The sequence below is a fragment of the Lithobates pipiens genome, unplaced genomic scaffold (genome assembly GCF_037356315.1).
Source record: "Lithobates pipiens isolate NorthernLeopardFrog02 unplaced genomic scaffold, aLitPip1_a1.2 Scaffold_27, whole genome shotgun sequence".
In the NCBI taxonomy this organism is placed as follows: domain Eukaryota; kingdom Metazoa; phylum Chordata; class Amphibia; order Anura; family Ranidae; genus Lithobates; species Lithobates pipiens.
Window position 1 is genome coordinate 159,846,473 of NW_027507788.1, and position 288,358 is coordinate 160,134,830.

Sequence of the window (288,358 nt, forward strand, 5' to 3'; positions counted from 1 at the left end):
CAGGAGATGATCAGAGACTGCAGACGAAGTACAGGAGATGATCAGAGACTGCAGACGTAGTACAGGAGATGATCAGAGACTGCAGACGTAGTACAGGAGATGGTCAGAGACTGCAGACGTAGTACAGGAGATGATCAGAGACTGCAGACGTAGTACAGGAGATGGTCAGAGACTGCAGACGTAGTACAGGAGATGATCAGAGACTGCAGACGTAGTACAGGAGATGGTCAGAGACTGCAGACGTAGTACAGGAGATGATCAGAGACTGCAGACGTAGTACAGGAGATGGTCAGAGACTGCAGACGTAGTACAGGAGATGGTCAGAGACTGCAGACGTAGTACAGGAGATGATCAGAGACTGCAGACGTAGTACAGGAGATGATCAGAGACTGCAGACGTAGTACAGGAGATGATCAGAGACTGCAGACATACTACAGGAGATGATCAGAGACTGCAGACATACTACAGGAGATGATCAGACTGCAGACATAATGCGCCAAGTAGCCAGCGCTAGGTCCTAATGCGCTGTTGCCATGGAGACAGAGACCAGTGCTATCAAATTTCGGTGCCGGGAAAGCACCCCTGGTTGTTCGCCCCATTGGTCCGCTGTCGGAGGATTCCCCCATCCACCTGGAATGTGTAGATGGGGGAATTGGATCATATTTTTTTTCCAGTGTAATGACAAAAAAAAGCGATCAATATATGGGCTGCATAAGTGGCTTAGTGGTAAGTGGATGTTGGGAGAACAGAGCGGGGGAGGGAGACAGATAGGGGAGAGAAAGGGACAGATCAGTTATCAATGTGTAATGAAAAATGCAGAGCTCACTGATTCAGGGAGGAGGCTGGAAGTTCTCACAGCTTGGAATGTGTAGCTGCTGCTGTTCATATCTCCCGCGCACCCTCCTCTCTCCTCTCTCCTCTCTCCCCCCTCTCTCCTCTCTCCTGTCTCCCCCCTCTCTCCTCTTCACAGCTGTACATCGGGATAGGAGAGTGGGCGGGCCAGGCAGACACAGGGAGAGAGAGGAGGAGGGGCTGTAGCTGTATGCAGTACATTCATTGGTCCGTTGCTAGGAGGGGGGGAGTGAACTTGGCTGGGCTGTGTGTGAGACACACCGCTCAGCTGCAGCCACCAGCCCCTAAATGTACAGACTGATCATTCTGTCCTATGGACGGGACAAATCAGTCTGTTTTTAATCTAATTGTCACAAGGATAATGGGAGGCTGTAAACACTGCATTGTCCCTCCCACAGTGCTGGATCAGACAGACAGCTACATAAGCCCAGCAGGTCACGTGCAACGTGACGTTCTTGATGCCGGGCGTCCCCTCCCCTGACGTGCCACACACCTGGCCTGCCTCTGAGACTCCTGGGAGGTGGGAGTTGTAGTTTGCTGCGCTCACACTTCCAGGAGCTTTAGTGCAGCCGGACTACAACTCCCACAATGCAGCAGCGCGTCACAGCCTGAAAAAAAAAAAAAATGAACAGCCAGCCAGCGCAGCGGCCGTTTTAAAGATAATGTAGGCACCGGCCTGGGGGGAAATTTCCACCCTGCCCCCCGGCCCAGCCCGTCCCTGCCCGCAGGCCAAGTTCTGCGTAGTCGTCACTTGGCTCGCTACCAACATCATTTCATCCTCCACCTTGCAGTGTCTAAAACCCAGCAATCTGGCTCCAGGATAGACATCCATTTCTATAGAACAAACAGTGCCTGGTGTCGAGTAACCATACTAGACTACCTACTGTCACTCCTACCGGAACGCGTAAACTCTAGTCCCCTGTTGCCTTTTCGTGCTAACACTTGTGTACCTGCCAGTTTTCCAAACACATGGGGTTCTTCTACGCAGCCTACACCTCGACCCCGGTCCGTACCGTGGTCACTCTTTAGTATTGGAGCACTCTTGGCATGGGTCCCAGGTCACGTCATTGAGAGACTAAGCAGTTGGAACCCTGCCTACCTCGCCCGGTACATCCCCAATCCTCGGGTGGAAATGGCACAAGCATTCACCAAACTTGCTCAACTAATTAAGCTAAAACTAATAAAACCACACCCCTACCTGAATGTTTTTGCCCCCTTATTTTGGTATACCAACCATCAGACCAGGGCACACTTCAGGTCCATTTCATGTTGTAAATCTTATGGTAAGTCTATTTGTTCATATCCGTATCGGCCATAGGGCTTCGACCATAAGTAGGAAGGCCAGTATGGTGGTCTGAATTTATGGGAGGAGCCCGGGGGGTATTTAACCAGCCCGCTCGCCTGTGGTCTTTGTCGGTTTCCTGTGCGTGGCACCCACCCTCCCACCCCCTTTTCAGGGCATTTCTCAAATTCATTTCTCTTCACAAAATATTCATTTCTAATCTAGGGTATGCCCCCTTATTTTGGTATACCGACCATCAGACCAGGGCACACTTCAGGTCCATTTCATGTTGTAAATCTTATGGTAAGTCTATTTGTTCATATCCGTATCGGCCATAGGGCTTCGACCATAAATATATAGATATATTGATTTTAACTTAAGAAAGAAGTGTCAGAAAAAGATTTAGACTTGAAGTGGTTAAACTTCCTGCATTTACAGGTGGTTGAAAGCTTGGCAAACTGCCCAGATTATTTGTTTACACAGAAGTTCTATCCCTTTGATCTAAAAAGTAAGGTTAGTTACAATGTTTCAAGTTCTAAACTTGGCAGATTGCCCTGGATGCTTTCTTTGACAGCTGAGTGATCAGATATTCTCTCCACTTGTTTATATGAAAGAATCGCCCACTCTCAGCAGGAGAGATCGTGGGGGGGGGGGGGGGTGAATCGAGATCGCGTTTTTGTAACGATTAATCGTGCAGCTCTACTGACCACCAATGTAAGTGGGGTATTTTTACTCTGCCACTAATATATCAGAAGCATTTACACTTACCACCAATGAGTACTTACACTGACCACCATGCTAACAAGGGTATTTAGAATGGCCACCAATGTAATGGTGGTATTTACACCAATCACCAAAGTAACAAGAGTGTTTGGACCAGCAAGGTAACTAACGGGCATATGTACGAACTAAAAATGTAAAGAGCAGTGGCGGGTCGGGGGAATTTTTTTTTGGGGGGGGGTGGCAAACAGTATGCCACACCCGACCCGGGTTGGTCGGTAGAACTTACCCCATCGCCGGCAGCTTCCCCTGCATGGTGATGGCGGCCTCCTGTTCTCCTGCTCTCCATGGGTCATCACGACGATGGCGGCTGTTTCCTCCCTCCTCCTTGGCAGCCAATCGGGAGTCTTCTCTTTTCAGTCAATCAGAAAACGGGCGGGCCTCACACCAGCTTCTGATTGGCCGAATTGAGGATCAGTGTTTCAACAGCGAATTTTCATTCGCTGTTGTAACACACCTGGGTGGGATCCGAGCGCATTCTCTGTGACCCAAGCCAACCCTGTTTTGAAGCCTATTATTTGGCTCTAATCAGGTGCTTAAAAAAAACCCTGGCCACTGTAATTCATGCGCCCGGTGACCTGAAAGGGGCCGGACACATGAATAGGGGGTAGCCGCAGCGGTCATGGAAAAATTCATGCTATGCATGAATCTATCCATTGCATATAGGGGGTGGTGTGGAAAGAGGGGGGAGACGGGGTGCCCCTAATGGACGGGCCGCCACTGGTAACTGGGTATAATATACTGACTACCAATGTAACGAAGGAATGCACACTGACCACCAATGGGAATTTAAGTTATAAAATAGTACACTCATTCTGTGGATCAGTCCCTGTGAAAAACAGCTACAGTACTTGAATTGTAGAGTGTTGTACAGATAGGTGTGTATGTGTGTGTGCACGCATGTTTTGGGCCCTATTAATTATAGTTACACTTCTTTAAGCAGATCTAAAAAAAAAAAAAAAAAACATTTAAAAAGACTAGCAATCCCCCTTACAACAAATATTAAAACCAAATACATTTATTTCAGTCTGGGTATCTGGGCTTTTATTGCCAAGCTGATCCAAAATTCAAGCCAAGTTATTTTTCAAGTATAGTAAATGTCGCTAAAACAGAGGAGTGTCCCTTTCTATTGTTGAGAAATTGTGTGCAACATAAGATTTTGTTAATTTATACACACCTTTTACCCTTTAGGGCAATGGTAATCAACCCTGTGCTCAGGGCTCATAGAAGGTGCAGAAAAATCAAACTCACTTAGCATCATTCCAGGCAGTAAAGTGGTCTTCGAACCTTCAAAAACCCAGGTATAAATGGCTGGCGGGTTGGCCACAGATGAACATGTCAGAGTAACGTCTTGTCCTGTGATAGCATTACCATTCATTTGACAGGTTGGTGCTGATGGAGGAACTAAGAAAAAAATGGAAACAAAAAGCTCATGCATTATTTTGATAATCTGACTTGACATACAATATATATGTGGGTAAGAAAATGTGATGCTCCTCAGCTACTGCCATTTTGTACTGTGCCCAGAATATGAGACTGCCACAGCTGTGATGTACAAAAATATCCAGAGAGACCGTACTTAAGATATTCTCACTCTTTCATGTTAGCAGCCATTCCCCATGGGCTCTTCCACTGCCAGCCTAATTTGATATACCAACTGGTATGTGGGGGGTGATGGGGATTTCATGGGCAGGTGACCAAGTTTCTTAAACGCCAAGTTAGCCTTAAGAGTCTGATTGTAGTAAACAACGCCATACTTTATCATCTTGATGTTTATACATTCTACCTGCATGCTTCCTTCTACCAGCATTGTCCCTTTCACCACCACCTGTACTCAGGTGTCTTGCATTTCTGGAATATAGCACCCCCTGCCCCATGGATCCAATGATTGATCTTTGTCCAGGGTGAGTGACTGATGTCAATAAATTCTTAAAAGGTAGACTGCCTACCATCTTCAGCTCCAAGAATGAAGGCCAGCAAGGGCCATTCAATCTGCTGCACCTATAACATGTTCAGCACTAATGTCCACGAATCTCCTCAACTCTGTGGGGTACCTAAGCTATGAGTTCTTATTATTCCAACGGTCCATGGTCAAATCAAACAATTCCTCCTTTATGCCCCCAGTCTACGACCAGTCCCTATTCTGTCTCATATATCCCCCTGGTTCAGTCTTCTCTTTCTTCCATCATGGCCCATGATCAGCTCCTTTTCTGCCTTCCATAACTCCCCACCATATCCCATTATCGGTTTACACTCTTTGCCCCAATGGTAAGATATATTGAAGTGGCACACATGAAAATCATTTGTGCCAACAAAAACATTGTCTGATTGGCCGGTAATGCATGCCAGGCCAAAAAACTATTAAAACTACATGAACTCCTTTCCGAAACAGGCATCCTTGCTTTTATAATAATAATTGTTAACTCAAAATTAGACCTTTGCACAAATACACACCATGGACGTATCCTCCATGGATGGAAGATAGATGAAGGATGATGTCAAGAAATCCCAATTCCCAATTCCAGCACTGCTGTCCTGTCAAACCCAAAACTGAGTACTGTATGCATTTAAAAAAAAAAAAAGTAAAAATATTTTCATAATTAGATTTTTTTATATCATCTTCCTATATTTCCTATGAGTACTTGACTTCCTAATATTGTTTAGTATATCCCTTTTGTGAGAGTGCAAGGCTTTGCCATAGTGAAAGCATAATGCCGCGTACACACGTAGCCGACTATCTGAACGGGCTACTTGCCCACACACGGCACTTTTTCAGCGGACTAATACGGCATACTAAGTCCGCTGGACTATCCGCCGTACTTTTGAAATGAACGGACTCGCCCACACACGCGGAGGAAAGTCCGCTCATTTTGAGCACGTCTCCAGGTAGGCGGGGCCCGCGAAGGATGCGTCACTGGCCCCGCCACCTGGTATGGACTTAAAAAAATCGGCGTGGGGGTTCCCCCCAGGTCCACATCTGACCCTTGTTCGAGCACATTGGCCGGCCAGGAAAGGGGGGGACAAGCGAGCGCCCCCCCCCTCCTGAGCCGTACCAGGCCGCGTGCCCTCAACATGGGGGGTTGCCTTGGGGAAGGGGGGACCGCGTGGCCCCCCCACCCCAAAGCACCTTGTCCCCATGTTGATGAGGACAAGGGCCTTTTCCCTGAAAGCTCCAACGTGTTTTGGGAGGGATAGAACCTTCAATCCTGTGTCTGGGTTCTGCTGGATGCCGGCAGCCTGTGTGCATACACAGGTGTGCAGGGTTATTATAACCCAAATCTGAGCATAGCTCAAGGCTTCCATTTTGTACATGAGCATAATGGGAAAAGTAGTTCCAAAAAATCTGGGGTGCCAAAGTTTGCCACCACTGCCCTACACCTTCCTTCTACTTCCTGAATCTTACCCAGAACCGAGAGCTGTACAATGCCGGAGCCGGTGCCGCTGAAATCTGGTGGGTTGTTCACTTCGCAGATGTAGGAGCCATTATCTGACCAGGCGATATTATTCAACTGGATGGATGCCACTCCGGAGGTTGGCTGTTTCTGGACACTGCTTAGTCTGTCAGCCTGAGATCCCGGCTTGTATGTTGACCCTCCTGAGTAGTAATAAATCTAAGTAATAAAATAAAAAGTCAGTAACAATATTTCCCATGGACAACCTACAACACACTCTAGATTCCAAAAAGTCTGCGGGAGGGATCCAAAGGCTGCATTCACACTTGAGGGTCACATTTTTGACCATTTTGTTGCACATTTTAATGCATGTTTATGCATGTTGTTGTGTTACAGTGTTTGAGCTTCAGGTGTATTTGTATTAACCTATAGAGAACAGCTTCATCTATGTTATCACTTGTTAACCTGCGCATAAACAAGACGAGTAACAAAACATGCGTTCAAGCTTCGTGCCACCAAATGCTTAGGTGTGAACCTAAGGAGTCCTAAAAGCTTGTATCTTCAATCGGGAGCACCGATTCACGATCGGATGCCTCCGGCTGCTGGGGAGGAACTAGCTTCATTCCAGTCTCCTCATAGTAAACACGGAAGTGACGTCATGACGTCACTTCCCGTTTACTCATCTGCCAATGGCGCCGGTTTTAAAAAAAATATACAGTATTCAGAATCACCGTTTTCGGCGATCTGAATACTTTGAAGTGTAAAGGAGGGATCGGGGGTCTGTTAGACCCCCGATCCTTCCATAAAGAGTACCTGTCACCACCTATTACTGTCACAAGGGATGTTTACATTCCTTGTGACGGCAATAAAAGTGATCAAATTTTATTTATTTTTTTAAACAATTTATTAATTTTTAAAATAAATAAAAAAAAATGTTTAAAGCGCCCGCTGTCCCGGCGAGCTCACGAATCAAAGAAAACGCATACGGAAGTCGCGCCCGCATATGTAAAGGTGTTCAAATCTCACATGTGAGGTATCGCTGCGATCGTCAGAGCGAGAGTAATAATTCTAGTACTAGACCTTCTCTGTAACGCTAACCTGGTAACAGTAAAAAAAAATTAAAGCGTCGCCTATTGAGATTTTTAGATACCGTACTTTGTCGTCATTCCACGGGTGCGTGCGATTATAAAGTGTGACATGTTTGGTATCTATTTACTCGGCGTAACATTATCTTTCACATTATGCTAAAAAATTGGGCTAATTTTACTGTTTCATTTTTTTTAAATTCATGAAAGTGTCCCTTTTCCCAGAAAGTTGCATTTAAAACACCACTGCGCAAATACCGTGTGACATAAAATATTGCAACAATCGCCGTTTTATTCTCTAGAGTCTCTGCTAAAAAAAAAACAAATGCCAAAAATAGGCTTAGTCATGAAAGGGTTAAAAACCTATAGGAGAACTTCACTTTTGTAAAAAAACAAAACAAAAAAACAATGTACTGTAGCATATAAACAACACAAGCCATTTTGTAAATGATTGTTATTAAAAATTACCTTTCATTTCAATCTGAAGTAAATGTAATATTCTAAAAAAATGTATTGAAATAGGGCAACCTCGAAGAATTCAATACACCACAGATGTACAGAACGACATCAGAAATGTAATTTCCCGCTAGTGTGATTGGTTGACAATTTTTCTCAGACTTTTGCATTAAATTGGAGCTCCAGGCTCCTTCAGAAAAAAAATAAAAGTTAACAGGTACAAATACTGTAGCTGCTGACTTTTTTAATATTAGGACACTTACCTGTCGAGGAATGCAGCGGTGTCCTCACCCTGGCCGATTTTTCAATCGGCTATCGGGTGCTGCTGCTGCCATCTCCACTAAGGGAAACCATCAATAAAGCCTTGCGGCTTCAGAGCCAGTTCTTTACTGCGCATGCATGAAGCATGCTGCGCTCTGTGAACGGGCCAGCTGCGGGGGAAGGAGGGGGGGGGGAACTTCTGGCTAAGTTCGCTGTGGTGAATTCAGCCAGAAGTGTCAGGAGGTACCTGTTAAAACCAGTTACCTGCAACCCCCCCCCCCCAAAGGTGCCAAATGTGGGAGTGGAGGGGGGAGAAGGCAGACAAGCGGAGCTTCCCCTTTTGGGTGGCGCTCCGCTTTAAGAAACAGGTTCAGGTTTAGGCATCCCCTGCAATAGGAATTACGTTTTTTGGTTGGTTGATCAGTTGACGCTCTACTTTTGACTTATGAGATATGTTGATACGCTGACAGAGTTTTTGACGTCACGTCTCCTTTTCTTATTTACGATGTTATATATACCTTCTCTCTCATATAGGGGTTGATTTACTAAAATTTGATAGTGCAAAATTTGGTGCAGCTGTGCATGGTAGCCATTCAGCTTCTAACTTCAGCTTGTTCAATTAAGATTTGACAAAAAAACAAAAAAACTGGACGCTAATTGGTTTTCATGCAGAACTACACCAAATTTTGCACTCTCTAGTTTTAGTAAATCAGTCTCGTACTCTCTTTGGATCCCTTAATTTTGTCACACGTGTGGTACATATATCTACTCCTGCACTTTTGTATTTGTAATTGTATGCATATCTTCCTTTTCTTTAGTTTGAAAAAATATAATAAGATTGAAATTAAACACAATTTTTGGTTGGCTATTTCATACCTAATAATAAAGGGGCATCATGGTCCCGAGTGGGAGAAGCTTTGGGTTCCTTGAGCAGTGGCTTATTGACCCCACATTTAAGTGTTCCTATATAGTTCTGGGGCCAATGGCAATTAGCAAAACCAGTAGCATGAACGCAATGAGTTCTTTAGCCTTTAGTCTATAAGGGTGGCAGCCTGACTACCACTGCAAGTGGGACATTCTTCCTACAGACCCCCATTGTAAGGGACATTTTTGCAATTGACTCCCAATGAATTGGTTTTAGTAGGGGTTCCTGGAGATCAGAAAATCATTTTTGGGGTTCCTCTGGGGTAAAAACTTTGAGAAAGGCTAGTCCAGTGACAGGCAGACTGATGCAGGCTAACACTTCTAACTGGCTTCTAGCATCCCCTTCCACCCTCAATTTAGATTTAATACACAATACAGTACATTGTCTATGTACCTACCTCAGAATTAAGATACTGCCTCACTAAGAAATCGGCCTAATTTACTAATATATACACAGTATGTGTTTATGACTAATTATCTGGTGTATGCAGAGATCTTTGAGCACATTGGAGCACCAGTCAGCATACAATATTTAATTATGGGGGGGGCGCATTTTGACTTCTTTGCTTTGAGGGCGACCTCAACCTGGCTTTACCCCTCTGATGGTGGGCTTAAATGCTTTGATAAATGATTTATTTATTTTATGATCAGTCTCTCCTGGTAGGAGTAATCGATCTATAGTTGACTACTTAATCAATATGCTATGCTACACACGGGGAAGAGGATTTCTATTGATAGTTTGAAATTTGATTGATTAAAAATGATCATTAATATTCCACCCTGGCCGATTAACGAAATTTGATCAAATCTAGTCTAAATTGAGTCTAAGAAGATTAGAAGGGACATGACGGCTATTTGATTGCTTGCCGATTCAATCATTTTGATAGAATCACACAGCTATCGGATAATAAAATGAAAGTATCTATGTCCACCATTAGGCATTTGTTCCTGGAATAGGTTTCCCCTCAATTCTTTTCCTGGTGACAACTGACACAGTTTAGACTTCCTATCACTTTCTATCTCAGTGATAAGGGTTACCAGGACTAATAGAGAGTGCAAATTTTGACAAAAGGGTATATACATATATATATATATATATATATATATATATATATATATATATATATATATATATATATATATATATATATATATATATATATATATATATATATATATATATATATACACAGTGGTGTGAAAAAGTGTTTGCCCCCTTCCTCATTTCCTGTTCCTTTGCATGTTTGTCACACTTAAGTGTTTCGGAACATCAAACCAATTTAAACAATAGTCAAGGACAACACAAGTAAACACAAAATGCAATTTGTAAATGAAGGTGTTTATTATTAAAGGTGAAAAAAAATCCAAACCATCATGGCCCTGTGTGAAAAAGTGATTGCCCCCCTTGTTAAAACATACTATAACTGTGGTTGTCCACACCTGAGTTCAATTTCTCTAGCCACACCCAGGCCTGATTATTGCCACACCTGTTCCCAATCAAGGCATCACTTAAATAGGAGCTGCTTGACACAGTAAGGTCCACCAGAAGATCCTTAAAAGCTACACATCATGCCGAGACCCAAAGAAATTCAGGAACAATTGAGAAAGAAAGTAATTGAGATCTATCAGTCTGGAAAGGGTTATAAAGCCATTTCCAAAGCTTTGGGAATCCAGCAAACCACAGTGAGAGCCATTATCCACAAATGGCGAAGACATGGAACAGTGGTGAACCTTCCCAGGAGTGGCCGGCCGCCCAAAATTACCCCAAGAGCGCAGCGACGACTCATCCAAGAGGTCACAAAAGACCCCACAACAACGTCCAAGGAACTGCAGGCCTCACTTGCCTCAGTTAAGGTCAGCGTTCATGCCTCCACCATCAGGAAAAGACTGGGCAAAAATGGCCTGCATGGCAGAGTTCCAAGGAGAAAACCACTGCTGAGCAAAAAGAACATCAAAGCTCGTCTCAATTTCTCCACAACACATCTTGATGATCCCCAAGACTTTTGGGACAACATTCTGTGGACCGATGAGACAAAAGTGGAACTCTTTGGAAGGTGTGTGTCCAAGTATATCTGGCGTAGAAGGAACACTGCATTTCATAAAAAGAACATTATACCAACAGTAAAATATGGTGGTGGTAGTGTGATGGTCTGGGGCTGTTTTGCTGCTTCAGGACCTGGAAGACTTGCCGTGATAAAAGGAACTATGAATTCTGCTGTCTACCAAGAGATCCTGAAGGAGAATGTCCGACCATCTGTTCGTGTACTCAAGCTGAAACGAACTTGGGTTCTGCAGCAGGACAATGATCCTAAACACACCAGCAAGTCCACCACCGAATGGCTGAAGAAAAACAAAATGAAGACTTTGGAGTGGCCTAGCCAAAGTCCTGACCTGAATCCTATTGAGATGTTGTGGTGTGACCTAATGTAACTGAATTAGGACAATTCTGCAAAGATGAGTGGGCCAAAATTCCTCCAGGACGCTGTAAAAGCCTCATTGCACGTTATCGCAAACACTTGGTTGCAGTTGTTGCTGCTAAGGGTGGCCCAACCAGTTATTAGGTTTAGGGGGCAATCACTTTTTCACACAGGGCCATGATGGTTTGGATTTTTTTTCACCTTTAATAATAAACACCTTCATTTACAAATTGCATTTTGTGTTTACTTGTGTTGTCCTTGACTATTGTTTAAATTGGTTTGATGTTCCGAAACACTTAAGTGTGACAAACATGCAAAGGAACAGGAAATGAGGAAGGGGGCAAACACTTTTTCACACCACTGTATATATAATCACCCTCTTAGTGTAGAGTAGGCTACTAGGTAAATTTAGTTAGCTTCACTGTAATCAGAGGAGCAGGGTTTTGAATACTTAGGGCTGATCAGTGTTTCACAGGCTGCTACTCTGTTACTTTCTCTTGTCTTCTAGAGCATTGTAGAAGTGTAGTGGGAGTAAGAACAGAACAAGCAGTCTGAATATTTGAGACTCCAGCCAATCCCTGGAGAGGTGTGCCCAGAAGGTGGAGAGAGGAGATTCATGAAGACATGGATGAGCGAGTTTGGGGTGAAGGAACTTGACTGGCCTAAGCAGAGACCTAACCTCAACCCGATAGAACACCGGAAAGCCAGGCCTTCTCAACCACATCAGTACCTGACCTCACAAATGTGCTTCTGGAAGAATGGTGAAAGATTCCCATAAACACACTCTTAGCCCTTGTACACACGGTCGGACATTCTGCCAACCAAATCCGTTGGATTTTGTCAGACGGATTGTGTCCGAAACTGTTGCATACACACGGTCGGACCAAGTTGTCGGAAAATCCGATCGTTCAGAATGTGATGACGTTATTTCGTTACGATGGGACTACGTTCACACTAGTAGCCAATAGCTTTGGTGTAGGAATTTGATCTGAGCATGCGTGGCACTTTGTCCAATCAAAATTCACTACACATGATCGGACCAGTATGTCCGATCGGACCAGTTTGTCAGAAAATATTTCCAACAAGTTGGAAAATTGGGTCCGACGAATATTCCGACGGAATCAGTCCGATGCATACCACACACAGTCGGATTATCCGACAAAACGGTCCGATAGGACACATTCTGTCGGAATCTCCGACCGTGTGTACAAGGGCCTAGACCTTATGGATACTCTTCCCAGAAGAGTTGAAGCTGTTATAGCTGCAAAGGGTGGACCAACTCAATATTGAACCCTATGGACTAAAAATGGGATGCCATTAAAGTTCATGTGCGTGTAAAGACAGGTGTCCCAACACTTTTGACAATATAGTATATACAGTTGTGCTCATAAGTTGACATACCCTGGCAGAATTTATGATTTCTTGGCCATTTTTCAGAGAATATGAATGATAACACAAATATAGTTTTTTTCAGCTGGAACTCTGTTCCACCACCTCTGCCTCAGGCCCTCTGCTCCTTGCTCACCACTATCACTGGTAAACACAGAATAATGGCTTCTGTGTCTACAAGTGACAACTTGGCTCCCACAAATCTGATCTCCTGAGTGGCTCCCACTGAGTGCAGGATGGGGACAAGGGAGATGCAGGTGCCGTGTGTGCAGTGCAGATGCCAAAACCCCCACTGGATGACCTCCCTGCAAGTGAGAGAGGTGGAGCCACCTATAGTGTACAGGGAGGTACTAGAGCCAGCTGAGTGCTTCAGCTTAATAAAGCAACAAAAGTAAGGCATGTGCAAGATAGTGCCGCTTTTAAGGAGGGGACGGGGGAAGGAGATAGGGCAGTGGATGCGGGGTTGCATCCAGAGGTCAGAGCTGAAGAGGGGTGAACGTTAGATGTGGATAGGGGATGCAGCTGTGGAAAAAGGCTGAACTCTGCAGTCTGTATGCAGTGCACTACTGAACTCTACACTATGTACATAGCACACCCTGAACTCTACATGTAGTGCTGCACCTCTGAACTCTGCGTGTAATTCCCCCAAACTCTGCACTTAATATCTAATGCACTCCTGGTATTTAGTGCCCATTTAAGATCCTCCCACTGTTAATGAAATTTGACCACACCAACTATTTAAGGCGGTTTGGAGGGTGTGTGTGTGCTGGGGGGAGGGGTTTGGGGGTGTTGTGGTTGAGTTCCTGCACCTATTTTCTGGAAAAAAAAAGTCCTGTGTATGTGTGTGTGTGTGTATTAGGGGTGCAACGGATAAAAAAACTCATGGATCAGATCGTTCCTCGGATCAGAGTCTAGGATCGGATCATTTTTCGGATCAGCAAATAATAATTGAATTTGCAAAAACTTGCGAAAATTCCACCACCATATAGTCCCCACTGTAATATCCACAATCTCACCCACTGTAATATTGGCTGAGTATGGCTGGGTATGGCTGAGCATGGCTGAGTATTGCAGAGTATGGCTGGGTATCGCAGAGTATCGCAGAGTATGGCTGGGTATCGCAGAGTATGGCAGAGTATTGGCTGGGTATGGCAGAGTATTGGCTGGGTATGGCAGAGTATTGGCTGGGTATGGCAGGGTATGGCAGAGTATTGGCTGGGTATGGCAGAGTATTGGCTGGGTATGGCAGAGTATTGGCTGGGTATGGCAGGGTATTGCAGGGTATTGCAGAGTATTGGCAGGGTATTGCAGAATATTGGCAGGGTATGGAGGGATGGCTGCTTCCATCCGATCTCTCCCCTCCACTGTACAGATTGGTAGTCAAGTCATGACATGACGCCGGTTTGTTTACAAGTGATCGCTCCATCGGTGCGATCACATTGTAAACGCCTGTGTGTAGAAAGATGGCCGCCGCTTTGGAGCTAGGCCGAAGCCGCAGCCTTTTCTTATGCCAAGACCATGGAGCGCTTCGTGGAGCGCGGTGTGTGCCGATCCGAGCGGGGTGATAGCTTAAGCTTTGCCAGATTGGATGGAGAGCGCCTGTGAACAGCAATTTTCCAATCTTGCCACAGATTCTCAAATAAATTTAGGTATAGACTTTGACTGGGCCATTCTAACACATGAATATGCTTTGATCTAAACAATTCCATTATAGCTCTGGCTGTATGTTTAGGGTCGTTGTCCTGCTGAAAGGTAAACCTCTGCCCCAGTTGCAAGTCTTTTGCAGACTAAGGCCGCGTACACACGGGCGGATTGTCTGGCCAACTAAGTTCGTCAGACAATCCGTCAGACAGTCCGTCCTACTTTTGAATGAACGGACTTGACCACACACGATGAACAGACAGTCCGCTGAAAGCTTGCGCGATGACGTGTACAGCACGTACGACGGGACTAGAAATACGACGTCCAATACACTGCAATGCAACCTTCGGCCGTGTAAATCCTTTCTGAGCATGCGCCATACTTAGTCTGTCCAACTTGCCTACTCACGAGCGGACTGTCCGCTGAAACCAAGTTTGGACGGACTGTATTACGGAAATTCCGAAAGACTTAGTCCGCCAGACTGTCCGCTGAAAAAGTCCGCTGAAGCCCACACACGAGCGGATTGTCCGCTGAAACACGTTTCAGCGGACTAAGTTGGCCAGACAATCCGCCCGTGTGTACGCGGCCTAACAGGTTTTCTTCTAAGATTTCCCTGTATTTGGCTCAATCCATCATCCCATCAACTCTAACCAGCTTCCCTGTCCCTGCTGAAGAAAAGCATCCTCACAACATGCTGCTTCCACCTCCATGTTTCACGGTGGGGATGGTGTGTTCAGGGTGATGTGCAGTGTTAGTTTCCCGCCACACATAGCGTTTTGCTTTTGGGCCAAAAAGTTATATTTTGGTCTCCCACATGGCTTCTTGCAAACTGCATACAAGACTTCTTATGACTTTCTTTCAACAATGGTTTTCTTCTTGCATCTCTTCCATAATGGCCAGATTTGTGGAGTGCACAACTAATAGTTGTCCTGTGGACAGATTCTCCCACCTGAGCTGTGGATATCTGCAGCTCCTCCAGAGTTACCATGGGTCTCTTGGCTCCTCTCTGATTGCCCGGCCTGTCGGTTTAGGTGGACGGCCATGTCTTGGTAGATTTGCAGTTGTGCCATACTCTTTCTATTCTCGGATGATGGATTGAACAGTGCTTCATGAGATGTTCAAAGCTTGGGATATTTTTGTATAATCTAACCCTGCTTTAAACTTCTTTACAACTTTATCCCTGACCTGTCTGGAGAGTGTTCCTTGGCCTTCATGATGCTGCTTATTCACTAAGGTTCTTTAACAAACCTCTGAGGGCTTCACGGAACAGCTAAATATTTACTGAGATTAAATTACACACAGGTTGACTCTATTTACTAATTAGATGACTTCTGGAGGCAATTGGTTCCACTAGATTTTAGTTAGGGGTATCAGAGTAAAGGGGGCTGAACAAATGCACCCCACACTTTTCACATATTTGTGCCACTTAGTGTTGGTCTATAACATAAATTCTCAATAAAAATACATTTACCTTTTTGGTTGTAAATTGAAAAAATGTGGAAAATTTCAAAGGGTGTGAATACTTTTTCAAGGCACTGTATGTGTGTGTGTGTGTATATATATATATATATATATATATATATATATATATATATATATATATATATATATATATATAAAAACCTTGGTTTGAGAGTAACTTGGTTTGAGAGCATTTTGCAAGAAAAGCAACATTTTTTAATAAGTGTTGACTTCATATACAAGTAGCGTTATGTTACAACTGAGTATAAAAGAGAAGTGAGGTGCCACTAAGTGTAGCAATATGGTTACATTTAGCAACATATTGCTACACTTAGAGGCGCCTCTCTTCTCTTTTATAGTCTTTTATACTCTGTAGCTCTTGCTGGATTAGTTTCTAATCCCCTTGTGGAGGTTTCCATTTGTGGATGGACATTTTACAGTTACACAACCTGGTCACATTGCTATAATATTTTTATATGGACTATAAAACAGAAGGACCTATGAATAAATTGTTGTGGAACGAATCATTTGAGTTTCCATTATTTCTTATGGGGAAATTCGCTTTGATATAAAAGTGCTATGGATTACAAGCATGTTTCTGGAACAAATTATGCTCGCAATCCAAGGTTTTACTATATATATATATATATATATATATATATATATATATATATGTGTGTGTGTGTGTAATGCTCTTTTATGCCAGCTTGGATTTCTTTAGCTTTGTGGCAGCTGCCTGGCATGGTGTACAAATATCCTATACATGTATACAATTAAAAGGAGGGAAACAGGACCACTGACCTGTTTGCCGTTTGTTGGCTGAGTGTTTCCAGGGGCGAACTTCCACTCCACCACAAACTGACTGCCGACAGTGGTGGAGTATGTGCATGGCAGGATGACGTTGGACCCCACTTTGCCCACAACCACATTCTCTGGGATTGTAACCGTCACAGACAGGATGGTGTCTGAGAAAAAGAAAAAACACTTAAATAATACAAATCATCTGACAAATCTCTACTATGGGGGTCACAGATGTATCAGTATGGTGAGTCGGGCCCATTTACACCTGGTGCAGAGGGACTGCACTGGGTGCCAGTGCAGTCCCACCGCAAGACAAGGTAAAGTGCCTGGTCTTCTACCAGGCCAGTTTGTACTGTTGCATTACAGTGATGTGCACTACTAATGCCGCGTACACGCGGCCGGAATTTCCGAGAGAAACAGTCCAATGGGAGCTTTTCATCGGATTTTCCGACCGTGTGTATGCCATTGGTCTTTTTCTGTTGGCATTTCCGACGGTCTTTAGATTGAGAGCTTGTTCTTAATTTTTCAGACGGAAAACCTTTCTATCGTATTTTTCGATCGTGTGTATGCAATTCCGACATTAAAAATTCTGACGCATTCTCTGAAACAATTCGACGCATGCTCGGAAGCATTCAACTTCCCTTTTATAATGCCGTCAAACGTGTTGTATGTCGCGGTGTTATTGACCCTCGGAATTTGGTGTGACTGTGTGTAGGCAAAACAGTTTGAGCGGCATTACGTCAGAATTCCGACGGAAAAACCATCAGAGCTTTTTCCGATGAGAATGCCGATCGTGTGTACGCGGCATCAAAGTACAATATGCATTACTTTTCTTTCAGTCCGGCAAGTGCGATGGAATCCACTGCCTTTCATCGTGCTGCGGCCAGCAGAACTTAATGATATTTCACCTTGGGGGTTATTTACTATAACCGGAGAGTGCAAAATCTGATGAAGCTCTACAAACAACCATCAGCTTCCAGGTTTAATTGTCAGAGCTTAATTTAACAAGGTGAAGGTAGAAGTTGATTGGGTACAATGCAAAAACTGCACCAGATTGTGAAAAAATGAAAATCGTGCGATGTGCCAACGCACCAACATGAGCAGTTAAAATTGTGTGTGAAGCTCAAAAGGTACATGAGCTACTCTGCTTGTTTTTTTCATATAAGACTGCCCGTTGAATTGAATGGGATGCCCCATTCATGTATCTTTACAACAAGCAAAAATGTGCACATGAACAGTGCATTTATGAATGCGTTTATAGGGGAGATATACGAACACTGGAACCCGCCATAATATGGTGCAGCTCTGCATAGAGAAACCAATCAGCTTCCAGGTTTTATTGTCAAAGCCTAATTGAACAAGCTAACGTTAGTAGCTGATTGGTTACTATGCACAGCTGCACCAGATTCTGAGTGCACCCGTTGTAGTAAATCTCCCCCATAGCATGAATTCAGCCTAATTTAGGCAAGCAGCTCATTTAAGGTATACTGCTTTCCTGCTTAGATATTTGTAATTTGCACTCCAGTTGTGTATTTCATGCTATATAGCTAAAGAGTGACACCACAAATCATCAACCCATCACCACTGCTTCACCTTTTACTGTCCAATCACAGGCTGGGGGAGGGACAAGACCTAGAAGTGTTACTAAACCCAGGACCCTGCATTCACTATATCTGGTCTCTCAGTTCACAGAACATGGAAATGCAATTGTTTTAGTAAATATAAACTGCTAAACACCTTTTCTCATCAGCAGTATATAGCAGTCTTCCGACTTCTACCAGTGTCTGCTTAAAGCTTGTAGGAGGAGTTTTCAGTTTCCTCTGACTGTCCTATGAGGCTGCAGGACTCCTGACCATTTGTCTGGACAGTGCTGATTGGCCCTGTGCTGATCACATGCACCCTCTCAAGAAAAAAAACACTCTAGCAATACACACCAAACTGAGCATGTGCAGAGTGACTCCAAGTTTCTATACCAGTGTTATGCAATTAGCGGACCCCAAGCTGTTGCAATACTACAAGTCCCATCATGCCTCTGCCTCTGAGTGTCATGGTTGTGGCTGTCGGAGTTTTGCTATGCCTCATGGGAATTGTAGTTCTGCAACAGCTGGAGGTCCGCTAATTGCAGATCCCTGCTCTATACTATCAGGAGATAGATTGGGGGCTGTGGAAGAAGGGGAGGATCAGAGAAGACAGGATTAAACAGCCGTTTTACACAATGTGACCACAATGTGAAGAATTAACCTCTTAGGTTCCACAGTGAGTATAAAAGCAAGCTTTACTGCATATACAGACTGATTTTACTGATGTGGGATTAGTAACATTTAAACTGCAGCAAAGTTGTCCTGAGCAAGTGAGCAGTGGTGCTAGAGTGTACAGTGGGGGGGGGGGGGGGGTTTGTTTTTTTTTTTTTTTTTTTTTTTTTTTTTTTTTTTTTTTCTCTTTCTTTGGTTGTATACGCCGGTGGCGGTTATTGGGGGGGGGGGGGGTTGTTTGTTATTGTTGACTCAGGGGGTTGTAGTAGTAATCAGCCTGGGTATGCCCAATAGGCTGTAAGTTGTTCTATGTTTTAATTGCAAACTCAATAAAAAGAATTAAAAAAAAAAAAAAAAAAACTGCAGCAAAGAAAAATCAGGCCTCCTCCCATTCCAGACAGAGTGTACAGTGTGACACAGCTATATAAATCTTAGGACTGGATAGCCAAAAATACAAATCCTTTGGCAGGTAAAACAGCTCTTTAGCCCCTGGTGGCACTGGTGCGACTTGTTATGTAATTTGAAAAGCCCAAATTGCATGACAAGTCGCACCCTATTGTTGGCAATGGAACTGTTCAAATAGGCGTGATGCAGACTTTGCAGTGCCCCCACGATTTTAAAAAGAAGTTCATGCACTATTTTTGCAGATATCATATGTAACTTGCATAGACATTTGTGCATGAAATCGCACAGATGTCAGCCAAGTCGTACCTGACATGCGGCTATGAAATTGTGCCATTTCAAGTGAAGTCGCACGATTTCAAGGTCGGATTTGGTGTGACCGAAGACTTATAGGTATTACATTTTATCCTGGAGTTTGCCTTTTAATAATGCATATATATAATCCTTACATAACCCCAGTAATGACGGAACTCTCATAGAATGACTTATTTCACTTTTCACTTTTCTCTGCTCTTTCCAGTTTAAACTTCTTGCAGGGATTGAAGAATATTCACAAAGATAATGTAGAATTAAGTGTTACCGAAATAAGCTTTCCCGAAATACATTATTTAATAGCCATTTCCGGCAGATCATAAAATATTCTGTTCCAAAATCTAAAAATCGGCTCTGCTAAGAAGGAACACAAAGACGTCTCCGGAGAGAGCAGCCAGCACAAGATATAAAAAGTCTCCAATGGGAGGCGGATTCCGTCATCTCTCCAGCCACTTCATCTCTCGTACCTGTACACCCCTATGGACTATCAATCTGTATATTCACAATTAAGATAACACTGTCATTACTTAATAAAGTGGAACTTCACTCTCCCAATTAACATTGATTATTTTTAATCCTCATGCTGCTAAAATTAGTAAATCGATAGGAAAGTATATCATATTTACTTTTTTTAAACTTTTATTTTACATTTCTTTAGCTACTTCCTGGTTTCTTGTCTAGGCAAATGATGTCATACATCCCAGGAGCCTCCGGGGGGGGGGGGGGAGGAGGAGGGGTTTACTCAGCTAACTAAGCACACTTTCCTGCATGCATGCTTGAGCTGAGGGCAGATGGATTCCAGAAAGTAAATGCTACATAAATCATTTTTCCCTGGGGTGTCCTGGAGGGGCTCTGCAATGCATGAATCTATCTATTGGTGCTAGAGGGGTGAAAAGAGAGAGGAGGCAGCACCCATGCGCCCTTATGGACACACCGCCACTGCTATTGGCACTATATAAATCCTTGTTAGAGAAATTAGATTCTTATTTTATAATCATTTAATGAATGCTTGCATGAGATTGAGAAAACTGTTAAAATATATTGAATAGGAAAACACTGATGTATGTATGTGTATATATATATATATATATATATATATATTTTTTTTTTTTTTTTATTATGCCGATAATACGGTACTTTTTTGTATACATACACATAGAATTGCATAGTGCAAAACAATAAGACATATAACACATAAAGGTGGGGTTATTGAAAGTTCGTTTTCCCAAAGTCGTAAATCTGTCTTTTTGACTTGGTAAAGTCTTATCAGGACAAGGAGGGTTTGATTTAACATGAGTGGGTACCATACTGTCTCTACACAGGTGTTTTTAATTGGACAAAACCAGTTATAAATTACTTTAATAAACACACAGGAATTCTGGGAATGAATATGTTTGTCTGGTTGTAGAACAGGTGTCAGATTTATAGTTAGTTACATTGACATAGATCTTAGCAACCAATCATATCTAGGAGAGATGGCTCAGATAAGGCTTGTAAAAGGGTATATAAATGCAAGTTTTATCATTGTTAGACAGACAAGCCAGATAGGAGCTCATAAGGCTGAGCTCTATGTATGCTGCCCTATTGCACGGGTCATAGAAGTCAGAACCAGTGGGCAATTATCTGTTCAGATAGGCATCTATCAGGCTGACTGTTTGTCTATGCAGCCCTATCGCACGGTTGACAGGCAGTCAGAACCAATAGGCAAATATCTGTCCTTTTGTTGTAACTTGTCTCCTCTTACCAGTCAAATAAAGAAAACTTCTTAACTTGATCCAGAGTGTTATCTAAGGTAGATTTCAATCCTGCATAATAATAATATATTAATACTATTTGTGTTTAATCTTAACCTCCCTGGCGATTATTTCGGATTTTAGGTGCTGAAAGCGGTACAATTATTTTGCATGAAAATTTGGCGTTTTATATTGTAGTCCTGTAATTCTAAGGAACAACTCACTTAAATCTGTTCAAACCAGAGTCTAGCAGACATCCCGGGTATGATAAAGTTTGAAAAATGAAATCATAAATTATAATATAATAAATAACTATAAATAATTATACCAAATAATAATATAACAATGATAAAAATTATTCAATAATGTAATCAAATCAAAAACACTGAAATTTGCTCAGTTGCAGAATTGTCACTGTCATTACTTTTCAATATTTGATGACGGATCTCCGCACAAATCGCTATCCCTCAATTCTGCGAGTGATTGCAATTTATTATCGCTGTTTTCTAGCTGGTCTAAAACCATTTTTGATGCAAAGGGACAGTTTTTGGTTACAGTATGGTAATATAAAACTGCATGCAGGGCATTGGGAAGACCACTAGGGACAAAGGAGATGTGAAATTATTACATACAGCAATGTAATCTATAAGATTACATTATACTGTATGTATACTATGTGTTTCACTTTTTGAATTTGGCACCGATCTCCGTCGCTGCGTTCGCAGGGAATGGAGATCGGCTCCGTTATGAATCGAGCGGAGGACGAGCCGCTCAAACAGCGGGGGGACATCGCTGGATCCAAGGGAGAAGGTAAGTAACCTCCTCCTGCATACAGCGATGCGGTCCCGAGTCTGGCTTGAGGTTACCGCTTTTGGTACAAAACTTCCACCCCGAGCCAGACTCGGGAACACTGCCAGGGGGGTTAAACTACGTAGAGGGTTCTTTACTGTAAGAGTAGCAAGGATGTGGAATTCCCTTCCACAGGTGGTGGATAAACACCTGAACGACTGTAACATAAAGGGATATACAATGTAATACTGACATATAATCACACACATGGGTTGGACTTGATGGACTTGTGTGTCTTTTTTCAACCTCACCTACTATGTAATTATATTAAAGAGAAGGTAAACTTCCTCTGAAAACTTTTACCTATAGGTAAGCCTATAGCATTGAAAGGTAGAGACTCTGTCAGGACAGGAGGTGGTGGGAAATCTGTCTAACTGGGACAATAACAAACCTTTTTAATACATTGAGGAGGGATCAGAACTTCCAACAATGTTTTATTGATGTCTGCACCTCCATATCCTGAACACTCACTGCTCACTCTATTTTCTGTTCAATTGGCACAGGGACAGGAAGTGAGGAAAAATCTCCTCAATAGGAGTCACAAACCGAAATAAAAACAAGACATACATTTTAACTTCTCTCCACTCACATTCTTGCCTGGAGTTAAGCCTTTTAATGTATGCCAGCCCACACTTTTTTTCCTACTTTTGGATGGAGTGGAGAAGCCTTGTTGGGTTTTTACTGCTATCCAAGGCTCCAGGAAATGTATCCTCACTTCCTGTCCTGTGACAATGTTTTACCAGACAGGATATGAGGGAAAATCACCACAGACAAAAATAAAAATGTTATTCTTTAGTAGAGTAAGGGGAAGCTAGAACCCCTGTCAATGATTTATTTCTGATTGTGTCCCTGTTGGAGATTTTCCCTCACTTCATGTCTGATGCAACCATGGTTTGCTGGGCCAACCGATCTGTTTGTCTACCATTAAACCTAAACCAAATACAATTTTTTTTAAACTTTGGATAGAGTAGAGAAGGATTCCTGTTGGGTTTTTATTGCTGTCTGGGTGCCTGATAGGAAGAGTCACCCCCTCTATTTGTTTACCCTTATCACCAAAAGTGAAAAGAAAATCCCCATATTTTGGGTTGACACCAGAAGAAGAAGAATAGGGGGGAACTCTTCCAATAGGGATGCTAGTTCTGGAGACAACCAGGGATTTTCTCACTTTGCAGGGATTTCCTCTCACTTCCTGTTTTGGCTGTGAACCAGGAAGTGAAGGGAAATCTCCCCAATGGGACACAAAAAAAGTTTATAACCCTTTCATACCATGTTGACCTTCTTAGCAGTATTCCTGAGTGTGGCTCATGCTGAATTTTCACTACCAAAAGCAGTAACCCTGAGCCACACTCGGGATTGCATCGCAGGATCCAGGGAAAGTCAATTACCTTGTCCCCAGGATCCTGCGATGTCCTCCAGCTGTGTCCGCAGGCTCTGTCCTCCGTCCGATGCCTCTGTGTGCCGGGCTCCGTTCCCTGCGATGTTGCGATGCATGGGGGCGGAGCCCAGCGGAAAATTCAAAAAGTGCAAAAAACATAACACAATACAGTACACTGTAATCTTACAGATTACATTACCGTATCAAATCATTTGACATCTCTTTTGTCCCTAGTGGTTTGTCCAGTGTACTGCATGCACTTTTATATTATATACAGTGGTGTGAAAAAGTGTTTGCCCCCTTACTCATTTCCTGTTCCTTTGCATGTTTGTCACACTTAAGTGTTTCGGAACATCAAACCAATTTAAACAATAGTCAAGGACAACACAAGTAAACACAAAATGCAATTTGTAAATGAAGGTGTTTATTATTAAAGGTGAAAAAAAATCCAAACCATCATGGCCCTGTGTGAAAAAGTGATTGCCCCCCTTGTTAAAACATACTATAACTGTGGTTGTCCACACCTGAGTTCAATTTCTCTAGCCACACCCAGGCCTGATTATTGCCACACCTGTTCACAATCAAGGCATCACTTAAATAGGAGCTGCTTGACACAGTAAGGTCCACCAGAAGATTCTTAAAAGCTACACATCATGCCGAGACCCAAAGAAATTCAGGAACAATTGAGAAAGAAAGTAATTGAGATCTATCAGTCTGGAAAGGGTTATAAAGCCATTTCCAAAGCTTTAGGAATCCAGCGAACCACAGTGAGAGCCATTATCCACAAATGGCGAAGACATGGAACAGTGGTGAACCTTCCCAGGAGTGGCCGGCCCCCCAAAATTACCCCAAGAGCGCAGCGACGACTCATCCAAGAGGTCACAAAAGACCCCACAACAACGTCCAAGGAACTGCAGGCCTCACTTGCCTCAGTTAAGGTCAGCGTTCATGCCTCCACCATCAGGAAAAGACTGGGCAAAAATGGCCTGCATGGCAGAGTTCCAAGGAGAAAACCACTGCTGAGCAAAAAGAACATCAAAGCTCGTCTCAATTTCTCCACAACACATCTTGATGATCCCCAAGACTTTTGGGACAACATTCTGTGGACCGATGAGACAAAAGTGGAACTCTTTGGAAGGTGTGTGTCCAAGTATATCTGGCGTAGAAGGAACACTGCATTTCATAAAAAGAACATTATACCAACAGTAAAATATGGTGGTGGTAGTGTGATGGTCTGGGGCTGTTTTGCTGCTTCAGGACCTGGAAGACTTGCCGTGATAAAAGGAACTATGAATTCTGCTGTCTACCAAGAGATCCTGAAGGAGAATGTCCGACCATCTGTTCGTGTACTCAAGCTGAAACAAACTTGGGTTCTGCAGCAGGACAATGATCCTAAACACACCAGCAAGTCCACCACGAATGGCTGAAGAAAAACAAAATGAAGACTTTGGAGTGGCCTAGCCAAAGTCCTGACCTGAATCCTATTGAGATGTTGTGGTATGACCTTAAAAAGGCCATTCATGCTCGAAAACCCTCTAATGTAACTGAATTAGGACAATTCTGCAAAGATGAGTGGGCCAAAATTCCTCCAGGACGCTGTAAAAGCCTCATTGCACGTTATCGCAAACGCTTGGTTGCAGTTGTTGCTGCTAAGGGTGGCCCAACCAGTTATTAGGTTTAGGGGGCAATCACTTTTTCACACAGGGCCATGATGGTTTGGATTTTTTTTCACCTTTAATAATAAACACCTTCATTTACAAATTGCATTTTGTGTTTACTTGTGTTGTCCTTGACTATTGTTTAAATTGGTTTGATGTTCCGAAACACTTAAGTGTGACAAACATGCAAAGGAACAGGAAATGAGGAAGGGGGCAAACACTTTTTCACACCACTGTATACTGTTCTTTCTGCCTGGAAACTTGAGATTGTCCATGGCAACCAAAAAGCATCCCTTCACATCAAAAGCCATAAAGTGGCTTTAGACCAGCTAGAAAACAGAGATAATAAATTAGAATCACTTGCAGAATTGAGCGATAGTGATTTGTGGGGAAATTCATCATCTTAAAGTAATGACAGTGACAATTCTGCAATTGAGCAAATTTCAGTGTTTTTGAATTGATTAAATTATTAAATATATTTTATTATTATTTTTGATAATTATTTGTAGTTATTTATTATATTAAAATTTATGATTTCGTGTTTCAAAATTTATGATACCCAGGATGTCTACTAGACTCTTGTTTGGACAGATTTAAGTGAGTTATCCCTAAGGCCGCGTACACACGGGCGGACTGTTCGCCCAACCTTGTTCGGCAAACAGTTTCATCAAACAGTCCGCTCAAAATTTGCATGAGCGGACTTGCCCACACACGAGCGGACTGTTTGACGAACAAGGTTGGGCAAACAGTTCGCTCAACTTTTGAAATGAACGGACTCGCCCACGTAAGGAGGAGGCAAATCCGCCCATTTCGAGCGCGTGTACAGGTAGGCGGGGCCCGCGAAGGAGACGTCGCGGGCTCCGCCGCCTGGAATGGGCTTAAAGGGGAACCCCAACGCCGAAAAAAATCGGCGTGGGGGTTCCCCCCAAGTCCACACCAGACCCTTGTCCGAGCACGCTACCCGGCCGGCCAGGAAAGGGGGGCGAGCGAGCGCGCCCCCCCTCCTGAGCCGTACCAGGCCGCGTGCCCTCAACATGGGGGGTGCCTTGGGGAAGGGGGGCCGCGCGGCCCCCCCACCCCAAAGCACCTTGTCCCCATGTTGATGAGGACAAGGGCCTCTTCCCGACAACCCTGGCCGTTGGTTGTCGGGGTCTGCGGGCGGGGGGCTTATCGGAATCCGGGAGCCCCCTTTAAGAAGGGGGCCCCCGGATACCGGCCCCCCACCCTATGTGAATGAGTATGGGGTACAATGTACCCCTACCCATTCACCTGTGAAATAAAGTACAAAAAAAAACACAACACAGGGGAAAAAATATTTTATTGCACAGCTCCGGGGGTCTTCCGTCTTCGGGGGTCTTCTCGCCGGACTCCTCCGCTATGTGTGTGTAGCTCTTTTACTAGCGGAGGAGTCCGGCTTTCTTCCTCCCCGCCGCCGGCCTCTTCTCCCGACTTCGGGGGTCTTGTCCCCCTCTTCGGTTCTTCTGCCGGGCCACCGCGCCTGGTCCGGTGGCCCGGTCTTCTGTCGCCGTCTTCCGTTCTTCTGTCGCCGCCTTCGGTTCTTCTGCCGGGCCACCGCGCCTTCTTGTAGCTCTTTTACAGGCGGTGGCCCGGTCTTCTGTCGTCGCCGCCGCCGCCTTCCGTTCTTGTTCTTCTTCTTGTTCTTCTTCTTCTCCTGGAGATGTTGACTCGACGATCTCTCCGGCCGGAATGCCAGAGCCGCGCTGTGCGGTCACTTATATAGTGACAATGGGGCGGTGTCACATGGTATATGTCACATGGGTTGGTCACATGGTGACCCCGCCCCCTTACGATGTCATAGTCCCCATGTGACATCAACCCATGTGACCAACCCATGTGACATATACCATGTGACACCGCCCCATTGTCACTATATAAGTGGCAGCGGAGCGTGTCCCTGGCATTCCGGCCGGAGAGATCGTCGAGTCAACATCTCCAGGAGAAGAAGAAGAAGAACAAGAAGAAGAACAAGAACGGAAGGCGGCGGCGGCGACGGCGACGACAGCGGCGACAGAAGACCGGGCCACCGCCTGTAAAAGAGCTACAAGAAGGCGCGGTGGCCCGGCAGAAGAACCGAAGAGGGGGACAAGACCCCCGAAGTCGGGAGAAGAGGTCGGCGGCGGGGAGGAAGAAAGCCGGACTCCTCCGCTAGTAAAAGAGCTACACACACATAGCGGAGGAGTCCGGCGAGAAGACCCCCGAAGACGGAAGACCCCCGGAGCTGTGCAATAAAATACTTTTTCCATGTGTTGTGTTTTTTTTTGTACTTTATTTCACAGGTGAATGGGTAGGGGTACATTGTACCCCATACTCATTCACATAGGGTGGGGGGCCGGTATCCGGGGGCCCCCTTCTTAAAGGGGGCTCCCGGATTCCGATAAGCCCCCCGCCCGCAGACCCCGACAACCAACGGCCAGGGTTGTCGGGAAGAGGCCCTTGTCCTCATCAACATGGGGACAAGGTGCTTTGGGGTGGGGGGGCCGCGCGGCCCCCCCTTCCCCAAGGCACCCCCCATGTTGAGGGCACGCGGCCTGGTACGGCTCAGGAGGGGGGGCGCGCTCGCTCGCCCCCCTTTCCTGGCCGGCCGGGTAGCGTGCTCGGACAAGGGTCTGGTGTGGACTTGGGGGGAACCCCCACGCCGATTTTTTTCGGCGTTGGGGTTCCCCTTTAAGCCCATTCCAGGCGGCGGAGCCCGCGATGTCTCCTTCGCGGGCCCCGCCTACCTGTACACGCGCTCGAAATGGGCGGACTTTCCGAGCGGGAACAGTCCGCTCATTTCGAAAGTACAGCGGACAAGCCCACACACGGGCGGACTGTTCGCTCAAACACAGTTTCAGCGGACAGTTTTTCGGAATTTCCGAAAGACTTTGTCCGTCCAACTGTCCGCTGAAACTGTCCGCTGAATGGAAAGCCCACACACGAGCGGACTGTCCGCCCAAACACTGTTCAGCGGACAAGGGTTGGGCGAACAGTCCGCCCGTGTGTACGCGGCCTTAGAATTACATGCCTACAAAAAACTCCAAATTTCTATGCAAAATAATGTACCACTTCGAGATGCAAAAATCTAACATAATCATACCGCCAGGGAGGTTAAAAAAAAATTGAGTTTCATTTAAAAAACATTTTTTTTCCTTTAGTTAAATGGTTCCTTTATCTCTGTCCTAAATTGTCCTAAAAAGCGCCCACAAATCGTTGCTGCCAAAGGCGCTTTTCAGGCGCTTCCCATTGAATTTAATGGGAAGGAGTTCTTTAGGAGCGATGTATTCACCGCTCCAAAAGCGCTGCAAAGAAGCTGCATGCAGGACTTTTTTTTGACGCCCTGCCAGTGCAGCGCCTCACTGTGAAAAGCACTCAGGCTTTTACATTGGGGATTGCAGTTGCGGCTTCTTTCAGGCACTTTATAGGCACTTATTTTAAGGCTAAAGCGCCTGAAAAATGCCCCAGTGTGAAAGGGATCTCAGTGTGAAAGCACTCGGGCTTTCACATTGGGATTGCAGATGAGGCTTCTTCAATCGCTTTACATGCGCTTTTTTTAGCGCTAAAGCTCCTGAAAAATGCCTGAAAAAGCCTCAGTGTGAAAGGTTCTGAAGGTCTTTCCGATGGAGTTCCGATGGAGTTGCCTATACACTATCACACCAAAGTCTGTTTAGAATGTGGTGACGTACAACACATATGAAAGGAAGTTCAATAGCCAGTAGCCAATAGCTGCCCTTGCGTCATATTTGGTCTGTCAGAATAGCATACAGACGAACAGTTTTCCTGATAGGAATTGATTCCGTCTGAAAGATTTAAAACATGTTCTATTTCTAGGTCCGTCAGAATTTCGGAAAAAAACTGTCAGATGAAGCCCACACACAATCGGAATATCCAATGAAATGATTCCGTCTCACCTTTTCTGCCAGAAAGTCCGACCGTGTGTACACAGCATAACAGTGCCCTACAGTCACTACACAAAACACTTGAACAACATCAACAAAAGAGCAGGTGTACCTGCAGCAGTTCACAAATTAAAGTGTTCCCAGCTCATCCATCCTATCTCCAGAGGTATTATGAGATTTGAAAAAATATATAATAGCAGAATATTTTTAGGTTGCTGCCACCCTCTAAGCCCTCAGCCCCTGTTGGGGAGCTATGGCCGTTTAGCTATTTATAATGTTATTATAGGGCTTATGGCGCTACCTATACCAGAATGACTAATTTATCTATAATATAATACCCAGGTTATATTTATAACTTTATAAATACAAATTTATATATATAACCTGGGTATTATATTATAGATAAATTAGTCATTCTGGTATAGGTAGCGCCATAAGCCCTATAATAACAGTATTATCAGATTTACTCCGCACACCATGTTGAACAGTCGCCATGTTTACACAGAGCAGCGACCAAATCTCCTAACTTCATCCAGCTTCTCTGCAACTTCCAAATATCAGAAAATTTAGCAAAACACAGGGAGACGGCAAATTTCCACTGATAATTACTGAGCAATGACAGCGCGAAGCTAGGAGTAAAGCGATAGACCTTCTCCTATTCTACCCTAACATGCTGCCATTATATTTATTACGTCACAAACTCACATTATGGATTTTCCATGTTTAGTATATCATAGATTTAGAATGGAGTCTTACCTGAAATAAGGATGATTAGAAGGAGGAATAAGCATTTTCGGAGCATTATGGTGGCCGTGGAAATCTCCGACCGACTCTGAGAAGTGTGAAACCTGTTATCTCCGGCTATTGTGCTGCAGGGAGAGAGCTGTGAGTCACTGATATGGCCCGGCCGTTGGGAAGGTGAGCGCTGTTTACCTGCGTCCTGCGGTAATGTAGTAATAGTGAACGACAAACAAAATAGGGAGCGCTCAGTTAGCTCCTGATTGATAGCAGGAGGGACCATTACATAGGATCTCTCAGAAATGTACATATCTGCATGAGTACATTTCTGACATCTCACAATATACAGCAACATCATTATTCAGAAAAGCTCCACTTATTATCATTAACGAGCAGCTGCTGCAGTTTTACGGCGGCAGAATGGCATGGCTGGGCAAAACTACGTTATGTTACATCGCTTTACCTTTTGGCCACTAGGCACGCCTGCAGCATGTGCCCGACCCTGATGCGAGGGCCCGGCGGGTGCGATGACTGCCGGGCTCCCGCGATCGCTCGTGACAGAGCGAGAACCAGGATCAGTGTGTGTAAATTTTCAGGGGAGAGGAGACAAATCAAGTGTTCATACTATGTATGAACACCGATCTCTGTCTCCTCTTAGTCAGTCCCATCCCTCCCACAGTTAGAACACACACTAGGGAACACAATTAACCCATTGATCGCCCCCTAGTGTTTAAAACCTTCCCTACCAGGGACATTTACACAGTAACCAGTGCATTTTATAACAATGATCACTGTATAATTGTCAATGGTTTCAAAAATGTGTCAAAAGTGTCCGATGTGACCGCCATAATGTCGAAGTCTCTATAAAAATTGCAGATCGCTGCCATTACTAGTATTAAAAACAAGGATAAAAATGACATAAATCTACCCCCTATTTTGTAGACGCTATAACTTTTGCGCAAAACAAACAATATACGCTTGTTGCAATTTTTTTTACCAAAAATATGTAGATGAATACATATTTGCCTAAATTGAGAAAAAAAAATTTTTTTGATCAAAAATGTGGGATATTTATTATAGCAAAAAGTAAAAGATATTCGGGCTGAACCTGGAGAGTGCAAAATCTGGTTCAGCTGTGCATTGTAGCCAATCAGCTTCTAACTTCAGATTATTCAATTAAGTTTTGACAATAAGAGCCGGTTCACACAGGGGCAACTCAGGATCCGACTTCAAGTCGCCCCTAGTCGCCTCAAGTTGCGGTACATGTAAAAATCAATGTAAGTGAATGAGAGCCGTTTTAATGCACACTACTGAAGTCGCACCGACTTCAGAAAAGGTTCCTGTACTACTTCTATCCGACTTCTAGGCGACTGGTACCTATTGATTTCAATGGAAGTCGCCTCCAAGTCGGATCTCCGTCTATATTGAGGCGACTCTCACAGAATAATCAGCTCTCAAGAGCGAACTCCACGCCAAATTTATTTAAAAAAATTTGGCGTGGTATGGATTTTAAGGGGAACCCCCTATGCTGAAAAAACGGTGTGGGGTCCCCCCAAGATCCATACCAGACCCTTATCCGAGCATGAAGCCTGGCCGGTCAGGACGGGGATGGGGACGAGCGAGCGCCCCCCCCCCCCCTCCTGGACCGTACCAGGCCTCGTGTCCTCAACATGGGGGGTTGGTGCTTTGGGGAAAGGGGGTGCCCTGCGGCCCCCTCACCCCAAAGCACCTTGTCCCCATGTTGATGAGGACAAGGGCCTCTTCCCGACAACCCTGGCCATTGGTTGTTGGGGCCTGCGGGCGGGGGGCTTATCGGAATCTGGGAGCCCCCTTTAATAAGGGGGCCCCCAGATCCCAGCCCCCCACCCTATGTGAATGAGTAAGGGGTACATCGTACCCCTACCCATTCACCTGGGGAAAAAGTGTCAATAAAAAACACAAGTTTTAAAAGTAATTTATTAATCAGCTCCGGGGGTCTTCTTCCGACGTCGGGGGGTCTTCTGACGACTTCTCTGCTCCGTTCGCCCTTTTCTTCCGGTGTCCGACCTCTTCTCCCGCTCTCCGGCGTCTTCTCCCGGGCTCCTCCTCTCTCTCCAGCGTCTTCTTAGAGCTCTTTTACATGCGGAGGAGCCCGGTCTCCTCCGTCCGTCTTCCTTCTTCCCTCTTCTTTCTTCCCTCTTCTCTCTTCTTTCTTCTTCCGATGTTGACCCGGCGCTGTCTTCCGCTGTACTGGCTTGTTGCGACGTGCGCGGCGACTTATATAGGCGTAGGGCGGGGTCACCGTGTGACATCACCCGGTGACCACGCCCTATGCCTATATAAGTCGCCAGTACAGTGGAAGACAGCGCAGATCAACATCAGAAGAAGAGGGAAGAAGGAAGAAAGAAGAGGGAAGAAGGAAGATGGACGGAGGAGACCGGGCTCCTCCGCATGTAAAAGAGCTCCAAGAAGACAGCGGAGGAGCCCAGGAGAAGACACCGGAGAGCGGGAGAAGAGGCCGGACAGAGCGGAGAAGTCGTCAGAAGACCCCCAGACGTCAGAAGAAGACCCCCGGAGCTGATTAATAAATTACTTTTAAAACTTGTGTTGTATTTTTCATTGACACTTTTTCCCCAGGTGAATGGGTAGGGTTACGATGTATGGTGGGGGGCTGGGATCTGGGGGCCCCCTTATTAACCACTTGTCCACTGGGCACTTAAACACCCTTAATAACCAGACCAATTTTCAGCTTTTGGTGCTCTCACATTTTGAATGACAATTACTCAGTCATGCAACACTGGACCTATATGAAATTTTTGTCCTTTTTTTCACACAAATAGAGCTTTTTTTTGGTGGTATTTAATCACCGCTGTTTTTTTTTTTGTGCCATGAAAGAAAAAAGACCGGAAATTCTGTAAAAAAAAGAATTTTTCTTCGTTTCTGTTATAAAATTTAGCAGATTAGTAATTTTTCTTCATAAATTTTGGCCAAAATTTATACTACTACTGGTACATATCTTTGGTAAAAATAAGTACAAATTGGTGGATATTATTTGGTCTTTATGAAAGTTATAGAGTCCACAAACTATGCTGCCAATATCTGAAAATTGATCACACCTAAAGTACTGACGGCCTATTTCAATTCTTGAGACCCTAACATGCCAGAAAAGTACAAATACCCCCCAAATGACCCCTTTTTGGAAAGAAGACATTCCGATGTATTTAGTAAGAGGCATGATGAGTTTTTTGAAGTTGTCATTTTTTCCCACAATTCTTTGCAAAATCAAGATTTTTTTTACTTTTTTTTTTTTTCACAAAATTGTCAAAGGCCCAACATGCAGGGAGTGCCATCAGGCGTACTGGAGCACCCAGGACAATTCTGACATTTCTCTCCTACATGTAAAAATCATCATTTATTTGCTAGAGAATTACATAGAACCCCAAAACATTATATATGTTTTTTTAGCAAACACCCTGGAGAATACAATGATGGTCGTTGCGCACGGTATTTGCGCAGCAATTTTTCGAATGCTTTTTTTTTTCGAAAAAAAACAGTTTTTTGCTTTAAAAAAAGAAAAACAGTAAAGTTAGCCCAATTTTTGCATAATGTGAAAGATGAAGTTACGCCGAGTAAATAGATACCTAACATGTCACTCTTCAAAATTTCACGCGCTCGTGGAATGGCGCCAAACGTCGCTACTTAAAAATCCCCATAGGCGACGCTTTAATTTTTTTTTACTGGTTACATGTTTTGAGTTACAGAGGAGGTCTAGGGCTAGAATGATTGCTCTCGCTCTAACGTTCGCAGCGATACCTCACATGTGTGGTTTGAACACCGTTTTCATATATGGGTGGGACTTATGTAAGCGTTTGCTTCTGCATGCGAGCACATGGGGACAGGGGCGCTTTAAAAAATTTTTGTTTTTTTATTATTCATTTTACTTTATTTATTTTAGTTTGACATTTTTTTCCCCAAAAATACATTTTTTGATCACTTTTATTCCTATTACAAGGAATGTAAACCTCCCTTATAATAGGAATATGGCATGACAGGTCCTCTTTACAGTGAGATCAATAAGACCCCACATCTCACCTCTAAGCTGGGAAGCCTGAAATAAAAAAAAAGATTCTGGCTTTGATCGTATTGGCGAGTCGGTAGAAGCACCGGAGGGCGGCGGGAGGGGGGTGTGTCTATGGCTGGGTATTGCAGGGTATCACCAAGTATGGCTGGGTATTGCAGGGTATCTCCGAGTATGGCAGGGTATCTCCGAGTATGGCTGGGTATCTCCGAGTATGGCTGGGTATCTCATAGTATGGCTGGGTATCTCACGGTATGGCTGGGTATCTCCGGGTATGGCAATTTATGGCAGGGTATTACAGAGTATTGGCAGGGTATTGCAGAGTATTGGCTGGAATTGTACTGCAGAGTATTGGCGGGTACTGCAGAGTATTAGTGGGTATTGCAGAGTATTAGCTGGGTATTGCAGAGTATTGGCAGGGTATTGCAGAGTATTGGCTGGAATTGTACTGCAGAGTATTGGCGGGTACTGCAGAATATTAGCTGGTATTGCAGAGTATTAGCAGGTATTGCAGAGTATTGGCGGGTATTGCAGATTATTAGCTGGTATTGCAGAGTATTGGCGGGTATTGCAGAGTATTAGCGGGTATTGCAGAGTATTGGCGGGTATTGCAGAGTATTAGCTGACATTGCTGAGTATTGGCTGGCATTGCAGAGTATTGGCTGGTATTGCAGAGTATTGGCAGGGAATTGAGGGGTTAAATTTCGGTGAGCAGCGATGTGGGCACTGCAGATGCAGCCCACAGCGCTGCTGACACCAGTCTCTTCCCCCTCCGCTGTACCGATCGGTACAGAGAGGGGGAGGGAGGAACCGGCGTCATAACATGATGCCGGTTTGTTTACAAGTGAGCACTCTGTCATGCCATTTACCGTGATCCGTAATGCACCGGGTCCAGTCACGGATGCTCTCGAGTGTGCGCCCCAGGGGGCGTGCGAGAGCGGAATTCTGGGAGGACGTCATATGACAGCCTGTAGCCATCATTTGGCTATGGGCCGGTTGTTAAGTGGTTAAAGGGGGCTCCCGGATTCCGATAAGCCCCCCGCCCGCAGACCCTGACAACCAACGACCAAGGTTGTTGGGAAGAGGCCCTTGTCCTCATCAACATGTTTTTTTTTTAAATTTGGCGTGGAGTTCCCGCTTGAGAGCTCATTCTCTGGCCACAGCCGAAGGCGCCTGGCCTGGGGCGACTTTAATTTTGTGTTTTAAGTCGCCCCAAGTCACGTTGATAAGTCGTGTCCAAGTTGCCTACAAAAGTCAAAAGTCGCGTTGGACTACTATATACATCGCATAGTAGCCCATTATGTCTCACTTACCTGACACAGGAGCCAGCGAAGTCACCGCTGTCCCCTGTAGTCCTGAGCATCCATCTTCTCGGTGGGTCTCGCCGCTCCGCCGCTGTCATTCGGCAAAGCCGCGATGACGTCACTCCTGCGCATGCGCACGGGAGCCGCTACTCGCGGCATATCGCCGTTGACAGTCTACGGGTTCATGGGCCGTAGACAGCGGTGCCTGTAGTTTGGCAAATATCTCCTAAACCGTGTAGGAGATATTTCTTGGACCTACCTGTAGGTCAAAGTGGTTTGTAAGGGTTTACAACCACTTTAACGCTAACACTAACCTTTAATCCTAGCTCTTAACCCTAACTTTAACATTTAACCCTTAACCTTAAAATTTAAAGGGGAGGGCCACCCTGAAAAACAAAAAAATGTTAAAAATTACAAAAAATCTAAAAAAAAAAAAATGAAAAAAATTTTTTTTTTTACTTACCAGAAATGCCTGTTGCTAGGCACTTTCTCCTAATCTTCCTCTTCCTCCTCCGCGGAGATCTTCTGTCTTCTGTCTTCGTCGCGGCGTCTTCTGGGTAATGAGTCGCGCTGTGTTCTGGGAACTGTGTGTTCTAGAACACAGCGCGTCCCATTCAGAAAGCGCTGCGGGACTCGCGCATGCGCAGTAGCTGCGGGACTCGCGCATGCGCAGTAGGAAACGGGCAGTGAAGCCATAAGGCTCCGCTGCCTGTTTCCCTTACAAGGGATGGCGGCGCCGGGACCCGAGAGCCGAGGGACGGGTCGGCCTCGTGCGGCCGACATCGCGGGCGCCCTGGACAGGTGAGTGTGTTTATTAAGTCAGCAGCTGCAGTGTTTGCAGCTGCTGACTTTTTTTTTTTTTTTTTATAACCGGCCCTCCGCTTTAACTCCAACCTTAGCTCTTAACACTAATCCTAACATTTAACCCTAACCCTAAAAAACAACTTTGGACACATAAAGGTTCCTGCACTACTTTGTTGCTACTTTAATGCTCCTTGAGTGCCAGAGTGTACAGTCACATCAAAGTTGCGCTATATGAACAGAGCTGCCATACTTTCCTATTAGCGGGAAAAATAAGTAAAAAACCATCAAAAATGCAACACTTGCGTTTTTGGCACAGGTTCATTGAAGTCTATTACATGCAAAACGCAACCTGCTGCTGTAAGAAAAAAAGTTCCTGAACCTTTCCAAAAATGCAGCGGCTGAAAAATTCATAGACTTGAACGTCTCCAATAGGAGACCATGTTAAATGGACTGTAGTGCGTTTCTGTAAAATACAAAACACACTAAAAAAACACATTGGTGCGAACCGAGCCTTAACCACTTACTAAATACCTTGGAATGTCTCCAAAAAGGGGTCATTTGGGGCGTATTTGTACTTTGCTGGCTTGTTAGGGTCTCAAGAAATGAGATAGGCCACCAGTACATCAGATGTGATACATTTTCAGAGATTGACACCATAGATGTGGACTCTATAACTTTCACAAAGACCAAATAATATACACCAATTTGGGTTATTTTTACCAAAGATATGTAGTGGTATAAATTTTGGCCAAAATATATGAGAAAAAATTACTAATTTGTAAAATTTTATAACAGATACAAAGAAAAATGCATTTTTTTTACAGAATTTTCGGTCTTTTTTCTTTTATAGCATAAAAAAAAAAAACTCAGCAGTGATTAAATACCACCAAAAGAAAGCTCTATTTGTGTGGAAAAAAAGGACAAAAATTTCATATGGGTACAGTGTTGCATGACTGAGTAATTGTCATTCAAAATGTGAGATCACCGAAAGCTGAAAATTGGTCTGGTTATTAAGGGGGTTTAAGTGCCCAGCGGTCAAGTGGTTAAAGCATCCCTGTCCCCGTGTGCTCGCACGCAGAAGCAAATGCATACGTAAGTCCCGCCCACATATGAAAACGATGTTCAAACCACACATGTGAGGTATTGCTGCGAATGTTAGCACGAGAGCAATAATTCTAGCCGTAGCTCTCCTCTGTAACTCAAAACCTGTAAAAAATTTTAAAGTGTCGCCTATGGGGATTTTTAAGTACTACAATTTTACGCTATTCCACGAGCGTGTGCAATATTGAAGCATGACAAGGTATATATTTACTGGGCGTAACTTCATCTGTCACATTATGCAAAAAAAATTGCGCTAACGTTTTTTTTTTTTCAAAGGACAAAACTGTTTAAAAAAAATAAAAAAAATAAACGTGTTTGAAAAATTTCTACGCAAATACCGTGCGAGTTAAAAAGTTGAAAACGACCACCATTGTATTCTCTAGGGCAGTGATGGCGAACCTTTTTGAGCCCGAGTGCCCAAACCGCAATGCAAAACCAACTTATTTCTTTCAAAGTGCCAACACAGAATTAAACCTGCCAGCGGCTCTGTACAGAGGATGGGACTGATCATCCCTCTGAATAAATCCTAAGGGACCAAAAACCTACAATTCTAGCAGATTCGCTCAGAATGCAGGGATCAGCAATGCGTTGTGCTCATAATGCACTCACCTACTTGACCATTACCCTCACCTCCCTGACACATGCACTCACCTCCCTGACACATGCACTCACCTACCTGACCCATTGCACTCACCTGCCTGACCATTACACTCACCTCCCTAACACATGCACTCACCTCCCTGACACATGCACTCACCTACCTGACACATGCACTCACCTACCTGACCCATTGCACTCACCTGCCTGACCATTACACTCACCTCCCTGACACATGCACTCACCTCCCTGACACATGCACTCACCTACCTGACCCATTGCACTCACCTGCCTGACCCATTACACTCACCTACCCGACACATACATTCACCTACCTGACACATGCACTCACCTACCTGACACATGCACTCACCGAATTAACACCTTTATTTTGAAAAATTGAGTAAAATCTGTAACTGTACAGAGCACAATGTCAGCATTGTAGTGAGTTGGTTTGTATTAGTTTTTTGTAGATTGTTACATACCGTTAAACAAGCAATAAACTTTAACAGTGAAAGGCTTACTTTAGAAATGTTTAGATGCAGGGAAATAATGGATCCACTCCACATTGATCTTGCCTGTCTCTAGTCTCTCCGGCAGCTCATTCCCGCCCACAAGTCTCCTCTGATCCCATCCGCATGTTCTCCCAGTCACGCCCAGCGCATCAGCGCTGATTTGTTTGATGGTGGGTGAGGTGTGGATGAGACAGCCCCTATGATTGGATTAGCGTGCGCACGTCACCCCTGGGCACTTATTCTTTGTCACGCCCACTCGCCTACAGAACTCTGGGAGATGTAGTTTGCGGTGCGGACGATTATGCTTTCACTGTGTGCTTTTCTCATTTAATGGCTCTCCTTTCATGGCGTGCCCACAGAGAGGGCTCGGCGTGCCGGCAGCGGCACGCGTGCCATGGGTTCGCCATCACTGCTCTAGGGTCTTTTCAAAAAAAAAAAAAAATATATATATATATATATATATATATATATATATAATGTTTGGGGGTTCTATGTCATTTCCTAGCAAAGAAATTATGATTTTTACTTTTAGGAGCGAAATCTCAGAATTGGCCTGGTTGGCAAGTGTTACGTAGTTAATCAGGTTGAAAAAAAACACAAGTCCATCTAGTTCAACCACAAAAAAATAAAAAATATCATACAATTCCATATTGTATATATCCCACAATTGATCCAGAGAAAGGCAAAAAAAAAAAAAAAACAACAGAAAAGCAGGATCCAATTTGCTACAGCAGGGGAAAAAATTCCTTCATGTAGGTAAACCTTGTTGCACTGTAATATATTGACAATTCTATTTGTGGTAGTCAGCAGTGATAGAGGAGTGGTGCTAGCCCCCACCTGGTCTTGGTCGGAGAATTCTATATCCCTGGAGTGCCCAGTTTTTGGGCAAACAACAGATCCGAGCCAGCAACACAAATATGTTTATCCTGATAATCTGTTGTGGTGTTTTTTCCGTTTTTTTTTTTACAAAGGCACAGAAAGGATTTCTGCGCTCCATCTTCAACCCCCTACTATTAAATGTATCTTCTGCCTTGACGCATGCCAAAATTATCCACTTTTACGGCTCCTCCGGATTCCGGTTAATTGCTGGGTACTTCCTGTAAACCCGGCAGGTTGGTGACACTTCCTGCAGATAACATGTTATTGTACCCTCCCCCCCATGACACAAAGCCAGCCACTTCCACAGGATTGATGCCTCTTAATTGTGTTTTTGAAATATGTGAATTTAATTATAACATGACAATTTCCTAAAAGATAAAATTCATAAAATATATATTTTAAAAATCATGCATAGGTTATTAATATGCATTTTATTATCACGTTTTATTTATTTGTTTTCTTTATGTATTTATTTATGTTATAATTTATCTATAATACAATATAATAATAATAATAGATTAAAATAATAATAATACTCTCTCACTCTCTCTCTCTCTCTCTCTCTATATATATATATATATCTATATATATATATATATATATATATATATATATATATATATATATATATATACACATACATACATATATATATATATATATATATATATATAGTATTATCATTTTAATCTATTATTATTATTATACACACATACATACATATATACAGACATATATATATATATATATATATATATATATATATATATATATATATATATATGTATGTATGTATGTGTGTATGATAATAATAGATTTATATATATATTATATATATGCTGTATACACACACTACTGTGCAAAAGTCTTATGCCGCGTACACACAATCGGAATTCTCGTTGGAAAAAGCTCTGATGGTTTTCCTGTTGGAATTCCGCTCAAATTCCGACCGCCAAGAACGCGGTGACATACAACACATATGACGGGAATCCATCTCGTAGTTGAATCTGAGCATGCGTGGGTTTTTTGCGCGTAGGAATTGCATACATGCGATCGAAAAAATTTCAGATAGAAAGTTTTTCCATCTGGAAAATTGAGAACATGCTATCAAATTTTTGCTGGCGGGAATTCGGCCAGCTAAATACTGATGGGTCATACACACGGTCACATTTTCTGATGAAAAGCTCTCATTGGTCTTTTGCTGGTGGCAGGTGTGAAAAAATACTATATAATGAAGAATGCTTTCAGAAATAGAAGTGTTAACAACTTATTTTCTATGAATTAACAAAATGGAAAGTAAATGTACAGAAGAGAAATCCAAATCAAATCAATATTTGGTGTGACCTCCCTTTGCCTTTAAGACAGATCAGTTCTTCTATTCTTCTAGGTACACTTGCACACAGTTTTTGAAGGAACTCGGCATGTAGGTTGTTACAAACATCTTGGATCTTCTGTGGATGTAAGCCACCTCAAATCCTTTTGTCTCTTCATGTAATACTAGACAGAGTCCATGATGTTGAGATCAGGGCTTTGTTGGGGCCAAACCATGACTTCCAGGACTCCTTGTTCATCTGTACGCTGAAGATAGTTCTCATTGACATTGCCTGAATGTTTGAGGTCATTATCCTACTGCAGAATACATTTGGGGCCCATCACACACCCTGACGGTATGGCATGATGGGTAAGAATCTTCCGGTATTTCTCAGGCAAACATGCTACAAATGTGTTTGGTCCTATCTTAGATTTAGTTTGATAAGTATGTTAATGTAATATATATATATGTGTAAAAGGCACATTTGTTTACTTAAATCTTAAGAGAGAAAAGTTGCACTTTCAGAAATCCAGTTAATCTCAAGGTAGAAAAGAAACTCCTACAATTTGCTTTAAAGGGGAAAAATGTCTTCATGGCTTTCTGATATATCCCCGGATCAACACTTTACTGCCTCGTTTTATAATTGTCTTTTTTTTTTTTTTTTTTAGGAACGTTCATTAATTTTTTATTTATTTTTTGGCTGCAACTCCACTTTAAGGTGAATATCATAACAAGTATCTGCTAACTGCCAAAGTATTCCACACATGTGCTGTTATTACAGCAAAGAACCCTTTCCTTAAAAATGAAAGCTCTTCGTCTGACCTTAATACACCGTTTTTCACTCAGGTTATTAAATTCAGCTCAGAAATGAAAATGTGAAGTTAAAGTGGAGGGCCACCCTGAAAAAAGAAAATACATAAAAAATTAGAATAAAATCATTAAAAAATACTTACCAGAAATGCCTGTTGCTAGGCACATCATCCTAATCTGCCTCTTCCTCCTCCGCGGATATCTTCTTTCTTCTCTCCTCCGTGCGGCGTCTTCTGGGTAATGGGTCGCGCTGTGTTCTGGGAACTGTGTGTCCCAGAACACAGCGCGTCCCATTCACAAAGCGCTGCGCGACTCGCGCATGCGCAGTAGAAAGTGGGCAGTGAAGCCGCAAGGCTCCACTGCCTGTTTCCCTTACCCAAAATGGCAGCACCGAGACCGAGGGACGGGTCAGCCTCGGGCAGCCGACATCGTGGGCGCCCTGGACAGGTAAGTGTTGTGCTTATTAAAAGTCAGCAGCTACAGAGTTTGCAGCTGCTGACTTTGAAAAATAGTTTTTTCAAAACCGGCCCTCCTCTTTAAATGTAAAATTAAATAACAATAAATATATATATATAATAATACAGAATGTTATATACATCTATTATAATATATATATTTGTAAAGTCCAGAAAATGTACTGTACATTCATATTAGTCCTGGCTTTAACCCCTTGCCGACCAGCTGCCGTTATTTTACTGCGGTAGGTCAGCACGATCCCGCAAGCTGTCCTAGCTATATGGCGGCTCGCAGAATCGAGATAGAAGGCGCGCTCCCGCTCCACAGTGGGGGTGCCAATGCTGGTGGCCGACGGTCACGATGACCACTGGCCACGACCGATCACAGGCACGAGAGGCAGAACAGGGAAGTGTGTGTTTAACCACTTTCAGACCGGACCATTTTGCTGGTAAATGACCAGAGGTCTTTTTACACTTTGGCACTGCGCTGCTTTAACTGGTAATTGCGCGGTCATGCAATGTTGTACCCAAACAAAATTTGCGTCCTTTCTTCCCACAAATAGAGCTTTCTTTTGATGGTATTTTGATTGCCTCTGCGATTTTTATTTTTTGCGATATAAACGTAAAAAGACCGCAAATTTTGAAAAAAAATTATATTTTCTACTTTTTGTTATTAGAAAAATCCAATAAACTCAATTTTAGTCATACATTTAGGCCAAAATGTATTCAGCCACATGTCTTTGGTAAAAAAAAAGTCAATAATTGTATATTTATTGGTTTGCGCAAAAGTTGTCACATCTACAAACTAAGGTACGTTTTCTGGAATTTACGCAGCTTTAGTTTACGACTGCCTATCTCATTTCTTGAGGTGCTAAATTGGCAGGGCAGTACAAAACCCCCCCAAATGACCCCATTTTGGAAAGTAGACCCCCTAAGGAAATTGATAAGAGGCATGTTGAGCCCATTGAATATTTTATTTTTTTGCCTCAAGCGATTGAATAATGACAAAAAAAAAAAAATTTTTTTTTTTTACACAAAGTTGTCACTAAATGATATATTGCTCACACATGCTATGGGCATATGTGAAATGACACCCCAAAATAAATTCTGCTGCTTCTCCTGAGTACGGGGATACCACATATGTGGGACTTTTTGGGAGCCTAGCCGCGTACGGGGCCCCGAAAACCAAGCACCGCCTTCAGGCTTTCTAAGGGCGTAAATTTTTGAGTTCACTTCTCACTACCTATTACAGTTTGAAGGCCATAAAATGCCAAGATGGCACAAAACCCCCACAAATGACCCCATTTTAGAAAGTAGACACCCCAAGCTATTTGCTGAGAGGCATGTTGAGTCCATGGAATATTTTATATTTTGCCACAAGTTGCGGGAAAATTACAAACTTTTTTTTTTTTTTTCACAAAGTTGTCACTAAATGATATATTGCTCACGCATGCCATGGGCATATGTGAAATAACACCCCAAAATAAATTCTGCTGCTTCTCCTGAGTACGGGGATACCACATATGTGGGACTTTTTGGGAGCCTAGCCGCGTACGGGCCCCGAAAACCAAGCACCGCCTTCAGGCTTTCTAAGGGCGTTACAGTTTTGAAGGCCATAAAATGCCAAGATGGCACAAACCCCCCCCAAATGACCCCATTTTGGAAAGTAGACACCCCTAAATTTAGGGGTACACTAGTGAGACTAGGTAATAAATGGCGGGTGCCCTGAAACTATAAAAAAATAACTAACCAACCAGCGTCACCTGTAACAGTTATATGGTGATCACTGGTGAAAGGGTTAACTAGGGGGCAATCAGGGGGCTTTATGCGGTAGTATATGGGGGTCCCTGGCGCTATAAAAAGCTGCGGCGAACCTAAATACCTACCTGCCTAACTAGCGTCACCTGTGACACTAATACGGCGATCAGAAAAATGATCGCTTATTAGGCTGGGTTCACACTGGAGCGATGCGGAAACGCCACGAATCCGCGGCGGGTTCCCGCATCGCATGCCTCCCGGCGGCAGTTCACACTGCCCTATGCGAACTGCTGGGAGTGTCAGTGAAATGTTACTGACACCCCCAGATCAGTTCGCATATCGCAGTGCGATCTGCAAACTCGGATCGCATGGTGTGAACACCCATGCGATCCGATTCTGCTGCGGGCCAAAAAAAGGGTCCCGTGCGAATTTGCGGCGGGTGCGGCGGGTGTGGCGGGTGCGGCGAATGGCTGAACTCGAATCGCACAGAGATCGGATGTGATTTGCCTACAGTGCGGTGCGAATCACATTCGTTCTCATAAACCGCTGCAATGTGAACCCAGCCTTAGTGACACTGGCGACGGGGGGTGATCACGGGGTTAAACCTTTATTGGGGGGGTTAGGGGGGTACATTAGAACTAAAGGGGCTAACCCTAACTGCCCTAACAGTTATTACAGTCACAAATGACACCAATGCAAAAAAAAAAAAAAAAATGACATTGGTGTCACTGTGACTGGGGGGCAGGGGTAATTGGGGGGTGATCGGGGGGGTGTGAGTGTGCCTGGCATGTTCTACTGTGTGTGTAGAGTGTTGGTGCAACTCACCGATCCGCTCTCCTCCGTGTCGGAACGAAAAATACCGACACGGAGGAGAGAATACATCACTTCCTCTCCTGTGTTTACATTACAGGAGAGGAAGTGATGTCACGGGGGATTTCTATTCGTCGGGAGTGATCGCGAGGGGGTGGCCATGAATGAATGGCCGCCCCCTCGTCCCGGATCGCTCCCGGACGAAAACCGACCGCCGCAGGCACCGGGCGGGGGCCCGATCGGGCCCCCGACCCGCGGGAAGGCAGGGACGTACAGGTACGCCCATATGCCTGCCCGTGCCATGCTGTCGACGTACATCGTCGTGCGGCGGTCGGCAACTGGTTAAACACACAAATCCCTGTTCTGTGAGGTGTGACAGATCTTGAGTTCCTATTAGCTAGGAACCACAATCCATCACTTTCCCCAAGTTAATCCCCTCCTCCTACAGTTAAAAACACACATGGGGAACACAGTTAACCCCTTGCCTGCCAGTGACATTTTTACAGTAATGAGTGCATTTTTATAGCACTGATTGCTGTATAAATGCCAACGGTCCCAAAAATGTGTCAAAAATGTCGCAGTCCTGATAAAAATCACAGATCGCCACCATCACTAGTAAAAAAAATAATAATAAAAATGCTATAAAACTATCCCCTATTTTGTAGACGCTATAACTTTTGCACAAACCAATCAATATACTCTTATTGTGATTTTTTTTAACCAAACATATGAAGAAGAATTAGCTTTTTTTTTTTTTTAAAAAAAATGGGGATATTTATTATAGCAAAAAGTACAAAATATTGAATTTTTTTTTCAAAATTATCACTTGGGTGCAATGTCGCACGACCGCGCAATTGTCAGTTAAAGCGACGCAGGGATGAATCGCAAAAAATGGCCAGGTCATTCAGCAGCCAAATCTTCTGGGTCTGAAGTGGTTAAAGGGGTTGTAAAGATAAATGTTTTTTCACCTTAATGCATTCTATGCATTAAGGTGAAAAAACATCTGACAGTGCCGGAGCCCCCATCCCCCCGTTTTACTTACCTCACCCCTCGAAAATCCCGCGCTCGCCCCCGCTGTCCTTTCCACCGTTCAGCCTGGCCGCTGATTGGCTGGAGTGGATAGATGGAAAGCAGCGCAGCCATTGGCTCGCGCTGCTGTCAATCACATCCACTGACGCGGAGCGCCGGGGGGCGGGGCCGTGTGATACAGCGAGCGGCTATAGCCAGCGGCTGTATCACGGGAGCGCGCCCACAGATGCTTCTCACCATGCGAGGGAGCTCGCATGAATGCGAGAAGAACCTGTGGGAGGAAGCCGAGACAGCCGCCGAGGGACCCCAGAAGAGCAGGTTCGGGGCCACTCTGTGCAAAACGAGCTGCACAGTGGAGGTAAGTATAACATGTTTGTTATTTAAAAAAAAAAAAATCACTTTACAATCCCTTTAAGGTCTCTATCTCACATAGGGCCAATTTAGACTATTACCCTACCAGCATGTTTTTGGAGTGTGGGAGGAAACCCACACAAGCACAAGGAGAACATGCAAACTCATTGCAGAGAGTGTCCTGATTGGGATTTAAATCAAGGACCCCAGCGCTGCAAAGCAGAAGTACTAGCCAATAAGCTTTCAGCGCTCTCCCACATTTTCTAGGAGTATCTAGTCCCACACCCCATATTAAGATTGGGCAGGTTCCCAAAATGCATTTCGCCTGAACCCCATCTTCTCCCCAGCTGGTGCCTTGCACCTCAACAGAGGAAGTAAAAATTCCTCCTTTATTACATAATTAATAATTAACACCCTGTCACAGCTGAATCAGACTTGTTTGGTTTCTGATATCTAAGGAGAGAAGGTGCGGTCACCAAAACCTGATAAAGGGCTAATGTGAGCACAAATGTAAATTCAAGATAATGTCTTCAAATAGCATGTGATGGAGGAAGTCAAGTTACCTTACTGGAAAAGTAACAAAAAAACACATCGCTACATATTTTTTTTTAAAAAGGAGGGGGCGCAGCGGACGAAAGGAGTGGAAGCGTTGAAAGGGAAAGAAGAAATGAGGAGCAAAGCAAGACTAGGAAGGGCAGAGAGGTTCCTGCAGGCTAGGTAATGCACTATGGTGGCCAGGAGCACCCAGGGTAGTCAGGTGCAGGAGAGCATGACCACCATAGGGCCCACACTTTGAGGAATTTAGAGTGGGAGTCATGAAGGATATTGGTCTTCTCATGAATCATTAGGGTAGTCAGACTGCTCTTCATCTCTGCGAACCAAACTGAGGGTTTCTTCCAGGCTCTTATGCCCCGTCAACACGATCGGAAATTCCGCCAGCAAAAGTCCGATGAGAGCTTTTGGCCTGCTTTGCATACTAGCTCATTATGCCTTTGCCTTGCAGGGTTTATTTATTATATTTATTTTTTAAGAGGCTGTACTTGCTCTTTAACCACTTAACAACCGCCCATTGCCGATTAACGGCTTCAGGGCGGTTGTTTAACTCTGAGAGGCCGTTAATTAACGGCCTCCCAGAATTCTGCTCTCGCACGCCCCCTGGGGCGCGCACACGAGATCATCTGTGACCGTGGACCCCGGCGCATCACGGATCACGGTAAACGGCCGCTCGTCACGGAGTGATCACTTGTAAACAAACCGGCATCATGTTATGACGCCGGTTCCTCCCTCCCCCTCTCTGAACCGATCGGTACAGCGGAGGGGAAAGAGATTGGTGTCAGCAGCGATGTGGGCTGCATCTGCAGTGCCCACATCGCTGCTCACCGAATTTAACCCCTCAATTCCCTGCCAATACTCTGCAATACCCTGCAATACTCTGCAGTACCCTGCCATTACTCTGCAGTACCCCCCATTACTCTGCAGTACCCCCCATTACTCTGCAGTACCCTGCCATTACTCTGCAGTACCCCCTAATACTCTGCAGTACCCCCCAATACTCTGCAGTACCCACCATTACTCTGAAGTACCCGCCATTACTCTTCAGTACCCCCCATTACTCTTCAGTACCCCCCATTACTCTGCAGTACCCCGCCATTACTCTGCAGTACCCGACCATTACTCTGCAGTACCCCCCAATACTCTGCAGTACCCTGCCATTACTCTGCAGTACCCCCCAATACTTTGCAGTACCCTGCCATTACTCTGCAGTACCCTGCCATTACTCTGCAGTACCCCCCATTACTCTGCAGTACCCCCAATACTCTGCAGTACCCTGCCATTACTCTGCAGTACCCCCCAATACTCTGCAATACCCCCCAATACTCTGCAATACCCGCCAATACCCCGCCAATACCCTGCCATAAATTGCCATACCCAGCCATACTCGGTGATACCCTGCAATACCCAGCCATAGACGCCCCCCCACCCCTCACCGCCCTCCGGTGCTTCTATCAACTTGCCAGTACGATCAAAGCCAGAATCTTTTTTTTTTTTTTTTTTTTTATTTCAGGCTTACCAGCCTAGAGGTGAGATGTGGGGTCATATTGACCCCCAGATTTCACTGTAAAGAGGACCTGTCACCCCATATTCCTATTACAAGGGATGTTTACATTCCTTGTAATAGGAATAAAAGTGATCAAAAATTTATTTTTGGGGAAAAAAATGTCAAACTAAAATAAATAAAGTAAAATGAACAATAAAAAAAATAAAAATAAAATTAAAGCGCCCCTGTCCCCATGTGCTCGCATGTAGAAACGAACGCATACGTAAGCCCCGCCCACATATGAAAACGGTGTTCAAACCACACATGTGAGGTATCGCCGCGAACGTTAGAGCGAGAGCAATAATTCTAGCCCTAGACCTCCTCTGCAACTCAAAACATGTAACCAGTAAAAAAAATTTAAAGCGTCGCCTATGGGGATTTTTTAAGTAGTGACGTTTGGCGCCATTCCATGGGCATGTGCAATTTTGAAGAGTGACATGTTCGATATCTATTTACTCAGCATAACTTCATCTTTAACTTTATGCAAAAATTGGGCTAACTTTACTGTTTTTTTTGTTTTTTTTTAAGCACAAAACTGTTTTTCCCCCCAAAAAACGCGTTTGAAAAATTGCTGCGCAAATACTGTGTGAGATAAAAATTTGCAACGACCACCATTGTATTCTCCAGGGTCTTTGCTAAAAAAAAATATATAATGTTTTGGGGTTCTCTGTAATTTTCTAGCAAATAAATGATGATTTTTACATGTAGGAGAGAAATGTCAGAATTGTCCTGGGTGCTCCAGAACGCTTGATGGCGCTCCCTGCATGTTGGGCCACTGTATGTGGCCACACTGTGTAAAAGTCTCACACATGTGGTATCGCCGTACTCGGGAGTAATAGCAGAATGTGTTTTGGGGTGTAATTTGTGGTATGCATATGCTGTGTGTGAGAAATAACCTGATAATATGACAATTTTGTGGAAAAGGAAAAAAAATCTTGATTTTGCAAAGAATTGTGGGAAAAAATGACAACTTCAAAAAACTCATCATGCCTCTTACTAAATACATTGGAATGTCTTCTTTCCAAAAAGGGGTCATTTGGGGGGTATTTGTACTTTTCTGGCATGTTAGGGTCTCAAGAATTGAAATAGGCCGTCAGTACTTCAGGTGTGATCAATTTTCAGATATTGGCACCATAGCTTGTGGACTCTATAACTTTCACAAAGACCAAATAATATCCACCAATTTGTACTTATTTTTACCAAAGATATGTAGTAGTATAAATTTTGGCCAAAATTTATGAAGAAAAAATTACTAATCTGCTAAATTTTATAACAGAAACGAAGAAAAATTCATTTTTTCGCAGAATTTTCGGTCTTTTTTCTTTTATAGCACAAAAAATAAAAAACTGAGAGGTAATTAAATACCACCAAAAGAAATCTCTATTTGTGTGAAAAAAAGGACAAAAATTTCATATAGGTCCAGTGTTGCATGACTGAGTAATTGTCATTCAAAATGTGAGAGCACTGAAAGCTGAAAATTGGTCTGGTTATTAAGGGTGTTTAAGTGCCCAGTGGTCAAGTGGTTAAACTTGTATTTTACAGCAACTTTCCTGAAATCCATTGCTTTACTCTTCCATTGATCTATGGGCTCAGCTATATACGCTCATTACATAATTAGGCTCTGCTCTCTGGTTGTGCCTTAAAAGTGACTTTTAAAAGATTTTTTTATATATTTTTATATTAAGTCCATGTATACTAAGCAATGTGTCACTGTAACCCTTCCTGACATTTATTATTTCTTACAGATCTCAATGTACACCCACTGACAATGATTTTGTCTGCTTTTCTCTCCAAAAGGATGGCACCACCTTATGTTCAAGGATCATCCAGGGTCACCATCTACTACCAGGACTGAGATGCAGGATCAGGCATGTGAGGCCCCTTTCACACTGGGATGGGAGGTGTGTCGACAATAAAGCACCACTATTTTTAGAGGCACTTTACCGTCAGATTTGCAGTGCTATTAGGCCGCTAGCAGAGCGGTCTTACCCCCCGCTAGCGGCCGAAAAAAGGTTAAAATAGCCACGTTGCCCCATTGATTTCAATGGGCAGGAGCGGTGTATAAACCGCTCCTTCATCGCTCCAAAGATGCTGCTAGCAGGACTTTTTCTTACCGTCCTGCAATAGCGCCTGCAAAACGACAGAGTGAAAGGGGTCTAAATCCTGGTGTCTGTGCTATTATTAGCTGTATAAAGTCATAAAAGATATAATTAATATATTATTACCTAATAAAATTACATTAATACAAATGAAAGACTAAACATAGCAGCCATGCACTGCTAAAGTGTTCAGGTTTGACTTGAAGAAAAGGTGGCAACCCTAGCTGAAGACCCCGAGCACATGTGCCCTTGGCATATATACAGTCACCCAGCATGCACTGAGGCACTTTCCTCTGCCAATGGCCAAGGCTGTAACTATGCCAAGGCTGTAACTATGCCTGTGCTTTCATTTGTCAGGTTTTCTCCCACTGTCCCATATGCCTCCCCTGCTGGACCAGTGTGAAACATTCAGACATCATGAGCAGCACCTGAGCACCATGAGCAGTCCTAGTAATGGATCCTTGGTAGGCAGACAACATTTACATTTACCTGGCAGCCTTCCTGGTAAGCAGAAAGACCCAAAAACAATACTCTCTTCTAGCACCTACCTAGGAGGGTGCTACACAGACATGGTCTGTCTTATTGAAAGCAGCAGAGTCTCTAATGAGGTGGAATACCCACAATGCCCTGGAAAGTTATAGGCAATGTTATCTTGGCAGCTCAATCTTTAGGTCACAGTGCGAGAAGAGTTTTTGTGTTCATTGCAAAAATACATTTTCCCATCTTCCAATCTCTCCATCTTCTCTCCTACAAAGAGACTTTCTGGAAGAACTCAGAAATAGTTGCAAGCGGTGAAATAAAATGTGTATTTTCCACCGCACGAGCAGCGCCGCAACTAATTATACGGAGAGGCGCGCCTGTGACAGATTGCTATAGAATTGAGGTCTCTCTTGCAGGAGAATAGTCCCCGGATAATAAGGGAATTAAAGGAGGTGAGAATCCCACACAAGTTATATATATCTGCAAATCTATCTTCTACAAATTCTGTGTAATATCTGAACGTTACATAACTGTGCTGCCTGCGTTTTAAAGGTACAGTGCCAGAAAAGTAGAACACATAGTGGGAGCTATTGATTAAAACTGGAGAGTGCAGCTCTGCATAGAAACCAATCAGCTTCCAGGTTTTATTGCCAAATTTGAATTGAACAAGCTGAAGTTGGAAGCTAATTGGCTACTATGCAGAGCTGCATCAGATTCTGAGTGCTCCAACAACCCCTGTGCAGCAACACTCAGGATCATCATCCCCTCCTAGACAGTTATCACCAGGACAGGTGTCCCCACTTCAGACTCACTTACCTTCTGTCCTGGACACTACAGGATGTGAGAGCAAATCCAATGTGAGGGAAAATTATATGCAGTTCACACTGGAACAGGTATCCCCAGACAGATGTTCCCTAACTTCCTGTTCTGGGTGACACAACAGGAAATTAACCACTTCAGTACCAGCCACTTAGACACCTTTTTGCCCAAGCCAATTTCCAGCTTTCAGCGATGTCGCAATTTGAATGACAACTGCACGGTCATACAACACTGTACCCAAACTAATTTTTTTATAATTTTGTTCCCACAAATAGAGCTTTCTTTTGGTGGTATTTGATCACCTCTGCGGTTTGTATTTTTTGCGCAGCAAATAAAAAAAGACCCAAAATTACGGGGGAAAAAAGTTTTTCTTTGTTTCTGTTAATTTTTTTTGTAAATAAGTAAGTTTTCTTCTTCAAGGACGGGCACTGATATAGCTGCACTGACGGGCACTGATGAGGTGGCACCAATGAGGTGGCACTGATAGGCGGCACTGATAGGTGGCACTGGTATGCGGCACTGATGGGCACGCATGGGTGGCACTGATGATAAATAATCAGCGCAGACCCCCCCTGTCAAGAGAGCTGATCAACCGCTTTTCCTGTTTACATCGCGATCAGCCGGGATTGGACACAGCTGATCACATGGTAAAGAGCCTCCATCAGAGACTCTTTACCAAGATGACACACCGCAGCTCTGATTGCCGCGATGCGCACCCCCACGGGCGAGCGGCTGCTGTTATTCTGAAGGACGTCATATGATGTCCAGTAAGGATAACTGAACCAACGCCCGGCCGTCATTTTGCTATAGGCCAGACGGGAATTGGTTAAAGGAAATCTCTCTACAGTGAGTGGAAAGCCCCTCTTAGGCTGGATTCATATACCTGCAGTGTGGTTTGCAGTCCGGTGTCCTGTGCGTTTTCTATTCACCGGTTCAGGTGCGAATGTTTCCCTGAATTTGCACCTGAACCAGACCCAAAAACTGCACATGTTTGAACCAATTTGTCAGAAGAAAACATCCAACCTCAGCCAGCAAATACATAAAGAGGATGTCTGCACCAACATACCACAACCGCCGAAATTTTCACTATCCCCAATTACCGTAGACACCGCAAAAAACATCATTAATAAACTGCGGGACAGTACCTCACCTATTGACATCATCCCCACAAAACTACTGAAAGAATGCTCCGACATCGTGGCTCCAACCATAACCCACCTCATAAACCGATCATTCCACGAAGGGATTGTTCCCAGCATCCTCAAACAAGGCATCGTCAAACCTCTACTCAAGAAACCAAACCTGGACCCTCAGGATCCAAACAACCACAGGCCAATTACAAGCCTCAACACCATTTCTAAGATCATGGAGAAAGCTGTAGTACATCAGCTACAACTTCACCTGGATACTCACAAACTCCTGGACCCGCTTCAATCAGGCTTCCGCCCAGGTCATGGAACAGAAACAGCTCTCCTCAAGATTTGGGATGACGCCCTCGAAGCAGCAGATGACGGAGAGCCGTGTCTCTTCGTACTGCTAGACCTAAGTGCAGCGTTTGATACAGTAGATCATAATACTCTACTCGTCCGCCTCACAGAAGTAGCCGGAGTCCAAGACATAGATCTCCAATGGTTCGCGTCCTTCCTAGGAAATCGGTCACAGACAGTGAAACTAGGAAAATTCCTCTCCGAAACTCAGGCAGTCACCTGCGGAGTCCCTCAAGGCTCTCCTTTATCACCCGTTCTCTTCAACATTTACATTCGCCCACTCCTTCAAATCATCAGATGCTCAGATCTCTGCTTCCACACTTACACTGACGACACGCAACTTTATTTCCGGATCAATGGAAAAAAAGATCACCAACAACAACTTGAAAACTGCCTCAAATCAATAGAGGACTGGATGACCACCAACTCCCTCCAACTGAACGAATCAAAGACAGAGCTTCTTATCTTACACCCAAATCATAAGCCCGCAACCAAAACCTCCTGGTCTCCACCAACCGTCTTTGGGCAGACTATCTCCCCAAAGACCAAAGCGAAGAGTCTCGGGTTTATTTTAGACGCACAAATGTCAATGGATGCGCAAATAGGAGTAGTAGTCAGTGGATCTCACCACCTGCTGCGAATGCTTCGCAGACTCATCCCTTTTATCCCAAAGAATGATAAAGCAGTGGTAGTTGGAACAATCATTAATTCACGACTGGACTACGCAAACTCGCTTTACATAGGATTACCACAATATCAACTTGCGCGATTATAACTGATCCAAAACACGGCGGCAAGGCTGATAACAGGAAAGAAACCCTGGAAATCCATCTCTCCTTCACTGAGGAGCTTACATTGGCTAACGGTAAAAAATCGGATCACGTTCAAGACCCTTTGCCTCACCCACAAATGCGTGCATAGAGAAGCTCCGCAATACCTAATGGAGAAAATAAATCATTACACACCAAACCGCAGTCTTCGATCAGCCAACAAAAACCTCCTCCTCGTGCCCAAAGCCCGGTATAAATCCAAGGGGGATCGGAGATTCCAAGGGCCTCGGCTATGGAATGCTCTACCAATCAACATCCGCCTGGAAGAAAATCACCTGGCTTTTAGGATAAAACTCAAGACCTTCCTCTTTTAGCAGATGATCAAACCTCACCACAGCGCCTAGAGGCGATTCAGTTCGCATTGTGCGCTATACAAGTATTTCATTCATTCATTCATTCATTCAACCAGCTCCATTGAAAGCCGGTCACACTCACATTTTATGCGAATTGGATGCGGTTAAAAATGAATCCAATTTGTATATAATTGAACCCAGCCTTAGACAGTTGTCACCAGAACAAGTGTCCCCTTTGGAAGATTTCCCCACACCTGTTTCGGTGACAATTGTACGTTTTGGATTGCCCATTACTTACTGGTTTTAAGTTTTAGGTAGGGATTGGAACCCCTGTCACGTTTTTATTGCTGTTTGTTTCACCCACCCTATTTGTACTGACGACTGTAATCAGAGAAAGTAAAAAAAATGATTCCCAAATTTTGTGTTGTCACCAAAATCGTAATAGAGGGGAAATCTTCCAATGGGGACACTAGTTCGGGTGACAACCGGGGATTCTCTCACTCTACAGATATTTCTGCTCACTTCCTGTTTTGGCTATGGGACAGAAAGTGAAGGGAAATCTCCTGAAGGAAAAAGATGTATTTTTTTTTTGGTATTTAAATATGCATATGATTTTTAAAACTATTTTCATTCAATATTTGACATTTATAAAAATATTTAGTATTTACTTAATTTAACTTGTTTTTTTTTTTTTTGATACACCACATGTGTCCTGTGAAAGCAGCCTCCCTTTGACTGGTATTCAAGTCACCTTTTTTCTTTTGTATTAATACATAGGCTGCAAGGACTGCGCTGACTTAGCGAGTTGGCCTATTTCTACGGTTTGAACCATTTTACCTATTTTACTATTTTATTGGCACTAAAAACTGACAGGTTTTAATCCTTCACGATATCCATTCCACTGGATATAATCTCATAAAGATGAAATAAAAGATAGAGATAAAATACTGCATAGTTTCATGAGTAAAATATTTTAAATTCCGATCGCCAAGAATGTGCTGGCGTACAACATGTACGATGAGCCGAGAAATATGGAGTTCTATAGCCAGTGCGGCTCGTCTGCTTGATTCCGAGCATGCACAGAATTTTGTGCATCGGAATTGTGTACACACAATCGGAATTTACAACAACAGATTTAGTTGTCGGAAAATTTGAGAACCAGCTCTCAAATTTTTGTTGTCGGAAATTCCGACAAAAAATGTCCGATGGAGCCAATACACAGTCGGAATTTCCGACAACAAGCTCCCATTGAGCATTTGTTGTCGGAAAAATCCGATCATGTGTACGCGGCATTAGAGTGTGATATAACGTGCCACAAAATTATAAATGGACACTAAAGCTCTGCACATAGACAGTAACACCTGACTTGTTTTCTGTAAGGCTCTTAAGACAATTATGAAATGTATAGAGCAGAGTTAGAACAGTAGTTTTTAACCTAAACCTAAATATCTTCCAAAATCTTCTTTTCAGCAAAAAAAATAAAAAAAAATAAAAAGTTTATACTCGCACTATAAAAGTATGAAAAGATATTTGGACACAGGCACAATTTTAGTTTTTTCAGGTATTTACCAAAACATATTCAAGCTATAGTTATATAATGGATACGGGCTGAAAGTGCACACTCTCAGGTTTAATTTGGGAATATGTACATCCAAATCGGAGGAAGGGTTTAGGAATTATAGCTGTTAAGAATAGCCAAGGGACCAAAAGTAATTGCACAATTTAATCAAACGCTGTTTCATGGCCAGGTGTGGGCTACTCCTTTGTTATTTCTTCATCAATAAAAGCAGGTAAAAGGTCTGGAGTTGACTCTAGAGGTCTGGAGTTGAAGCCTTGTATACACGGTATGATTGTTGGCCAACCGAGCGTCAGACTTTTGTCCAAAGAGCGTGTGCAAGGAACTTGCCTTGCATACTAACAGCACACAATTTTCAGCCAACAAACACGAACGTAGTGACGTAATGTGGAATTTCAGCTCTTGAGCGCCACCCTTGTGGCACCTTCTGCTAATGTCATGTTTGGTGAGCATTGATTCCGAGCATGCATGTTTGTACTTTGGACTTTTGTGCAACAGACTTGTACACACACAATAGAAAAATCTGACAACAGATTGTTGTTGTCTGCCGAAAATTTTCTAGCCTGCCATCCAACATTTGTTGGCGGAAAGTTGGACAACAATTGTCTGATGGAGCGTACTAACGGTCATATTTTAGGCAGTATGTCATCACACAATTCCCTGCCTAAAATCTGATCCTGTGTATGAGGCTTTAGTGTGGTATTTGCATTTGGAATTTATTGCTGTGAAGCTCCATCATACGTTCAAAGGAGCTGTCAATGCAAGTAAAACTAAACAAATCCACCAGAGAGGTAGCAGCAACATTAGGAGTGGCTGAATCAACAGTTTTGTATATTCTGAGGAAAGAAGAACGCACTGGTGAGCTCAGCAACATAAAAAGGCCTGGACGTCCATGGAAGACAACAGTGGTGGATGATTGCAGGATCCTCTCTATCAGTGACGGTCCGTCCATAGGGGGTGCCTGGGTGCTGCCCCCCCCCCCTCCTCCAGGCAGCCACAAAAAAAATATATAAAATAAAAAATTATTTTTATTCTGGCCCTTTAAAAAAGAAAAAAAAATACAAAAAAAGTTCCTTAAGTGCATTGTGTTCGGACGTCGGACACAGTCTGACGCCGGACACTGTGCCCTTATGGGAAGCGCCACGTCTATGCAATCACAAAATTACAGACGTGGCGCTGCATTTAAGGGCATTTAGCTCGCCTTGTAGCCTTTTCTGAAGCGCCGATTAGCTTCTGCCCAGCCATAGTAATCTATACTACAGGCGCCGAGAGAGGACAGGCACCGAGAGAGGAACCAGGAAGTATGCCTCCATCAGCGCTGCCAGTGGAAGGAGACACCGCAGGAGAAGACAACAGCAAGGTAAGTACCGCTGGGGGGGGGGGGGGATTTTAAGTGTCAGGTGCTGCAGGCTGCACTTGGGGGGAGGCACAGGCTGCATTTAATGGGACACAGGCAGGCTGCATTGGGGGGGAAGCACAGGCTGCATTAAATGGGACACAGGCAGGCTGCAATGGGGGGAGGCACAGGCTGCATTTAATGGGACACAGGCAGGCTGCATTTGGGGGGGGAGGCACAGGCTGCATTTAATGGGACACAGGCAGGCTGCATTTGGGGGGGGCGGACACAGGTTTCATTTGGGGGGGCACAGGCTGCATTTAATGGGACACAGGCAGGCAGCATTTGGGGGAGGGGCACAGGTTGCATTTAATGGGACACAGGCAGGCTGCATTTGGGGGGGAGGGCCCAAGCTGCATTTAATGGGACACAGGCAGGCGGCATTTGTGGGGGGGGGCCAGAGACTGCATTTGGGGGGACAAAGGCTGCATTGGGGGGACAGAGGCTGCATTGGGGGGGACAGAGGCTGCATTTGGGGGGGAAGAGGCTGCATTTTGGGGGGGACAGAGGTTGCATTTGGGGGGACAGAGGCTGGGACAGAAGCTGCATTTGCGAGGACAGAGTCTGCATTTGGTGGGACAGAGGCTGCATTTAGTGGGATAGAGGCTGCATTTGGGGGGGCAGAGGTTGCATTTGGTGGGGCAGAGGCTGCATTTGGTGGGACAGAGGCTGCATTTTGTGGGACAGAGGCTGAATTTGGGGGGACAGAGGCTGGGACAGAGGCTGCATTTGGTGGGACAGAGGCTGCATTTTGTGGAACAGACGCTGGGACAGAGGCTGCATTTGGGGGGACAGAGGCTGCATTTGATGTGACAAAGGCTGCATTTGATGTGACACAGGCTGCATGTAAGGAGGGACTCTGCTGGGGGCACCTGATGTAAGGACGGACTCTGCTGGGGACGCCTGATGGCATCTGGTTGTAGGCGACATGGCTAGGGACATGCTCAGGGCTCCCATTGATTCTACATTATGGTGAGTTGAATGATTTAATTTTATATTACAAGGTAATAATAGAAATAATGCGCTTCAATCATCCTGACACCATAACAACCATGGTGCCGGGATGATTGAAGTGCTAACACCAGGTGTTTGGAGTATCTTTATCTGCTGATTGTTAAACTTTCTAGAATACACATTTCTATTGTTGTGTAGGATCTGTGCCTGCTGTCCCTTCATTCCTCTCTCATCCATCCCTTGTTCACCTCAGACGCTAACCACACCACCTTAGAGCCACGCCCACTATTTTGCTCAAACCACGCCCATTTTCACCAAGTGGGATTGGACAAAAAGGGAAGGGCGGGGTCTGGCAACCCCCCATCCTAAAACTTCACCAACCGCCACTGCTCTCTATGGTAAAGAAAAACCCATTCACAACATACAGACAAAAGAAGGACACTCTCCAGGAGGTGGCCGTATCATTGTCAAAGTCCACAATCAAGAGAAGACTTCATGAAAGACAAACAATGATCTGCAATTTTTAGCAGGACTGAGACATTGCGGCGGACAAAACTGGTCCCCAAATTACACTTTTTGGGGACCAGTGACATTATTACATTGATCGGTGCTATACAAAATGCACTGATCAATGTAAAAATGACACTGGCGGGGAAAGAGTTAACTAGGGAGCGATCAAGGGTTAAGTGTGTTCCCTAGGTGTGTTCTAACTGTAGTGGGGATGGGCTGCCTGATCACTGGGAACAGTAGATCTCTGTCATGTCTCCTGTCAGAATGGGGATCCGACTTGTTTATTCATTCTGCCTCTGTACTAGGTGATCGCGGGCTGCCAGCAGACATCGAGTCCGCCTGACCCACGGAACTCTCTCGCAGGTTGCAGCAGGCGCGAGAGCGTGCCGCCGACAGTGCGCGCCCACCCGAGCCGATGAACAAAGACGGCGTTTCGTGCAGGAGAGCCAACCTGCCATAGTATAACTGTGGCGGGCAGTCGTTAACTGGTACCAGAATGACGGGAACAAAAAAAGTGTGGAGAAGGCTTGGAACAGCTCATGATCCAAAGCACACAATGTCATCTGTAAAGAATGGTGGTGGGCATGCATGGCTTCCAGTGGCACTGGGTCATTTTTTTTATTGATGATGTGACAAAAGACAGAAGAAACCGGATGAATTCTGCAGTGTTTAGAGATATCCCGTCAGCCCAGATTCAGCCAAATGCAGCAAAATTGATTGGACGGCGCGCCACAGTACAGACAATGATCCAAAACACACTGCAAAAGCAACCGAGGAGCTTTTGAAGGAAAAGAAGTGGAATATTCTGCAATGGCCGAGTCAATCACCTGATCTCAACCCAATTGAGCATGCATTTCACTTGCTAAAGGCAAAATTCAAAGCAGAAAGACCCACAAAGAACAACTGAAGACAGCTGCAGTAAGAGCCTGGCAAAGCATCAGAAAGGAGGAAACCCAGTCTTTAGTAATGTCCATGGGTTCCAGGCTTCAGGCAGTCATTGCCAGTAAAGGATTCTCAACAAAATAATAAAAACGAACATTTTATTTATGATTATATTAATTTCTCCAATTACATTTAAGCCTCTGAAAATGGGGGGACTGTGTATAAAAATGGTTGCAGTTCCTAACATTTGTACTTGATATTTATGTTCAACCCCTTGAATTAAAGATGAAAGTCTGCACTTCAAATTAATTTGGATTGTTTTGTTTTAATTTTATTCTGGTTGCATACAGAGCCAAAAGTATGAAAATTGAGCCTGTGGCAAAATATATATCGACCTAATTGTATGTAGTAAAATGCTGGAAGGCTCTGGATGGGGCTAGGTGTCGCTGTGGGAGGATGGGGTTCCTAGAGGGAGTTAGGAGCAACTGTGGGGGCTAGGGTCACCTCAGGAGACTGGAGGCTTTAAAAGGGGACTGTGGGAGACTGGAGGGCACTGCAGGATGGTGGGGGGGGGGGGGGCACTGTGGGACACTATTAGAGGATGGGAACACTATAAAGGCCTGTACACACTGCAGCAAGCTAGAGGCCTGGGTTGCACTATGGGAGGTTGGGGGGCACTCTGTGTGCTGAGGGCTCTCAGGATGTCTGAGAACACTATGGGAGATTGGTGGGCACTCTGGGTGCCGAGGGCTCTCAGGTGGTCTGGCAGCACTATGGGAGGTTGGGGGCAATCCGGGCACTGAAGGCTCTCGGGTGATCTGGGAACACTATGGAAGGTTGGGGGACACTCTGAGTGCTGAGGGCTCTCAGGAGGTCTGGGAACACTATGGGAGGTTGGGGGGCACTGTGGGTGCTCAGGGCTGTCAGGGGATCTGGGGGCACTGTGGGAGGTTGAGGGGCACTGCAGGCCATTATGGCAGGCTGGGTGGCACTGTAGAAGGTTAGGGAATCTGCAGCTGGCTGGACCTCTGGAGGAGGGAGGCTGCAGCATTGCCAAATGCGAAGGCCCAATGGGTGAGAAACTGCAGGTCAGAGATGATTAAAGACATTGACTGGAAAAGTTCAGGATACTCTCAAATTTTTCTACCTATGAAAATTGCTGGACAGATACAAAGAGGAAAAAGCAGCCTTATCAACCAATAAGATATGAGGTGAGATAATGCTTTGTTGCTATTGGCCATTATACAGTATCTCACAAACATAAGTATACCCCTCACACTTTTGTAAATATTTTATTTATCTTTTCATGTGACAACACTAAAGAAATGACACTTTGCTACAATGTAAAGTAGTGAGTGAACAGCTTGTATAACAGTGTAAATTTGCTGTCCCCTCAAAATAACTCAACACACAGCCATTAATGCCTAAACCGCTGGCAACAAAGGTGAGTACACCCCTAAGTGAAAATGTCCAAATTGGGCCCAATTAGCCATTTTCCCTCCCCAGGGTCATGTGACTCGTTAGTGTTACAAGGTCTCAGGTGTAAATTGGTAGTGGGTGTGTTAAGTTTGGTGTTATTGCTCTCACTCTCTCATACTGGTCACTGCAAGTTCAACATGGCACCTCATGGCAAAGAACTCTCTCAGGATCTGAAAAAAAGAATTGTTGCTCTACATAAAGATGACCTAGGCTAAAGGAAGATCGCAAAGACCCTGAAACTGAGCAGCGGCACGGTGGCCAGACCATACAGAGGTTTAACAGGACAGCTTCCACTCAGAACAGGCTTTGCCATGGTCGACCAAAGATGTTGAGTGCACATGCTCAGCGTCATATCCAGAGGTTGTCTTTGAGAAACAGACGTATGAGTGCTGCCAGCATTGCTGCAGAGGTTGAAGAGGTGGGGGGTCAGCCTGTCAGTGCTTAGACCATACGCCGCACACTGCATCCAATTGGTCTACATGGCTGTCTTCCCAGAAGGAAGCCTCTTCTAAAGATGATGCACAAGAAAGCCCACAAAAACAGTTTGCTGAAGACAAGCAGAGTAAGGACATGAATTACTGGAACCATGTCCTGTGGTCTGATAAGACCAAGATAAACTTATTTGGTTCAGATGGTGTCAAGTGTGGGTGGCGGCAACCAGGTGAGGAGTACAAAGACAAGTGTTTCTTGTCTACAGTCAAGCATGGTGGTGGGAGTGTCATGGTCTGGAGTTGCATGAGTGCTGCTGGCACTGGTGAGCTACAGTTCATTGAGGGAACCATGAATGCCAACATGTACTGTGACATACTGAAGCAGAGCATGAACCCTTCGGAGACTGGGCCATAGGGCAGTATTCCAACATGATAACCCCAAACACACCTCCAAGATGACCACTGCCTTGCTAAAGAAGCTGAGGGTAAAGGTGATGGACTGGCCAAGCATGTCTCCAGACCTAAACCCTATTGAGCATCTGTGGGACATCCTCAAAGGGAAGGTGGAGGAACGCAAGGACTCCAACATCCACCAGCTCCGTGATGTCATCATGGAGGAGTGGAAGAGGACTCCAGTGGCAACCTGTGAAGCTCTGGTGAACTCCATGCCCAAGAGGGTTAAGGCAGTGCTGGAAAATAATGGTGGCCACAAAAAATATTGCCACTTGTGGCCCAATTTGGCCATTTTCACTTAGGGGTGTACACACTCTTGTTGCCAGGAGTTTAGACATTAATGGTTGTCTGTTGAGTTATTTTGAGGGGACAGCAAATTTACACTGTTATACAAGCTGTACACTCACTACTTTACATTGTAGAAAAGTGTCATCACATGAAAATATAGAATAAAATATTTACAAAAATGTGAGGGGTGTACTCACTTTTGTGAGATACTGTACATCTTGATTGCATTGGGCAGTGTTATATAAATATGTAAATCCTGCTAACAAGCTGCACTTCTAACAGAAATAATTAGGCCACCGACTGACAGCACATAGAAATCTGTTAAAAACAAAATATGGAAGCTTTCTGCTAAAAGTAAACAGCCAGAGAGCCAAGAGATGGACGATCTAGAGATATGAAATGCTCGCAGTGCCAGTTTTAGGCCTCATGCACACAGAGCCGCCATTACAGGCATTAAGTGTTTTTCTTTTCAGCCTGTAAAAGAATCTCTATGTAAGCTAATGTGCCCATGTGTATTAGAAGAGGAACATTTACAGGCATAAAAAAAACACCACGCACCGTTCAGCAGAGAAGCTGAAGAGCAGAAAAAAATATGCGAACGTGCCTAAATGCATCCAAACGCACATAAACACCTAGTGTATTAGTGTAAGTGCATTCCAATGGCTAGAATAAATGAATATTCTGGCCAATAGAATGCATCAACACTCAAACACTATACACCCCTAAAAGGTGTCTAAACGTGTGTGAAATTCACGGCATTTACCATGTTTACCTGCACGGCTGTCAGATTGGGACCAGCATCTGTGTCCCATTACACATGAAAGGGACTACTTGCATGCGGATCTGCAGAACACCTGTGCATCCTGTGTAGGCAGAGCCGGTGACTTGTCGAATACTGTCCCCCATCGGATAGTGTCCGCCCTTTGGACTTTGGAGACGCCGAAGGTCTCCGAAGATGAACGGCGCCTGTGCACTTAATAGTACTTTCTGCCCTGAGTCCAGGTTCAAGCCGCACCATCCAAGTGGACATAGAGTTAGAATAAAAATATGGCGAGTGAAGCTGGGCGAGCGAAGTGAGCCAGCGAAGGGCCATGTTACAAAGTGCTCTTTTACATTATCTATGTCCACTTGAATGGTGGGGCTTGAACCTGGCCTCAGGGTAGACGGTACTATTAAGTGCGCAGGAGTATGGATGGAGTCAGAGGAAGCAGGGGAGAAAGGAGAGATGGCCCAACTACAGACAAAATGAGAAATGCTGAAAATGTTAAGCAAGTAAGCAAAAGGATATCCTGTATAAATTGGAGGGGCAGGAAAATCAAAGCAGGCGCCGAAATGTATGCATCAGATCATTGGCAGAACAGCAAGGAGAGGACCTGACGGGAAAAATGAAAAGGATTTTTCAGCCGCTCATGGGGAGTGGGGAAGGAGAGGACTTAAAAATAGATCGAGCCCATAGAATTAGGAAACCACTTGGATTGAGAGAGGATATTCCCCGGGACGTTATAGTGAAGTTCCATGTGTTTGAAGATAAACATAATATTTGGACTAAACTTAGAGGAATTCCATCTCTACAATACGAAGGAACTGAAATACAGGTCTTTTCGGACCTGTCAGCAGAGACTTTGGCATGGAGAAGGAGACTAAAGCCCCTTTTAGGGCTATTAAGGACTGCCAACTTGAAATATAGCTGGGGGTTCCTGTCAGCTCTAGTGGTCTGTAAACAAGGGAGGTTGTTTAGGTTGAAATATATGGATGAGATGGCCGAGTTCTGTAAAAATTTGGAAATCACGGTCCCTAGTATATCTGGGGGGGGGGGGGGGGCAAAATAGACAAAGGAAAAATATGTACTATTCAAGCATTGCAAGTCGATACAGAGCGGTGGAAACTTGATACATGGAGGTACAACCAACTGAAAAAATTTGTGGAAACACTACCTGATCCAATTCGATCGGAAAAGGATTACACAAAAATGGAAATGTTAATAGCGAAGGGGAATATAAAAAATTGTATTGCTCAAATTTATAAAATTTTATTGGAGGAAGAGAGCGGGGAGGTCCCTCCATGTATCAAGAAATGGTAAAGGGAAATAGGCACGGGGTGTAATGGAGATAGACTAGGTAAAATATGGAGAATGACACATGAAACGGCACTGGACACTAGGATGGTAAAAACAAATTACAAATGCCTAGCGAGATGGTACCTTACCCCGGACACATTGAGTAGCTATCAATCTGAAACCACATCAGAGTGCTGGAGAGGGTGTAAAATGGTAGGTACAATGCTACACATATGGTGGGAATGTCCCACCATAAAAGATTACTGGATAAAGATTATAGAATTGATAAAGAAAATAACAAATGAGACCATCCCTCTTGATCCATGGGTCTGTCCGTTCCACGGGACAGATAGACCAATGAGACTATATAAAGCCTCGTTATTACCAATTCTATTAAATACAGCTAAGGGACTGATCCCCAAAAACTGGCAGAGACCAGAAAACCCAAAGATAAGTGAGTGGATAAATGGAGTAAATTACACCCAAAAAATAGAGAGGGAGCAAGATAAAGAGAGGGAGGGGGAAAAGGAAGTGGAAAGGAAAGATAAATGGAAGGAATGGGATTGTTTCAAAAACTCTTGGGGGATGGGGATTGGAGGGGACTGTTGATGTATAAGTGATGTGACCATTGTGTAAATTGTTAGATCCCTTCTTGTTTTTTACGGTTGGAAAATGGAAAATTTAAATAAAGAATAAAAAAAAAAAAAAAAAAAGTGCGCAGGCGCTGTTCATCTTCGGAGACTTTCGGCGTCTCCTTGTCCTCCGTACTGCGCAAGCGCTGCGCCTTCTCGTCAGAACACCGGCCCTTCTCACGGGCGTACCCTTAATCATGTCCATATGAATGAGGCTTTATAAACTTCCCGGAATTTTGCAAGCTGTACAGATCTGTTTATCTCCTTGTCTCTGTCTCTACCACTGCCCACCAAGGTAAGGAGAAGTTGGGCCCGGTGGTGTTGGTTGGTGGATATTATTTTGTGGGCGCCCACACACCATCTGATCTCAGCAGCCTTCCAGCACAAATAATTATTTATTTACTTGGAATTTATTCCTTAAAAAAAAAAAAAAAAAAAAGTAATGTTACCAGCTGGAGATTTTAGTGAAGCAAATAAATGCAAAATGTGATGGAAATCAGTGACTAGCAGGGTGGACGTTTTCTGAAGCTTCAGAAAGAGCTTCCCAATGGGCACCATTCAGTAGAACCTATACAGAGATTAAAGCAGATCTTCAGCCGTGACAAATGTCCTAACCTTTTTTCATCCTTTGTTACAGCTCAGTGCTGCCAATCTCCTGCATTCTCTTTGCAGTCACTTTCCATCTACATGCAATCTAGTGGTGGCTTCATGGTATTTCTCGGGGCCACACCACAAAGCCACATTAAAGTAAAAAAAATAGAAAAATTCTACTTCTGAAAAACAATCACCCCATGAATCAGGTAAAGGGGAGCACCGTTTGCTTTCTGGTGATGCGGTATGGACTAGGCTTCACTTTACATACAGATGTAACATAAAATGCGGTCTAAAAAAGGTTCACTTCACCTTTAAAATGGTTAAAAAACTAAATTTAAAAGTGGTTGAAAACATCACACATGAAATATGAACAAAGCATATCCCTCTCTATAGTGTGTACAAGGTATACACTATATTACCAAAAGTATTGGGACACCTGCCTTTCCACACATGAACTTTATTGTCATCCAAGTCTTATGCCCTGTACACACGGTCGGACTTTCCAACGGAAAACCTGCGATCAGATTGTGTTGTCGGAAATTCCGATCGTGTGTGGTCTCCATCTGACGTTTTCCGTCGGAATTTCCAACACATAAAGTTTGAGAGCTCGGCCTAAAATTTTCAGACAACAAAATCCGATTGTTTAAATTCTGATCGTGTGTAGACAATTCCGACGCATGCTCAGAATAAATTACGAGACGAAAGCTATTGGCTACTGGCCCATTTATAATCCCGTCGTACGTGTTATACGTCACCTTGTTCTGAACGATTGGATTTTCCGACAACTTTGTGTGACCGTGTGTATGCAAGACAGGTTTGGGCCAAAATCCGTTGGAAAAAATCCAACGGATTTTGCCGTTGGAATGTCCGACCGTGTGTATGGGACATAAGACCCCCATACACACTATTCAAATTTCTGTAGATTTTTGTCTTCATATTTACCAAAACCATGTAGTGCAAGGGCCGGCTTGATTGCATACAAACAGAAACACTTAAGGTTTCACCTCATATTATATGGTTTTGGTAAATTTGAAGACAAAAATCTGCAGAAAATCTAATAGTGTGTATGGCGTCTAAAGCCTCGTACACACAATCAGATTTTCTGATGGAAACTGTGTGATGACAGGCTGTTGGCGGAAAATCTGATTATTTGTATGCTCCATTGGACAATTGTTGTCGGATTTTCTGAGGACAAATGTTGGATGGCAGGCTTTAAATATTTTTGCAGACAAATGTCTGTTGTCGGATTTTCCAAGCGTGTGTACACAAGTCCATGGGATAAAAGTCTAAAGTACAAACACACATGCTTGGAAGCAAGGACAAGCTGGAAGTGGTAGATCTTGTAAACTAGCGCTCGTAATGGAGAATTGTCATTCGTGATGTGGCAAATTATGAAATCTCAAAGTGCAGTGCACAATTCTCTTCTTCTTTAATGGGATAATAATGAAGCTGCTTTTCTGGTGATACTGATGGAGTTCTGCCAAACATATTTTCAAAGGCTTTTTTTTCTAGTGATATCAAGAATAATATTATTATGCTTGGGGTTTTTTTTTTTTTTTTTTGGGCAAGTTACCACAACACCATTATCCTGTAGTTTTTAAGATCAAAGATACAACTATGTTGGTGTCCCTTGTCAATTTTACATTGTATTTTTTTAAATGTACTGGCCTACTCCCAAACTGTCATTTGAAGTAAAACACATCGCCAAGTATTATTCTACACAATTTTTTTTATTGTGCTTTAAAAAAAGAAAACAAATAAAATTAGACATGCTATCTGCCAATAGAGCTTAACCAAAAAGTGCATTCTATGCATCCAAACATTTAGAAAATATAACAAATCAAATCATTATTCAAGCAAAAATTAACATAAAAGCCATGTCAAGGGTTGGTGAAAGCAGGGGTCCGTCATCCGAATTATTCTCCTGGAGCTCCCGCAGCAAAGGCATGTGACATAATTGGTCACGATTAATAAAGCATCCAATTTTTGGTCCAAGAAATCCTCCTGTTCCTGGACTGGACTGGACTTGGGTCAAAGCAATAACTCCAAGGCCAATTATATATAACACGTTATCTCCTCCAATTCCGCAACATGGCTGGTTGACGAATGGACATTCACAAATGAACTGAAAAGCACCAAATGAAAACTGTGAAATGAAAAGCGCAAATCAACACTCACCAAACTTCTACTAACACAAAATTAGAAGAAAGAGCCCAAAGGGTAGCGCTAAAGAGCTGGAAAACCATGAAGTACGTCACTACATTCGTGTTTGTTGGCCGACAATTCCTTGTCGTTTGTATGCCAGACAATGTCCTGGCCAACGCCCTTCGGACAAAAGTCTGAGGTTCTGTTTGCAAAAAAATCGATCGTATGTATAGGCTTTAGTCCGTAGGTTAAATATTGAGTTGGTCCACCCTTTGCAGCTATAACAGCTTCAACCCTTCTGGGAAGGCTGTCCACAAGGTTTAGGAGTGTACAGTGGCGGCTGGTGAAGTTTTAGGATGGGGGGGAGCAAGACCCCGTCCCTCCCTGTTTGGCCCCTCCCACTTATCATAAGCCATACCTCTTATAGAATTCACCCACTCTGTCCCCTGTATTCCACTTGCTTCCACTCATAGTGTCAGGAGTATACACCCGCTGTGCCCATGATGAAGGGTTCCCACCATCCCTGTGATGAGTTTGTAGCTGGCTTTTATACTAGCAATAAACTTCAGAGAACAAGTGTACAGCGTACATTATGTAGGTTCAACCTGATCACCACATTTTTCAAGCTGTTCTGGATGCATGTTTATTCAGTATTGCCATGTGAAAAACACAGCCAGAAATTTTCATTTTTTCTTGGAAAAACAACAGCTATCGGTTGTTATTTTGGGGTATTTCCCTTTAGATTGCGCACTTGAAAGGAAGTATAGACTAGGGGTCTCTAAACTATGGCATGAGAACCACATCCGACCCACTACAAGATTTTACCCGGTCTGCATTATATACCAGGTGCACATTATACACCGGGCTCTGCACATCATATACCAGGCTGCACATTATGCACAGTGCTCTACTAAAGCAGATGAATCATGCCTATCTTGTGTATAACCACACCAAGCACCTTTTCTGCAACCTGTAAATCGCACATATGTGCATTCTGCAACCTGTAAATTGCACATAACTGCATTCCCCAACCTGTAAATTGCACATATCTGCATTCTGCAACCTGTATATCACACATAACTGCATTTTGCAACCTGTTCATCACACATATCTGTATTCTGTAAATCGCACATATCTGCATTCTGCAACCTGTAAATTGCACATATCTGACCACAACATTCAATTTTCGATTTAAATAGGGAGAATGTGCCTCAGCAATATGCATGAGCACAGAAGGTGATCATTTCCTTTGGGAAAGCATGTGACAAAGATTTAAAAGCAGGAGATAAATTCAACAAAATATGAGACTATTCTGGTTTTATTAAATAAGGTTTAAAGCATAGTTAAATATAAAAAAACGCCCCTGCACATTACATTTGAAGCAATGAATACCAACTAGACAGACTACAGTCCCCAACAAAGATAGAGGTAAATCATTGCAAGCTTATCACAATGAGTTGGATCTCCATTGTGGGGCTGTAATTTCTCTGTTGGGGATTATAGGTGAAAGTTGCTATTCATTGCTTGTAATTTGCATGAGCTTTTTTTTATATTTACATGATGGTACTTTCCCCAGAATTCAGTTTTCTACCATGAAGCAGATGTTAGGCATATATGAGGAGATTGTGCCACCTACTACCTCCATGTGCAACACCTACACTTGCCTGTTTTTTTTTTTTTTTTTGACAGTCACAATTTTAGGAATGGCAGACAGCCTGTGCGCAAAAGATTGTATGCTTAATTTTTGCTGCTGCTTGCCCTTCCCCTCTTGCCTATGGAGGAACACTGATAGGAAGAGATAGAGCGGGGGGGGGGGGTGTGTTTGGGTGTCTGCCGACCAACGAACATGAACAAGCCTGTTGTTAATCGGGGGGGGGGGGTGCTCCCGCCGACCACCTAACATGTAAAACCCTGTTGAAAACCATGGCTTACCTGATCCTCAGCAGAGTGCCAATGTCACTTCCTTCCTTGAGTGATGTCAGAAGCTCCACCCATATTAACTCTAAGTGCAAGTCTATGAACTTGCCTGGCCAGTCCATCGCGCTGGAAGCTGTGGCGTGAACGACCGCGCCACAGATGACTTTTTTTGGGGCAAATGAAGCGACTCATCTGCAATCTCGTGCGTGGGGCTTACCATATTGCACTGTGCCTGGCGCCATAAAAAAAATTTAAGGGACATGTTTAAAGAATTTATTTTTTACATTTTTTTTACATTATTTTTTTTTTTTTTTACTTTTTTTTTTTTGACTGCATGGGGGGGAGGGGGATGAGGGCGGCACCCGGGCGCCCCCTATGGACAGGCCGCCACTGGGAGTGCATCTATGGAAATGTTTGATCATTCTTCCAGAAGCACATTTGTGAGGTCAGGTACTGATGTTGGACAAGAAGGCCTGGCTTGCAGTCTCCGCTCGAATTCATCCCAAAGGTGTTCTGTCGGACTGAGGTCAGGACTCTGTGCAGGCCAGTCAAGTTCCTTCACCCCAAACTCGCTCATCCATGTCTTTTATGGACCTTGACCTTATGGAACTCTTAACGCATTAGCAAACCAAGACATTTTGGACAATTTAATTCTCCCAACTTTGTGGGAACAGTTTGGGGCTGGCCTCTTCCTGTTCCAACATGACTGCGCACCAGTGCACAAAGCAAGGTCCATAAAGTCATAGAGCGAGTTTGGGGTGGAGAAACATGACTGACCTCAACCCGATAGAACACCTTTGGGATGAATTAGGGGGGAGACTGTGAGCCAGGCCTTGTCCAACATCAGTGCCTGACCTCACAAATGGGCTTCTGGAAGAATGGTCAAACATTCCCATAGACGCACTCCTAAACATTGTGGACAGCCTTTCCATAATGCCCCGTACACACGGTCAGATTTTCAGACAGAAAATGTTCGATGGGAGCCTTTTGTTGGAAATTCCGGGCTCCATCGGTCCATCTGACAGTTTCCATTGGAATTTCCATCACATAAAATTTGAGATCTGGTTCTCAAATTTTCCGACAACAAAATCTCATTTGCGTAAATTCCCATCATGTGTACACAATTCCGACGAACAAAGTGCTACGCATGCTCAGATCTGGTAAAACTAGAGTTCGTAATGGAGATAGCACATTCGTCACACTGCAATTTTTTTTATCGTTTAATGCAGCGCATTCTCTTCTTCTTTAGAATGCTAGAAAAATTCATCTGTTTTGCTGCTCATATTCACACAAACGGATTTCTTTATTATTTCTCGTGATCTCATGAATAATATATATTTTTTTTTTCGTCAGATCTCCATAATAATGTTTATAATTTTTTTTTCTTTTTTTATTATCAAGATCTACATATATATATTTTTTTACTAGTGTTCTACATAATATTATTTGTCGTTTTGTGTGTCAAGTTACCACAACACCATTATTATCTTGTATTTTTTAATCTCAAGGAGATTAGTTGGTGATGGGGTCCCTTGTTAACCACTTCATCCCCGGAAGGATTTACCCCCTTCCTGATCAGAGCACTTTTTGTGATCGCCACTGCGTCGCTTTAACTGACAATTGCGTGGTCGTGCAATGTTGTAAACAAAATTGACATAATTTTTCCCACAGATAGAGCTTTCTTTTGATGGTATTTGATCACCTCTACGGTTTTTATTTTTTGCAATGTAAAGAAAAAAAAGAGCGACAATTTTGAAAAAAAAAACACATTATTTTTTACTTTTTGCGATAATAAATATCCCCAAAAAATATATAAAAAAACATATTTTTTCCTCAGTTTAGGCCGATACATATTCTTCTTTTGGTAAAAAAAATTGCAATAAGCGTTTATGGATTGGTTTGCGCAAACGTTATAGCGTCTTTAAAATAGGGGATAGATTTATGCCATTTTTATTATTTTTTTTTACTATTAATGGCGGCGATCAGCGATTTTTATCGTGACTGCGACATTATGGCAGACAAATCGGACAATTTTGACACATTGACACTATAAAATTGCATTGATTACTGTAAAAATGGGGGAGGGGAGGGGTTAAGTGTGTTCTGGGCCGTGTTTCTAACTGTCTGGGGGATGGGCTAGCAGTGGCATGACACTGATCGCTGCTCCCGATGACAGGGAGCAGACAATCGGTGTCCTGTCACTAGGCAGAACAGAGAGATGCTGTGTTTACATCGGCATCTCTCCATTCTTCAGCTCCGTGACACGATCACAGGTATCCCCACGCGCCGTCCGCGGGAAATTCAAAGTAACTTACGGGTACGTTACTTTGCCCAGCTGTGCCATTCTGCTGACGTAAATATACAGGCGGTGGTCAGCAAGCGGTTAATTTGACATTGTATTTAGGAAATGTACTTGCCTACTCCCAAACAAACTGTCCTTTTTGAAGTAAAACACATAGGCAAGTATTTGTGAAAAATAAATAGCCATTTATTCTGGGTCATAACAAAATAAAGAGGAAGGCAGCGCTGGAGAAACTGCTGAAATTGGCGAAGTCTTAGTACCCCAGGGCACACATCAACTATTTGCCAGCCAAATTTGGTGGCTTGAGGAGTCCATATAATAGTGAGCACAATCCACTCCAGGACTACAAGAGATCAGGAACAACAGCAGATGACAGAACTGTTCCCAGGCTGTGGTCATACAACAGCACTGCATCTTTTGTCAGACCAGACTGAACCCAGGACATCACTCTCTGGTATTCCTTGCACGCTTCCTTCCAGGCTGTGGCTTTGGTGTTGGAGTTGCGGCAGAAGGTGGAGGAGGAGGAGGAGGACCATGGTTCAACTCACAAACGTGGCTTTGGCTTGTGAGTTCGCCCCTCAACCCCTTATTTAGGGCTTGCAAGATCACTTGCTCACATAAGAGGCGTTGGCCCTCCTCCATTTCCAGCATTTTGCTGTCATGTATGCATAGTCCTCTTGAAGACTGGGGGAGTTTCTGAGGGCCGCAGTTGATATGTAAAACACTTTGTGAAATCAGAAATTACTTATCAAAACTAACATATATTTAACATCATTAATTTGGAAACCAGAAATATTTTTAAGAATGCTATACCTGAGTCAAGCTGGGCTCCTCCACATGTTGCTGCCTGGAAGGCCCAGGTTGTTCGTCAGAAGCCTCAGCTGGGGGGGGGGGGAGGGAGCCTTGAGGAAAGACTGGAGAGTGCTGGCCTGGGTTCCCTCTGGTCTGACAGAAAATGCAGTCCGTCATAGTACCACAGCCTGGGAACATAAATGCCATCTGCTGCTCCTGATCTCAGGGAATCCTGGACCTTCTTGTGCTCCCTATTATAAGTATTCCTCATGCCACCAATTTTGGACATTAAATACTTGACGTCTACCATGGGGATCACCGGCTTCACAAATTCAAGCAGTTTCTCCAGCACTGCCTGCCTCTTTGTTGGATTATTATAAAACGGGTGATTGACCTGCCACAGACAGGGCAGCTCCCTGAACATATCAATGAATATTCCTAGAAATTCCCTTGTCTTTCGGTGCAGTGGGAGAGCACATGACGGAGAGACAACAGCTGCATGCAGAGGAGAGCAGCAAAGACGAAAGGCCTGAGCCCCGAACCTCCCGATCCCGGAGGAGATTGAAGGCCTCAATTATGGCCTTTATAGAGATGATGCTTAAAGTTGTGAAGAGTTGGCACATACATTTTTGGGTACGATGATCCAAGGATCAACTGAGGAAACGCTGGTCAGACCTGAAATTGAGGGAGCAGGATCAGTACAGAAAGAGCAGAAAACTGCTTCTAAAAAGTAAGTATTTTTCCTGTGTTCCTATTCTTCTTACGTTTGTGCTGCTCCATGTGCTTTTCTTTAGTGTTGCATAGTTTAAAATTACAACTTTCATGTTCATGGGCACAGTAATCGGTCATAGAAAACATTGTTCGTTCGCCCACTTATGCCACGTACATACGATCGGTATTCTCGGCGGAAAAAGCTCTGATGGTTTTCCCGACGGAATTCTGATGGAATTTCGGCGAAAGCTGTCTTGCCTACACATGGTCACACCAAATTCCGATCGTTTATAATGCGGTGACGTACAACATGTACAACGGGACTAGAAAAAGGAAGTTCAATAGCCAGTAGCCAATAGCTTCTGTCTCATAGTTGAATCTGAGCATGCGTGATTTTTGGCATGCTGGAATTGCATACACACGATCTGAATTTCCGATAGAAAGTTTTTCCGTCTGGAAAATTGAGAACATGCTATCAATTTTTGGCTGGCGGAAATTCGGACAGCTAAATTCCGCTGAACCATACACACGGTCGCATTTTCCGATGAAAAGCTCTCATCAGCCTTTTTCTGGCCGGAATTCCGATCGTGTATACGCGGCATTATAAGATGTTTTTGGCAGATACAGGTTAACTACATTAGTTCAGGCCTATTTGTATTCAAATAAGTTTGTTGTCTAGATGGGTTTGTAACTAGAATGAAATGCAAACTTGATTCAGTGTAAGGAGAGGACACTCAGCAGCTGTTTACACATCTGGGCGCAGGAACACTAGTGTGGGACACCAGAACAAACTTTAGGGTGTCCCACACAGGTTCCCCAGTGGATACTAGGAGTCTCTACATGTGTGATACTTTAAAAAAAAAGGGAAGTATTCCAGCTTTAAAAAGGAAATAAAATGTTCTTCAGCTTGGAACTCTGCCAAAACAGACAATTGTACGACACTTCCAAGCAATATCTGTGTGCTAAGTATACCTATTTTTTATTCACATAGGGGAGAAAAGACTTGGGACATCTGAGGACACCAGGGACCCCCCCACCTGCTAAAGAACCACAGAAAACCACAAGCAGAGGATGAAGAGGGAGACATTGATGAATTGTCACCACAACAGGTGAGGGTCTGAGACCAAAGCTTCAGGTAAGAGATCTATTCCTGCATATTTATAATACATGGTGTTTTTTTTCTTTTAGGTGATGTGGATGTTGGGGAAGAAGAATCTCATTTCACCAGTGAAAGTGCCCACATCCTCATCGGGGAGGGAATGGGGTGCAATTGTGATTTAGAAAATATAAAGGAAAACATCAATGATGTTCAACAAAAAATGAAGAACATCATTGATGTTTTAGGCAGAATATAAAACACACAAAAATTTGACTGTTTTAGCATGTATTTTTGCTTTGAAAACAAATTTTTTAAGTATTTTAAAAGCCAAATTTTGATTATGCACACGGTGTGTCAACATGTGCTATCTGCCATAACGGGATATCAATGTATGCGTTTTGTGGGTGAAACCCCTTCCGCGCAACTCAATTAGGTGAGAGGAAGGGGTTGCAACCCCAAAACATGTCCATTGATCCCCCATGATGGGAGCTAGCTGGTTGACATTAGGCATGGGATCAGAAAGGAAATCCCCAGTTTGAATCCCAATTTGTGTGCATCTTCAAAATGTGGCATTTACAGGGGTGACATCACCCCATCTGATGAAGGCAAGATCAACACAGTTTGGACATACTGATGACTGATATTGCATTCACTTTGCCAATGTTGAACTTTGTAAGTTCCTGAGTTGTGTATGTTATGCTTTGAAACATGCCTGTTTAACCAAAAAAATGATATTTTTACAATGTGAAAAAAACAAGTTGTGACCATTTACCAATTCACTTAAAGAGCACTGTAGTCTGCTCACCTAATTTAAAATAAAAACATCTTTGCCATTCTGAAGCTTCCCTCCAACCACTTTGCATATTATTTTATATATACTGTGATTCTGTACTTGCCAAATATGCTGCAGAAAATTCCCTCCACTAAATCTGGCTGCAGCCATTTGGGGGTTTACTTAAGTTTTTGCTGCTACATGTCTATATATGTCAGTATGTTTTATGTATTACATGTCTACGGTTCTGTCTTGGGGCTGCTAATTAATGTGAATGAGATGACTATTCCTGTTGTAGATTTGATAGTAGGACCTTATGTCTATATGTAAAATAGTGTCCTGGAACACTAGGGGTCTGAACTCTAAGGTTAAAAGATCATTGGCGTTTCAATTTCTGCAGCATCACACGCCTCATATTTGTATTCTCCAGGAGACTCATTTGACTGGTGGTAAACTCTTGAGCCTTAGGGGGTCCTGGGTTGGCCATCTATACCATTCCACTTACTCCAGTCTCTCACGTGGCATTAGTGTACTGGTACACAAATCTCTGCCTTTCCGCCTTCTGGCATTAGCTGTTGACCCAGGGGAAAGGATGTTGTATTACATGCAATCATTAGTACCTTGGAAGTTGTCATAGTGGGATTGTATCTGCCCCCTCCAGCCTCGGTGCATATACTCTACCAATTGGCATCCAAATTGCTGTTTTATGCTACTGATAACATTTTGATCTTTGGGGACATTAATATGGTGCCTGTCCCTGGGATGGACAGACTATCACATACATCCTGCTATCTACCACCCTGCCTCTTTGTCAGATGCTTCAAATAAGTAGTCTATTCTGCTAAATGTATATGAAGGGTCTCCCCTGGTACAGTTCTCTTGGTGTTGTAAACATGTATACCTGTACATTTATGTATGCCATGCAATTAATCTATGTTACTGACATGTAATTACTTTAATAAAGTTCTTTCAATTGTAAAAAACAAACAAAAAAAAAACAAGAAAGTAGGTTAAAAGCACAGCACAAAATAAGCCTTCCTAAAACGTTCTACAGCCTGGGATGGCTCCATCCTGACTTATTGTAGGGATGAAGTGGCATTGTGACCAGTGCCCCCTACTAGTGTTATGGGGGGGGAACTGCCTTGTTTTTTCGGGCCGCATATGCGCAGTATGTACTCTCCCCGGTTGTTTATTATGAGTACACACTTGGCATCTGCCACCCCTAAAAAACAGAACGTTGCTCTCCCAGATGGCACTAAGGGTGGAGCAATCACAGGCAACACTGCCAAAGTGCTTGTGTGCCGAAATGACTGTACTCCTGTGCATGTGCGGCAGTGATATCATCCTGCAATGGCCAATCAAGATGGCTGGAGAGTGACTCCTGAGATTACAGAGGGGAAAGATGTTGCAGAGGTAGGTATTGCAGAGTTTAGTTCCACGTAAAGTGGAAGTAGACCCTCCCATCACCTTCAGTCAAGGAAGCTGCCATCTTGGCCTCTGTTTAATCTACAACTGCCATGATGCTGCACTTGTGATCAGTTATGACACCATGGGATGGTTTGACAGTTTGGTTGAGAGCACAAGCAATGGTGCCGGAAATGTAATAGTTTTTTGAAAAACTGTTAAATGAATGGGTTTACTTCCGATTTAAAAAGGATGCCAGGACTGTGTAAGAAGGGGTTAAACGTCTATGAGATTTTAGTAATTGGGTTCATATCTACCACCTTCCATCAATATGTGGGTTACACCCCTCATTGGCTGCTATCATCTTCTCCTGAGACTTAGCCACTTGATTGGTCAGTGGGGGAGTGATGTCATCCAATGCATGCCCAGCTCAGTGCACATTCAATAGAAGACGAGTGAGTAGGCAGCTGGGTGTTTATTATTACATTATTTATTTTATTTATTATTACATAAGAGGCTTAACATGTCTCTTCTGTAATAATGCTTTGTACTTACCAAGATGTCTCTGCTGGTTTTGGTAGATCATAAGCTCAATAACAACATGCAATGCCAAGCTGCGGTTTCCAAAGCGAGCAAAGTCCTTTTCTGTATTAAGGGAGGTATGGACTCCAGAGAGAGAGATATATCTTTATGCCCCATAAACCTCATCTGGAATATGCAGTTCAGTTTTGGGCACCAGTTCTCAAAAAGGATATTGGGGAACTGGAGAAAGTGCAGAGAAATGCAAACAAACTGATAAGAGGCATGGAGGAGCTCAGCTATGAGGAAAGATTAGAGGAACTGAATTTATTCACTCTTGAGAAGAGGAGATTAAGGGGGGATATGATCAACATGTACAAATATATAAGTGGTCCATATAGTGAACTTGGTGTTGAGTTATTCACTTTAAGGAAAAAAGATTTAATCTCCAAATATGGAAAGGTTTCTTTACAGTAAAAGCTGTGAAAATGTGAAATAAACTTCCTTTAAGAGCTGGTTCTGGCAAGCTCAGTCGATTGCTTTAAGAAAGACATGGATTCTTTCCTAATTGTACATAATATAACTGGGTATTAACATTTATAGGTAAGAGTTGATCCAGGGAAAATCCGATTGCCTCTCGGGGGATCAAGAAAGAATTTTTTCCCCTGCTGTAGCAAATTGGATCATGCTCTGCTGGGGTTTTTTGCCTTCCTCTGGATCGACTGTGGGTATAGGATTGTGTATATGGTATTGTATTTTTTTATTTTTATTTTTAGTTGAACTAGATGGACTTGTGTCTTTTTTCAACCTGACTAACTATGTAACTATGTAAGAGGTGCGACCAAGCATAAACGCTTTTTTTTCCGCGTTCCAGTACGTTCCCATGCATCATGTTTATGGCAGCCTATTCATTTCAATGGGCTGTCCTATGCGTGAGAATTGTGCAAAAAAACAAAAAACACAATTTTCTAAATTGTGCGGCACCAAACTGCATGGTACTGAAGAATTAAATGCCATCATTATGCATCAGCAAAGGCCCAGTGCGTTTTTGAGTGTTGCAGAAAAGTGCATAATTTTACGTGCGTTCCTTCCTGCTCACAGATTTTTACTACTTAAGTTTAGTGCCATTTTAGGGACGCCAACACCGTAAATGTGATGAGTGCATCTCCAATCATACGCTGCCAATTGCACTTATAGCAATGTAGCCGATTCCAGCAGGCGGCCATTGTTGCGTGGAACGGACAAGCACCTCCAGACAAAGATTAATGCATCCTGGTTTCTATATTCCAATGTAAATTGGCCACAATCACATTTTTTCCCCCTCAAATTACCCAACAATGAATGGAGACAGAACTGTGTAATTGTCACATTACCATCATTACAATGACGCTTCGCCTTTTGCTTCCGACTCATGGGTTGCTTTTTTTTTTTTTAGTAGACAATGACAATTGATTTTCGTGTTTTCTTCCCCTCTTCGGGCTGACAAATCGCTCCCCTCGCCACCCTTGTTTCCATGTTATAAAATGATGGAGTCGCGTCATTAGGGGCCTGTTTGTTCTGGCACGCTCGGTACACCATGGCGAGTGGGCGGATGTGTTGACAGATCCCTCTCCATCTTTTCATCAGAATATGAACAGAATGTGAGACTGGAGAGGCGAGGACGCTTTTCCTTCTCTGATGTATTTATATGAAATAATGTTAATCATGATTAGCACTTAAACACCGGGTATGGAGGGATGCTGGGAGCAGACATTGCAAGCTTTTAATCATTGTAACCCGTTTCCACGGCAACGCCGACCCTGCCGAGAGAGGCGGAGAGGGGCTATTCATGCCGACGAGGTGGCTGAAACCTTGCTGCTTGAAGGGGGGCTCTGCCAGATCTCTCACACATCAGCAGTGTTGTCCATTCACTCGCACAGTGCTGGGAAATTGGTGGCGATAGATTTCGACTTTTGCTTCAGTTTTATTATTGGATGGATGTGTGATTCAATCAAATCCACTAAATTTCCAATAGCCATTACTTCCCCTCTGATCAATTTAGACTTGATTTTGATCAGGTTTGATCAAACTGGATCGATCAGCCAGGGTGGAACATTTTCAATCATTTTGCATCAGTTGGCAGCATACTTGGGTCTTTAATGCAATCACATTTTCGATTGATTGGATCATGGGATTGTATGGTGTATGATGTAAGTGATAATTTACTAATTTTGAAATCCCCTTCCACTTGGGTGAAATATTGATTGGATTGTTACCTATAGATCGATTATTCCTATCAGTGGAGGTATTGATATTTTTTTCCGTTTCAATCGTTTTTATTTGGTTTTAACAAATAGTTAACACGCAGGGGCTAGCATTGAAGTGGTAACAAGAGTTAGCTCACAAGGAAGGCAAAAGTTAGGTGATAAATAGTTACATTGTTAGTAAGGTTGAATAAAGACACCAGTCCATCCAGTTCAACCTGAGTGAGTGTCTACAATTGTCCCTATCCCTGTACATTGCACACTCACATCGGTCCCTACACCCTCAAGGAGCCCACAATCCAAGGTTCCCAATCATATACTAGGGTCAATTTTGGACAGAAGCCAATAACCTACCAGCATGTCTTTTGGAGTGTGGGAGGAAACCGGAGTACCCAGAGAAAAACCCACACAGGCACAGGGAGAACATGCAAACTCCAGGCAGGTAGTGTTAGGTGAAAGTGCTAACCACTACACCACTGTGCCACCCATACATGAACAGAAGAAATGAGAGCTAACACACCAGCGATAAATAGGAATGTTCATGGTCCCATGAGGACCAAGGGGTCCCGGAGAGGCTCACCACAACTATGGGGTGTCCCATGGGCACACCATAATCCAAAAGGTGGTGCAATGTATAGCTTAAACAGATCTTAAAAGGTCCAGAAATCAGAAGAAAGTTAGTTGGAACAGTCAGGCTAGAGGAAGAAGCTCACGGGCCAACAGAGTCGGGAGCTAGAGAAGGGAAAGAGCAGTCTAGTGGAGGGAGGGAGGCTAGAAGGTTAGAGGACCAGAGACAGGGGCTCGGTAAGGGCTCGGGAGCTTTGAGGCCATCTGTCACAGGCGGCCCAAGCTGGCTGGGGGCAAGGTAGGAAAGGCATATGAGAGCCATGGTTCCCAAATTTTGAGAAACTTGTCATGTGGATGCTTGACATCTGTTCATTAAGCATCAACACGGTCATGCGATCTCTAACCCCCTGAAAAGGGGACATACGATTTTTCCCAGGTTTGGGCAATTGTTCTTTTGGCTGACAGAAATACATAGGAGGAGAGTTCCTGTTGATAAGGGAATATGCCCAGAATTGGGCAATGTAATAAGGCAAACTTGGCTTGTTTTGGTATAGGCAGGTGAAACAACATGAATGGGAGGCCAAATACATGGGACCAGAAGCCAGTTAGTCTAGGACACTTCCACTGTTTATATGGACAAGGTTACCCCCATGGCCACAACCCCGGAAGCAGTGGTCACTGTAGGATGGATTAGCATGGGCAATGCTTGTAGGAACCCAATACCAGTGTAAAAGCACCTCCAAGGTGGCTGTGTTAAAGGAGCATTTGGCCACAGAAGACCAGGCACCACTCCAGTCCACTAAGTCTATTTCAGTCACAAAGTCTCATTCCCACTGAGCTACATAGGTGAGAGAAGTAGGGGATGAACAATTATTTAGAGAAGCATAGAGAGCTGAGATGAGGCCTGGGGATACCGGAGAGTGAAAGCAGGTTTGTTCAAATGCATTTCTGCGCAGCAAGGTGAGCCAACGTTGAAGTTGGAGGTAGTGGAAGAGCTCTGCTTTCGGTATGTCATGGGTCTCCTGATGCAGAGCCCACGTGGCAGGTGATCTGGTGGTTAGAAAGTGTCTAACATGTGAGAACCAATTAGAAACCCACCAGGAGAATGCCTGTGGTGGGTCTAGGCCTGGAGGACAAAGAGGGTTATTAGTGATTGGGAGCAACATGAGGCAAGTGTAGTACTGCACAGAATCCCAGACTTGTAAGCTATGATGCATGAATGGGCTCAATGTTGATGGGCAAAGATTATAGGGTAACCAAAGTAGGGTTGGAATGGTGATGGGGGGCACAACTGGGTAGTTCCAAGAGGACCCACAGGGGAATATCTACTGAGGCATTAATTGATATTTTCAAAATGTGTATGGCCACCATTGGACTCGATTCAAATTAGATTTGATCAAACAGTGTCAATTAGTCAGAGCGAAACATTATCTATTTTTTTAATAATTTATGAATGTATCGTCCAACTGTTGATCAAAATCCACTTCCCTGTTTGTGGCATATCAACTGTTTCTTTTGGTGACTATAGAACAATTATTAAGCAAAAACAGAAAATAGAAAAAAAAAGAGGAAAAAGGGACTTTAAAGGTTGCCACTAAGATCCCGAAATAGTAAAGAAAAATGGTCTCAAATTATAAAACATATTTCTATTTTATTATAATCACATTAAAATCACATGATACAAGAAAAAACATGAACATATCTGGAAAATACATTGTCCCATATATAAGAACAGATATAATGCTGATACATTTAAATTGCTTGGATGGCCTAGAAAATGGTTACAAAGTAGTCCTTTGAAGGACCCTTCTGGTTGAAGACCACACATACGAGATCACAGTGTCAGCGCCAACAGATCGATATATACGTTTTGCCGGTAGCTTCTTCAGGAAATCCTATTGGCACATAGCAAAGAGGAGGAGCATCCAAACAGCAACAGCAACAAGGGCTCAGACCATGAAGCAATGCACCATCAAAGAAAAAGAGAGGAGGGAAAAAAGGGAATAGGAAGAACAGACAAATGGAAAATTAATAATAGATGGAGCAAGAAGATGAGCTCCAAACGTGGTATGAATAGCCAAAATTGAAGAGCCTTAAACCAGGATGTGTGTGTCAGAAACCATGAAACAGACTGAGACAGAAGTAAAATCAAATCACAATTGTTTATTAATAAAAATAAAAAGGTAAATAGAAAAAAGCGTAATCAAGCATAGCCAGAGTCCTGTAGCCAGATTGGGTAATCAGCCAGTCCAAAGTTCATTAACCAGATCGGGTAATCAGCCAGGCCGGAAGTCAGGGATCCAAGGAAAGCAACCGCAAGCAGGATAAGAAGCCAGGTGGGATGTCAGCAAGCCAGTCTTGAAACAAACAGCAGGAGATGGTTCCCTGTGATGTGACCAACGCGAAGGCAAATGAAAAAGTGAGCAGGAAGGCTTTAAATAGGCAGGTCAGACGAGCATCATCGGGAACAGCTGGTAACTGTGGAAAGAGAAGAGAGCTGGCAATAAGCCGACAGCTGAGTGGCCAGCCCAGAGGAGGAAGGGCTAAGCCAGCCCTGACGGTACCCCCCCCAATGACCCCCCCCTTTTCCCCCGGGGCTTGAGGGGAAACCGTCTATGGAACTCGTGGAGGAGAACAGGAGCATGTACGTCAGAGGATGAAACCCAGGAGCGTTCCTCTGGACCATACCCCTTCCAATGCACCAGGTACTGTATGCGCCCATGGAACCTATGGAAGTCAACAATGGATTGTACCTCATACTCCTCATGGTTCTAAACCAGAATAGGGTGAGGACGTGGCACTGAGGTGGTAAATCGGTTACAGACCAACGGTTTCAATAAGGAGACATGAAACGCATTAGAGATGCGCCTACTAGGAGGAAGGTCCTTACAGGGTAAAGGACCATGCAAAAGCCGCAGATGGACTCTGGTGGCAAGAAAGCGCCCTGAGGTGATTCAGTTTGCATAGGTAGCGCTATACAAGTCACTCATTCATTCATTCATTCAAGGTCCAACGCGTAAGCTACTGGGTTAATCCTGCGAAGGATACGGAACGGCCCAATAAACCGAGGTGCAAACTTCAGTGAGGGAACACGACGCCGGAGGTTGCAAGATGACAGCCAGACCCTGTCCCCAACCTGGTAGGAAGGCGCGGGCAGGCGTATGCGGTCAGCATGGAGTCTGTACCTATCATTAGCATGACACAAAGCCTCCTGGACTTGTACCCAACTGGAAAGAAGACCACGTAGATGCTCCTCTAATGCAGGAATACTGTGCCGAACAAACGAGTCGGGCAACATGGAAGGTTGGAAACCATAATTCACCATAAATGGAGACAATCGGGAGGCAGAATTCAAGGCACTGTTGTGAGCAAACTCTGCCCAAAGTAATAGGTCAGACCAGTTGTTATGATGGTCAGAAATATAGCAACGTAGGAATTGCTCCAAGGACTGATTGGCTCGTTCTGCTGCCCCATTAGACTGCGGGTGATACGCATAAGAGAAAACAAGCTGGATTCCCAACTGTGCACAAAGGGCTCGCCAGAACTGGGAGACAAACTGATTGCCCCTATCCGAGACAATCACCTTGGGTAGCCCATGTAAGCGAAAGATCTCCCAAGCAAAAATGGAAGCCAGTTCCTTAGAGGTGGGCAACTTCTTAAGTGGAATACAATGACACATCTTTGAGAACCAGTCAACCACCATAAGGATAACAGTGTTGCCTTGGGAGTTGGGCAATTCCACAATGAAATCCATAGACAGGTGAGTCCAGGGCCTCTATCCATTGGGTATGGGTTGTAGGAGGCCCACTGGAAGGTGTCGTGGAGTCTTACTCTGAGCACACACGGGACAGGCAGCTATGAAGACAGTAACATCAGCACGTAGACTAGGACACCAGAATTGTTGGGAGATGGCCCAAATGAGTTGATTCTTCCCAGGATGGCCAGTTGCCTTGGGAGAATGGTAAATTTGAAGCACTGCAGTACGGAGACTCTCTGGGACAAAGCAGCGGTCACAAGGTTTATCAGGAGGAGCATGGACGAGAGCAGCAAGAATTTTGTCACCCAAAGGAGAAGTAAGACTGGTGTGAACCGTAGCCAAGATACGATCAGGAGGAATCATAGGAACCGGAACCGACTCCGACTTGGAAGTGGAGGAAAATTGTCGTGACAAGGCATCAGCCCTTACATTCTTAGTACCGGGTAAGAATGAGACAATGTAATTAAAGCTTGACAAGAAAAGAGCCCATCGCGCCCTTCTGGGAGAGAGTCGTTTAGCCTCAGACAAGAATGTAAGATTCTTATAGTCAGTAAGAATAAGAATGGGCACAGTGGTACCTTCAAGGAGATGTCTCCTTTCTTTCAGGGCTAAAATGATCGCCAACAGCTCTCTGTCACCAATCTCATAATTGCACTCAGCAGGTGACAATTTCTTGGAAAAGTAGCCACACGGATGCATAGCGCTCTCAGAGTTAGGACGTTGAGAATGAAGGGTGACAAAACTCCCGTCTCAGAAGCATCAACTTCTAGGATAAAAGGCAACATAGGATCAGGATGTGCCAACACAGGAGCAGAAACAAAGGCAGCCTTGAGAGTCTCAAAGGCCTTAATGGACTCTGGAGAACAACTCTGTGGGTTACCATCCTTTCTGGTCATATCAGTCAGAGGCTTGACCAGAGACGAGAAGTTACGAATAAACTTCCAATAGTAGTTGGCAAAGCCCAGGAAACGCTACAGAGGACGTAAACCCACGGGTCGAGGCCACTGTAGGACTGCCGATAGTTTCTCTGGGTCCATCGAAAAACCAGCAGTGGAAATGACATAACCCAGGAATGTAACCTGTTCACGATGGAACTCGCACTTCTCCAGTTTACAATAGAGATTGTTTTCTCTTAGTTTCTGAAGTACACGAAAGACATCTGTGTGGTGGCTCTCCAGGGACTTGGAAAATATGAGGATATCATCGAGATAAACCACCACACACAATTGCAACAAATCTCGAAGGACATCGTTAATAAATTCCTGGAAAACTGCTGGGGCTTTACAAAGGTCAAAAGGCATTACCAGGTATTCATAATGACCTGTTCTGGTATAAAACGCAGTTTTCCACTTGTCGCCCTCCTTAATGCGCATGAGATTGTATGCCCCTCTCAGGTCAAGCTTTGTGAAAACTGTTGAATCCCTTGTGGCGGTCAAATAACTTCGTAATCAATGGAATCGGGTAGGCATTCTTAATCGTGACACGATTGAGACCCCTATAATCTATACAAGGTCTCAGTTCACCACTCTTCTTTTTCACAAAGAAACCAGCACCAGCAGGAGACAAGGACTCGCGGATGAAACCTCGAGAAAGTGCGTCAGCAACATACTCCTCCATGGCCTTATCCTCCAAGACCGACAAAGGGTAAACCTGGCCACGAGGAGGTATGGCACCAGGTTGAAGGCCAATTGCCCAATCATAATGCCGGTGTGGAGGCAAACTATCAGCTTGACCTTTATCAAAAACATCGCCAAAATCACAGTACTCCTCGGCCAGGAGGGGAGTGAAGCGGTGCACAGGACCTTGGATACCTTCAGGAAGCATGTCTCACTGCATTGTGGTGACAAGGAGAGAACCTCAGCACAGAGCCAATCAAAAGAGGGGTTGTGCCTCTGTAACCAAGGATAACCAATAACCAGCGGAAATCTGGGTGAGGAAATAACTTGGAATTGGATTATTTTATGGTGAAGAGCCCCTACGGCCATGGACAACGGAACCGTCTCATGAGTCACATGGGCAGGCTGTAAAGGTCTCCCGTCAAGAGCCTCAATGGCAAGTGGAGTGTCACGCAGCTGCAGCGGAATCGAGTGCTACGAAACAAATGCAGCATCAATGAACAGGCCTGCAGCCCCAGAGTCGATTAGAACCTGTATTTCGATGGACGACTCAGCCCAAGAAAGGGTGACCAAAACCAGGGGCTTATCCTTCTGGATAACTGGGGACGAAACAACGCCACCTAAGGTCTGCCCATGACAGGACCTCAAGGTTCGGGCGTTCCCTGGACGGGTAGGACAAGACTTCAAAAAGTGACCTGCCTGGCTACAATAAAGGCACAATCTCTCCCTCCTCCTAAAGGCTCTCTCATCCGCAGAGAGACGCGTGAAGCCCAGGTGCATGGGTTCATCTTCACTGACCAACTCGGTACCAGGAGGCATGGGAGGTGAGGGAGGCATGGGTGGGACTACAAAGCTCAGAGGCAAACGTACAGGAGGCTTCCGCAAGTGCTCCTTAAGAGAAAGTCTTTCTCTGAGTCTGGAGTCAATGAGGATGGCAAACGAGATCAAGCTCTCCAGCTCAGTGGGTATATCTTGGGCTGCTATCTCATCCTTGATGGAATCCGAGAGACCATGAGAAAAAGCAGCCACGAGGGCCTCATTGTTCCAAGCAACCTCTGCTGCCAGAGTACAGAATTCAATGGCGTAGTCGGCAACAGTTCTTGTACTCTGTTTGATGGACATGAGGCACTTGGCAGCAGAAGTGGAGCGCGCGGGAACGTCAAAAACCCTTTTAAAGGAGGCCACAAACTGAGGGTAACTCAAGACAACAGTTTTTTGCATCTCCCATAGAGGGTTAGCCCAGGCCAAGGCTCTCTCAGAAAGCAAAGATATCACAAAACCTACTTTGCTTCTGTCCGTGGGAAACGCCTGGGCCAGCATTTCGAAGTATATCTCAACCTTATTGAGAAACCCTCTGCATTGAACTGGATCGCCCCCAAATCGCTGGGGAAGCAGAGCAGAACCAGACATACCTCTTATAGAGGTAATACTCGAGGCGGGTGCCTGCACAGGGACTGGTGCAGCAGCAGGGATGGCCTGCGACTCAGGTTGTACTGGAGCAGCCACCGTGGGAGATTCAAGGTGAGCCGTGCGATTCAGGAGCGTTTGTAACGCCAAGGCAAACTGATCCATGCAGTGATCTTGCTCATCCAATCTAGAAAAAATATTACCAACAAGTGGATTGACTGTATCTTCTGAATTCATGGCCTTCGCGTACTATCAGGAACCATGAAACAGACTGAGACAGAAGTACAATCAAATCACACTTGTTTATTAATAAAAATAAAAAGGTAAATAGAAGAAAGCATAGTCAAGCATAGCCAGAGTCCTGTAGCCAGATCGGGTAGTCAGCCAGTCCAAAGTTCATTAACCAAATCGGGTAATCAGCCAGACCGGAAGTCAGGGATCCAAGGAGAGCAACCGCAAGCAGGATAAGAAGCCAGGTGGGATGTCAGCAAGCCAGTCTTGAAACAAACAGCAGGAGATGGTTCCCTGTGATGTGACCAACGCGAAGGCAAATGAAAAAGTGAGCAGGAAGGCTTTAAATAGGCAGGTCAGACGAGCATCAATCGGGAACAGCTGGTAACTGTGGAAAGAGAAGAGAGCTGGCAATTAGCCGACAGCTGAGCGGCCAGCCCAGAGGAGGAAGGGCTAAGCCAGCCCTGACAGTGTGCCAGCTTATGAAACCTATATAGAATAAATATCACCAGTGGGCAAATGTTGATGATCTGACAACGTTGCTGGACCCATAGGCCAGCATGTAAAGTGGTCTGTCACATTCTGTCCAGCTGACTTCCCCAAGATGAAAGGGGGGAGGGTAAGGGTGAATATACACCCTCAGTCCTTTATGAAGATGTTTAGGCTACAGCGCCAGTTCTGCTCAGTGTCAGACGCACCCGCAATATGTGGAGCATTATGCCATCTATGCGATTTTCATGTATCAGCATTATATTTGTTCTTATATATGGGACAGTGTATTTTCCAGATATGTTCATGTTTTTTTCTTATATCATGTGATTTTAATGTGATTATAATAATATAAAAATATTATTATAATTTGAGACCATTATTCTTTCCCATTTCGGGATCTTAGTGACAACCTTTAAAGTCCTTCTTTCTGTTTTTGCTCAATTGTTATTGGATGCCGTGCTACGCTGTGCAATATATGTCTCAGATTTATTTTGCTATAGATTAATTATTCTTATTGGGAGAGGGTCTCATGCTTCATATAGCAAGTCTTCTATAGCCGTTCTCCCTGGAGGTGGAATGAGTCTGGGATCACTTACTGAAGTCTCAGCCTACAGCCAAGGGGGTTTCTTGGCAGCCATAACTCTTGTAGGTACAGGTGGGAGCGGGGCCAGATTTTTCACCTAGCAAAATCGGGGTCCTGTTGTTTCTGAAGATGGACACTGGGGGGTGGGGTTATCTCTTCTCCCCTCTCTCCTCTACACATGGAGACTTATGGCCCGCTCTACTATGGTGATGATTTACACATGGAGAATGATAGGTCTGTTTGCTATTGTGATGATGAAGGCCACAACCAGATGTTTCCATTCCTTATTCTGCCTGCACAGTCCACACACTGCTCTGGTGACCAGTAAGTCCTGATTGACGTATCCGGATGGTGCCCAGTGACCCAGAGCTTTATTTACTGTATATGTCTAATTTTTTGGTGGGAAGATGAGCTCTTGATGATGTATTTTTTAAAGGAAGAGAAAGTAGGCTATTAAAAGGGTACCCCATCCATTTGCGAACATTACCAAAAAAGAGACCATATTGTATTGGACTTTACTGGTACCAGAGAGGGAGGTCCACACATTTAGTTATATAAAATCACAATGTTTATTACAAATAATATTCATAAAATCAGGGAAATATGCCCTAAGTGGACGATATTAGCCATATAATAATACAAAAAAACAAGTCTTTGCTAAATGTTCCAAGAGGTTGATGTGTTTCCCATCTAACCGCTTCCTCAGGACCTCATTGTCCTTTCAGCAAAGAAATTGGCCTATCCAAGAAAGAAAATACAGTATTCAATACATTTGCATGTGGCAGAGAATCATAATCTGAATAACACACTGTGCTTGTTGCATCAACTTCAATATCGCCCTATGAGCATGGCACGAGGATGGTGGTTTAGTGTGCGGTGCAAACTGAATATATTGGATGATACAGCAAAGGTAAGTATATGACAATACACGTACAACCCTATATAAGAACAAGGATAAGTAAACCGCTAATCGCCAAATACACAACCCTTGTTAAAGTTTTTAAGATATCCCTCTGATCATAACACTTAGTTGAATAGGCCAATTTATTTGCTGCCAAGACAATGAGGTCCTCGTTAAGATGTGAAAAGCATTGACCTCTTGGAACATTCAGCAAAGACAAATTTTTGTGTTCTATTATATATGACTAATATCATCCAATTAGTGCATATTTTCATGATTTTATGAATATTTTTTAACAATTTTTTTTGTAATAAACATTGTGATTTTATATAACTAAATGTGTGGCCATTCCAGCCGGTGGGACTGCACTAAAATAGCCGCCCAACGCAGTCCCCGCCGCACCTGGTGTGAATGGATCATTCAGTTCACACCGCCAAGACCTGAAAGTTGTACAACTTACAGTGCGACTTTTCCAGGTGACTTCAGTGTGACGTGAGTGCGCCTTGATGGCAATTGAAGCAACTTTGAAGCAACTTTAGGGAATGCCCTGGTAATCTTCCTGTAATGTCGGATAAAATTCTAATCATTTAGGATGAGGATGCGACCTGGAGGTCACTTCCAATAAAGTCTATGGGCACAAGTCGGATATAAGTTACCTTGAAGTAGTATAAGAACTTTTTCTAAAGTTGGAGCAACTTCAGTAGTACTAATTAAGACAGCACTTGTTGACTAACAAGGGACTTCAAATGTCACGAGACTTGGGGTCTCACAAGTTGGATCCCAAATCACGGCAGGTTGAACCGAGACTCAATCAGCCTTGTGAAGTTTTTATTTATTTCTTTTTGCAGCTGTATTTACAAATGCATTAATTTTTTTTGTTGTTTTTGTTTTTTATGAAAAACACAACTGCATTTCTATTTAACCTCTGACCGCCAGGGAAGGTGGGCTTTAGCCCTTTTGCTGCCAGAATCGGTTTTGAAGGGAGTTCACACATGTTTAAAAAAATATTAGGCCTGAAGATTAGTTAAAACCCTTTAAACATGATATCTTTTTTTAAAGCAGAGACCCTGGAGAATAAAATGGTAATAGTTCCTATTTTTGTATTTCACACGATATTATTGCAACGTTTATAAAGTACAAATGTTAACTGCAGGGTACACAAATGTGATATAGTAAGCAATTTATTGGTAAAAAATAAAAGATGGGGTTGCATTGAGTAAATAGAAGATGGGGGTTGCATCAAGTAAATAGATACCTAACATGTCAAGCTTTAAAATTGAGTGTGCCCGTGAAATGGCAACAAACTTCAGTACTGGGGCTAAGAGGATTTTGTCCATGTTCTTGTCAATGTAATTCAGTGGCGGCTGGTGGTGACTTGTGACCGGTCGGGTCACAGACATCTAGGTCACGGGCACCGCTTCCTTCGTGCTGCGCCTCCTCCTCCTGGTGCTTCACGGGAATGTTTTCCTTGCATCTCCTCCCTCCTCAGCGGCCAATAGGATCGCTTTTCCTCTCGACCAATCAGGTGACGGGTCCCAGGACCCTCGCCTGATTGGCCAGGAGGGGAATCAGGAAGACATTAGCGAATATTAAATTTGGTATTGTCACACAACTGGGTCGGCTTGGGGCGCAAAACTACTTACCAATTTATTATGAATAATTATGGGCTTTTTTCCACGAAGCAGCATTTTCCTCTTTAACATTTGTGGTAAAATAGCTCATAGCATTTTTCGGATAAAAAAAATTAAATTTGCAAACAAAAGCTACTAAAATACCGTATGCAACATTTCATTGAAATATGCAGTATTTATCTCATGAAACCATGCAGTATTTTACCTCATGCAATATCCAGTGGGATGAATACAGTCAGAAGTATTAGAACCCCTGCCAATTTGTATTGCTAATAAAGAGGTAAAATGGTTTAAATTGTAGAAATAGGCCAACTTTATACGTCAGTGTGGTCCCAGCAGCTTACAGTATCTCACAAAAGTGAGTACACCCCTCACATTTTTGTAAATATTTTATTATATCTTTTCATGTGACATCACTGAAGAAATGACACTTTGTTACAATGTAAAGTAGTGAGTGTGCAGCTTGTATAACAGTGTAAATTTGCTGTCCCCTCAAAAATAACCCAACACACAGCCATTAATGTCTAACCGCTGGCAACAAAAGCGAGTACACCCCTAAGGGAAAATGTCCAAATTGGACCCAAAGTGTAAATTTTTATTTTCCAGCACTGCCTTATCCCTCTTGGGCATGAAGTTCACCAGAGCGTCACAGGTTGCCAATGGAGTCCTCTTCCACTCATCCATTAAGACATCATGGAGCTGATGGATAATAAAGACCTTGTGCTCCTCCACCTTCCGTTTGATGCCCCACAGATGCTCAATAGGGTTAGGTCTGGAGACATGCTTGGCCAGTCCATCACCTTTACCCTCAGCTTCTTTAGCAAGGCAGTGGTCATCTTGGAGGTGTGTTTGTGGTTGTTATCATGTTGGAATACTGCCCTGCAGCCCCGTCTCTGAAGGGAGAGGATCATGCTCTGTTTCCGTAGGTCACAGTACATGTTGGAATTCATGGTTCCCTCAATGAACTGTAGTTCCCCAGTGCCGGCAGCACTCATGCAGCCCCAGACCATGACACTCCCACCACCATGCTTGACTGTAGGCAAGACACACTTGTCTTTGTACTCCTCACCTGGTTGCCCCCACACACGCCTGATACCATCTGAACCAAATAAGTTTATCTTGGTCTCATCAGACCACAGGACATGGTTCCAGTAATCCATGTCCTTAGTCTGCTTGTTTCAGCAAACTGTTTGTGGGCTTTCTTGTGCATCATCTTTAGAAGAGGCTTTCTTCTGGGATGACAGCCATGCAGACCAATTTGATGCAGTGTGTGACGTATGGTCTGAGCACTGACAGGCTGGCTCCCCATCCCCCTCAAACTTCTGCAGCAATGCTGGCAGCACTCAAAGGTCTATTTCCCAAAGACAACCTCTGGATATAACGCTGATCACATGCACTCAACTTCTTTGGTCGACCATGGCGAGGCTTATTCTGAGTGGAACCTGTCCTATTAAAGTTTCAGTGTCTTGGCAATCTTCTTTATAGCCTAGGCCATATTTACGTAGAGCAACAATTCTTCTTTTGAGATCCTCCGAGAATTGTTTGCCATGAGGTGCCATGTTGAACTTCCAGTGACCAGGATGAGAGAATGAGAGCAATAACACTAAATTTAACACACCTGCTCTCCTTTCACACCTGAGACCTTGTAACACTAACGATTCACATGACACCGGGGAGGGAAGATGGCCAATTGGTCCCAATTTGGGCATTTTCACTTAGGGGTGTACTCACTTTTGTTGCCAGCGGTTTAGACATTAATGGCTGTGTGTTGAATTATTTTGAGGGGAGCGCAAATTTACACTGCTATACAAGCTGCACACTCACTACTTTACATTGTAGCAAAGTGTCATTTCTTCAGTGTTGTCACATGAAAAGATAGAATAACAGTTACAAAAATGTGAGGGGTGTACTCACTTTTGTGAGATACTGTATGTACTAATACAAGAAAAAGGTGACTAGAATACCAGTCAAAGGGAAGTCACTCACTCACAGGACACACCTAGTGTATCAAAAATAAGTTAAATTCAGTAAATACAAAATATCTTTTTAAATGTCAAATATTGAAAGAAAATAGTATCAAACATTACACACATATATAAACAACTTCTTCTACAACGTTGTCTTTTTTATTGGTGGAAGAAGGGTATTTATTAAATGTGTGTTATTTTTTAGTACTATTTTCTCCTGGTAACCTCTGGAAGATCCCTAGGCTTCCATGGAACCCTGGATGACAAACCCTGCTTTAAAGTCATTTCTGCTATTTGGAAAGCCATTGCTACATCATTGGACAGGTCTGTGTATTTTTGTTGGAGAATAGCCATTGTCATCCTCTGATGTGCTTGAAAGTGTGCCTCTGATATCCTTATGTCAAATCTTCAAATTGATGACACCCTGCTATTAACAGCTCAAGTTCCTCACATTTGTAAGAATATTTGTCCATTCTGGCTTGCAAATATTTGAGCCAGAGATACACCATATTGTCAAAAGTATTGGGATGCCTGCCTTTACACACACACACAATGGCATCCCAGTCTTAATCCGTAGGGTTCAATATTGAGGTGGCCCACCCTTTGCAGCTATAACAGCGTCATTTATAACTAACTCTGTGGACAGCCCCCTAGAAGGGAAGGCTTTCCACAGGGTTTTGGAGTGTGTCTATGGGAATGTTTGACCATTCTTCTAGAAGCACATTTGTGAGATCAGGCACTGATGTTGGATGAGATGGTGTGGCTTGTAGTCATTAATTCATACCAGAGGTGTTCTATCAGGTTGAGGTCAGGACTCTGTGCAGGCCAGTCAAGTTCCTCCACCCCAAACTCGCTCATCCATGTCTTTATGGACCTTGCTTTGTGCAGTCATGTTGGAACAGGAAGGGGCCATCCCCAAACTGTTCCCAGGCGCATGAAATTGTCCAAAATGTCTTGGTATGCTGACACCTTAAGAGTTCCCTTCACTGGAACTAAGGGGCCAATCCCAACCCCTGAAAAACAACCCCCCCCCACACCATAATCCCCCCTCCACCATATGATTTGGAGCAGTGCAAAAAGCAAGGTCCATGGAGAAGAGAGTGTAGCAATATGGCGACATTTAACCTTTTGATTACTGGGCACTTAAATCCCCCTCCTGCCCAGACCAATTTTCAGCTTTCAGCACTGACACACTTTGAATGACAATTGCGCGGTCATGTTACACTGTGCTCAAATTAAATTTTTATCATTTTTTCCCCAAAAATAGAGCTTTCTTTTGGTTTAATCACAGCTGGGATTTTTATTTTTTGCTAAACAAAAAAAATGGAAAATTTTGAAAAAAAAAAAAATCATGTTTAATAGTTTGTTATAAAATTTTGCAAACAGATAATTTTTCTGCTATGCGCTTATGAGGCAGCACTGCTGGGCACTGATAGGCTGCACTGATAGGCACAGTTGAGGCGGCACTGATGGGGACATAAGTTGGTAGTGATGGGCCCTGATGGGTAGCATGGATGGGCACTGATAGGTGCCACTGATTAGGTGACACTGATGTGCAGCACTGTTCAGGCACTGATAGGTGGCACTGTGGGCACTGACAGATGGCATTGTGGGCACTGACAGGTGGCGCCGGTGGGCACTTGGTAGGTGGCACTTGTAGGGGGCACAGGTGGGCACTGAGGAGCTGGTGGCACATCGCAGTGATCGGGACTGATGTCCCTCTCACTGCTGCCGGTGATTGGCTTTTTTTTCTTCTCCTCGCGTTGTCAGCACGAGGAGAAAAAATAGCTGATTACTCCGATCTGTGATCCAATGAGTCTCATAGACTCACTGATCACAGAGCGTGCCGTGCGCGCCCTTCAGGTGGCGCGCAGGCCGCTCGTGCACAGGACGACGTCAATAGATGCCGTCCTGCCAATGCAGGTCCACGCTGTAGCTGTCAATCGGCTATAGCGCGGATCTCTAGAGGTTAATGAAGGTACAACTTTTAGTAACTCACATGGTTGACGATTAAAAGAGGCAAATCTAAATATGCAGGTATCTGGGGTAAAGCTGTCCACATCCCCCACACTGCCATCAAAGTCGTCCCTCCCACGCTGTGCTCCATGAGCGGTTCAAGCCTCATTTCAAATTGCTCTACTGCAGGGTAGTCTTCCTGGTCATGATTGCAGACTGACAGCGGTGAGCCGGCAGTGTGGAGGGCGGTCTATGTGGACAACTTCACCCCGGATGCCTGTATACTTAGATTTGCCTCTTTTAATCAACCATGTGAGTTGCTAAATGTTGTACCTTCATTAAATGTAACCATATTGCTACACTTAAGCCCCGTACACACGAGCGGACTTTTCAACATCCAAAGTCCGAAGGACTGAGTCCGTCAGACTATTCGATCGTGTGTGGGCTGCAACGGACTTTTGACTCGCCAAAGTCCGAAGGACTTTAGAATATGGAACATGCTTCAAATTTTTCCGAAGGAACTCCGCCGGACCCGGTACCCCTTTGAAAAATTTGCTCGTGTGTATGCTATTCCGACGGACTAAAACCGACGCTAGGGCAGCTATTGGCTACTGGCTATGAACTTCCTTATTCGAATCCAGTCGTACGTCATCACGTTCGAATCCGTCGGAGTTTAGTGTGATTGTGTGTGGCCAAGTCCGCTCAGCCGAAAAGTCTGTCAGAACTCCGTCGGAATTCCAGCAGAACTCCGACGGAACTCCTTCGGAAGTCTGTCGGACATAAGTCCTCTCGTGTGTACGGGGCTTTAGAGGCGCCTCTCTTCTCTTTTATACTCTGTAGCTCCTGCTGGATTTTGCTTCTAATCCCCTTGTGGAGGATTCCATTTGTGAATGGACATTTTATGGTTACACAACCTGGTCACATTGCTATAATATTTTTATATGGACTATAAACTGAAGGACTGAAGGAATAAATGGTTGTGGAACGAATCACCGGAGTTTCCATTATTTCTTATGGGGAAATTCGCTTTGATATAAAAGTTTCTGGGGACAACCAAAAATTTAGAATTTTCTTTTACTTTCAATGAAAATGGTAAACAGGACAAATATAGAGAAGGTGAATCTCCCTACTGGGGGTCATACACAACAATAGAAACGGGTTCCCCAATACGGATATCAGTGCCGATATTGACCATTTTCATCAGTACTTGTGAAAATGTTCTCAATACTGAAACCAATACTTTGCAGTGCGATTTGCCTCAATAGAAAATTAATAGGTGCAAAATGCACTGCAAAGAATCGCATGCAATTTCAATAGGAATGCCGTGCCATTCCTTTCTGAATCACATGCAATTTCCCCCACTGCTCCCATGTGTGTGTATATAGAAAGGGAAAATTGAGTACTTTCCGTGATACTTTTTTTATTTGCACTCATATAGCACTAACCCCAGAAGGAGCTGCTGGTTATTTTTGGGCTTACCGTTACCTTTCATTCTCCTTGTGACACGTCTAGGGGATATCCCGTGGTAGATGGCCCAGTAACTTGAGACTGACAATAGATCCAGTTAAATGGATTTTTATTTGCAAACGTCAACCATTGAACAGTCTTTTAACTTGGGATCGGAGGGTTGGAGAGGAAAGTCCAGGTACTCTCAATGTCAAAGTCTATAAAAGTTAAGGAACTTGCTCACTTTGACTGCATCCAGATAATAGCCATTCGCAGCTGGATGAACACTCAGGTTGGACAGTCCCTCTCTCACAAGGCCTAGCAGCCAACAAGGTGCTTACTCAGGAACAAAGTCTTTATCACTGACGCTGTTGCAGAACATGTAAGGAAACTAAGCTTTAGAACACTTGTAGGATACCTGGATCTTTCAGCTCACTTGGTGATATCCCCAAGATCGGATTCTCTCGGTTACTTCAGCCCTTCCAGGCTCTTGTTAAGAAAACCAACCTCACTCATGGCGTTCTTCTAAAGAGTCCTCCCCTGGAATGCTCAAAGTAAACTGGGTCTCTACCGGACCGGAGACGGTACCCATCCACCTTGGAATCCTTCCTTAGTTCCCTTGCCTTGGGCTAGCCAGCCCCGAGGCATCAAAGTCGGGTGGAACCGCACCCCAGGCCATAGCCTTCCCGGGGGTTGGTCAGGACGACCAGGACCATATACTCGGCACAGCATACTGGACCGGAACCCCGAACCATGTGACGTCCGTGTCTTAAATACCCTCTCCCAGAGGGCACAGCAGGAGGGCCACTCCCACTGACCTGCTCCGAGAAGGAATAATTTAACCACTTGCCGACCGCCGCACGACGATGTACGTCCATTTTTTGAAGAGGGATATCTCGGTAACGGCAGCAGCTGCTGCCACAACCGAGGTGTCCATCTCTTCAGGCGGGGGTCGGCTGTACGATAACGGTGGTCTCCGCGGCGGATTCGCTGCGAGATCACCGCTATCGGCGGCGGGAGAGGTGCCACCCCCCCTCCCGCCGCCCTCCCGCACCTTCCGCCGCTTACAGGAGCCGTCGGTAGCGGCGGAGGCGATCGGGTCCTTCAGTCTGCTGGGCATAGAGACAAGTGAGGCTAAGATGGCCCCCACTCGTCTCTATACCATAGGAGGGCGGAAGCGACGTCAAAACGTCACTTCCGCCCATACCTCTTAAAGGTATATTTTTATTTTTAAATGTCAGATTTTTTTTTTTTTTTTTGCATTTTAGCCCAAATATGAGATCTGAGGACCTTTTGACCCCAGATCTCATATTTAAGAGGACCTGTCATGCTTTTTTCTATTACAAGGAATGTTTACATTCCTTGTAATAGGAATAAAAGTGATCCATTTTATTTATTTTTTTTTTTAAAGTGTAAAAATAAATAAAATAAATTAAAATAAATAAGAAAAAAATTTTTTTTTTTAAAAACACCCCGTTACGACGAGCTTGCGCACAGAAGCGAGCGCATACGTGAGTAGCGCCCGCATATGAAAACGGTGGTCAAACCACATATGTGAGGTATCGCCGCGATCGGTAGAGCGAGAGCAATAATTCTAGCCCTAGACCTCCTCTGTAACACAAAAAATGCAACCTGTAGAATTTTTTAAATGTCGCTTATGGAGATTTTTGAGGCTAAAAGTTTGACGCCATTCCACGAGCGGGCGCAATTTTGAAGCGTGACATGTTGGGTATCAATTTACTCGGCATACCATTATCTTTCACAGTATAAAAAAAAATTGGGCTAATTTTACTGTTGTCTTATTTTTTTATTCAAAAAAGTGAATTTTTTCCAAAAAAAGTGCGCTTCTAAGACCGCTGCGCAAATACGGTGTGAAAAAAAGTATTTCAATGACCGCCATTTTATTCTCTAGGGTGTTAGAAAAAAAACAATATAAAATGTTTGGGGGTTCTAAGTAATTTTCTAGCAAAAAAAACTGTTTTAAACATGGAAACACCAAGTCCGAAAAAGAGGCCTGGTCCTTAAGTGGTTAAGCGACTAACCAGACCATAATTCCACGCCTGTCACCAGAGACAATGCCCCCCTGCAGCCAGGCTGAACATCCCACAGTCCAGTCATACTGACACAGAGCCAAATTTAGTCAAATAGACCCAAACCAAACTGTAGTTTGGGTAAAGCTTTTAATTTTGAAAACATAGCGCATGCTCTTCAGGAGCCCGCCACCACACTAACATACAATTTTTCAGGACAAGCTTTCGGGGTATGTCCCCTTCTTCAAGGTCCAAGCAGTACTGATTCACAAATTTTTAGGCAGAATGTACGGCTACAATCACATCATATATAGAAAGGGAAAGGCACCATCTAGTGGGCAGTTTATTAAAAATGTTAGGACTTGCATTAAAGTGGTTGTACACCCCACTTTCACATTTTTACCTATAGGTAAGCCTATAATAAGGCTTACCTGTAGGTAAAATGAATATCTCCTAAACCTCTACGGTTTAGGAGATATTCACCTTGCATGCAGCCGCTGACATGAGCAGCGCATGCGCGCTAAAGGTCTGGCGGATGCTGCCAGAAAATCAGAGCTCCTTGCCGGAAAGAGGACTCCCGTGCGCATGCGCAGGAGTGATGTCATCACGGCTCCAGCCACTCACAGCGCTGGAGCTGCGAACCAGGAAGAAACACCAAAGGAACATGCCAGCTCCCTGAGCGGTGTCCGGGAGGTGATGCCGGCGCTTTGTTATAAGGTAAGTATTTTATAATGAGCTAGTATGCAATGCATACTAGCTCATTATGCCTTTGTCTTCCAGATTTTATTTTTTTTGCGAGTATACAACCGCTTTAAGTACAGTACAAATGCCAAATCTGCATAGCGTCATGGTCCCGCCGATGATAGAAAATCACAGCCGCTGGAGGTGCTCACCGGGCTGGAGGAGATGTAGAGGTGCTCCGCCCCAAAGCTGACATCACTTCCGCCCAATACCCACAGCGGTCCTGGAACTTCTCCTCCAGTCCTGCCAGCATCTCCAGGAGCCGTGATTTTAAACTTGACAAGATATGTACTTAAAGCGGACCTTCAGTCATTTTTTCATCTTTCCATCTATTAAATCTTCTGCTCTTGTCGTTTTAACTTTGGATAGTAAAACATTTTTTTTCTGCCAGTAAATACCTCATACAGCCCACTTCCTTTTTCTTGTCTGGTCATTACCCTAGGCTTATGACATCATGCACTGCTCTCTCTCTCACTCTTGTAGGAGTCTGCCAGGAAGGGGGGGCGGGGGTGAGTCATAAGAGTGCCAATGAGAGCTGCAGAGCTGGAGGTGTGCCTCTGTGGGTCTGTAAATCCAGGAAGTGAACAGGAAGCAGCTTCAGCTGCCCACAGTTAAAATGGTTGCAACCAGACTCAGAGGAGGGAGATTTCTGCAGCATATTTGGCAAGTACAGAATCACAGTATATATAAAATAATATGCAAAGTGGTTGGAAGGAAGCTTCAGAATAGCAAAAGATGTTATTACAAATTATGTGAGCAGACTGCAGTTCCTCTTTAATGTGAGTTCTAACATTTTTAATAAACTGCCCATTAGATGGTGCTTCTCTTTCCAAACACACACACACAGGAGCGGTGGGGAATAATGCATGCAATTCGGACAGGAATCGCAGCACATTCTGTTCTTTGCAGTGCGATTTGCACCCATTTATTTTGTATTGATGTAATTCGCACCAGAGTATCAGTACTCGGTATTGGTGAGAACTTGACCGAAAGTTTGTACTTGCCAATAAAAATAAAAAAAACTATCGGTGCAATCATAACCTAATAAAAACCTGCTCTAATCCACCTCTACTGTATCTAAAACCCTAAAAAGGGCTCAGTTACACCATGCCCGTGGTGGTGCATTGATCTGACTAGATCAATGTAGGCTCAATGCAAGGGCATGTGTATATACACACACACACACAACTCTTCTGGGAAAGCTGTCCAAAGTTTAGGAGTGTGTCTATGGGAATGTTTGACCATTCTTCCAGAAGCGCCTTTGTGCAATCAGGCACTGATGTGGATGAGAAGGTGTTCTATTGGGTTGAGGTCAGGACTCTGTGCAGGTCATTCCTCCACCTCAAACTCGCTCATCCATGTCTTTATGGACCTTGCTTTATGCACTGGTCCAAATCATATGGTGGAGGGGGGGGGGGGGGGGAGGATTATGGTATAACCACTCTATTTCTGTGATGCACAAAAATTCCCAGAATCCTTCTGCGAGGGGGACCTGTCTGGGCAGTGCAAAGAGTCAAGACAGAAAGATTCTGGGTGAGGGATACATGTGCACAGTGTGGAGAGATCTTATCAAGAACCTGCTTCACAGAAGGATTCTGGGAATTTTTGTGCATCACAGAAATAGAGTGGTTTAGATGAGAGTGTTTCACACTCACTACCTGCATTCGGATCGATTCGCAACCGCATTCCAGTTCCATCCTTTTCTATGGGAGTCCCAGAGTCCAGCATTTGAGTTTCAGGTTCTGGTCTCCAATCAGCTTGATTGGCCCACTGCCCCTTGGCACGTGAGTCCACTATGGTATATAGGAGTGATAAAGCCAGGCAATTAGCATGTTCAGGAGGAGCTCAGCAATGTCTTGTAGCTCACAGAACAGGTTACAGATCTGCACAATGGACTTGGCCAAGTTGGCTCTTTGCTGCCACCCAATGGTGACATTTTATTTGTTGTTATTTTTTTGGGGGTTATTTTACAATAAAATAACCGTGAAATAGCAATTGTAATTCAGCAGTCCAGCAAATTACTTTCTCTGTAGAATGGATCTGACTTTGCAGAGGTTGCTCAACATTTAAAAAAATAAAAATCACAAGATTTCCTTTTTCTACTTTCATCTTTTGTACCATTGAAAAGTATAACTGATCAGAAATACAGACGACACAATTAATATAATGCAGGAGGACCCCACAAGGGGTGGTACAGCTGTACATACATAAGGATAGGGATCTTTATTTCAGCCATGTGACTGTGACTTTCCATTATCATTCCACCTGGCCAACTATATACAGTATGTGAATCGAGCATATGCTGTTTCTTAAAGTATGACAAAACTTTTTATTAGCTTTGGATAGAGTGGAGAGAGATAAGAACCCCTGCCAGGTTTTTATTGTTGTCTGTGCCCCTGTTAGAGAAATTCAGCCTCTTTAATTGTCCTGTTTACCATGATCACCAAGACTCAAAGTGAAAGAAACCGAGTGCCGGTGTTGTGACAGATACAGTCCGCCTAACGAAAAGTGTCCGCTCTAAACTACGCAGGCGCAGCACGGAGTTTCGGAAAACCTCTGAAGATGAACGGCGCCTGTGCCGTGAGTCCAGGTGCAAGCCACACCATCCAAGTGGACATAGGGCTGCTCGGCTCTTTTTATTCTAACCCTATGTCCACTTGGATGGTGGGGCTAGAACTTGGACTCACGGCGCAGGCGCCGTTCCTCTACGGATATTTTCGGAATCTGCTTGTCCTGTGTACTGCGCATGCGCAGTACACAGCGGACACTATCCGACAGGGGACACTATTTGACATGACACCCGAATGTCTTCAGGAAGCTATGTACAGCACCCTGCTGGTTCCTCCCACCAGCCATGATCTGCTTGTGTTTAGTCAGAATCAGGGACCCGTCAGATTAGGAAACAGAAGTGATGTTCCATCAGCTGCGCATACGCTCCACCGCTGCCAGGTTTGCTAATCTGACAGAACACCTGCAGTCAGAAGAAGGCAGTGGACATTTTACTACACCCAGCATTTCAAAGTAATTGTATCAATAAAAGGGAGCATATATAAATAAATACTAGTATATTGACATCTAAAAAGGTTTAGCGCTGAGCAGTGCAGGATGTACCAACATGGCCTCTGCCACCTTCCTACTGCTGGTGTCCACTTTCTTACAAAATGGAACATCCAAAAACCATCACAGATGTCAATATATATATATATATATATTTTTTTTTTTATTTAAATTTTTTAATTTTTTCTCCACTTTATTGCTAAAATTACTCTAAAAAATTCAAGACGTAGATGGGTGTATTAAGATGTCCACTGCTGCCTTCTTCTGACTGCAGGTGTTCTGTTAGATTAGCAAACCTGGTATTGGTGGAACGCATGCGCAGCTGGCGGAACGTCACTTCCGTTACCTAATCTGATGGGTTGTTGAATCTGACGGAACACCTGCATTGCAAAGAGAAGCTCATAGACCCAGTGATGACATCACTGGGTCTAAAATAAGAAATGTAATGACAATGAAGAAGCTTTATTTAAAATAAACTGTCATTAGAACATTAATAGGGGTGGGGGGTGAAGCAGAGAATGAAAAATATCAGCTCATGGGATCTGGCAGGTCATTTGGCTGTGATGATCCATTGCATGCATGTTAGGTCTTCTCTATCCTGCTGACCACAATAAAAGAGCTTTCTGGAGACCACAGTCAGGTCAGAATAGGCCTTCCGAGCACATCTCTTCCACCCATAAGAAACCACTGTAATCCTACTTTTCAAGTTGCCGCCAAACACTGCTATCCGGGTCCACGTTAACCCCAGCCACCACTGTTCAACGCCACACCACATTGGCTTTTTACCCAGGTCCCATGAGTCACACAATGGCCTCCGGTGCCCAGCTCAAAATTAACCAAAAGAAAAGTCTCAAGACAACTATATATCAGAGGCCAATCACTATGAAACCCAACGATTAAGAGACAGGCAAATGCTAAACCTAATTCTGAGATTGGAGGCAAATTCAAGAGCAGGTCCACTTCATGCCCAAAGACCTACTGACCAGACGAAGCACCTCCAAAACCTATTTTCCAGGTTTCCCTGCTGTCCAGGTCAAAGTCAGCCTCAACCAATGCTGTTCAAGATTTTCTATCTATGAGGCTTCATCCCCAGGTCCCATTTATGTCCCACCATCAGGAAATGACCAGTCCACTGCCAGCAGATTCCAGAAGACTAATCACATGTGGGCTGGGTGGGTTTGCTTCCTGACGGTGCACTATGCAAGTCCCCGCCTGATGGAACACCTACCAGAATCACATAACCAAAGCAGTGCAGGATCTGGCTGATGTCTGTGAGGAACAGTTTAGTGCTGACACACTGATACATCAGGTGGTATGAATGTAAGAGAGACGGGGTGTGTCTAGGAATTCCTGTCCTGCATCATCAGCAGGTGTTCCCAGATCATCAATTAAAGGCAATGGGCTGGGGAACTACAGCAATGCTTTGAAGAAACACTAAAACCCTGACCCAGCAGTGTACTCCCTGTATGTAATTCAAGGCTTCATTTTCCATTTTGATCCTAACTCCACTACGTAGGCTACGTTTACACTTGCAATTGCGCATGTTTTTACTGCTTCCCGGTAAGTTGAAAAGACAGCAGAGGGGGAGCAGTAAATATAAATTTTTCATATGGCCAAAATGATCCCCCGTGTCTTATTCAGTGCACAGTACCGCCAGCCAAATGTGACCTATTTAACTAAATGGGGGCACCCCGCAATCTTGTACAATCCATGTGGCACTCTGGTGTAGGAGTTTAAGGAGACAAAACAGACAGGGACAGACAGAGAGGAGGTGATATATTGCCTCTTCACTAGCTGTCAAATGCCCTCCGAAGACCGATCCAATGCAGATCAATCTTCAGAGGGCAATGCAAATCAGGCCTTAGTTAGTCACTGACTTGGGACAAGTGAGTGTGTATCAGGTGTCCTAATGCTTCTCTGAAACAAAAACTTGTGCAAATCAGTGATTTTCTTAGTAGTAAAGGATAAGGGTGACATACATAAAGAAGTCACCAATGACAACATGATGAATGTCAGGGGGAACCTTCTGGGTTTGGCAGCAGAATTTCTTCTTGTTAGAACTCTATGGTGTTGGTCATCTTGCATTAGCGGGAGCCCAGAGTCCCGGGTTTGCAATATTTACATTTTTAGCATCCTTGATAAACCTTTACATATAATTTGAAATCTAAATGATAGATAGAACATTGCATTCTGTTAAAATTAAGCTTTTTATTGAAAAATTTGCTTTAAATATTATGACAGAATATCTTGGCATTCTTTAAAGTATTCAGAAACTTTAGAATAGTCTTTACATAAAATACAAAATAAAAGCAGAAAACCAGTGATATCATTCGGTGTCACTGTCACCCTCACACAAATCACGTCATCCTCCTCATATCTGGCTGGAGGACTTAAATTACTTTGGTTTCATCTTTGTACAATTTCCAAACAAACATAAAAAACAACATAAATAACTCTGTAAAAAAAGAATTTTTTTTTTTGTAAAGCTGTGCTACAGAATACGGTGCAGGAAGAGGTCCTGCTACAAAACATGGTGCAGGATGAGTAGAGTTGCCACTTTTTTTCAAGCCAAACCTGAACACTTTAGAGGTGCACAGTAATTTTTTTTTTTTTTTTGGATTTATAGGATTGTTACAGACCTGGAACACTTTTGGGCACTCCAAAGAGAATAGTAATGTGGCGTGCATAGTGCCCCCGCACCCTCCAATCAAGCCGTGTTCTGAGCCGTGTTCCTATTTGAATAATGTGTCCGGGTGTCAGGAGAACTGAAACCCGGACACGATTCAAAACCCAGACGGTCCGGGTGAATCCCAGACAGGTTTCAACCCTAAGGATGACTCTCTGCTACAGAATGTGGTGCAGAATGAGGCTCTGCTATAGAACACAGTTCAGGATGAGGCTCTGCTACAGAACATGGTGCAGAGTGAGGTTCTGCTATAGAACACAGTTCAGGATGAGGCTCTGCTACAGAACATGGTGCAGAATGAGGCTCTGCTACAGAACATGGTGTAGAATGAGGCTCTGCTGCAGAATGTGGTGCAGAATGAGGCTCTGCTATAGAACACAGTTCACGAGGAGGCTCTGCTGCAGAATGTGGTGCAGAATGAGGCTCTGCTATAGAACACAGTTCAGGAGGAGGCTCTGCTACAGAACATGGTGCAGAATGAGGCTCTGCTATAGAACATGGAGCAGGAGGAGGCTCGGCTGCAGAATGTGGTGCAGAATGAGGCTCTGCTATAGAACGCAGTTCAGGATGAGGCCCTGCTACAGAACATGGTGCAGAATGAGGCTCTGCTACAGAACATGGTGCAGAATGAGGCTCTGCTATAGAAAACAGTTCAGGATGAGGCTCTGCTACAGAACATGGTGCAGAATGAGGCTGTTCTACAGAAAGCAGTTCAGGATGTCTATCTACTGCAGAATGTGGTGTAGTATGAAGCTCTGCTGCAGAACACAGTATGCAAAATGTGCTACAGAGTGCAGTGCATGATGAAGCTTGGCTGCAGAACAGGGTACAGGATGAAGCTCTGCTGTAGAGTGATATAGGAGACTCTTCTACAGATAAAGATGTGATGAACAATACTGCGCTTTCTGGCAATGATAAAAATGAATCAAGAACTAAAACATCCTTGCACTGCTCTGATTGGAGGTTACAGATAGCTCCTCCCTTGTATGCACATTCCCATGTCCTGGAGCAGTATTATGGAAACTCTGTATAACCTCTTAGATTGTAAGCTCTATCGAGCAGGGCCCTCTGATTCCTCCTGTTTTAAATTGTATTGTAACTGTACCATCTGCCCTCATTTTGTAAAGAAAACTGTTGGCACTATATACAGTATCTCACAAAAGTGAGTACACCCCTCACATTTTTGTAACTGTTTTATTATATCTTTTCATGTGACAACACTGAAGAAATGACACTTTGCTACAATGTAAAGTAGTAAGTGTACAGCTTGTATAACAGTGTAAATTTGCGGTCCCCTAAAAATAACTCAACATATTAATGTCTAAACTGCTGGCAACAAAAGTGAGTACACTCCTATGTAATAATGTCCAAATTGGGCCCAATTAGCCATTTTCCCTCCCCGGTGTCATGCGACTCGTTAGTGTTACAAGGTCTCAGGTGTGAATGGGGAGCATGTATGTTAAAATTAGTGTTATTGCTCTCACCCTCTCATACTGGTCACTGGAAGTTCAACATGACACCTCATGGCAAAGAACTTCCTCAGGATCTGGAAAAAAAGAATTGTTGCTCTACATAAAGATGGCCTAGGCTACAAAGAAGATTGCCAAGACCCTGAAACTTTAATAGGACAGGTTCCACTCAGAACAGACCTCACCATGGTTGACCAAAGAAGTTGAGTACACGTGCTCAGCGTTATATCCAGAGGTTGTCTTTGGGAAATAGATGTATGAGTGCTGCCAGTATTGCTGCAGACGTTGAAGGGGTGGGGGGTCTGCCAGTCAGTGCTCAGACCATAAGCCACACACTGCATCAAATTAGTCTGCATGGCTGTCACCCCAGAAGGAAGCTTTTTCTAAAGATGATGCACAAGAAAGCCCACAAACAGTTTTCTGAAGACAAGCAGATTAAGGACATGGATTACTGGAACTGATAAGACCAAGATAAACTTATTTGGTTCAGATGGTGTCAAGCGTGTGTGGCGGCAACCAGGTGAGGAGTACAAAGACAAGCGTGTTTTGCCTACAGTCAAGCATATTGGTGGGAGTGTCATGGTCTGGGGCTGCATGAGTGTTGCTGCCACTGGGGAGCTACAGTTCATTGAGGGAACCATGAATGCCAACATGTACTGTGACATACTGAAGAAGAACATGATCCCCTCCCTTCAGAGACTGGACCGCAGGGCAGTATTCCAAAATGATTACGACCCCAAACACACCTCCAAGATGACCACTGCTTTGCTAAAGAAGCTGAGAGTAAAGGTGATGGACTGGCCAAACATGTCTCCAGACCTAAACCCTATTGAGCCTCTGTGGGGCATCATCAAATGGAAAGTGGAGGAGCACAAGGTCTCTAACATCCACCAGCTCTGTCATGTCATCTTAGAAGAGGACTCCAGTGGCAACCTGTGAAGGTCTGGTTAACTCCATGCCCAAGAGGGTTAAGGCAGTGCTGGAAAAGAATGGTGGCCACACAAAATATTGACACTTTGGGCCCAATTTGGCCATTTTCACTTAGGGGTGTACTCACTTTTGTTGCCAGAGGTTTAGACATTAATGGCTGTGTGTTGAATAATTTTGAGGGGACAGCAAATTTACACTGTTATACAAGCTGTACACTCACTACTTTACATTGTAGCAAAGTGTAATTTCTTCGGTGTTGTCACATGAAAAGATATAATAAAATATTTACAAAAATGTGAGGGGTGAATTCAATTTTGTGAGATACTGTAAATTCTGTATAATAATATTAATAATAACGAACATGCAGATGTCCTCGACTGCAAGTGGATTGTCATAGTACCCTCAGCTGTATGCAGACCTCCAGTGTTATTTTATATGCCTCTAAACACCCCCAACCCTCCACTGTGCCACCTCTGTGTCCTCCATCATTAAAAACTGCCTAATGACGAGTAGAACCCAAAACACAGAACCAGATTCCAATCCATTAGAAATCCTGAGTCCCTGTCCAGTTCTGAAATAGATTTGTACATTCTGGCACCACAACATTACTGCTGAAACCCAAACCACAGCCTAGGGCATGCGGAAGTTCACTTCTAAACACTGCGCCAATCTGCATCATCCAATCAAAGTCTTGCATAACTAGCATTTCCTACCATTTATGATTGGTGCGTAAAGCTCCAGGCAAATTTCCCTGGGTGCAAATGTTCACATATACCTCTACAGTGGGGCCCCTTTGATATATTAATCTAGTGGCTTACTTTAATATTCTTGGCTCCAAAGAGATTTGAATGAAGATACAGAATAGGCCAGTAGGAGGTCAGGAAGAACGCAATGATTGTACTCATAAAGCAAGATATTGGGCATCCTTTGAGGAACTACAAACCTCAGCATTCTCTGCAAACCTCAGACACACATCTCACTCCTTACTTCCTTTTCACACTAAAATAAAGCTCAAAAAATGTATAAAAACGGATATAGAAAATTCCAATATACTTAGAGGTCATTTAAAGCCTAACTGAGCATTCAGTTTAAATCAGCTAAATACATTTCAGGGGCAAGAAAAGCCTGTCACCTGCCAGCATTCTGCAGAGAAGGACCCTTGCTCTCTATGTGAAAACACTGGTCTCCCTGCAGAAGTCCCACAAACCCCCTGCTGAGTCAGAGCTAGAGCTCTCCAATTAAGAAGCACACATTTTACTGATTGCAAAGCTATAGGTTGGACTCAGCAGGGGGCATGTCAGCCCTTTGCAGAGAGACCGCTGCTTCCATACAGGGAGCAAGAGTCCTTCTTTGCAGCATGCTGGCAGGGTACAGGCTTTTCTACTCAATGCCTTTTAAAGAAAAACACTAACTTTTTGTTTTGATGCCTCCGAATGTATTTAGCTCATTTAGTTAGGCTGTACATTTTTTTTAAGGATTGTCAGTAGAAAAAAAAAAACACTTGACTGTTCCCATGAGCTGGCTTCTTCTCAAATGTCAATATGCTGCAGCAAAAAGGATAAAATTACAAAATATAAAAAAGTAAGGATTCGAGTCTGCTCGGCTGTGAATATAAAACAGTGCTTTGGACAGTGATGGGTCATTTCACAAATGTGAGAACTTTGCTGGGAGGGTCTGCAGGTGATAGAACAGATATGGATGCATTGTAAGGACACGGAGGGAAAATCCCATCGGCCATTATAATCCAGCTTGTCTTGGGAAATCAGAATACATCGCCCATATCGGTGCGGAATGAAAAACTTTTAGATCAACGTTGGCTGCTTAGTCTGGTAAACATTCAGTCATAAATAATACTGAGCCGGTTCACACCAAGGACCCTGCCTGACTCTGAGCTGGAACCATAACGGGCACGGCCCCCATGCGCACCAGATTGGACGGAGTCACCCCAGACGAAATGTTTAAATCCTTCCTGGGAGCTTGCTGTTCCACACCGTTTGTCTTCTGGGTGGAGCTTCTGTTTGTTGGCACGGCAGTAGTGTAGTAGTTGCCATTTATTGGCGCCATGTAACTGGGCAGGGACTGGCTGGACATACTAGGGGTCGGTGTTGTGACTCGGCCTCTGTCGCTGATATAGGGGGGTCTGTAGCCGGCAGTGCTGCCTGTTGCAGTATTTATGGAGGTGGTGTCAGAGGGGGACTTGGGAGGGTAAGGCTTGTGGTCCCGGTTGCTGTTCATGGAGGATAGGGTGCCATTTTTGAAAGTAAGCTCTGACCCATTTGCCTTGGCCCAAGTGAGTGTTTTCGGGGCCGCTGCGTCCTCCCTGAAAATAAAGCAGAGATATTAAAACGAGCAATTCAATTCATTATACCTGAAAAGATAAGAATACATCTTACATGGAAAGTACTGTGTATTTTCACTGAGCAGAACTCAAGCAAACAAAAATATAAAATAACTAACCCATTAGCAGCTTTTTTTTGCCATTTAATCCTGTGTTGCCTTACACATTACTCTTTTTCATTAGCAGATGTCCTCAATCTTCTGGGTTGAGTATCATCCAACATCATTCAAACCACTTCCACTGAGCCCAGTTCATCATTGGTGGACCAGACAGCATAGACTCGCTGTGCTACTGCACTAAACTGAGCCCCCACGTCATTATGTGAGCACCATTCAAAGCAGCAATAAGTACCGCTGACCGCCACCTCCAGAGGAGAAGAGGAAGGACCTATGAAGCCATCAGAACAGCCAGATGATCCTTAAGCCCCATACACACTATCAGTTTTTCTGCTGAGTTTTTCCTTCGGGTTTACTAAAACCATGTAGTGCAAGGTCCTGCCTGATTGCACACAAATTGAAACTCCTAAGGTTTGACCTCATATGGTTTTGGTAAATCTGAAGGAAAAACTCAGCAGAAAAACTGATAGTGTGTATGGGGCTTTAGAATAAGAGATATTTGATTTTCTTTTTCTTTTTAAGTCTGGTGGGGAGTTCGTGGGTGGAATTTCTGATGTGACTGTCAAATATGCAGAAAAGAAACAAATTGTGACAAAACATATACAAGAGCAAATCCTTTTTAAACTTTCACCCTTAATTTGTACAGAAGCAAAATAAAGTACAGGAACAGGTCTGTGAAGTTGCTCAGTGAGCGCTCCCAGAACAGCTATTGCTGATGATCCTTACTTAATTTCATTCTCCATCTCATCCTGAGCTTCCTTCTTCTGCCGTCGGTATAAATAGATCAAAACAGTTATCAAGATGGCAAGGCAGCACAGACCGACAATCGACCCGACCACAGCTCCGACTATGATGGCCACTCTGGACGCTGGAATATAAAAGAGTGTGTGTTAGGAGAACACTGCCAGGCTACATTTCCATTCAAACCATCCTTCACAAATTGGTGTTTTTTGCCTTTTTTTGATCTCTCTCCCCTCTCCTGTGTGGTCCTCCAATTAGTCTTGGTGTGAAGCCCTCATGTCTAGCAGTCCCTTTACCTCTCCCAAGCAGCCTAGGCTTCATGTACACATAGCCTATTATGACTGGTGGACACAGGAAAACGCAAAAGGTGGCAAAATCGCTCCACGTTTTGCGGCTGGCGGTCAAAATGTTCCTATCCTGAACGTGATTCTTCTGTGTTCAGGGGAGGGAGAGCGAAGGTCCCCTAACCCCAGCAGGTTAACCACTTGACCACTGGGCACTTAAACACCCTTAATAACCAGACCAATTTTCAGCTTTCGGTGCTCTCGCATTTTGAATGACAATTACTCAGTCATGCAACACTGGACCTATATGAAATTTTTGTCCTTTTTTTCACACAAATAGAGCTTTCTTTTGGTGGTATTTAATCACCGCTGGGTTTTTTTTTTTTTGTGCTATAAAAGAAAAAATACCGAAAATTCTGTAAAAAAACGAATTTTTCTTTGTTTCTGTTAGAAAATTTAGCAGATTAGTAATTTTTTCTTCATAAATTTTGGCCAAAATTTATACTACTACATATCTTTGGTAAAAATAAGTACAAATTGGTGGATATTATTTGGTCTTTGTGAAAGTTATAGAGTCCACAAGCTATGGTGCCAATATCTGAAAATTGATCACACCTGAAGGACTGACGGCCTATTTCAATTCTTGAGACCCTAACATGCCAGAAAAGTACAAATACCCCCCAAATGACCCCTTTTTGGAAAGAAGACATTCCAAGGTATTTAGTAAGAGGCATGATGAGTTTTTTGAAGTTGTCATTTTTTCCCACAATTCTTTGCAAAATCAAGATTCTTTTTACTTTTTTTTTTTTTTCACAAAATTGTCATATTATCAGGTTATTTCTCACACACAGCATATGCATACCACAAATTACACCCCAAAACACATTCTTCTATTACTCCCGAGTATGGTGATACCACATGTGTGAGACTTTTACACAGCGTGGCCACATACAGAGGCCCAACATGCATGGAGCGCCATCAGGTGTTCTGGAGCACCCAGGACAATTCTGACATTTCTCTCCTACATGTAAAAATCATAATTTATTTGCTAGAAAATTACATAGAACTCCAAAACATTATATATGTTTTTTTAGCAAACACCCTGGAGAATACAATGGTGGTCTTTGCAACTTTTTATCTCGCACGGTATTTGCGCAGTAATTTTTCGAATGCTTTTTTTTGGAAAAAAAACTGTTTTGTGCTTAAAAAAAAAAAAAAACACAGTAAAGTTAGCCCAATTTTTGCATAATGTGAAAGATGAAGTTACGCTGAGTAAATAGATACCTAATATGTCACTCTTCAAAATTGCACACGCTCGTGGAATGGCGGCAAACGTCGCTACTTAAAAATCCCCATAGGCGACGATTTACATTTTTTTTACTGGTTATATGTTTTGAGTTACAGAGGAGGTCTAGGGCTAGAATTATTTCTCTCGCTCTAACGTTCGCAGCGATACCTCACATGTGTGGTTTGAACACCGTTTTCATATGTGGGCGGGACTTACGCATGCGTTCGCTTCTGCATGCGAGCACATGGGGACAGGGGCGCTTTAAAAAAAACATTTTTTTTTATTGTTCATTTTACTTTATTTATTTTAGTTTGACATTTTTTTCCCCAAAAATAATTTTTTTGATCACTTTTATTCCTATTACAAGGAATGTAAACATCCCTTGTAATAGGAATATGGCATGACAGGTCCTCTTTACAGTGAGATGTGGGGTCAATAAGACCCACATCTCACCTCTAAGCTGGGAAGCCTGAAAAAAAAAAAAGATTCTGGCTTTGATCGTATTAGCGATTCGGTAGAAGCACCGGAGGGCGGAGGGCGGCGGGAGATGTCTATGGCTGGGTATTGCAGGGTATCACCGACTATGGCTGGGTATCTCAGAGCATGGTGTTGCAGAGTACTGCGTTGCAGAGCATTGCAGGGTATTGACGGGTGTTGCAGAGCATTGCAGAGTGTTGCAGGGTATTGGCGGGTGTTGCAGAGCATTGCAGAGTGTTGCAGGGTATCGGCGGGGGTTGCAGAGCATTGCAGAGTGTTGCAGGGTATCGGCGGGGGTTGCAGAGCATTGCAGAGTGTTGCAGGGTATCGGCGGGGGTTGCAGAGCATTGCAGAGTGTTGCAGGGTATTGGCGGGTGTTGCAGAGTGTTGCAGGGTATTGCAGAGCGTTGCGGAGTGTTGCAGGGCATTGCGGAGTGTTGCAGGGCATTGCAGAGTGTTGCAGGGCATTGCGGAGTGTTGCAGGGCATTGCGGAGTGTTGCAGGGCATTGCGGAGTGTTGCAGGGCAATGCGGAGTGTTGCAGGGCAATGCAGAGTGTTGCAGGGCAATGCAGAGTGTTGCAGGGCAATGCAGAGTGTTGCAGGGCAATGCAGAGTGTTGCAGGGCATTGCAGAGTATTTGCAGGGCATTGCAGAGTATTTGCAGGGAATTGCAGAGTATTTGCAGGGAATTGCAGAGTAATGCAGAGTATTTGCAGGGAATTGCAGAGTAATGCAGAGTATTTGCAGGGAATTGCAGTGTAATGCAGAGTATTTGCAGGGAATTGCAGAGTAATGCAGAGTATTTGCAGGGAATTGCAGAGTAATGCAGAGTATTTGCAGGGAATTGCAGAGTAATGCAGAGTATTTGCAGGGAATTGCAGAGTAATTGCAGGGATTTGAGGGGTTAATTTTCGGTGAGCAGCGATGTGGGCACTGCAGATGCAGCCCACATCGCTGCTGACACCGATCTCTTCCCCCTCCGCTGTACCGATCGGTACAGAGAGGGGGAGGGAGGAACCGGCGTCATAACATGACGCCGGCTTGTTTACAAGTGATCACTCCGTCATTTGACGGAGCGATCACGTGGTAAACGGCCGCGATGAGCGGCCGTTTACCGTGATTCGTGATGCGCCAGGTCCACTGGACCCAGCGGTCACGGATGCTCTCGTGTGCGCGCCCCAGGGGGCGCGCGAGAGCAGAATTCTGGGAGGCCGTTAATTAACGGCCTCTTAGAGTTAAACAACCGCCCTGATGCCGTTAATCGGCAATGGGCGGTTGTTAAGTGGTTAAGTAACGCTGAAAAAAATGTAGTAAAATAAAGCATGTGGAAACAATTGTGCAAATGTTCAATTCACTAGTGCTGCGTACATATGACTGGACTTTCCGGCAGACTAGGTCCGTTGGAATCAGCCCGTCGGACAATCCGATTGTGTGAGGGCTAATCCGATAGTTTTTCCTAAAAAAAAATCAGACAGACCTAGAAATAGAACATGTTTCAAATCTGTCCGACGGACTCAATTCCTATCAGGAAAACCGTTCGTCTGTAAGCTGGTCTGACGGACCAAATACAACGCAAGGGAAGCTATTGGCTACTGGCTATTGAAGTTCCTTTTTTTAGTCCTGTCTTACGTCATCACATTCAAAACGAAAGGACATTTGAACGGACTTATGCCGCGTACACACGGGCGGACTGTATGGCGTACTTAGTTCGTCATACAATCCGACGGACAGTTCGTCGTACTTTCGACTGAACGGACTTGACCACACACGGATGCCCAAACAGTCCGTCGAAAGCTTGCACAATGACATGTACAGCACGTACGATGGGGCTAGAAATAGGAAGTCCAATACACAGCAAAGCACCCTTCCGCCGTGTAAATCCTTTCTGGGCATGCGCCATTCTTAGTCCGTCGAACTAGCATACTGATGAGCGGATTGTCCGCTGAAACCAAAGTACGACGAACAGAATTTCGAAAAATCCTAAATACTTAGTACGCCAGACTGCACGCTGAAAAAGTCAGCTGAAGCCCACACACGAGCGGACTGTCCGCTGAAATGTGTTTCGATGGACTAAGTACGCCATACAGTCCGCCCGTGTGTACGCGGCATTAGTCCGTTTGTGTGTGGCCAAATCCGTTCGTTTGGCAGTTCATCGGAACTCCGCCGAAAGTCTGTTGGGAAGACCGTCGGACCTTTTCTGCTGGAAAGTCCGGTCGTGTGTACGTAGCATAAGAATTGTGCAGCAAATAAGGACCCTGAAATTTGACGCAGGGTTCCCCTTAATATCCATACCAGACCTGAAGGGCCTGGTAATTGAATTTGGGGGGAACCCAATGCTTTTTTTTTTTATCAATGACTTTCAATGACTGTTCTCTGTATTACGGGGTGCCGACAATTCATTATAGCCGTGAGTGCTTTTAAATTACTTTTTTTCCTGCAGAAATGACACTTTGTGCAGGGACAGTTCTAAGCATGGCAAACATGCGTCCCTTTACAGGTATACTATACACAACCCCCAGGTACGAAATTTAAAGGAACATTACACTTTTATTGTTTCACTTTAAGCATTATTAAAATTACTGCTCCTGAAAAAGCAGAAGTTTTTAAAACTTTTTTTTGCATTAATACATGTCCACTGGAGCAGGACCCAGGTCCCCAGACACTTTTTATGACAATAACTTGCATATAAGCCTTTAAAATTAGCACTTTAGATTTCTTCCATAGACTTTTACAGGGTGTTCCGTGGCTTCCAGCTAATTTGCCGCGAACACCCCAAATTGTTCGCTGTTCGAACGGGCGAACAGACAATGTTCGAGTCGAACATGAGTTCGACTCGAACTCGAAGCTCATCCCTATTGCCGGCATGTTTTCTTTGCATTCAGCTGGCAGCAAGGAACAGAGTCATCTGTTGTTAAGGACACGGTGGCCGGCTTCCCAGGCCCACTCCTCAGCAACCAGCTATTGGGGGGGGCATGCTGTTTCGTACAAATACCGCATGTGATACTGTCAGCAAAACCTTGGTGATAATTATTGCATGTCTTTTTACTCTCTGTTCTGTTTGTGAATTGGATTTACTGCATGTTTTTTTTGGCAATATTTACAGGCATATTTTTAATTTTGCCGTAAATGGTGTGGCCCTCTTATTCCTCCTGAGCAGTCTTCTTATTCCTCTTTCTAAACAGCCCTCTTGCTTCATCCTGTGTGGCCCTTTTACTCCTTCTGTGCAGCCTTCTCATACCTTCCTGAGCAGCCCTCTTATTCCTTCCTGAGCAACAATCTTATTCCTTACTAAGCAGCCCTCTTATTCCTTCCTGAGCAGAAATTTTATTCTTTCCTGAGCAGCCCTCTTATTCCTCCAGAGCAGCCCTCTTATTCCTTCCTGAGAAGCCCTCATATTCCTTCCTGAGCAGCCCTCATATCCCTCCCAAGCAGCCCTCTTATTCCTTCCTGGGAATCCCTCTTATTCCTTCCTGAGAAGCCCTCATATTCCTTCCTGAGAAGCCCTCATATTCCTTCCTGAGCAGACCTCTTAGGCCGCGTACACACGGGCGGACTGTTCGCCCAACCTTGTCCGCTGAACAGTGTTTGGGCGGACAGTCCGCTCGTGTGTGGGCTTTCAGCGGACAGTTTCAGCGGACAGTTGGACGGACAAAGTCTTTCGGAAATTCCGAAAAACTGTCCGCTGAAACTGTGTTTGAGCGAACAGTCCGCCCGTGTGTAGGCTACTTTCGAAATGAGCAAACTGTTCCCGCTCGGAAAGTCCGCCCATTTCGAGCGCGTGTACAGGTAGGCGGGGCCCGCGAGGGAGACGTCGCGGGCTCCGCCGCCTGGAATGGGCTTAAAGGGGAACCCCAACGCCGAAAAAAATCGGCGTGGGGGTTCCCCCAAAGTCCACACCAGACCCTTGTCCGAGCACGCTACCCGGCCGGCCAGGAAAGGGGGGCGAGCGAGCACGCCCCCCCTCCTGAGCCATACCAGGCCGCGTGCCCTCAACATGGGGGGGTGCCTTGGGGAAGGGGGGGCCGTGCGGCCCCCCCACCCCAAAGCACCTTGTCCCCAATCTTATTCATCCTGAGCATCCCTTTTATTCCTCCTGAGTAGCCCTCTTATTCCTCCCGAGCAGCCCTCTTATACCTTCCTGAGAAGCCCTCATATTCCTTCCTGAGCAGCCCTCATATTCCTCCTTAGCAGACCTCTTATTCCTCCTTAGCAGACCTTTTATTTCTCCTGAGCAGACCTCGTATTCCTCCTGACCAGCCCTCTTATTCCTCCCGAGCAGCCCTCATATTCCTTCCTGAGCAGCAATCTTATTCCTTCCTGAGCAGCCCTCTTATTCCTTCCCGAGAAGCCCTCTTATTTCTTCCTGAGCGATATTTACAGGCATATTTTAAATTTTGAGGTAAATGGTGTGGCCCTCTTATTCCTCCTGAGCAGTCTTCTTATTCCTCTTTCTAAACAGCCCTCTTGCTTAATCCTGCGTGTCCCTTTTACTCCTTCTGTCCAGCCTTCTCATACTTCCTGAGCAGCCCTCTTATTCCATCTGAGCAGCCATTTTATTCCTCCTGAGCAGCCCTCTTATTCCTTTCTGAGCAGCAATCTTATTCCTCCTGAGCAGCCCTCTTATTCCTTCTGAGCAGCAATCGTATTCCTTCCTGAGCAGCGCTCTTATTCCTCCTGAGCAGCTCTCTTATTCTTTCATGAGATGCCCTCTTATTCCTTCCCGAGCAGCAATATTATTCCTCCTGAGCAGCCCCCTTATTCCTCCTGAGTAGCCCTCTTATTCCTCCTGAGCAACTCTCTTCTCCGTTCCTGAGCGGGCCACCGCCTGTAAAAGAGCTACAAGAAGGCGCGGTGGCCCGGCAGAAGAACCGAAGGCGGCGACAGAAGAACGGAAGGCAGCGGCGACAGAAGACCGGGCCACCGCCTGTAAAAGAGCTACAAGAAGGCGCGGTGGCCCGGCAGAAGAACCGAAGAGGGGGACAAGACCCCCGAAGTCGGGAGAAGAGGCCGGCGGCGGGGAGGAAGAAAGCCGGACTCCTCCGCTAGTAAAAGAGCTACACACAGATAGCGGAGGAGTCCGGCGAGAAGACCCCCGAAGACGGAAGACCCCCGGAGCTGTGCAATAAAATATTTTTTCCCTGTGTTGTGTTTTTTTTTGTACTTTATTTCACAGGTGAATGGGTAGGGGTACATTGTACCCCATACTCATTCACATAGGGTGGGGGGCCGGTATCCGGGGGCCCCCTTCTTAAAGGGGGCTCCCGGATTCCGATAAGCCCCCCGCCCGCAGACCCCGACAACCAACGGCCAGGGTTGTCGGGAAGAGGCCCTTGTCCTCATCAACATGGGGACAAGGTGCTTTGGGGTGGGGGGGCCGCGCGGCCCCCCCTTCCCCAAGGCACCCCCCCATGTTGAGGGCACGCGGCCTGGTACGGCTCAGGAGGGGGGCGCGCTCGCTCGCCCCCCTTTCCTGGCCGGCCGGGTAGCGTGCTCGGACAAGGGTCTGGTGTGGACTTTGGGGGAACCCCCACGCCGATTTTTTTCGGCGTTGGGGTTCCCCTTTAAGCCCATTCCAGGCGGCGGAGCCCGCGACGTCTCCTTCGCGGGCCCCGCCTACCTGTACACGCGCTCGAAATGGGCGGATTTGCCTCCTCCTTACGTGGGCGAGTCCGTTCATTTCAAAAGTTGAGCGAACTGTTTGGCAAACAGTTCGCTGAAACAGTCCGCTCGTGTGTGGGCAAGTCCGCTCATGCAAATTTTGAGCGGACTGTTTGCCGAAACTGTTTGACGAACAAGGTTGGGCAAACAGTCCGCGCGTGTGTACGCGGCCTTATTCCTCCTTAGAAGACCTCTTATTTCTCCTGAGAAACCCTCTTATTCCTTCCTGAGCAGAAATGTTATTCCTTCCTGAGCATCAATCTTATTCATCCTGAGCATCCCTTTTATTCCTCCTGAGTAGCCCTCTTATTCCTCCCGAGCAGCCCTCTTATACCTTCCTGAGAAGCCCTCATATTCCTTCCTGAGCAGCCCTCATATTCCTCCTTAGCAGACCTCTTATTCCTCCTTAGCAGACCTTTTATTTCTCCTGAGCAGACCTCGTATTCCTCCTGACCAGCCCTCTTATTCCTCCCGAGCAGCCCTCATATTCCTTCCTGAGCAGCAATCTTATTCCTTCCTGAGCAGCCCTCTTATTCCTTCCCGAGAAGCCCTCTTATTTCTTCCTGAGCGATATTTACAGGCATATTTTAAATTTTGAGGTAAATGGTGTGGCCCTCTTATTCCTCCTGAGCAGTCTTCTTATTCCTCTTTCTAAACAGCCCTCTTGCTTAATCCTGCGTGTCCCTTTTACTCCTTCTGTCCAGCCTTCTCATACTTCCTGAGCAGCCCTCTTATTCCATCTGAGCAGCCATTTTATTCCTCCTGAGCAGCCCTCTTATTCCTTTCTGAGCAGCAATCTTATTCCTCCTGAGCAGCCCTCTTATTCCTTCTGAGCAGCAATCGTATTCCTTCCTGAGCAGCGCTCTTATTCCTCCTGAGCAGCTCTCTTATTCTTTCATGAGATGCCCTCTTATTCCTTCCCGAGCAGCAATATTATTCCTCCTGAGCAGCCCCCTTATTCCTCCTGAGTAGCCCTCTTATTCCTCCTGAGCAACTCTCTTCTCCGTTCCTGAGAAGCCCTCATATTGTTTCCTGAGCAGCCCTCTTATTCCTTCCTGAGAAGCCCTCATATTCCTTCCTGAGAAGCCCTCATATTCCTTCCTAAGCAGCCCTCTTATTCCTCCTGAGCAGCAATCTTATTCCTTCCCGAGCATCCCTCTTATTCCTCCTGAACAGACCTCTTATTTCTCCTGAGCAGCCCTCTTATTCCTCCCGAGCAGCCCTCTTATTCCTCCCGAGCAGCCCTCTTATTCCTCCCAAGCAGCCCTCTTATTTCTCCTGAGCAGACCTGTTATTCCTTTCCGAGCAGCCCTCTTATTCCTTCCTGAGCAGCCTTCTTATTCCTTCCTGAGCAGCCTTCTTATTCCTCCTGAGCAGCCCTCTTATTCCTCCTGAGCAGCAATCTTATTCCTTCCTGAGCAGCCCTCTTATTCCTCCTGAACAGCAATCTTATTCCTTCCTGAGCAGCCCTCTTATTCCTCCTGAGCAGACCTCTTAAGCCCCATACACACTATCAGATTTTCTGCTGATTTTTGTCTTCAGATTTACCAAAACCATGTAGTGCAAGGACCTGCCTGATTGCATACCCATTGAAACTCCTAAGGTTCGACTTCATATTATATGGTTTTGGTAAATCTGAAGAATAAAATCAGCAGAAAATCTGATAGTGTGTATGGGGCTTTATTCCTCCTGAGCATCCCTCTTATTCCTCCTGAGCAGGTTTCTTATTCCTTCCTGAGCAGCCCTCTTATTCCTTCCTGAGCAGCCTTCATATTCCTTCCTGAGCAGACCTCTTATTCCTTCCTGAGCAGCCCTCTTATTCCTCTTGAGCAGACTTATTCCTCCTGGGCAGACCTCCAGAGCAGCCCTCTTATTCCTCCTGTCAGCCCTCTTATTCCTCCTGAGCAGGTTTCTTATTCCTTCCTGAGCAGCCCTCTTATTCCTTCCTGAGCAGCCTTCATATTCCTTCCTGAGCAGACCTCTTATTCCTTCCTGAGCAGACCTCTTATTCCTTCCTGAGCAGCCCTCTTATTCCTCCTGAGCAGACTTATTCCTCCTGGGCAGACCTCCAGAGCAGCCCTCTTATTCCTCCTGAGCATCCCTCTTATTCCTCCTGAGCATACTTATTCCTCCTGGGCAGCCCTCCTGAGCAGCCCTCTTATTCCTCCTGAGCATACTTATTCCTCCTGGGCAGCCCTCCTGAGCAGCCCTCTTATTCCTCCTGAGCAGCCCTCTTATTTCTCCCGAGCAGCCCTCTTATTCCTCCTGAGCAGCCCTTTTATTCCTTCCCAAGCAGACCTCTTATTCCTCCTGAGCAGCCCTCTTATTCCTCCTGAGCAGACCTCTTATTCCTCCTGAGCAGACTTATTCCTCCTGGGCAGCCCTCCTGAGCAGCCCTCTTATTCCTCCTGAGCAGCCCTCTTATTCCTCCTGAGTAGACTTACTCCTCCTGGGCAGCCCTCCTGAGCAGCCCTCCTGAGCAGCCCTCTTATTCCTCCTGAGCAGCCCTTTTATTCCTTCCTGAGCAGCCTTCTTTTTCCTTCCTGAGCAGCCTTCTTATTCCTCCTGTGCAGACCTCTTATTCCGCCTGCGCAGCTCTCTTATTCCTTCCTTAGCAGCCTTCTTATTCCTCCTGATCAGACCTCTTATTCATCATGAGCAGACTTCTTATTCCTCCTGAGCAGCCCTCTTATTCCTCCTGAGCAGCCCTCTTATTCCTTGCTGAGCAGCCTTCTTATTCCTTCCTGAGCAGCCTTCTTATTCCTTCCTGAGCAGACCTCTTATTCCTCCTGAGCAGACCTCTTATTCCGCCTGCGCAGCCCTCTTATTCCTCCTGAGCAGCCCTCTTATTCCTCCTGAGCAGCCCTCTTATTCCTTGCTGAGCAGCCTTCTTATTCCTTCCTGAGCAGCCTTCTTATTTCTTCCTGAGCAGCCCTCTTATTCCTCCTGAGCAGCCCTCTTATTCCTTCCTGAGCAGCCCTCTTATTCCTCCTGAGCAGCCCTCTTATTCCTTGCTGAGCAGCCTTCTTATTCCTTCCTGAGCAGCCTTCTTATTCCTTCCTGAGCAGACCTCTTATTCCTCCTGAACAGACCTCTTATTTCTCCTGAGCAGCCCTCTTATTCCTCCCGAGCAGCCCTCTTATTCCTCCCGAGCAGCCCTCTTATTCCTCCCAAGCAGCCCTCTTATTCCTCCTGAGCAGACCTGTTATTCCTTTCTGAGCAGCCCTCTTATTCCTTCCTGAGAAGCCTTCTTATTCCTTCCTGAGCAGCCTTCTTATTCCTCCTGAGCAGCCCTCTTATTCCTCCTGAGCAGCAATCTTATTCCTTCCTGAGCAGCCCTCTTATTCCTCATGAGCAGCCCTCTTATTCCTCCTGAGCAGCCCTCTTATTCCTCCTGAACAGCAATCTTATTCCTTCCTGAGCAGCCCTCTTATTCCTCCTGAGCAGCCCTCTTAAGCCCCATACACACTATCAGATTTTCTGCTGATTTTTGTCTTCAGATTTACCAAAACCATGTAGTACAAGGGCCTGCCTGATTGCATACCCATTGAAACTCCTAAGGTTCGACTTCATATTATATGGTTTTGGTAAATCTGAAGAATAAAATCAGCAGAAAATCTAATAGTGTATATGGGGCTTTATTCCTCCTGAGCAGCCCTCTTATTCCTCCTGAGCAGCCTTCTTACCCCTTTTTTTTTATCAGTTCTTGTAACAGACCTGGTGATGTTTGTGTGAAAGGACCCTTACTCCCCCCCATCAACCATCATAAACCCAACATTTTGAGATGGGAATGAAGGACACCTACTAAGAAACATTGGTAGGCATAGGACACGCCCCTGCCACACACCCTTAAAGGAGAATTAAACAACAACAAAAAATTAATTAAATCCAAAAGGTCTTTTTTTTACCACTACTATTCCTTTATATTGGCTTTTAACATGTACAAATGCAACAATTTAGAAATGGGATGAAAGGTTTAGCACTGGGAAACACTTTTTGAAAGATAAAAAGTGCATTTTACATACCACTATATAGATCAGACCATAATGAGAGGGGAAAGAGGGACAGAGGGACATTGCTCCAAATCAGGGACAGTTGGGAGCTATACATATCAAAGCTCCACCAATGATCTGCGGGCCTGTGATAACGGAACCACAGTAGCAGAAGACACATGGACCATGTACAAGCCTCCTGGAGGTCCTATGGTCTGAGTATCAGCTCTGGTGACAAGATGAGGTGCACAAATAACATTACACAGGTACACTTTAATGGGGCTCATTTATGTTATAGGCAGCATTTTACAGTGCATGCACCCACCTGAGGTCACCTCCATTGTGATGTTACACTCCGCCACACCGGCTGTGTTCTTGGATGTACACACATAAGTTCCACTGTGTTCGCTGGTAATATTTGTCAGAGTTAAAGTCCCCTTCACAGAATCTACAACGAGAAAAAAAATGTCCATGTCTAAATTAAATCATAACCCATTTGTAGGAGGAGCCCAACCAGTGTTTCTGAGAGCTGAGTAAACATATGGATACTTAGACTTTGTCCATATTGTACAAATTGAGTGTTGACAGAAATTAGACAGCAATAGACAGAAAAAGAATCCCCTTTTTTTGCAGGTTTATACACTTCTTCCAGCAGAAGAGGGCGCTGTTTATCAGCAAGTTTCTTTCCAATTGTAATATTGAGGAGCACTTGAACACTGTGGTCCCCAAATATGCTTGAAGATATCTGGCTGCCAATGGGAGTTCCAGGAAGCTGACAGAGGAAACACTGTGAAAGGGGAAACCCATACCTCCCAACATTTTCAGATGGGAATGAGGGACACCTACTTGCAAATGTATGTAGGCATAGGACATGCCCCCCTGACACACACCCTTAAAGGAGAATTAACCCAAAAAAAGGTTACATAAATTCACAAGGCCACTCTTATTCCTTTATATCGGCTTTTAACATTTACATATGCAGCAGTTTAGAATTTAGATGAAAGGTTTAGCACTGAGAAACACTTTCTGAAAGATAAAAAGTTCATTTTATATACAACTATATAGATCACACCAAAATGAGGGACAAATGAGGGGGAAAGAAGACAGAGAAACATTGCTCTAAATCAGGGACAGTCCCTTGAAATCAGGGACAGTTGGGAGCTGTGGGGAAACCTACTCTAACCCTTCTCAGCAGGTACCTCTTCCTAACGCTACTTCTGCTCTCTCCCTATCCAGCAGGGGCTCTGTCCCTATTTTACTCCCACACTGCAGGCACGCTGAATGATGCTGCTTCTCTTCCTTTTATAATTCTCTGTCAAGATGGCTGCCCAAACCTTGGAGGAATTTAGTGTCCAAAAATAATAATATGCTGCACTCCCCAAGATGGATACCTTGAGCCTATAGCAGGGGACAATTAGTCCTCAATGGGTGCCTGGCAGCCTGAAGATACAGCACAGTGCCACCTTTAGGTTGGAAGACATATTGCAGTTTCCGACTGCCCAAACCTTATCACTATGACAGTGGTCTCCAAACTGCGGCCCGGGGCCCCTTTGCTCGTCTTTATGTGGCTCTGGCCAACTGACACCAATGATGGCGCACCATTCCCCCTACTGGCACCATCAATGAGGCGGCACAGTGGTGTAGTGGGTAGCACTCTCACCTAGCAGTAAAAAGGGTCGCTGGTTCGTATCCCAACCACGACACCACCTGCCTGGAGTTTGCATGTTCTCCCTGCGCCTGCGTGGGTTTCCTCCGGGTACCCCAGTTTCCTCCCACACTCCAAAAGACATGCATGTAGGTTAATTGGCTTCTGTCCAAAATTGGCCCTAGTATATGAATGGGAACCTTGGATTGTGAGCTCCTTGAGGGTAGAGACCGATGTGAGTGTGCAATGTACAGGGATGGACTGGTGTCTTTATTCAACCTTACTAACCATGTAACTATGTAACTATTCCACCCATTGAAACCAATGATGGGCCACTTTACACTCCCACTAGCTACAGACTAACCCCCCTAAAGCCTATAGGACAGTAAACTGGCCCTTTATTTAGAAAGTTTGGAGACTTCTGCACTATGAGAAACGTATAGAACACCCTTCTGGAACAAAACTCTGTACTGTGCTTTAACATGTGTTACCGCAATACAATATTGTAGATTGGCCTTCATTGGTTGTTTTTTTTTCTTTCATTAACAAGTACTTGCAAAATGGTTACTAAATGCCAATCCCTTAAACAATGTATACTAATATATTGTGATTTTTGTTTATTTTTAGTGTTACCCCATGTCAGTGCCATTATCTACAATCTATAAGCAATAAATAAAAAAAGTTCAAAAATTCTAAAAAAAATTAAAAAATCATCCAGTTCTAGGAGCAGAAACCTGGATCAATCAATCAGAATTCAGCACACTGCAGTCAGACAAGCAGATTCTGATTGGATGGTATGGGTAACCGTTTTATCAAATACACTTGCTGTATATCTTTAGCTCTCAAAGTCCAGGCCCAGATTTTTAAGCTACAACAATCTTTATCAGAACTATTGCGTTATGGTTTAGTGAAGTTAGCTTAGTGCCTCTCTTTTTTTTTTTTACCGTGGGCTGGCGGGAAGAACACCACATTGGTCTTTGCTTTCTTTATCCAGGAGTAGTTGGGTGTCGGTTGCCCCGACGATGATCGGCAGCTGAGGGTGATGTTTGCACCGATATACGGACTTCCGCTTAGTTGGCAGGTGGGTTTAGAAGGAGGAACTAGAAAACAGACAGAAAAGGGGTTAGAGATCACAGAATCCGACCAACAAGGCTGAGCAAAGAAAACAGAGTCGGGGTGCAAAGTCCTGCCACCCAGATTTTAATTTGCAGAGGTCAGAGGGTAGGAATTGTCAGATGTCTGGCTGCCATGGGTTACTGCACTTAGCAAATAATCCTGAAATTTTTTCATGAAATAAAAAGGATCATGGAGTGCCCAGCATTGCCATCTTACAGCTACTCCAACCAAAATGGTCCAGATGTTGAAGGACTGAATATAAAAAAAAAAATTCCTTTAAAAAAACTTGCACTAAAATCTGGCCAGTTTAATACAAGAATGGTAAAAGGTGATAAATAGGCAGGAATGTTTTATATACAGTGTATTCATCTTAATACAAAGGCAGGAATGTCTTGTATGGCAGTGTATTTACTATAAAATACTATATAGGAAAATATAGACAGGTATGTCCTATAGGCAGTATATTAATGGTAATATATAGACAGGTATGTCCTATAGGCAGTATATTAATGGTAATATATAGACAGGTATGTCTTATAGGCAGCATATTAATAGTAATATATAGACGGGTATGTCCTATAGGCAGCATATTAATGGTAATATATAGACAAGTATGTCTTATAAGCATTGTACTCCTGGTAATACATAGGCAGGTATGTCTTATAACAGAGCAACTTTCAGAACAAACTGGGAATAGTTATAAAATAACTAATAACGAATAAAATACAGAACACAGAAATACACTTTTGCGGTACAGCTTTTATCAATGTTCCCTGGGGGTGTGTTAAAATAGTCCCTAAAGCAGACCTGTCACTAACATTTATACATCACCAGAAGCAATAGGGTACATAAATGCTATACAGAATAAAATTATGAACTCCCAGTTGTGATCTATGGCCTACCTGGCTGCCAGGAGCATACAGAGTGTTTTATACCATTAGAGATAGCAGAGTGTCTATTGATTTCAGTCAGTAAGACCTTGTGTTGGCATGTAAAAAGGATGATAAGTAATGCACTGTCATTGTGCACAACTACTTAACATATGGCTGCCCCCCCCCCCCCCCCATCCCAGTCAGTTACTGACCACTTTATAAATACCCCTCATACTGTACTACTGAGCATGGGAGAGTGAGTATAATAGTGCTGTAGCTAGTTTTCATTAGAGCACATGTAGTACTGAGTATTGACCACTAGGTGGCATATGTAGACCAGACAACAGTGCAAAGCAGTGCTGCCAAATAAAGTATTGTATTTGCTGTTATTATTTTTCCTAATGCTATACAAAATAATAACTAAAAATGAAGATGGGTATTGCAGATGATAAAAATATAAATGTTCTCACTGACAATTAGGCCTCATGCACACAGGACGTTTAAAAAACACCAGCGCTGCTGCCAGGAAAAAGCAACGTCAAAAACGAGCTGTTTGCTGTGTTTTTGAATAGTGTTTATGAGCGTTTTCCCGCGTTTTTTTCAGGAAAAACACTCCCTATAATGTAAAAATGCCTAATGCGGCTCAACAGCCTCTGCTCCTGGAAGCACAGGCTGTCTTTTTTTTTCTACTGCCCCTAAATGCTTATGTCTCCAAACGCTTCTGAAGTTTATGTGTGAATGGATACATAGAGGGGCGTTTAGAGGCAGTTGTCAGACAAGCCTAAGAGCAGCTGTAAAAACGTCCTGTGAGCCCTTATGTACAGAGCAAAGTGACAATTAGTTAGAGTGCAAAGGATAAAGTTCCTTGATACCAGCTGGAGAATCTGGTGAATGTTATACAATATAAGTGACTTATTTTCACCCTGCATTGACTATATATTGCTGACATGATACATGGCACTTTACAGCATATGTAACTTAATGCCCCATACACACGGTCGGACATACCGACCACAAAATCCGTCAGATTTTTTCAGACGGATTTTGGCAGAAACTAGTCTTTCATACACACGGTCACACAAAGTTGCTGGAAAATCCGATCGTTCGGAATGAGGTGACGTTCGTAACTTAGGATGGGACTACGTAGAGGCCAGTAGCCAATAGCTTTCGTCTCCAATTTTGTTCTGAGCATGCGTTGCACTTTGTGTGTCGTGCAAAAACATAAACAATGAACAGTCTCTTAAATCGGGATCAGAGGGTTAGGAAGAAAGTTCAGGTACTCTAATGCCGCGTACACACGATCAGACTATCCGGCGGTCACCTGGTATGGACTTAAAGGGGAAGCCCTACGCCGAAAAAACAGCGTGGGGTCCCCCCCCAAAGTCCATATCAGACCCTTATCCGAGCACGCAGCCCGGCCAGTCAGGAAAGGGGGTGGGGACAAGCGAGCGCCCCCCCTCCTGAGCCATACCAGGCCGCGTGCCCTCAACATGGCCCCCGCACCCCAAAGCACCTTGTCCCCATGTTGATGAGGACAAGGGCCTCTTCCCAACAACCCTGGCCGTTGGTTGTTGGGGTCTGCGGGCGGGGGTCTTGTCCCCCTCTTCAGGGGTCTTGTCTCCCTCTTCGGTTCTTCTTGCCGGGCCTCTGCTTTCTTCTTCCAACTCTTTTACCAGTGGTGGCCCGGTCTTCTGTTGCCACTGTCTCCGCCTTCTAATCTTCTCTTCTTCTTCCTTGAGATGTAGACTCGATGCTCTCTCTGGGCGGGGTCACTGGGTAATGTCACATGGTGACCCCGCCCCTTATGATGTCACAGTCCCAGAGGATGCTGGCACTGTGACATCATAAGGGGGTGGGGGTCACCATGTGACATCACCCAGTGATCCCGCCCATTGTCCCTATATAAGTCGCCGTACAACGCGTCCCTGTCATTGCGGCCAGAGACAGCATTGAGCCAACATCTCAAGGAAGAAGAAGAGAAGAAGAGAAGGCGGTGACAGAAGACTGGGCCACCACTAGTAAAAGAGCTGGAAGAAGATATCGGAGGCCCGGCAAGAAGAACCCGAAGAGGGGGACAAGACCCCCAAAGTCAGAAGAAGAGGCGGTGGCGACAGAAGACCGGGCCACCGCTGGTAAAAGAGCTGGAAGAAGATAGCGGAGGCCCGGCACGAAGAACTGAAGAGGGGGACAAGACCCTTGAAGTCTGAAGAAGACCCCCGGACGGCGGCGACGAAGAAAGCCAGGCTCCTCCGCTAGTAAAAGAGCTAGTAGAAGATAGTGGAGGAATCCGGCTAGAAGACCCCCCAAGACAGAAGACCACTGGAGCTGTGCAATAAATTATTTAAAAAACATGTTTTGTGTTTTTTTTCTTTACACTTTTTTTTCACCAGGTGAATGGGTAGGGGTACATGGTACCCCAATACTCATTCACATAGGGTGGGGAGCCGGTATCTGGGGACCCCCTTATAAGCCCCCCCACCCGCAGACCCCGACAATCAATGGCCAGGGTTGTCGGGAAGAGGCCCTTGTCCTCATTAACATGGGGACAAGGTGCTTTGGGGTGGGGGGGGGGCCGCAGCGCTCGTCCCCACCTCCTTTCCTGACAGGCCGGGCTGCGTGCTCGGATAAGGGTCTGATATGGACCTTGGGGGGGACCCCACGCTGTTTTTTCGGCGTAGGGCTTCCCCTTTAAGTCCATACCAGGCGACAGGGCTAGCGACGTGTCAATCTCGCCGATGGAGGCAGCGACATTGACCTCCTTTGCAAGTCCCGGCTACCTGGAGCCGCGTTCAAAACGAACAGACTTTTCTCTGTGTGTGGGTAAGTCCGTTCATTTCAAAAGTCCGGTCATGTGTGGGCAGGTCCGCTCGTTTGGAAAGTCCGGCGGACCTCAGCTGCAAAGTCCAGCGGTTTATCCGCTGGACTAAGTCTGCCGGATAGTCCGATCGTGTGTACGCTGCATTAGTGTCAAAGTCAATAATGAAGAATTTGCTTACTTTGACTGAATCAAGAGAATGGCCATTCACAACTGGATGTTCACGCAAGTTGGACAGTCCCTCTCTCACAAGGCCTAGCAGCCAACAAGGTGCTTAACTTCAGGAACAAGTCTCTGCCACAGACATTGTTGTAGAACATACAAGATATGTCTCTGCCACAGACATTGTTGTAGAACACGTAGGAAAACTAAACTTGTAGAACACTCGTGTGATACCTGGATCTTTCAGCCAGCTTGGCGATATCCACGAGACCGGAATCACTTTGGTACTTCAGTCCTTCCAGGCTCTTGCTAAGAAACCAACCCGTACGTGGTCTTCTTCTGAAGAGTCCTCCCCTGGAATGCTATGAAGGTAATGGGCCTCTCCCAAAACGGAGACGGCACCCAAACATCTCAGAATCCTCCTTTAGTTTCCTTGCCTCGGGCTAGCCAGCCCCGAGACATCAAGTCAAGTGGATCCGCACCCCAGGCCATAGCCTTCCTGGGGGCTGGTCAGGAGGACCAGGACCATGAAGTCAGCACATCCTTCTGGACCGGAACCCCCGAACCACATGACATTCACATCTTAAGTACCCTCTCCCAGAAAGCACAGCAAGAGCTCCACTCCCACTGGGCTGGCTCCGAGAGAGGATAATCTTAAAGCACCCAACCAGACTGTAGTTCCATGCCTGCCAGAAGAGACAGTGCCCCCGTGGCCAGGCTGAACATCCCATAGTCCAGTCAGACTGATGCTGAGGTCCAAATTTAGACAATTTTACCCAAACCAAGCTGCAGTTCAGGTGTAACCTTAAATTTCTAAAAACATAGCGCATGCTCTTCAGGAGCCGGCGCTACATTAACATTACCACTGAAACACTAAAATAAAAAGAAATATTGGGGGTTTTTTACAAAAGGCAAATCCACTTTGCACTGCAAGTGCACTTGGAAGTGCAGTCGCTCTAAATCTAAGGGGTAGATCTGAAATGAGGGGAAGCTCTGCTGATTTTATCATCCAATCATGTGCAAGTTAAAATTCTGTTTTTTATTTTCCTTGCATATCCCCCTCGGATCTACAGCAACTTTACTTCCAAGTGCACTTGCAGTGCAAACTGGATTTTCCTTTAGTAAATAACCCCCATTGCTTCTTTTTGAATCTTTCTATTTCTTCATCTGTAGATCAAAGGGATGAACAAATGTTCCTCTGTTTAACCCCTTATAAACCCTTAATTTACTTTAATCAGCCTTAATTAACTCCCTATTCTCCTCCATTTAACTATTATTTTCCTGCTTTTTATTTTTTTCTGTTCACATCTATTTTATAAACAAAAAACAATTAAAACTTTTTTTTGTTTTATTTGTTAGTGAATATTTTTACACATATCACATTTCAAATTGAAAAAGCGCAAAATTACATTTTTTAATTTTTTTTTTATTTCATTTGTAAATAACTTTTCAATGCTTTGTACCATTGCTGACAGCTGAAGTGAAAACAAAACAGTTGCGGTAGGTATCGGTAATTGGTACTCGTAAAAAAAAATGGTATCGGTGCATTCCTAGTACACACATACACAATTGGAAAATTAACTTAGCAGGGATGATATATTTAGAACCTATTTGTCTAGAGTTGCCCTTTAACCCTTGCTGTGTGTATAGCCCTGTGTGTAATATTAATGATAATCACAGATTGTGCCCCCCCCCCCCGCCGCACCTTACAAACAATTCAATTTTCCACAATGTGTCCCGCCCTGGCCCACCCGCCATTGTCCCGACCTCTGGAATATAACCAAATTCCTTCCAATGCGTGCCTCATTAACCCCTCCCTGCCCTATTCCATGTGTGTTCTCAGGCGGCAGCCCCGTACTCACCCAGGATGGACACATCCACCACCCCGATGTTGCTGCTGCCGACGCTTTCATCGTTTTTCAGATTGACGTAACACTGGTACTTTCCTGCATCCGACGCCAACGTCCTGTTGATGACAATGGAGATGTTCCTCGTCGGCATGGCATGGGCGAAGCTCAGGCGGTGTTTAAAATCTGGAACCACAGAAGTCTCTCCATCCATGTATTTTAAGATCTAAAAATGACAATGATCCATAGAAATTACTATACACTAGAGCAGGGGTCTCCAAACTTTCTAAACAAAGGGCCAATTTACTGTTGTTCAGACTTAAAGAGGAAGTAAACCCTTCCAAACAACTTGGACCTATAGGTAAGCCTAGATTAAGGCTTACCTGTAGGTCCAAGCAATATCTCCTAAACCTATATGTAGACAGCGGCACGCATGCGCACTAAATGCGGCAAATCCAAGAATGGATTTGCCAAATTTGTCGACTCCCGTGCGCATGCGCGGGAGTGACGTCATCGCGGCTTCGCCGTATGACAGCGGCGGAGCTGCGAGGCGCGACTCCCGTGCGCATGCGCGGGAGTGACGTCATCGCGGTTGCGCCGCTGTGATTCGTCGGAGCTGCGAGACGCCACAAGCAACATGGATGCGGCGGACTACAGGGGACAGCGGCGACTTCGCGGCGACTTCGCTGGCTCCTGTGTCAGGTAAGTGACACATAATGAGCTACTATGCGATGCATAGTAGTCCATTATGCTTTACCTTTGCAGGGAAAAAAAGAGGAAGTAAACCCATCAGGGTTTACTTCCTCTTTAAGGGGGGCCGAAATTGCCAAACATCAGTGGAAATAAACAAAGCTCCATCATTGGTTTTAGTGGAAGGAATAGTGCCCAATTGTTGATAGCAGTGGGAGGAATAGCATGCCATCCTAGTGCCCCATCATTAGTGTCAGTTGTGGATGGAATAATGCCCCAAAGGGCCGGATAGAGGGAAGAAAAGGGCCACATCCGGCCCCATGGCTGCAGTTTGGAGACCACTTTACTAGGGGATCTTCTATAATAGTGGATGTGAACCCATCACTAAACTCTCCTAGAACCTTTAACATGTTAATGTCATTTTAAAAGGCATTTTTTTATATTTTTAAATCTGCAGCTTTCAATAAAATAATCCATGCGATAGATGTTTAGTTAAAGTTTGGCATTAGGTTAACAATATGCCTGTTTTAAAACCACCCCCCATTTAAATAAATACCCCACCCCACCTAATATTCATTCTCCCCCTACAGTGGCTGACTGGACACACAGGTCCTTGTTCAGGCACTTAAAGGGGGACAACTTTCTGTCCCTGTATTCCAATGGTGCTTCTGTGTTGTCATCCTGTCATACGGGCTTCCAATCAAGACTACAAGTGGCTGTTTTAACCACATGACCTCCAGAAGATTTACCCCGCTTTCTGACCAGGCCATTTTTAGCGATACGACACTGCGTTAATTTAGCTGACAATTGTGCAACGCTGTACCTAAATAAAATTGATGTCTTTTTTTTCCCCAACATATAGAGCTTTCTTTTGGTGGTATTTCATCACCTCTGTGGTTTTTATGTTTTGTGCTATAAACAAAAGAAAACCAACAATTCTGAAAAAAAAGAAAAAACGGTATTTTTACTTTCTGCTATAAAACTTATTCAATAAAATAAAAAAAATTTAGTCCAATATGTATTCGGCTACATATTTTTGGTAAAAGAAAATCCCAATAAGCGTATATTGATTGGTTTGCGCCCAAGTTATAGTGTCTACAAACTATTTGTGGATATTTTGATTTATTTTTGCTTATTTTTTTACTAGTAATGGTGATCAGTGACTTATAGCAGGACTGCGATATTGCGGTAGACATTTGGACACTAACTGACACATTTTGGGGACCAGTGACACTAACACAGCGATCAGTGCTAAAAAAAATATACACTGTCACTGTACTAATGGCACTGGCTGGGAAGGGGTTAACATCAGGAGTGATCTAAGGGTTAACTGTGTGCCTAGCCTGTGATTTTCTACAGTGCAGGAGGTGCTTTTACTAGGGGAAGGCATGGATCCTTGTCACTGCTTTGTAGGAACACAGGATCCATGCCTTCCCTTCTGACAGAATAGTGATCTTCTCTCTGTTTACATAGGCAGATCACCGTTCTACCTCCCTGCTTGATCATATGTGGGAGCCGGAAAACATCCAGTCTGCTGTACCAGCCGATTGGCTCTCTACCCAGTAGAGCCGGATCATGTGTGTATATATATACACACATGATCCGGTGCAGAGGTGCTGCCCTGTAGCAGTAAAACTGCTATAGGGCAGCTCTTAAAGAGGAAGTAAAGCCTCTGAAGAAAAAAAAAAGACACCCTGCAAGGCAAAGGCATAATGAGCTAGTATACATGGCATACTAGCTCATTATGAATTACATACCTGAGATAAAAGCCCCCGCAGCGGTCCTCAGTCACCAACTCCATCGCCACCATGATACCTGGAGTGACTTCCGGATATTGCGGCTCCGGCGCTGTGACTGGCCAGAGCTGCGATTACATCACTCCTGCGCCCTAGACATCGGTGCCGCTATTCTTGCAAATATCTCCTAAACCTTTTAGGTTTGGGAGATATTTCTTGCACCTACAGGTAAGCCTTAATCTAGGCTTACCTGTAGTTTAAAGTGGTTGTAAGGGGTTTACAACCACTTTGAGTGGTTAACACACAATGCATAGGCATTGTCCACTGTTGTCACCATCAGGAAACCCCTTCTTAGAAATGCCATACAGCCATCACTGGAGTGCGTATAGATAGGAAAAGGCTGGCTGCAAATAGGTTTTAGGAAATCAGCAGCACATAAATATAACAAAGGATAAAAAAAAGGGAAAAAGAAGGGGGAAAAAAAGATGAAAAAACAAAACAAAACATCAATTGTTCATGATTTACAACCAGATAACAAGCTAAAAGCTTCAGCGAAACTGGAGCAACTCTACTTTACTGTTCATCTCCGTATCTCGTTTTGCTCAGACTGGCTGAATAGAATGGACACTCTCTGGGGGTGAAATGTATGTGGCCAGCTTTACAGATGTAGCTCTGAATGCCACATAAGGGGTTATTTACTGAAAGTAAATCCACTTTGCACCACGAGTGCACTTGGAAGTGCAGTCACTGTAGATCCGACGGGGACATGCAAGGAAAATAAAAAGCATTTTAGCTTGCACATGATTGGATGATAAAATCAGCAGAGCTTCCCCTCATTTCAGATATCCCCCTCCGATCTACAGTGACTGCACTTGTAGTGCACTGTGGATTTGTTTTTAGTAAATCAACCCCAAGGTATCTTATATGTATTTGTAGGTTGAATGGAACTTTTATTTATCTTAAAGGCAAATACAACATACCTGCACCTGCTCCATCTGATCGCGCTGTATGAACCATATTACATACGGCTTTTCTTCAGAGCTGCTGGAGTACGAGACAGGGAGAGTAATACTGTGTCCCTCCACCGCCGTCACCGATTTCTGCTCCACATGGACCTCCACCAGCGCCAAAGTGAGATCTGCGAAGACAGAAGAGACATGACCATTATCAGGATCAGAAGTAGAGGAAGTACGGTATTCTTTTATAAAATATTTTAAGCACGTTCATTCCATGTTGCAAAGACTAAAGATCAAACACTAAAGCTGGGTATACACTAGTAAAATTGAATTTGACATTTTTAAATGTAAGAACATTTGTCTGTTTTTCTAAGTATTATTATTATACAGGATTTATATAGCGCCAACAGTTTATGCAGGACGTTACAATATAAAAGGGAGACAATACAGTTTCAATACAAAAAAATACAAGAGGATTAAGGGGGCCCTGCTCAGAAGAGCTTACAATCTAATAGGGTGGGGCAGGTGATACAAAAGATCATAACTGTGGACAATGAGCTGATTGAAGTGGTAAAAGATTAGTTGGATAGGCTTCCCTGAAGACATACATTTTCAGGGATTGTCTGAAGGCAGCTAGAGTAGGGGATAGCCGGACAGGCTGATGTAGAGAGTTCCAGAGGATGGGAGAGTCTCTGGAGAAATCCTGAAGACAAGCATGGGAGGAGGAGACAAGGGAGCTTGAGAGTAGGAGTTGTTGGAAGGAGCGGAGAGGACGGTGTGGCTGATATTTGGAGACAAGTTTGGTGATGTAGCTCGGGGCAGATTTGTGAATGGCTTTGTATGTTGTGGTTAGTATTTAAAATTTTATTAGTTGGGCAATGGGAAGCCAGTGTAGGGATTGGCAGAGAGGGGTGGCAGACACTGAGCGGTTGGTAAGGTGGATAAGTCTGGCAGCAGCATTCATGATAGACTGAATAGTGAGGTCAAATCAATGTTGTTTCTATAATTATATATACAGTATATATCCTCACAAGATCTCCTGCTCTCTAGCACCCTCGTCACCTCTTCCCATGTCTGCCTCCAGGACTTCTCCAGAGCTTCTCCCATCCTCCGGAACTCCCTACTTCAATCTGGCCTAATATCTTCTACTGATCTACTCAGTCTACCTTTAGGCAATCCCTGAACACTCACCTCTTTAGAGAAGCTTATCCTGCTTCTAACTAAAAACTGTCTTTTTACTTCCTCCATCAGCCACAGTTTTTATGTTTTGTATCGATTGATCCTCCCTCTTAGATTGTAAGCTCCAATGACAAGGCCCTCTGATTTCTTCTGTATTGAATTGTATTATATAATCCATTTTTTAAAGTTGAAAATATCAATAATAAACCAAGATTGTTCCCCTTTAAATATAATTCTTTTTACATTTCTACTCTTTTTCACAAATTATGTGAATTGTGTGGAGCACAGCCCCTCGCTCCCTGGCACGGATTCCATTGTGTGTGGAGCTCGCTCAGAGATTCCCCATTTCACTGCAGACGGATCACCATCGATCGCTGACACTGAACGCAGAGTAAGAGGTCACATGATGATGAACTGGGGATCAATCATTAATGAGTCTGCTTTACCGGCTGAGTAGATAGAGCGTCCAGTTATTAACCCTTCCTGTGTAAATAAAATATGTCACCATAGGGGGGTGACACCAGCTTGGGGATTTCTGAGGCTCAGAGACAGGTTTATGTTTTCTGTTTTGGAAAATTCAAAACCTAAGAGCTCAGGGATTGCATTGTACATATGAAATGATGATCTCTTTATCTCACACCCTGTGCTTCCCCAGGGGGAGAGGCAGGTGTTGAATGTAAAGTGAGACTATGAACGCTTTGCAATTCTACATGGAAACATCCTAAGTACAGTACATTTGGTATTGTTTGGTAATTGTTAATGATATAAACAGACTTTTTTCAACTGACATATTTTCAACTCTATGCAATAAAATATGGCATTTCTCATCATAACAAGAAATCCTGCAAGTTCTTCATATCCTATCTCCTCACTAGAGTCCAATAGGTGACATCACTGAGAATGCAGCCTTTCCCTTCAATAAAGACAAGTGACATCACCGAGAATGCAGCCTATCCATCACTAGAGACCAGTGACATCACTGAGAATGCAGCCTATCCCTTCACTAGAGACCAGTGACATCACTGAGAATGCAGCCTATCCCTTCACTAGAGACCAGTGACATCACTGAGAATGCAGCCTATCCCTTCACTAGAGACCAGTGACATCACTGAGAATGCAGCCTATCCCTTCACTAGAGACCAGTGACATCACTGAGTATGCAGCCTATCCATCACTAGAGACCAGTGACATCACTGAGAATGCATCCTATCCATCACTAGAGACCAGTGACATCACTGAGAATGCAGCCTATGCCTTCACTAGAGACCAGTGACATCACTGAGAATGCAGCCTATCCATCACTAGAGACCAGTGACATCACTGAGAATGCATCCTATCCATCACTAGAGACCAGTGACATCACTGAGAATGCAGCCTATGCCTTCACTAGAGACCAGTGACATCACTGAGAATGCAGCCTATCCATCACTAGAGACCAGTGACATCACTGAGAATGCATCCTATCCATCACTAGAGACCAGTGACATCACTGAGAATGCAGCCAATCCCTTCACTAGAGACCAGTGACAACACAGATAATACAGCATGTCCATTCACTAGAGAGCGATAACTTCACTAAAATGCAGCCTATCCATTCACTGGAGATTGGTGACATCACTGATAATGCAGCTTATCCCTTGACTAGAGACCAGTGACATCATTGAGACTGCAGCCTATTCCTTGGCTAGAGACCAGTGACATCATTAGGAATGCAGCCTATCCCTTGGCTAGAGACCGGTGACATCACTGAGAATGCAGCCTATCCCTTGACTAGAGACCGGTGACATCACTGAGAATGCAGCCTATCCCTTGACTAGAGACCGGTGACATCACTGAGAATGCAGCCTATCCCTTCACTAGAGACCGGTGACATCACTGAGAATGCAGCCTATCCCTTCACTAGAGACCGGTGACATCACTGAGAATGCAGTCTATCTCTTGACCACAGACCGGTGACATCACTGAGAATGCAGCCTATCCCTTGACTAGAGACCGGTGACATCACTGAGAATGCAGTCTATCTCTTGACCACAGACTGGTGACATCACTGAGAAGGCAGCCTATCCCTTTACAACGTTAATTTTGAAGACATTTGTTAAGTGTAGACCTGGGTTTCCCTCTGTAACAATCTTCTTGGGAAGCCCCATGATTTCTTTATCTTGTAATACTGGCTGTGCACTAAGTGGCCAGGAACAACAGTAAATCACATATCCAAAACCCAAACAAACCGCAATAATCCTGGCTGAAATGTGTAGAGAAATATACAGTAAATGTGAATTATTCCCCCGATGCAGCCCATAGCCAATAGATAAAATGTTTCTTATTAAATCTTTCCTGTGTGTAATTTGGGATGATGACAGTTAGAGAAAAGACAGGACCCTGAGTCGGGGATTCAGCCCGCAGCGCTAAGTCTCTCTGCTGGAAAACTCCCATCAAGTTGATTAGGCAAGTGCAGAGCAATGAATGCTTATTCTGCCCGGCCGCACACGAGACCATGTACCGTGCATACTGCAATGCTTAACCTTCGCTGTACACATGTGAATGACATTACCAAGGCCACCCATAAACCGTCCAATACTCACAAATGACCTGACCAGTTTGTGGTTTGTTCACAATATTTGCACTGCGCATGTTCACTTTATACTTTCATTTAGAAACATATTTGCCATTTACACAATGCTTTTCAGGAAATTGTTACAGTACATGTAAAAACATAACAGTATGACCTTTTAGTTTGTTCTGTGCAATGTGTATTGTGAATAATTGACCTTTTTATTTTGCTAAAATTCCTTGTTTACCCCTTATTTCATTCTTTATAACATCACAATGCTGCTGATCTCCTGCTGGATCTTTGCAGCCACTTCCTGCCTACATGCCATTTCTCAGGGCAGACTTCCTGAGGGTGACATTAGTAGACCATAGTATAAACAGAAAAGTCAGTGCTACTCCCCATACACCACATAGATAGCAGAACTCCTAGGTACTCGATCCACAGTCCCTGGCTGAGTAGAGTAATGTAATAAAAATGATCCACAATCCGGTTGTTGCAATTAAAATTTCTTCATTTTATTGAATAGCCACAGTGAACAAATGCTGATTAAGTCAGTTGATGAATTTCAGCCTATAAGGCCTTAGTCCTAACCCATGTTATAACTAAGGCCTTATAGGCTGAAACACGTCAACTGACTTATTCAGTGTTTGTTCACTGTGGCTGTTCAATAAAATAAAGACATTTTAAGAGCAACAACTGGAGTGGGAATCATTTTTTCTACATTAGTGGACCATGCTTGTAATACGTGTTGAAACAGCTACTTGTAGTCTCCATTAGAAGCCTGCGTGACAATGCAGGAGGACAATTGATAGATGGGGACACAATGTTGCACCCTATATAAAAGGATGTGTCTAGACAAGGACCTTCATCGAAAGGATCACAGGGGGGGTTACTGTAATGAAAGCTGCAGATTTACATTGAAAATTGCTTTTTAAATGCCATTAATGTGCTAAATCCCAAATTAAATTATAGTGAAATACATCAAAGGAATTAAAGTGGAACTAAAGGTAAAAATACTTACCTTAGTTTCAACAGTCCACCACCCACAAAGTGCCTTTCTGGCACTGGCATCTTCTCCCTGGCTTCTTCCGGGTGATGGTCTAGTCATCATGATTGCCCATCTTGGGATGACATCACTCCTGCGTATGCGCAGCAGTGCAGACATCATGGCACACAGGAAGCATGCAGGAATGTAAACTGAGCTGAGCGTGGGCATTGATTCCAGATATATATTTAAGCACATACAAAAGGCATGCATTATTGCAGATCTTTAATCATGAATACATCTTTAAATACGTGTAAACACATGAATCTGACTTAAGCTGGCCATAGTCATATTGAAATTCGGCTGGCTCAGCAGGAAACGGACGAATATCAATCCATCTATGGGCAGGCTGGTTGTACTGAAATCAATCTATCGAGTACAACCAGCCTGTCATTTTTTCGTGTGATCACTGCCATTGGCTATAGCTGCCAGCAGTAATCATTGTATTCTGATGGCGGTGAAACCTGTCACAATACAATAGTGCAGCAGGAGCGATTCCCTTATCAACACTGACTGCATTGATGTGGGATTCAAGTGAATTTCTTTCCTTCAACCTGTGTTTGAAGGAAAGAAAACCGCTTACTGTACAACCTTAGTATCCACCTCTTGCAGTCTACTGTGCAGCAGAGCTAAGAGAGGACAAGGAGAACCAGCACAAGGAGCCAATAAGTTGTATTGCATTGCAAGGAGTAGGCTGATAGGATGAGAGTGCAGAGCGACAGATGACTTAATTGGTGAGCTGCTGTTTTCACTGTCCAATCACAGGGTAGGGAGGAGACCTGTAAGTGCAAGTGCACTGCCAGACAGGGTTATACTTTGAGGCAAAGCTGTATAAACTTCAGGACTGGATGGTCAGAAATACCTCCCGTATACAGTATGTATAACATTAGTGTAGTTAGCTGTTTGCCTGGAGTTCAGCTTCTTTAATAATATACTGTATATATACTGTATGAGTATACCCTTCTGTTCCCCCGCATAGCCTGCATAGTATTGGTATTTACTCACTAACTACACATGACAGGTGAGGTGGAACTCCGTCAAGGTCTTTTCTAATAAACATTAACTCCAGGAGTATATTGTACAGCATCGCCCTGTGCAAATCACTCAGGTCTGGTCTCTGGAGGCGCACAGTGAAAATATGACATAAATATATCATAAGTGTTCCTTACTGTTTAATGATCACACCGCCCTTTACGAGCCCAGGACATCAACCCCATAAAATACCTTCCTATTCCTTTCCCTACTTCTGCTTCACAGCTCCAGGCAGGTCTGTAAATGCAAACAACGGTTATAGCAGCAAGAAGCATCTGCAGGGATACATTTGTTGTGAGGTCCATATCACATAATAGATCCTGTTTTAGGCAACCCCTTGTCCGGGACCGAAACACAGAAGCTTGATTTACAACGTCCTAGAAATCGGCTTCTTAGTTTCTGAGTTGTCGTTATTGGGCTTCGTTATTGGAATTCATTATTGGGCTTCGTTATTGGGATTTATTATTGGGATTCGTTGCTGCTCCATCGCATTCATCATTCTGCTCCTCTAGGGTGGGGGCTCCTAGGGTACTTGAGGGGACATTCTAGTCTGGGGATTCCTATAGTATACGTCTAGGGTTGCCACCTGTCCAGGATTCATGTGGACAGTCCGGGTTTTAAATTATGTGTCCGGGTTTCAGACCGCCTGAACCCCAGACACATTATTCAGGCTGTGGATACCCAAGTAACTGAGATATCCACACACAAATCTGTTTCTGTCCGGGAGCTGCGGGTGGCAAGCGCTCTGTTGGGTGGCAAGTTCGGCAACACTGGGAGGCTGGGCGCTGATGTCAGCAATAGCAATTTGGCCACACCCACTGTTTGCCACATGTGTGCTGCATTACTACTTTCCTTGGGGCACCCAAAGGTATCCCAGGTCTTTTTTTTTTTTCTTTATCAATAATTTTTTATTAGTTTTTCACATATGTTACAAGTAAATGGTAAAAACATATTCCAAGTTGATTAAACTGCAAAATAAGTACAAGTGGTTCAGTTTAACATAGTAATACTTAGTACATTTCCAAGAGCAGATTTCATGTCCCAGGTCTTTTATAATCCTATAGTGTATACTACAAAAAAAAAGTGTTTGGGTTTGGCTTGAAGGAAAGGTGGCAACACAATTTATGTCAGGAGCTGCACACAGCTGGAGTCAGGACCATAACATCACTACTGTATATAGTTGGTGGACAACTGACCATCACACCTATATGAGCTTGTTGGGGATCCCATTTCGAAAACCATGGCCAGTAATATGGAGTTGGCCTCCCTTGTAGCCTCCACTTTTCTGGGAAGACTTTCCACAAAATGATGGAGTATGTCTGTGGGATTTGTGCCCATTTGTGAGGCCAGGTATTGATGTTGGATGAGAAGACCTGGCTCACAACCGATGTTCTAATTCATCCCAAAGGTGTTCAGTAGGACTAAGGTCAGGGCTCTGTGCAGGTCACTTGAGTTCCTCCACATCAAACCGGTCAACCCATATGTTTACAGAGCTGGCTTTGTACACAGGGGTTACCGTCATCCTGGAACAGATAAGAGTCTTTCCCAAACCGTTACCACAAGGGTGGTAGAGCACAATTCTCTACAATGTCTTTGTATGTTGTAGTATTAACAGGACCATTCACAAACCTTTAGCAAAATCATAAGGGACCCCCTTGCTCTGCATTCTCTATCTCAAAGGCCATTCCTTTCATCATGCAGAAAACAATCTGCTGTTATAGTAATCCTATAGAGATTACAAGACTTTATATTTACTTTATCCAAATGTATATGCCAATGTATATGCCAAATGCTACCACTGCCCTCATAAATGACTGTATAGCCAGACAGTGCTGGGCCCCATAGCAGCTGCATGAACTGTTACAGCAAAAGCATTGTAAATATTCGCTGTTGTGTGCTACTGTGTAGTTTATGTATTAAGCTGGATACAAACTATACAACTTTTGTTGTTAGATTTCCTTTGGATTTACCTTCAACTATGTAGTACAAAGGCCTATCTGATTGCATACAAATTTAATGTGTTTAGGTTTGACCTCATATTATATAAGGTACTGGTAAATCTAAAGGAAAAAATAAATAAAAATAGTATAGTGTGTATCCAGCTTTTGGATAAATTTACACCTGTGGCGGACTTTGCCGCCCCTCTGAAAAGCAATCCACAGGGATCATTTTTTGTAGGTATTTGACAGGTAGTGAGGAGGCAATATGTCACTTCCTCACTGTCACTCACTTGTGCTCAAGACCCTCAGAGCACAAGTCGCATGCCAAAGTCAGATCAGTTAAGACTGCGATCCGACTTTGATGCAACTTCAGACATAATCAATGGGCTGAAGTAGGATCAAAGTAGTGCAGGGAGCATTTTCAAAGTGGAACCGACTTGTGTCGGACCAGTTAAGACGGCTCCCATAGGGAACGTTGATTTTCATACGTCATGCGAACCCGGCCTAAGACCCCATACACACTATAAGATTTTCTGCAGATTTTTGTCTTCACATTTACCAAAACCATATGATATGAGGTCAAACCTTAATGGCGCATACACACGACCGGACTTTCCGTTGGATAATCCGATCGTGTGTGGGATAGTCCGTTGGTTTTTCTTTAAAAAATTCTGATGATTCTAGAAATGGAACATGTTTCAAATCTGTCCGGCGGACTTAATTGCTATCGGGAAAACCATTCTTCTTTATGCAAGGGCAGCTATTGGCTACTGAACTTCCTTTTCTAGTCCCATCGTACGTCATCACGTTCAAAAGGAACGGACTTTAGAACGGACTTTAGTTCGTTCATGTGTGGGCAAGTCTGTTCGTACGGAAGTCTGTCGTAACTCTGTCCAAAGTCCGTCGGGAAGACTGTGGGACCTTTTCTGATGGAAAGTCCGGTCGTGTGTACGCAACATAGGAGTTTTGGTCTTAGTTTTAGTTTTAGCCTTGTACACACGGCCCTCAAAATGTTTTTTGGGCTAGCAGATTTTATGTGCTTGGGTGTAACTTTAATTTTTTATAATTAAAAAAAAATTTTTTAACTTAACTTTTTTCTTTCTTTAAATAGTCCCCTATGTGATGATTTTTTTGATGACAGGTTCTCTTTAATGATGTAAATCTTTAATGATTTCTTTTAGACGCTGCAGATCACTCTGCATTACATTCTTTCCTGGCCACACTGGCCAGGGAAACTGTAAACAAGGACTCGGAAGTGTGGTGATACACCTATCCTGCAACGCTTGCTATGCTGGTCCCGGGCCTGTAGATGGGCAAGTGAAGCCTGCCCGGAACTGCATGTTTCAGGTGTCAGGCAATACAAATTGTGCATCCCTGTAACAGTGAATGGGCTGACAAAAGTCCAGGCACCAGGATGCAATTTTTAGTCACCATGGCGACCTGATAATGTACTGAGTTCCCAGGTCTACAAACCTGCTGTACCCATTATGAAGGGTTCACATCATCCCTGTGCTGAGTTCCTGAGTCTACAAACTATATGGGGTTCACACCATCTCTGCACTGAGTTCCCAGGTCTGCACACCTTTTGTGCCCATTATGAGGGGTTCCCACCATCCCTGCTAGATTTATATCATGGAGAATGTAACAAGAGGAGCTTGTGGGCTGGGTAAAGCATGGTTCGGGAAGGCAGTGACACTGGACACAAAGTCCAAGTTCAATATAAATTAGTTGTAGAAACTCAGCATTACACACAGACAGGCCCGGCAGGGAGACAACCCACTCAGAGTCATTACAGAATGCAACAAAGATGTGACAGTTGGCTGGAGGCTCTATGGTGCCAATACCATCTGTCCATAGGAGTGGAATGTGGCTTGGCTGGTCCATACCCAAAAGGGGAGGTTTCCTGAAAGGTTGGTGTAGCCCCTGTACTTTCCCTACTCTTCTAGAAATTTTCCCTTATGCTAAGTACTGTTCCTACCAGACAGGTGTCCTGCCTCTACACTAACCCCTTCCAAACTGCACGCCAATTTGGGGAGCCAGGGTTTTACATAGACTCAACCTGACCCAAGATGGCCCTCAAAGTCACATGGGGTGCCAGCATCCAATCAGATAGTTGCCTTCCTATGCCTGAGGAAACCATAGAGGAACTAAGTTCCTCTCGACTTCCTCCCCCCTTCTGCAATGTTGCTGCAGTTGATCATCACCTGCAGTGGAGAAAATAGACTGCACCTACCTATAACTGGAACAGACAAAGGTTGGTGGACACACCCAAATATCCAAGGTGGGCATGCACAGAATCAAGAATTATGGACAGGAGTATTCAAGACACATAAGATATCAGGAACTGACTTAGCCCACCAAGCACCATCTATAATGAAAACATCACTTTTAGATGGAGTGACCCTTTAACCTGTCCAACATCGGCCTAAAACTGATTTGTTTAGTTTGGGGGGTGAATCAGCCCTTTAAAACATTGGAAATGATAACTATATTGATCGAATCCCAGGCTAATGGGCCATCCATTATCCATCCATTAGCATACATAGATTTGCCCTGGGGTGAAGAATCCACCACCCACCCAGTGTAGTGAAGGTGGGGGTCCTGTGCAGTTAGCAGATGGTGGTGTCCAGGCCTGGCACCAAAGGAGACCTGTCACACCAGCTGTGTCCTGCAGATCTTCTGTGTCTTATTTCTTCATATATTGAAGTTTTTATGTCTGAATAAAGCTGATCAAATATAATACATATAAAATCAGTCATTTACTGACACAAAGCACGCCCCCCCACCACGGGCACTGCACAATTCCCCAGAATGCACCACATCAGCTGTGCAAAACTTAGTGCTAGAAACTGAAATTAGGGAATGGAAACAGTAGTATGGATGGCAATATGTATCAATTTGTGATCGATCTAGGTGTGAGTGATCACAAACTATTGATTCATCATTGATTAAGTTAAGGAGAAATACAGTACATACGGTACTGATTGAAAATAAAAATGATCAGAGATGATCTATTAAAATGAATTAAACAATCATTTATGCGATCTGTATTACAATTAGCTGTCTGACACACATGCAGATATTTCAGTCGATCAGAAACAATAGCCAAAATGTCACCATGGCTAAATGACTTGACAGCATCAAAATAACATGGCAGCTCACTAAAACAATCAAATGGGGATCAAAGCGTTGTCACAGGAAGTGCCTGAACAGGGACTGTCATGGCAGGATCAACAAGGATTATTTTAATGAAGGATCCAGTTTTGAAAATACTGAAACCAACGTTTGAAATGACATGATCATGGTATGAGATATAAGCCTTTAGGTTTACATCTACTTTACTGGTCATCTAAAGAGCAAATCATAGAAGAGGAATCCTTATCTGGATTGTCCCATTTCCTCTGTCATACACACATGTGGTCACAGGAATTCGGTTATAACAGACAAATCTACAGCCACATGGCGTAGAAAACAATAAATAATTCTATGCAGGGAAATCATGACGAATGGAAACAATGGGGTGTTACAAACACAAAACAAAGATGTCATCTTCCAATGTATAAAATGGATTTATCACGTAGCACTTCATAGACACAGAACTTTTCTATATGGAATAGATACTTTCCCTATAAGAGAACAACTCAGCTCCAACCGGCACTACATTTCCAGGCAGGATACATCACACACTGCCTGCTTGTGTTCCCCAAAGACTTCCATGGTGAGATCCCTCCTCCACAATTCTCAGTCCAAACCAAGAACTGTGGTCACCGCAAAGTCAAACGATGGTGTGACCTTCCGCTCATATCTGCAGATACCACATAGCTAAAGAAAGAAACGACTCGAGGAAAACTTACTACTGGAGATCAAACCCACCATCTGCCCATCTACAGCTATCGGTTTTGGGCAGAGTTGGTCTTTCACGACAGGTTAAAGTTGATTTTTTCTGGACTTTTACTGGCACAAGTCTTTTATAAGATATGTTGGCTGTAATATAATATCCTCCTCTGCCTACGTATGGAATAATAAGACGAGAAGTCTTATGCCTCATACACACTGTCGGATTTTCCGTCAGGAAACGTTCGATGTCAGCTTGTTGTCGGAAAGTCTGACCATGTGTATGCTCCATAGAACATTTGTTCTCGGAATTTCCGCCAACAAATGTTTGAGAGCAGGTTCTCAAATTTTCAGACAACAAAATTGTTGTTGGAAATTCCGATTGTGTGTACACAATTCCGACGCACAAAATTCCACGCATGCTTGGAATGAAGCAGAAGGAGACGCACTGGCCATTGAACTTAATTTTTCTCAGCTCGTCGTACGTGTTGTACATCACCATGTTCTTGCCAATCAGATTTTTCAACAAGGTTTGTTTGACTGTGTGTATGCAAGACAAGTTGGAGCCAATATCTGTCGGAAAAAAATTTACGGTTTTGTTGACGGAATGTCCGATCGTGTGTACGAGGCATAAGAATTAACCTATTTACATCGAAATGAAAAGTTTATATGACAGTATACATCAGGGGTGCTCAACCTTTTGAAAAGTGAGGAACACTTAAAGGGATTATAAAGGTAAACGTTTTTTCACCTTAATGCATTGTATGCATTAAGGTGAAAAAACATCTGACAATGCCAGCCCCCCTCGTTTTACTTTCCTGACCTCGCAAAAGTCCCGTGCTCGCCCCCGACATCGTCTTCGCCGCTCAGCCTGGTTGTTTATTGGTTACAGTGGATGGATCGAGCCATTGGCTCGTGCTGCTGTCAATAACATCCAATGACGTGGCGAGCCGGGGGCGGGGCTAAGTGATACATTGAGCGGCTATGGCCGCCGGCTGTATCACGGAGGCGCCCCCGCAAGCACTCTTCACCATGCGAGGGAGCTGGCATGAACGTGAGAAGTCCTTGTGGGGGGGAGCCGAGACAGCCACTGAGGGACCCCAGAAGACCAGGTTTGGGGCCACTCGAACGAGCTGCACAGTGGAGGTAAATATAACAGATTTGTTATTAAAAAAAAAAATTACCTTTACAACTCCTTTGAGTGATTTTTCATGGGGCGCAATGAACTATGGGGTTTTACTGCCCCCCATACTGCCTATGTAAGCAAGCCCTTACTGTCCTAAACCCTCTATAAGGCGACTTCCATACTGGTGCACTGCAGTTTACCTGCACCACGGGCACAGCACAGTGCACCTGCGTCTTTCCTGCGGGTTAGCTGCACTGAGTCATTGATTTCTTTTACATTTGGCGAGTGTGGTGTACTCTCTCTGAAAGCACACCAAACCCGCAAGATATAATAGAAGTCTATGGCCCAGTGCAGCTAATCCACAGGAAAGCAGCAGGTACACTGTTTTGCACCTGTGTATCAGTGTGAAAGCAACCTAATAACTCTTTAATAAGTGCTAATATGTCCATTGCATGCAATGTTTAATACACTGAACTTTTCCTCTTCCAGCTCCTGCTGGCATCATTCTCCTGGTTGCTAGAAAGGTCCCAGGTGAAGTGCACTTGGTATCACTCTGCCTAGGACAGGAGATGGTGCTACAAAGGAAGCATCACCTTATGTGGCTCCTGCTTCTTCAGCTGCCTGTCATAGCTCCATGCACTATGATACTCTGGGATAGGGTTGCCCTAGGTTGCGCACCCCGTGCTACACATGTTATAATATATTTTAAAATACAGCTAGTATAAGTAACAACATCTGTTTTAGCTCTTGCCTCTGGAAGGGGACTGGCGGGGAAGCACTCAGGGCTCTATTGCTTTGCATAGTGCTGGCTGAACATTTACAGGAGGAAAGAGCAGAGGGATGACCTCATCAAAGTGCAGCAGCTCTCTTATCCTACAGGCAGGGGGTGTGTCCTGGACCAAGCTATATCACTTCACTGCAGTAAGGAAAAGTGAGGTCTTTGGCTCAGCTGTGCTGTCTGGCAAGCACAAAACTCACTGAACAAAGCTACTAATCCTTTTGTCAGTGACACCGTTTACTGTTGTAGATTTCTGTCTGCCTGGATTTCAACCTGTGACAGGGCAGCTGGTGTGCATGTTGGGACTTTCAGTTCCACAACAGCTGGAGTGGCATATGTTACAAATAGCTACATGAAAGGATCTTAACTTTCCGCCTTGTTCATTGTTGTCCTATGTATGTGATAAAAATGGCCTCAGAGGTCTCTTACACAACAATGTCCTTTAAAACAGGACCATTTCCTGCCATTTCCTTATCATGCTCCACTCAGGAAGCCTTGCTCCTGCAGATAGGCACGCTCGTCATCTTCACAAAAGTTTGTCACATCTGTACGAGAAGTCAGAACAATTGACTGTCCAGCTAAACAAACAGCACATATAATTCCAGTGATATCACTAATCATAGACTATATATAAAGGATATGTATTTAGGTGGCCCCTCTATCCTTACTGCCCACCCCTCAGAGGCATAGATCAAAAAACTTTAAAGCCGAGCTCCAGGCTTCCCTTCAGTTTTGCACAGTTGTACCAGCTCCTTTCCTGTACAGAAATTGCTTATGCCCTGTACACACGGTCGGACTTTCCTACGGAAAATGTGCGATCAGATCTTGGTATCGGAAAATCCGATCGTGTGTGGGCTCCATCGGACATTTTCCATTGGAATTTCTGATACACAAAGTTTGAGAGCTGGATCTAAAATTTTCCGACAACAAAATCCGATTGTTTAAATTCTGATCGTGTGTAGACCATTCCGACGGACAAAGTGCCACGCATGCTCATTGCTCAGAATAAATTACGAGAAAAAAGCTATTGGCTACTGCCCTCTTTATAGTCCCGTCATATGTGTTCTACGTCACTGCGTTCTGAACGACCGGATTTTCTGACAATTTTGTGTAACCGTGTTTATGCAAGACAAGTTTGGGCCAATTTGACATTGGAATGTCCAACTGTGTGTACAGGGCATAACTCAGATTTCACTGCACACTGTGAGCTTCTCATAATGTGCATTAGAAGATGCAGCAAGTTGGATAGCGCCTGCCTCATTTCCTGGCTATTCTTGTCATGTGACCTATTGCAATGTAGAGTTACGGTATGAAAAATATACCTTTCACATTATTATTATTATACAGGATTTATATAACCCCAACAGATTATGTAGCCCTTTACAACATGAGGGCAGACAGCACAGTTACAATGTAATTTAATGCAGGAGAAATCAGAGGGCCCTGCTCCTTAGAGCTTACAATCTAAATTGAAATTTTGCATATTACTTGACTTTTCATTTGCAACTCTGAACTGCTCCTAGCTCACCGATCACTACAAATGCTCACATGACTAGTGCCTCCTAATGGCAATAAGGAATTGTTAAAGGCAATTAAATAGGGGGCAATCATTTGGGGAGGGGGGGGGGGGGGGTGGAATTTTGCCAAATTGCAACAAAAACATCAAATATCAGAAGGAGCTCTTCATGTCCCGGAATAGTAACAAAAATGTTCTCAGCATTGATGACGTCACCATGCCGTCTCATTCTCATCCCGTTAGAAGAATCTGTGAGAATTTCCCAGGAAGGAAAAATGACAGAATTCCTCTAAGCAGTCTTTGTATGTACACTGAGCAAAATTATAAAATGCAACACTTTTGTGTTTGCCCCTATTTATCATGAGTTGAACACAAAGATCTACAACTTTTTCTATGTACACAAAAGGCCTATTTCTCTCAAATATTGTCCACAAATCTGTCTAAATCTGTGTAAGTGAGGACTTCTCCTTTGCCGAGATAATCCATCCACATCACTGGTGTGGCATATCAAGATGCTGATTAGACAGCATGATTATTGCACAGGTGTGACGTTATGATGCCGGGATGTTGACATACGTCCGCACTCCATTGGATAAAGTTGGTGCGTTCCAGGCTGACCACTTCCGTTCGTGAGATACGCAGGGGTCACGTTTATTTTACTTCCGCTGAGGTTAAAAGATCGGCTGAACATTTCAGTGTTTATGCCTGCGTTCCATTTGGACGTTGTGGGCGTACGTTAGGACGTTCGCTTTCGTTGTTGAGATACACGGAAGCGATTCGTCCAATACATATAAGAGTATGGGATGTACCAGTTATCTGACTAGACCCTTCACATTATTAAAAAAGAGGCGTGGAACGCACGTTAGCGGCCATGTTGGATACCGGAAGTGATGTGTGGTGACACTGATGGATGAAATCCAGGCCTGATTGGGGGTCTGGCTATATAAACTGGAGGGCTGCCTTGAAGTTGTACCCCAGATGATGTCTGCTTAAGACGAAACGCATCGGGACTTCACTGCAGCCTGAGATTTTATTGAAAAAGCGCTTATGTTCTTTGTACACGTGAGTTTGATAATTTTTTATTAAATTACTTGAAACGAAAAACGGAGTTACACTATTGTGGTCCCTGCTTTCTTCTTTTATATCTATCCCATTACCTATGATGATTTATGCGGATGGAGACATACTGCAGAGGAAATAGCCACACTTGAAAGTCTTCCAGAAAAGGATAACACCAAAAAAGCCTATGTATATCTACAAGCATATATGATCCTCCAAATATAAGTTTGAGTAGGATCCATTAAATCTGGTAAGCCCCCATTTTATGCGGTGGAGGGTTCCCGCGGTGATTGTGCGATTATTCCTTGGAGAAGGTGTAGGACTATTTTCACTTCATCGTATCACACACAGAAAATTTGGAAAATTTGGAGAACTTTTCACTTGTTTTCACGTTGTTTTTTCCATTTTTGGATATATTTTTTCATACATTTGTTTGGACATTCTAGCTTTTCATATACAGCAAAGAGTGTTTAAATGCTTTTTCTTTTTATTTGTTTGCATAGTCTAATGTATGTATTGATTACATTGGTCACATTGTAATGTGGTAAAAACAAATAAGCGCTACACTGTTTTTCACAAAATTTATTATGTCACATTTGTACACCTAGATGTTGTGCTAGCTGCTGTTTGTATATCGTTTACACATTTGAATAGCGCAGTGTTTTTGGTTCTTCTTGAATTTATTCGATTATTGCACAGGTGTGCCTTAGGCTGGCCACAATGAAAAGCCACTCTAAAATGTGCAGTTTTATCACACGGCATAATGCCACAGATGTTCCAAGTTTTTAGGGAGTGTGCAATTGGTATGGTGAAAAATGTAGTGCAAGCGCTCAACCTGTATACACTTCTTATAGTGCTAGAAAGTGATATAAATTCAAATGTATATATAAAATAACCCAAATAGTGATGGCCGAACGGTTCGCCCGGCGGTCGTTTCGCGGCGAATTTCCGACTTTCGCCGTCCGCGGGTTCGAACGCCTTTTTCCGTCGTTCGCCCCGGCGGACTTACGTGTTTAATGTATACAAGAACTTTAACCTTTCGTGACACGTTTATCATGTGTTACAGGACAACCAATTGAGACATGACAGCTCATGGACACTTGGACATTCCCCCTAACCTATAAATACACCCGATCCGGTGGCCATTTTACATTCTTTCTTCTGTCACTGTAGGGAAAGGATCCTGTGTGGAGTAGGGACAGAGAAAACGCTAGCTATTTGGTACACAAAAGTTCTTTTCAGGACTGGTATAGGTGTTAGGTCAGCAGCCTGAGTTTCTTTTGTCAGTTTAGATAAAGGGACAGAGCGCTGTATGCTGCTATTTTAGGGACAGCTCAGCCAGATTAGTCTTTCTTCATCATCATCATCATCATCATCATTAGCTGTTACTATCAGGTCCACAAAAGAGCTGTTCCAGCTAATCGTTCCAGCCTACTCTTTTTTGCCAATTTGTATAGGGACAGGCAGGAAGCAGTGTGTCAGGCAGTGAGGATAATTTTAAAGACTTGCTGTTACTATTAGTTCCACAAAGGTTCTTTTCAGGACTGGTATCAGTGGTACGGTAATAGGCTTGTACACGTATAATATTCTTTCTTCCAAATATAGAAAGAATATTATACTTGACTGCTGCCCTTCTGCTGCAGTCTGCTAATCATTCACAACTCACTTGTTCCACAAAGCTCTTTATCAGGACTGGTAACTTGGTCTGTCTAGGGTGCTACGGTACATAGGCTTGGGTGCGGTACAGTCTGCTGTTCTGTAAGGACCGCTATCGGTCCACAATACATAGGGTTGCCGTGCACTACTGCTGACCGCTGCCCTATACTGCAGCAGTCCTTCAGCGGTATAGGGACTGACGCACAGTCTGCTAAACACTAATACACAACCTGCTTGGTCCACAAAAGTTCTTATAAGGACTGGTAACTTGGTATAGGGTGCTACGGTACATAGGCCTGAGTGCAGTACAGTCTGCTGTTCTGTAAGGACCGCTATCGGTCCACAATACATAGGGTTGCCGTGCACTACTGCTGACCGCTGCCCTATACTGCAGCAGTCCTTCATTGGTATAGGGACTGACGTACAGTCTGCTAATCACTAACACACAACCTGCTTGGTCCACAAAAGTTCTTATAAGGACTGGTAACTTGGTATAGGGTGCTACGGTACATAGGCCTGAGTGCAGTACAGTCTGCTGTTCTGTAAGGACCGCTATCGGTCCACAATACATAGGGTTGCCGTGCACTACTGCTGACCGCTGCCCTATACTGCAGCAGTCCTTCATTGGTATAGGGACTGACGTACAGTCTGCTAATCACTAACACACAACCTGCTTGGTCCACAAAAGTTCTTATAAGGACTGGTAACTTGGTATAGGGTGCTACGGTACATAGGCCTGAGTGCGTTACAGTCTGCTGTTCTGTAAGGACCGCTATCGGTCCACAATACATAGGGTTGCCGTGCACTACTGCTGACCGCTGCCCTATACTGCAGCAGTCCTTCAGCGGTATAGGGACTGACGCACAGTCTGCTAAACACTAACACACAACCTGCTTGGTCCACAAAAGTTTTTATAAGGACTGGTAACTTGGTATAGGGTGCTACGGTACATAGGCCTGAGTGCAGTACAGTCTGCTGTTCTGTAAGGACCGCTATCGGTCCACAATACATAGGGTTGCCGTGCACTACTGCTGACCGCTGCCCTATACTGCAGCAGTCCTTCATTGGTATAGGGACTGACGTACAGTCTGCTAATCACTAACACACAACCTGCTTGGTCCACAAAAGTTCTTATAAGGACTGGTAACTTGGTATAGGGTGCTACGGTACATAGGCCTGAGTGCGTTACAGTCTGCTGTTCTGTAAGGACCGCTATCGGTCCACAATACATAGGGTTGCCGTGCACTACTGCTGACCGCTGCCCTATACTGCAGCAGTCCTTCATTGGTATAGGGACTGACGTACAGTCTGCTAATCACTAACACACAACCTGCTTGGTCCACAAAAGTTCTTATAAGGACTGGTAACTTGGTATAGGGTGCTACGGTACATAGGCCTGAGTGCGTTACAGTCTGCTGTTCTGTAAGGACCGCTATCGGTCCACAATACATAGGGTTGCCGTGCACTACTGCTGACCGCTGCCCTATACTGCAGCAGTCCTTCATTGGTATAGGGACTGACGTACAGTCTGCTAATCACTAACACACAACCTGCTTGGTCCACAAAAGTTCTTATAAGGACTGGTAACTTGGTATAGGGTGCTACGGTACATAGGCCTGAGTGCGTTACAGTCTGCTGTTCTGTAAGGACCGCTATCGGTCCACAATACATAGGGTTGCCGTGCACTACTGCTGACCGCTGCCCTATACTGCAGCAGTCCTTCAGCGGTATAGGGACTGACGCACAGTCTGCTAAACACTAACACACAACCTGCTTGGTCCACAAAAGTTTTTATAAGGACTGGTAACTTGGTATAGGGTGCTACGGTACATAGGCCTGAGTGCAGTACAGTCTGCTGTTCTGTAAGGACCGCTATCGGTCCACAATACATAGGGTTGCCGTGCACTACTGCTGACCGCTGCCCTATACTGCAGCAGTCCTTCATTGGTATAGGGACTGACGTACAGTCTGCTAATCACTAACACACAACCTGCTTGGTCCACAAAAGTTCTTATAAGGACTGGTAACTTGGTATAGGGTGCTACGGTACATAGGCCTGAGTGCGTTACAGTCTGCTGTTCTGTAAGGACCGCTATCGGTCCACAATACATAGGGTTGCCGTGCACTACTGCTGACCGCTGCCCTATACTGCAGCAGTCCTTCAGCGGTATAGGGACTGACGTACAGTCTGCTAAACACTAATACACAACCTGCTTGGTCCACAAAAGTTCTTATAAGGACTGGTAACTTGGTATAGGGTGCTACGGTACATAGGCTTGAGTGCGGTACAGTCTGCTGTTCTGTAAGGACCGCTATCGGTCCACAATAGATAGGGTTGACGTGCACCACTGCTGACCGCTCACCTATACTGCAGCAGTCCTTCAGCGGTATAGGGACTGACGTACAGTCTGCTAATCACTAACACACAACCTGCTTGTTCCACAAAAGTTCTTATAAGGACTGGTAACTTGGTATAGGGTGCTACGGTACATAGGCCTGAGTGCGTTACAGTCTGCTGTTCTGTAAGGACCGCTATCGGTCCACAATACATAGGGTTGCCGTGCACTACTGCTGACCGCTGCCCTATACTGCAGCAGTCCTTCATTGGTATAGGGACTGACGTACAGTCTGCTAATCACTAACACACAACCTGCTTGGTCCACAAAAGTTCTTATAAGGACTGGTAACTTGGTATAGGGTGCTACGGTACATAGGCCTGAGTGCGTTACAGTCTGCTGTTCTGTAAGGACCGCTATCGGTCCACAATACATAGGGTTGCCGTGCACTACTGCTGACCGCTGCCCTATACTGCAGCAGTCCTTCAGCGGTATAGGGACTGACGCACAGTCTGCTAAACACTAACACACAACCTGCTTGGTCCACAAAAGTTTTTATAAGGACTGGTAACTTGGTATAGGGTGCTACGGTACATAGGCCTGAGTGCAGTACAGTCTGCTGTTCTGTAAGGACCGCTATCGGTCCACAATACATAGGGTTGCCGTGCACTACTGCTGACCGCTGCCCTATACTGCAGCAGTCCTTCATTGGTATAGGGACTGACGTACAGTCTGCTAATCACTAACACACAACCTGCTTGGTCCACAAAAGTTCTTATAAGGACTGGTAACTTGGTATAGGGTGCTACGGTACATAGGCCTGAGTGCGTTACAGTCTGCTGTTCTGTAAGGACCGCTATCGGTCCACAATACATAGGGTTGCCGTGCACTACTGCTGACCGCTGCCCTATACTGCAGCAGTCCTTCAGCGGTATAGGGACTGACGCACAGTCTGCTAAACACTAACACACAACCTGCTTGGTCCACAAAAGTTTTTATAAGGACTGGTAACTTGGTATAGGGTGCTACGGTACATAGGCCTGAGTGCAGTACAGTCTGCTGTTCTGTAAGGACCGCTATCGGTCCACAATACATAGGGTTGCCGTGCACTACTGCTGACCGCTGCCCTATACTGCAGCAGTCCTTCATTGGTATAGGGACTGACGTACAGTCTGCTAATCACTAACACACAACCTGCTTGGTCCACAAAAGTTCTTATAAGGACTGGTAACTTGGTATAGGGTGCTACGGTACATAGGCCTGAGTGCGTTACAGTCTGCTGTTCTGTAAGGACCGCTATCGGTCCACAATACATAGGGTTGCCGTGCACTACTGCTGACCGCTGCCCTATACTGCAGCAGTCCTTCAGCGGTATAGGGACTGACGTACAGTCTGCTAAACACTAATACACAACCTGCTTGGTCCACAAAAGTTCTTATAAGGACTGGTAACTTGGTATAGGGTGCTACGGTACATAGGCTTGAGTGCGGTACAGTCTGCTGTTCTGTAAGGACCGCTATCGGTCCACAATAGATAGGGTTGACGTGCACCACTGCTGACCGCTCACCTATACTGCAGCAGTCCTTCAGCGGTATAGGGACTGACGTACAGTCTGCTAATCACTAACACACAACCTGCTTGTTCCACAAAAGTTCTTATAAGGACTGGTAACTTGGTATAGGGTGCTACGGTACATAGGCCTGAGTGCAGTACAGTCTGCTGTTCTGTAAGGACCGCTATCGGTCCACAATACATAGGGTTGCCGTGCACTACTGCTGACCGCTGCCCTATACTGCAGCAGTCCTTCATTGGTATAGGGACTGACGTACAGTCTGCTAATCACTAACACACAACCTGCTTGGTCCACAAAAGTTCTTATAAGGACTGGTAACTTGGTATAGGGTGCTACGGTACATAGGCCTGAGTGCGTTACAGTCTGCTGTTCTGTAAGGACCGCTATCGGTCCACAATACATAGGGTTGCCGTGCACTACTGCTGACCGCTGCCCTATACTGCAGCAGTCCTTCAGCGGTATAGGGACTGACGCACAGTCTGCTAAACACTAACACACAACCTGCTTGGTCCACAAAAGTTTTTATAAGGACTGGTAACTTGGTATAGGGTGCTACGGTACATAGGCCTGAGTGCAGTACAGTCTGCTGTTCTGTAAGGACCGCTATCGGTCCACAATACATAGGGTTGCCGTGCACTACTGCTGACCGCTGCCCTATACTGCAGCAGTCCTTCATTGGTATAGGGACTGACGTACAGTCTGCTAATCACTAACACACAACCTGCTTGGTCCACAAAAGTTCTTATAAGGACTGGTAACTTGGTATAGGGTGCTACGGTACATAGGCCTGAGTGCGTTACAGTCTGCTGTTCTGTAAGGACCGCTATCGGTCCACAATACATAGGGTTGCCGTGCACTACTGCTGACCGCTGCCCTATACTGCAGCAGTCCTTCAGCGGTATAGGGACTGACGCACAGTCTGCTAAACACTAACACACAACCTGCTTGGTCCACAAAAGTTTTTATAAGGACTGGTAACTTGGTATAGGGTGCTACGGTACATAGGCCTGAGTGCAGTACAGTCTGCTGTTCTGTAAGGACCGCTATCGGTCCACAATACATAGGGTTGCCGTGCACTACTGCTGACCGCTGCCCTATACTGCAGCAGTCCTTCATTGGTATAGGGACTGACGTACAGTCTGCTAATCACTAACACACAACCTGCTTGGTCCACAAAAGTTCTTATAAGGACTGGTAACTTGGTATAGGGTGCTACGGTACATAGGCCTGAGTGCGTTACAGTCTGCTGTTCTGTAAGGACCGCTATCGGTCCACAATACATAGGGTTGCCGTGCACTACTGCTGACCGCTGCCCTATACTGCAGCAGTCCTTCAGCGGTATAGGGACTGACGTACAGTCTGCTAAACACTAATACACAACCTGCTTGGTCCACAAAAGTTCTTATAAGGACTGGTAACTTGGTATAGGGTGCTACGGTACATAGGCTTGAGTGCGGTACAGTCTGCTGTTCTGTAAGGACCGCTATCGGTCCACAATAGATAGGGTTGACGTGCACCACTGCTGACCGCTCACCTATACTGCAGCAGTCCTTCAGCGGTATAGGGACTGACGTACAGTCTGCTAATCACTAACACACAACCTGCTTGTTCCACAAAAGTTCTTATAAGGACTGGTAACTTGGTATAGGGTGCTACGGTACATAGGCCTGAGTGCAGTACAGTCTGCTGTTCTGTAAGGACCGCTATCGGTCCACAATACATAGGGTTGCCGTGCACTACTGCTGACCGCTGCCCTATACTGCAGCAGTCCTTCATTGGTATAGGGACTGACGTACAGTCTGCTAATCACTAACACACAACCTGCTTGGTCCACAAAAGTTCTTATAAGGACTGGTAACTTGGTATAGGGTGCTACGGTACATAGGCCTGAGTGCGTTACAGTCTGCTGTTCTGTAAGGACCGCTATCGGTCCACAATACATAGGGTTGCCGTGCACTACTGCTGACCGCTGCCCTATACTGCAGCAGTCCTTCAGCGGTATAGGGACTGACGTACAGTCTGCTAAACACTAATACACAACCTGCTTGGTCCACAAAAGTTCTTATAAGGACTGGTAACTTGGTATAGGGTGCTACGGTACATAGGCTTGAGTGCGGTACAGTCTGCTGTTCTGTAAGGACCGCTATCGGTCCACAATAGATAGGGTTGACGTGCACCACTGCTGACCGCTCACCTATACTGCAGCAGTCCTTCAGCGGTATAGGGACTGACGTACAGTCTGCTAATCACTAACACACAACCTGCTTGTTCCACAAAAGTTCTTATAAGGACTGGTAACTTGGTATAGGGTGCTACGGTACATAGGCCTGAGTGCAGTACAGTCTGCTGTTCTGTAAGGACCGCTATCGGTCCACAATACATAGGGTTGCCGTGCACTACTGCTGACCGCTGCCCTATACTGCAGCAGTCCTTCATTGGTATAGGGACTGACGTACAGTCTGCTAATCACTAACACACAACCTGCTTGGTCCACAAAAGTTCTTATAAGGACTGGTAACTTGGTATAGGGTGCTACGGTACATAGGCCTGAGTGCGTTACAGTCTGCTGTTCTGTAAGGACCGCTATCGGTCCACAATACATAGGGTTGCCGTGCACTACTGCTGACCGCTGCCCTATACTGCAGCAGTCCTTCAGCGGTATAGGGACTGACGTACAGTCTGCTAAACACTAATACACAACCTGCTTGGTCCACAAAAGTTCTTATAAGGACTGGTAACTTGGTATAGGGTGCTACGGTACATAGGCTTGAGTGCGGTACAGTCTGCTGTTCTGTAAGGACCGCTATAGGTCCACAATAGATAGGGTTGACGTGCACCACTGCTGACCGCTCACCTATACTGCAGCAGTCCTTCAGCGGTATAGGGACTAAGAGTTTTGTCACAGGGTCATTTAAAAAATGACATGCAGAGGAAGAGGCAGGCCCTTCCGCAGGGGTGGTAGGGGTAGGGCAGGAGCAACAGGCTTGAGCCAAAGTGGGAAGTTGCAGAAGGTGCGTTCAATTACTTTAAAGGATGCACCAGACTTGGTTGAGTGGCTCGCTCAGCCTTACTCTTCTGCACCCTCCTCATCCTCTCGATCTGCACCCTCTTCTTCACTCTCTGCTATGTGCACCCCCAAAGACACTACCACCAACAACACGACCACCACCACCACCACCACATACCTTCCGCTTGAGTCACTGGAATTATTTTCCGATCCATATCAAGAGGACATTTCTGATGCGCAGCCACTCTTGGTATTGGATCAGGAAGAGGAGGTAGCAACAAGCGCTACTCAGCAGTCTGACGCCAGTACCCAGATCAGCCCAAGGAGGAGGTTGGTCCCCGGTGTTGCTGCCTACTCTACTTATAGCGGTGGGGAAGGTGACGTTGATGATGACGTGTCTAGTGATGTCACGTGGGTGCCCACAAGAGAGGAAGAGGAGGGGAGTTCAGAGGGAGATATGGACCAGCAGATAGGGAGGAGAAGCAGCAATGACTTACATTGCACAGCAGGGACAAAGCAGACTGCAAATGTATCAGGAGCGAGTCATCGACCATGTACGGTCACATCTGGCGCTCCCAGGACACCGGCACATGGCTCCGCAGTGTGGGCTTTTTTTAACGTGTCCGCTGCTGACAATAGCGTTGCCATCTGCAATCTTTGCAGTCAACGCGTTAGTCGCGGTAAGCCCAATACTCACCTAGGGACGACCGCCTTAAGAAGGCACATGAGCAGCCATCACCGAGCCCAGTGGGAGCAACGGAACACACAAAGCCACACTGCAGGCTCTCACCGTCCAGCCTCGTCTTCTACTTCTCCTTCTCCTCTCTCCTCACAATTGTCCTCCACTCCACCTTCCATCACGCCAAGCTCACATTTTTCTGCAAAAAGGCAGGCTTCCGTGGGCCTAATGTTTGAGCGTAAAAAAATGATGACGCCGGATAACCCTCTTGCCCAACGGTTGGCGGCTGGCTTGTCAGAACTCATAGCCCGCCAACTACTGCCATATAAACTGGTGGACTCGGAGGCCTTTCGCAAATTTGTGGCCATTGGAACACCACAATGGAAGGTCCCAGGAAGGAAGTATTTCTCAGAGAAGGGCATCCCAGAGCTATATGGCCATGTTCAGCGGCAAGTGAATGTATCTCTGGCACACAGTGTCGGTGCCAAGATACATCTGACCACAGACACGTGGTCTAGCAAACACGGGCAGGGAAGGTATATCAGTTTTACTGCCCACTGGGTGAACCTTCTGACGGCCGTCAAGCATGTAACCCGTGGCACCCGTGTAGATTTGGTTTTACCGCCACGGATTGCATGCAGGCCTGACTCTTCTTCTCCTCCTCCTACTCCATCCTCCTCCCTCTCCTCCTCAGCTGCCTCCTCCTTTTCCGCTGCTAGCGTCTCTTCCACTGCACCGCCCAAGCTCCCCAGAACCTATTCCACATGCCAGGTGAGACGTTGCCATGCCGTGCTGCGTCTGTTGTGCCTGGAAGCAAAGAGCCACACTGGCCCGGCACTCCTTTCAGCTTTGCGTTCACAGGCAGATGAGTGGCTAACACCGCTCAATTTGACAGTTGGTAAAGTGGTGTGTGACAACGGTGCCAATCTGCTTAGCGCATTGAAACAGGGCAAAATCACGCACGTGCCGTGCATGGCACACGTCTTAAACTTGGTCGTGCAGCGATTCCTTGTCAAATACCCTGGGGTCCAGGACATCTTGCGGCAGGCAAGGAAAATCTCGGCCCATTTCAGAAGATCTTACACGGCCATGGCTCGCCTTGCTGACATTCAGCGGCGACACCATCTGCCGGTCAGACGTCTTATTTGCGATTGCCCGACGCGATGGAACTCAACCTTCTATATGCTTGATAGGCTGCTCCAGCAGAAACGTGCAGTTAACGTCTACCTGTATGAACTCTGCGAAAGAAACGGTTCTGGGGAGCTGGGTTTTTTTTCACCGCGCCAGTGGCTGCTCATGCGCGACACATGCAGACTTCTGCGGCCATTTGAGGAGATCACCAAACTGGTCAGTCGCAGCCATGGCGCCATCAGTGACATGGTACCTTATGCCTTCTTTCTGGAGCGTGCATTGCGTCGTGTCATTGATCAGGCTGTGGAGGAGCAGGAGCGGGAAGATGAGGAAGTCGCAATGCTGGATGAATTCCCAGGGGGGGCTACTCTATCTGAGACAAGTCAACAACAGGAGTCTGATGAGGAGTCAGAGGAGGATGGTGCCGGGGCGGATGAGCAGGAGCAAGAAGAGCATGCTTTAAACCTTTCTGGGATCCCTGTTGTGCGAGGATGGGGAGAGGAGAATGAAGAGGACGACATTATCCTGGATGATGAGCAGGAGCCAGGCCACCACACCGCTTCCACTTTAGTGCAAATGGGGGCCTTCATGCTCCAGTGTTTTAATAGGGACCCCCGTATAAAAAGCATGAGGGTCAAGGACCAGTACTGGGTGGCAACGTACTTAGACCCCCGGTACAAACACAAAATGGCGGAAATGTTACCGCCGTCGCAGAGGGCTGTCAGAATGCAGCACTTCCAGGCCTTGCTTCGAGAAATGCTGCATTCTGCTTTTGCGTGCGCTGGCAGAGGAGCAATTCCCACTCCCAGAGAAGGATTTGCGGGTACCAATCCAACAGCGCCTGCAAGAAGAGGCCGGTTTGAAGATGTGTTGGTGACTTCGGATATGAGGTCATTCTTTCAGCCGACCCATCGACAGGTGTCATCCGGATCCAGCATCAGGGAACGCCTAGACCGTCAGGTGTCCGACTACATTGGGTTAACGGCCGATGTGGACGCTCTGAGGAGTGATGAACCCCTAGACTACTGGGTGGGCAGGCTTGACCTCTGGCCAGAGCTTGCCCAATTTGCAATCGAACTGTTGGCTTGCCCCTCATCCAGTGTCCTGTCCGAAAGGACGTTCAGCGCAGCAGGGGGGATTGTGACCGATAAGCGTACTCGCCTAGCTCACCACAGTGTTAACTACCTCACATTTCTAAAAATGAATGAGGCATGGATCTCGGAGGAATTCAACACATGTGATCAGTAGACCATGTATATGTCTATAAACAATTTTTGGAATCAAGCACACAGACCTTCTTAATTCATTTGGCTCACTTCCCTGACCCAAAAAAGCACACCGTACTATATGCCCCTACCCTCCTCTTTGAAGAGGTTGAGCGGTGTCATATTTCTACTGGGGCTGCTTATTATGAGGGGTTCCCACCATCCCTGTGCTGTGCTGACTTCCTCCTGGGTGTTCTTATTATGAGGGGCTCCCACCATCCCTGTGCTGTGCTGACTTCCTCCTGGGGGTTCTTATTATGAGGGGATCACACCATCCCTGTGCTGTGCTGACTTCCTCCTGGGGCTGCTTACGGTGCTGCTGTCAGCGCTGTATGTCACGGAGCTGCTGTCAGCGCTGTATGTCACGGAGCTGCTGTCAGCGCTGTATGTCACGGAGCTGCTGTCAGCGCTGTATGTCACGGAGCTGCTGTCAGCGCTGTATGTCACGGAGCTGCTGTCAGCGCTGTATGTCACGGAGCTGCTGTCAGCGCTGTATGTCACGGAGCTGCTGTCAGCGCTGTATGTCACGGAGCTGCTGTCAGCGCTGTATGTCACGGAGCTGCTGTCAGCGCTGTATGTCACGGAGCTGCTGTCAGCGCTGTATGTCACGGAGCTGCTGTCAGCGCTGTATGTCACGGTGCTGCTGTCAGCGCTGTATGTCACGGAGCTGCTGTCAGCGCTGTATGTCACGGAGCTGCTGTCAGCGCTGTATGTCACGGAGCTGCTGTCAGCGCTGTATGTCACGGAGCTGCTGTCAGCGCTGTATGTCACGGAGCTGCTGTCAGCGCTGTATGTCACGGTGCTGCTGTCAGCGCTGTATGTCACGGAGCTGCTGTCAGCGCTGTATGTCACGGAGCTGCTGTCAGCGCTGTATGTCACGGAGCTGCTGTCAGCGCTGTATGTCACGGAGCTGCTGTCAGCGCTGTATGTCACGGAGCTGCTGTCAGCGCTGTATGTCACGGTGCTGATGTCAGTGCTCTGTATTACGGTGCTGCTGTCAGTGCTCTGTATCTCCTGCACCCTCTTGTTTGCCTACCCTGGTCCCTGACCTTCCCTCTCCTCCATTGCCTTCATTAGCTCCATAGTCCTGAATTGTCAGAACAATTTCCCAAATAAAAAAAAAATGCTTGTAGTTATCGATCCCAAATTCACCTCATACATGTATTATGCTATTGTCCAGGTGGTGGGACTACGTGCTACCCCCTAATAATTACCCCGTGGCCGCAAATTCGACCTAAAGGTTTGCGAAATTCGCCTCCCATTGAAGTCAATGGAGCCCGCGGCGAACGGTCGTTTTCGCGAACGTTTGTGTCCGTTCGCGTTTCGCGTTCGCGAAACGTCCCGTCGGAAGTTCGTCCATCACTAAACCCAAAAGCAAAAGTGAATACAATATTATACAGGTACAAAATATAAACATATATATAGTGACTTATACATGTGTATATATAACCAAAAATGGTGATTATTAGGATATTGTATCCCAAAAGGGAAACAGTGACTGTGGATATCTGTAAACACAAATCACAGTGACGAAGTCTATAAATAGATATATAGTCCAAAGCAATCGTGCAAAGTGCCAATATCAGCCAGGGTTCTGTAATGTTGTGACCGAAGAGAACAATATTTCACCATGTGACGATCCCACCACCGTATAGAGTGCAGGCTTACCGGATCTATATGACCCTAACAGGCATACGCCTCAGGGGTCAATCACAGCTTGCGATCCCAAAAAGGTCTCAAGAATTGGATGTATCAGTCATATCATATACGATCCCACCAGATCCCAGCAGATGGCTAGATGTGGTCAATATTCCTCATGTGCATGTACAAATCCAACAACGACTCATAGGTAGGCATAAAGGATGAGAAGACGGAGCCAACATAGCATAATAACGTTTTTTTAAAAAACTTTAATAAAAATTTTTTTTTCTAAAACTCACATTTCAAGAAGAACAATCAAGCGTGTCAGAGAGATGAAAATGGCAGTAGCGGAGTCCTCCCGACGCGTTTCGACCCACCGGTCATCATCTGGGGATGACCGGTGGGTCGAAACGCGTCGGGAGGACTCCGCTACTGCCATTTTCATCTCTCTGACACGCTTGATTGTTCTTCTTGAAATGTGAGTTTTAGAAAAAAAAATTTTTATTAAAGTTTTTTAAAAAAACGTTATTATGCTATGTTGGCTCCGTCTTCTCATCCTTTATGCCTACCTATGAGTCGTTGTTGGATTTGTACATGCACATGAGGAATATTGACCACATCTAGCCATCTGCTGGGATCTGGTGGGATCGTATATGATATGACTGATACATCCAATTCTTGAGACCTTTTTGGGATCGCAAGCTGTGATTGACCCCTGAGGCGTATGCCTGTTAGGGTCATATAGATCCGGTAAGCCTGCACTCTATACGGTGGTGGGATCGTCACATGGTGAAATATTGTTCTCTTCGGTCACAACATTACAGAACCCTGGCTGATATTGGCACTTTGCACGATTGCTTTGGACTATATATCTATTTATAGACTTCGTCACTGTGATTTGTGTTTACAGATATCCACAGTCACTGTTTCCCTTTTGGGATACAATATCCTAATAATCACCATTTTTGGTTATATATACACATGTATAAGTCACTATATATATGTTTATATTTTGTACCTGTATAATATTGTATTCACTTTTGCTTTTGGGTTATTTTATATATACATTTGAATTTATATCACTTTCTAGCACTATAAGAAGTGTATACAGGTTGAGCGCTTGCACTACATTTTTCACCGATTCCTCAGCTAAAAAATCCCTAGTTTTAGCGTGCTGGCTGCTAACCATACACACTTCTTGTTATTTTTCCATTTTCTTTTGCGCAATATTGTTGGTGTATACTTTTTGCAATTGGTATGGTGACTGCAGGAAAGTCCACCAGAGCTGTTGCCCTTGAATTGAATGTTCGTTTCTCCAACATAAGCCGTCTCCAAAGGTGTTTCAGAGAATTTGGCAGTACATCCAACCGGCCTCACAACCTCAGACCACGTGTAACCACACCAGCCCAGGACCTCCACATCCAGCATCTTCACCTCCAAGATCGTCAGAGACCAGCCATCTGGACAGCTGCTGCAACAATCGGTTTGCATAACCAAAGAATTTCTGCACAAACTGTCAGAAACTGTCTCAGGGAAGCGCATCTGCATGCTCTTCGCCCTCATCGGGGTCTCGACCTGACTGCAGTTTGTTGTCAAAACCAACCTGAGTGGGCAAATGCTCACATTCAGTGGTGTCTTGCACTTTTTGAGAGGTGTTCTCTTCACAGATGAATCCCAGTTTTCACTGTACAGGGCAGATGGCAGACAGTGTGAATGACGTCATGTGGGTGAGCAGTTTGCTGATGTCAATGTTGTGGATTGAGTGGCCCATGGTGGCGGTGGGGTTATGGTATGGGCAGGCGTATACTATGGATAATGAACACAGGTGCATTTCATTGATGGTATTTTGAAAGCACAGAGATACCATGACGAGGTCCATTCATCTACGACCATCACCTTATGTTGCAGCATGATAATGCATGGCCCCATGTTGCAAGGATCTGTACACAATTCCTGGAAGTTGAAAACATCCCACTTCTTGCATGGCCAGCATACTCACCGGACATGCCACCCATTGAGCATGTTTGGGATGCTCTGGATCGGCGTATATGACGGCGTGTTGCAGTTCCTGCCAATATTCAGCAACTTCGCACAACCATTGCAGAGGAATGGACCAACATTCCACAGGCCACAATCAACAACCTGATCAACTCTATGCAAAGGAGATGCACTGCACTACGTGAGGCTAATGGTGGTCACACCAGATACTGACTTGTCTTCAGACCCCCCAATACAGTAAAACTGCACATTTTAGAGTGGCTTTTTATTGTGGCCAGCCTAAGGCACACCTGTGCAATAATCATGCTGTCTAATCAGCGTCTTGATATGCCACACCTGTGAGGTGGATGGATTATCTTGGCAAAGGAGAAGTGCTCACTAACACAGATTTGTGAACAATATTTGAGAGAAATAGGCCTTTTGTGTACATAGAAAAAGTTGTAGATCTTTGCGTTCAACTCATGATAAATAGGGGCAAACACAAAAGAGTTGCGTTTATAATTTTGCTCAGTGTAAATGGACGCTGAACACAACTCTGTAAGGATTTTGACAACAATATCACTTTCTATGGAAAAAAAAGAAAACAATTTTATGGGGAATTTAAAGCAGCCATTCCATTTCACGGTGTTAACATATTTTCTTCATAATCCGCTCCATCAGATGTTTCCAAGTCTCCTTTAACTTGATCAAAATGTGAAGACAATTATGCAAATTTAGACTTTTTTTTCAGAAGTCAACAACTAAGCCCCCCTCTCCATCTCTAGCCACTCCCCAATGCTGATGACATATAATATGTGGGCTTTAATTGACAGCCTAACTCCCCTTCCTCTATGTTGTCAGAGAGCCAGTATGGCGGCACCCAATAGGGCTAAAGTTGGGTGTCTTGAGAATGAATGAAGCAAAGCTTTGTTCACTGATTATATACTGGTGAGATGTTTATAACCTGAATAATTCATACCGGGAAGCTGTTTCTATAATTATTGGCAAAGGATGTTAAGATGTATAGAAATACATTATATTGTATATAAAGTATTGCTTTAAAGCGGAGTTCCACCCAGAAATGCAACTTCCGCTGATCGCCCCCCCCCCCCCCCAGCGTCACAATTGGCACCTTTCAGGGGGGAGGGGGGAGGGGGAAGCAGATACCTGTCAAATCCAGGTATCTGCTCCCACTTCTGGGCGTATATCGCCGTAATTTGTGCGGCAAACTACGCAATGTCTGGCACCCTCCTCCTTCCCCCACTGTCTTCTGGGAGACATACAGGTCCCAGAAGACAGCAGGGACCATTCAGATCACACAGCGCGACTTGCAAATGCGCAGTAGGAAACAGGCTGTGAAGCCGCAAGGCTTCCCCTTTTTGTTTCCCTTAGTAAGGATGTTGGCATCTGCACCTGGAGCCGAGGCACGGGACGGCTTCAGGTGAGGACATCGCTGGCACCCTGGACAGGTAAGGGTCCTTATATTAAAAGTCAGCAGCTTCAGTATTTGTAGCTGCTGACTTTTATTTTTTTTTCCACAGGCAGAACACTTTAAAGCCTGTCCTCGACAATGTTAAAAAAAATAGCAATAATGCTCTGATACAATGAAGCTGACCACACTGTAACATCTATTGGAACCATTCTTCATTGACTACATAGCAGGACACAGCAGTAAGGCAAAGGGCAAATGCATGAGCATGTTACTGCTGTACCCTGCTATGTAGCGAATAATGAATTGGATGGATGTTACTGAGTATCCATCTTCATTGTATCAGAGGATTATTGCTACATTTCAAAGGCATTTGGGCCAGAGCACCAGTTCCTAGTCTCCCAGGTAATCCGTGATAGTGCATGCTTTCTTTGTGGACAATGTTACAGTAGCTCTGACTGCCTTTTTTGGCTACATTACAGTACCTCTTTTCTGCCACAAGATGTCCTCGGTCTTATGGGTTAAATAAAGCAAAAACATAACTCAACCTGAAAGACTGAGGACATACTGTGAGGGCAGGACCCCATGGCCCCGCCCCCGAGGAGACACCACTACAGTAGCCTTCGTGCAAAGTCTACTCATGCAGAGAATGGCACTGAGGCCACCACGTTTGTACTGCTCTTTGAAATATTAAGAGTCACCCAGCCTGGACTCTGCAGCGTTACATGACTGACCTAAAGAGATCTGAAAATGTAAGTATAAAGCTGTGCAATGCAGGCAGATAATGGCTGGTGAAGGGGCGGCAGGGAACGTCCTGAAATCATCCCAGCCCCCGGCCTCAGTACTCATCTCAAGAGCCCTCAGTCCCGATGCAAGCAATGGGTTGATTCTTGGGAGGAGTTATACAAATATCAATATGCCCCAATGGATGGATATCAGTCAAGTATACTGGGTTTTCCTGGGCAGGCTGCATTTGCATGCAGACTTCCCTAGGTGACAACTGCATGCAATGCTGAGTCACTACAATGGAAAGAGATAAAATCCAGTGAATGAAAGGGGTGGGCCAATGGACAGTCAGGGTGGGGAGGAAAGGGCTAGATGATGCTGGATGTCCTCCAGCAATGAAATTAGGTGAGCTCTGACTTGTTGAAACTTCCAATGTACATTGTGAAAAGCTCACAGTGTGCAATGAAATCAGAGTAAGTAAGTTCAGTACAGGAGAAATGTAATTGTATTGTACTAGCGGGAGTTCGGCCTTTTTTTTTTTTATTTTAAGTCAGCGGCTACAAATACTGCAGCTGCTGACTTTTAAAATAAGCACACTTACTCGCCCAGCGCGTCCATGTTGTCGGCACCCGAAGCCGATCTCTCGATTGTCTCTTGGGTATGGGAATCAGGAAGAGGAGCCTTGCGGCTTCACTTTCCGGTTCCCTACTGCGCATGCGCGAATCGTGCTGCGCAATAAGGATGGTCCCCGCTGTCCCTGGGATTCGTGTGTTTCTCAGCGGACAGCAGGGGACCTGCAGGAAGTGGCATAAATATCCGCAGATTCTGCGGATATTTATGCCGGAAGTGGGTGCAAATACCTGTACTGTTCAGGTATCTGCACCCCCCTCCCCCCTGAAAGGTGCCAATTGTGGCGCCGGAGGGGGGAGGGTTCCGATGAGTGGAAGTTCCACTTTAGGGTGGAGCCCCGCTTTAACTTGCCTTCCACATTTCACCAAAACGTGCAGATTTTTTATGTAATCTGGCAAAACCTTCCAGTTTCATTCATCCTATTAGGCCTCCTGGACCCACATTATAAGAGGCAAACCCAAAACTAACATTTTTCACAATCTGTTTTAATTTTTGTTTATCTTTGTATTTTTTGTAACTTTTTAACAAATATGTGAAGTCCATGGGTATTTTTTGAAGTGGGTTTATATGTGGAGATGTCTGGCCATCCTCCAGCCTGGCGGCCTCTTCTCCTGCGCTGACCCTTCCCGCTGTGGGCTCCAGGGAGGCGATTGTCCTCAGACTTGGAGTGAAGTTGGTGTTTGGAGTTATTAGGTCTCTGGGGTATGTCAAGGACTTTCTTCAGACGCTTCCTGCTCCTCCTGAGCATTGTCTTCGCCCTTTCCTGCTCCACTAACAAGATGTGAAGAGACAAGGATGGGTGAGGGACGGAGGGAGGCCCTGCCGCAAGGATGACGCTGCGGGGAGCCGGTGCACCAAGAAATCCTCCTGTGGAAATCACCGGCAAAGACACGATCTGAGTTCTAGGGATTAAAGGAAATGCACGCTGAGAGGAATCCAGAGCAAACATTTCTGATCTCCTTCTGGAGAATTGTAGCTGCCTGGCTGTCCTCTTTACAGGCCCATTTACTTTTTGCATTGCATTAACATGCATTAACATGTGTTACATTAAAGTGATTCTTAAAGGTCGTATACTGCATCCATGCATGTTATACTGCTCTGTGTAATGGTTTTGCACAGAGCAGCCCCAACCCTCTTTTTTTTTTTTTTTTGGGTCCCCCGCTGGCAGTCCTGGCTACTCTCCAATGCTGCTTACCTTGGGGACATTTGAACAGGATCGCTCCTGAGCCCCGCTCCTGTGAATGGTCATTGTGCATTTACACACAGAGTGTGGCTCGGCCCCCCACTCTCTCCTTATTGGCTCACTGGCTGTAATTGACAGCAGCAGGAGCCAATAAGGAGAGAGAGGCCTGCTGGATTGAGATGGGGCTTAGGTAAGTATGGGGGGGGGGCTGCACACAGGTTTTCTTACCTTAAAGTGTGGTTGTAAAGGTTGAAGGTTTTTTAAATTCATCCATTCTATGTACGAAGATAAAAAAACTTTCTCTATGAAGCCCCCCCCCCATCCTTACCTGAGCCGTCTCTGATCCAGCGGTGTTTACGATAGTATAGGGACTCTCCCTTCTCATTGACTGAGACAGCAGTGGGAGCCCATTGGCTCCCACTGCTGTCAATCTCAGCCAGTGAGCCAATGAGGAGAGCGAGCGAGATGGGAGTCAAGCCACAGCTCTGTGTGTCTTAAGGACGCATAGATTAGTGGCTCGGGAGCAAGCACCTAGCAGTGCCGCCAGGGCAAATGGCTTTCTCTGGGGGGCACTACTCAAGGTGGAGGAGCCAGGAGCACCAGCGGGGAACCCAAAAAGAAGAGAATCAGAGCTGCTCTATGCAAAACCACTGTACAGAGCAGGTAAGTACAACATGTTTGTTATTAAAAAAAAACAAAAAAAAACTTTAATATCACCTTAATCCATAGAATGCATTAAGGTAAAAAAAAACTTTAAGGCCCCTTTCACACTGACGTCCCGTTCAGGCCCGCCTGTCAGTTTTTCAGGCGGACCTGAACGGGTGCTCCATAGAGCTCTATGGAGCGTCGGATGTCAGCGGTGACATGTCCGCTGACATCCGACCCGCTCCGATCCGAAAAAGTGTAACGGAGGAAAAAGCTATTTTTCCATCCGTCTGCGGATCGGATCGGGTGACGACGGGCACTGCGGTCCGTCGTCATCCGATCTCCCATAGGGGAGAGCGGCGCTGTGACAGGTCCGTCCCTGCGCAGTGTGCAGAGACGGAGCTGTCATCTCCCTGCTCAGCGGGGATCGACTGAGCGATCCCCGCTGAGCAAACGGATATCCACGGGGCGGATCAGAACTGATCCGCCCCGTGTGAAAGGACCCTAAGGCAGTTAATTGAAGTGAATGGGCTAACAAAGCATCCTAATGTGGCAAACATCGGACGTGACCTAAATCTTGTAATGCAACGTGATATCATGCGTTTCTGAGCATTACCCCATACTGCAATATAGGTACATGGTCTTCATGTGTTGGGGTGCCATTTAAATACATTTTGAGTGCAGTAAATCAATTGCAGCACTCTGGGGGTACATGTACATTGCCAGTTGCAAGTGCAAGAGAGCTCTAGTGTAACACTCTCGATTTGCGTCAGTGTTTGCCCATGCATGTATGTATGTATGACTTTTGCATTACAGAAATAGGCCATACATGCATGCGCACTGTATTGGGGTGATTCGGCTCAGTAGTAGATGCATTTTATTAAGATCACACCAGTCCGAATTGTGTTTTTTAGAGCTTGCCAGCCCACCTTTATTTAATACAAAAAATAAAAGTTCAAAAAGCGGTTGTCCATGCAGAGGATTTTCATGAACACCACATATAATGAAAATACTAAGCCACCTGGCTCATTCTTCAGCAACATCGCCGCTCCTTTTCCTGGTCCCTCAGACCATCTCACCCAGCTCTCCTGGCTCACTCAGCCTGTAGTTACATTGCTGTACAGGCCCATACCCCGGCCTCTCAATATGGGATCTCCTGGCACTAGACATGTGTGGTTCGTTTAGTTCTGAATTAAAATTCAGACGAATTTTCGTTATTCAGAAAATTCTGATGTTTACGAATTAGAATATCACCAAATTTAAAGGAATCCAAAATAACGAAAAAAAAATTCAGACAAAAATCAAATTCAAACAGTTTTCAAAAACATTTTTTTTTGTTCTATTTTATTCCTTTATTTTCTATTCTATTTTATTATTTTTGGAAACTGGAAAACCATTTGAATTAGAAAACTATTCAAATTCTAAAATGTTTCACATCGATTCGAAAACGAATAAACGAAACTAATTCCGAAAATAAAATAAAGCAAATTTAACTAAACAAATTTATGTAAATAACGAATCGAAACAAAACAAATTTTTTCGTTCTGCACATATCTACCTGGAACCCCAGGCTCTCTCACTCCTCCAAGACTTACAGATTCCTTCCGTTCCCTGGATTCACCTAGTCACCTCTCCTAATGGGAATACATCTCCTGATGGAAGCCCTGCACTATGGTCAGGTCTTTGCTTATAAAGAGCGTGCACACCGACACACTCACAGATCTTGTAAGTCTCCTATAAGGCAACCCATAGATGAGTCAGGTTTTTTCATGCAACTGGCGGTTTAGCCACTTCCAGACCGCCCACCGTCGTTATACGTTGGCTGTTTGAAGAGGCATATCGCTATTATGGCAGCTGCTAGCTACCATAATCCCGGTATCCTCTTCTTCAGTGAGCAGTCTGGTTTAAGATAAAAGTGGTCTCTGCAGCAGATTCGCCACAAGATCACTTTTATCAGCGGCGGGAGAGGGCCCCCCTTCCCGCCACACTCCGGTGCCATCACAGACCCTTCTTGTGGCCTGACATGGAGATGAGTGAGGGGAAGATGGCCCCCACCTGTCTCCATATCATAGCAGGACGGAAGCCACGTCAAAACGTCACTTCGACCCATAGCTCTTAAAGGGTCATTTTTTATTTATTTTTTATTGCATTTTAGTGTAAATATGAGATCTGAGGTCTTTTTGACCCCAGTCCCTCCTGAACCAGCTGAATTTAAATCCATATATGGCCAGCTTAAAGCAGAGTTCCACCCAACTTTAAACTAAAGACCAACCCTCATTTTTGCATTTACAACTATTTATTTATTTTTCTTACCGTTTATGAAGTACAAAGGTGTACTTCCGTCCCAGCTTCGCCGTGGCAAAGGTACATCATTTCCTTTTCTGCCTCGGCCCCTCCTTGTTCCCCCCCCCGCTACCTTCTGAGACCTGTGTGTGTTCCAGAAGGAGGGCTGGGCCATTCAAAAGCGCAGCACGACTCACGCATTTGCACAGTAGGAAACTGGCTGTGAAGCCAGAAGGCCCTACTGCCAGTTTTCCTTCAATGGCGACACCTGCACCCGAACAGATGGATGAATTGGCCATGGGGGGGGGGGGGGCGACATCGCCGGCTCCCTGGACAGGTAGGTGTCCTTATTAAAAGACAACAGCCGCAGTATTTGTAGCTGCTGACTTAAAAAAAAAAGGGTGGAGGGTGAAACTCCGCTTTAAGACGTGGATACAAGATTAAAGGCTTCATCCCACCCAAGACTCCCTTTAAACCTTGGTACTCTGGACCCTGATCTGGGATTGCACAATCTGGAGAATACTGACACCTTAACCTTCTCTACACAGACACAATACTCCAGAGCCCTGCACCCTGCATTAGTGAGAATCCTGTGCTGCTTTTCCCTATACCCACACAGTGGCAGGGCCTATCACTGACACAGCGGGTAAATATTGATGTAAAAGGGCATGAGCATTGAGCATAGCTCCCAACAGTCCCTGATTTGGAACAAAGTCCCTCTGTCCCTCATGCCTCCTCATTTGTCCCTCCTTTTGGTCTGATCTATATAATTGTATATAAAATGCATTATTTATCTTTCACAGTGTTCCCCAGTGCTAAACTTTTCATATCATTTCTAAATTGCTGCATTTGTAAATTTTAAAAGCTAGTATAAAGGAATAGTAGTGGTAAAAAAATAAATAAAAATAAAGCACATGTGGGTTTAAAGGGGTTGTAAACCTTCAAGGTTTTTCACCTCAATACATTCTATGCAACCTCATGTAATGCTGCAGCCCCCCGAGCCCCCGTTTTACTTACCTGTACCCCCTCTATCTAGTCCCGACAAAAGCCGGTGTCTCGGGTCCTGATTGGATGGATTGATAGCAGTGCATTCACTGGCTTCCGCTGCTGTCAATCAAATCCAATGATGCGGGGGCAGGGCCGAGTCTGGCATTCGTGTCTGTGGACGCAAATGCTGGAGTTGGGAGTGCGTCCGCACAGTAACCCCCCGTTCGGGCCACTCTGTGCAAAACGACCTGCATAGTGAAGGTAAGTGTGATATGTTTGTTTTTTTAAACAAATATAAAACAAACCTTTAGTATCACTTTAACTAATCCTATAGTCCTTAGTCCTATGCCTACATACTTTTGCTAATAGGTGTCCCTCATTCCCATCTCAAAAAGCCATGCACCTCTATGGCCAGCTGCATGTGTTACCTGTGGATCACTGAGCATGGCAGAACATCAGGAGTTTTACCATAGCGCTCCCTTGAGCTTGTTATGGTCCATGTACCCTCATGGCTGTTGTCAATGCAATGGCTGTTGTCCCAAAGCCTCTGTCCCATTTTGGTCTGTCACAGCTGTAATGCACACAACATGCATTTGAATGTCACTCCAACACATTAAGGCCACGCACCTGTGTTGTAGTGCGCCACAATGCCCAGCAGTGGTATGATGCATTATAAGATTTAGGTCATGTTGATTTCAGGGACATTATGGTGTGTTGGGAGCTCTTTAATTTCAATAGGTTGCCTCAATATAATGCATGTAAGGCTCCCGGGTTGCAGGAAAATGCCAGGTGTTTTCTGCTAGAGCTCCCTAGCGCCTGCAATGTCCATCTATAAGTGCCCTGCATGGGCCCTAATACATTCTAACTGACCGACCTGGACAAGAATTCCACCAGTGAAGCCATCACACCAGCATACCGTTTAATGGTCAGTCATTGATGAGAATCACTGATGAAATCTTGGCTGAGTTCTCAGCATGACAGCCAGAGAACAGGCATTTCCAGAAAGATGTAAGAAGCCCACATCTTTGTCAGGGCACAGATTTTCTTTAAAGATACACACATTTCATTTTGGCATCAAAGCACTCCCAGGGGGTTTCCTCCACCATCAAGATGACTCCATATTTTCCAACAATAAGGACCCATTCACACCTGAGCGTTTTGTAGCTCGAAGTCTCAAGCTACAAAATTCTGGAGGGGAGAAAAAAAATCAATTATTCTCTATGGAGATGGTTCACATCTCCACTCCAAAACGCCTGAAGTCAAAATCTCCAAAACGCCTGAAGATCAAACAAGTTCTGGAACCTTTTTTTCTAGGCAAGTTTGGATTTTTTCTGCTTTTTACAGCAAAATCCTTGTAAAATCACGTGACTTTCTGCCTGAAAACGCTATGCTCAAGTGTGAATGGGGCCTAAATGCCGGCCCAGTCTGGCTGAATTGAGAGTGTAGACCTGGACATCAGGCAGAAGATGGAAGCATGCACACCGCGATCATTCGGAATGCATAATAATAGAAGGTTCAGGAGTTTATCACATAAAAACAGGGAATCTGCTTCATCAGCAAAAAAGGGTCACTAATCCAAAGATCAGTCAGACCGGCCCCTCCTACTGCTGGGGTCAGATCCCCAGGGGCCACTGAACTGCCAAACATGGAGTGGGCACCGACAGCGCAGACTCCGCACACATGAAAGACACAAACTAGTTTATTTAGAAACTCTTTCTCTTTCATCTGTGGATTTCTCCTTCTTACTTGCAAATTAAAAGATGCACAATGTAAGCTTTATACTTTTCACTTAGGGCTTGTTCACACTTGCTCAAATTACTGACACTTAACAAACACACCTTTAGCTTTAGCAAGTTGTTCGTTCAGTTTGACATGCATTGAATGCGCATTTAAAATGAGCGATCCCCTAACACGCTGCAAAGGTGTGCTGGCGTGTTTTTGCTGCGTTATCATAGACTTGAATGGAAAGTTGAGATGCTTCAACTAGTTCCAAACTCCACATTAAGCTTTATTTTTCAAGCACAGCTACGTGATGCAACGCAAACGCTTAACGATTTGCTAATGTGAACAACACTGCCACTCCCACTTCCTTCGGGGGCATCATGGTACCAGAAGGAAGTTCACCTCTCCCCCCTACCTCTCGGAAATCATCTGAGACACATCACAGGTCCCAGATGATTGGCTGGCAAGTCACAGCGTGCAGCGCAGTTCTGTATGCGCAGTACATGTCCGGCTGTGAAGCCACAGCTGGGTGCCCATAGTGACAATGCCAGGAGGGGAGGGGGAGAAGAATGGGGCTTCATTTCCCCACATCGCTGGACCCTGGGGCAGGTAAGTGTCCAATTATTAAAAGTCAGCAGCTGCAGTATTTGTAGCTGCTGACTTTTATTTTAATTTTTTAGTCGGAACTCCTCTTTAATGCCAGTGTGAACAGGGCCATTCAGTAATTGAGCCCCACCTGAGGCTGCTTAAATGCCTAAATGTAGCCAAAATAAAAATAAAAAAACAAAGAAATTAGCACAAGGCATAACTTACAGTCAGTAGGATGTGTCTCTTGTGCTGATGCCTCTTCTGTTAAGCCTGGTACACATTCGTTTTTTATTCATGCAATTCAGCGGGTTGCACAAAAAAAAAAATTGTGCTACTACATTGTCCACCTGGACGAGAAGTGCCGAAGTGCTGCTGCACAATAAATCTTTTTTTTTAAATGTATAAAAATCTATGTCCAATTGGCAGAGAGTGAGGGGGAGGAGGCAGGGTATAATGAGATTAGGTTTAGGGTGAGGGTCTGCTTTAAGCATTCTTGTCCTGGTGTGTTAGCTTTTCAAAATTTCATTTGGTGCCCAACCTAGATCCCAGGGGTAACATGTGGCCCCTTGGCATTTATTTTTGTCCCTTAGGGACTTTTCAGACAATCTGATTTTCATTATCAAGGTGCTTACTCACAGCAACAAAGGAACAAACTTTAGACTGGATTCCATTATTAAATGACTTGACTTATTTCTTTCCCACTACCTTACTATCTATGCTGTCCATTCCTTTTCTCTCTAGTAAAGAGAAATATCAGAGGTACGTTTAAGGGACTACAAGGAGCAGTGATCTCTAGCAGTCATATGTAATGTGTCTCCCATCTATGACTGTCTACTGAACCATGTCCCCAATCTCTAAAAACTCTTACACCATGTTTGATAATGCACAGTCTCTGACCATCTCATGTAACATGTCTGCAGTCTCTGACCATCTCCTGTATCATGTCTACAGTCTCTGACCATCTCATGTAACATGTCTGCAGTCTCTGACCATCTCCTGTATCATGTCTACAGTCTCTGACCATCTCATGTAACATGTCTACAGTCTCTGACCATCTCCTGTATCATGTCTACAGTCTCTGACCATTTCCTGTATCATGTCTACAGTCTCTGACCATCTCCTGTATCATGTCTACAGTCTCTGACCATCTCCTGTATCATGTCTACAGTCTCTGACCATCTCCTGTAGCATGTCTACAGTCTCTGACCATCTCCTGTATCATGTCTACAGTCTCTGACCATTTCCTGTATCATGTCTACAGTCTCTGACCATCTCCTGTAGCATGTCTACAGTCTCTGACCATCTCCTGTAGCATGCCTACAGTCTCTGACCATCTCCTGTATCATGTCTACAGTCTCAGACCATCTCCTGTATCATGTCTACAGTCTCTGACCATCTCCTGTATCATGTCTACAGTCTCAGACCATCTCCTGTATCATGTCTACAGTCTCTGACCATCTCCTGTATCATTTCCACAGTCTCAGACCATCTCCTGTATCATGCCTACAGTCTCTGACCATCCCCTGTAGCATGCTCGCAGTCGAATGTGTGCAGTCACTGACCATCTCCTGTATCATGTGTGCAGTCTCTGATCATCTCCTGTATCATGTGTGCAGTCACTGACCATCTCCTGTAGCATGCTCGCTGTAGCATGTCTGCAGTCACTGACCATCTCCTGTATCATGTCTGCTGTCTCTGACCATCTTCAGTAGCATGTCTGTGGTCTCTACCTATCTTTTGTAGTATGCCCATAGTCTCTAAATATCTCCTGTGTGCAGTCTCTGACCATCTTTTGTAGCATGTCCATAGCCTCTGACCATCTCATGTAGCATTTCACCAGTCTCTGAACACGTTGTGTGTGTGCAGACTCTGACCATCTCTTGTATGTCAATAATCTCTAATCATCTTTTGCAGTATGCTCACAGTCTGTGACCATCTCTTGCAGTATGTTCAGTCTCTGACCATCTCTTGCAGCATGTTCACAGTCTCTGACCATCTCTTGCAGCATGTTCACAGTCTCTGACCATCTCTTGCAGCATGTTCACAGTCTCTGACCATCTCTTGCAGCATGTTCACAGTCTCTGACCATCTCTTGCAGCATGTTCACAGTCTCTGACCATCTCTTGCAGCATGTTCACAGTCTCTGACCATCTCTTGCAGCATGTTCACAGTCTCTGACCATCTCCTGTAGCACTGCGGTCTCTTCCAACTTTCTGTAGCATTTGATACACATATGTCTGAACCTTTTGGCAATGTGAGTTGACCACCACTGGTGTAATGTGACTGTTAGTAAAAAAACAATGAAATCTTCAAAACTTAAAGTTTCTAACTTATTAAATGAGATTCTGCCAAGTGGAGTTTTATTTACGACTTCATCTGCACAAACAATTTAGCACAGACAATTTCTGTCGCTTTGGCAAAGAATATCTGTCACTGGTTCCCATTGTATCAGAACAAATCCTTACATAATGGACAACGCCACCAAACAACGCACATCCCACTGACAGGGAGCACAGTAACACATTGTAGTCAGGCTCAGCTCCTGTCGTCCTCTTGCGCCTTCTTTTCCCAGGAAAAGAAAATGACGTTGACTGTGAGATCGTTGGCCTGTGATTAATTCTGAATGACATCTCTTTATATTGTGGACCGAGTTTAATGAGTCGGTTTGTCACTGCGGCTGCCTACCAGCAAGGCCGAGGGCTCATTAAGGGCTGGAGACTAACGATTAAATGGAGGTTAATTAAAGGTTAGGTTACCAGGGGTTAATATGTGTGAGCGTGGTGTAAGGATCTTTTGGCAGGATTTTCTAAGATTCCGTATGGATTACCGCCCCTAAAGTAAGCGTAGTTCTTGGCTGGAAAGTGTCAACAATTTAACACGTGATTCCCAAGGTATTTAAAGTGTATCTTAATCCGAGAACACAAATGTAATATAAGCTTAGCGTTCCTTAGATGTGGTGACTACATTAGTTTTATTTCTTTATGATTTTTTCCATCAATTATCACCTGGTGATCCTGCCAGTAACACATGTCCTGTCCTAGGGTAACAACGCTCACTGTACTCTATCTATGGAGGGAACCCTATCTATAAGTTGGCACCCTAGAACAGGGCTACAAACATTTCATTTTCAATACCCATTTACTATACTACCACTTCAGCATACATATCAACCCCACTTATAACACATTGAAATCTTTTTCTTGTTTACATTGATAGTACCTGTAGGTACTTCGTACACTTCAAATTCCATTTCACCTATTTCTTCCCTTTTTTTTAGGTTGGTTTTTGGTACTTTTCTATTTCCCTATCACAGCCATGTTCTCTCTTGTGCCACCCCATTGGTTTTCCCATTGGATGTCTTAGTCCCCTTTCACTACTCCCGTGTCAGACACTGAGAAGCAGTCACCATTTGGAGGAGTTATGTTTTATCAAGTTCCAAGCTGGTTTGTAAGTTCTTTCTTAGAACATCAATATATAGGGTGTTGACACCCCCGCTATTCAAGGGGGTGCTTTAATACAATTTATGTATCTGTTTTTTTAGCATACAGTTCTGTTGTTTTAGGCATCCACTCCTGAAGAAGTGAAAGTATTCACAAAACGCGTTGAGTTACAAGATGCATGCCTCTCCTATATTGCAATCATCTTTGTTGTGTAAAGATGCATTTGAAAATATACCAGCTTGACGTACATTATATATCTTTACGTGTAACCTATTGGCTTGGTATGGCAAACATTTTTTATGTGTGCAATATACATTTATGTGTCAAATCCTTGTATAATAAATAGATATTTTATGACTTTTGCAATATGCCTCATTTAAAGTTCCATGGGCTAAAATGTTTGTGTGTATGTTATATATTGGGATGGAGGCATGATACGATTGGTTGGATTTCTTTTCTAAAAGAGATATGTAAACCAGTGATTGGTTCTCTTTAACCAACTCTGGACTGTCCTGCATAGAAATACTGCGGCAGGGCAGCCCTCCTGCGTGAAATCACGTACCTGTACGTGATTGCGTACATGGGTTTGGGGCGTGTGTGCGCCACCAGCAACCCGCTCCCACACCTATTGGACACAGTGGAAGCCAATCAGCGGGTCCGGCAGACACAATATCCGCCAGGCCCCACCGATCATTCTGAGGAGAGGCGGAACGGTGGTCTGTCTATGTAAACAAGGCAGATCGCCATTCTGTCAGAGGAGAAAATGGAGATCTTGTATTTCTGCTAAGCAGAAACATAGATCTCTGTTTTCCTGCAGTCAAAGCATCCCCCCACAGTTAGAAAGCACCCCCTAGAGACACACTTAACCCTTTCATCGCCCTTGATGTTAACCCCTTTCCCGTCAGTGTCATTAGTACAGCGCCAGTGCGTTCATTTTGTAGCACTGATCACTGTAATAATGTCACCGGTCCCCAAAACATTTTAAAAGTTTCAGTTAGGTGTCCAATTTGTCCCCCGCAATGTCGCAGTCCCATTAAAAATAGCAGATCGTGGCTATTACTAGTAAAAAAAAAAATTCCATAAAAAAATATTCTATAGTTTATAGGTGCTATAACTTTTGTGCAAACCAATCAATATACACTTATTGGGATTTTTTTAACCAAAAATATATAGTAGGATACATACTGGCCTAAATTGATGAAGAAATTAGATTGTTTACATTTTTTATTGGATATGTTTTATAGCAGAAAGTAAAAAATATGGTTTACTTTTCTAAATTGTCGGCCTTTTTTTGTTTATAGCGCAAAAAATAGAAACTACAGAGGTGATCAAATACCGCCAAAAGAAAGCTCTATTTGTGGGGAAAAAAAGGACATCAATTGTATTTGGGTACAGCTTCCAGGGTTGAACTGGTTAACAAGCAGAATTACCCCTAGTCTCAGAGATTCAGAGATACACATATCAAATAGATGCCGATTGTCCTGAATTTTCTGGGATAGTCCCACATCTTGTCCCGCTGATGCTGTGTCCTGGGGGCCAAGGGGGGGTGAACTTTCCAGGGCTCAAGTGGTTAACAAGCAGAACTACCCCTAGTACTCTCATGCCGCGTACACACGACCGGATTTTCCGGCAGACTAGGTCCAAAGGGATTAGTCCATCGGACAATCCGATTGTGTGTGGGCTAGTCCAATCCTTTTTCGAAAAATAAATCAGACGGACCTAGAAATAGAACATGTTTGAAATCTATCCGACGGACTCAATTCGGGAAAATTGGGAAAACCGTTCGTCTGTGTGCTAGTCCGATGGACCAAATGGACCAAATACGACGCAAGGGAAGCTATTGGCTACTGGCTATTGAACTTCCTTGTTTAGTCCCGTTTACGTCCTCACATTCAAAACAAACGGCTTACGAATGGACTTAGTCCGTTTGTGTATGGCCAAATCCGTTAGTTCAGAAAGTCTGTCGGAACTCTGCCGAAAGTCTATCGGAACTCCACGGAAAATCTGTTGGCCCTCCTCCTAAAGTACATCTGGAAGACCGTCGGACCTAGTCTACTGGAAAGTCCAGTGGTGTGTATGCGGCATCGGAGATGCACATACCAAATTGATGTCAATTGTCCCGGATTTGCTGGGATAGTCCCACATCTTGTCCTGCTGATGCTGTGTCTTAGGCCATGTGCAATAACTCAACAAGGCATTTTAGGAACCAAGGCTGAGTGGGTGGGTTCCTGCATGTTTAGAGGAGGGGTGTGGACAGGACCAACCTGTAAAGTGGGCGTAATTTAAACTTGCCCACCCAGAAAGTGAGCATGGGTGGGGTTAACAGGTCCCAGGATCCGGGAGCATAATGTCGGTAAGTATGATACCACAAGGTGAGAAAAAAGAATACCAGGCAATCAGATCTACTAATAGGTGTGACCATATTATTGTATACACTCACCCCAGCTCTCTGCCTCCTCTATATTTCAGAAGCCAGAGCTGCAGTTTACATAGACTGTCAGTCACAGTCACCTATCTACCTTCCGTCTCACCTTGATAGTCAGTGTAGACACACCCACTGTCAGCCTTGATATATGAAATGTCATACGGTGTGTAGGGAGGATAAAGGTTTAATATAAAATAGGATTACAACTGGTGAATGCCGGCAGCACAGTTAAAAATAAGACTCTGCAATGAGCGTATACATGGATCACATAAAACATGGTTTATATTTTACAGACGATCCAATTTCAGTGTTGGACGTATACATGGAACGTATGGGGTCCGGGGAATTCTGAGACTTGCACATTAGCAAGAAAGGATAAACACAAATAGAGGAGATTGCTGGGGGCAGCTGCTGTTCTCAAGAGATACACGGATCACATTAGCTGAGAATTAGCTGTAAGATTTTATCGTATCGCTGACCTGATTCCAGACAGTCGCCACCATTGAATATTTCTTAGCTGTAAAATGCAGACAGATGGGCTGAGAGGAGATTGTGAGATGTCCAGGAAAAGACTGAGATGGTATTAGCAACAGAAGGGGTAGACGACTGCCCTACAAAATGTTTGCTAGTGTTTGATGGGCCAGTAATAAGGCCAACTCCTTCCAAATATGATTTTTCTTTTGGGTTCACAAGAAGTTACAAGCTTCTTCAGTAACGAGATATCATAGTTGATTGTGTCTCTGCCCCTGCCAGAATGGGGAGATTTCCTGCAGTAGATCATGCCCCTGCCCCTCCCACAATGGGGAGATTTCCTGCAGTAGTTTGTGTCTCTGCCCCTCCCACAATGGGGAGATTTCCTGCAGTAGTTTGTATCTCTGCCCCTCCCACAATGGAGAGATTTCCTGCAGTAGTTTGTATCTCAGCCCCTCCCACAATGGTGAGAGTTTCTGCAGTAGTTTGTGTCTCTGCCCCTCCCACAATGGAGAGATTTCCTGCAGTAGTTTGTGTCTCTGCCCCTCCCACAATGGTGAGAGTTTCTGCAGTAGTTTGTGTCTCTGCCCCTCCCACAATGGTGAGAGTTTCTGCAGTAGTTTGTGTCTCTGCCCCTCCCACAATGGGGAGATTTCCTGCAGTAATTTGTGTCTCTGCTCCTCGACAATGGTAAGATCTCCCTGCAGTAGTTTTTGTCTCTGCCCCTCCCACAATAGTGAGATCTCCCCGCAATAGTTTGAGTCTCTGTCCCTCCCACAATGGTAAGATTTCCTGCAGTAGTTTGTGCCTCTGCTTCTCCAACAATGGTGATATTCCCCTGCAGTGGATTGTATCTCTATGAAATGCACAATAGTGCCTTACCATGTGTTGTGCGCTGCAATGCAAGTCTGTAGGCAATATGCATTGGGGTGCCATTAAGAATGAATGGCATTACAGCACTCCAACATGTCCATTTTTGCATGTACGTTCCTGTAGCGAAAAAATGTGAGCCCAGCCTTAAAGCATATGTGAACCTTCACCTTAAAAACAACCCATTCATTTTAAAATAGAAATGAAAGGCATATAGATATATAAAAAAAAAAATCATAAATACCTTTTTTCCCTGTATTATAAATGATCACATATTCACTGTTCTCAGCTTCATAAGGAGCTCAGAGAGCTGGGGGAGGAGAAACAGCAGCAAACTGGTCTTTCCAGTGAATGGCTGTGCAGGGGCTGTGTCATGACAAGTCTGATCGCATTTTCAGGATTCTATGCAGAGTTCTCTGCTCGAGCTGACAGCTGTTTCATGCTGAGCTAACTATAAACATTGTAACATTTGTTTTCTTTAGATCAAGGAATGAACTTCGCTCTGTAAATGAGGGAAGTTTAACCACTTAAAGACTAAACCTTTCTCTGACAAGTGTTTCAAGTTAAAATCATAATATTTTGCTAGATAATTACTTAGAACCCCTAAACATTATATATATATTTTTAGGAGAGACCCTAGAGCATAAAATGGTAGTTGTTGCAATAGTTTATGTCATATTGTATTTGTAGCGCGGTCTTTCAAATGCAATTTTTTATGGAAAAAAAAATACACTTTAATGAATGGAAAAAAACGAAAACGTAAAGTTAGCCCAATTTTTTATATAATGAAGAGAATCATGATCTTTATTCCAAGCAAAAAAAAAAAAAATCGAGATTCTAATTTTTACCCAGAATCGTGCAGCTCTACTGGGTTTACATATTCTTTAAAGAGGAAGTAAAACTCTCCCACTCTGATGCTTCTTTTCATTTAGTCCATTATAATAAGTCATTATCAGACTATAGCCACTGTAATCCAGCCCAAATCGCATATTACTAAGCCCTTGTACACACGGTCGGACATTCCGACAACCAAATCCGTCGGATTTTGTCCGACGGATTTTGTCCGAAACTGTTGCATACACAAGGTCGGACAAAGTTGTTGGAAAATCCGACGTGATGACGTTATTTCGTTACGACGGTACTACGTTCAGGCTAGTAGCCAATAGCTTTGGTGTAGGAATTTGATCTGAGCATGCGTGGCACTTTGTCCGAATTGTCGGTATTCTCTACACATGATCGGAGTATGTCCGATCGGAGCATTTTGACAGAAAATTTTACCAACAAGTTGGAAAACTTGGTCCGTCGGATACTCCAACGGAAACAGTCCAATGGAGACCACACACAGTTGGAATATCTGACAAAACGGTCCGATCGGACACATTCCGTCTGAATCTCCGACCGCGTGTACAAGGGCTTACTGTTTAAAGAAACTTTAAAAAACTTGTTTCCAGGGGTAAGGCAGCGCCATCTTAAGTATTGTTTTCTGAGTCCACAGTGGAGTGTAATTCAGCCCTTACATTGAGCACTTCCTGTACTGTTAACCAAGCCTCCTTCTCAATCCAACGTTTCTATGGCAACCCTGCTTCCCTGTTCATAGTTTACTTGTTTATTTCATAGTATTTACTTGTGCCGATGTCTAATGTTTCCCTGTATCAGACTTATCAGCTTCAGCTGATAAGAATGCAGTAATGGCCAAGTTTAGACTGTATGTGAGGTCACATGGTCACATGGTGTGTAGGAGGAATCTCTGAGTGATTAGCAGAGTTCAGTGTTGTGCCGTAGGAAGTCCTGATAACAGATCGATAAGCACATAGAGAGTGTGCCTTGAATCAGGGGAGATCTGGACATGCTCAGGGACTTCATTCTACAGAACAACAAGGATTACAACAATACTAAGCAAGTAAGGAGATATCTACAAGCAGTGTTCATTAGGGTTTTTTATGCTGATTTACATGGGACAAAGTTGTGGGTGAGGGTTTACAACCACTTTAAGGATAAGTCTGGTCCATAGAAACTGAGAAGACTGATGGTAGAAAATGACCATGTAGTGTGAGTTTGTCCCTTTTTTGTGTCTGTCCAAGGACAAACCTATGGTTGTTCCAAGCATATTTATAAGAACTTTCTGTGGATTGGCTCCTCACTTCTCCCGAAAGTCTGAAGGAAAGAGGCACAATGGACATTACATGTAGTGCAAATAATAAAACTAAAGCCCACCATGGAAACAGAGGTGAAGATTTCAAGCATAAAGAATTTGGTAAATTGTGACACCTCGCCAGTCTGAGAAGAGGACAAAGCGTAACGCAGGTACAGCTGTGGCGCAACTCGCTAAAAGTCCTCCGGGGAACGCAGAAAGTGCGAAACCCACAATCTAAGCACGGGCAGATACCCAAACTGGCTGATCATATCCGACGCTGGAGAATAAAAGCTGTAAAAAGCTTCTGAGAGCAAACTGTGAGTTTGTACATGGCGACATTTTATTGTGTAATTAATTCTTCACAGGAGAAAAATGTATCGAAATCTGGTGACATTTTCACAGATTGTCAGTGCGAGGGATAAAACCCCCCGAGAACTGACAGTGTTTTATTTTCTGTATATTTAATGGAATTCAGTAATGAGGCAAACACACTTCCATGGCCAACCTCCCTCTAAAAGTGCTAATTGTCTGGATGTCTCTGGCCTGAATATTTTGTAAGTCGCTGATGAGAAGCAAGCATGTGGCAAGCAAAACTGGACAACTGGTCTGACTATTTCTGTCCTGGCATAGAGATACAGAATAAACTGGACCAGTATGGCAGCCAGGCTATTGGCATGTTAAGAAAGCAATGGCATTCTTTAACCACTTGCGTACTGGGCACTTAAACCCCCCTCCTGTCCAGACCAATTTTCAGCTTTCAGCGCTGATGCACTTTGAATGACAATTGCGCGGCCATACAACACTGTATCCAAATTCAATTTTTATCATTTTTTTCCCACAAATAGAGATTTCCTTTGGTAGTTGATCACCTCTGCGGTTTTAATTGTTTGTTAATTTTTTTTTAAAAAGACCGAATAAAAAAAAATTTATTTTTTTATATTTTGTTATATAATTTTACCGAGCTTTTGTTCACACACGTGTTCAGCTGTCATCAGCTGACAGCTGATCACGTGGTAAGGGGCCGGGATCGGCCCCTTACTCGGATCGGTGATCAGCCGAGTCTCAGTGACTAGGTGATCACAGTGTGCGGGGAGCGCGCAAAGGGGAGGCCGTCCTATGACCGCCTCCCGGAAATTCAGGTCCGCGCTGTGGCCGTCATTCGGCTATAGCACGGACCTCAAGGGGTTAAAGTAGAACTATAGGCAAAACTTTTTTTTTCATTTTGGATAGAGTAAGGAAGGTTTATAACCCCTTTCATTTTTTAAATTGCAGGTTGGGGTGATATAGGGCAGGTTGCGGTGGCTGAGGGTAGGTTGGGGTGGTATAGAGAAGGCTGGGGTGGTAAAGGGCAGGTTGCGGTAGCATAGGGCAGGTTGGGGCGATATAGAAAAGGCTGGGGTGGTATAGGGCAGGTTGAGGTGGCATAGTGCAGGTTGGGGTGGCAAGGGGCAGGTTGCGGGGGCAGAGGGCAGGTTGGGGTGGCAAAGGGTAGGTTGCGGTGGCATAGGGCAGATTGGGGTGGCAAAGGGCAGGTTGCAGGGCCATAGAGCAGGCTGGGGTGGTAAAAGGCAGGTTGCGATAGCATAGGGCAGGTTGGGGTGGCATAGGGCAGGTTGCAGTGGTAAAGGGCTCGGGTGCTAAAGGGCAGATTACGATGGCATAGGGAAGACTGGGGTGGTATAGGGCAAGTTGCAGTGACATAGGGCAGGTTGGGGTGGTACAGGGCATGCTGGGGTGGTAAAGGGCAGGTCGCGATGGCATAGGGTAGGTTGGGGTGATATAGTGCCCAGTTAGGACTCTATGTAGTGACATGTGCAGTAACTTACAGCATGCCCAGATATGAAGACACCCAGGCTGCTGTGTCCTTGCCTTTTTCTCCTTCAGCTGTGGGATCAGCCAGAGTGAAGGAGTCTGTGGGAGGAGTGGAGGAGGCAGTCACACCCTAAGCTCCGCACACCAACTCCGGCTGCCTCCGGAGACTGGGGAGTGTTACCGGTAGCCTCCCCCACACGGCTTGGTGCCCTGCCTGAACCGCTCCGCTGCAGCTCTGCAAGCAGAAGCAGTGTGTAGCAGTGTGCGGCGGCCCCGGTGTCACCCCTCTAGCAGATGTTGCCCAGTGCGGCCCACATCCCCATAGCAATGCCACTGCCTCATTGGAAGATTTCTCCTCTATAACTTTTCTGGGAACCATTTTCTTTTACTTTCACATTCAATGATTATGGTAAACAGGACAAATAGAGATAATTCTCCATAAAGGGGGTACAGACAGCAATAAAAACTGACATGGATTCTAATCCCTCTGCACTCTATCTAAATCTAGAAGAAAAAGTTTTGACTTAAAGGGGTTGTAAACCCTCGAGGCATTCTATGCATTAAGGTAAAACAACCCCTGTTATGCAGTAGCAACCCAGAGCCCCCCCTTTTACTTAACTGAGCCCCATAATTCCAGCGTCGGGAACGAGCACACCAGCTCTGGCCGGTGTCTCATTTCCTGACTGGATAGAATGATAGCAGCGCAGCCATTGGCTCTTGCTGCTGTTAATCAAATCCAATGATGCGGGCACCAGGGGGTGGGGCTGAGTCTTGCTGTCTGTTTCAATAGACGCAGCAGCAGGACTTGGGGGTGCACAAGCACGGGTGTCCCGAAGGAGAGCGCTTCTCCAATGGGGCACTCGAGAAGAGGAGGAGCCAGGAGCGCCGCTGAGTGACCCCAGAAGAGGAGGATTGGAGCCACTCTGTGCAAAACCAACTGCACAGTGGAGGTAAGTATGATATGTTTGTTATAAAAAAAAAAAAAAAGGGTTTAGTAACCCTTTAAGCTATACTTTAAGTTCTGTTCATACCATTTGCATTCAGATGCACTAGACTGCCCTGCCAAACGGAGTCCTAACGCACAGTCAAGACAATTTTTCCTTGAGTCCAATGAGTTCAGTTCATACCACTGCGCTGCTGTAGAAAGTGCTGTACTTTTTCAGTACACCACATTGCAGCCCACTCAGCTAACAAATTTGAAATAAATGTCCCTCTGTGAAATTTTAATAAAGCTGGGGAAAAAAAACATTGTAATGCGCTATTTACAACACATTCACTCTAAAAATTCAACTTTTAGTAATGCTGGGCTGTAAATGGCCATTTATCAGGTGATTGCATGTATCATTACTGCTGGATAAAACTGTGGTCATCAATTGCAGCCTCACTGTGCCCATTATGAGGGGTTCCCACCATCCTTGTGCTGAGTTCCCGGGTCTGTACACCTACTGTGCCCATTATGAGGGGTTCCCACCATCCCTGTGCTGAGTTCCTGGGTCTGTACATCTGTGTGCCCATTATGAGGAGGTTCCCACCATCGCTGTGCTGAGTTCCCGGGTCTGTAACCTGATGTGCCCATTATGAGGGTTCCCACCAACCCTGTACCAGTTTCCCAGGTCTGTGAGCTGATGTGCCCATTATGAGGAGTTCCCATCATCTCTGTGCTGAGTTGCCGGGTCTGTACACCTACTGTGCCCATTATAAAGGGTTCCCACCATCCCTGTGCCAAGTTCCTGGGTCTGTAACTTGATGTGCCTATTATGGGGGTTCCCACTATGCCTGTACTGCGTTCTCGTGTTTGTACACCTGCTGTGCTCATTTTAAGGGGTTCCCACCATGCCCGTGCCAAATTCCTGGGTCTGAACATCTGTGTGCCAATTATGAGGGGTTCCCACCATCTTTGTGCTGAGTTCCCGGGTCTGTAACCTGATGTGCGCATTATGAGGGTTCCCACCATCCCTGTGCCAAGTTCCCAGGTCTGTAACCTGATTTGCCTATTATGAGGGTTGACTACACGGGGGGGGGGGGGGGGAGGTGGGGCTGTGCCCGGGCGCCCCCTATGGACGGGCCGCCACTGGTTATAACCCCATGTCAGATTTTTTTTTAAACATCTGTGACCCATTGGGGAGAATTTCCCTTCACTTTCTGTCCCATAGCCTCAACAGGAAGCAAAATGAAATCCCTCCAAAGTGAGGGAAATCCCTGGTTGTCACCAGAACCAGTGTCCCCGCTGGAAGATTTCCCCACTCTTCCTATTGTGGGATTCCTATGTTGGGAAATTCTTTTACTTTCACTAAAACAGTCATCAGGTCAAATAAAGAAGTGAATCTCCCTGACAGGGACACAGAGAACAATCAAGACCTATTCATAATGGGAACTGAAGTGCCATACCACTGCTAAGAGGTCCCAATAAAACTTTAATTTAATGAAAGTCTTAATAGTAGCCAACGCGTTTCAGGGATGCAAACACACCCTCTTCATAGCTAGAGAAAAACATAGTAAAAAAAAAAAAAAGATATCTCCATATCAATACAATATTCCCTCTTCAGGACCATAGTTAAAACCCAATAGCTAATAGTATTGGATGTATAAAAATGTCAGGTAACATGGAATGAATAAAAAATATACAAATACCCCAGACAAATTTGAGAATATAAATAATAAAAAGGGTTTAATTTCATCAATAGGGTAAGTAAAGATAACAATAGTAATGTTAATAATTATTAAAAAAATACCTTAAGTTTAAAAATTGACCAAATGAGAATAAATAAATAAAAACTAGTAAAATATATAAAAAATAATGTGTGTATAACTCAACTGACTACGCAAAGATAACAATACCAATAATATAACCTTACAGGTCCAGCACTATTTTTTCACTTTCCTCAATTGCAATAAAAACCTAAAAGGTGTTCTTTTCTTTTTTTCTTCTTAAAATTGTATTTAATTTCAATATACACAATTGTTCATACAAAAAAATTATTACATATCTTCATCAAAAAATGTTTTGTCATTCCCCTGTCCCTCATCCCCGCCATGCCAAGGGCTCCCCATCGCACTCCTCCTCCCCTCCTCCTGGGAATCTACACTTCCACATAGTTCTCCACATATTTACTTGTTTTTTATTTAAAAGTCTGTCCCCCTTTTCCAAATTCTTCCTCTCTACTGCTCAGGTACTCCATATTTTCTATATATATATATATATATATATATATATATATATATATATATATATATATATATATATAAAATCAATTATTTTACCATTCCCTTACTGGAGATCTTTCTGGATCGAGCCATTTATTTGGAATTACTCCTTTGGTTGTGTTTAATAAGAACGGCACCAGTGTACTCTTATGCCCTGTACACACGATAGGATTTTCCGACAATAAAATCCATGTTTTTTTTCCGATGGATGTTGGCTCAAACTTTTCTTGCATACACACGGTCACACAAATCTTGTCGGAAATTTCGAAAGTCAAGAATGCGGTGACATACAACACGTACGACGAGCCGAGAAAATTGAAGTTCAATAGCCAGTGGGGCTCTTCTGCTTGATTCTGAGCATGCGTCGAACTTTGTGCGTCAGAATTGTGTACACACGATCGGAACCTATGGTGGGAATGTCCAAAGATACAGGAATACTGGCGGGAGGTGCGGCAATATATATAGTTACAAAATCCGTTGTCGGAAGATTTGAGATCCAGATCTCAAATTTTGTGTGTCGGAAATTCCCGTGGAAAATGTCCGATGGAGCCCACACATGGTCGGAATTTCCAACAACAAGCTCCCATGGAACATTTTCCATCAGAAAATCCGACCGTGTGTACGGAGCATTATACCGTTTTAATGTTTTGTTTGTACTGCGGTATAGACAGCTCGACGGATCGTCAGGTACCTCCACTTCAGTGATCTCAACTATATATATTGCCGCACCTCCCGCCAGTATTCTCGTATCTTTGGACATTCCCACCATAGGTGGGTCATAGTGCCTTGCAAGTTGCAACCTCTCCAGCACAATGGGCATTTTCCTGGTTGGTATTTATGTGCTTTAACCGGGGTTATATACTGTCTAGCCAGACATTTATAGTTAATTTCTATGCTATTAATATCTACCGTATAACTATATACAACTCTCAATATTTTATGTAATTGTTGCTCTGTTAACAGTGTACCCAATTCCCTTTCTCATTTTCCGATGAATGGAGTTTTTTTCGGCTTTGCCATGCCCATAATTGGTTTATAAATCTGTGCTATACAGTGTTTAACGGGCACCCAGGAATTACATTGTTACCTGACAGGTGTTCTAATCCCTATGATAAGAGACCCTGATCCCCAGACTTAGGGAACCTAAGCTTATGAGGTCTGTCGGATCTTACATAAAAGGCTCCAGGAGGCCCCTTTGTCTCCAGAGAGCACTAACACATTGGGGGGGGCTTTAAATGAATCTGTTATGTCAGAAAGGATCACAATATTGTGAGAAGATTGGAATAACGTGTAGATCTCTTTAACGTTTTTAAAATCAGAAGCTGAAAATCAACAGCTTTGGCCTGTCCCTTTAAATACAATGGATAGAAAAGTCTATACACCCCTGTTAAATGTCAGATTTCTGTGATGTAAAAAAAATAGACAAAGATAAATAATTTCAGAACTTTTAATGTGACCTATAAACTGTACAACTTAATTGAAAAACAAACTATTTTTTTTTGGGGGGGGGGGGGGTGTAAAAATAAAAAAAAATAATGTGGTTGCATAAGTGTGCACACCCTTCTTATAACTGCGGATGTATCTGTGTTCAGAATTAAGCAATCACATTCAAACTCATGTTAAATATAAGTCAGTACACAGCTGCCATCATTTAAAGTCCCTCTTATTAACCCCAAATAAAGTTCAGCTCAGTCTTTTCCTCATATTTTCGAAGTCGCATCCTACAGGAAATGCAATGGTCTGCAGAGAGCTTCCAAAGCTTTAGAGGGATCTCATTGTTAAAAGGTATCAGCCAGGAGAAGGGTACAAAGGAATTTCCAAGGCATTAGATATACCATGGAACACAGTGAAGCCAGGAATCACCAAGTGGAGAAAATATGACACAACAGTGACATTACCAAGAACTGGAAATCCCTCCAAAAGACGAGAAGAAAACTAGTCAGAGAGGAAGCCGAGTGGCCTACAGTAACATTAAAGGAGCTGCAGGAATATCTGGCAAGTACTGGCTGTGTGGTCACAACAGTCTTCCATATTCTTCATATGTCTGAGCCATGGGGTAGAGTGGCAAGACGGAAGCCTTTTCTTATGAGGAAAAACATCCAGGCCTGGCTAAATTTTGGAAAAACACATCTGAAGTCTCCCAAAAGCACGTGGGAAAATGTGTTCTGGTCTGATGAAACCAAGGTTGAACTTTTTTAGCATAATTCCAAAAGAACACCATACCCATCGTGAAGCATGGTGGAGGCAACATCATGCTATGGGGCTGTTTTTCTTCAGCTGGAACAGCAGCCTTAGTCAGAGTAGAGGGAATTGTGAACAGTTCCAAATGCCAGTCAATATTGGCACAAAACTGAACATGAAGAGGAACTTCATCTTTCAGGATGTCTCCATAGAACCTAAGCTTATGAGGTCTGTCGGATCTTACAGAAAAGGCTCCAGGAGGCCCCCTTGTCTCCAGAGAGCACTAACACTTTGGGTGGCTTTAAATGAATCTGTTATATTAGAAAAGATCATATTATTGTGAGAAGATTGGAATAATGTGTAGATCTCTTTAACGATTTAAAATCAGAAGCTGAACAACAATATCTCTGGCCTGTCCTTTTAAATAGAACTAGAAATTTCTAGGTTGGCATTGCAGATCTCTGTGTGAAAATGCCCATTGCCCAGATGAAGCATCACTATCCAGAAGCTGATCTTGAAGAAATATAGCGATACAGAATTCCTGGGATTTCGTTGGCCGCATGCTGGTTTTAGGTACAGTAGAGAGTAGAGAAGCTAAAATGGCCAGAAAGGTGATGGGAGATTTCCTCTATACACGCTGCTCTGCCTATACGCTCTTATGCTATACACTACAATATTTCCCAATTTCAGATAAATATTTGATATTAGCTGACAACAAGAGGGTAGAAGAGGTATTATTACCTATTACCCTATCCTCCACTCCGGCTGTCTCTGTCCTCCCCAAAGTCCTGACCTGTGGGCGATCCCTCTGTGTCATCATGTACAATGCAGGGCTATTAGCCCTCCATCATATGTGTACGGGGCAAGCGTGCGACCATGGCTGTGATTGCCCCTATAGAGGTGGCTGTAGGGGAGGAGTCACACTGCTAGAGTCTGCTCACACTGCTCCAAAGCACAATAAGGTAAAGGTTTCATCTTATTCTGGCACAAGCATTTAACCCTTGCAGTGGGGGTAGGGGGCACTACAAGGATATTTCTTTTTGTTTTGTTGTGCCCGGAGATAGACTTTAATATGGACCTGTCATCCACAGACTCAAGTCACCTAAACCTATGAGATTTGTCAGGCGCTACAGAATAATCTCTCAATTGGTCAGACTGCTTCTGATTGATCCCATGGCGGCATTTAAAGTGTATCTGTAGGCTATTTTTGCTGTTTAGGTTTGGATTGAGTAGGGAAGGGTTAGGTTGGCTATACACTGCTAGATCTATCTCGCTAACTCGGATGGGCTGAATGAAAGAAATCTTTTGGTTTCCCTATCCACACTAAATAGTGTAAATTGAGAAATCTCCTCTGGAGGCTACTGGACTCTGAAGTGCCACACCACTGCTAAAAGGTTCAGATACAACTTTATTCCAATAAATGTCAGGGGTCAATCCAAAGAGTAGTCAATGTGTTTCGGGGGTCTAAAAACGACCCCCTTATCAGTCCTTGATTGAAAGCAATGTAAATGGCTGCCAAACAAGCTTCTGACAAAACCAGTGTTGGAAATGACACTGGAAGAAGATGCAGTTCACTTCTGGTCTATTGACATTGTTTTTACTCAAGTCCTGATGAAGGGGGGTGTTTTTAGTCCCCAAAAACATGTTGGCTATTTTTTGGCTTGTCCCCCTGACTTTTTTTTGGAATAAAGCTGTATCCAGCCTCCTAGTGTGGAGCTTCAGTTTCCATTTATATTGCATTATACTGCAAGTCAAGGGAACCATGGAGATCCTCTGGGGTGCAGAAGCTGGCTGCCCAGGAACCAGATTATTTACATCAACATCAAGATTTTGGGGTAGACACTCACTCAGGTTGAACTGGATGGACTAGTGTCTTTATTCAACCTTACTAACTATGAAACTATAAAACTTTAAGATAGCAATACCAATTTGATAAGCGTTTCAATCCAGTGCTATTTTTCCACTTTCCATGGCTACTGGACTCTGAAAAGTGGTTGCATCTGATCTGCTGTTCTGCTGACAATTTTCCGTCTGGCTCCTTCAGTTTACAGATCCAAGGATGCCAGCTAGGAGGAGTCCAACAGGGTCCACATGTCTCCAATTTTCTCAGGAATCACCAAAATTTGATTCATGTATGACCAGCTTTAGGCCTTCTCAGGTTTTTATAGCTTGAGAACGTGGGTAATAAGTGCTGTAACCCTGTGCTTTATTTATATTGATTTTTTTGTATTATTTTTTATCATCCAAAAGTCGTGGCTGTGGTATAAATATAGAGATTCTGATTATTGGGATAGCAGCTTCTACACGCCAAAGGGTTTCCATAATCATCTTGGGCTGTGATAAAGGCGAGTGAATCTAGCATTGAAGTGCCACAATGTGATATTCAAGTCTAAATACCAGATTATTCCAATAACTGTTTTTTGGGGGGCTGTAGCTCTGCCCCTTTATCAAGACTTAGGAAAATTAATCAAAGAAGCAGTATGTGTGGATTCAATATAATCAAAATGGTACATATTAATAAATTAGGTGTTTGTGGAGTTATGCGTTCCATTAGCAACGTATCGATATATTGATTACTGAGTTCATATACACTGTTTCTTTGTAATTTCCTAAGCCTTGATATAGGGGGTGGAGTTACAGCTCCCAAAACGCATTGCCTTTATAAACAGTCTGTTATTGGAATAAAATTTGAATGTCATGGTGTGGTGCATCAATCTGAGATCCATTCAAATTTTTAATGATGTACCTTTGTGTGTCACTCCTCTATTTGTGTTGGTGATCATTGACGCGGAATAGTGAAGGGAAATCCAAGATCCATGAGTTGTCCCCAAGACAAGACATTGAGGAGAAATGGAAGTGCCCAATTGATACACCTACTCTGGAGACAATTGTCTAAGACAGGGATCTCCAAACTGTGACCCACTGGTCAGATGTGGCCCTTTGCTTGCCCTTTTTTGGCCCTACATTCCACTCTTACAATCTACTATTCCACCCACTGATGCCAATGATTGATGAATAATTATTTTACTCCCACTGACCATCCAGCCTATGATATTGTTTACTCCCATGTCAGGGCATTTTCTACTCCCACTGGCCAAAATATGTTCCCTAAGTTTGAAGGGCAGTGAACTGGTAGTTTGTTTTGTTTTCAAATAGTTTTTATTGAAAAGTTTTTTACAAGAGAAAGACATAACCTACATTAGAATTGATAGCATTTGGAGTAATGCCAATCCATACATCTCCAAGAACTTGCAAAAATAAAAACAAAAGTACATCACATATGGTAGGGATATCAGAACCTGCTGAAGTCCATGGTTGTGGTAAGCCTAACCTCCTACATGAGTATAACAAAATCTTACCACCATGGTATTTGGAAACTTAAACAGGCCGAAGGTCAAGTTGGTCACTTAGAAGTAAACTGGCCCAAGGTGACCTTCACAACCAAGCTCCAACAGGAGGCATATATTCCATTGGCCAAATACACACTGCACAGTCTCCTGTGCTTGCCTAATACATGGCTCCCAACTACTGTAAAATGGAGGGGATGACTTAGCAACCAGAAAAAATAGTCGATATCCCACACAATCAGTATGGGGACCCCGACTCCCAGATAAAGAGAGAAAAGCAAAACAGGGGGACAGACAGAAGGAAAATAAAAGAAAATGAAGAACACAAAAGATGTGCCAACTCCTCCAACCCAGACCACTGTCTAAACCAATGGAACTGGTCCTTTTTTTGAAAAGTTTGGGGATCCCTAGTCTAAGAGAGGAATTTTCCCTCAATTTGAGAGATTTTCCTCTAACTTCCAGTTGCATCTCTAAGTCAGGAAGTAAAGGAAGATCTCCTCGATGATACACAGCAAAAAAATAACCTGGCAGGGTTCAACAGAGTTCAATAGCACGGTCGTGTGCCAATGTACCCAAATAACATTGTGTCCTTTTTTTCCTCATAAATAGAGCTTTCTTTTGGTGGCATTTGATCACCTCTGCAGTTTTTATTTTTTGCGCTATAAACAAAAAAAGAGCATCAGTTTTGAAAAAAATATATATATTTTTTACTTTCTGCTATTTTATTTCAGGTACTTATATAATGCTGTCAATTTATGCAGCGCTTTACATATACATTAAATATATTCACATCAGTCCCTACCCTCAAGGAGCTTACAACCTAAGGTCCTTAACACACATTCATACATATACTAGGGCCAATTTAGACAGGATGCGTTTAACCTACCAGCAAGTCTTTAGAGCAGCCTTTCTCAACCTTTTCAACACAGAGGAACCCTTGAAATAGTTCTCCGGTCTTGAGGAACCCCCGCTAAAAATTAGAAGTCTAAAACTCATGATACATTCATGGGCGTCCGCAGAACTTTTTTCAAGGGGGGGCATAATTTTAGGGTCACCCATGCGCCGCCCCTTTTCAACAATGTCATTATCAGATTATCATGGTCAGAGACTGCAGACTTAGTACAATCCCTAGGATAGGTAATGGATAATGGCCAACAGGCCCTCTTACCAGACCCAGCGAAACAACACCAGTGATCCCTCCGGCTGGAAGATCGCTCACGCGCCACGGGGGCGACTCTGGTCAGTAGTGTAGCATGTATGTACTCTGGCAGTGACTCAGTCTTTCTCTCTCTGGTGGTGCTGGGCAGCATGGCTCTCTCTGGTGGTGCTGGACAGCATGGCTCTCCCTGGTGGCATGGGGCAGTGTAGTTCTCTCTCTGGTGGCGCTGGGCAGCGTGGCTCTCTCTCTCTGGCTTCTGCCCAGCACAATCCTTGTTCTTTTTCCTGTAGCACCCTCTCCCTCAGCTTTTTTCCCAGGCTACAGTCTCTCAATCTCTCGATCAAGCTGTATCCTCCTCCCTGTGGAAAATGGGGCCACCAATCTTTGGGACTACATGTCCTATGATTCTCTCCTCTCCTAGTCTCTTTTGATTGGCCCTCGGTTATGGCCAATAGGGAAGGAACAGAGTGGGCAGGAACAGTTATGGCCAATAGGGAAGGAACAGAGCGGGCAGGAAGCTGGGCGAGGAACCTGGTGAGAGCTGTCGTCTCTTCTCCCTGACAGGAGAAAGGAGGGGGTGACCGGGGTAAACCTGATAGCACCTCTGCCGAGTTCTCTGCTGGACTGAGCACGGAAAAGAGCCCGCAGTCACGCTACACTGATAGGGGGGCTTGGCAGAACCTTGATGGTGTCACCCCACTGGCGGGTTGCACATGGGTGTGGGCTGCCCGCACCCCGATAGGGATGGAACTGTGTTGAATTTAAGATCTCATCCCTGATTCCAGGGGGGGGGGGCACTTGACCCCTCTTGCCCCTACCTGCAGACGCCCATGGATACATTAGTGTGATGGTCAGTGGGAAGAATGGTCCTTACACTTGTGGTCATTGGGAAGAATTACCTCCTTACAGATCGCTAAAAAGATCAATGGTGTCAGTGGAAACTTATCTGAGAGGCAGAAATTGCCCAATGCTGAAGAAACCCCTAGCTACCTCTGGAGGAACCCTGGTTGAGAATCACTGCTTAAGGGTCCTTTCACATGGGGCGGATCACTGCTGATCCGCCCCGTGGATATCCGCTTGCTCAGCGGGGAACGCCGGAGCGATCTCCTCTGAGCAGGAAGATGACAGGTCTGTCTCTGCACACTGCCCAGGGACTGACCTGTCACACCGCTGCTCTCCTCTATGGGAGATCAGGTGATGACGGACTGCAGTGTCCGTCGTCACCCGATCCGATGACGGATGGAAAAATAGCTTTTTCCTCCGTCACACTTTTTCGGATTGGAGCAGCTCGGCTGTCAGCAGACATGTCACCGCTGACATCCGACGCTCCATAGTGCTCTGGATCGTCCATGTGAAAGGGGCCTTAGAGTGTGGGAGGAAACCAGAACAAACCCACACAGGCACAGGGAGAACATGCAAACTCCAGGCAGATGGTGTTGTGGTCGGGATTTGAACCAGTGCCCTTTTTGCTTCTACAGTAGGTGAAAGCGCTGACCACTGTGCTGCCTAATATAATACATTCCCAATAAAAAATTTTTTAAAAATCAAACTTCTTTATCAATTTAGGCCAATATGTATTCTGCTACATGTTTTTGGTAAAAAAAAATCCCAATACGTGTATATTGATTGGTTTGCACAAAAGTTATAGTGGCTACAAACTATGGTATGTTTTTATTTTTTTAATTATTATTATTTTTACTAGCAATGGTGGTGATCAGCGACTTATAGTGGGACTGGGATATTGCGGCAGACAAATCGGACACCTTATTGACACTTGAATTTCCTTTTTTATTCCCATCGTACGTCATCACATTCAAAATGAACGGACTTTCGAATGGACTTTAGTCCATTCATGTGTGGGAAAGAAGTCAACTGCTTTTTGGTTTAGCAGGAACTACAAGTCCCATTGTTTCCTATAGTTCCTGAACAGCTGGACCCAAACTGTGTCAGCGACTGTTTCAAGATCATCTGCCGCGGTTTAATTTCCCTTCCGCCGTTACAGAGTTTAATCATTTTAATCTTACGGGGCGAAGTCATCGGATAAAATCAGCCCGGATCCCTTAATTCCTAAACAGATTATGGCGGCTGAGGCCGGCACAGCTCACAGCGGGCTCCTTAGCACTCTGGATGCCAATGGATGCCAGGCTGTTCTGAGAACTTACAGCATTAACACTCCAATATGTCCGACAAACCTCTTTTATGTGGTCACACAAGTTCCCCGGAGAGTTGTGTTCTTCCCAGGAGGGGAGCGAATGTCTGTAATAATGATATAATAATGGCTTCACACTGGTTTTATGTTTTCATTCTGATTTTAATTGCTGCGTTTTTATTTATTTTCATTTCTCTGGCTTCACACAGGTTAACAGGGAGGTAAAATCAGGTGGTTGATCCGCATTGTTATTGTCCTCCTACAAGCTCAGATCACTGTAGCCTCAATTCTTTGCATTGCAGTGCAGCAATTTTAATGCTGCATGCCAAGCTGGACAGGTGGTACCAAACACTCCTATGTAAGTGAATGGGGCTGTGCTGCAACCACATGCAAAACGATTGGCTCACTATTGTGGCGCAGTCCTACTATGCAAAATTATTTGGCATTAGAAAAAAAGAGAGAAAAAAGTGAAGGCAGTATCGCCTCCTGAACTCCAGCAAATCACTTTTTTCCATCCTCTACAAAGCGATCCACCATAAATCGCTTTTCAGGGAGCCAATAAACACTGCCGCAAGTGTGAAAGTAGCCTTAACGTTTTGTATTTCATTGTTTTTTTGTATCCTTGGATTTATAAATAACGTTTTCCTAAGGTGGCTGGAGGCAGTAAAAACATCCAGTTGAGCATTTTCAAATATATATTTGTATGCAAATTTAAAGCAGTTTATTGATTTATTTTTACTCTGTATTCCAAAGGCTGTTTTTTTTTTTGTTTGTTTTTTGAACATGTGACCAGCAGACTAGAAGCTCCTCCTGCCACTGTTTCCCTGCAGACCGACTGGGAAAGAGTTGGGTCATGTGACAGCTGTATATCGATTAGGAAAAAGGTACTTAGATGCTTTTTTTTTTAATTAAAATAATTACAATGCATGTATCCCCCCATACAGGAATAGCAGGGACAATTAAATGAAACTGTGTGTTTAGTATTACAATTATGCAGCAGCTGTAGTTAGTTATGACAACACTGGGTGCATGCTTGTTCTGGGACAATCACCCTAAGCCCTTGTACACACGGATTGGACCGTGTTGTCGGATAATCCGACCGTGTGTGGGCTCCATCTGACTTTTTCCGTCGGAATGTCCGACCAACAAAGTTTGAAAGCTGGATATAGAATTTTCCGACAACATGATCCGATCGTTTGTAGAGAATTCCGATCGGACAAAGTGCCACGCATGCTCAGATTAAATTACGAGACCAAAGCTATTGGCTACTAGCCTGAACGTAGTACCGTTGTAACTAACGAATGTCATCACATTCCGAACGATCAGATTTTCCGACAACTTTGTCCGACCGCGTGTGCGCAACACCAGTTTCGGACAAAATCCATCTGAAAAAATCTGACGGATTTTGTGGAATGTCCACCCGTGTGTACAAGGGCTTACTTTTCTGTGCGGAGACACGATCTTCAGATCAGATCATATCATTACCTCCCATCTCATGAACACTGAAATCATAATAGCTTCCCTGCGGAAATTGATTACTCCATCTATTGAAGAAAATCTCTTTTAGAGTAACTTCTGTCGGAGGGGAAGAGACAGTCTTTGCATTAGAGGATTAAAAAGACAAGCTGAGGTCGGAGACAGACAGACAACTTATGTTTTCAGGTGATCGATATGGTAGCTGACATATTGCTTGAGATTAGCACAAATTACCTAGGCCAGTGACGGCGAACCTTGGCTCCCCAGATGTTTTGGAACTACATTTCCCACGATGCTCCATTACACTGCAGAGTGCATGAGCATCATGGGAAATGTAGTTCCAAAACATCTGGGGTTCCAAGGTTCGCCATCACTGACCTAGGCTATAGTTCCATCCCTAAAACCCCCAGCGTTGGCTGGAAAGAGGGAATGGACTTCCAAAGAGGGTAGCAGAAAGATCAAGTCAGCCATAACCAGATTCCAGAGTCAGCACCTGCACATAATTCTGCCTACAGAATGGTTATGCATCTGTGCACATGCATGGGGGAGTCCATGTACGCATATTGCAGTGTACATACATGTACACTTATTGTCAATAGTAGTGCCCATAGCTATGAACCTGCCAGAACTGATCCAGGAATGTCGGAATTGTGATCCAGTTGCCAGGTCATTATGGGAATGGGTAAATCTCCACAACTCCTATTCTGGAGATTTAATGGCACGTGGGCGTGGTTCGTGTCAAACAATGGGCTGTGTTTGGGTCTAAAGAGGTGCTGCTGGTCAGAGACTCCAGACTGCTGTTCCCAGCAGGAGTCGTATGTTTAATGATGGGAGCAGAAGGAGCCATTAGGAGAGGTTTGAGAAGAGGTTGAGGGGCAGAATTGTTTTGATTCCTCTGGACTTCAGTGTTCAGGACCCTGGAGCTGCGGCTGAGGTACAGGTCACTGAAAGCTAAAGGAGTTATTGCTAGATGTACACTTTTCCTGGAAGTTCCATAGCGTTTGAGCCCCCATAGTCCTCGTCTGGGTTTACGAAGTAGCTGTGATTGGCACTTCTGGTCACACATTACCACCGGTAGCATTTATTTGCTAATTTCCTCTAGAAATGGTTACATTGTATCTTTTGTTACAACATATGTATTTCCTATGCCCTTCAGCTATGGCTAGTGGCCATAATCAGGGTCGGGACAAAGGGTGGGCAGAAGGGGCGGCTGCTCTGAGCTCAGGGTGTATTGTAGAGATGGGAGCGCCCCAAGTTCTTTTTACTATAAGGCAGGGAGGAGTAGTGACAGCATCACTCCATCTGTCAGCCCAGTGTTGGATGCGGCAAGGAGAAGAGAGAGCCGGGAGGGGTGCAGACTGTGCTCTCTCTCCTCCTTCTCCTCATGGACTCAAACATAATGATTGGGGGGGGGGGGGGGGGCACTGGACTTGTCCCGGCACTGGCCATAATGCAATAGGTTACTACTGTCCATAATAAACATTTTTTTCCGAACAGAGTAGCCTAAACAACATTCGTTTTTGGCAAGTTCACATTCGTTTTTGCCAAGTTCTGCATGTATATTCAGACCGAATGTACATGTAGATTCACTGGACAAGTGGCTATGCAATTTTTTAAATAAATATCACTGGGATGGTGGCTAGATGGTATTCAGGTGCTTGGCACCACCAAGTTGCTGAGTTGGCCTGTCCATGATTACATCCCTACCCGCCATATTGAAAGTGTCTTGCCTAGCTTTTGCTGAGCCCAGCTTGGTTCTGGCCTCCTTCCTGTCAATGAATGGCGTCTTTTGTCACCTTTGAGATGATGGCGCTCAAGAGTTTCAGTGATATCACTGGCATCACCATCCACTGGCACTCCTTCCACTCTGTTGCCCCCACTACCTGTCCCCCCCCACAAGATGGTCAGGTGGGAGCCGTCCTTCTCTCCTGTTGCTGTGTTCAAACACAAGTGATGTTTGTCCTGACAGTGAGGGAGGCAAGAGACGAAGGACTCCGCCAAGAATGAAGAAGTGCCTTGTGTGTGTCAAGAACTTTCTATTTTTAGATCTATCCGATTACAAGCCTGTATTATTAATAGGATCCAGTCTCTATTTCTAGGCAGCCGGGAACAATATACATCCTTCTCTGCCAGGTGAAAAGAAAAACTTGGATGGCATACAACCGGGACGATCAGTGTCACAGACTGAGTGACAGTATTTGTCAGTGGGGGTCATTAAAAATACACCGCACATTTAAAGTAAGACTGCGATCATCGATAGAAACACTTTACAAGCATTTCAGATTCTCACTTGCTTCTATTCTGTAGATTTTAAGATAGGTCATCCCAGAGTACTGAATGCTAAGTGGGAAGTTTTACACCTATGCCATGTGATCAGTTAGGTTTGTAATTAGCAACACCCCACCAGTTGCATCCATTCAAACATTCTGTGAAAGGTTCTCAGCAGTTGATGTTTTATCTTCTTATATTTTGCCTTCCTTCCTGGGGATGCCATACTACATGTAACATACTTTTCATATCACCTTTGTACAAATTTCTGAGTGAAACGCGTTGAGATGATTACAGGAACCATAGTTGGAAGAAGGACAAATATGATTTTTTTGGTCAGTTTTCAAAAATCATGGCTGAAATGGAGGGGTCATGTTTAATAACATTAACCGATTCTCACCCAGCCTAATGTACAATGACAGCTGGGTGGGGACCGCTCTTGTTCTGGGAGGACATCATATGACGTCCTCCCACGTATATGTGCACCAGCGCGGCAATCAGTGGTGAGCTGTGTCCCTCAGACACAGCGCATTACTGATCAGGATAAAGAGCCAATGATGTTGATTCCTTACCATGTGATCAGCTGTGTCCAATCTCAGCTGATCACATGTAAACAATTCTGGTTATCTGCATGTCTTTTCCTCAGCGGTGTCTGAGGAAAGTATAGCTGAGCTTATCAATGCCCATCAGTGCAGCATATCAGTGCAACATATCAGTACTCATCAGACCAGCTTATCAATTCCCATCAGTGCAGCTTATCAGTGCAACATATCAGTGTCCATTAGTGCAGTCTCATCAGTGTGGCCTCATTAGGGGCCATCACTGCCTATCAGTGCAGCCTCATCAGTGCCCATCAATGCAGCCTATCAGTGCAGCCACATCAGCACACATCAGTGAAAAAGAAAAATTATTACCAACATTTTATAATAGAAACAAAGAAAAAGCATTTTTCTTCCCAAAAAATGTCAGTGTTTGTTTGTTTAGCCAAATATATAACAAAAAAACTGTGGTAATTAAATATCACCAACAGAAATCTCTATCTGTCTCAAAAAATGCTTAATATTTCATATGAGTACAGTGTTGCATGACCGCGCAATTGTCAGCACTAAAAGCTGAACATTGGCATGGGTAACAAGGGTGTAAAAGTGCACTGTATTGAAGTGGTTAACGTGGTTGTAAACCCATAAAAAAACAAAACAAAAAAACTGCAAGACAAAGGCATAATAAGCTAGTATGGGACTGTCTGGTTGGTCTACAATTGAAAAGCAGGCGAGCTCAGAAGAAAAACAGCAGAACAATCAGCTCAGTACATTACCCTATAGTATAGTGGGCGGTGAGCAGTCTGTTGCATGGCAGTATTATGACTAGGGATGGTTAATAGAAGAAAATCACAAGAGAGGGACAGCAAGTTCCATTGGAAAGAACAGACCTGCAGCAGTGCAGAGTATTTCAGGAGATGATATCCTCGCCCTGTATTCATCGCTCAGCCATGTGACATTGTGATGTCATATGAGAATTCATTGTTAGTCCCAATAAAGGTGTACATATATTCCCACAGGGCCACTTCATTTCTCAGAGTCGTCCATCCGGTTTGTCCCTTTGTGGTTTTCTTGTTGTCATTCTGTCTTTTGGCTTTTATTATTTCTGTGTGCAGCCCCATCCATCCATCCATCCCAGGGCTGATGGAAGGAAATGTAAAGTGCATTGTGCCCTAATATAGACATGAAATACCACTTCTCATTTCTCTTATGTTTGTTTTTCCTTTGTGATACTGATTGTTATTTCCATCATCAGTCACAGCCAGAAAACTGGAACATTACCAGAGGCTTACTTCTTTCTGTCTTTCTTTCTTTATGTACCCCTCCCCCTCTCTTTTTGCACCTACTCCCTCTCCCCCTCTGTACCCCCTCTCGCTGTACCTTCTCTCTCTCTCTCTCTCTCTGTACCCCCTCTCTCTCTGTACTCCTCCCCCCTCTCTCTCTGTACCCCTCTCTCTCTCTCTCCTCCTCCCCCTCTCTCTCTGTATCCCCCTCTCTCTCTCTGTACTCCTCCCCCCTGTCTCTCTCTGTACCCCCTCTCTCTGTACTCCTCCCCCCCTCTCTCTGTACCCCCCTCTCTCTCTGTACCCCCCTTTCTCTCTGTACTCCTCCCTCCTCTCTCTGTACCCCCTCTCTGTCTGTACCCTCTCTCTCTCTGTACCCCCTCTCCTTCTGTACTACCCCCATCTCTCTCTCTCTGTACCCCCTCTCTCCCTCTCCACTACCCCCCCTCTCTCTCTGTACTCTCTCTCTCCTTCTGTACTACCCCCCTCTGTCTCTCTCTCTCTCTCTCTGTACTCCCCCCCTCTCTCTGTACTCTCTCTCTCTGTACTCCCCCCTCTCTCTCTGTACTCCCCCTCTCTCTCTCCTTCTGTACTACCCCCCTCTCTCTCTCTCTCTGTACTCCCCCCCTCTCTCTGTACTCTCTCTCTCTGTACTCCCCCCTCTCTCTCTGTACTCCCCCCTCTCTCTCTGTACCCCCCTCTCTCTCTCCTTCTGTACTACCCCCCTCTCTCTCTCTCTCTCTGTACTCCCCCTCTCTCTCTCTGTACTCCCCCTCTCCCCCCTCTCTCTGTACTCCCCCTCTCCCCCCTCTCTCTGTACTCCCCCTCTCCCCCCTCTCTCTCTGTACTCCCCCCACTTTCTCTCTCTGTGCTCCTCCCTCTTTCTCTGTACCCCCTCTCTCTCTGTACCCCCCTCTCTCTCCTTCTGTGCTACCCCCTCTCTCTCTCCTTCTGTACTACCCCCCTCTCTCTGTACTCCCCCTTCTTTCTCTCTGTACCCCCCTCTCTCTCTCCTTCTGTACTTCCACCTCTCTCTCTCTCTGCACCCCCCTCTCTCTCTCTCTCTCCCTCTCTGTACTCCTCCCTCCCTCTCTGTACCTTCTCAATCTCTCTCTCTCTCTCTCTCAATACCTGATATCTCCGTCTATCTGATCTCTCTCACTATATACCTGATCTATCTCTCCATACCTGATCTATCTCTCTTTACCTGATCTCTCTCTCTATACCTGATCTCTCTATTCTTTCTTCATCTAACCACCCCTGCTCTTTTTTTTCTCTACCTATTCTCTCGCCCCCCATCAACCTGCTAATTGTTTTCACCAGTGGCGGCTGGGGCTCACAATTTTTGGGGGGGGGGGGCGCAAAATGAAAAATTCTACTTTTAGTAATGCAGGGCTGTAAATAGTCATTTATTAGGTGATTATGTATCATTACTGCTAGATAAAACTGTGGTCATCAATTGCAGCCTCACTGTGCCCATTATGAGGGGTTCCCACCATCCCTGTGCTGAGTTCCCGGGTCTGTACACCTGTTGTGCCCATTATGAGGGGTTACCACCATCCCTGTGCTGAGTTACCAGGTCTGTACGCCTACTGTGCCCATTATGAGGGGTTCCCACCATCCCTGTGCTGAGTTCCTGGGTCTGTACATCTGTGTGCCCATTAATAGGGGGTTCCCACCATCTCTGTGCTGAGTTCCCGGGTCTGTAACCTGATGTGCCTGTTATGAGGGGTTCATTTTGTTTATTAAAAATCTTACAAACAACAATTTATATACAATAAAACCATAATAAATAAATTAAACATATTTACTAAATAATTGAATATGACTATACAAAACAAGAACATAATAAATGGTGCAAACCAAAATGCATACATCATAATCCCTACGGGAGAGCCAGACTAAGGAACATCACTGTCAGCATGCATGGAGTCTTTTATAAAAACGGAGTGGGAACTGGCATTAGGGTAGTTGAGGCAGACGTTTCTTAGCCTGACTACTCCCTCTGCCTGGAAAACAAGCGCTCTTCATTGCACCCTGGCACTTATCGTGCATAGAGAACTGAACGAGTCCCACTCATCGTCATCATCATCTGACAGGACCTCAAACTTATTTTCTAAATGCAAAACCTTAAGACTTAAGGTAACTGCACCTCTTTTTTTTCCCTTCCTTTTGCACCTCTTTCTTTTATCCTCCAACCACTCCATATCATCTTTGGACAAAACCGAGTCAACAGCCTCCCCACACCTATCCCTCCCTTCACCCTCCTCCCCCCCACTCTCCCTTCCTTTATCTACCATCAGGCCAGCCTCTTCACCATCCACCCCACTCCTATGCACCCCATGACCCATAACAGAGACCCTGCAGCATTGAGGGAGGGGGACTGGCACTGCACTTGATGCACCTGCCTCAGCACCTCTTGCTGCCTCTGCAATTTTAGAAGACATAGACACAGAAGGATTGGACACATTCTTGGCAACTAAATCCTTACCTACAGACTGGGAAGACACAGACACATTGGATAATGGCACATACTGGGGAGACAGAGACACATTAGGTATTGGCACAGACTGGGGCACCACAGACTGGGAAGACACAGACACATTGGGTAATGGCACAGACTGGGGAGACAGAGACACATTGGGTATTGGCACAGATTGGGGCACCACAGACTGGGGAGACAAAGACACATTGGCTATTGGCACATAATGGGGCACCACAGACTGGGGAGACACAGACACATTGGGTAATGGCACAGACTGGGGCACCACAGATTGGGGAGACACAGACACACTGGGTATTGGCACTCTCTCAAGTTCTGGCTTGTTGTGCATTGCCTCGGGACATTGACTGTAAGGATGTCCCACCCCATTGCACAGATTACACCTTATAATATTACAGCCCTTTGCCAAATGTCCTATACCCTGACACAGAGAGCTCTTTATCACTGGACAGGAGGATGCAAGCTGCCCTTTATCTCCACACTTGTTGCAGAGCTTTGGCTGGCCCGGGTAAAAGGTGGTCAGCCTGTCCCTCCCCAGGAAAGCAGATGCTGGACAACATTGTCAATGACCTTTAATTTTAGCTGCACAGACCATCCCCCTGTCCATATTCCCCGATCGTCCAAAATCTTTTTTTAGGGGGCTAATGACGTCCCCATACCTCCTCAACCATACAGTTAAATCCCCTTGGGGTATAGACTCATTACAGACAAAAACTGTCACCATTTTAATGAGGGGCTGGCGTGATATAAGCTTGGGGATGAGCCCTTTCCAGTCCGGCAGGCCCCTACACACGTGTTCATACTTCTCCCAAAATATGTCCAAAGACTCCGGACGGATAAAGGACAAATCATACTCATAGGAACCTGCCGGACTGATCAGGGCGAAGATATCTGCAGGCCTAAACCTCATCTGCAGGATTTTATCCATCACTGTCCTATGTGGGGGGTTTCCATAACCTTCCCATTTTAACTGGACAACATTCCTCCTTTTAAACAGGGAGGAAGATAGAACATCCCCATGCTCCTTCCCTGCTCGCTCCCCCTTCCCAGAACCCGTGGCAGCAACACCAGAAAAGTTTTTCTTCCACCACCAGCATTTGCAGTCTTGTCCTTAGACACATTCAAACCTGCTGGCAGAGAGTCTGAATCAGCTGGGATAGCAGTCTTCTGATTAGCAGAGGCAGGACCCACCCCCTCCCCCAAACACTCAGCTTCAATCCTGGGATCCATGACAGGCTTGGCTGCTGTAGACTCCTGGAGAGTTGTAGCACTACTGCTCCCAGCATCTCCTCCACCATTCACAGGAACAGCCGCTGTGCCTGGTCCAGGCAACTTCTCTGTATTGTCCATGGACCACTCTGCAGACTGAAGCTGACAGTTATTGGCAGATGTTATTGCTTGCTGTATATTGTCTATGTGTCTGGGCTGACTGTCTGTAGTACTACAACCCTCAGCAGGCCCATTGTCATTAAAGTTCCCACCATGCTGCACACACACTGTACCTGCACCTGCTCTCTCCACCAGGACTGGACTGGGACAGAAATTTGGCCCTGGACTTCATCCAGACCGGCCCCCTTACATTTTGAGTGTCCCATCAGCAGCCCCCTTACAACAGAGTGTCCCATCAGCAGCCCCCTTACAGCAGAGTATCCCATCATCAGCCCTGCTGTGCTCCAGACTTACCATTCTCCCAAGGCAGCTGGCCATCCTGGGAAGAATCAACTCATTTGGGCCATCTCCCAACAATTCTGGTGGCCTAGTCTACAGGCTGATGTTACTGCCTTCATAGCTGCTTGTCCCGTGTGTGCTCAGAGTAAGACTCCACGACACCTTCCAGTGGGCCTCCTACAACCCATACCCAATGGAGAGAGGCCCTGGACTCACCTCTCTATGGATTTCATTGTGGAGTTGCCCAACTCCCAAGGCAACACTGTTATCCTTATGGTGGTTGACCGGTTCTCAAAGATGTGTCATTATATTCCACTTAAGAAGTTGTCCCCCTCTAAGGAACTGGCTTCCATTTTTGCTCAGGAGATCTTTCGCTTACATGGGCTACCCAAGGTGATTGTCTCGGATAGGGGCAGTCAGTTTGTCTTCCGGTTCTGGTGAGCCTTTTGTGCACAGTTGGGAATCCAGCTTGCATTCTCTTCTGCGTATCACCCGCAGTCTAATGGGACCACAGAACGAGCCAATCAGTCCTTGGAGCAATTCCTACGTTGCTATATTTCTGACCATCATAACAACTGGTCTGACCTATGTTAACCTTTAAAATCTATATTTCTGATTTATTAATCACAAGATATGATATCGGTTAAATGAGAATTCTATGGACCAGGAGGAAAAGCTTTAAATATAATAACCTTTATTAAAAGTAGTTGAAAGTCTAGCTAACACACAAATCTCTATCTATGATCTTACATCAAGGAAGAAAATACTAGGTTGAAATATAATATTTACATGAAGGAATACAAAGTATATTCTCTAAGACAGTTATCTACAAGCATATCAAGTAATAGGGCACACCTTTCCCATAATTACCCATCCTTACCAATGTTCCACTCTAAGGACTGGTTTCCCAAAAAGAGAGCTGTTACCTCCCCTTTGCTCTGAGTATATGCCTTCATGCTGATGCCCCATAGGCTGCCTTAACTTGGATTATGATTGGAGGGCTTACTACATAAGTCGGCCCCCTTTCATGCAAATCCTTGTGACTATTCTGGGCAGAAGATTTAATTGGATTTCCCCAGGAACTTAGGTATTAATTATGGGTTGCCTCCCTTCATTGCATACCCCAGCATGGGGTCCTTTGAAGTGAGTAGGTGTAGAACAATGGAATTGGTTCTCCATGGTTGGTATATACACGTCTCGGCCCCGCATTGTCTGCTGTTAACAAGTGCTTGGGGGAATCACTTTTACCCGGCTTTCATAGATGCAAGCCAATCGAGATATATTCATAATTACAATATTTTACAGATATTAATGAAGATTTCACATAAACTCATAAGGCAACACCTATTACCTTGGGCAGAGTTTGCTCACAACAGTGCCTTGAATTCTGCCTCCCGATTGTCTCCATTTATGGCGAATTATGGTTTCCAACCTTTCATGTTGCCTGACTCATTTGTTCTGCAGAGTGTTCCTGTGTTAGAGGAGCATCTCCATGGTCTTCGTTCCACTTGGGTACAAGTCCAAGAGGCTTTGCATTATGCTAATGATAGGTACAGACTCCATGCTGACCGTAGATGCCTGCCTGTGCCTTCCTACCAGGTTGGGGACAGGGTCTGGCTGTCATCTCGCAACCTCCGGCTTCGTGTTCCCTCACTGAAGTTTGCACATCGGTTTATTGGGCCTTTCCGTATCCTTTGCAGGATTAACCCAGTAGCTTACGCGTTGGACCTTCCTCCTAGTATGCGCATCTCAAATGTGTTTCATGTCTCCTTATTGAAACCGTTCGTCTGCAACTGATTAACCACCTCGGTGGCACGTCCTCACCCTATTCAGGTTGAGAACCATGGGGAGTATGAGGTACAATCCATTGTTGAATCCCGTAGGTTCCGTGGGCGCATACAGTACCTGGTGCATTGGAAGGGGTACGGTCCGGTGGAACCCTCCTGGGTTTCATCCTCTGACGTACATGCCCCTTTCCTCCTCCACGAGTTCCATAGACTGTTTCCCCTCAAACCCGGTGGCCCTCCAAGGGAGAGGGGTCATTGGGGGGGAGGGTACTGTCGGGGCTAGCTTAGCCCTTCCTCCTCTGGGCTGGCCGGTCAGCTGTCGGCTAATTGCCAGCTCTCTTCTCTTTCCACAGTTACCAGCTGTTCCCGATGATGCTCATCTAACCTGCCTATTTAAAGCCTCCCAGCTCACTCTTTCCTTTGCCTTCATGTTGGTCACATCACTAGGAACCATCTCCTGCTGTTTGTTTCAAGACTGGCTTGCTGACATCCCTCCTGGCTTCTATCCTGCTTGCAGTTGCTCTCCTTGGATCCCTGACGTCTGGACTGGCGGATACCCGATCTGGTTTATGAACTTTGGACTGGCTGACTACCTGATCTGGCTACTGGACTCTGGCTATGCTTGACTACACTTTTTCCTATTTACTTTTTTATTTTTATTAATAAACAAGTGTGATTTGATTGTACTTCAGTCTCTGTCTGTTTCACGGTTCCTGACATACTCCCCCCGGAGCACAGCAGCACTTACCTTGCTGACTGTGTCCTCCTCTCCTCTCCTCTCCCGCGGTGTAAGCGAAAACAGGAAGTGACATCTGAGTCAGATGTGAATAAAACCGCTTGGCCATAGTACTAGATACTATGAGCGCCGGGCGGAAGCTAGTGGTGCTTCAGAAAGCACCCCAAGGCGGGATAAAAGCCCGCAAGTGAAGCGCCTTATCTGCAATCTTGTGATTGCATTGACGTGTAGGCTTGTGCAATTCGTTTCGTAACTAATCGAAATTCGGCCGAATTTTGCATCTTTCAGACATTCGGATGCATCCGAATGTCCGAATAAAAAAATAACGAATAACAACGAATACGAAAGAAATATAACGAATGAATTCAAATGAATTCAACATGATTCTGTATTTCTTTAAAGATCTAATGAAACAAAAGGTCTGCTCAAAGTAAATCTTATAGTCCAATCAACTAATTAATATTGTGCCGGAGGTTGGATTACTGGCAAAGTGCATTCCTGAGAACTGAGTTAGAAGGGTGTTGTATTGTATTTGAGCCTCGGAGAAGAGATATGGTCATTGTGTGTGTTAAAAGATTCAATAAACAAACGACTTTCCAAACTACAAATCATTATCACGAATGTCTATACATACATAAATAGCGAATTTCAACGAATACGAATGAATGAATTCGACACTCTACGAATAATAATGAATTATCAGAAAACGTATTAACGTAACATAATGGATATAACAGAACGAAATTATGTATTTTACGAATGACAACGAACCGAAACTAAACAAAATTTTCCGTTGTGCACAAGTCTATTGACGTGGCGCTTCCATAGTGCACTGTGTTCGGCGCTCTTACACAGTGCATTATGTCAAAGGACTTTAACATAGTGCACTGGGCGGCGCTCGCGCGCCCCCTATGGACAGGCCGCCACTGGGGATTATAACCCTTATTTGTTTTTTATGGCTATTTGGGGCTCGGTTAGAGAAATTTCTCCTCACTTCCTGTCTCAGTGACAACATTTTATCAGACAGGATGTGAGGGGAACTCTCCAATAAGGACACTGGTAGAGTTAAAATCTGACAGGGGTTCTATCCTTTGCTTGCGCTACTAAAGATTTGCAGTTTTTTCCATTGTGTTTCTGTTGGAGAGCTTCCCCCACCTCTTATATGGTAAGGTGTCAGCAGGACAGGTGGGGGGAAATCTCTCTAATGGAGCCCCAGATAGCAGTAAAAACTAGACCAGTTCTAATCCCTCCACACTGTCCAAAACTAAGAAAAAGTTATAGCTGAATACACATTTTAAGTGGCCAAATCTGTGAAACGCAAGAATAAGCAAAGCTGGGATTTTAATCTTTGCTGCCATTTCTATGAAAATCTCAGTGGGTAGGGCAAAATTAATGTGTATTTGTTATTTTTAAGGCTCCATTCACGGCAGTGCGCTGTGCGACCTTACATGTGATTCGCACAGCACTGCAGTGCAAATCACATGTGATGTCTGTGCGATGCAAATTCAGCCATAGAGATTGTATGGCTGAATTTGCATTGCCTTTGGACCAATGTCGCACAGAACCCCTTTTTTGGTACGCACCAGAATTGGATTGCATGGTGTTTACACCCATGCGATCCGATTCATGTCCGAACTGACACTTCACACTGTGATATGCAAACCGATCTGGCGGTGTCATTAACTTTTTAGTGACACCAGCATTGGCTTGAATACTGCCTGCATGTCAGGTGCGATGTGGGAACCCGCGGTGGATTTGCAGCATTTTTGCATTGCACCAATGTGAACTGAGCCTAAGGGGCTTTAAATGGCTCCTGAAAGTTACAGAAATTAATTTTATTCTATTTTTGTTTTTAACTTTTGTATACTTTTTTTTTTTTTTTTTTACTCGAGCAATGAATGGCTTTGTTTATAAACAAGAGTCCAGAGTTAGTGTGTAGGTTGTCTCTGTTTACAAACAAAGCCACTGATATGGCTATATATGGTAATAAAGTTTGTTAGAAAACAATGTATTTTTTAATGCAATTTTTGATACTGATTTTAACAACAATTTGTCAAATGCAAAATCGTCACCACGTTCTTAGCGGTCAAAAGTTCAGCAAACTTTTGTGTGACCGTGGGTATGCAAGGCAAGCTTGAGCGGAATTCCGTTGGAAAAACCATCCAAGTTTTTTCTGACGGAATTTCTGATCATGTGTATGGGGCATAATAGATACAACTGTTTTGTAATATTCAGAAAAGTGACAGTAGTGCAGGATATTTTGGGGGAATTGCTCAGATTTCCACATTGTGCTTTATTCACCCATAGCCCCCGCTGTATGACCCTGACATCTCCTGCTCTTCATTCCATAGGACAGCACCGTCATACCCGTCCGCTCACTTCACTCTGTCAGGTCTGCTTACTGCTCTGTGGCCAGAATTCTGCTCCTGTACAGTCTGTGCCTCCAGGTTACATGGGAACTCTATAGAGATGTCACTAAAAGGAACTGCAGAGTAACACCGAACCGTTATATGGAAGTAAGGCTGGTGTGAGAAATATTTATATTCATAGTGCTTTTAGAGAATGCTGGGATGTACCTCCACCAAACCCAGAGCCAATGGAGAACTGGGAGAAAAAAAGGAGAGGACCGGGAGACAAAGAGAGAACAGGTAGAGAGAAATAAAGGAGAGAGAGAGAGTGAAAACCCTCCCTTACTCTATCCAAAATGAACAGAATCAGAATACTGCGGCCATTACTCACATACGCGTTTGCTTCTGCACGTAATCCCAAAGGGAAATGATTAAATTAATCACAAAGGTAAAATAAGTTTTGGCTTTAGTTCTGCTTTAAAGAGACTGTGTAATGCATATATGCTGTGGCAGGAAAGGTGGGCTTTAACACTCAGATGTAACACATATGTATCCATGGCAACCGGAGCTGAGAGGGTGCCCACTGCGCATTCCCAGAACACAGACCAAAATGTAACTGGCTGGAGCATTAAAAAAAATAAAAAATAAAGTAAATAAGTAATACGAAAAAATGATATTGCAAGGGAAGGTGGTGTGCGGGGAGGGGGTGGAGATTCCAATAGGATAACCACTTAAGGACCGAGCCTCAGTCTGAGATTTGTTGTTTACAAGTTAAAAATAGTTGTTTTTTTTGCTAGAAAATTACTTAAAGGGATTGTAAAGTGAATTTTTTTTTTTTTTAAAATAACAAACATGTTATACTTACCTCCACTGTGCAGCTCATTTTGCACAGAGTGGCCCCCAACCTGCTCTTCTGGGGTCCCTCGGCGGCTGTCTCGGCTTCCTCCCACAGGTGCTTCTCACGTTCATGCGAGCTCCCTCGCATGGTGAGAAGCATCTGCGGGCGCGCTCCCGTGATATAGCCGGCAGCTATAGCCGCTCGCTGTATCACACGGCCCGCCCCCCCGGCGCTCCGTGTCAGTAGATGTGATTGACAGCAGAGCGAGCCAATGGCTGCACTGCTTTCCATCCATCCACTCCAGCCAATCAGCGGCCAGGCTGAACGGTGGAAAGGAGGTCGGAGGACGAGCGCGGGACATTTGAAGGGTGAGGTAAGTAAAACAGGGGGGCTCGGGGTGCAGGCACTGTCAGATGTTTTTTCACCTTAATGCATAGAATGCATTAAGGTGAAAAAACATTTACCTTTACAGCCCCTTTAACTCCCAAACATTATACATTCTTTTTCTAACACCCTAGAGAATAAAATGGCAGTTGTTGCAATACTTTCTGTCACGCAGTAATTGCCCAGCGGTCTTACAAGCGCACTTTTTTGGGAAAAAATAAACTTTTTTGAATTAAAAAATAAATCAACAGCAATGTTAGCCCAATTTTTTTTATATTCTGAAAGATAATGTTAGGCCGAGTAAATTGATACCTAACATGTCACGCTTCAAAATTGCACCTGCTCGTGGAATGGCGACAAACTTTTACCCTTAAAAACCCCCATAGGCAACGTTTAAAAATGTCTATAGGTTGCATGTTTTAAGTTACAGAGGAGGTCTGGGGCTAGAATTATTGCTCTCGCTCTACCGATCACGGCAATACCTCACGTGTGTGGTTTGAACACGGTTTACATATGCGGCCATTACTCACATACGTGTTCGCTTCTGCGCGTAAGTTTGGTGGGACGGGGCACGTTTAAAAAAAAAAAATTTCTTATTTATTTTACCTTTTATTTTTACACTGGTCTTTAAAAAAAAAAATGCCACTTGTATTCCTATTACAGGGAATGTAATCATCCCTTATAAAAAAAAAGCATGACAGTACCTCTCTAAATATTAGATTGGGGTCAAAAAGACCTCAGATCTCATATTTACACTAAAATGCAATAACATTTTGTGATTTGAAAAAAAAAATGGCCCTTTAAGAGCTATGGGCGGAAGTGATGTCTTGATGTTGCTTCCGTCCTGTAATGGTATGGAGACGGGTGGGGGCCATCTTCCCCTCATTCATCTCCATACCCAGCAAGGAGAAGCATCCGATCGCCTCTGCTGCTACCAATGGCTCCAGTAAGCGGTGGAGGGCACCGGAGAGTGGCAGGAGGGAGGGGCCCTCTCCCGCCGTCGATAAAAGGGATCTTGCGGCAAATCCGCCGCAGAGACCACCATTGTCCGAAACCAGACCGCCCGCTCTTGAAGAGGATACCGGGGTAGCTAACTGCTGCCATAATGATATTTCTCTTCAAAGTTAGGACGTATATCCAGGGCCGTCTTTAACATTGATTGGACCCTGGGCAAAACTTTTCTTGGGGGCCCCCCCCATCAGTTTTGCTCTTCACCTCTGAGACATACAATAAATAGCAGCTAGACTCAAAATCAGTTTACTGAATCAGATCAGACAGCTATTGCGATTGGTTGCCAGAGATTACAGTGTATCATTACCGCTCATTGACTGGTTGCTAGAGGTTACAGCACATATTAAAGTGGTTGTAAACCCTTACAGACCACTTTGACCTACAGGTAAGCCTAGATTAAGGCTTACCTGTAGGTCCATGAAATATCTCCTATTTGCAAAAAGACAGGCACCGCTGTCTACGGTGCATGCGCTATAGACAGCAGTCCGCAGGAGCACTGAGCATGCCTCTGCTAACGGTGATATGCTGTTAATGGCGGCTTGCATGCACAGGAGTTACGTCATCGCTGCTCCGGCCAATCACAGCACCGGAGCAGCGATACCCGGAAGAAGATGGACGCTTTGTGCTACAGGGGAAAGCGGTGACATCGCTGGCTCCTGTCTCAGGTAAGTGACACATAATGGGCTACAATGCGATGCATAGTAGCCCATTATGCTTTACCTTTGCAGGGAGACAAAGAGGAAGTAAACCCAGAGGAAGCAACCCAACTTCCTCTTTGAGGCTCACTGATTAGTTGCTAGAGGTTGCAGCACATGATTTCTGCTTGTTTATTGGTTGATAGAGATTACTGTGGATATGACCTCAGGGGGGCATGATATATATATATATAAATGCCACCGGCCACCACTATTTACATATGAATGCCGGTAATTTACATGTAAAAGCAGGGTCTGCAGGTGAGTCATCTGTACACAACAATAGGGCAGAGCTGGGCAGCATTAGTAGCAGCACTTCACACTGAAATATTGGGATACAGCACAGGACTAAAACTTCAAGGGACGAGGGAATTTCAACCAGGATAGTTTACAAGTATGAGGCAGCTGCTTTGGGCTCCACAACAATGACAGGGCCCAGGGCAGCTGCCCCTTTTGCCCTGCCTTAAAAACTTCCCTGCGTATATCGGCTTTTGGCTGTCCGGAAGTGGCTAAAGTATATTATCGTTATAAAAGGTCTGCTTTCTGTAAAATATATATATATATATTTTGTTGTACTCAGTTACAGCACCGTGATTTAAAAAAAAAAAAAAATCTGTATCCCTCCATCCTACTCTGCAACATTGTAGCACTCTAAACACTCTACAGCTACTATATAGTATGTGCAGAACTCTGCAAACCGCCAATGAGCATTAATTCCTCGCCGTGAATTGTGAGGGTCTCCTTGTTGACAGATGATATAAAATATTTATCTGAAATGGGGAAATATAGGCTGGAAGAGCGTATAGGCAGAGCAGCGTGTGTTGAGAAAATCTCCCATCGCCTTTCTCACGACCCCCAGGGCCAAAAGCAGCTCCGTCCTCCTGGGATTAGGAATCTGGAGAAGTGACATTTCTGCAGCGCTATTTGGCTGAGTTACAGAGGCCGTTGTACCAAGCTGGGGGAAAATGTAACCCGTTTATGGATTGTCATCGCACAAATGTTTCATTACATCCTCAACACCATCTGAACGTCGCAGGAATCTGATGGAGGATACAAGATATTTGCAGCTGGACCATCACATATTACATGGTGTATTCTTTAGCCACTTGACCCCTGGAAGATTTACCCCCCTTCATGACTAGGCCATTTTTTGGGCTCCAGCACTGCGTTACTTTAACTGACAATTACGCTGTACACAAACAAAAGTTATGTCCATTTTTCCCAAAAATAGAGCTTTCTTTTGGTGGTATTTGATCATCACTGCGTTTTCTATTTTTTGTGCTATAAACAGAAAAAATAATTTTGAAAAAAAAAAAAAATTATATATATATAGTGTATATATAATATACTTTCTGCTATATAAAACATATCCAATATGTATTCTGTTATATATTTTTGGTAAATAAAAAATCCCAATAAGCGTATATTGATTGGTTTGCACAAAAGTTATAGCGTCTACAAACTATGGGATAGATTTAGTTTGTTTTTTACTATTAATGGCAGCGATCAGCGACTTATAACGGGACTGCAATATTACGGTGTACATTCGGACACTGACACGTTAACACTTTTTGGGGACCAGTAACACCAATACATCGATCAGTGTAAATCAGCATATAAAAATATGCACTGTCACTGTACTAATGACACTGGCTGGGAAAAGGTTAACATCAGGTGCGGTTAAAGGGTTAACGGTGTACCTAGCCAGTGTTTTTACTAGGGGAAGAGATGGAATTTATTCCCTGCTTTGCAGGGACACAAATGATGTCCCTTTCAGAATGGCGATCTTCCTTCTTTACAGTTCTGTCTCTCTGCCTGACGATTGGCGAGTACTGGAGAACATTGAGTACCGTGCGCCCGCCGATCGACTTTTACTGTGTGTTCACAGCAGAAGCTTCCTTGCCTTGGACGCTGTATGACCTGGTCCTAACAATGGCTCTCCAAGTACAGATTGAAGTTTAAACTTTAACACATTTCAATTCCTTTCATATAGAAAATATATAGGCAAATCAAGCAAGTTTACAATTATAACCATTGACTGCTCTTAGCATCTCTGTTGTCCCCTGAGAACATCAACTACACCTGATCATATTTCCTGACTGTTGGCCCACAGCAGTCTTATTCGTTATGGTGTTCCTGGTAGCCTTAAAGTGGAACTTTAGTCAGAAAATTAAGTCCTGCAAGATCACTCCATGCCGGCCCATTTTGCAGGTATAGCTTTGTAAAAACAAATTAAATAAGTGCCTATACTGTTTAAAATACAATAATAAATTTGTCCCTGAACTGCACATGCTCAGTTGCTCTCTATTTGTATGCACTGTGCTGAATTTGTAGAGGCCAAGCTGCTGACAGCCTAAAGATTTACTGCTTCTCAGGGGCTCTGGGCTTTGGTAAAATGGCAACCTCCAGCAATAAGAAACAGAAGAAATGCTGGAGACAATTTACAGCACACGCTCATTTTGGTAGCCAAATTATTAATGTGGAATGTATGTTCCATGCTACTGAATATTCTTTTTTATCAAGTTGTTATGGGTGAAGTTCTGCTTTAAGGCAGGGGTCTCCAAATTTTCTAAACATATTAGCAGTTGACTGTTCTTCAGACTTGTATCTGTGGCCGGAGTAGAAATTTCCCCAGCATCAGTGGGAGAAGACAAAACCTTAGGCTTGGTGATCAGTGGGAGTAAAAAAATTACACACCTGTGATCAGTAAGAATAGTGCCCCATCATTACTATCAGTGGGAGGAATAGTGCCCCATAATTACTATCAGTGGGAAGAATAGTGCCCCATCATTACTATCAGTGGGAGGAATAGTGCCCCATCATTACTATCAGTGGGAGGAATAGTGCCCCATCATTACTATCAGTGGGAGGAATAGCGCCCCATCATTACTATCAGTGGGAGGAATAACGCCCCTTCATTACTATCAGTGGGAGGAATAGTGCCCCATCATTACTATCAGTGGGAGGAATAACGCCCCTTCATTACTATCAGTGGGAGGAATAGTGCCCCATCATTACTATCAGTGGGAGGAATAGTGCCCCATCATTACTATCAGTGGGAGGAATAGTGCCCCATCATTACTATCAGTGGGAGGAATAGCGCCCCATAATTACTATCAGTGGGAGGAATAGTATCCCATCATTGGTGTCAGTGGGTGGAATAGTGCCCCACCCATCATTGGAGGGTGGGTCAGGAGCAAGGTGTCTCTCCTGCTGTGATTCTGAAGTTTCTTTGGTGATCTATGTGAGGGGTGAGTGTGGTGAAATCTCTCCCAGCCCTCCTGGCCCCTTTCTGGGGAAGCCATGAAGACCAGCGGGGCCTCTCCTGCTGGAAGCTTGCAGCCATTTCCTGGGCCGTCGGGTGACATGCCTGCTCCTATACAAGCCAAGGCTGGCTGGTGATCTCTCTGCCCCTGGTGAGGATGAAGGCACGGACTCCATTTGGGACCGAGTGGTGGCTGGGATTAAAGTCCTGAATAGGGATAGAGACAAGCTCTACAAGCTCCGAGTGGAGCTGAAGTGTTTGCAGAAGCAGCGTGAGGGCTTGCACAGCCAGAAACGTGGATCCATGGATTCGCAAATCCAACTAGCTAAAATCTGTGTGGAACACCAGGAGACCATGTGTCCATGATGGAGGGCAGAGATGGGCCTTTCAAGGAAAAGTTTTGCAATGACTGAAGGTTTGCAAGGATGACAAAGATGGAGGTGGAGGAGGAGGAGACTCCCAGTTCTGACCCCCTGCCCCCTCAGGGAGAGCTAAGCAGCCCTAAGCCTCCGTTCAAGCAGTTAATAATAGTAATAATATTAATAGTAGTAATGTACAGGCTAATGTTATATCAGTGTGGGGCCTTGGCCCTGATAAGCCTATGTTTGCTCAGGTGGTACCCTGTGCTCCTGGTAACTCCAATCCCAAGCGGGGTTTCCCCCGGCGGCCTACCACTTTGAGCACCCCAGGATCTGGTCTTGGGTCTCTGGCTTCTGCTGGGGGTCCGAGACAAAATGTAGTGATTCTTAAATGGGAAGGTGGTGCAATCCCCCCTGCACGGCGTTTAGTGGTGGATATGGGTTTTGGGGCAAACGACCTCTATGCCCTAATACATAAAGCTGGGAGCCTGGAATATACTATTAGCGTCACCAGGCCAGGGGGTCTTGAGCTGTTCTGGGAGCAATATGAGGCTTGGTGCAGGTCAAGACCTGAATGAGAAGGTCTTGCCCCGGTTGCAGTTTCACAGAGGTCAACAGTGAAAAAGATAAAACCATCATACTCACTAATGAGAGTGTCCTTGCTCGGGACCTTGAGGTCTGGTTAAGGAACTATGGTGAGGTTTTGACTAAGTCCAATAAAATACTTGGTGAACTTAGGATCCGGACTGGGAGTTGGTCTGAAACATTCAGGCTGGCCAGGGATGGGAATGTTGTCCATCACCTGCCCTCCTCAGCTTTTATAGGAAGGGATACCCTGGTCAACCGAAGCTGTATGAGCATTATGTGTCAGCGAAATTCCCCAAGGCATAAATATCCTCCTCCTGCCAATAAAAATATGCCCCTGCTGAAATCCCCTTTCTCAGCATGAATTTTTGCCCCCAACCCCTCCAGCTCAAACCCCCTCATTCCTCATATGCCCCCAGCGTAACTCCACCCCCTCCCCAAAAGAAATTCACCCCTCCTAGTACAAATCCTCTACCCCTCAAATTTGCCCTCTGAGCACAAATTCTCTCCCCCGCTACAATTCTCCCGCCCTTCCTCCCAGCAAAAATTTTACCCAATCCCCCATCCTGGCACAACCCTGCCCCCTCAAATTTCCCCTCCTATCACAAATACCCCCAATCATCCCTCCTAGCACAAATCCCCTCCCCCCTACCATATTGCACACATTTTCTTTCCCAATCCCCATCCCAACACAAATCCCCTCAATTCACTAACCAAATTATTTTACTTTCTAAATTCTTATCCCCTGGTGCCCCCAGCTTTCCCCCTCCCAAAACAAATCCCCTCTCCTCAACATTTGGCTACAGCACGGTCAGCAAGTGGTTAATATATATTGCAGAGTGTGTGAAACATGTCGGCTTGTTTATAAAGATGACACGTTGTCACCAAAGTGGTTGAGATTAGTACATAATAAAGGATAGCACATTGGGTTAGTGGGTTAGTGGTTAGTTCTCCTGCCATCCAGCACTGTAATCCTTGGTTTGTGTCCCAGACAGGATATGATCTGCATGGAGTTTACATGTTCTCCTCCTGCTTGTATGTGTTTCCTCGCTCACTCCAAAGACCTGCTGGTAGAAAAATTGGCTCCGGTCTAAACTGGTGTACATGTGACATAAGGGCCTTAGATTGTAAGCTCCTTGAGACAAGGAACTGATGTGAATGTAAAGTGCTGTGCAAATTGTCAGCACTATATAAATACCTGTAATAATTGAATAGAATGGTCACTCCCAATGTTGGACATTAATAATAGGAGATCCAGCGCCTCCTATTCTGGCTCCAACACATGTGATCAGTTTAGTTTTTGGGCAGCACCACATGTCCCAGCATGCCCTGTGCAGTCACCAAACAGCTGGACAGCCCCAGGTGACATGAACTTATTCTGAACATAATCCTCTCATACACGTATCACCCCGGTAACTAATCTCTCACAAACAGCAAAGTCCAGGAGAGCAGCACCACCCCAGATCGCTGCTCCTTGCACACAAATGCCGGCACAAAGCCGCCAACAAACTTTGATCAGACAGGCGAGAAAAATCCGCTAAATGAAATTTCCCACTTCAGTACCCTGCATATCTCAGTGTACTGACAGCCAAGTGAGAGTAATCCTGTCCCATGATAAATCCACAATACATCCCATCATAACTAATAGAGGATCTTCTTCCAGCTCTCCACCTTGGAAGCTTGCTGTGAGATCCACTGCACTAAAGTGGACCTGTCATAAGATAGATTTGTGTACTAGGCTCAGTAATGTGGCACTGTAACACTTCCAGGTATGTATTACCTCCCGCAGAGATCATTCATCCATCCTTCCCAAGAAGGACAGCACCATCTTTGTTCAGGCATCATCCAGGGTCACCATTTACTTCCAGAATGGAGATGCTGGCTGAAAAGATGACACAACCACATAAATCCTGGTGCCTGTGCAGTTCTTGGCCATGTTCACAAATACCTGTGGATCAGCTCCTCCTGCAGCCTCTTACCTTGTGACTTGCTCCAAAGTTACAATGTACAGTCTGATCACTGGAGGGGGAGAGGAGACTGAGTAAAAAGCTTCCTCCAGCCTTCAACAGAGTGATAACATCATCTCAGCCTAGGCAAAGTCACTGGCTTGGAGCTCAAATATGGCTTCTTTAATTGCTTCCTGACCCGCCGCAGTACATATACTTCGGCAGGGAAGCTTGAACAGGTACTGTAATGTACATGTACATTGCGGCTTTCTCCCAGGTTCAGGGGCGTGCGCCCCGCCTTCCAGGTCTCCTGTGATTGAACACAGCGGGACTTATGCCCTGTACACACGGTCAGATTTTCCAACAAAAAAAGTCTGATCGGATTATGTTGCCGGAAAATCTGATTGTGTGTGGGCTCTATTGGACTTTTTCCATCGGAAATCCCGACGGAAAAAAGTTTGAGAGCTGGATCTAAAATTTTCCGAGAACAAAATCCAATCGGACTTTTTCCGATCGTTTGTAGAGAATTCCGACGGACAAAGTGCCATGCATGCTCCGATTAAATTACGAGACCAAACCTATTGGCTACTGGCCTCTACATAGTTCCATCGTACACAATGAACGTCGCCTCCTTCTGAACGATCAGATTTTCCCACAACTTTGTCCGAACGTGTGTATGCAAGACAAGTTTGGCACAAAATCCGTCGGAAAAAATCCGATGGATTTTGTTGTCGGAATGTCCAACCGTGTGTACAGGGCATAAGTCAGCACATCCCGGCCAATGATTCATGACTGGGACCTGCTGATCGGCTGTGTCCAACTGCAGCCCAGAGCCCTGAGTAGACAATCAACACAGGGCTCTGTACAGAGGGAATGATCACTCTGTTTCTTATCCCTGCAAAGCAAAGATTAATTTTGTAAAAAAAAAAAAACAGCACACATTACACATTGTTAGGCACACATTTAACCTCTTGACCACCCTTGATGTTAACCCCTTCCCAGCCAGAGTTATTAGTACAGTGACAGTGCATAGTATTAGCAGTAATCCCTGTATTAGTGTCACTGGTGATGTCAGTGGCAGTTAGCCAGTTCCCCCAAAGTGTCAGATTGCCCTCCGCAGTCCCACTATAAATTGCTCATTACCATTACTAGTATATATATATATATATATATATATATATATATATATAAATATATAATAAAAAAAAATTCAGTACATATACCATCATTTGTAGATGCTATATCTTTTGCAAGAAATTTATGAAGAAATTAGATTTTATTGGATATGTTTTATAACAGAAAATAGAAAATATCCGTTTTTTTTCAACATTTTTGGTTTTTTTTTTGTTTATATAATAAAAAATAAAAAACCCAGTGGTGATCAAATACCACCAAAAGAATGCTCTATGTGTGTAAAAACAATATGATATAAATTTCATGCGGGTACAGTGTTGCATGACCGTGCAATCATGCAACATGCATCATGTGTATCCTTCCTCTCGGTGTGCTTTACGTATTTCTTCCAGATCTGTGCAGTAAACTGTGTGCAGGACCTTCCTGTAATAAAGACGGCTCACTGCTGCTCTCTCTCCTTGTGCCGGGTGACTAGTCTTGCCTCCGCCCCCTTCTGTCATTTTCTGCAAGCAGCCTGTAGTGGGTGGAGCCCACTGGGCCCCTCCCACAGCTCTCTGCATAGGCTATGTACAGCACAGTGATGATGTCACTGCTACTTTTACAAGGTAATAATAGGATTTGCAAAGGTGTTTGATGCTCATAAAGTGAATTTATATCCTTTGTGGTTATTGAGGATTGTATCTGAATTAGCATTTTATTTCTAGAGATCATATTTAAATAAATAAATCTATATGAGTTGATCAGAAATGTGGGAGTCATTAGGCACTCTGGACTACAATCCGGGTAGGTCTCCGTTTCATGAGGATCTAGAGACATCTCAGTGACTCTGGGTCTCTGTTCCTCTACATTATAACTAGATCTTTGTCATATTGAGCCTAGAGATTCCGTGTAGACGCATCCTATCCTCAGCATGTCACAGCGGCCAATAAGCGGCGCTCAGTAGTTAATGGAAAGAAATCAGAGCAAATTAGAGTGATGTCTTAAGATTAGGGGTCATTAACTCCGGAGTTCCTGTAAACAGTTGGCCGGACTAAGCTGCTCATTACTCGGACACTGATGTCCTCCGGCTCAAGTCCTTAATGAAATTCCCTCCTCCCTGCATTTATCTCCTTACTGCCGATTCAAAGCTGAAAGGTCAGTGATTTCTCGTGTGACATAACACAACACTGCAACTGTACTCCTTGGGAACAGGGGTACTCCCAGCACAGGCAGTGCCTCTGGCAGCATCTCCTTCAATAAGGGGCCATCACCCAGACCTGCCATAGAACTGGGGCCAAGCGATCCATAATGTTTGGAGTTACTCATGTTTTACAGTACCAGAATCCTGGATTCATTTTCTTCTAAGCCCCCTATCTGCATGGAGTCTGTATGATCTCCCTGTGTTTTCAAGTTGCCTCCTACAAACCAAAACCAAATAGATAGCCAGCTTTCATGCCAACTGGCGGCAAGGATGTGACAAAGGGTGGGCAGAGGGGTCGGCTGCTCTGGGTGCGATGGTTTACTGTAAGGATGGGGGAGCCTTCTTTCTATTACAAGGCTGACAGGAGTAATGGCAACAGCATCACTACTCCTGTCAGACCAGCGCTGGAAGCAGCAGAGAGAGAGATGGGAGTTGGTGCGGGCTGTGTTCATGCTCCCTCTCCTCCTTCCTGCCAGTGCAGTGCTCTTGTATTAACAAGTAGGTGGCAGTGTTCACAGACACACAGGAGCTGTACTAGCAGGAAGGATGAGCAGGAGAGAGAGCACAGCCTGCACCATGGAGCACAGATGTCCAGGAGAGAGCAAGGAGGCGGTGCAGATTGTGTTCTTGCTCCCTCTCCTCCTTCCTGCCAGTGCAGTGCTCTTGTGTTAACAAGTAGGTGGCGATGTTCACAGATACACAGGAGCTGCACTAGCAGGAAGGATGAGCGGGAGAGAGAGCACAGCCTGCACCATGGAGCACAGATGTCCAGGAAAGAGACGGGAGGCGGTGCGGACTGTCTTATTGCTCCCTTGCCTCCTTACTGCCAGTGCAGTGCTCTTGTATTAACAAGTAGGTGGCGGTGTTCACAGACACACAGGAACTGCACTTGCAGGAAGGATGAGTGGGAATATTAGATTGTAAGCTTCTGTGGGGCAAGGGATTTATATGAGTGGTTCAGCCTTTTCTGTACATTACTGGAGTGTATTTTTGGACTATATAAATTAGCCAAATAATAAATGAGATCACATGTTGGCCCCAGAAAATCCTTATCTTAGTTTCCTCTTTAAGGCTGGGTTCACACTATCCCTGCATGCGACTCCCAGCAGGGGTCCGGTGCATCCTCGTTCATGGTTATAGGTCTGATTTCAGCCTGAAATTTTGGCTGAGTTTAGACCTGAAATGGACCAAAAGATGCACAGGGCTCCTGTGCAAATTTGCACCAGACCCGCAGTGGAGATGTGTGAAGGAGGTGGTCAAAATCTCCTGCTATTGCAATTTGGATGCAGGGAACCCACATCCAATTCGCAATAGTGTGAACCCAGCCTAAAGAATGTGTTACCCCAACATTTGTATATGTGTATTTTGTATGTGTTAAAAAAAAGTCTTCTGTTTTCTTTGTATTGCCTCCTTTATGTAAACTATCTAGTGGTCTTGACTATGCACTTTTTTTTTTACAATGTCAAACTGACCATGCTAGGCATAGAAGGACATCCCTCCCAGCACGGTCAGTTTTCTGGCTGTGCTGGGAGGACAGCCTCCCTGTCCTCCAATTGTCCTCCAATTGTCCTCCAACTCCTAAGGTTAACTCATATCCACTGCAATGACTGCCTGTCTTCCAGCTCTTCCAGCTCAGACTCCATCAGATATTAGATGTTACAGGGATCCTGGGGATTAAAAGAAAACCGCCAAGCTTTCCCGCTGTGTGCCATGCTTCCCTGAGCTGCTCTCAGTCATCCTAACACAAGAGAAGAGCCTCACAGACACTAAATCTCTAATGCCCCGTACACACGATCGGAAATTCCACCAGCAAAAGTCCGATGTGAGCTTTTGGTTGGAAATTCCGACCATGTGTATGCTCCATCGGACTTTTGCTGGTGGAATTCAAAAGATTGAGAGCAAAAGATTGAGAGCAGGTTCTCAATTTTTCGGTTGGAAAAAGTTCCAATCGGAAATTCCAATTGTCTGTACCAATTCCGACGCGCAAAATTCCTACGCGTGCTCGGAATCAATTCGACGCATGCTCTGAAGCATTGAACTTCATTTTTTCGGCTCGTCATAGTGTTGTACGTCACCGCGTTCTTGATGGTCAAAAGTTCAGAGAACTTGTGTAACCGTGTGTATGCAAGCCAAGCTTGAGCGGAATTCCGTCGGAAAAACCATCCAAGATTTTTCCAATGGAAATTCCGCTCATGTGTATGGGGCATAAGGGGGTCAGACTGCTAAATAGTAGATTAAAACTAGATTATTCTGCTTCTGTTTTGCCTTCCCTTGATCCCTCAACAACATACTATATACCAGTGATGGCAAACCTTGGCATGTTTTGGAACTATGTTTCCCATGACGCTCATGCACTCTGCAGTGTAGATGAGCATCATGAGAAATGTAGTTCCAAAACATCTGGGGTGCCAAGGTTTGCCATCACTGCTATATACATTAAGTACTTCCGGACCCAGATTGGACACAGCGGGAGCCAATCAGTGGGCCCAGCGGCCGCCGGCGTTTGTTCGGGGAATGACAGAATGGCAGTCTGTTTTTGTAAAAAGGCATCGTTCTGTCACAGAGAAAGACCGAGATCTGATATTCCTACTAATCAAGAACAGCTATCTCTCTCTCATACCATACAGATTGCCCCTTTGATTGCCCCTGATGTTAACCCTATCCCTGCCAGTGTCATTTATACAGTGTCAGGAATTGGAATAGGGACCTCCTCCAAAGGTCAAAGGTCTGCAGGCGTGTCCACAAAGGTCCAGATGTGTGGCTCACTCACCCCCACCAAAGTGTTCCACCTACCCCAACTAAGTCGGGGAATGAACAAGTCAGGGAAATTTATTTTAGCACTGATCAGTGTATTGGTGTCACTGGTCCCCAAAAAGTGTCACTTAAGCCTCTTAACACAATTGGATTGTTGGCCAAAAGAGTGTCAGACTTTTGTCCGAAGGGTGTGTGCCAGGAACTTGTATACAAACGGTACATAATTGTCGGCCAACAAACACAAACGTAGTGACATACTATGTGGAATTTCAGCTCTTGAGCGCCACCCTTTGGGCACCTTCTGCTAATGTCGTGTTTGGCGAGCACTGATTCCAAACATGCGTGTTTGTACTTTAAACTTGTGTACACACGATATGAAAATCAGACAACAGACCGCTGTCCAATGAAAAATGACTAGCCTGCCATCCAAAATTTGTTGGCGGAAAGTTGGACAACAATTGTTTGAAGGAGCATACTAACGGTCGGATTTTAGGCAGTCTGTCATCACACAATTCCCAGACGAAAAGCAGATCGCGTGTACGAGGTTTTAGTGTCCAATTTGTCCGTTGCAATGTCACAGTCCCGCTAAAAGTCCCTAGATTTATCCCATAGTTTGTAGATGTGGTAAATTTTGCGCAAACCAATCAATATACACTTATTGAGATTTTTTTTACCAAAAATATGTAGCAGAATACAAATTGTAAAACTGATGAAGAAATTTGATTTTTTAAATTTTTTTATTGGATATGTTTTATAGCAGAAAGTAAAAAATATAGGTTTTTTTTTCAAAATTGTTGCTCTTTTTTTTGTTTATAGCACAAAAATAAAAACCACAGAGGTGATCAAATACCACTAAAATAAAGCTTTATTTGTGTGAAAAAAAAGGACATCATTTTTATTTGGGTACAACGTCGCATGACTGCGCAATTGTCAATTAAAGTAACGCAGTGCCGTATCGCAAAAAATGGCCTGGTTATTAAGGGGGTAAATCCTTCCAGGGCTGAAGTGATTAACTACTTAAGGACTAGCCTTGTTTTGAGATTTTGGTGTTTACATGTTTAAAACTGTTTATTTTGCTAGAAAATTACTTAGAACCCCCAAACATTATATATTATCTCACACCATGGAGAATAAAATGGTGGTCATTGCAATACTTTTTGTCGTACTGTATTTGTGCAGCGGTCTTACAACTTTTTTTGGAAAAAATTTACTTTTTTGAATAAAAAAATAAGACAACAGTAAAGTTAGCCAAATTCTTTTTTATATTGTGAAAGATAATGTTATGCCAAGTAAATTGATACCTATGTCACGCTTAAAAATTGCGCCCGCTCATGGAATGGCGTCAAACTTTTACTCTCAAAAATCTCCATAGGCGATGTTTAAAAAATTGTACAGGATGCATGTTTTGAGTTACAGAGGAGGTCTTGGGCTAGAATTATTGCTCTCGCTCTAACGATTGCGGCGATACCTCACATGTGTGGTTTGACCACCATTTTCATATGCGGGCGCTACTCACGTATATGTGTTCGCTTCTGCGCGCAAGCTCGTCAGGATGGGGTGTTTTAAAAAATTATTATTTTTTTCTTATTTATTTTACTTTATTTTATTTATTTTTACACAGTTTAAAAAAAATTGGGTCACTTTTATTCCTATTACAAGGAATGTAAACATCCCTTGTAATAGAAAAAAGCATGACAGGACCTCTTAAATATGAGATCTGGGGTCAAAAAGTCCTCAGATCTCATATTTGGACTTAAATGCAATAAAAAAATAAAAATAAAAAATTGTTATTTGAAAAAATGACATTGGAAAAATGTGCCTTTAAGACGTATAGGTGGAAGTGACGTTTTGACGTCGCTCCTGCCCTGCAGTGTCCTGGAGATGGGTGGTGGCCATCTTACCCTCACTCGTCTCCATGCACAGCAAGTTAGAGGATGTGATCGCCTCCGCCGCTGCCAACGGCTCCAGTAAGTGGCACCAGATCGCGATAAAAGTGATCTTGCGCCAAATCTGCCACAGAGACCACTTTTATCTTGTAGCTGGCCAAACATTGGGATACCGGGGATATGGCAGCTAGCTGCTGTCATAACAGCGATATCCGTCCCCAAAGTAGGGACGTACATCGGCATGCGTTGGTCGGCAAGTGGTTAAATAAAACCATCCCATTTTTATTACATACATCCATCACTAGATCTATCTGCTTCTTTATGCAATGCAGGCAGATCATGGCTGGTGGGAGGGGCCAGCAGGGTGATGTACATCGCTTCCTGAAAATATCACTGCACCCTGCAGAGTTATGGAAATATCAAAATGCCTTACTAAGTGGATGGCAGTCTGTAGAAATGGGCTGCATTTGCAAGCAGGCAGCCCTAGGTAACGGCCATGTGATGTTGCACCTCCATGATTGAAAGAACTGAAATCCAATGAATAAAATGGCCGAGCCAGGGACAGTTAGACTGGGGAGAAAAGAGCTAGATGATGCGCTATGTCTTCCAGCCAGGAAATGAGGCAGGCTCTATCTGATTTGCTGCGGGTTCTGATGCACAATGTGAGAAGCTCACAGTGTGCAGTGAAATCAGAGTCAGCTATTTCAGTACAGGAGAGGAGCTGGTGCAATTATACACTGCCCCAAGCATGTGAGTATATAGGTAGACTTTACTCCTAAAGTAGATGTAAACCCTAAATATATGTTTAATTTGCTCTGAGCTTTGTATATTATAAACATTTGCCATTTCTTTAAAAATAATCCTTATTTCTCCTTCTTTCTTATCATTTGTTGCAGCTCAGTATTTATCATCTGATGCAGCCTCTTTGCAACTACTTTCTGTCTACATGAACCCCAGCGATGGCTGCATTCCATTTCTCAGGACGGTTTCCTGACGGAGATAAGTGGACCTGTCCTCCATCAGAAGTTCTTTTGACAAGGTGACGAAGCAGGAGCACAATTAGGAGACATGGACAGAGCATTGTCATCCTATAACTGGAAGTGCTTAAAATGTTACTAAACCCACATCAGTAAAATCAGTCTGTATATGCAATACAGCATGCTTGTTATACTCACTGTGGAACCTAAGGGCCGGTTCACACAGCGAGGCGATGCGAGGCGACACGGCTCGCCTCGCCTCGCTCCCGCAAGTCGCCCCCGCTCTGTACAATGGAACCGTTCTGAGAGGAGCGACTCGAGTCGCTCCGACTCAGAAAAAAGGTTCCTGTACTACTTCGGGGTGACTTCGGGGGCGACTTGCATTGACTTCTATACAGAAGTCCTCTGCAAGTCGCGGCTGAGGTCCCCGCAGGTCGCGGCGAGGCAAGTCGGAGACGCCTCGCCACGCCTCGCTGTGTGAACCGGCCCTAAGGGGTTAATCCTCCGCATTGTGTAAAAAGATCGTGTCTTCTCTGACCCCCTCCTTCCACTGTCTCTAATCCATCTCCTGATAGAACACAGCCTTGGGGACAAGCTGCACATGCTCAGTTTGCTGTGTAGTGCTAAAGAGTTTTTTTTTTTTTTTTTTGGGAGAGTGCATGTGATCAGCACAGAGCCAATCAGCACTGCTCAGACAGAGGGTCCTGCAGCCTTCAGTGTAGCATGAAAACTCCTCCTACAAACTTTAGCCAGACACTGATAGAAGTCACAAGACTGCTCTAACTGCTGATGAGAAGAGGTATTTAGCAGTTTATATTTACTAAAACTTGCATTTCAATGTTCTGTGGGAGACCAGATACAGTGAGTGCAGGGTCCTGGGTTTAGTAACACTTTAAGAAAGACCTTCACAGGAGGGCCACCAGGGATTATTTCAAGATTTCAAAATATTTCAAATTACAATTAAAATAACATTACCAAGGTAAAGCTTATATCAGATATTAGCAAAAGTTTTCCTATCTACTTCAAGCCAGGGCTGGCTCATTGGTGGCTATAAGCAGGTAGTGTGGAGGAATGGGACAAGAATCACAGCAGTTCACAAATGTCATCCAAAATCACTAAATCAAAAAAACGAAACCCAGAAAATGTTACAATGTCAGAGCCTGTAAGTAAGATGAGAATAGCATCCTCATAAATAACAAGCATGTTCTTGAGTCAACAAAGACCCAAAATAAATCTACAACATTCCAAAGAGCGTTACATGGTAACACTGAGACATATACTGTGACATCATAGAATGCACTTTCCCAAAATTACCTTCTTCATCGCAAAATTTAGCTGAACCATCAACATAACCAGCAAACATGTGCTGAAGAGATTAGAGATATTACTAACAATGCTGAAAAGGTTTTCCTAGCAGCCACAATGTGTAGATGAGGAGTGCAGATAGTATGACAGTGAGCAGTATGTGTAAGAGAGGAGTGCTGAAGATATGACAGTGGCCAGTATGTGTAGAAGAGGAGTGCGGAGGGTATGACAGTGGGAAGTATGTGTAAGAGAGGAGTGCGGAGGGTATGACAGTGGGCTATATGTGTAGGAGAGGAGTGCAAAGGGAATGACAGGGGGCAGTATGTATAGGAGAGAAGTGCAGAGGGTATCACAGTGGGCAGTATGTGTAGGAGAGGAGTACAAAGGGAATAACAGTGGGCAGTATGTGTAGGAGAGGAGTGCAGAAGGTTTAATAGTGGACAGTATGTGTAGGAGAGGCATGTGAAGGGTATGATGGTGGCAGCATGTATAGAAAACGAGTGTGAAGGGTATGATGGTGGGCAGTATGTATAGGAAAGGAGTGTGAAGGGTATGATGGTAAGGTATAGTGGTTGGCAGTATGTGTAGGAGAGAAGTGTAAAACATTTAATAGTGGACAGTATGTATAGGAGAGGTGTGTGAGGGGTATGACGGTGGGAAATATGTGTAGAAGATAGTTGAAAGTATAATAGTGGGCAGGGTGTGCAAAAGAAGAGTGCAGAGGGTATGACTGTGGGAGAAGCGTGCATTAGGTATAGTAGTGGGGAGTATGTGTAGGAGAGGAGTGTGAAGGCTATGATGTGGGCAGTATGTACAGTAAAGGAGAGGAGTGTGCAGGGTATGATGGTGGGAAGTATATATAGGAAAGGAGTGTGAAGGGCATGATGGTGGGCAATATGTATAGGAGAGGAGCATGAAGGGGATGATGGTGGGCCGTATGTGTAGAAAATAGCTGAAGGTAAAATAGTGGGCAGCATGTACAAAGAGGAGTGCAGAGGATATGACTGTGGTTAGTTTGTATAGGAAAGGCATGTGAAGGGTATGATGGTGGGAAGTATGTGTAGGAAAGGAGTGTGAAGGGTATGATGGTGGGCAGTATGTGTAGAAGATAGTCAAAGTTATAATAGTGGGCAGTATGTGCAAAAGGGAAGTGCAGAGAAAATGATTGTGGGAAGTCTGTGTAGGAGAGGAGTGTGAAGGGTACGATGGAGGGTAGTATATAAAGAAGAGGAGTGTGAAGGGTATAACAGTGGATAGTACATGCAGGAGAGGAGTGTAGAAGATAAAAATGTTGGCAGTATGTGCAGGAGTGTGTGGAAGGTATAACAGTGGACAGTATTTTTAGGAGAGGGGTGCAGAGGGTATGACAGTGGGCAAAATGTGCATGTGAGGAGTGCAGAGGGTATGATGGTGGGTAGCTTGTATAGGAGAGGAGTGTGGAGGATATAACAGGGGGCTGTATATACAGGAGGGGAGCGTGTAGGGTACAACACTGGGCTGTACATGCAGGATAGGAGTGCAGAGGGTATGACTGTGGGAACTTTGTGTAGTAGAGGAGTGCAGAGGGGATGGCTGTGGGAAGTTTGTGTAGGAGAGGAGTGCAGAGGGTATAGTGGAGGGCAGTATATGTAGAAGAGGAGTGTGGAGGGAACAACAGTGGGCAGTATGTACAGAGATGGAGTGTAGAGGGTATGGTGGGACAGTATGTGCAAGAATGGAGTGTGAAGAGTGTGACAGTGGACAGTATGTACAAGGGTGGAGTGAGGAGGGTGTATTGGTGGGCATTATGTGCAGCAGAGGAGTACTGAGGGTTGCATGTGTGTGAGAGGAGCCCCAAAAGCAGAGAAAACTGAGAGAGAACTTCTACGTAAATCTGTGCAGAAATGTATGCCAGTCTATGAAGAGAAGGGAGTAATAAGAACTGCAACCAATAGTATCATCAGGAGCAGAATCAGATTACATGCAATTGGTTCACTTTGAGTTTGTTCCTCTTCTGGTGCACTTTGGCAGAATAATTGATCCTCCTGTGTAGGAAAGGCAGTAAAATGATTTACAGATTGTATGAGTGAAGACCGATATAGAATTCATGTAGGGAGAAAAGCGATGCCTTGTTCATTGATGCCGCTGTACATCCACATGCGCTGTACATCCCTCTGGCCCATAGACAAACTGTTCAGAAAGGTTATAGAGGTAAAACCTGCGTACAAACTGCTCCATTCCTCACAATAAAAAACACATTAACCGAATTTATGTTTGCATAACAAGGCAGTAATGTCGGATTTATTACTGGTGAATAGAACGCTCCAGAAGATTCCAATCGCCCGTCTTGTGGAACCAGAAACATGGTTGATAATTAATTAGCATAATTAGAAATAAAGTGGACTGAGTGTGTAATTATAATGGCATAAAAACTGAGCTTATCTATAGTCACCAGACAGGGTCGTGTAGCTATGCTAGTGATATGCATACGTGGCTGCATTTTACAAATTACGAACACAAACTATGAGATTAAACAGGAAATCTAGATATCACAATCCAAAAATATCCAATCCAATGCACCATCCTGAGAGGAGGACCTCTGTACCTAAACTTTCTTCCTCCAACTCCTATGACCCCTCCAACACCCCCCTAACATGCCCTTAGCTTCCCTCCTAGCTCCTAGAAATTATCCTCCATACCTGACCTCTCTACAGCTCCTATAGCCCTTCCTCTGCATCTAACTCTCCCAAATCATATAACCCCTCTTCTACGCCTGATACCCCATCTCTTATAACCCCTACTCTTTACCTAAATTCCCATCTCCTATAACCCCTCTTCTACGCCTGATACCCCATCTCTTATAACCCCTACTCTTTACCTAAATCCGCATCTCCTATATCTCCTCTTCTACGCCTGATACCCTATCTCTTATAACCCCTCTTCTATGCCTGATACCCCATCTCTTATAACCCCTACTCTTTACCTAAATTCCCATCTCCTATAACCACCTCTTCTACGCCTGATACCCCATCTCTTATAACCCCTACTCTTTACCTAAATCTGCATCTCCTATATCTCCTCTTCTACACCTGATACCCCACCATCTCTTATAACCCCTCTTCTATACCTGATACCCCATCTCTTATAACCCCTACTCTTTACCTAAATTCCCATCTCCTATAACCCCTCTTCCACGCCTGATACCCCATCTCTTATAACCCCTACTCTTTACCTAAATCTGCATCTCCTATATCTCCTCTTCTACGCCTCATACTCCATCTCTTATAACCCATACTCTTTACTTAAATTCCCATCTCCTATAACCCCTCCTCTGCACCCTATAATCCCTATTCTACACGCAGTACCTTTCTCTACTAAAACCCCTAATTTTTATCTAAATCCCCATGTCTTATTACCTGTCCTCTGCACCTAAAGCCTGATCTCCTATAATCCCTCCTCCACATCCAACCCTCCTAAATCTTATAACCCTTTTTCTACAACTAACACCTCCATCTCCTATTACCCCTACCCTTTACCTAAATCCCCATCTCCTATGACTCCTCCTCTGCACCTAACTCTCCCAAACCCTATAATCCCTCTTCTATGCCAAATACCTCCATCTCATATAACCCCTAGTTTTTATCTAAGTCCCTATTTTTAATAACCTGTCCTCTGTACCTAATGCCCCATCACCTACAACCCCTCCTCCACATCCAACCCTCCTGTACCCTCTTATTCTGTAACCCCCTTTCTACACCTAATATCCCATTTTCTATAATCCCTACCCTTTACCTAATTCCCCATCTCTTATAACTCTATCTCCGCACCTAATATCCTGTCCCCTATAACCCCTATCCTTCGCCTATATCCCCATCTCTTATAACCTGTCCTCCTAAAATACTATCTCCTCTCTCTAAAACTTAATACATAATGTTCTATAGCTCCACCACCTTCCTTCTACTTAATTTCCTATAAGCCCCATCTTGTATAAGCCTGCACCCCCTCCCCCTCCCCCATCCAATACTCCATCACCTAGAACCATTCTCTCACACCTAATATCCTTTCTGTTATAACCCCTCTCCCCCATTAGCTTCAGCGCCTCTACTTGCAGAGTATACACCTCCAGGGAAAGTGATTTAGCCAAATAATCAACTTGATGGACAGGGGTTTGGATTTGGCAAGGTAGACCCCCTTCAGGTACCCAGAAACAGGGGGTCAACTACCTCTCCTACCCCTAATCCCCATTCTCAATGGAGACTACGCTCAACGCTGACACGTCTGATATCAGCCTAAGTGCCCTCACATTGGTTGCCACAACTGCAAGGGGCTGTGAATACCAATGTAAGGATCTTGTAATTAGAGACCGCAACGTATACAAGAAGTAATTGGCTGATTGAACCTGATGCCACTCAAAAGTTCCCTTCTACCAGTCTAATAAATATCATCCTAAAGTGCACCTCTTACCAGACAATGGACATTGAAGCATTTACATATTCTTTAAGTAGAACTGTAGCCTCCCATTAAAAAAATATATGTGCTATAACACTTAATTATATGTGTATCTACATTTACAGTTTTCTCTTGGTCCTACAAACATCTGATCCTGCCAGTGAAGTCCACCTACTGCAGTTTCCTGTGATAGGGTGGCAACTATGCTGTGCTGCTCCTGAATTCAGAGCAGAGTTGTCACTCTGGTGTAGCCGATTCCTGCTTACACTACAGTGGGAGGAGAAGATCTTGCAGGGGGTGTGGCTATTAGTATTGTCACTGCTAATTCATTATGCTATAGCCTGTCAATCAGCACCTGGCCACACCTAGTCCTGCCCTCTGCTTTCTGAATTGGCAGCATTGCCTCTGTTACTGAAACCTCCCCCCATGTGATCTGCAGTGTCTGGGAGGGGGAGCACATGAGACACAAATGAAGGAGAACTTGGCTCAGTCAGGGGAGGTAAAGGAAGTTTTTGTCTACTTTACAAGGCTTCTGCATAACTAGATTAGGGACTTGTTTATACTGTCATACAGAAGCATTTAGCTGTACTTTAACAAGCATTAAAAGAGAAGTATGGCCAAAGCAGTTTTGGCCATACTTCTCTTCTTGGTCACAGGATGGCAATTACATTTTTTTACTCCTGAGGCAGCTCATAGCAGTTTAAAGCACAAAGTTGGCTGACATCACAGAGCCACTCCAGGCTATAGAATGATCTCAATCATATTGTCGGGATCCACCCAGCTACCTGATTGACAGCTGGTTCAGCCTCTCAGGGTGCGACTGGAACCTGAAGCCAGCTGTGCTCGCCCCCTCTCCAGCCTGGCCTGGTCTCCGCTCTTCACTGTAAGAAGACCGAAAACGGAGTAATTAGAAGTCATGTGATTACTCAGTTCTCAGACTTAGACAGGAGATAGAGGCGATTATAGATGTTTGTATTATTAAATACCCCAAGTTTCTTTAAAGCCTAACTCCAGGCAAAAAAAACCTGGGAAACTGCTTGTTTTGTCTAGGGGATTGGAGAACAGAGATATACAGTACTTACCTAATCCTCCGATTCCCCCCCCCCCCACACACACACACAAGACTGGTCCCTGTAACTCCTGCCCCTGTGGCCTAGCGGTCTTGTGCAGTAGACTGTTCCTGATGTCATCACGCCCATAGACCCACTCTGGACATGAGCATGTCAGGAACAGTCCACTCCTGGATCGTGGGGGAGTGCCATTTGCAGGTGGAGCGGAGAATCAGGTGAGTATAAACTTTTTCCAATCCCCTAGACTAAAACGAACAGTTGACCCATACAGTGCAGGCACAGCCCCACTGCATGGCAAAACTTTTTTTTTTTTTTGCCCCGAGTTGGGCTTCAAAACAAGCCCTCATTTACCTCCCTAGCTGCTTGTAATGATCATAACTAAGACTCTAGAGTTGGATTTCAGTCCGTTTCTAACAGCTTAGAGTCACCTGCTGAGTGTTTACATTAGAGAACTGGTAAGCTTTTTTTTTAATCCTTTCTTGCATCTCAGAGCTGCTGATCTCCTGCAGTCCCTTCCCTTCTACATGCAATCCAGCAATGGCGATTCTCAGGGTGGGTTTCCTGATGGTGACAACAGTGGGCCATGCCTATGGAATGTGTGTTGAAACAGTCACATTCTCCATCAGAAGCAGCATGGCAACACAGCAGCAAACTGGAAGGCAGGGACAAAGTGTTGTCGCCATATAACAAGAAGGACCTTCATGACAGGATCACCAGGGATTGTTTTAATGATAACTGCAGATTAAAACATATTAAAAATACATTTTGAAATGACTTTGAGATGTTAAAGTTTATATGAGATTTTAGTGAATGGGTTTACTTTAACCATTTCCCACCCACTGTATAGTAAAATGATGTCAGGGCGGTGCGGCTCTCGTCCTGGGATGACGTCATATGACAGCAACCCAGAACGCGCCTACGGGGGGTGCGCGGCCAATCACAGCCGGTCACATGTAAACTAGAAAGTGTCGTTTATGGGCTCTTCTCGCCTCACACTGACAGAGTGTCAGTCAGTGCCCCTCAGTGCTGCCTTTAAGTGCCTGCTTATCAGTGCTGCCCATCATTGCACATCAGTGCTGTCTATCAGTGCCCACCAGTGACACCAATCAATGCCCACCAGTGCCACCTATCAGTGCCCACCAGTGCCACCTATCAGTGCCCACCAGTGCTGCCTATCAGTGCCCACCAGTGCCACCTATCATTGCCCACCAGTGCCGCCTATCAGTGGCCACCAGTATCAACTATTAGTGCCTTCTCATCAGTAACACCTAATCAGTGCCCTTCAGTGCAGCCTATCAGTGCCGCCTCAACAGCACACATCAGTGAAGCCGAAAAATTAATTATTTACAAAATTTACTGACAGAAACTAAGAAAACTTTTTTTTTCAAAATGTTAAGATTTGTTTTCTTCTTTTTTTAGCAAAAAATTAAAAACCTGCACTGATTAAATACCATTAAAAGAAAGCTCAATTCGTGTGGAAAAAAATTATAAGAATGTAATTTGGGTACAGTGTTGTATGACCGCGCAATTGTCATTCAAAGTGCATCAGCGCTGAAAGCTGAAAATTGGCCTGGGCAGGAAGGAGGTAAAAGTGCTCAGTAAGCAAGTGGTTAAAGAGGATATAAACCCAACATTTCATATTCCTGATATGTGCCTGCTGTACCATGTACTTGTATGAGAAATGATCCTGTTCTCTTTGTATTGCTTGCTTTGTGTGAAATTCCTGGTGTTCCAGCCAGCCCCTCTGTTTTCCTATTAAAAACGTACCACACTATAAATGCGAGCACAGTGTGGTCAGTTCTCTAGCTGTGCTAGGAACTTTGCCTGCTCGCCTCCAATGACAGCCCCCTCCGGACAGCCATTCACTGGGAAGCTCAGTATACTGTGGCTTCTCTTCCCCCAGCTCTTATGCAACTATGAACAGAGGGTGATTACTTTTTAAAAGGGAAACAAGGTATTTAGAATATTTTTATATCTATACACAAATGTTTTGCCTTTCACTTCTATTTAACCCCTTCAGATCCGTGCTATAGCTGAATGATGGCTACAGAGCAGATCTACTTCAGTAGACGTCCTCCCCTTTGCACGCTCCCCAATGAGGCTCAGGTGATAACAGATCCAAGTAAAGGATCGATCCCGGCCCCTTACACGTGATCTGCTGTCAGCCAATGACAGTTGATCACGTGATGTAAACAGAAGATTGGAAATCATTTATTTTTGCTGCTCATGCTGACAGCTGATCACTGGCTTCTGTTGAAGGGACATCGGTCCTGAAGAGGAAGAGGCAAAGCCGCCTCATCTGTGCCCCCAGGACCACCTGCCAATGCCACAAATCAATGCCCACAGTGCCACGAATCAGTGCCCACCAGTATATAAAAGTGCCAGCAATCAGTGTCACCTATCAATGCCCACCAGTGGTGCCAATCGGTGTCACCTACCAGTGCCCATCACTGCCACCCATCAGTGCCAGCTATCAGTGCCATTTATTAGTGCCCTTCAGTGCCACCTATCAATGCCCTTTAGTACCGCCCATCAGTGCCACCCATCAGTGCCCACAAATGCCACCTATCAGTGCCCACCAGTGCCACCTCATCAGTGCCCACCAGTGCCACCTTATTAGTGCAAAATTTGTTAACAAAATATAAAACAGTTTTGTATTTTTTTTTCAGTCTTTTTTAATTTTTGTAACAAAAAATAAAAAGCGCAGAGGTGATCAAATACCACCAAAAGAAAGCTCTATATGACCGTTCAATTGTCATTCAAATAGTGACAGTGCTAAAAGCTGAAAATTGGTCTGAGGGGGGTTTTTGTGCCCAGCATGCAATTGGTTAAACTGAATGAATTGTGATCCTTTACAATCACTTTAGGGACTTTTTTTAATTGGCATGAATGGTCAAATACAGGTCAATGTACATTTTAACAAGGAACGGCAGTGCAAGGCATTGGAGTAAATAGGTCCTATTGATAATAATTATTAATATTATTATACAGGATTTATATAGTGCCAACAGTTTTCTCAGCACTTTACAAGATGAAGGCATTACAATACAATTTGGTACAAGAGGAATCAGAGGGCCCTGCTAATGTTTTTTTCTCTTTCCAGGATCTGAAAATTGAATGGTGAGCGTTCACTGTGGACAACACCATAAGGCAACGTGAGAAATCTTAATTTTAGCAAAGATGATATGACTTGATTTTTTTGGCCATCCATATACTTACAGCAAAGCACTGCAAACCTATGAGTGTCACAGGAAAGAACAATCAGACATGGGCTAAGAGAGCTGTGATTGTTTCAAAGATATGAGTCTCAATTTACAAAGCCAACATGCCAGGATATGGATCTTTATTTCTAAAAAAAGTGACAGTTATTTCAGCCCAATGAAACTTGAAAATGATAGTTGCATGGCTAAAATTAAGATCCTTGTACTTAAGCTTTTTGAATCGTGCCTATATTGGTTGGCATGAGTTGGTCAGGGATAAAAAAAAGACACAAGTCCATCAAGTTCAACTAATAGAAAAACATATTAATAATAAATGAATGGGACATTGATCTACAACCTATATATTGAAATTGTGAGAATATCACTAGCAGAACACACAACAGGGGGAAGAAAAGACAAGACCACCTGGCAGGAGGTTCAGTCCACGGTCTTTTCTGATTTCACCTTTTTATGACGGTCAGCCGCCATCGCCTAATATAACCGTCCACTTCTGCTTAGGGCTGTTTATGGGAAAGCCTGGATCTTTCTCATTCTAATGAATACTGGTATCTCTATAGAACAAACCCATATTCCAGGCTACATTATTACTCCTTTAAAGTTTCAGGATCGTTCTTACAATTCTTTATACCAATAGTCCTCCACGATGGAGTGAGTGTGCCCAGTACAAGTGCCAGGGAACTATTATCTGTCTATGGTATTTATCAGATTATCTGTGACATTTGTTTGTTTCTTCTATGAGTCTACATTCTTTATAATGGAGGCTTATTCCAGAATAATGCCACCCCTTTCTATAATGACGTTGTTTGAATTAACCTGAAAACTCATCACACACATTACAATCTGATTGTACAATCTCTTTTAGATCTACCTACAACTATGTAGTGCAAGGACCAGCCTGATTGGATACAAATTGATTGGCTAGATTAGGTAGGTCCTCCTGTTGCATAGTGTTGATAAAATTGCACGATTGTACGGTTAGATCAGCCGTTCCCAACTACGGTTCCTCCAGAGGTTGTGAGGGTTTCCTTGAGCTGTAGATGATTGACCCATTAATGATGCCTTCATAGATTCAGGCCCATCACCCCCTGGCCAGCAGTATGACACCATTAATCTATAACAGTAGTTTCCAAACTGTGACCCTTTGCTTGTCTTTATCTGGTCCTTGGGGCACTGTTCCTCCCACTGACATCGATGATGGGGCACTACTTTTCTTACTGACACCAATGATGGGGCACTATTCTTTTTACTGACAACAATGATGGGGGGCTACTTTTCCTGCTGACACCAATAAGGGGGTGCTATTCTACCTACTGACACCAATGATGGGGCGCTATTCTTCCTACTGACACCAATGATGTTGTGCTATTCTTCCTATTGACACCAATGATGGGGTACTATTCTTCCTACTGACACCAATGATGTTGTGCTATTCTTCCTACTGAAACCAATGATGGGATACTTTTTCTTTCCAGTGACACCACCGATGGGGCACTATTCCTCCCACTAACAGTGATTAGGTACATTAGCTCCCACTGACACCAATAACAGGGCACTATTCCTCCTACTGACACCAATAACAGGGCACTATTCCTCCTACTGATACCAACGATGAAGCACTATTCCTCCCACTGAAACCAACATCCGACCCCCTAAAGTGTGAAGGACAGTCAACTGGCCCTTTGTTTAGAAAGCTTGGAGACCCCTGATTTATGAAGCTGTGCATTCTTCCCATTGACCACCAATGTAAGGGGCTTTTTCCTGGAGATCTTCAATGGACTAATCTTACCAGGGGTTCCCTGGGATACAAAAATTATTTCAAGGGTTCCTCTAGGGTAAAAAGTTTGAGAAAGTCTGGGTTAGGTTGTAACGTGTATGGCGACCCTTCGTCCTCCAATAAAAACACATACATTTAGTTTTTAAAGGACACAATCTGTTTCATTGTATCTTTTTAAAATCCTACGTAATCATATAAGTAGTTCCATCATATAATATGAGTTGATGTTATTTTTATCTGTATCTGAAATCGGTATACTATTATTATCATTATTATACAGGGTTTATATAGTGCCATCAGTTTACACAGCGCTTTACAATAAATTAGTGTCTTAAGAGCGATAAAGTAACATTTAAGGACTGTCATAATGTTCGTTCTGCTCTCGATCACATGACTTTAAAAAAAATGCTGTTTTATTTTATCAGTTTTGGTCTAACGTTGACCTTTAATTCCCAGTCTAATCTCTCTTTAGTGATCTAGATTATATTACGGTATGATTGGTACTCACCCAGAAGGAGAAGAGCGCCCAGCGCCACCAGCCAGTGTCCCCCTGCTGTCACTGTACTCCTCATGCTGGATTCCCCTGCGCTGTCAGCTCCTGTGGAGTAAATTCTTCCTTCTGTGCAGCTGCTGTAATGTAATCCAAAGTGGGCCAAGTGGGTGGAGGGGTAAGGAGACACCTGCAGCATGCACACTGCACTGGCTGAGCAGCTCCAGGGTATATCCAGCACACAGTGTCAGCTCTGCAGGTCACACCCAGCACTGGTGTGAACTCAATGGCTCAACTCAGACCAGAGTCTGGCCAAGTCTATGGGGCTTGGAGCCTACCTGCAACTGAGAGGGGAGTGCTGGCTCCACCTGGAGGATGAAGAGGGCAGTGCAGGGGGACAGGGAGCAGGTGCTGAATGTGGAGCCTGCAGCTCAGAGGAAGAAGCAAATCCCACTCCAGACACTGCTGAGATCCCTTTCAGTGAGGAAGCTTCAAGCTTCCTGTGCCTCATATGCAAAATGCCATTTATATGTTTGGTGACGCCCACTCCGGTTAACCCCAGCCTTGATCCTGAACTCATCTCCAGCCTATCTGGAACAAGAGGACTGAGGCATAAGGCACAGAGTGGCTCATGCATTGCAGCTATGTTAGATCTCATAATTACTTTGGGACACAATCTCCCACCTCCCCAATCTCTCACAGCAGAGATCTGTATAAAGGAATGTACTATTTGTAGACTACATTTCTGCAGGGTGCCCTAGGCTTTGCATCCAGCCTTTAAATGATTGCATTACTATTTTTGCAAATGATAGCAGAAAGCAAAAAAGTAGTGTGGTTGAGCTTACTTTTTTTTTTTTATGTCTGTTGTATGTATTAAAATGTATGATGTATTATTTTTATTATGTATTATTATTATTTTTATTATGTATTATTATTATTATTATTATTATTATTATTATGTATTATTATTATAAGACGAAATCTTGAGAAATCAATTATTGTGTTATTACTGCCAACATCCTAATAGCGTTATATAGAAAAACATGCACAGTAGTACATTGGGGGACACCCCCTTGGACTTTATATGGCAGTAATATAATATCAAAGTCAAAACTCAATTAGCAAATATATATATATATATATATATATATATATATATATATATATATATATATATATATATATATATATATATATATATATATATAAAAGGCACAAAAGTGCCAACTTTATTAAAGTAATCAAAAAGAGGAAAATATGTTACATTATGCACAATGAATAAAAGAGCCTAAAATTGTACATCAATGAATATTGTAAATATATATAGGGTGATAAAATACAATGACCCAAACTCGTTGTCAGGAAAAAGCATCAACCGTTGTTTCCTGACAACGAGTTTGGGTCATTGTATTTTATCACCCTATATATATTTACAAAATTCATCATGTTTATGGATGTAGAGATCTGACATGGATCACTGTCATGTTTATGGATATAGAGATCTGACACGGGTCACTGTCATGTTTATGGATGTAGAGATCTGACATGGATCTCTGTCATGTTTATGGATGTAGAGATCTGACACGGATCTTTGTCATGTTTATGGATGTAGAGATCTGACATGGGTCGCTGTCATGTTTATGGATGTAGAGATCTGACACGGATCTCTGTCATGTTTATGGATGTAGAGATCTGACACGGATCTCTGTCGTGTTTATGTATGTAGAGATCTGACACAGATCTCTATCGTGTTTATGGATGTAGAGATCTGACACGGATCTCTGTCGTGTTTATGGATGTAGAGATCCGACACGGATCTCTGTCGTGTTTATGGATGTAGAGATCCGACACGAATCTCTGTCGTGTTTATGGATGTAGAGATCCGACACGAATCTCTGTCGTGTTTATGGATGTAGAGATCTGACACAGATCTCTGTCGTGTTTATGGATGTAGAGATCTGACACGGATCTCTGTCATGTTTATGGATGTAGAGATCCGACACGGATCTCTGTCGTCTTTATGGATGTAGAGATCTGACACAGATCTCTATCGTGTTTATGGATGTAGAGATCTGACACGGATCTCTGTTGTCTTTATGGATGTAGAGATCTGACATGGATCACTGTCATGTTTATGGATGTAGAGATCTGACACGGATCTCTGTCGTGTTTATGGATGTAGAGATCTGACACGGATCTCTGTCGTGTTTATGTATGTAGAGATCTGACACAGATCTCTATCGTGTTTATGGATGTAGAGATCTGACACGGATCTCTGTCGTGTTTATGGATGTAGAGATCTGACACGGATCTCTGTCGTGTTTATGGATGTAGAGATCCGACACGAATCTCTGTCGTGTTTATGGATGTAGAGATCTGACACGGATCTCTGTCGTGTTTATGGATGTAGAGATCCGACACGGATCTCTGTCGTGTTTATGGATGTAGAGATCCGACACGGATCTCTGTCGTGTTTATGGATGTAGAGATCCGACACGGATCTCTGTCATGTTTATGGATGTAGAGATCTGACATGGATCACTGTCATGTTTATGGATGTAGAGATCCGACACGGATCTCTGTCGTGTTTATGGATGTAGAGATCCGACACGGATCTCTGTCGTGTTTATGGATGTAGAGATCCGACACGGATCTCTGTCGTATTTATGGATGTAGAGATCCGACACGGATCTCTGTCATGTTTATGGATGTAGAGATCTGACACGGATCTCTGTCATGTTTATGGATGTAGAGATCTGACACGGATCTCTGTCATGTTTATGGATATAGAGATCTGACATGGGTCGCTGTCATGTTTATGGATGTAGAGATCTGACACGGATCTCTGTCATGTTTATGGATGTAGAGATCTGACATGGGTCGCTGTCATGTTTATGGATGTAGAGATCTGACATGGATCTCTGTCATGTTTATGGATGTAGAGATCTGACACGGATCTCTGTCATGTTTATGGATGTAGAGATCTGACATGGGTCACTGTCGTGTTTATGGACACAGAGCGAGGAGCAGATTATAAACTCTTGTCTTCTGTTTACACTCTTCACTCCCTGAACTTCTCTCCTCAACTCCTGATAAGGTTTCAAAATTCTGGCGCCCCTTCAAAGGCGATGACGGTGGGTTATCTCTGCTTTTCTGTGGCTTGTAAATAATCTTGATATACAACAATGTTGATTACAAAGTGATTATGATGGTGTGAGAGTGGCGTAACACTGGACATGTGCGCTGGAAAACTGAGTATTCTGATAGCTGCTGAGCATCATGAAATAGCTGAATATTATAGGCCATTCAGACCTCGGCATCCTCAAAGCCCCAATCCTCTTTTGCTTAGGTCCCCTAATGGCACTACCGGCTACTTCCCTTCACTGAGTGCCCACCATAGCAAGCCGCTTGTTCTAGGGGCACTCATGTGGGCTCACTCCTGAGCCAGCTCTGTGTGTCCATTGATACACAGTGTGGCTTGGCCCCACCCCGGCTCCCTCCTCATTGGCTGGGATTGACAGCAGTGGGAACCAATTGCTCCGGTTGCTGTCTCTGAGCCTATGAGGAGGGAGAGAGCCGCTGCTCTCGTGCACAGCATTGAATTGAGACTGGGCTCAATCCAACGGGGGAGCTGCATGCAGAAGGTTTTTTTATCTTAATGCAGAAAAATGCTTTAAAAAAATAAATAAATAAATAAAGTCTGCCTTTACAACCGCTTTAGGGCAGTCTATTTAAATGAGTCAGCTGCCAATACATCAAAACATCCAAAAGAAGCAGTATTTTTGGCATTGCAGCACAACACACAGTAATGTATTGATTTGTGGTAATCTGCAATGCATGTTGGCTTGCTCTGAATTGCCTTGTTGCATTGAGTGACATTCAAAACCAAAGGCACTGCATGCATGTAATACACGTAACTTGTGCATGGCAGTGGTGTGCACGCAAGAAAATGACATTTTGTTTTCCAGCCCTTTTTTTTTTTTTTTATAGAATCCTTGACTTACCTTTTACATCCTTTATTACAGCTCAGTGCTGCTAATTTTGAGCCGCCTCTTTGCAGAAATTTCCTGTCTACATGCACTCCAATGATGGCAGCATGGTATTTCTCAGGGTGGGTTTCCTGATGACAATAACAGTGAGTTGGCAAGGCCACTTGTAATTAGAAGTCAGTATGACAATGCAGGAGCATGCTTGGGACACTGGGACAGAGAGTTCCCAAAAACAAGAGGTGTCTGAACAAGGACCTTCATGGCAGGATGACCAGGGATGATTTTGTTGAAAGCTGCAATATTGAAGATTAATTTCAAAGTCGCTTTAAAATGATAAAACTTCTAGGAGATTTTACTGATTGGGTTAAATGTACTTTAAGTGGAATTGCGTTAACCTACCTGCATGTTTTTGGATTTTATGAAGCAATGAGCACAGACTGGGTGAGACTCTAGCACTGCAAGCAAGACTACTAACCACTGAGCAATGGACTGCTCCCAACCCTTTCTACATCACCATGTCTGAATATATGATCACGGAAGGGAACATTTCAGTTATTTTATGGATTTTCGTTGGTTTATTTCATTTTTTTTTTAAACTTAGACTTATTCTTTCCCTCTATAAGTTGACCATTCATGTGATTTTGGCTGGGAAAAACACAGGAAATCTTTTATTATTAGGAAAGATATCTTTGTCTTGAGAACAAAACAGGAACCGCCTTGGAAATGAGTCTGGTACTTAAAGAATTCTTATCTCAAGTGCCTTGACTTCCTTCAAGACGGTTTCCTTCCATTGAACACACAAGCTGCCTCTCCCTGAGTGAATATTACTCGCAGGAAGTTAATCTGCCGTCCTTGGGATGGAAATATACTGAAATGTATGCAAGTTCCACACGCGGATAGGCTCAGCAAAATTAGATTATATTCAGATTTCAGGGAAAAATATTATTTAATGAAAATCTGTGTTATGCCGCGGACACACGACCGGACTTTCCGGCAGACTAGGTCCGACGGTCTTCCCGACGGACTTTCGGCGGAGTTCTGACAGACCTTCCAAACAAACGGACTTGCCCACACACGAACGGACTAAGTCCATTCGAAAGTCTGTTTCATTTTGAACGTGATGACGTACGACAGGCCTAAAAAAGGAAGTTCAATAGCCAGTAGCCAATAGCTTCCCTTGAGTCGTATTTGGTTCATCGAACCAGCATACAGACGAATGGTTTTCCCGATAGGAATTGAGTCTGTCGGACAGATTTGAAACATGTTCTATTTCTAGGTTCATCAGATTTTTTAACGAAAAACGATAGGATTAGCCCTCATACGAGCGGATTGTCCGACAGACTGATTCCGTCTGACCTAGTCTGCCGGAAAGTCCGGTCATGTGTACGCGCCATTACCCTAGTCATAATCAACCAGCGTTCCTCCAGAGGTTCATAGGGATTCCTTGAGCTGTGGCTGATTGACCTCTCAGTTTATGGTGTCTCCATAGTTATGGGGTCAAAGCCCTTTGTCAGAGCCAGCTGCACGACACCAATTACCTTTTTAGTTCTCTGTAAGGGGAGCATTCTTCCCACTGACCACCAATGTAAGCGGCATTCTTCCCACTGACCACCAATGTAAGCGGCATTCTTCCCACTGACCACCAGTGTAAGGGACATTCTTCTCATTGACCATCATTGTAATGAGCATTCTTCCCACTGACCAATAAATGTAAAGCCCCATACACACTATCAGATTTTCTGCTGATTTTTTTCCTTCAGATTTACCAAAACCATGTAGTGCAAGGGCCTGCCTGATTACATATACATTGAAACTCCTAAGGTTTGAGCTCATATTATATGGTTTTGGTAAATCTGATGGAAAAACTCACCAGAAAATCTAATAGTGTGTATGGGGCTTTACTTTCCATATGTGAAGGTTAAATCTCTTTTCCTCCTAAAGAGTGCCCCCTTGTCCTCTATGATAACCTTAACGTGAGTATCTCTACACCAAGTTCACTATATGGACCCCTTATGTATTTGTACATGTTGATCATATCCCCCTTAATCTCCTCTTCTCAAGAGAGAAAAAATTCAGTTCCTTTAATATTTCCTTATAGCTGAGTTCCTCCATGCCTCTTATCAGTTTGGTTGCCCTTCTCTGCACTTTTTCCAGTTTCCCGATATCCTTTTTGTGAACTGGAGCCCAAAACTGAACTCTATATTCCAGATGAGGTCTTACTAATGATTTGTACAGGGGCAAAATTATATCTCTCTCTACCAGAACACCCAGACCCTTCTCCACCATTGACTTCCTTAGCTCTTCTCCTCCTAGTATGTAAGATGCATGCATGTTTTTAATATTGCGTTTTTGCCTTGTCCGTGCTCCTATTGGGAGAATCTCACCGAAAATGCTACCCCCCCCCCCCCCACCCCACACACACACACAAAAGTGGAGTTACCTTTTAAAGCAATGTGGTGGCTCACCAATCAAAAATTTTCAACATATTTTGCTGGAAAAGACAACTCTTCTTGGCTTATTAGGCCCTGTGGTCTCCTTGAGGATATTGGAGGTCTGTTGTGTGGCAAGCCAGTTAAAATCTCTTTATTCCAATGCTGTTCAGTTGTGGAGGGCCTATGGGAAGTGCTAGACGATATGCTAGAATTATATTGTCAAGCTGGTCCAAACTCAACCTGGAAGACTTGGAGTCTTTAATAAAGCAGAACCCTGCCCATTCCAGATCGTCAATGTTGATGGGGGAATGCCTCCCGCAGCGTGTTCTGTTGGTGGGGGGTGTGGGTGGGGAGCCTTCCTGGCCAGTAGAACACAATGATTACTGCTAGTGGCTGGAGCCGTCAATAGTAAATCACATGTAAAAAATCTGACAGGTTATAATCAGCCTGCCACATTCATGGATCGAAATCTCGGCCGGTCCCTGCTGAACCAGACGAATTTCGATCTATGTATGGGTGGCTTAAGGCTGCCCATAGCAGCCCCGTTTTTTTTCAACCACACAGAAGTCAGATTTAAAAAATAATGCATTCCCCCATCCACACGTTACGTTGGATTCCACGATATGCCATTGTATTCTGACAGTGGAACTCCTCCACTGTCAGAATACACTGATCAGTGGCTGCAACCAGCTGATTGAGAATAATTTTCCAACAGTCTAATTTTTTTGACCGACTTCTGTTGAACAGAAACAGCTATGTGATAAATACCAGTCCCTGCTGAGCCAGACAAAATTTAATCCATCTATGGCCAACTTAATGAGGTGCTAGAATAGTTTCTAAAAGCTGCTGCCTTTTAATAAATGTACACTTACCAGTGCAGGGATCTTGCGCTGTCTTTGGGTCCCCGGAGTCGGCCATTTTGCTTGTGGGATGCAACTTCCTGTGCAGAGCGTGTGCTAGAGCGTGAGTCACACTGTGCTTTGTGAATGGACCGACAGCCTCCTGGGATCTGTGTTGTGTCCTGGAGGGTTGTGGGCTGGGAAGGAGGGGGGATACATTTTCGCTTGGATTGTAGGCGATCCGAGAGGAAGTGGGAGCAAGTAAAAAACTAGGTGCCCGCACCCAGAAAAAAAATTTAAGTTTCCAAAAAGTAGTAAAGGAGGGAGGAGATGGGAAAATGGAATTTTCTTTTTTAGGTAAAGTTACGCTTCAGGTCCAGTATTTTGGGTGAAATGCATCTTAGGAGGAGGTCCCAGGCAGGAACTCCATGATGGTGTTTCCTGAAAAAAAAAATAATGCCCAGTGCACACGATGAGATTATCGGACGAATGAGCGTCCGTTTTTTTTGCATGCTAATCTCAGATAGAATCTGATGGGTTTACTATAGTCACAAAAATTCCCGTACGACAAAAAAAATTCGGAAGTGATGTCATGTGTTGTAAAGCATTTTCGAACGATAGCTGTACTGATTAACTGCTTGCCGACCACCGCCTGTATATATACACATCGGTAGAATGGCACGGCTAGGCAAAGTAACGTACCTGTACGTTACTTCGAATTGCCTGGCGTGAGCTCTGGGATCGTGCCCGCGGGGATACCCACGATCGTGTCACGGAGCTGAAGAACGGGGAGATGCTGTGTTTACATCGTCATCTCCCCGTTCTGCCTAGTGACAGGACACCGATTGTCTGCTCCCTGTCATCAAGAGCAGCGATCAGTGTGGTGTCACTGCTAGCCCATCCCCCAGACAGTTAGAAACACGCCCCAGGACACACTTAACCCCTCCTGCCCCCTAGTGGTTAACCGCTTCACTGCCAGTGACATTTTTACAGTAATCAATGTAATTTTATAGCACTGATTGCTGTATTAATGCCAATGGTCCCAAAAATGTGTAAAAATTGTCTGATGTGTCCGCCATAATGTCTCAGTCACGATAAAAATCGCTGATCGCTGATTACTAGTAAAAAAATAAAAATTATTAATAAAAATTCCATAAATCTATCCCCTATTTTGTAGATGCTATAACCTTTGCGCAAACACTTATTGCGATTTTTTTACCAAAAATGTGTCGAAGAATACATAGCCTAAACTGAGGAGAAAAAAATGTTTTTTTATATATTTTTTGGGGATATTTATTTTAGTAAAAAGTAAAAAATAATGAATTTTTTTTTCAAAATTGACGCTCTTTTTTTGTTTATAGTGCAAAAAATAAAAACCGCAGAGGTGATCAAATACCACCAAAAGAAATCTCTATTTGTGGGAAAAAAAAGGACGTAAATTTTGTCTGGTACAACATCGCTCGACCACGCAATTGTCAGTTAAAGCGACGCAGTGCCGAATAGCAAAAAGTGCTCTGGTCAGGAAGGGGGTAAATCCTTCTGGGGCTGAAGTGGTTAAATGAAAATCATTTGAAAAAGAAATTTGTGCGTGTCCGATAGAATAATATTGGATGAACTGTCATGATCGTCTCTCGAAAACTCAGCACCAACAATCCGATTATCGTATGATCGCTTCAAAAGCGGTATTTTCCATGCAATTTTTTGATCGTGGGAGCTTAAAGCTAACTCGGCATTGAATTTTAACACCACAAAAGCTTTTACTTTGTGGATTCCATAATTAGGTGATTGCAACATTTAAAAGTTACTGTATAAAAGGGTTTGCTAAGAAAAGCAGTCACTTTCCAAAGTGCTTATGTCTCCGATAAAAGAATTATCTCCATAACTCCCAACAAATACAAACACTTGGGAAGATTATTCCGACTCATTACAAACTAATAGACGCTTCGTTACACTGATTGAGTCTCGAATTACCCTCCAATGTTTGGAGAACAACATGTCTCGTCTACAGGAGAAAATCACTTCTGTCAATATTTGTTTAGGTACAAATTCAAATCAACTGAAAGAGAATTAACTGAAGAGCAGCGAGGTGAACGCAGAGGAGATGAGGGCCGGCGAATGGCAAAAAATTTACGGAATAGAGGTATGTTTTCAATGGACTTAAAGCTGAATTCTGGGATAAGTAAATATTCCCTGAGTACAACATTTATGTCTATTCTTCCAGATCTGGATTGAATATCGGTGTGCTGTGTATTCTTACAGATCTGGATTGACTATCGGTGTGCTGTGTATTTCTTCTAGATCTGTGCAGCAATCCATTCCCCTCTGGGTGATCTATCAACATTACAGGGATTTAACATTAAAAAAAAATGTAAACAGATTCCTACCTTTTGTTATTCTGAAGAAATAGCTGTGTATCTGTGTCCATGTGAAAAGTGAATCTGTATGGGAGTGGTTTGATAATTATTAATCAGCTGCTGCACTTGCGGGCTCGAATGAGGAAAGTGGCAGGGTCTGCATTCCTTTAGACAAGATTTCTCTTTGGGATTACCTCACCAAAAATGAAATTTCTGCTGTAGAGGATGCCCAAAATCTGGAGTTACTGTAACTGAGAAGCAGGTTGCTGTCTCACACAGAGGTTCTGTTGGCATCATTGAAAACAGACATTTATTGCTTACTTTGACTCCAGCGCCTGTTGGGGTGGGTGTCTGCATGTTTTTGGGTTGTAGAAAGGAACCTACAGACAGAGTACAAACTTCATGAAGATAATGTCCCTTAGGGTAACTGATTCTAAGCAAGGCAATTCTGCTAAGGACCTTGTCAAATCGGGAGAGGAGCCATTATTTTTGGGCTAGTTTACGCCATACAGTGCACATCATTGTGTTACCGTGTCCTGTCATTTGATATTAAACCATATCGCAGTGCTTGCTTTTTTTTCCCTCTTTAACCACTTCAGCCCCGGAAGATTTTACCCCCTTCCTGACCAGAGCACTTTTTGCGATTCGGCTCTGCGTCAATTTAACTGACAATTGTGCGTTCGTGCGACGTTGCACCCAAACAAAATCATTGTCCTTTTTTCCCACAAATAGAGCTTTCTTTTGGTGGTAATTGATCACCTCTGTGGTTATTTTTTTTATGCGCTATAAACAAAAAAAGAGCGACAATTTTGAAAAAAAAACATTTTTTTAACTTTTTGCTATAATAAATATCCCCCAAAAATATATAAAAAAACATTTTTTTTTCCTCAATTTAGGCCGATATGTATTCTTCTACATATTTTTGGTAACAAAAATCCCAATAAGCGTATATTGATTGGTTTGTACAAAAGTTATAGCGTCTACAAAATAGGGGATAGTTTTATGGCATTTTTATTATTATTATTATTTTTTTTTTACTAGTAATGGCGGCGATCTGCGGTTTTTATCGTGACTGCGACATTATGGCGGACACGACGGACAATTTTGACACATTTTTTGGGACCATTGGCATGTATACAGCGATCAGTGCTATAAAAATGCATTGATTACTGTATAAATGTCACTGGCAGGGAAGGGGTTAACACTAGGGGGTGATCAAGGGGTTAATATGTATCCTAGTGTGTGTTCTAACTGAAGGGGAGAGGGTACTGTGTAGGGGAGATGACAGATCGCTGTTCATACTCTGTATGAACAGACAATCTGTCTCTTCTCTCCTGAGGGTACTGGAAACCGTGTGTTTAGTACGCAGATGCCGGTTCTCCGTGTGCCCCAAGCGATCGCGGGAGCCCGGCGGTGATCGCGACCTCCGGGCACTCGCATTCCGTGGGCGAGCATGCGCCCCTAGTGGCCGAAATTGGAAGCAACGTAACATGGCAGCGATAGCGCAGCCGAGCCATGTTGCCGCAGTACAACTGCAGCGGCTGGTTGGCAAGCGGTTAAAACGTTATTGTAGTTCTATGCACTGCAGTTATGTTGAAATTAGCAAAGCGCTTTTGCGTGCATTTTTCTCCAGCGCTCACTAACACAATGCCACAAAGACAGCAATAGTATTTGCTGCGTCCTTGCGAGGAGCCTGCCTTGATCAATGCACTAAGATGTGAATGAGCCCTAAATCTCCGGGGGGGGGGGGGGGGCAGAGGTCTTGTGGACTTGGTTAGCAAGCTTGTCTTGCATCTAAATTTACTGAAAGATCAACTTTAAAAAAAATTGAATTTAAATAAGAAGACCTAATATATGATCACCAGCTATAGTGAGATCTCTACGTGACTCTATGGCTGAATGTCCAGGATTTAAAAAAACAGAAAGAAGAAAAAGGAGCACATAATAACCCAATTTCCCGTGCCTAAATACTGCCTCATTATATTTAGGTGGGCAGCCATGCGTGCAGCGAGCAAGGGGCCTGGAAGGAAGGAGTTGAGTGTGGAAGCAGAAGTTGCCTCTGAGGAAGAAGCAGAGGACGTCTCCTTGAAAGAGGTTCCAGAAAAGCGTCACAGTATGAGCACGGGACACGATATTAAATCCGCAGCTCGTTAGGGATAATCTTGCATGAAAATAATTTGATCGGACTAAACGACCCCATGGAGGGAGGTTATTTTACAGTCTGACATAGAAAGTGAACTATGAAAAAAATGAGACCCATTCTGATTGGACTCTTCATTTTGCTGCAATTGAGAGGAATACTTTTTAAAAGCCTCTTGTTCCCCGAGGAGGGTTTATTTTTAAACAGCTCAGCTAAGTAGAATTATTTGCATCTGACATAAAGGAAAACCTGATGTAATTCCAGAAAAACACTTTCTGGACAACGCTCATTTCTGATGGGATCTCTGTAATCCCAACAGCCACACATTTCAAAGGAAAAACACTTTCTGGACAACGCTCATTTCTGATGGGATCTCTGTAATCCTAACAGCCACATATTTCAAAGGATTCAAAAAATGTGGAACTTTTCTCAACCTTGTTGTCCCTCAGGAACCATTTAAATAATGTTCGGGTCTACCAATTTGTTGAGTCATTGGGAAAAATATCCCATACATTGGTGGCCAGTGGGAAGAATGTCCCCTCCTTACAGTGGATACTGGTATGGTGTTTGAAGGTGCCATCATCCCAATATGTAATTGTATTTGGAAAAACCCTCTTTGTTGTGGGACTATGCAGGCACAGGCTGAGAAATATTTTTTTTTTTTTAAAAGTGAATTTTTTTTATTTATAGATAAGTATTAAAAACAAGGGTATACATAAAACCAAAGCAGCTTTACATATAAAGTTGAAATCTCTCACAGTATGGAACACAGATGAAGGTTTGGTGGAGAAGACACCTCTTACACTCCTTACAGCGGTGGTCATAATGCCACCCAAAAAGATCATTGGTGATATGCAACTGGCTCTGCCAAGAGACGCTGGCCCCGGGAAACTATGCAGGCTCCATCAAATGGGAGGTCAACCAGCCACATCTCAAGGGACCTCTAACAACCTCTGGAGGAACTCTAGGTTTCCAAGAACCCTGGTTGAGAATGACCAAGCTAGACAATTAATACTGTTTAATACTCTTAGGCTGTGCACTTTGAGGCTCAAATAAAAAAAACAGTTGGGCTGTTCTTTAACCCAATTTAAATTACTTCAGTATATCTTTACAATGGTCAAAAGAGTTATTGTGTATTCCTGAAACACCCCCACACTCTCCTTCTGACAATTTATGGACTTTTGTTGCATACCATGTTCTTTCAGAAACTCACAGAACAGAACGACATAGTGGACAAATTTAGAAATACCTGGACTCTTGGATGGACCATTATCTCCTGTTCACCTTTGACCCTTTGATGTTGTAAGCCCATCTTGTTCCTCAACTCATTATGTTGAGGGAGCAGACCGCTGTTTGCTACCACCCCCTTCCCATGCCCCCGGGTACCCCTTCCATGCCCTCTTCCTGCATCCCTCAATTTGCTCTCTTCCTTACTGGTTATTACATAACCCCGAGTTGTTCTTAGCACTTTTTTTTCTGACACCTAGGTCGTGTTGTCACTTCCTCTGAATGCCATAACTGGCCCCTGGACCTATGTCACCAGCAGAACACTCCTTGACCTCTAATGCATTACAGTATAGAATGTGAACTTATACTACATACTAAGCTGTAGCAGTGCTCTCAGATAGTATTCTCCTCCCTTCCTATGTGTGTGTGTAGTTTGAAAACTTGACAAATGCAATAAAAATTAACTGAACTGAGGAACAATTAAGTGCTTTATGGGGCCTGCTTTGCCCCAGTAGGCTGTTGCTGAACCTGGTCTAACTTGAAAGACAATAAGCTCTTCTCCTTTGGACCAATAGGAAATTTGCTTCTGTGATGTCATTCCGGGGTGATGATGCAATGGTGAGAAGGGATACAGGTGCAGCACATCTCTCACTGATCGACTAAATGGTGATAAAAGCATAGCAGGCACAAACAACAAATGAGAGCGAATTCACACATAATGTGGTGACAGATGTTTTACTGCATTGTAAAGGACACACAATTGTTTTCTGTGGGGCCCATTTGCACTGCAATGCTTAAAGAGGTGGGCCAGCTGAATTATTTTTTTTTTTAAAAGTCAGCAGCTACAAACACTGTAGCTGCTGACTTTTAATAAGCACACTTACTTGTCCAGGGTGCCTGCGATGTCGGCCGCCCAAGGCCAACCCGTCTCTTGGCTCTCAGGTCCCGGTGCCGCCATTCTAACTAAGGGAAAGAGGCAGTGGAGCCTTGCACCTTCACTGCCCATTTCCTACTGCGCATGTGCGAGTCGCGCAGCGCTTTGTGAATGGTTCTGGGATACACACAGTTCCCAGAACACAGCGAGCCCCATTCCCCAGAAGACAGTGCGAGGAGGAGAAGACTGAAGATCACCGCGGTGTAGGAAGTGGCAGATTAGAACTATCTGCCTAGCAACAGCCATTTCTGGTAAGTTAAAAATTTTTAGGAACATTTTTTTTTTTTAGGGTGGCCCTCCACTTTAACCCTTACTTTTGCACTCTAGCATGTGTTGTCATCCTAGGACAGGAACTGTGTTACTGGCAGGATCACCGGGTGAAAATAAGCCTTAAAGTGGTTGTAAACCTCAGAAATTAAAAATATGAACAAAGCATATCCCTCTATAGTGTGTACTTGTTTCAATTAAGAGCACTAAGTGTCATTTCTGTCTTTTGCTTTGTTCCTCTGCTATCTGTATGAATCACTTCTGACAAGAGAAAAAATTGTGACAGGGGAGGGATCTCCGGCTGATTGACAGTCTGAAGCTCTGTGCCTGTGTGAAGGGGAGAGTGTCCCTTCCTCCCTGAGCTCTGCAGAGTGCATTATCAGCTCTCTGCCCCCTGCTTTGCTGAGCTGAGAGATCCTGTGTAAATTCAGCACTTTGAATGGATGTAGAGGAGAGCCAGATGTAGATAAACAGGAACAACTTATGTAGGAGGATTTGTTTTGTCTTTGTGTATCACCTGAGGTCAGTCACTTCTCTGGTTATAAGTAAGGGTTTGCAACCACTTTAACCGCTTCCTGAGCAGCACGACGATGTACGTCGGCAAAATTGCACGGGCAGGCAAATTGGCGTACAAGTATGTCCATTTAAAATTGCCCCCATGCCATCACGTGTGCGCCGCCGGTGGCGCACGCATGTGCCGGTCGGGACCCCCGTGAGTCCAACCGTGGGTCCCATGGACTCGATCGCAGCGGAGATACCCGCGATCGTCTCACGGGGAGGGAGAATGGGGAGATGCCAATGTAAACAGCATCTCCCTGTTCTGCCTAACAACAAGTGACACTAATCTCCCTGTGACTGGAGCAGAGATCAGTGTTCTGTAAATCACAGCCACGCCCCCCGTTATAAACACGCCCCTAGGACACACTTAACCCTTACACTGCCACCTCCTGCTTAACCCCTTCACTGCCAGTGTCATTTACACAAGAATCAGTGCATTTGTATAGCACTGATTGCTGTATAAATGCCAATTGTCCCAAAAATTTGTCAAAAATGTCCGATGTGTCCGTCTTAATGTCGCACTCACAATAAAAATCGCTGATTGCCGCCATTACTAGTAAAAAAAATAATAATTCATAAAACTATCCCCTATTTTGTAAACGCTATAACTTTTGCGGCAACCAATAAATAGCTTATTGCGATTTTTTTTTACCAAAAATATGTAGAAGAATACGTATCGGCCTAAACTGAGGAAAAAATTTTTTTTTTTTCGATATTTTTGGGGGATATTTATCATAGCAAAAAGTAAAAAATGCGTTTTTTTTTTGTTTATAGTGCAAAAAATAAAAACCGCAGAGGTGATCAAATATCACCAAAAGAAAGCTCTCTTTGTGGGAAAAAAAAAGGACGTCAGTTTTGTTTGGGAGCCACGTCGCACGACTGCGCAATTGTCAGTTAAAACGACGCAGTGCGAATCGCAAAAAGTGCTCTGGTCTTAAGCCAGTAAAATAGTCCAGGGCTTAAGTGGTTAAAGCCCAACTCCAGGAAATGTGAATGCAGAGCTTTGGACCCTGCGTTGGTCCTGATGATGTAAGGACCTTAGATCCCTGGAGCATAGGGGAGAAAATGAGCGAGAAAAAAAAAAAGAAAATAAACGCAGCCACCACATCTAAGGATTGGAAAGCTGACTTGAGGCATGCTTTACATTTGTTTGGGAAAAAAGACTGAAGTTTGGGAGTGACCACACCTGAAACCGTTTAGAATATCAAATGAGCAGCTGGCAAGTTCTTTAACCCCTTGGTGCTGGTGCCTCCTGCCACTTTAAGGGGTTTCAGATGTCAGAGGTCAGCCTAATTCCAGCTGTCACTTTAAAAAAGTTTGGACTAAGCTGGTCCACATGAACTATTTCCTTCATTAACCACTTGCCCTCCCGAAGATTTACCCCCCCCCCCTTCATGACCAGGTCATTTTTTGCTATACAGAACTGTGCTACTTTAACGGACAATTGCGAGGTCATACAATGCTGTACACAAACAAAACACAGATCTCTTTTGGTGGTATTTGATCACCTCTGTGGTTTTCATTTTTTGTGCTAAAACAAAACAAACGTTGAAAAAAAATAGATTTCTTTACTTTCTCCTATAAAAAATCCAATAAAAGATAAAAAGCTAATTTCTTTAGAAAAATGTAGGTCAATACGTATTCTGCTACATGTTTTTGGTAATAAAATTCCAATATCACAAAAACTGCAGGTATTCCAAAAATTTCCACCCTTTACCTAAATACCCAGCGCTGCGCCTAGAAAAAGCCTGCTCCCTCAGCTAGAGCTGCCACTTGAAAAAATGTAAAGTGCAAATCGTATTTTACCTTTTAAAACTAAAATCAGAAAAAAGGAAAAATAGTGGCGCTGAACTATAAATTATAACTAACTCCAAGAAATGTGACAACAATTAACCACTTGCCTACTGGGCACTTAAACACCCTTCCTGCCCCGACCAATTTTCAGTGCTCTCACATTTTGAATGACAATTACTCAGTCATGCAACACTGTACCCAAATTAAATTTTTGTCATTTTTTTCCCACAAATAGAGCTTTCTTTTGGTGGTATTTGATCACCTCTGGGGTTTTTTATTTTTTGCTCTATAAATGAAAAGACCGAAAATGTAGAAAAAAAAACAAATTTTTCTTTGTTTCTGTGATAAAAAATTTCAAATTATTAATTTTTCTTCATAAATTTTGGCCACAATTTATACTGCTACATATCTTTGGTAAAAAATAACCCAAATTAGTGGATATTATTTGGTCTTTGTGAAAGTTAGAGAGTCCACAAGCTGTGGTGCAAATCATACAAAATTGATCACATCTGATGTACTGGTGGCCGATCTCATTTCTTGTAACCCGAAAAAGTCAGGAAAGTACAAATACCCCCCAAATGACCCCTTTTTTGAAAGTAGACATTCCAAGGTATTTACGAAGAGGAATGGTGAGCTTTTTGATGTTGTCATTTTTTCCCACAATTCTTTGCAAAATTAAGATTTTTTTATTTTATTTTAATTTTTTCCACAAAATTGTCATTGTAATAAGTTTTTTCTCTCACGTGGCATGTGTATACCACAAATAATGCCCCAAAATAAATTCTGCTACTCCTGAGTATTACGATACCACATGTGTGGGACTTTTCCACAACCTGGCCCCATAGAGAGGCCCAACATGCAGGGAGCGCTTTTGAAGGCCCTGGAGCACCAGGACAATGACACGTGGCACTGATGACAGATGGCACTGATACGTGGCACTGATACATGTCACTTATGACAGATGCCACTAATACGTGGCACTGATGACACGTCACACTGACAGATGGCACTAATATGTGGCACTGATGACAGATGGCACTTATACGTGGCACTGATGACACGTGGCACTGATGACAGATGGCACTAATAAGTGGCACTGATGACACGTGACACTGATGACAGATGGCACTGATGGACACCTGGCATTGATGACACGTGACACTGATAACAGATGGCACGTGACACTGGCAGGTGGCACTGATGACAGGTGGCACTTATACATGGCACTGGGGACAGATGGCACTGATGACAGGTGGTAGGGGGGGCAGATGGCACTGACAGGTAGCAGTGGGGACAGATGGGCACTTTATTTTGCTTTTTTTTTTTTTACACTAACCGCTGTGAGATCTCACAGCGGTTCATCTCTCCCTTCTCACACGCTGTCTGTGTGAGGAGGGAGAGCGGCGATGAGAGATGATCTCATATTTTTACATATGAGATCATCTCTCATTGGGCTCGCCGATCGCGCTGTAAACGGCTGCTGTGATTGGCCGTTTACAGCGATCTGTGACTGGCTGTGTCCGGGGGACACGGCCAGCACAGAACTTCCCCAATGCGCGCCCGCCGTGGCGCGCAGAGGGGAAGTAAACAGGAGGACGTCCAGGGACAGCCTCCCGGCAGATAGCGCCCGCACTGTAGCCGTCTTTTGGCTATAGCGCGGGCGCGAAATGGTTAAATGGTATGAACAACATGTGTGAGAACAACAATTGTATCACCCTGTGGGAACCAGTGGCACTAATACAGGGATCAGTGCTAAAAATATGCACTGTCACTGTACTAATGACATGGCTGGGAAGGAGTTAAACATCCAGGGTGCTCAAAGGGTTAGTTGTGCCTAACCAGTGTTTTTGTGTTTATTGTGAGGTGCTTTCATTGAGGGATGTGACAATTTTATTCCCTGCAAACAAAAACTGGCATATCCCTGCTGACAGGACAGAGCTCTGTTATGTGTTCCTCCTTGTTGATCAGCGGGAGCCAGGGGTCATCTATCAGCCAGTACTCGCTGATCGGCTTGTGTTGGGACTAGGTTCTGTGTCCCCTATCTGGAAAAGTAGCATCACGTGTATGTATACACATGCGATTCTGCACAGCCAGTCTGCACTGTACCTGTAAAGCTACAGAGTGCAGTGAGCAAGTGATTAACAGATACGCCTGCTGTGAGCGCTGTAAAACTGTATGCAGTGTTGTGTTCCAGCAGTGGGCCAAAGACTTCCTGTCCCACTCCCGGAACAAAATGAAGCTGGATTGAACCATTCAAAGGCAGCTGTACATTTTCTTTTTAACGAATACAAGGCTTCCTCTGATTGGTGGAGATCATGACATCATCTGCCCTTCTATCCACCTCAGCCTGTCAGAGTAAGGCCCCTTTCACACGGACGATCCGTTCAGGTCCGCCTGTCAGTTTTTCAGGCGGACCTGAACAGATGCTCCATAGAGGTCTATGGACCGTCGGATGTCAGCGGACTTGTCACCGCTCCGATCCGAAAAAGTGTGATGGAGGAAAAAGCTATTTCTCCATCCGTCATCGGATCGAGTGACGACGGACACTGAGGTCCGTCGTCACCCGATCTCCCATAGGGGAGAGCGGCACTGTGACAGGTCCGTCCTTGCGCAGCGTGCAGAGACAGACCTGTCATCTTCCTGCTCAGCGGAGATCGCTCCGGCGATCCCCGCTGAGCAAGCGGATATCCACGGGGCGGATCAGCTCTGATCCGCCCGGTGTGAAAGGACCCTAAGCCTTGTATTCATTGAGAAAACACAAAGCTTCCTGTGAACATGGCCCAACTGAATTTTGTTTCCAGAAGTGGGATGGGAATAAAAGGAAGTTCTGGACAGTACTCCTATCCTGTACTGAAATTGCTTACTCTGATTTCACTGCACACTGTGAGCTTCACATAGTGTGCACCGAAAGCTGCAGCAATCAGATAAAGACCACCTCATTTACTGGCTGGAGCCCCACACACCTCCCCCAGCCTGACTGTCTCTGGCCCGCCCACTTTATTTCACTTTTTTCAATCATGGAAGTTCAGCATCAGGTGGGCATGTATGCAAACACCTTCTCCTCCAGACTGACATCCACCCATCAAGACATTTTGATATTTGCATAACTGCCCCCCCCCCGAGCTAACCACTGCTTACATCAGGGCTGAGAGCTCTTGAGAGTAGTACTGAGGTCAGATTCTGGGATGTATTCAGGACGCCGTACAGCACCCTGCTGGCCCCTCCCACCAGCCATCATCTGCCTGTGTTTCCTCACATATGGGGACCCATCACAGTTGGCTACCCACTGGACTGCGCATGTGCGCCGCCGCCATATGCGTTCCACCCCTGAGTACAAGTTCAAGCCCCACCATCCATGTGAACATAGAGTTTGATTATATTTCTGCCAAGCAAAGCGAGGCCATGCCCGAAGCGTGGCGAGTGAAACGAGACCGCGAGGGTCCCTCTGTTGGAACGCATATGGTGGCGTTGCGCATGCGCACTCCAGCAGGTAGCAAAATGTGATGGGTAGCTGAATGTGACGTGACACCTGCATTGAATAAAGAAGCACAAAGACCCAGGGATGATGTCACTGGATTCAAAATAAATTATGTAATAAAAACACAACAGTTTTGATTAAAAATCTCAGCCTGTTGCTGGAAGGAAATCAGGGAAGGTAAAATAAAAGCAGATTAAAATTCAGCTTTAAAACCAGAGCGAACTATTAAAGCATTTCATATGGAGGTCATCAGTAGACTGAAGACAGAGCTCAGCACATTGTAATATATTCAGCTTTACATTTGTCAAGATAACAGCTACACAGAAAGTGTTTTATAGGCCTGACAGAGGCATCAATTCTACCCTGTGTAGCAGCCAAATCTGAGAATGTTCCAGATTCCAGGATTTATTTTTGGACATTACAGAATGCTGGAAGTCGGACAACTTGTGACCCCAACTTGTGACCCCCTACATTGTTTCTTAGCAGCCACCTTGTGATCTGCACCCAAGCTAGAGATCGCTATCCCGTGTCTAGCAGTCTCCACTAAGTGGCGTCGGCGGGGGGGAGGGGGGGGGGGCTGAAGCTCGAGATGGGTCCCCAAAAAGCGCCAGGTCTCGGGTGGGCACTGTTCTATTATCAGCCCGAGCGCCACCACCCGCCACCAAGCGATCTGATTCTGAGCGCCACCGAGTCACATAGCAGATCCTGCAGCGCCTATGATGGACATCCGCACTGGTCCAATGGCGGGATGTGTGATGTCCATCATAGATGCTGCAAGCTCCACAGAAGGCGGGAATTACAATGCGGCCGCCGCGCCACATCAATTCCCGCTCGGTTCTTCTCCGGCTGCATCGCACACCACGGCTGAGCTGAGGCTGCAGGACACGTGATATGAAGTCTGTCCCCTGGTCAGGTAGGTGAGTGTATGTCAGGTTGGTCAGTGTGTCAGCTAGGTAGGTCAGTGTATGTGTCAGAGGGGGCCAGTGTATGTCAGGTAGGTCATTATGTGTCAGGTAGGTAGGTCAGTGTATGCATGTCAGGTAGGTCAGTGTATGTCAGTGTGTATATGTCAGGTGAGTTTAGTGGTCAGCATTGATAGCCACTGGAAAGGCAAGCAGCAACCAGCAAGTGTGTTTACCCCCCGCCACCCAACCCCACTACCCAGCCAAAAAACCCTGCACCACTTTTTTTGCCAGAAAAGATTTCTTTTAAAGTTGAAATACAGCCAAACGCACACACGAACTACGAATATGGTGGCCGTTTTACCTGTCAAAGGATTTTTCATTCTGTTCATTCTATCCTGACATTTACATAGATCTGTGCCCAGGCTGGGGAAGGGACCTGAGTTTTCTCTGTACCACTAATGCTGGCCATACACTATACCAAAAATCGTCCAAACCCATTTTCGAAAAACTGACATTCGGCCGTGAGAGCAAACGATAGTGCCATCATGTAATGACTGATAAATCGTTCAGTGGACATAAATTAATCCTTTTTTCTTTTTTTTTTTTACATATACCTAGTGCAAACAGTTTGGACGGGAAACACATTTTAGTTTATCATTCGTTCGGCAGAAAATTTCAAAACTTGCCCTTCATTTTTTCAGCTCAAAAACGTCCCAACAATTATCGATTTTGTGCCCATTAACTGGCCAAAAAACGAACAAACTGGCCAAAAGGCCGAAATTTTCGGTTGATTTTTCGTATAATGTATGGCCAGCATCAGGCTCGATTCACATCTATACATGTTGCTTTTTGAGCTTTTCTGTAGTGCTTTTTGCTGTGCTTTCCATGGAATGCAATCCAAAGACGAAAAAATAAATATGGGGGACAGAAGGAAATGCAAGCTGTTCGCTTCCTCTGTAGCCTCAGGTCACATACAGTTATGCACGTGAAGAATTTAAAGCGGTGTTCCACCCAAAAATGGAACGTCCACTTTGAGAGAAGGTGACCCCCTGACATGCCACGTCATATTTTTTGGGGGGGCTTTTTAGAGGGTTCCTGCTTCCACTTCCTCCTGGCGCACCCGCGGCACCGGATGGGGAGATCACCTCTCTCCCCTCCCTCTCGGCAATCATCTGGGATATGTCACAGGTCCCAGATGACTGCCAGGACTGGCACAGCGCGCCCACAGTGACAATGCCAGCGACGCAGAGAAGAGGGGGAGATGAGTGGGGATTCATTTCCCCACATCGCTGGACCCTGGGACAGGTAAGTGTCCGAATATTAAAAGTCAGCAGCTGCAGTGTAGCTGTTGATTTCTATATTTTTTTAAGTAGAACTCCGCTTTAAGATCCGATTATAATTCGTCATTAAGAAATATATTTTGTAGAATATAGTCATTACCATCAGAATTAGATTTTCTACATCGTTCACAATTTTACATTGCCCGGCCTTTGTCTGTTTTCTTAAGAAGCCCACATTAATATAGTATATAGACCAATAAAACATGGGACATACTAAAATGCATGTTCAGCCATAGCCCAGGTTCCATAACCAGTAATAGGAACAGCAGATTCGAAGAATAAACTCAAAATACAAGACATACAAAAAAAAAAAAAAAAAGCTGAAAGAGTAAGCATGCCCTCTAGTGGATATTCATGTGATTTTTACTGCACAGTTCCAATCAGAACAGCCCAGCATGGCCATGGCAGCCCATAGACTCAAAGTGAAACTTCACACCTCCATCTCCCCTCTTCCAGTTTGGGAGGCTGCAAAGCCGCAAGAAGTCACAACCAGCTTCCCTTAGTAAGCACGCTGGCATCGGGGACCCAAAGACTGGCAAAGAACCGGCCCGGGTGAGGACAGCACTGCCTCTTTAGACAGGTTTTATTTTATTTATTTATTTAAGACTGAAGATTCTCTTTAAAGCAATATTAAACCCAAAAATAAATATTTTTTATATTGCAGCTTACCAGTTTCCTAGATGTGATGACTGCATTAAATTTCTTTCCTTTCCTTTCACCTGGTGATTCAGCAAGTAGGTCTGTTTTTCAAAAGAACAAGCTCCCTTACACATTGGTTTACAGGGAATGAGACAAACCATTTACCACTGATTACTGCTTACAATGATCAGCTTTTATTTATGTAAAACCAAAAAGGAGAAAAAAAAACAGTTTTCTGTAATTGATTATAAAGCATGAGCTGAAGTTTGGCTTCAATTTGTTGTATTTAACCACCACTTTTACCCCCTTTCTGCCCAGGCCAATTTTCAGCGTTGTCACTTTTGAATGACAATTGCGCGGTCCTACCACACTGTACCCATATAGTTTGTTACAAAATTTTGCAAACAGGTAATTTTTCTCCTTCATTGATATTCACTGATGAGGCTGCACTAATAGGCACAGATAAGACGGCCCTGGTAGGTGGTATTGATCGGCAGCACTAGCAATGAGGCACTGATTGCTGACATTTATAGGTGCCATTGTGGGCACTGGTAGGTGACACTGCAGGCACTGATGGCTGGCGCTGGTAGGTGGCACAGAAGCCTCTGCAGATGCTCTCCACAATCAGGACTGATGTCACTCTCACAGCCGCTGGTGATCTGCTTTTATTTTTCTCCTCACGGTGAGAAAAAATAGCCAATTACTGGCGGCTGTGAGAGGGACATCAGCTCTGTTTACATCACACGATCAGCTGTCATTGGCTGACAGCTGATCACGAGTCTCAGACTCACTGATCTCAGAGAGCGCCATGCGCGCCCTGCAGGAGGCACGCAGACTGCTTGAGCAAGGGAGGACATCTATGGCCGCCCTCCCGGCAAATTAGGTCCACGCTGTAGCCGTCTTTCAGCTATAGCGTGGACCCGAGGTGGTTAAACGATAAATACAAGGCTTTCTCTGGCTGGCTGAGGTGGAGATTATCCTCTGGGATCAGCAAAAACTCCAAACCTGAGTGGCCCAGTGAATATGACCCAGCTTGACAAACTTTGAGGAATCAAAGGAGTCAGGCAGAAAAACTTTGGCTGAACAAGACTGGAATAGATTAGCTGCAGTTACTTATAAATCAATAAATGTTGCGCTGTGCTCCAAAAAAAAATAAAAAATCACTTAATCAAATTCTGCAAATGTGACAATAATTATACTGATTATATTTCTTCCCAGTAAGTGCAATAATGTGCTAATAATTTCCATAAGGCTCTGTTCACTTCTAGGCCAGCTCTAAAAACGCCCAACAAGACAAATCCCATTCATTTCAATGGCCCTTGTTCACATCTGAGCGTTCTGTCACCTGAAGCAAAACGCCGTTGCTTAAAAAAAGTACGAGCTTTTTTTTTTGGGCAGATTACAGGCGTTTTACTGCTTTTACATTGGTGACCTTTTAACCTTGAAAATACCTGTACAAAAACGCAACATCTAGATGTGAACAGAGCATTAGTGTCTGTCCTTCGTGATGTCTTTAACCACTTCCCGCCCAACCTATAGCAGAATGATGGCTGGCCGGTGGTTCAGTTATCCTGACTGGGTGCGATATGATGTCCAGCAGAATAACAGGCGCCATGCGCCCGTGCGGGCGCGCATCCCGGCGATCAGTTCCCTGCCGTGTGCCGATTGGTGCCATGTGTCAGTCTGACACACCGCTACACCGATCTCGGTAAAGAGCCTCTGTGTTGGCTCTTTATCACATGATCAACCGTGTCCAATTACAGATGATCACAATGTAAAACAGGAAGAGCTGTTGATCAGCTTTTCCTCACTTGTGTCTGAGAGATGCGAGTAGAGTAGAGCCGATCGGTGGCTCTCCTGACAGGGAAGGTCTGTGCTAATTGTTTATCAGCACAGCCCCCCCGTAGATGCCCACACTGAATCACCACAACAGATGGATCACCAGAGATGCCACCCTAGACCGCCAGGGATGCCAGTAAGTGCCCAAACAATGCCAGTGACCACACATATTGCCAGTCAGTGCCTGACAGATGTCTCATCAGTGATGCCCAGCAGTGCCATCTATCAGTGCCCACCTGTGCCACCCATAAGTACCCATCAGTGCTGCATACCAGTGCCACCTATCAGTGCCAGCTCATTGGTGCCACCTCATCAGTGAAGGAGAAAACGTATTTATTTACAGGAACAAAGAAAAACGCTTTTTTTCCAAAATTTTCAGTCTTTTTTTTTTATTTGTTGCGCAAAAAAGAAAAATACCACCAAAAGAAAGCTCTATTTGTGGGAACAAAATGATAAAAAAAATTGTGGGTACAGTGTAGCATGACCACGCAATTGTCAAAGTGCGACAGCGCTGAAAGCTAAAAATTGGCTTGGGCAGGAAGGGACAAAAGTGCCAAGGTATTAAAGTGGTTAAAAAGTCCATGTAAATGTTCTCCAAACATACAGTATCTCACAAACAGATACACCCTTCATATTTTTGTAAATATTTTATTATATATTTTCACGTGACAACACTGAAGAAATGACACTTTGCTACAACGTAAAGTAGTGAGTGTACAGCTGGTATTAATGAAAATGTCAATATTGTGTGGCTACCATTATTTTCCAGCACTGTCTTGGGCATGGAGTTCACCAGAGCTTCACAGGTTGCCACTGGAGTCCTCTTCCACTCCTCCATGATGACATCGCCGAGCTGGTGGATGTTAGAGACCTTGCACTCCTCCACCTTCCGTTTGAGGATGTCTCACAGATGTTTAATAGGGTTTAGGTCTGGAGACATGCTTGACTAGTCCATCACCTTTACCCTCCGCTTCTTTAGCAAAGCAGTCATCTTGGAGGTGTGTTTGGGGTCATTATGCTGGCATACTGCCTTGCGGCCCAGTCTTCAGTATATCACAGTACATGTTGCCATTCATGGTTCCCTCGATAAACTCTAGCTCCCCAGTGCTGGCAGCACTCATGCAGCCCCAGACCATGACACTCCCACCACCATGCTTGACTGTAGGCAAGACACTTGTCTTTGTACTCTTCACCTGGTTGCTGCCACACATGCTTGACACCATCTGAACCAAATATGCTTATCTTGGTCTCATCAGACCACAGAACATGCTTGTGCATCATCTTTAGAAGAGGCTTCCTTCTGTGACAACAGCCATGCAGACCAATTTGATACAGTGTGCAGCTTATGGTCTGAGTACTGGCAGGCTGACCCCCCACCGCCCCCATCATCCCTTCAACATCTGCAGCAATGCTGGCAGCGCTCATACATCTATTTCCCAAAGACAACCTGTTCTGACTGGAACCTGTCCTGTTAAACCTCTCTATTGTCTTGGCCACCGTGCTGCAGCTCAGTTTCAGGGTCTTGGCAATCTTCTTATAGCCTAGGCCAGTGATGGCGAACCTTGGCACCCCTGATGTTTTGGAACTACATTTCCCATGATGCTCAAACACTCTGCAGTGCAGTTGAGCATCATGGGAAATGTAGTTCCAAAACATCTGGAGTGCCAAGGTTCGCCATCACTGGCCTAGGCCATTGATGGAGAACCTTGGCTCCCCAGATGTTTTGGAACTACATTTCCCATGATGCTAATACACTCTGCAGTGTAGTTGAGCATCATGGGAAATGAAGTCCCAAAACATCTGGGGAGCCAAGGTTCACCATCACTGCTCTAAGCCAGCTTTATGTAGAGCAACATTTTTTTTCCCAAGATCCTAAGAGTTCTTTCCATGAGGTGCCATGTTCAACTTCCAGTGACCAGTATGTGAGTGATAACACCAAATTTAACACACCTACTCCCCATTCACACCTGAGACCTTGTAATACTGAGTCACAAGACACCGGGAAGAAAAATGTCTAATTGGGCTCACTGTGGACATTTTCCGTTAGGGGTGTACTCACTTTTGTTGCCAGTGGTTTAGACATTAATGGCTGTGTGTTGAATTATTTTGAGGGAACAGCAAATTTACACTGTTACACAAGCTGTACACTCACTACTTTACATTGTAGCAAAGTGTCATTTCTTCAGTGTTATCACATGAAAAGATATAATAAAATATTTACAAAAATGTGAGGGGTGTACTCACTTTTGTGAGATACTGTAAATAATTGTGCCACCACTCTCCTGCTCCCCCCCCCCCTTTTGGTGTTATCCTCACCTCAGGGAGTGTGACCTCACAATTAAGTTTGGTCACTATGTGCTGCTGAGCCACCCCTGGGCTCTTTAACCCCCCTAGCAATAATCCCGAGTCTGGCTCGGGTTGGGATTTTAATTACAGGAGCGGTGACCCCGAGCCAGACTCTGGATCGCTTCGCTGGATGCAGGGGAGGACACAGGGAGAGTTACTTACCTTGTCCCCTGGATCCAGCGATGTCCGCCGCGCTGTGTGATCGAGCCGTCCTGCGCTCGATTCACAGTGCCGAATGCCGCCGAGCTCCGTTCCCTGCGACGTTACGGCGCACGGGAGCGGAGAACAGCGGCAAATTCAAAAAAGTAAAAGTACACAAAACACACACACAACACTGTAATCTTAAAGTGCTGTATTACAAAATACACACCCCCTTTGTCCCTAGTGGTCTGTGCAGTGCCCTGCATGCACTTTTATATTATAAATACTGTTTTTTTTCTGCCTGAAATTTGGAGATTGTCCATAGCAACCAAAAAGTGCCCCTTTTTCAGTGTTTTAGGATTTGATTACATTATTGAATATTTTTTATTATATTATAAACTTTATCATACCCGGGATGTCTGCTAGACTCTGGTTTGAACAGATTTAAGAGCGTTATTCCTAAGAATTACAGGACTACAAAATAAAACGTCAGATTTCCATGCAAAATAATTGTACCGCTTTCAGCACCTTATTCCAGACTGAATCATACCGCCAGGGAGGTTAATGGGTGAATCTCCAGGCTTCTGTGCTGATCCTTTCAATGGATATCCGAAATCCTCGGTGCATTCAATTAAGAAACAAGGTACTTATATAGTAAAAAAAAAACAAAAACAAAAAACAAAACAAAAAACAAACAAAAAACAAAACAAAAAACAAACAAAAAACAAACAAACAAAAAATAAAATAAAAAAACAAACAAACAAACAAAAAATAACACTTCTGTTTATTAAAATCCTATAGATATACTCACGCAATAGAGGTGCTTGCAGCACACCAATCTATATAGTGCAGACACTGTAAATTCCCAAGTGAAACCATACAGCCATTTGTGTGTTCACAGCTCCTCGCTGAGCTGTTGCTTACACGGTCCTTCCCTCTCCTACGCGTGTCGACACAGAGCTCATATGTCTTTCTGAGGGGGATTGCAATTCCGCCCCAAGGAATACACGTGAGCCTTGTGTCCATACTGGGAAGAAAGATTATAGCAGTATAAATATTGCCATATTTGCTGTATTGGATTAAGTGATTTTTGCACTATATATGAATGGTTATATTAACCCACTGGATCTATTGATTTAGAACAATAACACATTTTATTTGGGCACAGCGTTGCACGACCACAAAATAGTCAATGCTGTATCGCTAAAAAATTACTTGTCATTGGTGGGTGGTGTAAATCCTCCAGTCAAGTGGTAAAAAAAAAAAAAAAAAAAACACACACACAACATGATTTTAAGCCTTTGACATTCGTAACTAAAAAAATAAGTCATGTTATTCCTACTTGCTTTGTAAAATGATTTTGCACAGAGCAGCCCCAAACCTCTTCTGATCCTCTGTTGCCACTTCTGGCTCCTCCCTCTTCCAAAGTACCCCTCCCCATCGAGTCGCTTGCTAAAGGGGTACTCACGTGGGCTCATTCCAAAACCCCACCCTCTCAAAAGGATTTGGGTGACAACAGCAGGAGACAATGGATCCCACTGCTATTAATTTGCCCTGCGAGAGCAGAGCGCACCGGATCGAGATCAAGCTCGGGGGTGGGGAGGGGTTTGAGTTCCTGGACATAGTTGTTTTTTCCCTTAATGCAGAGAATGCGTTAAGGTTGAAAACCTTAAGGCTTTAGAACCAATTTACATAAAACAAGGTCTAAATGCAAGTGCTACAATCTCACGTGGTATAAGCCTTCTGCAATCCCTGTACAGCAGAGATCAGACTGGGAATGGAGGCAGCAGCACAAGAAACCAATCGACTGTGCTCATAAAAAGGAACACATGCCGATAGGAGAGAACAGGAAAAAAAAAAAAAAAAAGGATGTACTGATAGAAGGTGAGAGCAAAATTACAGATGAGCTCATCCAACTGCTAGGTGTCCTTTTACAGGCTGAAGGAGTGATAAGATCTGTAAGTGTTACTAAAATGCAGCAATAATCAGGTCTGTGCTGTGTGGCAGAGCTCTGAATCTCAGAACCTCAAATCCTTTGTCAGGTAAAACAGCTCCCTTATATGTATTTCTAAGTGCATTGTATTCAGCCTGGAGTTCAGTTTTATGTATTGAATAATGAAGATATCTGCTTTTACAAAAAAAAAGAAAAAAAAAAGCAATGAGTAACAGGTCCCCTTAAAGTGACAAGTAAACAGGCCACAGTAGGCAAAAACACAACCAATAATGCGGGAGACCAGAACACTCAGAACCCATTACATATAAGAAGTTGTTCACTCTTTATTTTGGATGACATTTTATACATTAGCTCTTACAGTGAAAGTTCGGTTACATAGCAACCCGTGAAGCCAATGACGAGAACTGTTGCGGCCCTGGCGGCAGGCGGGCAACATACTGAAACTCGGCAATGTAACATTCTGTCCATAGTAGAGTTTTTTTTTTTTTATTCATATTAAGCCATATTTAAAAGCATTGTCCCGGCACTGAAGCTCCGACAGAACAAAATGAGATATACAACGTATACTGCTTCCATGTATAGTAAAAAAAAGGGGAGATACTTTATATGTAGAACTAGTAGCAGCTACCTCAAACACTGAAATACTTTGGACATTGCAAAGACCATCCTTAAAATGAAACTCTACCCAAAACATTTTTAATTTTGGAGTCATTCGAGGTCAGACTGAACCCTCCAGGGTCTAATACTGTCCATCACCCTAGGCGAGGAGGAGATCTCTTTACCCTTGTGGATCCATGCTATCCTTAGGTTTGCGTACCAATGGTTCAGCTCCACCCCGACCCCTTAGGACAAACATTTCTTAGCCTATAAAAGATTAAAACAAAAAAAAGAAAGAAAGCTCCCTCCTTCCCTGTGTTTCCATCTGGAATTATAAGAAGACAAGTCAGGAAGGGTAAAAAAAAAAAAAAAAATATATATATATATATATATATATATAATATGCTGACCTGAGGTGGAAACGATGATTCTGCCTGAGAACAGAAAAGCCTGCGCACCAAGCTGGAGAGCAGAGAGGAAGAAGAAGAAGATGGGGCATTGATAATATACCAGGACCACCATACTTCAGGAAACAGGGCAATGATAATATACCAGGACCACCATACTTCAGGAAACAAAGCTGGAGAGCAAAGATGAGTGAAGATGGGACAATGATAATATACCAGAGGTGCCATTTTTTCAAGGAACAAAGCTGGAAAGCAGAGGAGGAAGGGACACCGGTAATGGAGCTATACCAAGACTGCCAAAATCTGAGGAACAAATCTGAAAAGCCATGGAGAAAAAGAGAAAAGAGGCAAAAGGGGATATACTGGGGCCATCATGAGATATGCATAAAACCATTGGCCACCATTTGAGGTCAGGCTTGTGTCCACCACCCCAACACATAAAGAGCACCCTACATCAAGGAGATTTACTCCCAATTACCAGGTCTTTCACTCAGGGGAGCAACACCTGATGGGAACAAAAATACTGCAGGGGGGGAAATCTTTTTCCCAAAACTTTTCCTAGTGACAGAAAAGGAAAAAAAAAACAAACACAGGAGGGTGATAAATCTTTATTACGTGCCTCTTGCCCCTCTGCTTTCCAGCTTTGTTCCTCCAAGTATGGCAGTCCTGTTATAGCCCATTACTACTGTCACTTCCCCCTCTGCTTTCTAACTTGGTATTAGGATCTGCTGTACATAAGCGCAGGTACTTCTGGTTTTCCTAGGTGGCATCTGACCTCACTTCTGTCCCAGCTTCTCCCTACATACCTTCCCTACCTTCCCATCATGATTTCAGATGGGAACACAAGGAATGAGGGTTATTTCACTCTAGGAAAGGGATGTCTTAAGGGATAAGAGATGGCCCACTGGTATGTGGACACGATGAGGCAGGAAAGAGGATTATCTCATAAAAGACAGAGTAAGTCTTTCAGGGTAGAAATCAGGGACACCAAGACAATCACCTCCCAGGACAGCAATAGAGCCCTACTAAATGACTGCAAAAAGAATGTTTTGGGTGTAGTTTCGCTTTTAAATTCCATATCAAAAAAGAATAGATACAACAGCAAAAGAAACTGAAAGATTATGACAAGCAGCCCGATACTGGCTTAGAAAAGAAAAAAAGAAAATAAAAATGGAGGGTTTTAAAGAAATGTTTTGGTACACTCGACGAGAACCAGATCCACTTCTCCCAGGCATACAATGTAAGCAGGGCTGCTAAATAGGAAATACAATCAAAACCTTCCAAAATAAGAACAAGTCAAACCCTGTAAATAAAAACAATGGGAAGATCTGTATTTGTCAATTGAAAGGGCAGAAAAAGACATAAACCAAAACATAAGTTAACACCAAGTTTAAGTCAGTTTAAGTTTTCAAGAACGTTCTACCAATTTGTTGGAAATTGGCAAACTACTGAAGAATTCAGGAGCCTTTTAGTTGAATCCAAGAGCCAAATGTCAGGTTATCCCTCATAGTACAGCGATATTGAATTCTTATAATTCATCCACCATCATCCTTGTTTTTGTCGCTTCATCCACCTGATTAAAAGCTTTTTGAGGGATTAAAGCGGATTGTAAATACATTTTTTTCCCTATAAAAATAAACATATTTACCTGCTCTGTACAGTGGATTTTCACAGAGCAGCCCGGATCCTCCTCTTCTCTGGTCCCTCTTTGTTGATCATGGACAAGCCCTCCTATTCAGTGCCCCCACAGCAAGCAGCTTGCTATGGGGGCACCTGAGCAGAGTCTCAGCTCCCTGTGCTTATTCAGACACCGAGCCTCAACCCCCCCCCCCCCCCCGATTGGCTAGCTAACTGACGCGTCTCAGCCAATCACGAAAAAGAACCTGGACGTCTGAGACACTCGTGGACATCGCTGGACAGAGGGGGACTTCAAGTGTTACGGGAGCTGAGGGGGTTCTGCTGCATACAGAATGCGTTTTATATTAATGCATTAATATAAAAAAACCTTCTGCCTTTACAACCCCTTTAATTCGATTTTTGGGGCTAAAACGCATTAATGCGCTACTTACCATGCAATGCAGGGCACTGTACTGCAGATGTGTTGCCTCGGCTTACTGGAGTCCCATTCAGAATGGTCAGCATTGCAACACCTGTAACATGCATTATTGTTTTGTATGACCACTACCTGATTTCTTTTTTTTGTACTAAAAACACATTTGCTTTTATAAGCACAAAAAAATTAAAAAAAAAGGAACCAGCATGTCAATGTATAAAAGCAAAATTCCAGGTTCCCTCCCCCCTCCCTTCATCATATGCTTATTGCGATTTTTTACCAAAAATATGTAGAATACATATTGGTCTAAACTGTGGAAATTCGTTTTGTTTTTTTTTTGATTATATTATAGCAGAAAAAAAAATGTTCTCCAAAATTGATGCCGTTTATAGCACAAAACAAAACAAAAAAAAAAAAAAAAAAAAATGCAGGAGGTGATCAAATACCACCAAAAGAAAGCGCTGTTCATGGAGGAAAAAAAGTCCATTTTGTTTGGGTACAGCGGCGCACGGCCACAAAATTGTCAGTTAAAGGAACGCATTGCCGTATCACAAAAAAGGGCTTGGTCAGGAAGGAAGGGGGTAAATCCTTCCAGGGCTGAAGTGGTTAAACGTCTTCAGGTCATGCGTAGAGAGGGTAAAGAGGGTATAGGGTAGACTTAAATTTCAGTAAGAAGGCCTACTTGACAGGTAAGTGAAACAGACTGGTTCCCTTAACCGCTTCAATAGAGGGCATTTTCACCCCCTTCCTGCCCAAGCCAATTTTCAGCGCTGTCTCGCTTTGAATGACAAGTGCGCGGTCATACAACGCTGTACCCATATGACATTTTGATCATTTTTTTCCCCAGCAAATAGCGCTTTCGTTTGGTGGGATTTGAGCACCTCTGCAGTTTATGAACAAAAAAAGACTGACAATTTTGAAAAAACACACAATATCTTTTACTTTTTGCTATAATACATATCCCAAAAAAAAAACAAAAAAAAATAAAAAAAAATCAGTCAGTTTAGGCTGATATGTATTTTTTTTTTACTAAAAATATTGCAATAAGCGTAAAAAGTTACAGCACCTACAAAATAGGGGGTAGATTTATGGCATTTTTATTTTACACATTTGATCAACATCCCTACTCTGTGACCAGCGATCGTGGGTGACTGGTGAACATCACAGCCACCAAGCACTGGCCCCTGAGTGACAGAGTGGGCACCGGTGTGTGCCCCCTAGTGGCCGGGAACGTCATATGACGGCCACCTAGGATGAGAGAGCCACCTTGTGGTTGTCATTTGACTATACGCAGGATGGGAAGAGAGTTATAGGGGTTGTAAACCCTTGTGTTTTTTCACCTTAATGCACCCTATGCATTAAAATGTGAAGAAAACTTCTGACACTAAACAAGCAGCGCAGCCATTGGTTCCCGCTGCTGTCAATCAAATTAAGTGATGCGGGTGCCAAGTCCTGCTTTCTGTTTGAATACACGCAGAAGCAGGACTTGGGAGAGCGCCCGCACGCCCCCAGCCTCAGATCTGAACGGAGTTAGGGACCTGCTGGAGGAAGTGCAGCTAAAACCCCAGAAAGAGAGGTGGGATTGCCAGCACATTATTATTATACAGGATTTATATAGCGTAAACTATTTACGCAGCGCTTTACATCTTGAGAGTAGATAGTACAAATACAATACACTTTAATACAGCAGGAATCAGAGCACATTGTGCATAGTCCCAGTGCTGTAGTGGCACTTGCAATAACGGTTTACAATCCCAAGCTGGACAATGCGACTGGGTGTGTGGAGCCACACTAAAATAAATAGACATCTGCAGGAGGAGGAGGAGGAGGAGGATGCTCCCCAATATTCAGGTAAGAAAGGGAGTATCTGTAACATCACAAATGTGGACTTGGCCTTTAAAATCTGGTTACGCCTCCTAGATTGGACTCCCGAATTCTTCAGATAGCTTTCTCCTATGCTGCTAAGAGAACACAATAACGAGTATACAATAGTTTAAGATAAAAAAAAAAAAAAAAAATAGGTTTTTCATTTAACGCTCTTTTAACAAACATGCTTCTGGATTTACAGTTCATAGGCTCTTGGTATCGGTTAATAGTTAAAATTCATATTTAACTTCAGTTTAAATAAAAAAAAATCTTATCTAGTGTGGTAGGTACTCAGGACAATATATGTAGTGAAAAAAGGCACTGGGATCAATGTCTGGTTTGCAAGTGTTATACATAAAAAGGTATTGAAAGGATTTATTTTCTTTGCAAATATTGTTCAAAAGAAGGAGATTACAGCTACATGTATGGTGGTTTCTGTTCTCCCACTGCCGCTCTTTGAAAAAAAAAAAAAAAAAAAAAAACAAGGAAGGAGAAAGATGCAGTACAGAGTAGGATTTGAATAGATAAAAACAGTTCCTTATAAGAACCACTGTCGCCACAGCACACGTGGATATATCAGGAACAGACCATAGACAACGTGTGGCGGGTCACACTCATCTATGGTGGTTTATTTTTTTTGTATTTCAGCAGATCTAAAATTAAAGTGCTACATCCGATTGATAGTCCAGATACTATTCTAGTATATAGTGTCAGATAAAAAGGTCAAAACGGAAAGCCAATGCGTTTTGTAGGTGCAAGAAAAGCCAATGGGAAACCATGTACATGGGACTGAATAGTTAATAGTATTTTTGGTTCTACCAGTCACAGGGCTCAGCAGCAGCTGGGTTTAGCTAAACCTGGATCAGTTCATATACAGTTTTTAATTTTAAAGCCCTGAAGAAAGTCAGCATATTTTTGGACCCACAAACTCATTGAGGTTGATTTACTAAAGGCAAATTTACTATGAAGTGTACTGCAAGTGAGATTGCTCTAGATCTGAGGGGAAGCTCTGAAATGAGGAGAAACGCTATGGATTTCTATCATCCAATTCATCTCTCATCTCTGCTCCCCTCCCCTGCCTTAGCAGCAGAGAAGACAAAACTCCTCCTACAGATCCTGAGCGCCTCCGCAGCTCCCCCCTCATCTCAGCATTCAGACTCTGGCAGCCAACTCAAGCCCTGCTGTAGACCCTGCACTCTCAGCTTTCCAGCTCCACCACCAGCAGCACAAGGTAAAGGGGGGGGGGGGGGGCGGGTCAACTGTAAGGTAGGGTTGGGTCACTCTTTACATCTGATGCAAGACACAACTATAATATTGATGCATTTGACACTCCTGCTATACTGGAATAGAATTGCATATGGACTTTGTCTGTGATTTGTAACTTCACTCTTAGACCTGCTGTTCTGTAATACAAACCAAGGAAACTGTGGGATCCCTCTGGGGTGTAGAAGCTGCCAGCTCAGGAACTAGACCACCTCCATTAACAAAATAATAAGACTACTGGACAGCAATACCAATAGGACAACCATAGGGTCCAGGGCTATCATCTTTCCCAAGTTCTTTAACATTTCAGCTCAGTGTTGGTGGCCACAGAAGATCTGTTCCTACATGAAATTATTATTCTGCATAAAGGGTCTATTCTGCACTGCAGCGCTTAATAAGCTTTAAAAAAATAAAATAAAAAACACGACAGGGGGAGACGCTTGTGTGTGAAAAACGTCAAAATTGTTTATTTTTTTGGGCTTTGCTAAAAAATATAAGGAGGTTTGTGGCACACTCCGGGTTCAAAAAAGCAGCTGACCAAAAATTTGGCTTCTGGTTAACCAATAAAACGACTGATTCAGGTCATGTCATTCATATTCCACATTTTGTAAGGAAAATGCTAGTTTTCGCCTAAATGTGGGCTGTCTATAATGCCATAAAATCTGAACTACAAAAAAACAAACAAAAAAAAAAAAAAAAACCCCACAAATTTCTGTACTTTAACCATTAAAAAAATAAAAAAGGGATATGGCAAGTCGGCTAAAAGTGAATACAGTACATCACGGGAAGAGAAAAAAAAAAAAAAAAAAAAAAAAGAAGTCTTTGCAGGCAACACTGGCTGGAAATAGTAAAAACACTTAATGGGTAAAAAAAAAGTGATTATCTAAATTATGTACAATATTATCTAATTCAGCCACTCTCAACCAAGGATCCTCCAGAGGTTGCGGCTGATTGGAGGATGGTAAGACTGCCGCTGTAAGGGGGCATTTTTCCCAATAATCTGATTTTAGCAGGGTTTCCCCCGAGACCCAGAAATAATTTAAGGGTTCCTCTGGGTTAAAAAAAAAGATTGAGAAAGGCTGATCTAAATTGGTTCACGACGCAAACCTGATCACGTTCGCAAGGCTGTGCGTCGTCATTCATTACGTTTAGTTTTTACTCCAACACACGAATAGATATGTAAAAATGAAAAACGTGAAAAAAAAATTACAGTATTTCCTTTTGAAAATGAAAGTATAAGCTATGTCCAATGTGGAATGTACTTACAATAACTGGTAACAGGGCTCTACAATAAAATTCTTTTATAAAAACACTATAATGCCCCACCCTCCCCCACCCCCCACACACGCTTTATCAACTTGCCACAAAAGATCGTCCAAACCCGATGAGGAAAGGGAGAGACGATTCGTTCGAACACCAGACAAGTGCTCTCCATCATAGACAATATTCATTCATGGTTCAACAGCAAACCCTGGCAGAAAATGCAATACAAGTCCGTAGAAGCCCGAGTCCTTATAAAGGACAAGAATCACTTGTTGAATTTTAACGGGTACCCAATGGCTTTTTCCAGGCACTCTACTAAAGAACCTGCAGAAAGGAAATCTCTCTCCACTTCAACAAACTTGATGTAGATAGTTTTTGGGGAGACGCCCGGCTCCACCTTGCAGTTCTGCGCTAAGAATCCGTTGATGCTTGCCCACTCTTTGCTCTGGTTCTTGACGGTGGACTGAAAGTGGAAAAACAAGCACTGCTGCAACGTGATGCTTTCGGCAATGCCGAGGTAGCAATAGTTAATTTTTGGAGGTACCAAGTCATCAGACTCCGAGGGACTGTCACAATTCCCGTCGTTGACTAAATCCACCACTGCGTTGTCGGTAACTGGCTTGCTCCGCAATTCTTCGTAGCCGATGGCGTAGAGACCCGGACATTTTGGAATGCCCCCAGGCAAGAGGTATTGGACGATGTCTCCTCCGATAGGCTTGGAGTGAGCAATGGGAATCCACTCTGTCTCTATGTGCAGCTCCAGACATCGAGCTTCGCTGATTGTGATCTCCAAAAATTTGTAATAAACGTTTTTCCAATTCATCTTCTGCACTCTGGTCATTATCACCCGCCCCTCCGGCTTCTCAGGATTGAAGTACTCACGGAGCCGCTTACCCAGCGGGACCTGGGAGCTAATCTCCGCATAATGGTACCGTATATCCTCCTTCCACCTCGTGTTATAACCAATTCCGAATATTGCCAGTTTGTTAGAGAGGTGTAATCTCGAAAAATCTGTCCAGCTCTGAAACAGCTCCCACTTCAGCTGGACGGACTCCAAGATGTGCATTATAGTCTTCAGCATATCTCTTTTCCTGGAAAGAAGAAAACAAAGCTAAAGTATAATGTATGCATACAATACCTTCCCCTTTATCCCCCCTCCTTAGATCAGCATGCTATTAAAAACGTTTCAATCAAATAATTTGGGTTTTTTTTTAATCGCTTTTTGAGACCCAATGATGTTATCACTAGGTCTTTCTGATGGTCCTTGCTTCATGTGAAAAATGTAATCTGGCAAGAGGGACCATCAAGCTCCTGTAAGTGGAATATTACCCTGCCTCCAGTGTTATATGAAAGTATATATCCCAGCATCCCTTTAGATATATATCCCTTGGTCACTGGCTGCTGCAACAATCTGCTGATCAGTCGTTTGGATAAACTAAAACAGAATGTAACCATACAACTTATCAGCAGACTGTACAACCAATTAGCAGCATGCATGTCTAAATGGATGCCTGGGATATGTTCTTTTATAGAATATTCAGCAAAAGCAGAACAGTGACTGATGCCAGCACTAAAGATTACGCCCATACATGGTGAAAAGCAAAAGTGATTAATGGCACATAAAGTCAATAGCAGTGAGACCTAGATGAATGACTCAGGAGGGAGAGGGGATTGAAGCTGTTCAGATAGGAAATGAAGGTGAGCTCAAGATAGCCGTTATATATATATATATATATATATATATATATATATATATATTTTGAAGATGTGAGAGTACATGAAATTGGTAGTAACAAGTTCAAACACAGGAGAGTACTTGCTACATGTGTGGTGGGATAAACTGGATTGAGATTGAAAGTCTCAGTAAAAAAAAAAAAAAATCTAAAAGTTACTCCCAAAAAAAAAAAGGTATATAACATTGTATACCTTTTTTTATTGCACTGAATTTATAAGAAAATGCACGCTGATCCTTAGCTATGGCAACAATCTGCAGGCTTGTCTAGACAGCGGCGCGCAGGCACACTGAGCGTGGCATTTCCAACAATGGAGCTGCCGCGCGCATGCGCGGGAGTGACGTCATCGCGGCTCCGCCGAATGACAGCGGCGGAGCTGCGAGACCCCACCAAAAAGATGGATGCGCCGGACTACAGGGGACAGCGGTGACATCGCTGGCTCCTGTGTCAGGTAAGTGACACATAATGGACTACTATGCGATGCATAGTAGTCCATTATGCTTTGCCTTTGCAGGGAATGAAAGAGGAAGTAAACCCATCAGGGTTTACTTCTTCTTTAAGCCTCATACACACGATAGGACCTTGTACAAACTTTCCCTTGGATTTTTGTACAAAGGGCGTCGGCCCTGAACTTGTGTTGCATACACACAGCAGGACTTTTTCAGCCAACTTTCACCAAATCATGTGGTTTTTCTGCTCTTTATCGCCACCTTTGGTCAACTTCTGTATTGTTGTCTGATCTTTTGCATTGGTTCTGAGCATGCCTGTTTGTACTTTGTACAAAAGTCCTATGGTTTTCTGTACACACGATCAGACTTTGCTCCATCGGACTTTTGTTGTCAGAAAGTTTGTCCGTTCGCACAGCCAACAAAAGTCAGATGAAAACCAAAAAAAGTTTGTCCGATGGAGCGTACACACGGTCGGATGTTGCTCCAAAACAGCTAATTTGCATGTTTGTTGTCAAAAAGTCTGATCGTGTGTATGGGCCTTTAGGAAGAGTGGACTTCTATGTTAACAGGGCATGAACACAGTCACTTACACAACACTAGGCATTTTTCCCCTAACAGTACACCTCACGCACAGTTAAAAAAAAAAAAGATGTGTGTATATATATATATATATATATATATATATATATATATATATATATATATATATATATATATATATATATATACACACACACACACACACACACACATATATATATATATATACACATATATATATACACACATATATACACATATATATATACACACATATACACACACACATACATATATACACACACACACACACAATTCGGGCACAGTAATGCATTCTAGGAGGCTGGTGTGCTACCACATTGGATCAAGGAGATTATGCAGAGCTGGGGCACTGGCGAATAATTGCAAGCAGTGGAGGGGGTTACACACCGACTTTAACCTAAGGATGACATGTGTTCCTTAAGACTTCTAGAAGATGCATAAAGCATCACTTTATTACAAATACTTACTGTATCTCCTCTACAGAGTCTTTGCTCTTCGGCGGTCTTTTGGGAATACTGATTTCTTCTAGATGAAAAGGCAGACACAAATAAAAATAAAAAATACATCAAGTTAAACTTTGAAAAAGAAGGCCATCTCTGTAATTTTTTTTTTTTTTTTTTTGCATTTCAAAGATCAAATGGTTTTATTGCTCCTATTTTGCATGCTCTGCATCCTGGTGCAGTAGAAAAGTGACATTTTCTTCTGCATATTGTGCGACGCTCAGTGTGCAGCAAAATCAAAGCAAGCCATTTCAGTCCAGGAGAAGCATGTACTGGAGAAGGTTGGAGGTCAGAATTTAAGAATTTGGATCAGACTCTTTATGCCAAAAATTATTTATTTGCGTTTGGACAAGGTTGCAGGCTTGTACCTAGGGAACATATTGACCCGAGTTTCCATAGTCTTGGATTTAGGTCTACTGTATATAGCAAAGATCAATAGGTTGCTGTAAAACACGTGGCATTCCACTCATTTTATAAGTTACCCCAACACACTAATACAGTCAGACGACGTTCAAGGTTAGTAAATCAAAACCATTGAAGTGAAGAGGTCAACATGACAGCCAGGCAACTAGCATGCAGTGTGTCACTTCCAAGTCCTATAGCGAGTCACTTCAATTCTGACTATGCCTCAAGCAAGTCTAGGAAGGAGAAAATGTCAGCTGCACCCCAGGAAACGTAAACAGACAACTTCCAGACAAACAAGCAGTCCCACCTGAGGTGGTTCCCTACAATTTGTATCTTACTGGTGTTTAGATTCTGAAAACCTAATAAAATAATTGTAAAAGGCGGTGCCAGGCATGGACTCTGAAGTCACCGGTGGGCATTCTGCCCATTTTTCTCCATGGCTCCCTGTACACATTGCTCTTACACAAAGCTCAGGCCCATGGAAACACAGCCTCCAAACACTGTGTAATGCAACATGAATGGGGTACTCTATAAACACTGGAAGTACTCATAACATTCTAAAAAGAACAGCAGAGGTAATAACAGTGCAGTACCGTCATTTGGGGGACATGGCAATGGCTTCTTCTGGACCATCCAAGGTCCTAAAAAGACAAAAAGAAAAGAAAAACGACTTAACAATGCTCATTAAACAATGCATTGCCAAGAGTACTGAAGAGGAAAAAATTGCAGTAAGCTATTAAAACAAACCCACTGCATTTATCGTCATTTTAGGTTTTTCAGGACAAAGAGGCATTCTGTTTGGTTGCTTAGCAAAGACAGGTCTTGCTTTATATCAGCTGAAATAAAAAGCCATAACACCCACCCCAAAGGATTAAATATGCATTATTTTTGAAACACATGATTAGCGCCTATGGCTTCAAAAAGGTTGCCCCGAGCCCACCCACCTGTGACATTAGCGAATCAACATTTGCTATAGTCTTCTTGCTTCTCCTCCTGGCCAATCAGGACAGGAAGTGGGTCCCAAGACCAGATTGGCCAGGAGGAAAAGCCCGGGAAGCCACCGGCAACCTGCATGGGGTAAGTGCAGACCTGGTGGCCAGGCTTCGTCACCTCTTCCCTCCAGCTTGTGGGTAGGCCCTTAGCACCCTCACTTACACTGCAGGATAGATGGCCCTGCGATGCCCAACTGCAGTTCTGAAGAGAAGAGGCTTCATGGGGACAGTCACAAGAAAGGAGAAGCCTTGCTAGCATGAAAGGGATAAAGTGACAAAGTGGATTTTTACTGTAAAACAAAAAAGGAAAAACTAACTAGGCAACAGTAGTTTGTTCCTAAATATTCTCTAGCTCAGCATTAAAGAGATTGTCGCTTCCCACAAAAATTCTCAACAATTGCTCCGTTGCGTTGGAAGACCGTAAATACTAACCGACAAGTCCGAACTCCTGTGTTGCACCATCTGGTAAAATCTTCTACATTTGGTACTTCCAGGAATAAAAAAAAAATGTTGAAGACTTTGCGGGATTGCGCAGCACTGACAGAAGTTATTGAACATTTTCAGTCTTCTAATGCCGGGGTTAATTTTTTATTTTTTTTGGGTGAATCAGTCACATGAAATAAGTTGGCTTGAATGTACAATAATCGCTCTAGAAAAGGAAGTGCTAAAGGCAGGAACTCCAGGACTACACCGGTAAGCGGAGACATATATTTTGTTTTTGGCTTTAGTAACGTATTTGGTTTTGTTTTACTAGTTATGGCACTATTCACATCTATGTGAATGCGTGTTTGTAGCACACATTTAAGCTCCACTAACACTTTAAATCAGACCTTGCATCTCATTGGTCCACTTATTCAAGGTGCCGCCACGGATTTAAAACACTGGATAATAAGAAAATATACTTCCCTTTCAGCAGCTTCCTCCACCAGCACCTAGGAGGAGTTATGTTAGCTGGCCAAATCTTGGAGGATGCTCAGTAGCCCAAATCTCCACCAAAAAAAAAAAATATTAAAAGCCAGCAGCTATAAATACTACAGCTGCTGACTTTTAATAAATGGATACTCATCTGTCCCGGGTTCCAGCGATGCCGAGGCCGATCGCTCGGCTCTCGGCTGCTGCCGCCACCATTCTAGGTGAGGGAATCAGGAAATGAAGCGAATCTGCTTCACTTCCCGGTTCCCTACTGCACATGCGCGAGTCGCGCAATAGGAAATCTCCGCGCTGTCACTGGGACCCGTGTGTGTCCCAGCAGACAGCGCGGCAGGGCAGGAAATGGCGTAGACTCCCACGGGAGTCTATGCCCGGAAGTGGGTGTAAATACCTGTCTTTGACAGGTATCTCCACCCCCCTCCCCCCTGAAAGGTGTCAATTGTGACACCGGAGGGGGGGGAGGAATCCGATCAGCAGAGGTTCCACTTTAGGGTGGAATCCCGCTTTAAGGAGGGAATAGGGGAAACACATTGAATAGATAGACCATGCCTGAAGTGCTAGGCAACAGCCCAGCACAGGCATTTGCCCCAGAGCTTTTACTGTATAATTGGCAGTACTAGGTAACCTCTGAAGGTATGGGCTGCTGGGGAGGAGGGATACTACATCAAAACAAAGGAGACAAGATTTTAACTTTATGATATGGGGCCAATAACGCATATTCTTGGGGCGTTCAAAAATGACCGGACCACAAATGGCTTTCTAAAATTATTTCTCCAATAAAATTTCATGTATATCAAAAGTAGATGTCAGCCCAACACATTTCTGGTGCCGGTGTTTCGATACATTCGGCGACCCATCACATTTGGCTACAGAAGTGACTTTCCGCTGAGATATTTCGCATTGCGCATGCGTAACTTGCCCATGATTCATCAGAATAAGCGACCTGTCAGAATGTGTAATGAAAGTGAACTTTAGTCGACACCATCTTGCTACACCCCGCACTGCTCTACAGTAAGGATACAGTGGGAAGGGGGAAAGCAGACATCTTGTTACACCCACTGGAATTTTATTTTTACCAGTAAAGTGAGTTTATATAGTGAAATACAGTACTTAGAACTCAGTCTGACTGGTTAGATGTTAAATTTTCAAAGCAGCAAACTTGTGGCAGATCAGCAAACCTGTGAGATCAGCAGGCTTGCTGCTGTTTTTAAAATTCAACATCTAACCAGTCAGACTGAGTTCTAAGTAATGTATTTCACTATATAAACTCACTTTACTGTTAAAAAGAAGTATAAAATGCACAACTCTGGTGGGTGTAACAAGATGTCTGCTTTCCCCTTCGCAGTGTATGCTTACTGTAGAGAAGTGCAAGGTGCAGCAAGACGATAGCGGCGACGGAACGTCACCTCCATTACACATTCTGACGGCTCGGGAAATCCGGCGTCGCGCATGCGCACTCCAGCGGGTAAGCCAAATGTGGGATACACCAGTTTGGCTTGTTTTCTAGCAGCAAAAAAAAAACATTCCAATAATGGAAGAATCACCACACTCATTGGAATAGATGAAAATCTTTATGCATTCCAATACAACAAACAGGATAAAAGGTCTTTATAGGTTTCATTCCGCTCTTAATGCTTTTCTATGTCTAAATGCCTTGAAAAAGCAATGGAGTGTAAAATGAATACGATTTTTATACATGCAGCTGCACTGAAATAACTGAACATTCCCAGTTATAATACTTGAGCCTGTTAATTTTTGGTCCTGTGTGGATATGCAAAGGGACGCATGTGAAGATCAGTGAAGATCTGTGCAGCCCTAAGCCTGTCGTTGATTTTAACAAGCTGGTTACACAGACCACCTGTACCTCCCAGGCATCTATACATTTTCCCAAAAAGATTGTTAATTTTCTGATTAATGTTCCACTTTAAGTCCTGCTGGATCACTTCAGCCTTGCCCCTTTTACTGTATAAAATCCAATAATACACTGTCTCACCCTGCTCTGCATATGCTCAGTTGCTCTTCATTTTTAGACACTATGGAGTTTGTAGAGGTCAATCAGCTGACAGCCTTAAAGCGGAATTAAAAGGGGTTGTAAAGGTAAAAGTTTTCACCTTAATGCATTCTATGCCAAGTGATACCGTGAGCGGCTATGGCTAATACGGGAGCACGCCCGCAAGCACTCCTCACCATGTGAGGGAGCTCGCATGACGGTGTGGAGTCCTTGCGGGGGGGCGGGAGCCGAGATAGCCGCCGAGGGACCCCAGAAGACCAGGTTCGGGGCCAATCTGTGTTGCACAGTGGAGGTAAGTATAACTTGTTTGTTATTTAAAAAAAAGAAAAAAAATTCTTTAGTGATCCTTTAAACCCTCCTATCTGCAACTGCCACACTGTCAGTTAAGACACCAGCCATTGGATGTTTTTTTACAGTTTGGTTGAGAAAACAAGCAGATGTGACAGTTAGCAATTCCAACAATGTATTTTTTTTTTAAACTGGTAAATTGATGGGTTTAGTTCCACTTTATGATTTACTGCTGTTCAGGGGCTCTGGGCTTCAGGAACATGGCAACCTCCAGCATGAAGAAACAGGAGAAATTCTGGAGGCAATTTACAGCACACACTAATTTTGGTAGAATATTAATATGTATGTTCCTTGCTAAAGAACATAATATATAACTTGATAAATAAAGTACAAAGTTCCACTTTGAGGCTCCATTCACACATGTGCCACTTGTCATGCGACTTTGGACAAAGTTTCATGACAAATCGCAGCCTATTCTTTTCAATGGCACCTGTTCAAATTATTGCAACTTAAAGCGGGAGTCTGCTGGGAATTCCGCAGTTTTTTTTTTTTTTAAAGCCAGCAGCTACAAATACTGCAGCTGCTGACTTTTAAAATAAGGACACTTACCTGCCCAGCGCTCCCGCGATGTCAGCACCCGAAGCCGATCTCTCGATCGTCTCTCGGGTGCTGCCGCCGCCATCTTGGGTATGGGAATCAGGAATCCATCTTGGGAATGGGAATCGGCTTCATTTCCCGGTTCCCTACTGCGCATGCGCGAGTCGCGCTGCGCAATAAGGATGGTCCCGCTGCCTCTGGGATCTGTGTGTTTCCCAGCAGGCAGCGGGGGACTTTCGGGAAGGGGCGTAGATCTACGCCCCTTTCCGCAGATACCTGTACTGTACAGGTACCTGCACCCCCCTGAAAGGTGCCAATTGTGGCGCCGGAGGGGGGGGGATTCCAATGAGCGCAAGGTCCACTTTAGGGTGGACCTCCGCTTTAAGTCGCAGTGAGTTTGAAAAGGTGCCTGCACTACTTCGATTCAGAGAATGTACAGTGGGATTAAAGTCGCATCAAAGTCTGCTCCAAAGTCACACTGGAAATTTGGAGTCGCTCTGAATGGAGCCCAAATCTTTTTCTTGGTACATTTTTCAATACAACGCTGTAGTAGAGGATATGCATATAGGTTATAAAAAACACCAGTGAATGGTTTTATAAACCATAGTTCTTTCGTATTTAACACTCTGGGCCCGATCACACTGCCTGCGCACTAAACCCCATTGGATTAGTGTGTGGGCAGCTGGCAGTTTGGGCTACAGAGAGTCTCTGAGGGATCAGTGTGATACAGATGTTTCAGCACATCACACAGTTCCCTTTTTTTCTTGTCAACTTTATTTGAAGAGCAAAGAGACACTTCATTCATGTCACCACACAACAGGGTGGTGCTTTGTGCTGCTGTAGGGTGACATGTGGTGCCTTCCTGTGCACGGTGATCAAATGAAGCATGTCTGCATTTTGTCACAGATCACTGCACCTGTGGGCTGTGCTGCAGTATGAACGGGACACATGGTAATATATTGTTTTCCCCATCGGTGACTGGCATTCTTCCAGTGCAGAAAACCGCCTGTCACTGCAATATGTATGAACAGGTACTAAACCTGGCAACAGGTGATCTTTCAAGAAGGGGGAAGAAAAAAAAAAAAAAAAACACGCAAGCTGCACGTTTTATAAAGTTAGAGATATGTATAACAAGCTTTGTAAGACTTTTTAAAGTCAGTATTCTAACATTGACCAAATATTTACTGCAGGCCAATCAGGTGCATGTGTTGTAAATGACTCGCTATGAGTGAATGTTTGGTGAAAGTCACACTCACTGCTTTATAAATGCAGCTCTGCGTTTGAGTTCACCCTACTGTATGCATGGGTTTATTGTTGTGCTTAATTTCAACTGCCCCCAAAAAGTATAGCTGTGAACCCAGCATTAAAGAGAACTGTTCTTGTTACTTACAACAATTACATTGTTCCTTGCCAAAACACCTATTAA

At 44.2% G+C, this 288,358-nt stretch overlaps 3 protein-coding genes and 1 long non-coding RNA gene across 4 annotated transcripts in view; 1 reads left to right on the forward strand and 3 right to left on the reverse strand.

Moving 5' to 3' along the window:
- Positions 1 to 30,157, reverse strand: part of VSIG2 (V-set and immunoglobulin domain containing 2) — a 63,448-nt gene extending 33,291 nt beyond the window's left edge. The window contains exons 1-4 of the mRNA XM_077457775.1: positions 29,975 to 30,157; positions 16,742 to 16,905; positions 6,318 to 6,525; positions 4,166 to 4,318 (exon numbers count right to left, since the gene is read on the reverse strand). Coding sequence (XP_077313901.1) covers positions 4,166 to 4,318; positions 6,318 to 6,525; positions 16,742 to 16,905; positions 29,975 to 30,020 — 571 coding nt within the window. The 5' untranslated portion in view covers positions 30,021 to 30,157. The remainder of the gene's footprint in view (positions 1 to 4,165; positions 4,319 to 6,317; positions 6,526 to 16,741; positions 16,906 to 29,974) is intronic.
- Positions 30,158 to 72,373: 42,216 nt separating this feature from the next.
- LOC143933260 (uncharacterized) lies at positions 72,374 to 75,747 on the forward strand. Its single transcript, XR_013263072.1, has 3 exons — positions 72,374 to 72,981; positions 73,954 to 74,071; positions 74,151 to 75,747. It is a non-coding gene; the product is annotated as an uncharacterized LOC143933260 (long non-coding RNA).
- Positions 75,748 to 103,569: 27,822 nt separating this feature from the next.
- Positions 103,570 to 242,299, reverse strand: ESAM (endothelial cell adhesion molecule). Its single transcript, XM_077457776.1, has 7 exons — positions 241,839 to 242,299; positions 133,225 to 133,382; positions 129,834 to 130,044; positions 123,951 to 124,106; positions 121,687 to 121,809; positions 109,647 to 109,788; positions 103,570 to 108,786 (listed from the first exon to the last, which is right to left on the reverse strand). Exons 1-7 carry the CDS (start codon positions 242,017 to 242,019, stop codon positions 108,330 to 108,332), a joined length of 1,428 nt encoding a protein of 475 aa, XP_077313902.1. The 5' UTR covers positions 242,020 to 242,299; the 3' UTR covers positions 103,570 to 108,329.
- Positions 242,300 to 271,299: 29,000 nt separating this feature from the next.
- The window catches only part of MSANTD2 (Myb/SANT DNA binding domain containing 2), a gene marked incomplete in the record, with an annotated part of 33,074 nt that continues 16,015 nt past the window's right edge, over positions 271,300 to 288,358 (reverse strand). The window contains 3 exon segments of the mRNA XM_077457777.1: positions 271,300 to 279,536; positions 281,677 to 281,734; positions 282,708 to 282,755. Of these exon segments, the coding sequence (XP_077313903.1) occupies positions 278,711 to 279,536; positions 281,677 to 281,734; positions 282,708 to 282,755 (932 nt within the window).

What these genes read in the sequence shown, in the direction of transcription:
- ESAM (XM_077457776.1), bottom strand. Translation starts at nt 242,019, where the DNA reads ATGCTGCAGGTGTCTCCTTACCCCTCCACCCACTTGGCCCACTTTGGA. An exon ending in CACAATGGAGGTGACCTCAG is followed by an intron (nt 109,789 to 121,686) that starts GTGGGTGCATGC and finishes TTTATATTCCAG; the next exon opens with CGTCCAGAGTGGCCATCATA. An exon ending in GAGATGGAGAATGAAATTAA is followed by an intron (nt 108,787 to 109,646) that starts GTAAGGATCATC and finishes CTTTATTTTCAG; the next exon opens with GGAGGACGCAGCGGCCCCGA.